The sequence below is a fragment of the Melozone crissalis genome, unplaced genomic scaffold (assembly GCF_028551555.1).
Source record: "Melozone crissalis strain CALT ecotype California unplaced genomic scaffold, PUWL_Pcris_2 ptg000209l_1, whole genome shotgun sequence".
Lineage (NCBI taxonomy): Eukaryota > Metazoa > Chordata > Aves > Passeriformes > Passerellidae > Melozone > Melozone crissalis.
In genome coordinates, this window is record NW_026535973.1 from 453950 (window position 1) to 742307 (window position 288358).

The window sequence follows — 288358 nt, forward strand, 5'->3', positions numbered from 1 at the left end:
CCAGTGGTCGGCCTCGAGTCTCCCCAGGCACCTTCTGCCAAAGGCTCCAGGACAAGCCATGGTTCCCACCTGCAGAGTAGAGCACATTCTTCACCTCTGGTCCAGTCCTGACTAGGCCAAGGGCTACTGCATGAGCAATCTCCTGCTTGATCTGTGCAAAGCCTTGTTGCTGCTCAGGGCCTCAGTGGAAAGTGTTCTTCTTACGGGTGACCAGGTAGAGAGGGCTCACAATCTGACTGTATTCGGGAATATGCATCCTCCAAAAACCTATGGCGCCTAGGAAAGCTTGTGTCTCCTTCTTATTGGTGGGTGGAGACATTGCTGTGATCTTGTTGATGACATCGGTGGGAATCTGATGCCGTCCATCTTGCCTCTTCACTCCCAGAACCTGGATCTCTTGAGCAGGTCCCTTGACTTTGCTCTTCTTGGTGGCGAAGCCAGCTTTTAGAAGAATCTGGATGATTTTCTCCCCTTTCTCGAACATCTCTGCTGCTGTCTTCCCCCACACAACGATGTCCTCAATATATTGCAGATGTTCTGGAGCCTCACCCTTTTCCAGTGCAGCCTGGATCAGTCCATGGCAGATGGTGGGGCTGTGCTTCCACCCCTGGGGCAGTCGGTTCCAGGTGTACTGCACGCCCCTCCAGATGAAAGCAAACTGAGGCCTGCATTCTGCTGCCAGAGGAATGGAGAAAAATGCATTGGCAATGTCTATAGTGGCGTACCACCTTGCTGCCTTGGACTCCAGCTCATACTGGAGTTCCAGCCTGTCTGGTACAGCAGCGCTCAGGGGTGGAGGTACTTCATTCAATGCACGATAGTCCACTCTCAATCCCCATTCTCCTTCAGATTTTCGCACAGGCCAGATGGGGCTGTTGAAGGGTGAGTGGGTCTTGCTGAGCACCCCTTGGCTCTCCAGCTCACGGATCATTTTGTGGATGGGGATCACAGCATCTCGATTCGTTCGGTACTGTCAGTGGTGCACTGTTGAGGTGGCAATTGGCACTCGTTGCTCTTCCACCTTCTGGGAGACCACTAGGAGACCTACTGCAGATGGGCTTTGTGACAGTCCAGGCAAGCTGCTCAACTGCTTGACACCCTCTGTCTCTACAGCAGCTTTTCCAAATGCCCATCTGAGTCCCTTTGGGTCTTTGAAATACCCACTTCGGAGGAAGTCTATGCCTAAAATGCATGGGGACTCTGGGCCAGTCACAATAGAGTGTTTCTTCCAGTCATTTCCAGTCAGGCTCACCTCAGCTTCCACCAAAGTAAAATCCTGGGATCCCCCTCTCACACCAGCAATAGAAACAGACTCTGTCCCCACATGTCTCGATGGGATTAATGTACATTGTGCAATAGTGTCAACCAAAGCTTTGTATACTTGCGGTTCAGATATGCCAGGCCAATGAATCCACACAGTCCAAAAAACACAGTTTTCCCCAGCCTCTACCTGGCTAGAGGCAGGGCCCATCTAAGCCTGGTTATCCTTCTTTCCCTGGGCATATGCCTTGGAGGGTCTTTCAAGGGGATCAAAAATATTGTCATTATCGTCATATGTGACAGTTCAGTTACTGGCCACTGGAGCTGCTTCCCTTTTGGAACTTCCTCGCTGAGTCTTCAGTTCACACACCCGTTGTGCCAGAGCAGTGGTAGGTTTTCTGTGCCATCTCCCCATGTGTTCTCCACAATCACGCAGGTAGAACCACAGCTCAGCTCGTGGGGTGTACCTTCTCTCGCCATCTGGAGATCATCTGCGTTGGGTACCAGAACCTCTGATCTGCACTGCCGAGATTTGGAGAAAGCCCTCTTTAATCTCCTCCCTCAGTTTCTTGTGACCCTCCTCCATCTTGTATTCTAATTTTTGCAGACGTGTTTCCACCGCTGCAATTCTGGCATGTGTTGGGCCATTCACAGTGTCTGCATACGCTCGGAGCTTCTTTGCCATATCCAGCACAGTCTCCTCACCATCATCCCGCTTCATTATTGCTAAAGCAGAAGCATATTCTCGTGGCCCAAGTTGTACAAGTTTTCTCCACATCACAGATGTGCATGGTAACAAGTCTGGATTTACAATGTTTCCATCATCTGAGAAGACAATCTCAGCCAGTGCCATTTCCCTCAAGTGTTGAATCCCTTGTTCTATGGTTTTCCACTGGGTTTGCTGCATATAGAGATCGTCTGCACACAGGTATCTTTGTGCTACACTTCTTAGGATCCGTTCCCAGAGGCTGTGAGGGTTAGCCCCGCTCATCATTCCTTGGTCAATGACAGGATCCTGTGACAGGGATCCCAAATGCCTGGCTTCAGTGCCATCCAGAATTGTAGCCTCGCCTGCAGCATCCCAGAGATGGACCAGCCAACTAATTATGGATTCACCAGGTCGTCGGGTGTAATCCTTCCTTAGGCCACGAAGGTCCTTCAGGGAATAAGACTCAATATTTGCATCTGATCTTGCACCTGCTGCTTTGACTCCTGATTTTATGTCAGGAGGCATCGAGGTTTCTTCTCCTGTATCACCATCATCATCATCATCCACTGGTCGATTAGTTTTTTCCATGCATTTTTTCCCACTTCTAGTACTGGTAGCAACAGCCATGGGTTTAGATGCTGGCTTAGGCTCACTATCTGGTTTGGCTGCTAGCTTCGAGCCTGGGCTGTTGACTACAGCTTGAGTGACTGGGATAGCTGATTTATCTCCCTGCCCCCTTGCCTCTGTCTGCTGCCCTACACTATCTAACAAAGTGTGATAAGCATAGGCCAGGGCCCAGCTTATTGCAGGTAGGCTTTTCTCCTTAGAATCGTCATGGCACTTCTCTTTTAGGTATTTCCCCACTTCTGCTGCTTTCTGAATTTGGTCCCGTGGAAAATCCCAGTCTACAGGATCAGAAAATTCCTAAGGGTTTGGCCTATATTTTCCCATTGTCCACACCACTCAGGATTTTTCACGCCTGCATCTGCTTCTGGGCCAGGGGTCTCACCAGCTCCTCTGGATATCTCAGCCCGCATTCTAGAGAAGCTGCAGACCATATAGAGGAAGCTTACCAGATTAAATACCAGAAAGATGGTCTCTTTAACATTCAGGGGAAACTGAACATTCTCAAAAAGTGACATAACCTATCCAAAGGAGAAGAAGAAAAGGGAAGGCTGGAAAGTCTCATTCTTGGCTCCTCCTCTAACAGACTGAGTGTAATTACTAATAAATTCCCAAAACCTACTACTGGAATTGGGATGCAGGGTAGGATGAAGAAACCATAAACCATACATATCGTAAACAGAGGCCAGTATCTTTGTAAATGCTTTATAAATCATTATCACCAAGGCCAGCACAACAGCTATTCCAATCCGTACCCCTCTACCGTAAAAATTACTCGTTAAGGACAATAATCCTAGTGACCAGAAAGGTATTGAAACCTCAAAAAGGTCTAGAGCCCAGAGCCATACAAAGGCTTTCACAACCACAGACATCAGGGGTCCAAGCAGCATGGCTACTAACTGCTTTAACAACAAGAAACACACACTTAATAGAGCTTTTTTCCAGCTTTTCCAGCCATGCATTGGGCGCCAATTCATGTATTTGTCCAGGTTTAGAGCAAATTTGGGGAAGAATCCCTCGAAGGAGCTCCGGTGGGAAAAGCAGATTCAATCGGCCCCTCCCCCCAACTGGTGCGGGAGGGAAAAATACCTCCTTGGAGAAAGGTGGAAAAAACCTGTTTATTAAACAATAAAACCAAAACAATATCAAACAATGAGACTCCTTGCCACTCTAAAAGAGATGACAAACTGAGAAAAGCCCATCCGCGGGTTGAAGCTCAGCTCACTCAGTCTCTGATCGGTCCCTCCGGTGCTGGAATTGTCACAGGCCAGGCCCGGCCTGGTGGGCCACAGGTGCAGCTGCCGGTGCTCTCCTGGGTGTTCAGTCCAGAGCAGTTTCAAGAGGTCCAAAGAAAAAGGAAAAAACACAGTCCAGGGAACTTCTCTGCCTCAGCTAGCTAACACTAACTAAAAAGCAAAAGAAGAGCTCTGTCCCGCTGTCTGTCTGTTCGCAGAAAACACAGTCCAGGAGCAGGAATGTGGAGGAGGAGTGCAGTGTCTGAAAACAAACTGCGCGCTTCTTCTCTCCCCCCCTTCACTCTCTGGAACACTCTTAAAGGTGCAAAACTTATTATTCGACATAAACAGAATGAGACGATTGGGGACAGAAGCATCAACCCAGGACACACGGCCACTCCCCCTGCAGGTTTAACTTAGGCCAGACTTCCATACAATAGTGAATCATTTTTATTTTGTCTAAGCCTTTTGTGGCCTCCTGAGTGTCCCATTGATCTAGCATCTGTCCCAGAGGACTATCAAGGGGAATATTCTTCTCTTTTTTCCTATCTTCCCTTCCAAATATTCTTTTACTCAAACACTTTCCCATACTGACTCTAATTTGGTTCTTAACTGAAATCTTAAGGTGCCCCTACCTGAACAAAAACTACAGACGGGCAAAACAACACTTAATATTCTTTTACTGATCAAGCAGTCATTCACTTTCACACTGGTCAGTATGAGGAATTTACTCACATACTCGGGAAAAAGAGGGGAACGTCACCCACACTCACGGGCTTCACCTTTCACTTCCCAGGGGTTAGGTCCCAACGGGGCTCCCTCTCGCCCCTCCCTTGTACCCTAAGGCTAGGTCTGGGGTTAGGTCCCAACGGGGCTCCCTCTGGCCCCTCCCTTGTACCCCTCCTAACCAGGAGGGGGGGTCCTACCCCTTTTGGAGGCGCCTCAACCACCGATTCCACTCACTTCCCCCCGTTCCTGGCTGGCCCCCTCTGGGGAGTCCAGAAACGCGGTACTTGGGGCCCTCACTGACGTCGGGGGTCCGAGCTGCCGGCCCCCGTCTCACTCACTCGCCACTCGCTTGCCTCCAACTCCCGCCACCGGTTCTTCCCAGGTCCCGGCGCTCCTCTGCGTTGCCAGTCCCAGGCTGTCTTCAGAGGTCCGGCGTAGCCAGCTGTTCCCTGGAGGCCCAATAGGGCGGGCGGCTGTCCTGTCCTCGGTCCTCTTCGGGTGTGGCTATCCCAGAGGAGTCCCCAAGCTGTGATAAATAGGGCCAGGAGAGCAGCTCCTTTAAAAAGGCCTTTATTAAAGACAGCTCTGGCTGGGGAACCCGAGGGGTCGCGCACACCACCACTGCTCCCACTGGACGACGCTGAGGAGGAGGAGGAGTACAGCTTTGTCTCTCGGCAGAGCTGGGGTTTCCGTCCTCACCAGAGTCCTTAGGAAGGCAAATATTGGCTCGCAGCCGAGGGGTATCTTCCAAGCTGGGTACTATCAAAATTATGGTGACAGGACAGAATCCGGCTCTGGCCAAGAGTGGGTGACTTAGTGTGGTTCTGATGGGCTAAAGTCAAAGTTTGTATGCTAGTTCGTTGTTTTGAGAGGGTTCATAGAGTTCCCACAGCCTCTCATTTGAATTCAGTCCGGGTGCAAGTCCTCCTGGGAGCAGGGGAGTAGGGGAAGTGGTTCCCGAGGGGAATGGATACAAATCCCGGGTGAGACGGAAAGGGGAACAAATACAGATTATGACAGGGAAAGATACAAATACAGGGTAAAATAGCAACATCGAACAGCAGCAATTAAAGGCAAGTCTTACAATACTAACATTCAAAGTTTAACTAACAAGGGGTACAAAAGACTAGCAAGGGGTACAAATACAGAGTACGACAAGGAGAGATACAAATACAGGGTAAAATAGTAACAGTTAGCAACGGCAACTGAAGGCAAGTCCCAGAACTCTAACCTTCAATGTTTAACAACAGACCAACACTTCAAATTAAGACCTTATCAACTTCATTAACATCAACTACCAATTACTACTCTGAAAAAGAGCTCTCATCCCCACGATTTCATTCCTCACAACTGCCACCTCCACTGCCCATGCGTATCCCTGAGCTGCCTTTATCTCTTTTTTGATCTTCCTCTGTCCCATCCCAACCCATTCCCGAGTTCTTTTAGAGACCCCAGGAGCAGCCCAGCACCCTCCAAGCCCCTCCTGAGTCCAACATGTCCTTTCCTCTGCCCCTGAGCCCCCTGGTCCTGGCCTCTAAACAACACAGACATTGACCCACCTCTGCAGGAGTAGTTGATGGCCCCTTCTTCTATTGCAATAAAGAGATGGAACTGACAGCCAGTGTCCAGGTGGCAGCAGCAGCAAAGCCCAGCCAGCAGCAGCACTGGCTGAGCTCCATGGCCAGGAGCAGCCGTGGATGCCCACGGTGTGGGCAGGCAGGAGCCAGGCAGGGGCTGCTGTGACCAGCGGCGGGGTCCCCAGGGCTGGGGGAGCCCCGGGGGCAGGCAGCAGCATGGGGCTCCTGAGAAAAAGCAACCCCATTTGCTTAGTTTTTCAGGTTTAGAAATTAGAAATTTGTAGAAATATTTCAAAATATTTTTTCTGTAGAGAGACATCCCCAAATATTCCTTCTCAATTCCTATAGTCGTTAAAGATTTTCTAAGTAGTTTTAGAATCCAGGAAAAGTGACCTCATTTTGTCTTCACTTTTCATCTTTAGAAACATTTAGAAATATCTTTTGTAGAGAGAAATCCCCAAATGTTTCGTTCCTGTTTCCACAACACATCTGTATTTTTGAAACTGGTTTTGAGTTCTGGAAAATATTTTCCCCTTATACAATAAAAAAAAAAATTGCACTTCAGTGGTAATCTTTATTCTAGGAAGAAGTAAGACCCCTGCAGCCAGCCAGCCTGCTGCAGAGGCTCTTTTCCTGCAGGAGCTTTGTACCTAGTCACAACCAACATACATAAAACCTTTTCCCAGATATTTCCTGGGATTTTTGACAAGCTAACGTCTTAGTCTTCTCAGACAAACTTTCAGCACAGTGGGCATCTCTTCAAGTTACCATCTTTGTTTGCTTCTGGTGGAACTCCCTCAGTTCTAGAGCAGGGCCTTCTCTCAGCTTCCTGCTGCCCCCGGGCTCTCCTCCCGGCCTGCTGGGCTTGGTTGGGTGGCACAGCCTGTGACATTGCTCCCACATGTGACTGAGGACACAGCTTAAGCAGAACCTATCCATCCTCTGCAAAAACATTTATCACTGAAAGACACCATTTATTGAAATAATTTGGGGAGAATCTTGGTCATGAAGCTTCTCCACCAAAGGTGGGCCTTTCCAGGTGATATCAGCACACCTTTCAGGGTGGGCAGGTGCCTTACTGCGCAGAGAACTGTCTCCCAATCCACTGGGCCTGAGGGGCATTTACTCTACCACAATGCCAAGGTTTCGGCTGCAGCAGGAGGAGGAGCTGTGCTGAGTGAGAAGCTGAATCAGAAGCTTCAGAGTGCTCAGAAAGTCCTCACAAATAGGTCCCTGTCCCTGGGGGTGTGGATCATTCCTCTTGGGTTCAGGTGCAAACAGGGCATTTTGAGTAACATTTGCAGGCGGTACTGGCTCCCTCAGGCCTTACACAGCCCACGGCAGCAAAGGAAGACTTGGAAAAAAACATTAATTCCATAAAAGTGGTGTTGGGAAAGCAGGAGATAGCAAAGCACTGCTGAAAGCACGCAGTGTATATGATATAAAATTACTGTTTATTGATACACTGCAACATATTGTTCTAATGGTGGGAGGGAAAAGAAATAATGATCAGTTATCTCATTAATAATGTTCATTTTCTCTTCCAGTATTGCCAGCGGGTTGAGTTAATTTTTAAGCATGACAGTTGGGCTTTAATATATCAGCTGTAGATTCCAGTCACAGAAGTCTAGTTTAATAATTGGGTTTCTTTCTCCCTCATTTTGACTAATACCATACTTATAGCAATTATTAAAATTCATCATAGCACAAAAATAAACCATTTGAAACCTCACCAAAAATGGCAGCACAACAGAGCTCTGCTTAGCATTTAGTGGAGAATTCAGAACAGTTTTTTGGAAAACAAGAACAGCTTCTCTGATAATTCAACAGCCATAATGTGAACGTGGACACAGTGAAAGCCAAGAGTGCTTCAGGTGAGCCAAGGCAGTGTTGAATAGGCTGCTGTCACTAAAAAAGCGCATTCAACCTTCACGGGAAATTCCCTCTGAAAATGCAAATTCATATGTGGTTCTTCAGCTATAGGTAGTTCAGCCAAGCCATGGCAGTTCACCAGCACTGGCAGAAAGTTGTTTCAACACTGCATCATCAAACTGTTCTGGAGACTTCACAGTCTGCCTTGGAATGGCTGTAGGTGCCAAGTGGACACAGCTTCTGCTGTGAGGAACTTAAAATCCTCCTTACTGCTCTTCCAGACTCTTTAAAGACAAGGTTTAACTTCCAGCATGAGCACAGCTCTGCAGAAGCTCATTGACCCCAAAACCTATAGGCATCAAGGCACCCAGCAGAAATCCTGCACATTCCCACCATGCCAGAGAGAAATGGGGCTTATTCAAGGACTGACAAATAGGCAAGACTTTGAGGGGTGAGAGTGGAATGAAAATAGAAAACTTGAGAAAAGCCTGGTGTTTATAGCTTTGGGAGAATGGGCAGCAGGACTGTAAGCTGCGTGCTCACCATCTCCTCCTCCAGGTGCACACAGGGATGGAGCAGCCCCAGTGAGGGGTTTCAGGCATTGAAACCACTGTAGACTTGGAATCAATTCACAAGTGAAAATAAAGACAGAAGAATCACAGAATCCCAGACTGGTTTGGGCTGGAGGGACCTCCAAGCCCGCCCAGTGCCACCCCTGCCATGGCAGGGACACCTCCCACTGTCCCAGGCTGCTCCAAGCCCCAGTGTCCAGCCTGGCCTTGGGCACTGCCAGGGATCCAGGGGCAGCCACAGCTGCTCTGGGCACCCTGTGCCAGGGCCTGCCCACCCTCACAGGCAGGAATTTCTTCTTAACATCCGACCAAGTAGCTGGTTACACAGACACCAGGAACTGTCTCACTCTGCAGCAGGCTGCAGCGAATGTCTGCTGAAATATGACGCACAGAATCCACCACAGGTTCCTCCTGCACGCATTGCCTGCACTCCTCTCAGGACACAGCTCTCAAAACCAGTCCCAGAGGGCTCCTGCTGCCCAGGAGGAGATGGGAAAGGGCTGTGCCCTGGCTACAACCTTGGCAAGAGCTCAGCAAGAGCCATCGGTGTCACCGCAGCCCGAGAGACAGAACAGGGAGAGAATTTCTATTTGCACTTTGAAGCTGAGAAGGGACCAGTTGGTGTCTGAACAGCATTCCTTCACACCTCCCCATATTATCTAAAAGTAGGAGACTTAGCAATTAAGCAACCCTCAGATAAATAATTGAGGAAAACTAAAGACTGGAAAGATACCAAAGGCTTCCCTCACAGGACTGCAGAGTGATGCACTGCTTTGGAACTGCAGATAAACCAAGCCCCAACCAACCTCATCCTCTGGCCACTATTAAAGAGCCAGGAGGAAAAGACTGGAAGCAAGAAGACACCAGCCTACTACAAGTTTTGCCCTGAAACTCCATTGACACAGGAGCCCCAGGCTTTCCTGCATGATGCTTCGTGACTCCACGATGCTGTTACAGCCACGCTCAGCTGCTGCACAGCCCATGCCTCGTTCACTTGAGCAGCCTGAGCCGGGGAACACCAGAGAGTATTATCAGAGCACAGGGAATGCTGCTCTAATTGTTGGTTTGCAAAGTTATGTGGATAAATGATCATCTGGGGAAAGAAACATGGTGTATGTATAGTTAATCTACTTAGAATTTGTTGTAAATTAATCATCTTGAATATTAAAACTATTCCCTATTCTCACATTAAAATAACTCCTCAGTATTTTCATCTGATCTTACCAGAAATGATGAAGCTGGACTTTGCTGTCCACCTCTCCCATTCTTACCTCTTGCACTGCCAGCAAAGTGCTAAATAGAGGAATTGCCAGCTCCCTGCAGCAGAGAGCTGATCTTCTGGGCCCTGTGACACACAGATGAGGGAGTCAAACCACAGATGCCTTTGGAGGCTAAAATCCTGTGTCTCTGTGGTGCTCACAGCAGCTGGTCCCAGGCAAGAGGTGAGCAGCTGCACAGGTGACCCGAGGGCTGTGGGGAGTTTGAAATCCCACATATTTTGTTCATGTGTCAAATCTGGGCTCTGTTTCTTGTGCTCACCCCATAAACTCCATAGGTGAACTCACTAAAAATGGCATCACAGAGGTCCCTGCAGATCAGCTAAGTGCAGATATCAGATCAAGGACTGGACTCATTTACCTTGGAGATCCTTTCCAGCTTTTGTGATGCCTGACTCTATAAACTGAAGCTGGTCTTTTGCTCATACTGCATTTTTGTCATAGCTTCTGAATCAATCCCTTCAGAACATCAGCTGAACAAGTATTGCTCTCCAGGCAGCTTCTCACACAGTAGAGGGATGGGCAATAGAAACCACACAATGTTTTTTACAAAGGTGTGTTTGTTCTTTCCTAGGACAATTTTGGAATCAAGTGCTGTAGCACAAACATGTTTTTCCAGGTTTACAAGAGCCTCTCACCTTTACTGGTTCTGCAAAGCAAATTGGGTGCTGAATACCACTCACACATGAATTGGTGGCCAATTGGCCAAAACTTCTCTTTCTTGTCTCCAGCCCAGCTTTAGCCATGACTCTGCACACTCAGAAATCACAGGGCAATGGAAGATTTGTCCTCTTAACAGCAGTAATGCAAGATGACTGCAGATGAAATTTTACATTCTAATTAATACTTGGTCCCCAGTGATGCTCATGAGTGTCCTGGCTGTTCAGAGGTGTCCCAGCTCCCTCAAACACAACTGCACCAGCCAGGACATCTCATTTCACGGCCCGTGGCAGCAGAAACGCACTGCTCTGAAAGGCTCTGAGGCCAGTGGGCCGCACTACAGAGCAGATAATCTCCAGCAGGGGTTGGAGGAAGAGTTCTGCTTTGAGCTCACCTGAAGATGATCAATAGCTGCACCCACCAAATTTGTTTTGTTGTTGCCCATCAGAACTAAGGAGAAGAATTTCTCAGGAGCTCCTGCCAACCATTGCCGTGAGCTATTTGAACTCATGTCCTTGTCTCTTTCCCAGGTCTGCTGTGTGAGGAGCCACCTCCACAGTGCTGTCAGACACCCTGGGGCCACCAGCCCCTCGCTGGAAGGGTTCCAGCCAGGTACTGTGAGCTCTGCATGTGCTGAGGATGTCACCTCCTGCACACACACCTCGTAAACGCCCTATAAACCCCCAGCACTGGAGTGGTGCGTGTGCATTACTATCAAGTTATGTCACTGCTTCCATAATAAAATTATTTCAGTGGGTTGTAAGTCAGCTCTAAAACTCTCTTTGGGCTAAAACTTGGCATGTGCACATATGCAAAGACACTCACACAGCCTGATTTCTGGGAAGGGGAGAGAAGTGCATTACTCCTGAATTCTGCACAGGGGCAGAGGGTATTCTCACGGGGAGAAGCTGCAGAGCACCCGCCAGGCCAGTGGGGGAAGGCAGAGACTGCTGGAAATGGGACGGCCACAAACCCACCCATCACTGCCATTCCAGCCTCCTTTCCATCCCCCAGCTCCGGGAAAGGGGGACGGCATCTTGTCTGCTCTTGGGGACGGTGAGCGGAGGGTTACATGTTTTCCCAGCTCTGTCTGAAACTCAGAGGGTACAGGGACACTTCAGAGTCCCCCTGCATAGGCTGCTTCAAAGGAGGAGTCCTTGGAAGCTCACCGGCACTAAACCCATCCTTTAAACAAGCTTTGCTTTGCAAGAGTTTGGATGCTCCTTGACTGTTACTGCAAACTGCAGAGGGAAAACATGTTTGCAGTGCCAGGACTGTCCTGGGATGTTGTGTTGTTTCTGTAGAAGTTGGACTTTTCTGTTCCCCCTACAATGTAATGGTTCTGCGCTGGTTATCTTCCCCTTCCCTTGTGCTGCCAGTTATCCCAACTCCTTCCCAGTTGCCTTGGAGACTAATGTATCCTTTCTCAAATCCCTCCCCAGTGCCCTGTCCATCACTCGGCGCTCACACCCTTCTCTCTAGAAACTTCCAGCGAGAGCGTTGAGTGATTGGTTCAGGGACCAGGGCCCCACCCTCAAGTTATCCCCATTGGGGTTCTCTAAAGTCAATCTTTTGTATTCCACTCCCATCTAAAACTCTATTCACCCTAGGGTCGACTCCTCCCCTGTCTCCCTCCCTCCTTAGAAGCTGTTGCAAGTATCTCCCCCCTTCCCTGTCCGGCTGTCGGTTCCCCTGGGACCCAGTGAGCCTGGATTCCCCACAGCTGGAGAGCGCTCTCTTCTTTCTGCTGGCTGCAGCCATAAGCCATGCCACGTCCCACCGCAAGGCGTGGCTGCTGTCACAGCACAGGGCGTTTGCCTTAGGCCCTGTCCCGAGCCACGGAGATCGGGACAGTGCTGCCCTGCTGCGAGCGGTGCTGGATAGCTGGCCGGGCCGTCCGGGAAGGACAATCCTTGCCCAGCTTGACCGCTTCACTGGGACATGGCTGCTGTTAAAGAGTGTAAATCCCACTGCTCACAGATGTCCCTCCTGCAGGGCCCTGCGAGCTTGGCACTATCACAGCAAGAAGAAATCTGCCCCTGGAAGCTGCATCCAACAGTGCCTGCACAGTTAGTGGGAAGAGGGGAGGGATTTTTAAGAAGCATAAAGAAAAGGGGAGCATAGAGAAAAAGGGAGCCTCCTGCTGTCTCTTGAAATCTCCCCCAGCCTGAACAAGCTCTCTTCGGGGCTAGAGACTCCCAGAAGCACAGTGGGGCAGTGCCTGCTGTAAACACAGCATCCTTGTGATGTCTGCAGCTGCAGGTGTTCATACACTTGACCTTTTGTGATAAACAGTAAGGATGTTTCCTTCATACTTACTTTGCAAATCTTCTAGGAAACACACCAAACTCCAAGCAGTCATTTGCTGTGATGTTTTTTCCCTGAATAACACAAAACTCTATCTTTATGTCAGTGTTCCTCTGGTTTGCTGGGTCAAAATCCACATCTGGCCTGAGGGAGATGAGTCATTTGCCCGGGTGCTTCCACTCCTGCTGCAGCCCTGAGATGGTCCACATATAGAAAGAAGAAATATAGGGAAAGAACTATAACAATGTATTATCATGTAATCAGGTGGTAAAAAAGGGGAGTGTAATTGAAAGTAAGGGTATTCTTCTTTAATTTGATGCAACTATATTTAGTGATATTAGTGGTTTGAGCATTGCTGTACATCCTCCTGTTATGTTTGCCCAATTATCCCATCATTAAAAAAAACCAAACAATATTAAAAGTAGTAACAATTTTGATTGAATAATTGAAATGAAAAATATAAAATTGGATACAATATAATTCGATTAAAATAAGGGATAATTTGGTTCCAATAATAGTGCATAAGCAAGAGATACCGCGGGGTACGGAGTGCAGGTTTCAATGACCCTTGCCACTTCATGTACAAGCTAGCCAAGTGAAAGTCACCCCTTATATGCCATGTGTCAATGCCATCTCCTCCTATATTCGGTTCGTCACTTTTCTGTCTCCGCCTTCATTACCACCCTTATCACGCTTGCGCCACCACTGGGTTTGGTGGTCGCACAACTCTTTGGAGGTCGTCACTGATGAAGGCCCTGTAGTCTTCTTTGTTGTCCTTTAATTCACCTTTGGGTTACACATGTGCACCAAGCCAGTACAATGTAAGCCAAGACTAACGTATCATTGCATCTGCATATCAAAGCAATAAGTCCCTTATAATTAGCATTTTCTGGGACCCAACCAGGTTCTTGGTCATTTTTAGCAACTGTATCTTCAGCTTCTTTCCTGTGGTCCTTGAGAACATCTGCTGGGAAAAGGGGGGGTGGAGCCCCTCCTTTCCCTCTCCTCTTTGGCATTACTATTTTTAACTTATTTTATTATTTCCAGATATTAGTTACTGTATCAATATTGATTACTGTTTCAATTTTTATCAGCAGAATCATACCTATTTACCACACTCCAAACTAGAAATTATCTGGTTCCACCATGTGGACTGAGGAGAATGTAACAGCTCCATCTTTTCAGAGACGAGGCAGCACTAGGACCACAGTGATTGTTTCAAACAGTAGACCTGAGCACACAGTTTGCTCCAGCTCGGAGCATGGGCTCATCCCAGCCTAAGAACTCCTGAAGGCTAAATTATTAGAAATAGCATTACCACAGGATCTATGATGGCTATCATGAGATAATCATCACACATCTGGATTTTTAAGACACAGAGCGTTGTCTGGTGCTTTCCAGTCCCTGGTGACGTGACCTAATAGCAACACGTCCCTGGGGCTGCGCTAGTGCAGCACTCTGTGCTGGGGGAAGGAGGCACTGCTGGGCTGGGAGAGCACACAATTGGCAGCCCGTGGCTGTGATTTACACAAAGCTGTTTGTGTCTTGTAAATAGATTTCTTTTCCTTCAGTGGTAGGGAGCCAGGAGATGCATTGGTCAGCAGCAGAACAGAGAACATCTTGGTGCAGAGCCAGGAGCAGGGGAAGGACAAGCCTTCCAGCACAGGGTACTCACATGGCTTTTGAAATGAAGGGCTGCAGCAAATGTGGAAGGGTAAATAAGGCCAGGAAATCTTTTGCTCTATGAATGAACTCCCTGCTATTTATGACGCAGAGTTTCCAGGGATGTTGCTTTGGAGCTGGGCTCCTGCTGGGCAAATGATTCTTCCCAAACTGAGGTGGGTGCCATGTTATCACTCCCTGGCTCTACCTGTCACTATCTGGCTGCTCCTCAAAGCTCTGGCTTCAGCCTAATCTTCTGCCTTCTGAGCAGCAAGATTTAAATGGTCCTTATCATTCAAATGACTTGACTTCAAATTGAAATGATTTGATTATTTTAACAACTGATTAAATCAGCTCCCTCTGATCTAATGGTGTTGGTGTCTGGGAACAGTGCAGCCAGGACTGAGATGCTCAGTACAGGCTGCAAAACCTGCTGGAAATGCAGGACAGTATTTAGGTTGTTTATGACACTCCTCTCCCATTTCCTCATGCTGTTCCTGCACCTGTAGTGGGTGGGCGAGGCTGTGCATGCCCTTTGAGCAGAGATGAACTTTTGGGGTCAGCTGCCTAATGGCCAGGAGGTGCCAAACTGTTTGGGTCACTGGTGTCCTCTGCCTGCCCTGCAATTCATAGCCACCATTTCTCTCACCTCTTATTTCTTCTCCCTGGTACCTCTGCCACTACTTCAGCTTCTCAAACCTTTTTTTCTGTTTCTCCTCCCCTCTGGAAGTTGCCAGATCTTCTCTTCTCTTCCCAAGGAAGTGATGTGGGCTCATTTTCTTTCTCCAGTCTTCACACCTGGTTTGTTCCTTCCATGTGCTGGAAGATGCATTGGCACATGGATATGGAGAAAACATCAGAGAGTGAACCAAGTCATGTACACCAAGAGAGATTAGATTATGTTATCACTGGGTTGTTTAGAATCATGGAATCAGAGAATCCTTAAAGTTGGGAAAGACCTTCACAATAATCAATTCCAACCATCAACCACACCATCACTAGGTTCACCACTAAACCACATCCCAAGTCCCGCATCAACATGTCTTCTGAGCTCTTCCAGGGATGGTGATTCTACCAGTGCCCTGGGCAACCTCTTCCAATGCTTTACAACCTTTTCCAAGAAGAAATGTTCCCTAATTTCCAATCTAAACCTCTCCTGGTGCAAGTTGAGGCCTTTTCCTCTTGTCCTGTCCCTGTTCCCATGGGAGCAGAGCCCCACCTGGCTCCACCCTCCTGTCAGGGACTTGTGGAGAGCCACGAGGCTCCCCCTGAGCCTCCTTTTCTCCAGGCTGAAACCTGGGGAAACTCCAACCCACAGTGTGAGTTGATTCAGAGGAACCAACAAATCTGTTTTAGGTACTGGTAAATGATGCTGGCTGTTCTTAGTAGTAAAAACCAGAAAAAAAACGAGATATGCCCAGGAGCTCAGTGTGGTGAGTTGTGCTAGGAAAGAGCCCACTCCAGACTCCAATGGCACAAGCATCAGCACCAGATTTTGCCTGGGATAACCTCTGTGAATTCCTCCCTCAACTTAGGCAGCTGAAATAATAACTGATCCACATGAACCAAATCTTCACAGTGGATACATTTCTTCCCTACTGTTTCCAAACAAAAATCAAATATAAACAGTGAGAAATTATTTTATCTCTACTAATGAGTGGCAGCATGAGAACTCAGCAATATGTTAAGAGAAAATCTCCCTGGTACACTGAATTACACTTTTCCTGGAGTGAAGCAAGAACCCCTGTGATTGAAAAACTCCCTTTCCAGACTCAGAGATTGTTTTTATAAAGAATTAAAAAAAAAGTATAGTGTTCCAAAACTCAGCCAGGAAAGCAGCGGTAATAATTCTTCCCTAATGCCTCTGAAATTAAGCTACACTTAGACTGATTTTTTTCAATTTGGAGTGTATGTATACACAATATTGCTAACATATCCCTGCAGTAGATGTGTGCAGTGTGTGCTGCACTGCCCAGCTGCTGGCTCTGTCACCCCAGAAACTGCTGCTCCATCCCCACGGGCTGCAGGCCCCCATGGCCAGGGCTGGGGCGTAGGGGCTGCTCCCCTGCACGGCCTCCCCTTCACATCCCTGCCAGAGCCATGGGCAGCTGCCTGTGGCCCCCGAGTGCACTCAGGAACTGACCACTGCTGCTGGAGGCCTTGGTGCTGAGCCCCTGAATCATGTCTCACTCGGACATGCTGACAAACAAAGGAGGAACAGGGCCTCAGTGGCCCGAAGAGCTGCCCACAGAACCAGCAGGACCTGGACGAGTGGGATTGCAGAAGTGGCGCGGGGAGAACATCCAGGCAGGCTGCCAGGGGCTGAGGCTGGGGCAATGGAAAATCTGCAGTGGGAAGGAAGCAACACAGTATCTGGTATTTTGAAACACAGCTAGAGTTTTCCTGTGCATTCTGACAATGAGTCACCAATGGTAGGCTGTGAAATTCCTAATACCTGTCTGGCCCTTGGGGCTGAGCTGTGGATGAAGCTGTGGGAGGAGACCTGGGAGAGATCCTAGAGTGAGCCAGGGTCCCCCATGTCAGAGCAGAACCCGGAACAGCGGGAAGGGATCCATGGCAGCCTCGCTGCCCCGCTGCTGCTTCCATCCTCTGCAGGGCTGTTTCCCAGCCTGGCCTGGCTGCAGCTTCTCCCCAGCCTCTGAAGGAAGGCGTTGGGTATCAGCTGCTGCGCAGCCCAAACTCACCAGGGATCCCCTGCATTTTCCCGGTCCCCAGTCACATCCTGAGATGTGGCTGCTTGGAGGAGGTAAAGCCATAGCCAGCCCCACAGGCCTGGAGGGATCAGGCTTTTACCGATCCTTATCCATGTTTTGGAGAAGTATTGCCTCCTGAAGAGGCCACCTCCGGGATATGCAATGATTCCATCTGATCCAGCTGTGCCTCTTCCTTTCTCAAGGGATGGACAGAGGGGCTCTATGGAAGGTGGCATTTCCTGCAGGAAGGGAGGCGATGCCAGGCACAGTCACAGGAGGTAATTGCTGTGCCTCTGGGCCTGAGCCCTGCTGAGGCTTGAACTGCCCTCTCTGCTGCTTGGCACTGCGGGCACAGCCCAGACTAGACGGGCACAGCCCAGAGGAATTGTCCCGAGCAGGCTCATGGCACTCGGGTACTGAGCTGTCCTGCTGGGCTCCCTCCCTGGGAGACACGTCCCGAAACCTGGGAGTGGCTGCACGGGGTGCCCATGGTGGGGAAAGGGCCGAGGGGGAGGGCAAGGCTCCAGTGTGTCCTGAGAGGGCCTGGCTATGTGCCCGTGGGCTGTGGGAGCTGTTCCATGGGCAGGTGGGCAAGCAGGAGGGAGGTACGGAGGTTGGGAGAGACAGCTGTGGCACTGCAGATTTCCCCAAGCATTTAGTGAGGGTTTCCTGCGTGGGAGGGAGAGAGCCCCAGGGCCCTGGGCTGCTCCAGCTGCCCCTCCAGGCATGTTGCACAGGACCTGCTGCCCCTCCAGGCATGTTGCACAGGACCTGCAAAGAGCGTGGAGAGTGACCAGGAGCCACAGGCTCCCACAGCCTTACCCCACCCCCTTGCAGTGTCCAATTCCCCAAGGCAGAAGGGGATCCCAGCACACCATGGCAATGGTTCTGTAGGATCTGTGCTCCCTTCTCGACTGGCACATGACTTGGATTACTTGGAAATGCTGGTGAATGGTGCTTTGAAGACCTTGCCAGATATTGGAGGCATGTTCTGAATGTACCTTTCCTGACAGAATAATCTGTGTCAGTGTGGCAATAGCTCACTCATGAGTCAGTTCCCTTAAGTTCCTCTGAAGGATGATCAGTTCTGGAAACCTTGCCCTGATCCCTTCTGGAGCCCTGAGGGATCCCACAGGATCGATGTCAGTGGGAAGAAGGGGCATTTAGCTGTCCATCCTCCTCCCATGTGCAATGCCACTGTGGCCTTCTGTGTGCTCTGTGCAGCCACAGAGAAGAGCAGAGAGGGAAGGGGCTGGGCCCAGGGCTGTGCCCCGGGGCTGAGCCTTTCTCAGCTCATTTGCTGCCCCCAGGGAGCCAGAGATGCTCCTGCTGCCTCTGCCAAGCCCTGGCCCTGCCTGGGGCTGGGTTTGGAGGTGCTGGCAGCTCCAGGGAGACCTTTCTGCCCCCAACTGCCCCACAAGGGGCTCCTTCAATCCCAGTGTGGGGCCACTGCAGGCACAAGGTCCCCCTGGCCCTGCTCCTGAGTGGAAGGCAGAGCCAAGGGAGTGCCTTGGAGGGCACCAATCACCCAGGTGCCCTCACTGCCACTCGGGCCTGAAGGAGAATCTTCAGCAGTGCCATTGGAGCTGTTCTGTCCTGCCTTTCTTTGCAGCTGAGCCTGTTGGCAAAGGTGATCTGGCTTCCCAGCCCACATTCAGGATTGAGCCTCTGGGAGATGGTGAGGGTAGGTCAAGGCCTTTCCCCTGGGAGAGCTGCCAGATCCGAGCCCAAAGCTCGGCCAGGGGGGCATTGCTGCAGGCGCCAGGACAGAGCCATGGCTGTATGTGCGCTCGCCCTGCACGATCCACTCACAACTTCTGCTCAGCACTGGCAGCTGTTTTGAGGAGGGTGGGCCCTAGCCCAGCTGAAAAAGACCAGTGATTTGTTGATTTTACCTGATTTTGCATAAGCATGACGTCCTGAAAATGCCATTAAAGAAATGGAGAATTTCTCCATCTGTTAAGGTGTACTTTTTGTTTCTCAAGTGATGAGCCAAAAGTCAGGACAGAAGGAGGTGTTTCCCCAACGAAGCAGAGGCCGATTGGCAGCCCCTGCTGCAGGAAGGAAGGCCAAGCCAAACACAGGCATGGGCACGGGCACAGGCTCAGAAGGTAATTGCTGTGCCAGGTTCAGCAGGGCTCAGCCCTTGGCAGGGCTGGGTGGCTGCAGCTCTTCCCCCAGGGCGTGCCCTTGCATGGCCCGGCAGCAGCCAAAGCTGGAGGCGCCTCTGGAGTCCTTGAGGCCTCTGGAGCTCGTTCACAGCCCCGGGGAAAGGGGACTCGTGCACCAACGTCCCTCCTGCTGCAGCTGCTCTGGAGCTGGCCCTGAGTGCCCAGAGGCCCAAGGCACAGGAGCAGCCCCGAGCGGGAGCCCTGCCGCGAGCCCAGGGCCAGAGCCAGCCTTGGCTCCCGACTGGGCAGGGGCTGCGCTGGGTCCTGACAGGGCCTGACTCTGTGCCCTGGGGCTGGGGGAGCTGTCACGGGGCAGGGAGGGCCAGGGCTGGCAGTGGCTGCTCAGGGATGGCTTTGGCCCGTGTCCCTCCAAGCAGCGACTGCCCAAGAAGCTGCGCTGCCCCCCGGGCTCTCCTCCCGGCCTGCTGGGGTTTGTTGAGTGGTACAGCCATTGCCAAGGGGCAGCAAGGTGCCTGCAGGCTCCAGCTCTGGGGGAAACGGAGAACGTCCTGCCCGCATCCACCGTGCTGCCAGCTCAGCAGTGCAGCACAGCACGGGCTGACCCTCCCCATTGCTCCCACAGGTGCAGCAGCTGGAACCACAGCACATGTCCCTGATTCCCAGAAGGGCCTTGGAAGGGGTTTCTGTCAGGGAACGGGCTTCTGGCTAGGGTTACTGGCAGGCCTGCTTGTCTTGGAGCTTATCTTCATCTTATGCTCTGTCCGAATTTGGACTTGCTGGAAGAGAAAAGGCTGAGTGTTTAGTTCACCTTTCCCTCAAACAGCTTCTTTTGAAAGTCTACTGTACATAGGAAACATTCCCAGTGAGGCTGCAGTGTAGATGTGGCCAGTCCATGATTGTCCAAAGAACTCTGCTGGGGGTTCTGCTGCTGCCCAGAGCTTTCATTGGCCTCCTAATTGCTGGACCTTGTCCTGGGGGGCCTGCTGGGGCTGCAGCCAGTGCTGGCCCCCACTGAGGCTGCCTGGCCAAGAGCAGCCCCAGGGGCACAGGGCAGAGGCAAAGCACGGTGGGGAGGAGAAAGAGCAGGGACAAGATTTCCCTTGAAAGGCAGAGGCGCTCTGGGGCCCGCTCCTGGCCAGGGAGCCTGGCCAGAGCCGTGCCCTGCGGGCCGGGGCCTTTAGGGGCAGCTGTGCAGCTGGGCCAAGCTGTGCCAGCAGCTCCAGCTGTGCTGGGGAGCCTTGCCAGCTCTGGGCCCTGCTGTGCAAGAGGCTCCCTTTGTGCCACTGGCAGCTGGGGCCTCAGCACCTCCTCTTTCCACAGTTCAACCTCTGGACAGGAGTTGTAAGATGGTGGCTGCACCTCACACCCAAAGAGCAAGAGCAGCCCATCCAGCAGTTAGAAGAGCCTGGGTAGCCCTGTCAAGAGTTCTGAGAAGAAGACTCCAGAACAGCCATCGACAAGGAAATCTCCTATTCTCCTGGAGATCCCACTGCCACCTCCTCGTCCCATGTATATCCCCAAGCTACTTCCATCTCTTTTTTGATCCTCCTCTGTCCCGTCCCGACTTCTTCTATAGACCCCAGGAGCAGCCCAGCACCCTCCAGCCCCTCCTGAGACCAACATGTCCCTTCCTGTGCCCCTGAACCCCCTGGTCCTGCCCTCTAAACAACACTGACGTTATCCCCGCTCTCTGCCAGTCTTGGTGATGGCCCTTTCTTTAGTTGCACTACAGGGAAGGTGCCGTCACCCCAGTGTCTGGGTGGCAGCAGCAGCAAAGCCCAGCGGGCAGCAGCACTGGCTGAGCTCCATGGCCAGGAGCAGCCGTGGATGCCCACGGTGTCAGCAGGCAGGAGCCAGGTAGGGGCTGCTGTGACCAGCGGCGGGGTCCCCAGGGCTGGGGGAGCCCAGGGGGCAGGCAGCAGCATGGGGCTCCTGAGAAAAAGCAACCCCAGTTGCTTTGTTTTTCAGTTTTAGAAATTAGAAATTTGTAGACATATTTCAAAACATTTTTTCTGTAGAGACACACCCCCAAATATATCTTCCCAATTACTATAGTGTTTAAAGATTTTTGTAAGTATTTTTAGAATCAAGAGAACAAGTGACCCCATTTTTTCATTCTTAAAAATATTTAGAAATATCTGTTGTAGGGAGCAATCGCCAAATTTTTCGTTCCTGTTTCCACGACACATCTCTATTTTTGAAACTAGTTTTAGTGTTCTGGAAAATATTTTCCCCTTTTACAATAAAAAATAAAATTACATTTCAGTGGTAATCTTTATTCTAGGAAGAAGTAAGACCCCTGCAGTCAGCCAGCCTGCTGCAGAGGCTCTTTTCCCGCAGGAGCTTTTTACCTAGTCACAACCAACATGCATAAAACCTTTTCCCTGATACTTAAGATTTTTGACAAGCTAATGTCTTAGTCGTCTCAGAATAACTATGAGCACAGTGGGCATCTCTTCAAGTTACCATCTTTGTTTGCTTCTGGTGGAACTCCCTCAGTTCTAGAGCAGGGCCTTCTCTCAGCTTCCTGCTGCACCCGGGCTCTCCTCCCAGCCTGCTGGGCTTTGTTGGGTGGCACAGCCTGTGCCAAAGGGCGCCAAGGTGCCTGCAGGCCCCAGCTCTGGGGGAAACGGAGAATGTCCTGCCCGCATCCACCGTGCTGCCAGCTCAGCAGTGCAGCACAGCACGGGCTGACCCTCCCCATTGCTCCCACAGGTGCAGCTGGAACCACAGCACATGTTCCTGATGCCCAGAAGTCCTTGGAAGGGGTTTCTGTCAGGAACCAGGCTGCTGGCTGGGGTTCCTGGCAGGCCTGCTTGTTTTGGAGCTTATCTTCATCTTATGCTCTATCCGAATTTGGACTTAAGAGAAGACAGTGAGTGTTTAGTTCACCTTTCCCTCAAACAGCTTCTTTTGAAAGTCTACTGTACATAGGAAACATTCCCAGTGAGGCTGCAGTGTAGGTGTGGCCAGTCCATGACGGTCCAAAGAACTCTGCTGAGGGTTCTGCTGCTGCCCAGAGCTTTCATTGGCCTCCTAATTGCTGGGCCTTGTCCTGGGGGGCCTGCTGGGGCTGCAGCCAGTGCTGGCTCCCACTGAGGCTGCCTGGCCAAGAGCAGCCCCAGGGGCACAGGGCAGAGGCAAAGCACGGTGGGGAGGATAAAGAACAGGGACGAGATTGCCCTTGAAAGGCAGGGGACAGGAGAATGTCGCTTATCGGAGGAAGCCCCAAAGAGCGGCTGGAAGGGGTGCCAGCTGATCAAGGACCCCCAAGGAGTGGAGGGAGGGTGTATAGGCTGATGGAGTGTCCCGAGGAGCGGTTGGGGAGCGTAGGGGTGTCCATTGGTGGGGAGGAGCAGCCGGAGCGCTTGCACGGTCCGGTGATGGGGAGGCCAGCGGGGCCTGTCAGAGTAGGCTCAGCCCGGCTGGTGGGTACGGCTAACGCCGCCCGCCCGCAGGACCATGGCGCAGTTCCTGTTCGAGGCGGACCTGCGCGGGCTGCTGAAGCTGGACACGCTGATCCCGAATGCGCCGCCTACGCGATGGCAGCGCAAGGCCAAGGAGAGTGGCCCCGGGCCCAGTCCCATCGGCGTGTCGCCCATGAAGCCGGCCAATTGCTTCCGCAGCTCCAGCAAGACGCCGTCCAAGACACCCGGTGAGCGCCGGCCCCCAGCGACAGAGGTTGAGTGCGGGAGCCTCGCCCAGGATGCTTGTCTGTAGCCATGGGGCTCTGGGCTCCCTGCCACGCTGCCCTACTGGCTGCTGCTCAGGCAGGAGGAGGTGGTCTGTGCTCCTGACAGCCACCCACCTCCTTGTCAGCATTAGGGGCAGAGCTCTTAGCACTGGGGCTGGCGAGCTGCTGTTTGCCCAGCTGAGCCTTGCTGGCACAGCTGTATGCTAGGACGAGTGTGGGCAGGACTGTTAGCTGACAGCTTTACATCTTGTGAGCGTTTTAGTATCTTCCCCTTATCTCTGGACTCTAGAATTGTTGCACTAGACCCAAGGAGTTGCACCACACTGTCCCTAACCAACTTGGTGGCAGGGAGGAAAATATAAGTTAGTTGTGACTGGGTGGCATGAGACCTCAGAGTCCTACTTGTCTGGTGGGTGTGATGTGGAGGAGTGTTGGGTTTGCTCCCATGAAAGCTCTAATACAGGCTGTTAAATAGCTGTAAGACAATATTTTCATATGTGAATGCAGGTAAATCTGGATCCAAAATTCAAAGCACCCCCACAAAGGCTGGGGGGGATCGCTACATTCCCAAACGCAGCACTATGCAGATGGAGATGGCAAATTTCCTCCTAACCAAAGAGAATGACCCTGATGAGGATTCCCCTACCAAGAAGGTGAGCATGTTGCTAAGTTACAATTACTTCACAACCGCTACTCCTTCCTGCCCCTTTACTCTATCAAGTGGGCACATGGGACTGACAAGTCCCAGCCATCACTACTTGCAGCTCTGGGCTTCAGGAGCCTAGGATGAGATTGAAGCTGTAGAGACTGCCATGCACTCTAAGCCTATGCTGCTTCTAGCAGCAAAATCTACCTTTGACTAATGAGGCTTTAAAATGTAGCAGGCAACAAAAACACAAAGCTGTGAGCCTATGCAAAGTGAAACTGCTGGTGGTAGCTATTCTAGGACAATGTCTCCACAGGGAACACTTCTGGAATGTTTTACACTGTGTTCTGAAATCTGTTTATGAAGCATTTGGTCGCTTTGTGGCTGTGGCTTTTCCCACTGGCAATGACACTGAGTTTGCCATTGTGTGAAAATGTGAGCAGGACGATGTATGTAAGTCTGAGGGAAAACTGCTTTGACCTGCCTCTGTGTGACTGACCCTTGCAGCACAGTCAAACATCTTCAGATTCTAAGAGAAGGGGACTTAGGTGTCTGTTTAAATTGCAGTGTGGGAATTGTTTTAAATGCATTGCACTGAGGGTGATTTGTCTCTGTAGGAGCAACAGAAAGCCTGAGCAGTGAATCTGAATGGTTTTGATGTAGAAGAGGCAAAGATCCTCCACCTCAGTGGAAAACCACAGAATGCTCCAGAAGGTATGATACAGAGTCGTGTGAGCTGAATCAGCAGGAGAGATCAGGTCAGGGGAACAGCAACACAGAGGCTCTGTGTGTGGTCACAGGAGAAATCAACTGGTTTCTGAGAGCTGTACAGGCTGGAGTCTCCTTTCTTACGGTTCCTGAGGTCGAGGGAGGGCATAACAGTTACAGTGAATTTATTTAGGAGAGTTGCTATGACTGCCAGTTGGTCACCTGTTACAGGGCTTGCAAGGGTCTTCAGGGTGGAGAGAGAAATGAGAATCTGACCTCATGTTCAGAAGGCTTGATTTATTATTTTATGATATATATTACATTATTACTATACTAAAAGAAATAGAAGGAAAGTTCTCAGAAGCTAGCTAAGCTAAGAATAGAAAAAGAATAAATAAACAAATTTCTGTGTCTCAACAGAGAGTGAGACCCAGCTCTGCTCTGAGTGGTCAGTAAATCCAAACATTCACCCAAGACCAATCACGCATCCACCTGCTGCATTCCACAGCAGCAGATAACCATTGTTTACATTTTGTTGCTGAGGCCACAGCTTCTCAGAAGGGAGAAAAATCCTAAAGAAAGGATTTTTATGAAAAGATGTCGGTGACAGTCACCTGTACTGCAGGTTCCAAGCCTTCATGAAGTCTGTAAGAGCATCAAAGTCTCTGCTGTGCATTTTCTAGCTTAAACTGCAACTAAATATAATGGGATTCAAAAACCCAAGTGTTTGTTAAATTTGTTTCCATGAATGAGCAAATTGTAGCTCACCCCTGTTCAGCAGTTCATTCTGCCAGTGATTTTTGTGCACGGCAGGCTTGTGAGTGTTTCTCTTAGGACTTTATTTTCACTCCAAGGGATTCCTAGTTGGGTGAGCAGCACTCAGCTGGGAGGAAACTAACTCAGGTTAACAAACCTGTTCCCCTGCACACAGGCTATCAGAATAACCTGAAAGTGCTCTACAGTCAGAAAATGGCACCTGGATCCAGCAGGAAGAAGAGCAGATATATTCCCTCAAAGCCAGACTGGGTCTTGGATGCACCAGAGATGTTCAATGACTACTGTAAGTAGGCTACAGGGTTGAGTGCTGGGCATCCAGAACATTCTGCATTGGATTGCTGTTCCTAGGACAGTGTGATTGGGCTGTCTGTATTATTTTGTGTACTCAGGCTAGCACAGACCACTTCTGGAGTGTCCCTGTGTGGCCTTACAGGGACAGTGGTCTAGGGCACTGTGTAGGTGCCTTGGAGCAGGGTACCTGGCCCCAGCAGCTGGGCATAGTGACACTCAGAAGGCTGCCCCTCACCTGTACGTGTGTGTGTGCACATGTGCACCCGCGCCTGCTGCATCAGCACGGGTAGAGGGCAGGGCTATCTAGCCAAGCATGGTGTGACCTGCACTGCTCTTTCAAATTGTAGATCTGAATCTCGTAGACTGGAGCTCCCAGAACTTCCTTGCAGTGGCTCTGGACAACACTGTTTATCTGTGGAATTACGGTACTAGGGAGATTATCCCCCTACTGCAGACGGATATCCTTACATTTCCTCTGTGTCATAGATTAAAGATGGAGACTACCTTGCTGTTGGCACAAGTAGTGCTGAGGTTCAGGTGAATGCAGGACTAAAACTAGAGGTGTTTTCTAGGGATTGACAGAACTGTGGGGCCTTGGCTGGCAGAGGAAGGATGCCATGCACCTGACTTGTCTTCCCTGGTGTGGGGTGGAACTGCCCAGTGTGCAAGGCAGGGTTTGGTCTGGGGGTTTTCTGATAAGTAGCGTAACCTTCTGTGCTATAGTCATGAGATACACATTTTCTCTGTTCCCTTACTGAGTAAGCTGAGAGAGCCTGTGCAGTGAGGTTCCTAGGGCATAGAAACAGGATTGGGTTTCTTCTGAAGAACTTTTTGCTTTGCCTCTCCAGCTATGGGACGTTGAGCAACAGAAATGTCTCCGAACCATGACCAGCCATTGTGGCCTTGTGAGAACCCTCAGCTGGAAAGCTGCATCCTCTCCAGGTAAAGCAGTGGGTCAAGGGCAGTTTCCAGTTGTTGCAAACTCCTATCCCTCAATCTACGTGTGGCATGGGTTAGGGATGGCAGAGAGAAGTTTGTCCTGGCTTGGGATTCTTATTTAGCCTTATCTGTTGGGGCTGTGAGGAGAAGGCCTCTTTCCTGTATTGCAATTTGTGCTGAAGTTGTAAAGAGCTTGTGTGGGTGTTTCACTCACACCAACAGACCTGTGTTGCTGGTAACACTGGTTGAAACCCAGTGGCAGGTATAGCAGTCTTGCAATAACAAAAATGGATTTGGGTGAAAATGTGCAGCCTGACCCTGCAAGCCTTCTCTTCTCTCTGCAGTGGTGCACAGACTGGGCACATCCATCACCACGATGTCCGAGTGGCTGAGCATCACGTGGCCACCCTTGCTGGCCACACACACGAGGTGTGTGGACTCAGATGGTCTCTGGATGGCCACTACCTGGCCAGTGGTGGCAGTGACAGTCTGGCGAACGTCTGGCCATGCACCCAAGGTGGGGGTGGAGACTTTGCTCCTGTACAGACCTTCACTCAGCACCAGGGTGCTGTCAAGGTGAGCACAGAGCTGCCACGGGCGGATATGTGTGTGCAAGGCAGGCATGCAGCACTGGCTGGGCGCAGGTTGCCTCTTGTATGTTTTAAAATGAACTCTCCTCGCTCAGGCCTGGCGTGGTGCCCATGCCAGATGAATGTTCTAGCCACTGGAGGTGGCACTAGAGACAGACATATCTGCATCTGGAACGTGTGTTCTGGCGCCTGCCTCAGTGCTGTTGATACCCGTTCCCAGGTGAGATATGAACATCAGCTTGGAGACAAACACCTTCTGGCAGCACACCTCCACAGAGCTGCTGGCTCCTCAGGCCCAAAGGCACAGGGAAGGAGGGGGACCATGCTCACCTCCGAGTGGTGAGCATCAGCGCAAGGACCCTGTATCACCTGTGTTACTGCCTCTTTGCAGGTCTCTTCTATCCTATGGTCAACAAACTACAAGGAGCTCATTTCAGCCTATGGCTTTGCGCAGAATGAGCTGATTATATGGAACTATCCAACAATGACCAAGGTTGCAGAGCTGCAAGGTAGGTGGACAGGGCCTGGGTGTGGGGGGGCTGTTAGAGGCTGAAGACAGCTGCACTCCTTGGTTGGAGCCTGCAGCATCACTGATACAGGACAGTATCCGGGGCCATGCTGCTAGGAGTAAAGCATGCCCACGGGGCTGTGGAAGAGATACCACTGATCCAAGTGTGTGCTTGGGGTCTGAAATCACGCTGCCACAGCCACTGGGGGGACAGCTATGCAAGCTGGCAGGGCTCATGGGAGCATACAGGAGTAAATGTGCATGTGCTGATCAGCTCAGCCTGGATTGCACATTCCTTCTCCTCCTCAGGTCATACTGATAGAATCCTGAACCTGACCATGAGTCCTGATGGTACAACAGTGGCCTCAGCAGCTGCTAATGAAACAGTGCAGGTCTGGAGCTGTTTTGAGATGGATCCCATAAAGAAGAAGGAGAAAAGAGAAGGCAAACAGTGCCAAAAGTGGGATTCTTCACCAGAGCATCCGCTGAGAGCACGGGATTGTTGTGGGGAGGGGGATATTTGGTTTTACACACTGTACAGTATTTTAAATGTCAATGAACTGCTTAACTTGACTTTTTCTTAATGGAGTCTTATGGAAGAAAAAGCCGTGGCTCCTAAACCCAAGTCCTCCCTGAGGCTGGGGATCTGGGCAAGGAGTGGAGACCTAGGTCTTAAGGGCCAGTTTAGAGGCCCCTGAGCTTAGCACAGCCTAGCAGAAGGATGCTGTGCAAGGGCTGTACTTCTGTTTCTGTCCCAGCTAAGACAGATATGTCACCTGCCCCATCTGGATGCTGACTACAAGCATAGCAGCTCCACCACAGGCTCAACTGAAAGCACAGCATGGCTATGGCCTCAGTTTGTGTTGTCCTGGCCTGTCTCACAAGCCCAGAGACACCTTACCATGGCTCTGCAGGCAGATCTCAGTTTGTCTTGTTAGCTACAGGCAGCCATCACTGCCTGCCTATGGTGCTGGAGTAGAATAGCTGTTGGAAAAAAAAGAAGGGAGAGAAATATAGAGCAACAGCTGTAATCACCCCAAAGGCTGGAAAGGGGCTGGCTCTGGCATGAAGCCTGATGCAAAACAAAAGGTTAGCTTACACTGCCACAGCCAGCCTGGATGTCATGCAAGAGCCACGCAAAGCACCACCAACCCTGTGCTCAGCCTTCAGTCACGTATTCTTCCAACAACTCTGATCTCCCTTCCCCTCCTGCTGACAGGAGGCCCTGGTGCCTCACTGAGGCTTCATGCAGGGGAGCCAGCACAAGGGCTCAGCTGACATTTATTGGGGCTTGACTCCCCTACACTTGGAAAAATGCCTTTTTTCCAGGCTGAACTGTGCTGGAGCAAGTTGCAGAAAATATATTTGAGCCCTTACCTGACCAACAACCAGCTCAGCCATGCTGCTTTGCACGGTGGAGCCGCAGTGTCTGAGGTTGTGGGGCTGCACCAGACCCATCAAGCCTGTCCTTCAGCTGCACCAGCATTGCCAGGGGCTGCTGGGGACACCGCACAGCTGATAAGCACCTTGGCTTGTACAAAGCAGCTCCACCAAGCCTGTGCCTCCCATCAGCCCTCAGTGATTAGCTGAGGGTGGATTATTAACTGTTTTCACCTTTCCCTCAGCACAGTGCCACACTGTGCCCAGCACCAGCTCTGCCTCCTGAGCCTTACAGCAGCTGGAACCTTCCAAGGTTCCAACTTGTGCTCTGCCAAGGCCAGTGAGTGTGTAACCACACCCACCACAGCACCCCCACACACACACATAAAGCTGATATGGGGGGCACAGTGTCGGAGGAAGGAGACCCAGACACCAGTTGGTTCATCCAAGTCCCATTTATTGATCGAATACGGCGGGTTAAATATAGTTCTTAATAAGCTTCATACATATTGCAAAAGTTGAGCTCAGGATTGGTTAGTTACATATCAGCAACTACACCTACTTCTACATTCTTGTGCTTATTCTTCTGTTACATTCTGCAGATATTCAGGACTAATCTCACCTCCCTTTCCTCATGTTGCAGCAAGGCCATCCGGCATTCTTGCCTGTCAGCAGTCACTGAATCAGAGACTGCTGACCTCCCTCTTTCAGCTTAACCAGTGGCATTATGTCAGTATGGCCTTTCTCAGCTAACCAACTCTTAATAAAATCCTCCACAGCACAGTCTCAAAAACAGCCACTGAGGCAGCACCTTCCCAGCAGTGCTGCTGGTGCATCCCCATTTGGCCACTTGGGAAAGATCAGGAGGTCCAAGGATGTGTCTCCCTCAGACACAAATCCTAGGGCCACAGCTGTCTCTAAAGGGGAAGCAGGCAGGAACCCAGATGCAAGGCTGGGCTCTTCCACAGAGCTGTGCTGTTGTTGTAGGAGCCCTGCCCCACACCCCTGCACTTGGTGCTGGGAGTTAGCACAGACTTGCTTTGTGGGGCCACAGCTGATTAGGCCTTCCCTGGTCCCTGACCTGGAAGGAAAGCTTTATATGCCAAAAAGTTCCTGTCATTTTTGCAGTCCCATGTAAGAGCAGCTCAGCTTTCTCACAGACTCTTTCTTTCTCCTTAGCACATGCCCCACACCCAGATGCTGTGCATTACATAGCCCTTAGAAGACCTCTGAGCATTACTAGAGAATAATGATACTGCAGGGTCTTTGACCCCATGCTGGTCTCTTACAGTCCTGGAGTGAGGAGGAGCAGAGGAAGGAAGTGGGCACTGATCCAGCAGGCCCAGTAAACACAGCCCTGTAAGGTGTGAATTCAGTTCACAGCATGACAGCATATTAATTACCAAGTACCATGGCCAGCCCATAGAAGAGCACAGCTAACAGTGTTATGAATCAGAAGCTTGACTAGGCCAATATTCAAGCAGCAATCAATTTATTATTTAATATGGCAAAGTATGAGCAATACAGCGCTGGGTACAGTGGGGGAAGTTTTCCCTCCAACTGCACACTGATAATTGAGGATTACAGGTATTTATAGGGGTACTCATCAGTTTTTTTCAGCAGTTTCTATTTTCAATCTTTTACTCATCAGCAATTTTTGTTCCAAATTATTACATCACAATTCTATACACTACTGTGATTTTAATTTCTCAGGATGTATCTCAAAGGAGTATCCCCAGATGGTGACGGTCCAGTTTCCAAAAGAAGAAAGATGAATCTCATCTGGTGGGGTCCAGCTCCCCAGATGTGTGTCCACCTTTTAATTGCAGAGAATCCAAATCTCATAACAGTGATGTCCAGCTTCCCTTTGGTCGAAACCATAAATCCTTGAGGTGATGTTCATCTTTTTTTCTCAAACTGTTTTTCTCTGCTTCAATAAGGTGTGAGATAGGCATATTTTCTTTATATATATTCCAAAGCTACAGTTTCAAGGATACAAGTAATATTCTAAAATTATACTTCAAAAGGTTATTATTGCAGAAGTCTTTATGGATTAAATGCAAGCAAAAAGCAACATCTATAACACTTTAATTCAAATGCTCCTAAATAAACTAGGATTAATTTGCAAACAAAAGATAGGTTCAAAAGTCTTTTTCCATGCTTTATTTTCCTCAGTTATTATTAGAATTCACAGCTCTCCCATTGTTGGGGTCCACACATTTTGCATTCACATATACACATATCGCCTGTTTGTGCCTGACACGAAACACAGCTTTGCATCTCACAGCCAAGAAAATGCACTCCTTGCTCTTCTGACACAGCTCTCTCTGTTCATGATGTGGGACAGCGAGTGCTGATGATGTGCAGGAGTTGATGCAAGGGACAGGGATGAGGATGCAGCAGGCACAGTGCCAAGCTGACAGAGGGATGATCTCTGGCAGTGGCACTGAAGGAGAAGAGTTTGCAGGCAGCACAGAAAATGGCTCTTTGTTTCACCTCTTCTTTCAGTGCTGCTAAGAATGTAGCCTGGAGCAAGCTGGGAACACCAGAGCCTGGAGCCCTTTCCAGGCAGGGCTGCATCAGACACAAACCAGCAGGGGACTGAGTGTTGGAAAAGAAATGAAATTTAGCAAAATGTGTAATTATAGTTTAGTTATGAGTTGTGTGTGAATTGGTTTGTTAAAAGCAGTTTTGCAGTTTTGCAGCTGTTGATAGTGTGTGTGTTTGGTTTGTGTGTAACTTAGCAGGTAGTCTTAGGAATTTAGTAAATAATTAAACTAGTGCAGGAGAGTAAGAATGCTAACCTGTCTGAAGGCAGCATACAATGCTCTTAGAATAAGATAAGCAGAAGATTTATGATCTTGCCTGTGAACTAAGGAATGTATCACAAGGGAACTGTTTCTTGGAGACTTTGTTGTGAATCGCATGTATAAGAGGGAAGCACCCATATGTGAAATCGGGGGCTTGGGTTTTTGGGACGTGAGTCCCTCAGCACCCCGGGCCCGTAATAAAGCACCCACAAAACTTATCCGAGTTTTGTGTCATTTATCACTCGGGCAACAGTTTTTCTGGCGACCGCGGCAGGACTCCAAAGGCAGCTGGGGCGGTTCCGCGTCCTGATCCACTCCAAGCCGGCACCAAGCACTTCTCGGGGAGACATCGGTCATGCCCGACCCCGCGCCTGTTGGACAACTGCCAGGGTAAGCCCGAAGGTGCTTTATATTGGAAAAAGGTGATAATTGGATTTGGATTTGGTGGTTGGTAAAAAGCCTAGGCTCCGGCCATAAGACGTCTAAGGACGCAGGACCGGAACTCGCCTCCTGTTTTTGTTTGGGAAGGACGGCGAGAAGGTATATTGGTTTAAGGTGTATTGGTTTACTGGAACTAAAGGTGGAATTAAAGGCTGTAATATGATGTCTTTTAAAACTTTTAAAACCTTAGTGCAAGCCAATGGTAAAATACCTGGAAATACGCCATTAGGTTGTATATTGAAACAGTGGAAAAGTGAGGGGTATTATCAAGAATTGGATAAAAGTAAAATGATAGATTGTTGTAATCATTGTTGGCCTGAATATGAGATTGGGCAAGCGGGATGGCTGGTGAATGGTACACTGGAATTGGAGATAATGGAATCTTTGATGCAATTTTTAAGGAGAAATGAGAAATGGGATGAAATACCATATTTGGATTTGTTTTTCGTTTTGTACCGGAAAGATGAATGGCAAAAGGAGTGTGGTATTTTGGTTTTAGAAGTGAATGATGAAAGGGAGTGTGTGGGATGTAAAGAAAGAAAGGAGCGTAATTTGTATCCTTCAGTTGAGGAAGATTTGTCTTACTGTATAGCACTTCCGAGGGCTCCGGTTGCTCCTAATGTGCCCCCTGCTCCCCCTGCGGATATAGCTATAAAAACAGGATCTAGTGAGAGTGATAGTGATGGTGGTGATGGTGAAAGGAATGAGAGTGTTAAAAGAACTCCATTAGCAGGGCGGACTCGCAAGGGGAGGAAGGGGCAGAAGGGGCCACAGTTAATTGCGCCGTTAAGGGAAGCTGTGGGACCACAGGGAGAAAGGATACTTATAAAGGTGCCTTTCTCCCCCGGGGATTTGGTAATATGGAAGCAATCAGCGGGGAGTTATCGGGAGGATCCTGAAAGGGTGGCAAGGGTGGTTAAAATGGTAATAAAGACTCAGAATCCGGACTGGAATGATTTACAGGTATTATTAGATACTATAATGGATTCCACAGAAAGGAAATGGTTATTAAAGCCACTAGAGAAAAGGCTCGTGAGGAGATATGGTTGAGACAACTAAATGAAACAGTTGATGAATTGGTACCTAGTGAGGAACCAAGGTGGGACCCAAATTCTACGGGGGGAATAAGGGCTGTAAAACGATATCAGGAATTGTTGGTGGAAGGAATTAGGACAGGAATACCTAAGACTATGAACTGGTCTAAGCTGTATTCGGTCAAGCAGGACAAGAATGAGTCACCGTCTGCCTTTTTAGAACGATTAAAAGACATGGCTCGGAAGTTTACTAATTTAGATGTAGAGGATCAATCAGGAAAACTTCAATTGGCATTGTTGTTTATGGGGCAATCACAAGAGGATATTAGGAAAAAGTTACAAAAGTTGGAAGGAGAGGACACTCGAAGTTTGGATAAAATGTTGGAGGTAGCGTGGAAGGTATACAACAACAGGGAAAAAGAAACTGCAAAAAGACAACAAGCTAGTATTCTGGCTGTAATGCAACAGACAGGGGTAGGAGGAAGACCCATTAGGGGTCGAGGTCGGGGAGGAGCTAATCACGGACAAAGGGGGCTGGCAAGAGGTCGGGGAGGATTTGGGTTTGCACCTAACACGGGGAGGTTGGATCCAAACCAGTGTGCGTTTTGCCGACAGTTAGGACACTGGAAAAATGAATGCCCGGTTAGAGGAGGTATGGGCATGGGAAACATAGGATTAAGGACAGGTCCAATGGGGAATGCTCCTGTGGGAGGATTCACGGGAGGACCAGCAGAAGTCGCTCAAGCACTAGTTTTGGGAAACTATCAGAATCAAAGCTGACTAGAAAAGGATCTTAGGGTAGTTTTAGAGATAGATGGAAAGGATCAAGAATTTATGGTAGACACTGGAGCAACCAATTCTGTACTTAATAGACGATTGGGACCTTTGAGTGACACAACAGTACAGGTGGTGGGGGCAACAGGGAAGCTAGAGGAACAACCATTTTTACAACCTTTAAATCTTAAGTTTGGGGGGAAGGAATTAGATCACCAATTCTTGTATATGCCAAACTGCCCCACACCCCTTCTTGGCAGAGACCTGTTGTCCCGACTTAGTGTGAAAATAATATTTGAAGGGGGAAGGGTGAAATTGGAAATACCTGAGGAACAAATAGCAGGCATTTTTGTGATCAAGGAAGTGGATGCCTCTCCTATTCCAGAAGAAATTGAGCAGGCTGTAGTACCCTGGGTATGGGAGTCAGGGGTTCCCGGAAAATCTAAAGCTGCACAGCCAGTAAAGGTGGAACTAAAGGAAGGGGCCCAACCGGTGAGGGTAAAGCAATACCCCTTGAAGCTTGAGGCAAGGAGGGGAGTAGCCCCATTAATTAAACAATTTTTGGCTCAAGGAATATTACAGGAATGTGAATCGGAGTATAATACTCCAATTTTTCCAGTAAAGAAACCTAATGGTAAGTACCGTTTGGTACAGGACTTAAGGGCTATTAATGAAATAGTGAAAGACATACATCCAGTTGTTGCTAATCCTTATACCTTGTTAACATCTGTATCGGAGGAGTTTAAATGGTTCTCAGTGATTGATCTTAAAGATGCCTTCTTCTGCATCCCACTGGCAGTAGAGAGTAGGAAATATTTTGCCTTCGAGTGGGAGAGTCCTGATTCTGGGAGAAAGAAGCAGCTTACATGGACCAGAATCCCACAAGGATTTAAATGGTCCCCCACTATTTTTGGAAATCAACTGGCCAAGGAGCTGGAGGAATGGAAGATAACCCAGGTAACAATATCCCCATCCTTGTATGTAGTCCTGCAGTACATGGACGACATCTTTCTGGCTACTAAGGAAAGGGAAATGTGTGTGGAATTAACAATTAAATTACTCAACATGCTGGGCCAAGCAGGGTATCGGGTTTCTAAGGAAAAAGCTCAACTGGTCAAAAGCGTTATTTATCTCGGTTGTGAGATCACACAAGGGCAGAGACGTTTGGGAGTAAACCGAATAGAGGCAATATGTGCTATTCCTTTGCCTCGTAACCATCAGGAATTGAGATCTTTTCTAGGAATGGTGGGATGGTGTCGACTGTGGATCATGAATTTCGGTCTCCTAGCCAAGCCACTGTATGAGGCCTTGAAGCAGCATCGGCTGGAGTGGACAACACAGCAAAAGAAGGCCTTCCAGGAATTGAAGCAGGCACTAAAGGAGGCCCCAGCCCTAGGACTCCCTGACCTGACCAAGGAATTCCAGTTGTACGTGAATGAGAGGCAAAACTGGCATTGGGGGTCCTCACCCAGAAGGTGGGATCCTGGAAGAGGCCAGTGGGATACTTCTCTAAACAACTGGATTCGGTAAGTTCCGGGTGGCCCTCGTGTTTACGAGCTGTGGCGGCAACAATAATTCTTATTCAAGAGGCCCGGAAATTGACTTTGGGGGCAAAAATGAAAGTGTTTGTTCCCCATATGGTCATGGCCATTTTGGAGCAAAAGGGGGGTCACTCGTTATCATCCAGTCGAATGTTGCAATACCAGGCTACCCTGAGAGAACAGGATGATATTGAAATAAAGACTACTAATCATGTTAATCCAGCAGAGTTTTTACGCAGTGACCAGGAGGCTGGGGGACTGGTGCATGATTGCGTAGAGGTAATTGAACAAGTATATGCCAGCACACCTGACTTAAAGGATGAACCATTGCAAGACCCTGAATGGGAACTATACACTGATGGATCCAGTTTTGTCGAGAATGGGACTCGCTATGCCGGGTATGCAGTGGTAACATTGGATCAGGTAATAGAGGCAAAGGCTTTGTTACCTGGAACTTCGGCCCAGAAGGCAGAGGTGATTGGACTCACCAGAGCCCTGTATTTGAGCAAGGACAAAAGGGTTAATATCTGGACAGATTCTAAATATGCCTTTGGTGTGGTTCATGTACATGGGGCGTTATGGAAGGAAAGGGGGCTATTGAATTCACAGGGAACCAACATCAAGCACCGGGAAGAAGTGCTACAGCTACTGGATGCAGTACATAGTCCCAAAGCAGTTGCAGTTATGCATGTTAGAGGACATCAGACTGCGGAAGGAGACGTTTACAGAGGAAACCGATTTGCTGATGTTACAGCACGGCAAGTGGCACGGGAAATATGGACTCAAATGGCACTGGTACCGGTAAGAACGAATCCGGCTACCCCTTACCTGAATCAGGAGCCCAAATATTCAATAGAAGATGGAAAACTAATAAACTTGCTAGGGGCACAGAGGAATCAACTTGGGTGGTATGTTACACCAATGGGACAAATAGTGGTACCTACTCGCATAATGAAATTTATTTTGCAATCAGAACATAACAAATGTCATTGGGGGGCAGAAGTATTGGTAAAATTTTTGAAGAATGAGATAATCTCTAATCAGATGTTAACAATGGCAAAAAGAGTTAATGCAATGTGCCCGGTATGTTTGAAAAATAATCCAGTAGTTAGGAGACAAATACAAATGGGAAAGCTGCAAGTCGGGCCACAACCGGGAGATTACTGGCAAGTTGATTTTTCCGAATTGCCTAGGGCACAGGGATACAGATACTTGTTAGTGTATGTATGTACGTTTTCAGGGTGGCCAGAAGCTTTTCCATGTAGAACTAATCAGGCTAAGGAGGTGGTAAAAACCTTGTTAAAAGAAATAATACCAAGATTTGGAGTACCTTTAGGATTGTCATCAGATAGGGGTCCGCATTTTATAGCCGGGGTAGTACAGGAATTAGCACGACTGTTAGATATAACATGGAATTTGCATACCCCCTGGAGACCTCAGTCTAGTGGGCAGGTGGAAAGGATGAATCAAACCCTGAAAGTACAAATTAAAAAGATTTGCCAGGAAGCTAAACTGCACTGGCCTCAAGCTTTGCCTTTGGCCCTACTCAGGATTCGAATTAAGCCAAGGGAAAAGGTAGGCGTAAGTCCATATGAGATACTATATGGCAAACCATATCATGCAACTGTATTAAAAGGGGAGGTACATGTGAGTGGGGACCAGGCAATTGCAGAGTATGTTATGTCACTTAATAAGATCTTGAATTCTTTAAGAAATACTTTACAGTGGAATAGACCGCTCACGCTGGAGAATTCTGTCCACGACATTCAGCCTGGGGACCAGGTGTACGTCAAGAAGTGGATCACGGATCCGCTACAGGAATCATGGAGTGGACCCCACCAGGTGATGATGACGACCTACACGGCGGTGAAGGTCCAGGGGATGGATGCTTGGATCCATTACACCAGGGTAAAGAAGGCACCGTTCCAATGGGAAACCCAGATAGTGTCTCCAACCCGGATGATCTTCCGCGCAAAGCCGCCTTCTTAATTATATTACTGCTAGTGATCATGAGACTATTACCCGTTCAAGGGTCTACTCTAGTACAGGTTGAAGAAACAAAGGTTACAGTCATGGAAGGGATGGATGTTCAATTAACTTGTGTTATATTTGACAGCCAGAGAGTTGAGGCCGGTGAAGTTATTGCAATATGGCAACGGGGGGCTGAAAGAAGCCGAGGCAAGATCGGAGTCGGCTGGGATCAGGATAAACAACAAGGAAACACGGTACTGAATCTTACTAAGGTAACCACAAACGATACGGGAGAATATACATGTTTGGTCAAGATACGGGATAGTTTTGATTACAAAAGAGTGAGTATGAGGGTTTTGCCATGGACAGGGGATCGTGCTGAAAACATAAAGGTTGATCCAGTATCAATGGCAGCGGACATGTGGGATGGGTCACCCCTTAGAATAAATTGTTCCTTCCTAGTAAGATCAAGATATCAAAGGAACCTATGGGTCAAAAGGTGGAGGCAAAATAGGGAACTGACCTGGGACAGAATAGAGGACAGGACCAGTTGGTGGGAGAAGGAAGGCAAAGGTTGTGGGTGGTTGAATGTCACTAATCGTAGAATAGGAAATGCATGGTGGAGGCATGACAGAATGATGTTATCCTTACAGAGACACGGTAGAAGGGGTAGACGGGAGGCTAATGATACAATAGAACGGAATACTGAGCAGGAAAACTTAGTGGTAGGATTAATTAGAGATTTTGGGATCATGCAGAACGTGACTAAAATAACAGCTTGCCTACCATTACCACAGGCTGCAGGTGAACCAATTCCCTGGGGAATAATACCGGTAACCAAAATGCCTGAAACATTTAAGAATGTTTCATGGTCCTGCCAGTCAGTTCCCAAACCAGTGGATGTATGGAGGGATTTGTGTATGACCATTCGGGCTATGACTAGAGAGGAATGTGAAAAGAAACCCAATCATTATGGTTGGATTCAAAATACCAGGAGGTGTTTAATTGCAACCCCAATAGATGAGCCATGCAATACAGTACGAATAAGAACGAAATCCCACCGAAATGAGATGAGTTGTCAGAATGTCACACAGAATTTTGACACCTGGAATAGTTGGAAGACATTATGGGGACCTAGTGTTTTGGAACACTATAGTTACCTTGGGGAAGTACAATGGTGCATCCAATGGTCAGGAGTAAAGAATCAGTCACATTATAGGGCCCTCATCACATCTACATCTTCCCGAGAGTTCAGACCGCAGAAAGAGGATTGGAATTGTACTGAGGTTTTTACATGTGATACACCGGAAGACCGAATTGGATTGGTACCGGTGAAAATGGCATTAAAGTGGGGATGTGAGTGTAGGGGATATGATCATACAGTTAGCAAAGAGTCCATGGAGGGACCTATAGATTGCAGATATACTACTGTGCATAGCCCTGGAAATCTAGTCTGGGTGTTGGGACATGGACAGTGGACCACACATTTACCTCTAGATGGATCAGTAACACAAATCACCCTAGGGGTTCCCACATTGTGTCCATACTGGAAACAGAATAGATTGATCCAAAGGAAACGACTCAGAAAGAGGGAAGAATCCCTAGAGGAGCAGTGGCATGAACCTGGCTCAGGAGTACACTTTGGATGGATATTAGAATCATTATTCCCTCCGGTAGCGACATATCGAAATAGGGAAATGCTCAACAACTTGTTAGGACAGACAGAAAGGTTGGCAGCAGCTACTAAGAAGGGATTTAAAGATCTAAACTTGCAATTGCAAGCTACATCAAGAATGACCCTACAAAATAGAATGGCATTGGATTTGCTACTGTTAAGAGAACATGGAGTTTGTGGTTACCTGAGTAGGAGAATAGATCATTGCTGTGTACACATTCCAAATGTTACACTTGAAGTTGAGAAAGATATTTCTCAACTGGCAGAAGTGGAAACAAAAACCAAAGAAATTGAAAAGGAAGCACAGCATAACTGGATAGGAGCAGTATTTGATTCTTTGGGGCTTTACCTGTCTGGCTGGATTACATCTGCTATACAGTATGCACTAATGTTTTTAGTATTTTTAGTGACTATATGGATTGTATATAGATGCCTCTTAGGAGTGATCGAAAAGGAAAAGAAGCGATCTCTCCGGTTGCTGAAGGCGATGACCCGCGGGCGGCAGAATGAAGAACACTCCCCACCTCGTTATGAAGATGTTACTGTCAATACTGTTGATTGAGCATCCTTGCAGTAGGACTGAAGGATGCTCAAAAGGGGGGAAATGTTGGAAAAGAAATGAAATTTAGCAAAATGTGTAATTATAGTTTAGTTATGAGTTGTGTGTGAATTGGTTTGTTAAAAGCAGTTTTGCAGTTTTGCAGCCGTTGATAGTGTGTGTGTTTGGTTTGTGTGTAACTTAGCAGGTAGTCTTAGGAATTTAGTAAATAATTAAACTAGTGCAGGAGAGTAAGAATGCTAACCTGTCTGAAGGCAGCATACAATGCTCTTAGAATAAGATAAGCAGAAGATTTATGATCTTGCCTGTGAACTAAGGAATGTATCACAAGGGAACTGTTTCTTGGAGACTTTGTTGTGAATCGCATGTATAAGAGGGAAGCACCCATATGTGAAATCGGGGGCTTGGGTTTTTGGGACGTGAGTCCCCCAGCACCCCGGGCCCGTAATAAAGCACCCACAAAACTTATCCGAGTTTTGTGTCATTTATCACTCGGGCAACATGAGGAGCCCCTGGGGTGGCAGTGAGCAACCTCGGCTCTGCTCACTGCTGCTGGCATTTTCTATTGAACCATCTCCAAGGACTTCTGTTGTGCTCTGTATTTCTAAGGGTTTTCCCCCTTGGTTTTTTTGTTGTCTCCTGCACCTTTTTTTCTCCAAATTTTCCTACCCTGTCAGCAGCAGCCCCTGTCCAGAACTGGCTCTAAAATATCAGCAAAGCAGCTAGGAACAACAATGGGTGGAATCCTGCGGCTCAGGAATTCGTATGTCAGAGCCCTGCCTGTGCCTCATGCTTTGTCAGGACCTCCTTCTCTGTGCAAAACAAGGGACTAGTGGAGTCTTTTTGCCAAAGAACTCCTGAGAAGCAAATGTTGTGCTAGGCTTCTCAGGAGTGTATCCGTTAAGTTCATTGCTGGCAAACAGAAAGTAAGGCCAGGGTAGCAGAGCAGCTGGGAGCTGGTCACTCCCTGCAAAAGGCTGGTGCAGGATGTGGGAACACCACGTTCCAGAAGGGGTGAGCAGGGTCAATGTGCTCAAGGTGCTGCCAATGAGGTTTGGGTTCACTTAGAGAGTAGTCAGAACTGGAGAGCACTGGAAGATCCAGCTGCAGTCCCCATCCATGTCGCTTTCAGTGATGGCTTTAGGGTATCTGCAGCCTGGATCTAGAGCACCCTGGGGGCTCCTGAGGCTGCCTTTGCACTCAGGGTGAGGATGCCCAGGAGCCCCTGAGGCCGGCAGTGGGCACCAGGGCTGGGGCTTGTGGCCTGGCAGGTGTGGCTCTGGGGGCTGTGACATGCCAGTCCATGGGTCACTGTCACTGCCCTCCGCAGCCCTGGCTTGCTCTGTGATGCTCCAGGGACAATGGCAAGAGTGGGGAACTGGCTAGGTTGGGGTTTTGCCTGAGCCAGAACCTCTAGGCCAAATGCCGAGCAGTAGAAACCCCTGGAGGACCGAGTGAAGAAAGCAAAGGAGGCTCTTCGGCGGTGTAAAGGCCAGCAATTTCATCAGGAGAAATAAGGGGAAGGTTCACAGCTGAGAATTCCCAATGGAACAGATGTTGCAAAAACCCCCACCATCCCTGTGCACGGGTTTTTAAAATCTTTCAAAACAGGGGGTGGACACCATATAGTAACCAATAAGTGACTCTTGGGGTGTGGTTTTGAGGGCTACAACAAATCAGAACAAGGGGAGGAGAGAGCGTTGGCATAGGGATTGGATCTAAGGGTGAGGGACAGGGAATTTTCTGGAACAAAGGGTAGGGTTTGGGCTGATGGATGGGGCAAAGGGGCCGAGTTGTCTTGACAGACAGGGAAAAATCTGGTGAGGAGGGAGGGGATTCCTCGAGGGACACTTGGGTAGGAGAGCATAACATAGGGGAGGAGCTAACTGTAATAACTCGGGGAGCACTTGAGCATACCACTATATAACAGAACATTTGACTCAATAAACTAACACAGTGCAACACAGAAATTCAGGCTTTCAGCAGCTGAGAGGTGGCACTGTTAGAACCCGCAGCAGCTGGTGAAAGCCGTCTCTGTCCTTCAGGTTCTTGCTATGTGGGAAGGTGCTGCGAGTTGTGGTGGCTGCACTCCCCCTTTGCTGGAGGATGATCTGTACCAGGGGAGAGCAGAAAGCTGCCATGGTGAGCAGAACATGCTCAGAGCATTACAGTTCCGAGAATGGCGTTGCACCTGAAGGGCAAACAGCTTGAAAGCATAGAATTCTGTGCAGAACTGTTGCACAGATTTTCTCTTCTAGAACATGCCCATTTTTGTATACTGTAGATGAATACTCTGGGTTTTATAGAATACATGGGGTTTTTTCTTAAGTTTTTTGGGAGAACTCTCAAGTTTATTTCTGTTTGTATTTTACATCCAGCATGCATACAGGTTTTTTTAATTATTATTATTTTTCTTCAGTAAATACTTAGGGAAAAATACCTAAGCATTTTTTAATCCTTTGGGATATTGTGATTAATATTCTTAGAAAGAAAACCTTGTTGAACAAGTGTGAAGACACAGAGAGAGGGAAAACAGTATAAAAGTCTTTTAGAACAGGGCATGTAATAGGGACTGCAGAACTGAGTAATTCCTCCAAGTGCAGAATTAGCAAGATATATCACCAAGAGTAAGTGCCAAGATACTTCCTTAAACCAAGGGAAATGTGACCTGCAGCCATACGAAGCACAGCCAAAGCAAATGAAAACCTTTGGAAAAGAGGGAATTTTGCCAGTGACATCAGTCTGTCTGGATAACTGAGGGATGCCCATCAATATTGCACTACATTCCTCAATATTTGAAATGTCTTTTCTCCCAATTTCTTCAAAATTAATAAGCTGCAGTTGTTTACCATTAACTTAAGCTCTTAGGGGAATTACCAAGCACCATGTATGTTTTTCTGTAGCTGAGCAGGACTTGAGTTTCCCAAATCTTCTACAAAGCAGAAGGGAATCACACAGTTACTTGTGCTAATGTTAATGAAGGATTTAATGAAAGCAGGTGAATGAGAGCATTGCATTGTAAAACTTCCACATGCAAGAAAACTGGAGTCCACTTAGAATAAAACATAGAAGGCTAGCATAACATCAGAACAGGATAAAATGAAATTGCTAGACAGGAACTGATGCGTCAGAAATTAGGTGTATCATTTCTGATACATCTGCATGCATTTGCAAGCTAAAACAGAAAAGGAAGGGCAGAGATAATAAGGAACGAAGATTTTAAAATTGCACTGTGCAGAAGAGACACACAAACCACCAGTGTGAACACAGCTGGGAGATTCAGCTTGGAGATGGATTAGAGTGGAATCCATTCACTGAAGGTCTCTGGTGCACATGAGTGCAAAGACTGAGGAAAAAAGGAGAAAAGTTTAATTTCTGAAAGCTATTTAGATTCCTGGAAGCATTGTCTAGAGATCTAAAAATCTAAAGCCTCAGAGAATCTGAACCTAAACCATCCCCAAATGGATTGATCAGGTATGATGTGCACATCTCTGCTGTTTTCAGAGTCAATGAAATTGACAATGAGTGTCTGGACATTAGAAATGCCCACCCAGATTTTATCTCCATTACTTTAAGAACACCTTAATAAGGCACTTCAGGAACTGAACACTGACATTCTCACCCTGCTCTATTTACTTTACATTTAAATACAGGCTGGTAGAAGGAGAAATCGGGCTTTAATTTCTCCCCAAATTACCTGTTGCACTTTCAGGTTAGGAGTAGATGTAAAATTCAGCTAATCACTCTCTCTATGCATGAATATTCCACTAGTGAACTGACATACAGAACATCCTTTTTCTCTTTTGTACCTTCCTAAATGGTGCCCAATGAACAGGACTCTTGCATAAATCTCACAGAAAATCACCAAAATTGCTGAAATTAACACTCAATTCCCTGATAAAAGCTTCTGAGAAAAGGCTTGAGAGAATCACTGAACAAACTGAAACTTGGAAGAGAAACACACATTTCAGCACTGATCAAGGGGAAAGAAAAAGAAATGCTGTAAAAATTCCAGGTGGAAGTTAAGGAGAAACACAGGAAGCACAGAAAGAACAAGGCCCTGTCAGATGACCTGTGCAAGGTAACTTTGTGCCCCAGCACTGTTAGAGGTCATTCCCTGTCATTGGTGCAAGCAACTGGAGACATAAATGCTGATTGATTTGGGGGCCACAGTCTTGATAAGTGCAGAGGTGGTTCAATAACCTGACATGAGGGAGTTCCCTCAGAGCAACTGGGATGCCAGAAAGAAGTGAACAGCTCACCACAGCCTGGCCCGCTCGGCTGCTTTTCCTTCTGACCCTCCTGGGGAGGCTCTGACATTTCCTCTTCCCTGATGGAAGCGCAGCCGCTGCCAAGGGAAACGTCCCCACACTCACTCAGTGTTCCCTTTGCTTGCCAGATGTCCCATCTGCTGTCCCTGCCCAGGAGAGCTGCTCTGCTCGGGAGGAGGAGCCCGAGCGAGAGCCTGGGAACATCGGCGGCTGCAATCCCTCCTGATCTAGCGCTGTTTATGGATGTGTAGTTAGATTCGGATAGTTACAAGTATAGGGATATTTACATACACGGGCTGATATTTGTATAGGGATAGTATGTGTGTATATTGTTATATTGATGCGTGTATATTCATCTGTTTACATACTTGTACAGCTCTGTAGCTGTGCATTTCTATTGCTGGGGTTGTATGGATTTTTTTATTGGTCCATTGATATTTGTGTATTTATAGACAGGTTTGTTATATTTGTATTATATTGTTGTGTTATATGTCATGAAATATGTAATGCATGTTTACATCTCTGTATTGTTATGCCTATATATGTATTTACTTCTATTTATTATGTATGGAGTTGTATAGTTCTAAAATTCTATTTATTTAGTTCTGGATCTGAGATTCTTTGGAAAGGGATATTGATGTTTCTGTATTTGTATATGGGCTGTATTGTTGTAGTAATATGTAATAAATTTAATTGTTAAACTTCAATTCAGTAACTTCAATATTTGTGTACAGTGAGTTGTTGCAGAGGGTTGCAATAAAGTAATTTTTTTTTCACTGAAGTTGATATTTGTATATATTTACATAGCACAATTATCAGAATAAATTAGATTTTAATTATAAATTGATATTTCTGTGTTTCTATATTGGTAACAAAGGTGTTGTAATTTATAATAAATTTCATTTTTAAACATAAGTTAATGTTTGTGTATTTGTACATTAGTAGTGCGGGTGTAACTATCTGCAATAAATGCAGTGTTTCAACTGCAGTAAGCGTAGATTTGTGCTACCCAAAGCCATGGGCAGATGTAAATGCTGAAGGATTTTGGCCATGCAAATCTCCGGCCATGCCCAGCACATGCCCCACCTGCACTCAGGCTGGGCAGGGGAAGCGCAGATTTGGGCTGGCAGCAGAGCCCCACGTTGGCTCAGAACTCGCTGCAGAGGCTGCTGAGAAAACTCCGGGGCTCCATGAGCACAGAATCCAAGCAGGAGCCACCCGGGGAGGACAAATCCCTCATCCCACAGGCAGCTCTTTAGGAAAGTGCTCCAAGTGTGCCCCTGAAGCTCATCCCGGAGACCAGAAGCCAGCAGGGATCCTGAGCCAGCTCTGCTGCCTTTGGCAGCACTTTGGCAAATGAGCTGCAGCAAGGGGGAGGCAGCAGCGACTGTGACTGCTGCAGGCCATGGACACAAGTGCTGAGATGCCCCAAAATCCAGAGGGAGGCTGGAGAGCCGGGAATCAACTTGGCATTTCAGTGCCAAGCTCTCACCGACACTGAAATGATGGAATCCCTTTGTGTGAAGTGACCTGGAAGAACTGACAGGGAGTTGCTGCTAGGATCAGCAGTAGCAGAAAGCAAAAATGTACAAACACTAGGAGATCATCTAATATCCCCCACAAGCAATGGCTTCAAAAATGATCTCATGTATATATTATATTATGTTATATTATATCATGTTATGTTATTATTATATTAATCAAAATATATAATATATAATATGCATGAAATTTAATGCACATGTATTTTTTGACAATTTTATTTTTTGATATATATTTTCATTTAAGATGTATATTTGAAATAGTCTTTCAGCTTGGGATAGTGAAGATTTACAACAGTGCAAAACCATCTGCCCACAGAGCAGTCAGCCCCCGGGTGTGTGCATGCACACCCACCCACTGTGCTTGCTCTTCTCAGCACCTCAGGGCTGCTGTTTGCACAGAATTGGGATGAATTTAACTCAACAGAGCCACGAGTGGGGTTTCCAGCTTGTCATGAACACTCATGTGGCAATGAACAACAGAGAGCTCTCAAATCCCATTATCACATGTCGCTTCATTCCTGCTGGGCACTGCAGAACTCTTAAAAGACACAGAAAAGGGGTGGAAAACATTGGCATCATGCTACTGCTGGTGTCCTCCTGGAGGAAAATCTGTTGGGTTTCTTAAGGTGGTAGCTTTCCAAAACCTAGGAATACTGCTCAGTAGTGGTAGCCCAATTCTGAATGGTTTTCTTGACTTGGCAAAGCTGGGGTGTTAACAATGGACTCTGTCCTTGGTCCAAATCACCTGCCCTCACCTGCAGACAAAAGCACCACCAGCAGCAGCAGCTACATCTGTCAGTTTTCTCAAAAAGCTGTGTTAAATTTGGGAGAGGAAAGGAAAACACGACAGACACTGTGGATTAATGACAAGACTCTGAGGAACAGTTCCAAAGCAAAGGGCAGCAGCTTCTCTCTGGGCCACTCCTTGTGCTCCAAGGCAGCCGGGCTGCCCTGGCTGCCCAGGACCCTGCGCCCCGCGGGCTCTGCAGAGCTGCACAGCGGGGAGGCAGCTTCGGGCACCTCAGCCCCTGGGCAGGAGGGGCTGCTTGCTCTGCAGGGCTGCCTGTGGGCAAAAGCAGGGTGCTGGCCTTCTGCTCCTGGCCCCAGCCTGGCCTTGCAGGGCTAATCCTGTTCCCTGTCTCAAATGTGCTAAAGACAGACTTGTTTGTTTGCAGCTCTGCACAGGTGTGATTTGCACCACAAAGTACTGAAGGACTAAGGCCTGAACAACAGACCCTGACTGAAGCCTCAACAACAGGACCTGAGCCAAAGCTGCCCTCTAGGTGACCTTTCCAACCCAATATTCTATGTATCTGCTCCTTAACCAAGTGTTATTATCAAAAGGATTGTTGCATCCATCCACTGGTGAAACACGTCTTCACCTTTCTGCATGAGGAAAATGGACAAGGCCACACCTGGCCTTGGTTCCTCCTTGAGCCCTGGCACGCCCTGGGGAGAAAACCAAGAGGAGAATGACACCAGCTGTGCCCCCAGCAGAAGCTCTGGCACATTGCTCACCCAGCACTGTCAGAGCCGGGCTACTCTCACAGCGCACTCGGGAGCCTCGTGGCTGCCAAAGGTGGAGGCACCGCAGGATTTCCCGGTTCCCGGCCGTGGCTCTGCAGGGCTGGGCTGGGACAGCTTCCCCCAGCTGATGTGCAGCTCTGGATGAAGGGGAAACCATTGGGCTATCTGGTGATGGATCTTCCTTAATCACCAGAGGCACCCTTTTGTAATAATGCTGAGGTGCATTGCTTAGCTTATCCTTTCCTGACTCTTTTTTGCATTTGTGCATTACAGTAAATTACACTGTTCCTTCAGCTGGTGTCTGTGTCTGCATCTCTGACCCTCTCCACCATCAAAACAAACACACAGCCCGTTTAGCATGTGTGGTGGTTTGACCAGGAAGAAGCGGGAATTCTGGGATGCTGTGGTCAAACCAATGGGTGCTCGGATTTTGATATTGGCACCTGATGTGGCCAGTGGGATCTGGACACACCTCCGAGAAAACACAGGGGTTAAAAGCAGAGCTTCGGCCCTGGGAGGCTCTCTTGGGACTTCGAGGGACGGAGGTCGGATCTCCCTTCCCCCGTCCAGCCGCTGCTGCTGGGCAGGGGAGGGGCAGCCATGTGGTACGCCTGGGCCTGGACAGAGATGGGGGGTGAGGAGGCCCTGGAGGATGGAAGGGTGGAGGAGCCCCAAGAGACATCGGGCAGCCATTCCCCCCCGGAGAGAGAGAGGGAGAGCTGGCGACGACGAATGTGATAGCAGCCGGCCCAGGAGGGGAAAAGGGGGGGAATGCAGCGAGGGAGGAGGTGCCCGGCCGGAGCAGCAGCAAGTGTGGGAGTGCCGGAGTTCTGGGACAGACAGAGACTGAAATTTTTAACCCTTTTCTTTCATGATTGGGGCCTTGCAAAAAAATACTGATCCTCCTCGGAGCTGAATAAGACGGGAGATAAGAGATGAGATGAGACAAGGATCTGGCCCGAAGGACATGGAGAAGGCTTGCTGAGTGGAGAGAGAGATGATTGGAGTGGCCTTTTGGCTGGACTCTTCTTGTGTAGCCATAGACTGAACCAGTTTTTATTCCTGTGGCACAGAGACTGCATTTAGGGGGAGGCAGTGCCTCAGAACCAGGAGGGTTCATTGTGGGGACCCCTCGGCCCCAGGGGGTTGGATAAAAATGGGGGGGACAGATGTCCCAAAGCAGAGACTGTGCCTTTTTGGAGTGAGACAAGCCATCCTTAAAAGACAACCCTAAAAGCAGCTCTGGTCCATGCACAGTGGTGAGAGCACTGGGCATGGAAGGAAGATGTCACAAATGGCAAAAGGACTTTCTGGGCAGTGCTGAGTGACATGGAAGCACACGAGGTTTCAGCGTGTTTCCAGGGGAAGCCTGTGGTGTAAGAAGGACTCCTCTCCTCTTCATGGACTGAAGTTTGAATATCCTAAAGGGTGGTGCCAGACTGGGCAGTTGGTGATTTGGGGGAATGTATCGGATTGGGAAATATTGGTGGTGGGGAGGAGGAAAGTGCTTTTTGTAAGGTTTTCAATTTTTTCCCTTATAGTTTTCTTCCTTCTTCTCTTGTAGTTTAGGTAATAAAGTTTTCTTTTTTTCTAAGCTGGAGCTTGCTTTGCTTATTCCTGGTCACATCTCACAGCAGACACCAGGGAGAGGGTATTCTCATGAGGGCACTGGCTCTGTGCCAGGCCCAAACCATGACACTAACCCAAAGGGAAGAGGGAGAGGACTCTTTGTCAGGAAGTGTAGTGACAGGACAAGGGGGAATGGGATCAAACTGCAAGAGGTGGAAGAGATTTGATGATGGGAAGAAGTTCTTTACTCACAGGGTGCTTGTCCCGGACACAGGGACCAGTGCAGAGAGGCTGTGGATGCCCCATCCCCAGGAACATCCAAGGCCAGGTTGGACAGGGGCCACAGCAACCTGGTGTGCTGGGAGGCTGCTCAGCTTGGAACCAGATGAGCTTTAGGGTCCCTTCCAAGCCAAACCATTCAAGGATTTGATCATTCTGCCATCCCCATCTCCCACTACGCAGTGGGCATGGAATTTCAGTGACATCATAGCTCCCAGAGGGTTCCAGGTGGAATGTCCAGGACCTGGAAACGAGCAGAGCAGACACTTCACTGGCTGCCAAGGGTCAATTGCCGCTCGCTGTGTGCTCTGCCCCTCACTGCTGAGGTGTTGCTGCTGACTGGGCTTTTCCTGCCGCCTACTCTGGAGTGCCAATCGCAGCAGGATGTGCACTGCTGTGCCAGTGGAGGTACAGTGCCATGCCAGGCAGGGGGCACCTGGCTTGGGCAGGCTGCAGCCATGTGGGAATGGATGGTATGGGACAGGAAGCCCAATGGGGGATTGTGCTGCCCCATGCAGAGTGCCAGAGACACCGTGGAGGAAATGGAAGTGGATATGGAGCTGGAGAGGGAGGAGATGATGGAGGTGGACGAGAAAGATCCTGTTGAGGACATGGAAGTAGAGGAGGGGGACAACATAGAAGAGATGGAGGTTGATGAGGAGGATGACATCGAGGTAATGGAAGTGGACGAGAAGGATGAGGAGGAGCCCATGGTCCTTGGATGAAGATGGAGCCCCACAGGTAAGACAGGCAGATGCTTCCCACGCCCTGCCCACACACACACTGGGTCCCCTGATGCCAGGCTGGGGCTGGGCTGGATGGCCCCGCTCAGGGACATGGTGCCTAAAGGGGGCCTGGATTGTGGTGGCAGAAGCACCAGTCCCGGCCTGCCCTGCGCTTGCCTGGGGCCACGCCAGCCCTGCCAGGCCCGGCCCAGCCCCTGGGGCCCAGCTCCCAGCCCTGCTGGGCCCAGTGCTGCCAGCTGAGTCCAGCTCTGCTGCTTCCTTTCTTCCAGGACTCATGCAGACGATGGCACAGTTGGGATGCCTTTGTGAATACATTTCAAAGTTTGGAAGTTGCTTGTAAATACGTTCAGTATATTAGAAGTTTTCTGTAAATACGTTTGAAGATTGTTAGTCCATCAGATCCCATGTAAATACGTTCTGTACATTGTTGTTGTTGTTGTTATAAGGATTGTTATAATGAAACTTGTTCTGTAAATCCGAGCTTTTGCCGATCTTCAGCAAATAAATACTGTTTCTTTTTAAAACATCTCTACTTTTTGCCATTCTTTTGGGCACAGGCAGCGTTTGCACACTTGTGGGTTCCTCTTCATCCGAGTTCGCAGGGCTGGAGGTCCCTGGGGGTGCTGGCACAGGCACCCTGGGGCTGGGGGTCCCTGTTCACAGGGGCTCCCACTGACACCACTCCTGCCACTGGGCACTGCTGCTCTTCCTGGCCTGGGGCACAGCGCTGTCCCCAAGAGCTCAGCTCTCACCAGCTCTCACACAGGGGGCTCTCACAGCACTGGCCCCTGCAGTCATTCCACCAAAGCAGGCAGCAAACCTTCAGCCACCCTTCCTGCTGCAGCCACAGGGACTCCTGGGCCCAGAGCCAGCAGCAGGCCACAGCCATGCAAAATCCACCTGCACACTCTCAAGGCCACCACAGACTTGGCAACTGGGGCACCTGCATCTGGGCTGCTGCAGGGGCTGATCTTTAAGCCTTGCAGCCTCCAAAGACCCTGGGCTCTGCTTCCCAGCCTGCTCTGCACTGCCCTGAGCCCGCCTTGCTCAAGAGACAAAAGCCAAGCCAGGGCATCCTCGCCATGCCCGCATTCCTGCTGCTGGCAGTGGTCACTGGCCCCTGGGCCCCACTCGGGTGACAGCTGCCGGGACAGGCCTCTGCTTTCAGCACAACTGAGCTCCTCACCCAGCAATGAAGTCTCAGGAAGTAGTAGTTTTGTGGAGGTCCAGGGGCCTACCACTGGAACCGCAGTACCTAAGGGCAAAGATAATGAATTAAAGTGAGACACTCCTCTAAATGCAATGATCTTGCCCAAAGGCTTTTGCAGGCCTTTGGGGATTCAACAGGGTTTCTTGGTATGATGAACTTTTTTTTTTCTTTATATGTACTCCCCCAAGTTGTTCTCACCTGTCTTTTCCCCTGTTGGTCCTGGGTTGCTGCATATAAGACCCTTTTATCCCCCATATAAACCCTGTGTTCCCAGCGCCATTTTGTCTCTGGCCCTGGACCCTCTTCAGCACAATCCACAGTGTTTGGAATTCCACACAAAGACCCCTCTCTTGCCTCGTTCATCAGCAGTTTAAGCGAGCCTGCTCCCAGCTCTGGCAGTGCAGGTGTCTCACAGAGGCTGGCTGTGGACATGCCGCAAAAAGTGCTGCCCAAACAGGGACCATCTTTGAAAATTCCTGAGAGCGACTCCAGTGATGATCCGGCTGTTCCACTGTCACTGGATAGAAAAACGCCTCGGGTCAGCCTCCGCCCTGGAGTGGGACCTGAGTTTTATCAGGGCTTGCTGAAGGCAGCGTTGGCACCCTCAAGGGGCAGGAGGGCCAGCTCAGCTGGTGAAGCCCATGGAACATTTTGAAACACCCGCATCCAGAGCGCCAGAGCAGTGAGTTGCGGGACAGTGCAGTGCAGGATCCTTGGGTGATATTTTAGTCCTGTGGGTGGGCGACCCTTTACATAAGGGGCAGCTATGGGTAACCAATTATCCAAAGCTGAGAGGGACATATATGTTCCAGTTAGGGAGGTTCTCCTTTCAGAGGGGAACACTTTTACTAAGGGAAGTTGGAAGCCTTTTGTTCATTGGCTCTTTAAGGAGTTCCCAGACATTTCTGTTGATTCAGTTCTTCATGGAGCATTTTGGGACTGAGTTAGGGGGAAGACTCTTTCTTTTGCAAACTCAGGGAGTGGTAAGAGTCACAAAATTTTACCCAATTTTTCACATGACTTATAGAGTTTTCTCAAGGGTTCAAAGTTCTAATATTCAACCCAGATTTTGTGCTCTGCCCCCAGCATTCCTGAACCCACTGATACCAAGATTAAGATGAGAGACAGAAACTGCTCTAAAGCACAGACGAGCCACCTGCTGTCTGCCATCTCCTCTCCTTCTCTACCCCCTGTCCAGGTCTGTACTGATCACACCGGCCTGGATTCTACCCTAACCCATTCTTCAGTACCTCTTCTCCCTGGATCCCCCTTCAGATAGCTCACAAAATGTCAAAATCCCTCCCACCCCCAGGGATGTCTCATTGGGTCATCCCCCGTGTGAAAAATGCATATATTTTATGATTGGCTTTTCAGAAATATTAAAATGAATATTATACGTGTTGTGTTAGAAAGCAATGCTGTATTAATTTTCTTAAGTACTGTGTTAAATATAGTTTTAGGTTATAAAAATTGTTAAAATAGAAACTATGCTATGTAAGATGCATTGTTTAAAAGAAAGGACTTGCAGCAAGATAGCAGCCACAGGACACCTAGATCTTTAAGAGAAAAAGAATTTATTGCCTTCTTATCAGAAGAAACTAACTTCTTCCAGCCTCAGAGGCACTATTAGGATTAGAGGGAAGAAGTTGACACTGACCAGACAGAATCCTGTGTTTGAATGGAATTTATGCATCATGTATGAAGTGCATTAATATGCAACAGGCTATTGTTTTTGAGGGTTAATGCTTTATTAACGGGTGTCCTTTTTTGGGCTCGTGATGCTCAGAAAAAGGTACCCAGACATCCGTAAGTCTTTGTTTTTATTGCCTCATATTGTCCTAATTCAATTTGTCCAAATCGTTATTACTCTAATTGTGTTACTATTTTTATAACCATTTTACTACTATTAAGCTTTTAAAATTGTAAAAACAAATGATTGGCATTTTTCACAGGGAAAAACACGTTCAGTCTCCTGTTAAAATGTACAAAGTTTAATAATGGATAATGGGAGACCAGGACCATGGAGCAAAGGTTATTACGGTCAGGTGCATCTTGGCACTCAGCCAGGAGCACCCTGTTACCTTTGGGGATCCCCCTGAAATACCTTTCCTTTACATCAGCCTGTTGCATATTCATAGAACCTCACGCATATCCATAAACTACTTTACATATTCCAGGAACAATTTTACATGGCCCCTCTTGGGTCTGCCTTTTCAGAGCATGTGTGTTTCTTGGCTGTGGTTTTGGCTCCTGCTCTTTATCACCGCCAGTTTTTGGGCCTTGGTCCACTCTGCCTTCAGACGGGGAGTGCTGATAGTTGGCAGATCTATACAGGTGTCCACATCCTGTGTGCATTGGATGTGATCCCATCCAAGCAGGCAGTTTAACACAAGCAGCTATTCCACTGAGCTTAATTAACAACAGAAATAAAAACTGTATCTTTACAACAAAGTTACTTTAACACCACGCATATAAAATCCATTTTAATATTTGCGAAAAGCCAATATTATAATATGTATCTATAACATTGCCCATATCTGTCCTTACCCTTTGGTTCCCCTGAGTGCAGCAAGGAGTGGGAACTGCCAGCACGGCACAGAGTTGCTGCCGTCTCTCCATCACCCCGTGTCCTTCTCCCGTAAGAACCTGAATGAGAGATGTGGGACTCCAGGCAGCTCTTCAAAATACAGTTTATTGTATCCAAGATGTTACAGCAGTCCAGGATCGTGGGTGGCAGTGCCTGTGCCTACAGCTGTCAGCTCCAGCTGCACACAAGCCTGGAGACCGTTTAGCTTTGGTTACAGTGCATTATAGACTCTTCTTTGCTGAGCATCTTCACACAGAAGAACCAATCTATACCTTTACTTTTACCTATAGCCTATCATAACTCCTGTAATTACCATATTGATGTTACTATTCTTCAATCACTAAAAGTTAGTATGTGTGTCTCCCTGCCTGTGCTGAGAAGCCCTGATTCCCTGGAGAGCACTGCTTTTGACCTTTGTCCATGGAGAAAGCTTCCAAGGCTTTGGGATGAACTGGAATCTACGAGTGTGTGAAATAGATAGTAGCGTAGTTTATCACAGGATGAAAAACTGAGAGCTTTGGGATTTTAGTATGAGGATGAACAGAAGACAGGATGGAGGATTTTGGGCATTGTCTCATCTCCTTGTCCTTCATCTACTCCATTTTCTCCTGTGTTGGGAGCACAGGGTGATTGGTTGGAAAGAGCGGCAATGCAGATGCTGAGTGGCAGACAAAGAATTAGTCACTGGCTGAAAGGTAGAAATAAAATGCATTCTAAGATTTAATTGGACAAAATCGTTTTAAAACACCTTGAACCTTGTGTCCTGTGACTTTTGGTGCCTTCTCTTTTTACGCTAAGTCTGGTGTGCAGCCAGCATGCTGAACTGTTGACGATAGAAAAATAAACAACAACCTAAAGACAAAAAAACCCAAAAGTCCCGTTCGTTTCTCAGTCCTGGCCCAAAACTTTTTAGGGGTGTCCCCATCAGGGGATCCTCGGGGGGGTTTCACACCTCCTTCCCTCCCCCCCTTCCTGCCCCACTGCTCAGCCCCCTCCAAGCCCTGCACCCGGGGCCCTCACGCGTCACAAAAGGACCCAAAATTATCCCAAATCCACCCAAAATTACCTCAGAGCCCATCCTGAGGAGCTCTGGGGGAATTTTAGGGGAGTTTTGAGGGAATCTGGGGAGATTTTGGCTGGGTTTGTGTGGGGGCCTGAACATATGTATGTATTGTTATGGAGAGAGTCCCTGTTAAGATCTATGTGTGGGTCCTAGTTACTCCAAATGAGCTACAGCTGCAAAGTCCTTAGTTGGGCAGCAGCTGTGGCTCCTGAGGGTAACTAGAATAAATAGGGGTGGGTCGAGAGCCCAGGAGGAGCCCCTGAGAAGACACACGAAGAACTGCACAGCAGAAAAGAGCAGCTTGGTGCAGTGTGTGGGACCTGAGAAATATGACTACAACAAGAATGCAACATCTGGTGACCCCGACGTGATGAAGAACTCGCAGCCAAACATCGAGAGAAGGTATGGAACCCCTTGGCATCATAGAAGATAGGACAGCTGAGAGCTGTGGCAGCCTGAGAGCTGGGACTTTGGAATATCAGCCTGAGAGCTGGGACTGTATGTATATTGTAATTGTATAATTGTTAAAAGAAAAGGGGGGAAATGTGGAGGCCTGAATATATGTATGTGTTAGAATAAGAAATGTGGAGGCTGTATGTATATTGTAATTGTGTAATTGGTAAAAGAAAAGGGGGGAAATGTGGGGGCCTGAACATATGTATGTATTGTTATGGAGAGAGTCCCTGTTAAGATCTATGTGTGGGTCCTAGTTACTCCAAATGAGCTACAGCTGCAAAGTCCTTAGTTGGGCAGCAGCTGTGGCTCCTGAGGGTAACTAGAATAAATAGGGGTGGGTCGAGAGCCCAGGAGGAGCCCCTGAGAAGACACACGAAGAACTGCACAGCAGAAAAGAGCAGCTTGGTGCAGTGTGTGGGACCTGAGAAATATGACTACAACAAGAATGCAACAGGTTTGCATCCTACGTCAAATTTGTTGTCCAGGAGGTACCAAAACCACCCCAAATCCACCCAGAATTGACCCAAAATTACTGGAAATTAACCCAAAATTACATCCAAATCTATCCTGAGGAGGTTTGGGGAAGACTTGTAGGGATTTTAGGGGAATTTTAAGGGGAATTTTGGGTGGGTTTGAATCCTATGCCCACTTCGGCATCCACAAGGTGCCAAAATCACCCAAAATTACCTGAAATTAACCCAAAAATTCATCCTGAGGGGGTTGGGGGGAGGTTTGGGGGCGGAGGAGTTGAGGAGATTTGGGGGTTTGGGGGGCAATTTTAGGGGTGTTTTTGGCAGTCATCATCATCCAAAACACAACACCCCATGCCAAAGCCAAGACCAAACCCTAAGGACTGTGCCCCTCGTGAAGGAGAGATCAAAGAACTGCACCCCTTCTGGGGAGGAGATCAAAAGCCAGAGGAGACTGAGCTATTAACTAAGCAAAAATGTATTCATTTCATCAAGTATCATCATTTCTGTTACTTTATCCTTTGTGATTAGGTCTGGAATGCTTTTCTAGTCCTTGTTAATTTAGCTGAATAATATTCATTTTGGTTTCGTAAACGATTAAGTTATATTCCTGATGTTATATATAAGGTCCCATATGTCTAATTTAATAAACCACAAACTTAAAATTTAGCAGCAGTTTTACTGAGATAAAATAATACAATCAAATAGAACCCAGTAGTTACAAAAAGAAATTTGGCAGTGGTTTGGATAAAGCATAAGCAAAACCGATCGATCGGGGTTTGGGGAGGGCTTCCCACCCTGCCTCACATGCAAAAGGCAAAAGAATCCAAACACAGCTTATATACTGTGTGCTAATACATATTCATCAATATTTTCCTGTAAATCTCCTCCTATTTCCAATTCCTGAAATCTACATCACCACACATACAGCACATGCTCCCGCTGTGGCTAAGGGGGCTTCTGGCTCTTTGGTGCTCTCCTTGGATGAAGGCTGACAGTCTTCCTCGCTGTCCTCTGAATAACTTGACAGGTTGTGCCTGTGCCCCAAGTCCTGTGTTATGTAAGTAAGCACTATGCTCCAATTAAGCCTCATTATTTTATAGATAAGAGCACTATTTTAGACTCCCTGTCTGGAATTGTCCCAGCGTTATTCATGTCACGGCCGATCCTGTCCTGGGAGTTGTCTTAACTTTGTCTTGATGCCAATTCTGACTTGGGAGGCTTCCTAAATTTTGTTCATCAAGGCCATTCCAATCTCCTGTATCCTGTTTCCCACAGGTATCATCTACAAAGAAACCCATTTTCTTCATAACATTAATCACATATACCTTTCCAATTATTTTCCAAAAATATTGAAATAATTACAATTTTGTTAGAACTAATCACATCCATCTATCACAGGAGGCCAAAAGCTTGGAAAAGGATGAAAGAAATTCTCCAATGATGACGATGACAAAAAAATCCCAATTTATTTTTGACAGCAAATGAACACCGGCCACCCTCCAGCCCTCTCAGCCTGGCAGGCCGAGCGGGGCTGTTCCCATGGCATGAGGTGGTGGCAGCCTGCGGAGAGAAACCAGAGAGCCACGGTCAGTCACAGCAGGCTCCTGTCCCCCTGTTCCACCATGGCTGTGCCCAGGCCAGGCTGCTGGCTGTGCTCAGAGCCCAAACCTCCCGAACCATTCTCTGTTTTTAGAGAAGGGCAGTGGGGCAGGCAACGTTCCACCTCCTCTGCTTAATCAGGGCACAGCAACCTCCTCAGCAGCTGCAGGAGCGGCATGCCCGTGTGCCCGCTGCTGCTTGCCCGGAGCCCTTCTGCCAGCCCAGCTGTGGAGCCGGGTGCCCACCTCTGGAGAGCTGCTGCCAGGAGAGGAGCCAATCATGCACCAGGTCCTCATCCTTCTGGAAGGGGCTGTCTCTGCAGACCCTGGCCCCTGGGGTAGCGCTGGCGCTGGACGCGCTCGCTGGATGCTGCAGGTGCTTCCCTGTCCGGTCCAGGCACCAGGTGTAATCCTCCTGGGGAAAACAAAGAACAATTGCATTAAAGTCAATTCAAAACAAGACCTGGAAACAAGAAAAAGCACAAAGCCTGTCACTGTTTCACGGGCCTGAGGAGTGTCTGACCACTCCATGGGAGAATTAAATCTGTCCACCTTTCCCACCCATAAAGGCACTCCCCACCTTTCCCACCCATAAAGGCACTCCTTCCTCAAGGGCCTGCAGAGCGGGCCAGCTGGGGCACTGCTTCGGAACTTGCCCCCTCTGCTGCCCCTATCCACATGGATGGATGCTTTTGTCAGGCTGGGTGCCCCCACCTCAGCCCGTGCCAGGCTGGCTGGCAGAAGCTGTCAGCAAGGCCAAGATCTGGCTTCCCTTCCACAACATCAGTCCCGTGTCCCGCCAAAAAGCAGCTCAGCGGCCAGCGGAACAATTAATATTCCCCAGTGCTGCCGAGTGGGGAACCTCCGGTGCATGGCCAGGCCGAGCCCTGCCGTGCCTGGGAGCACCAGCATCCCCCCGCCCCGGTGCCGGCTGGGGACTCATCTTGATTCCATCGGGGCGCAGAGCGTGTCCTCCAGGCAGGGGCCACAGCCAAAGACAATGGGCTCCAGGATGGTGTTCCCAGCTCCACGTCGTGCTCCAGAAGAACATGCCAGCTGTACCTCAGCTTGTGGGGACGTCACGATGCCATTGAGCTGCAGGGGGATGTTTCCCTTGTCCCAGTCTGTGGCACCTTCACCGCACTGCCACCACTTCTCCAATGGGATGGGCAGCATCGATCCGCTCCCTCCACAGCTCACGGGGACCAGCGGAAGCATCTCCTCGGCTGCGCTCTCTCCTCAGCGCTGTGGCCACAGGGAAATGCTCTGGGGTTTTCTTCCAGCGCCACAAGACGCGTGCCGCTGCTACATGCTGGCTCCTGGATCCTACTGTGCACAGGGATGAATCTCTGCTGTCTCCTGGGCCAGGCAGGGCTCCTGCAGCCAAGAATGCTCAAAAAGGTCCTCCAGTGATGGCCCGTCTGTGGGGTCCATGCATAAACACCACCTGATGAGGTGCTGGCACTCGGCGGAGAGAAACCAGAAACCGCCGCTCAGCAGGAAGGGGCTCCTGTGCATGCTCTCCCACATTCCACAATGCCCAGGCCACCAGGAGTGCTCAGAGCTACAGCCAAAAGCTTCCTATTGATCCTCTCTTGCAGAGGACACCAGCACAGAGGCACAGGTGCCACCTCCTCCAGCTGAGCCCAGGAGATCCACTCCTCACCAGCTGCAAGAGTAGGACGCTTATGCGCCAGCTGCCCCTCCCAATCCCGTTCTTCCCCTCATGCCTTGAAGGTGCATCCCCACCTTGAGACACCCGTGGCAGGAAGAAGAGCTGGTCCCGGACGATGTCCTCATTGGTGTGGAATGGAAGGTGCCTGCAGACCAGCTCATAGAGCAGGATGCCCAGGGACCAGATGGTGGCTGGCTGGCCATGGTAGCAGCCAAAGAGGATCCACTCTAGTGGGCTGTACTCTGATGTTCCTATGGGACATAGGCGCAGCTCATCAGGCCCATGCTAGCTACTCCCTCCCTCCCAGCCAGCTCCCGTTCCACAACAGCCAGCCCCTGCCCCGCCAAAAAGCAACTTGGCTACAGCTGGCTGAAGAAGGATTCCCCCTCCTTCCCTCCCTCCTTCCTTCCCTCCCTCTTCCCCCTCTGCCAGCCAAGGGGGGAACTTCGCTGCCCTGCTGGGCCCCCGGCTTTGGGCTCACCTGACATCTGGGTGTAGAACGTGTCCTGGAGGATCGTGCTGCAGCCAAAGTCGATAAGCTTCGCCTCACCTGTGGCCAGGTAGATGAGGACGTTCTCGGCCTTGATGTGGCGGTGCAGGACACCCCGGCTGCTGCTGCACCACACGGCCTCCAGCACCTGGCGGAGCAGCCCCTGCACCATGGCCTCCGTCAGGAACCGCCGCTCGTGCAGGAAGTACCAGAGGTGCTGACAGCGCTGCAGATGCTCCATGAGCAGCGCGAAGCTCTCGGGCACCTCGAACTAGTCCAGGAGCTGCATGACGCCGCGGAAGCCAGGCCGCGACACCTTCCACAGCAGCGCCGGCTCCAGGGGCACAAAGGCGCCCTTGCACTGCGGGGGGACCGCAATGCCGTCAGCGGGGCCGATGCTGCACCGCACCTCGGGCAGCCCCTGCCCGGCCCCGCCACGGCTCGCCATGGCCTGGCCCGGGGCGCTGCGCGGCCTCCACTCACTCCACGCTTGCGCTTGCTGCCCTTGCTGCCGCCCTGCCGGGCCTCGCCCGGCACGCCCCGCCGGCTCCTCCCGCTGGCCCCGCTCACTCACCAGCCGCGCCCACTCCGAGATGCGCTCCTGGGACACTCGCTTGATGGCCACCTGCGAGCCAAGGCAAGCGGCGGACTTAAGATCACACTTGGTTAAGAGCGTATAAGCCAGAGAACACGCAAAATAAAAAAAACTTTTTTCTTCTCGTACCCTGATCACATGTGTATTTCACGTCTGGCCTAATGGCGACAGTTGCCCCATCTCTGGGTCAAGAAACAAGTATTATCTGACAGGTAACTTGTCAACAAACTGAGAAAGAAATTAGTACCTGGGCATGCAGATTTCTGAAGGGAGGAAAGAAAAGTGTTGACAAGAATAAGCCTGAATTTTAAATGCCTGAAACACTCAAAAATGACATGTTTTGGGATATTGTACCAGATGTTACACAGAGTTCAAGCAAACCACAACTCATTAGTATCTGGACTTCATTGCCCACTATGCTTTGAAATGTTGCTTGAAGGCACTTTGTGTCAAAGATCCAGTTCCTGTAGGCCACTGTAGATGTAGATCAAAATCCTACCAAAAAATCCATGTCCAAACCAGCAAGAGTGAGACTTTTGTCCTTGGCAGTAGCTTCCAGGTGCTCCTGGAAATCCCCAGGCCTAGACACAAAGATGTGTATTCAACGGAGGGAGAGAAGCATCATGCTTAGCTCTAACTGTGACCTTTGCTAGCAGATCTTACTAGCAGGTAACAAATTCCATTTGTTCTGCTCTTAGCCAGAGCCAAGATGGGAATCACAGTTTAGATCACAGGAGAAGATCACAGGAGCCTCAGCTTTTCCAGAAGAGGAGAAATACAAAGGATAGTAAATTTGGGTTGGGTTTTCAGGGTGTTTTTACAAATCCATAGACAAGTGATGAAGCTTAAGAGATGACAGCAAAGGAAAATCAACAGATATGCTGAAAGCGAGTGAAGAGGAAGGAGACTTTAAATTCACTGAAAAGCTGCACAGAAAGCTTCTCTACTTTTTGCAGTTGCTTCAAATTTGAAATGACAAATTCTTGTAGCACTTCCAACTTCTTTTTATTAATTCTAGATTAAAGACAATCAAAACTGTGTACTCCTGCTTACAGTATGCAGTAAAGCACAGGAAGCCATTAGAGTAAGAAAAATTGTGTTTAGAAGGCTGAGGCAGCCTTAGGGGTAGGAGGAATGGGGAGGTGTGGAAATCAGGCCTGTGGGCACCATTCAAGGAGCATCCAGGCCCTGAGCAGTCCCTCACAGTGGGTATCCCAGCAGATGGAGTCCATATGGAGCCACAGCTGGGTGGGAAAAGTGCCGGGCTGGTGAGCCGTGGTTAGCAGGGGCTCCTGCATCAAATTGCTCCCTGATAGGTGTGGTATGCTGTGTGTGTGTGTGCCCAACAGCTGGCAACAGCAGGCTGGCCCAGATGTGGGAAAAGGCCAAGGAAGCAGCAGAGTGGGAATGGGGTTCTGAGGAGGCCCTGGTGGTTGCACACACCCGTGGGGGATGAGGCTGGCCCAGATGGGCCCTGGGACTCTGGGTTGAAAAGGGAGGAAAAGAGAATCAGGGAGGAAGGGCCAGAAGCCGCTATGACAATGCCATTCCATCCCATAGGTGACATAGTGAGAGGAGGGTGGGAACCAAATGGTGATTGCTGCTGATCACCCTGACATCTCCAAGACAAGAGGCCCAGCAAGGACTGCACATCTGCCTCCTAGTGTTGTCCTGAATGTGAGCTCATCTCCTGGCGTTCATTACCCGCAAGTCTCTCAGCTTCCCACGGGCATTCCACACTTCAGGCAAGCAAAGCTGCTTACCTCACTATGTTCTTTGGGCCTCTGAAAGGGACTGTCCCCTTAGCTACAGCCTGGCAAGGAAGGGAGTCTTACAACACTCTGGATATTTTAGACTTTTATTGGCACTCGGGCTGAAACAAAGTATCCCCTCGCCACTTCTCCATCTTCATCCTTCTGTCCTGCAGGTGGCCTGTTCAGGCTGACAGATTGGAGCACCTGCAGGCTCCAGTTGGGCTGCAGCCCAGCTTTTCCTCTCACAGCTTAATTCTTATTATGACAATTCTTTCGTTTCTACTTAAAAGATACCTCAGAGCTTCCCTAAATTAACAACACTCTACTCTAAGCTAAACAATCCTCTATTATCTAAGCTATCTATGTTCCAAATGTTGGGATTCGTAAAATTTGAGGGTTTTGAGAAAGTGGTAAAAAAGACAGGCCTCAGACAGCAGATTTGTGAACATTGCTAATACAGCAAAAAGTTTTCTAAGCAGTAGAGCAGACATGAGAAATAGAACAATAAGCCCCTGTGATTTACCCTTATAGGTTGCAACAAGTTTATTTAATGTATATCTTTAGAAGGTTAGTATGAATGAGCCTCTGTGCTTTGTCTCTCATAAACGAGCCGTTGTGTTAGAAAATAAGTCCTTATTTTGTTAACTACTGTTACGTGTGTTTCATATGATTGGATAGAATTATTGTCAATATGTTTTGCTCTATGTGTGATTGGCTGAAACTTAGGCTGAGAGGGCTTTATGCTACCCTGTAATGTGACGTTTCCTTGGCATTCCATTTGAATCAGCGAGCTGTAAACATATCCTGTCTCCATTGTCCTAACAATGTACTGAGACTGATGTTTGAAATAAACAGCTCATGACACTGATTCAGAGTGTCCCATTCCGTTTGTGGCTGTATATAGTGTGCCAACAGCACCATAGTCCTTAGAAGTTGATCCCTATATTTCCTAATTTTTTAAACATTCATCTTTTTGAGAAAGAAAAAACAACAGAGTTTTAAATGGAACCTAACACACCTAACCTAACCTAACCTAACCTAACTTAACCTAACCTAACCTAACACACACGTAATCTAACCTAACCTAACCTAACCTAACCTAAGACCTAAACTGAGCAAATATGAAAAATGTCACATTTCCTATCTAGGGCACAGCTCCTCTTAATACTTGGGGGATGGCTGAAGCTCTGCCTCAAGATGACACATCCCCTTTTCCCTCCTCTCAGCTGGCGGGGCATAAGGGTCTCCTCAGGTGCAGGTGTCTCCTCTCCAGTCTTCCTGCACTTGCTTGGCTGAAATGATCAGAGCAGCCAGGATGGAGGCAGGATGGCCTGAGGTCACAAAGGGATGCTGCCCAGAAGAAAAAGAACAAAGAAAGGAACTCTTACTTTCCAGGACCCATCCTCACGGGCTCAAGCAGGATTCCCTGGCTACCAGGAAGACACACCAAGAGCACCGAGGGCAGCATGTCCCCCTGCACCTTCCTGTCCTGGGAGCTGTCTGCGCCACGTGGCCCACACTCCTCCTCATCCCTTCATGCAGGTGTCCTCAGCTGATAGGGCTTTTTGCCCCTTTGCTTTTTCTTACCTGCAGGAGTTCCTGGGCAGAGCAGCGCCTGTCCTCGTCTGCCTGCAGGCAGCAGTGGAGGAAGTTGTGCAGGAGAGCCGAGTGGTGCCTGGGCTTCTGCAGTTTTGGGGGCCCATTCCTTTCTATCAGTTCAAAAACCTACAGCACAAAGATGCAAGAGGACACTGCACCTGCTCCTTTGCTAGCCACATCAGCTCTCTCCATGATAGTGGAGCTCTGGGAAAAGTTAAAGATAGAATCTAAAATGTTAGGCTTTGTGCTTTCCCAGATCAACTGCACCTGCGTAAGCAGTATGATAAAGTACATAATTGTTAGATGTGATGATTGTTTAGTAATTAAATATAATTACATTACTATATAACCAGGGGAAAAATAATGAGAAAATATGTTGGAAATTCAGAGAGGGGCTAAATTTATGTATACAATAGAACAATATAAGTTTAATAATTAACATGAAAGTTATATAAAGATAGAGTATAAAAACATGATCATTTTGGATGTATGGTTGGAATCAAATTTGGGTAATACCCTGATTCCCAGAGCTCTTGAATAAAAAGCACCACATATAATCCCTACGTGAGTATGTGTTTTTGAACACTAACATTTTGGCGACCCAGATGGAACCGTTGTGAGTGCTGCTGAGTGAGTTCGCGACTTGATCACGCTCCAGCCGGCACCGAGGGATTCTTGGGGAGCCCATTGGCCGCGACCGCTCCTGCGCTCACAACGTCCCCAGGAGAAAGGTAAGGTGCTTTTTTTACTTTGGTTTGGTTTTGGATGCCTGCCAAATAAGACACAGCAAAAGCTACGCTTGGTTGGGCTAAAGGAATTCCTGGTGGTACAAGCCTAGGCGCCGTTCCATAAGACAATCACAAAAGCATTGCGGGTTCAGCATTTGTGGTGTAATTGAAATGGAGAAATTTAAAGGGATTTTGGGCAGTAACACCCCTATCCCGCAAAATTCTCCTTTGGGGTGCTTATTAGCACATTGGAAACAGGGTAACTTTGGGGAAGAATTACGTAAAACTAAGTTGATTGATTACTGTAATTCATGGTGGCCAGAATATGCCTTGGAGAATGGCGAAAAATGGCTAAAATACGGTACTCTGCAATATAACACTATTTCGCGATTAATGTCGTTTTGTAAACAAGAAGGAAAATGGGATGAAGTCCCATATGTTGATCTGGTTTTCTATTTACAGGGAAAGCCAGAATGGCAGGATGAATGTGGATTATTAGTGGTTAAAACATCTGCAAAGTGTGGGGTTTGTGAGGAACGTTGTTTAGAACACTTGGCATTGAAAGAAAGCTTGAGTAGGGAAAATTATACAGATGTTGAATTACAAGTAGCTCCAATAGGAGCTAAGAAAGCTACAAGAGAACCTAACCCTATCCCACCTGTTTCACCTGTTTCACCTGTCCCTATCCCACTACCTGCTCCTCACCCACCTAGTCCTGAGCCCGTCTCGTCTAGTACACCTTTCCCTCTTTATCCTCCTCTCCCATCATCACCCGGTCCCTCTTCCTCGGAAGATGAGCAAAACCTAACTGTGATAGAAAGGAGAAAGAGGTATGCGAATGAAAAAGATAGCAATGGTAATGAATCAGTGACCCCAATTGCCCACAGAACCCGGAGTCGGTCAAAGCTCGCCCCAGTTGTGCATAGAAAAGGCATAAGCAAACAAAAACGGACTGTGATTGCCCCCTTACAACAAGGTGTCGGAATGGAAGGGCCAGTATTTGTAAAAGTTCCTTTTTCCGCTGCAGGCTTAGTTATTTGGAAACAGTCAGCCGGAACTTATAGAGAAAATCCTGATAAAATGGCACGCGTAGTAAAAATGGTTATGAAAACTCAAAATGCTGACTGGGATGACATACAAGTAATATTAGATACTCCGATGGATTCTACTGAAAAAGAAATGGTACTTAAGGCAGCCAAAGAGAGGGCAAGAGAAGATATTAGATATGGGCTAGTAACAGGGAATTTAGATGTGAATTTCCCAATTGAGTATCCAAATTGTGACCCTAATTTATTGTGCGATATGAGGAAATTATGTAAATATCAAGAGTGGATCCAAATAGGAGTTCAGAACGCTGTGCCCAAAACTATAAATTGGTCCAAACTATATGAGGTTCGACAGGAAAAGAAGGAATCTCCCACTGCGTTTTTGGAAAGGCTTAAGGAGGTAGCAAGGAAATATACAGACCTCCAAATGGATACAGAGCAAGCAAAGGTTCAGCTCACTCTCATATTCTTGGGCCAATCACAGGATGACATTCGTAGAAAATTGGAAAAATCAGAGGGGGAAGAATTAAGGAATTTGGATAAGTTACTTGAGGTTGCTTGGATGGCATATAGCAAACGGGGAAAAGAAGCTAGTAACAGACAGCAGCAGAATCTATTGGCAGTAATACAAGGAGAAGGTGACCCAAATTTCAGGGGATGTAACAGGAATATCCGCGGTAAGAGACCAGTCACACAAAGGTTAAGCCTGAATCAATGTGTGTATTGTAAGCAGGAGGGGCATTGGAAGTGAAATTGTCCAAGCTTGAATAACCAGTTTGACCAGGGCAATCAGTTCAAGCAGGGAAACGCTGCCAAAGCCATGGTGTTAGGAGAATATAACTAGCTGAACCTGTGGAACAGGTTCAAGAACTCACCACAAATATAGAATAGAATTTAATCCACCAATATTTCCAGTAAAGAAAACAAATATCTGAATATAGGTTAGCGCAGGATTTGAGAGCAATAAATAAAAAGGACATTTATCCAGTGGTAACAAATTCTCACAAATTGCTAACATCCGTAAAGGGGATTTATAAGTGGTTTACTGTAATTGATTTAAAAGATGCCTTTCTCTGCATACCCTTTGAGAAAGAAAGTAGGAAACTGTTTGTTTTTGAGTGGGAAAACCCAGGGAACAGAAGAAAGACCCAGCTCACCTGGACACGACAAGAACTCGCCGACCCTATTTGGAAACTAACTGGCAAAGGAACTGGAGATTTGGACCGAAAATGGGCTAGTACCAAGAGACCAATACTTATTGTTGCAGTATGTTGATGATATACTAATAGCTACAGAAGAAAAAGTAACCTGTATAAAGGTAACCATTGAGATTTAAATTTCACAAGGGCAACAAAAACTAGGTACTAACCATATCCAAGCTATTTGTGCTATTCCAGAGCCCCAGAATTTACATGAGCTGCGAGTCTTCCTCGGGATGGCAGGATGGTGTCGCTTGTGGATCATGGACTATGGACTGATTGCGAAACCCCTGTATGAAGCTCAGAAGATGCAGCCATTCACCTGGGGCAACCACAGAAAGAAGCCTTCCTAAAATTAAAGGAAGCACTGACAACTGCTCCAGCATTAGGGTTACCTGATCTGTCTAAAGATTTTCAGTTGTTTGTACATGAAAGGCTGCGCCTAGCACTGGGAGTCCTGACCCAACATCTGGGAAGCTGGAAAAGGCTGGTGGGCTACTTTTCCAAACAACTCGACAACATAAGTGCCGGGTGGCCCCCATGTCCGCCGGCAGTCGCAGCTACTGTGATCCTGATACAAGAAGCCAGGAAGCTTACTATGGGAAGGCACATAGATGTCTATGTACCACACATGGTAACCACTGTCTTAGAACAAAAGGGGGGCCATTGGCTATCTCCCAGCAGGATGATGAAATTCCATGTAGTCCTGACTGAGCAGGATGTCACATTAAAAACAACTAACCTTTTGAATCCAGCTTTGTTCCTAGGTACCACAACTGAACAAGGCCCATTAGAACACGACTGTGTAGAAGTAATAGAGTACACCCATTCAGCAAGAGAAGACCTGAAAGATGTCCCACTAGAGCAGCCTGAGTGGGAGCTGTTTACAGATGGGAGCAGCTTCGTGGAAAACGGAACCAGATACGCTGGATATGCAGTAACAACAGTCAATACAGCAGTGGAGGCAAAGGCATTACCACCAAATACATCTGCCGTGAAGGCAGAACTGGTTGCTTTAACCAGGGCACTAGAATTAAGTGAAGGGAAAAAGGTAAGTATGTGGACTGACTCAAAATATGCTTTTGGAGTGGTGCATGTACACGGAGCACTATGGAAAGAAGGAGGACTGTTATCTTCTCGGGGTATGCACATTAAACATCAGGATGCAGTCCTGCAATTGATAAAGGCAGTGCAAAAACCTGAACAAGTGGCAATCATACACTGCAAAGCACACCAATCAGGAAACTCCAAAATCTGTGAGGGAAATCGAAAGGCAGACTGGGCAGCCCGACAGGTTGCTCGAGAGGTACAAACAACAATGGCATTGATACCTTTGAAGCTTAATGTATCCCAATTCAATTTGCCTCCAAAACCAAAATATTCAGTAGAAGATGAGAGACTGGCACATTTGCTAAATGCACAAAAGAATTCACAGGGATGGTATGTGACTGCACAAGGACAAATAGTGGTACCCCCCTTGATAATGAGAGAAGTTCTATAAATTAAACATAATGAATGTCACTGGGGAGCAGAGGCATTGGTAAAATTGCTAAAGCAGAGTTTAATTTCAGTACGGATGTTAACAATGGCAAAATCAGTAATGACAAAATGTGATATCTGCTTGAAAAACAACCCAGTGGCCAGGCGACAAGCACAGCTAGGAAGAATTCGGGTAGGAATAGAGCCAGGAGACTATTGGCAGGTAGATTTTGTAGAACTACCAAGGACTCGAGGATACAAATACCTGTTAGTGGGGGTTGACACATTCTCTGGGTGGCCAGAAGCCCTTCCCTGTCGCACAAACCAAGCAAAGGAAACAGTTAAGTGGTTACTACAGGAGATTATTCCCAGATTCGGGGTACTCCTAGGGGTATAATCACATAGGGGACCCCATTTCATAGCTACAGTAGTAAGAGAGGTAAGTAGATTGCTAGGGATAAATTGGGACCGACACACACCATGGAGACCCCAGTCAAGTGGACAGGTAGAGAGGATGAATCAGACACTAAAAAGGCAAACCAGTAAAATATGCCAAGAAGCCAAATTGCAGTGGCCCCAGGCTTTGCCAATAGCACTGTTGAGGATTCGGATAAAGCCTAGGAGTGGGATGTCAGTCAGTCCTTATGAGATATTGTATGGGAAACCATATGAATCTCCTGAACCCTAATGTACACATCACAGGAAAGAAGGAAGTGTATAATTATGTTCTGTCTCTTGGGAAAACTTTAGCTCGGCTCTGGAGTATCCTCGTGTGGAATAGACCACTGACTCTCGAGAACCCAGTCCATAACATACATCCAGGAGACGAGGTGTACATCAAGAACTGGAACGAGGAACCGCTGAAAGAAAAGTGGAGTGGACTCCATCAGGTACTACTGACCACCTTTACAGCAGTCAAAGTAGCCGGTGTGGACCCCTGGATTCACTATACCTGAGTGAAGAAAGTCCATCCTGGATCACAGACTGTATAAACTCTGGAATGAACAAAGGCTGCAGATAAGATGTGTTTAATTGCTTTCAGAATGCTATCAGTAATTGTGCTAATGTTATGGTTATTAATATCTTTGGGATGTGGAGTGCAAAATGATCGACTAACCATTCTTCATTCTAGAATGAAGAGAGAGGTACAAACAGAAACACAGGTGATAAAGGTTTCTAATGCAGTTCGGGCTTAGAATGTAATGATTGGATTAGTCAAAGATTTTGCCAAAATGCAAAACACCAGTCGAATAACTGCCTGTCTGCCAATGCCAAAGACAGCAGGAGACCCAGTAAATTGGAGAATCATAACATCAAAACTACCTGAAATACAAAAGAACAAAACAATTACATGTAAACAGGTACCCGAATCGAGGCAAGTTACAGAAACCACTCTTGTATGGAAATGTGAGGCCAAGGATAGGAAAGATCAGATAGAACCTTGGGACAGTGTGTGGTGTGTGAGTATTCTTCAAAGATTCCAATATATGGCAAAAACCCCTTGGTGTATTAAGTGGGAAGGCCCTGAGAATGAAACAGATCCAGCAATAACGAACACTGACACTAGTAGCAGAACAAGGGCAGACAAAGTAATTGGTGGACATGTAATAAAACTTTAAACTGCACTTCAGATGATGTAGAGATAAAGCAGATGCCACCCCTGACAATAGCCCTACAAATTGGTTGTGCTTGCAGAGGGATCAAACATAAACAAGGCAGAGTGAATTATAGAGTAATTATAGGGTGTACCAGGGTTACAGTCTGAGGTCCAGGACAATTTGTATGGGCAGCAAGTGATGGTACCTGGACAACATATCTGCCTGTAGACGGGAAAGTAAAGGAGAATACTTTAGGCCTCCCAACCTTATGTCCAATTTGGAAAAAGTCCCCATTTAATGGAAAACATGAACTTCTGCAGATAAGAGCAAGACGAGAAGTTCTAGACGATGAAAATCCAGATGACATTTGGCAAGAACCCTCTAGTGGAGTGAAATTTGGATGGGCCCTAGAGTCATTGCTTGGTCCTATAGCAAACTATAAGAGCAGAGAGATGCTGTACAAACTTACAGGTCAGGTAGGTAGACTGGCAAGAGTCACCTGGGAAGGATTTAAAGAATTAAATATACAATTACAAGCCACCACAAAAATTACTTTACAAAATCGATTGGCCCTAGATATGTTACTCCTGAAAGAGCATGGAGTATGTGGATTCTTAAAGGGACAAGTTGATCATTGCTGCGTTCATATCCCAAATGTAACTGCAGATGTTGAATGTGACATCAATCAGTTGAAACAAATAGAGCATGAAGCACAAGAAGAGCAAAAGGATTTGGCTACAAGTTGGTTAGGAAAAATCTTTAATAGATTAGGGTGGAATGTGAGTTCATGGATTAAAATCTATCATTGAGAGCGTGATAATCTTACTAATTGTATTCTTAGCAATTTGGTTCGTTTACAGCATCTTAAAGGGAGAGATACAGAAGAAAACGTCCTGGAACCAGAGGATAATAAAGGCACTAACACGAGATCCACGCCCACCATCTTCTGGTTCTCCAGTTCGTAACAGCATCCACGACAATGTTTACATCAACCCTGGATTTGAAGAACCAAGTACGAACTGAGGAATAAAGGACTGTATCAAGTGAACATTTACACCTATAGTGAAGTGAAAGTGCTTTCAAAGGGGGGAGAATGATAGTGGAGCCCTGGAAAAAGTTAAAGATAGAATCTAAAATGTTAGGCTTTGTGCTTTCCCAGATCAACTGCACCTGCGTAAGCAGCATGATATATAATTGTTAGATGTGATGATTGTTTAGTAATTAAATGTAATTCTTATATAACCAAAAGAAGAATATTGAGAAACTATGCTGAAAATTCAGAGAGGGGCTAAATATATGTATACAATAGAACAATATAAGTTTAATAATTAACATGGATTTATATAAAGATAAAGTATAAAACATGATCCTTTCGGATGTATGGTCGGAATCAGATTTGGGTTGAATATACCCCGATTCCCAGAGCTCTTGAATAAAAAGCACCGCATATAATCCCTATGTGATTATGTGTTTTGAATGCTAACATTGCCAGCAGTTGCTCCAGGTGCTCCTGCCATCAGCCCCTGCAGGAAGGAGCACAGCCCCTAATGCATGTGGGCTTTGGCTCCCTGTGGCACAGAAGCCCCCGGGGGCACAGGTCTCTGGGGCAGCAGACGGGCACCAGCGCTGCCAGGGCTCGGGGGGTGGCAGCTCTGCTTGGCCAGGGACTCTGCTCCAACTGCTGATGGCAGCGCTGCCCGGGCCCCAGGGCTCAGAGCAGCATTGGTGCCCGGGCCTACACGTTCCTTGTGCGTGTCACACCTGTGGGTTTAGGATGGCCACGGGCCGGGACGTGTCCCAAGGAGGCCCTGCCAGCTTCCCTGGAAGGCCCTGTGCCCTTCCCAGCGTGGCTGCGTCGGCAGCCATGGGGGCTCCTTCTGCTGCCCTGATCCCGCAGAGCAGGGCAGTGTTCGCTGATGCTCTGAGCCCTTCCTAAAGATCCTGTCAGGCTGCCTTAGACACCTGGGGCCAGGCATTCCTTCCAGCCTGGGCCACTTTGGCTGGGCTGGGGGCAGCCCCAGGGCAGGCGGCAGTGTGTGCAAGGGCCCTTGGTGACACACTGCAGCACGGTCACTGTGACATGGAATGGAACCCGGTGTCCAAGGTCCCTTTGTGACACGTGAGAAATAGAAGCGTGCCCGGGTGCTGGGAGAACGCAATGGGACAGGACAGGACAGAGCGGTGCCGTGAGGAGCCCCCGCACAGCGCACTCGTTCGTCTCCCACCTGGAAGTTTTCTGAGGCGTTGTTCTTTTAGCTGAGCTCGAGGCCAGACCACAGGACTTGCTGACCCGTGGTCTCCCTGAGGCTTCTCTTTCGCAGCTGCCCTTGTGGCCAGCGTGTGGGACTTGGTGCCCTTGGAGCATTTCCAAGGTATCTCTTCTGCAAGAAGCTAGTGTCACTGACATGAAGCACAGAACCCCAGGAGTGCCCAATCTGGCCTGGGGGGAAGAGGAGGAAGAAGGCCCTGGAGCTGCTTCACCACTGGTGACTAAACAGTTGGAGCCATTCCAGCCACCACAGGAGGGTGAGTGGCAGAGCTAGGCCACAGGACTAGTGCCTGCAGCCAACCTGACCCCATGCCATGCCATGCCGTGCCATGCCATGCCATGCCATCCCCTGGGGACATGCCCAAGGACAGGACGGAAGAGGGGCCGGGCAGACACCCCGCAGTGGTCGTGCCCCATCCCCTGGGCCATCCCGGGGCTCTCCCTGCCTGGGGATCGCAGGGCTGGGCTGTGTTCTCCGACCTCTCCCGCAGCCCCTCATCTCTGGCTGCGCTTGCTCTTTGCCAGATGCAGCCCTGGAGTGCACACAGGAGCAGGAGTCCAGCCGTGGCCGCTTCCGCAGAACAGCGCAGGTACCTGCAGCCACCCCCACCTGGGCTGGGCCTGCTGTCCCTGCTCAGCCCAGCACCGTGTGTGCAGCACTCCATGCAACATCCCCGGCTTCTTGCCCTTCTCCTACAGTTCGTTTGCAACTTCCTCAAGAGAATTGAGGAGCAAGAGACCATCGCCACGGGCGTAGGCCTCAGACCGTACTCGCCCATCTTCCAAAGCAAGACCAGTGCTGCCTTGCTCTCTATGCTTGTAGAGGAACATTTATACACTCCAAAACAAGTAAGCAGCCTGTGGCCAGGCTTTGATCCTCCCAGCAATTGCTTGGCCTCCCCAGCCACGCGTGCTGGTTGCTGTGAGCCTTTCAGGCCACATGGCAGTGGGGTGGGAAGGGAAGCACTCCTCTGGGGAAGCTGGGAACATTGCTCCCTCTGGCAGCTTTCCAAGTCTCCCCGTGCCTTCTCCAGGTGCCTGCCATGGTGAGCTACATCCACCAGTGGCTCATGGCAAATGATTCTGCTGAGCACAGGCTGGACAAGACCCTGCTGCATCTCACCGAAGCACAGCCAAATGACGCGGTCATGACGCTCCTGCGTGTGGCCCCATCCTGTGACAGGTATGGGGCCCACCTGCCCACAGAGCTCAGGCCTCCCCAGCCCATCACCCTGTACAGCCTGCCCAGGTGTCTGAGCAACAGAGACTTCCAGGGCCCTCTGGCTGCTCCCTTTCCCAGCGCTGCTACGACAGCCCCTGAGCCTGCTGCCATGCTCCCTTGCCGCCTCTCAGGGCTCTGTCCCCACAGGCCTGGGCTGTCGGGCTGCTGCTGGCAGGGGGGCAGTGGGCCCAGGCAGAAATGGCAGCCAGCTCAGCTGCCCATGGTGCTGTGTCTGACACCCCCCTGAGACACAGCTCTAACCCTGCAGAGCTGCCATGGCCATGTGGAAGACCATCATGGGCTCAGCCAGGACTGTGGAGCTGGCACAGCTGATCCTCCTGGATGTGCTGGGCAGCTGGCCAGAGTACAGCACCTGCACCTCCGATGGGGACGAAATGGCTGTCTTTGCCCTGGCTGTGAGTTTCTGCAACTGGCCTTTGCTGGCCCCAAGGCTGCCTCTCCAGCAGCTCTCCATCCTCCTTCCCCCACTGCATCTCCCTGCCTCAGGCGCTGGCCTGAAACCTGGCCCAGGGGCAGCTTCAGGCCCACCAGGCCCCGTGGTCCCCCTGCCAAGGTCTCTCCGGGCCTCTCCCTGCTACGCTCGGGCCCTGCCACACGCACACCTCGGCACTGAGCGCTGTCTCGGTGGGCTTTGTCCTTTGCAGGCAACCGTGGTGACGTGGAAGATCCTCCAGGTGCCCTGTCTGCCACGGATATTGAAGGTGTATTTCCCCTGCCTATTGGCGCATCTGCTCTTCCAAGTGTTCTTCAGCACTCTGGATATGCCAGAGGCGGTGGACACCTTCTGGAAGGCATGCCAGGAAGAGCACGGCCTTGCCACCAGCCCCAACAGGTGCTCCATGCCACTCCTCCTGTCCCTGCCACGTGGCCTGCCAAGGAGCCAGTGCTGCCAGTGTGACCTGGGCTTTGCTCTGCACACAGGTTTGCAGTGCGCACCCTGAAGTCCCTGCTCTGCCTTCTCCGCTGCGAGGATGTGGTGGTGGCAATGGAGCGCAGGTGTGCCTGGGACACGCTGCTCTCTCTTGACACTCACCACTTTGCCATGGCTCTGCTTGCCAGGTGAGACCCCCTTCTCCCCACTGCCTCTGACATTGCTGCTCTGTGCCCAGATGGCCCACAAAGTGTTTGTGGTGGCCATGGGCCAGAGGGCCTTGTCACTAAAGGAACGGCCAAGCAGACTGGAAAAGGCTGGCAGAGGAGGGTGCCCATGAGCAACCAACTGCCAAATGGCCCACGCCCCTTTGCTGGAAGGGTGCTGGGGAAAGATGAGAACTGGATGAGTCACGCCTGGGAGAGGTTTGCCTCACTAGCTCAGGCTCTTGTTTCCTTTTTCCCCTCTTCAGAGAAATTTGCCGCTTAGCCATCCACTTTTGTTCCGCGGTTGCATTCTACCTGCTCGCCATGCTCAGAGAAGAGATGCCATACTGGGATTTCCCTGCCCTGGCATTCCTTGTGGAGGTGAGCCTCAAGGCCAGCGCTGCCTGGCTGAGCTGCCTCCCAGCCCTCTGCCCACTCACAGCCACAGCTGCCAGGACAGTGTAAGCCCGTGCCCTGTGCTGCTGCCTGGGCCCGGCCCTGTGCAGCTCCGGGCTCCTGCCGGCCGGCTCCCCTGTCACTGCCCTGTGCCTTTCAGGTCCTCGAGTGCCTGGACTTGAGCCAATGCAGTGACAGCGTTCTGGAGATCCTGGCACAGAACCTGCAGAGCGAGCACATGGCCAGGCGTTACTTAGCACTCTGAGGCCTCGTAGTGCTGGGCAAGAATCCCTTGATGGTGAGAAGGGGGCAGTGGCTGAAGCCGTGCAGGCAGCGGGGGGCTGGGCAACATTGTCGCTTGGCCTTGCATGGGCTTCGGCCGCTAGGTCAGCTGCTCCCAGCTCTCCTGCCTCCCGCTTCAGCTGCCCCAGTGCTTTGGGACAGGCCTGTGGCCTCTGGGCCCTGCGGCAGCAGGGCGGCCTTTCACAAAGTGGTGTTCCGCACAGGCCGAAAACTGCGGAGCCTGACTGGAAGTCTTGTGGAGCTCCTGGAGGAAAATGACAGTGACATCATCAGGATGAGCATTCTTTTACTGAGATATTTGCTCCTGGATAATGGTGGCCCCATAGCCACCCCCATCGCCCTGCAGCTGGTGGAGGCGCTCCTGCCACTCTTTGACAGCGTAAGGCTCTGTGCCCACAGCCACGGCCACTGGCTGCTGTCCGGACCCTTGGTGCCCTGTGCAGATGCAGGCCTGTGCCCTGGGGGGCCTGAAGCAGCTGATGCCTACGTCTTTTGCCCTTTCCTTTCATCCAGGATGATATCCAGCTGCAGCTGAGCTCCATGGCTGTCTTTCAAGAGATGCTGGACTTATTAACAGAAGAGGGAAGAAAGGCCCTCAAGTCTCACGTGCGCCAGAGCCTGCTCCCTCTCTACTTCCACTGCCATGATGAGAATCAGATTGTTGCTGAGGTGAGCACTTGTGGCCACCTGCTGTCCCCCTGGCAGGGGCTTGGGCTGCCTCCTGCCCTGGCACCTTGCGGGCTGCAGCCTCCTCCAGCCTGTGCCACTGGGATGCTCCTGTGCCCTGGACTGTGGGGCCATCTCTGCGTCTCTGCTGCTCTCCAGGCCTCCTGGGAAACGCTGCATTCCTCAGCCAGATTCCTGAAGAGGAGGGACATCGAACAAATGCTACACCTGGATCAGAGCTTTGGCGAGTGCCTGGTAAGAGCAGCCGAGAACCCCCAGCCTCAGCATGGCCAAGGTCCCTGGGGGCGGTGCTCAGTGTGCGGGGCTGGCAGCTGTGCCCGCTGCTGCAGCCCGAGGCCACGCGTGCTCTGCTCCAGGCTCCCGTGGGCCCGAGCCGCGTGGCCTTGGAGCCCCGGCCCGGCAGGGCTGCGGGCCGGCACCGCGGCTCCCCGGGCAGCAGCCGGCCCTCTGCCCCCTCCCCTCAGGAGCCCTTGGCCAGCGGCTGCTGGCCGCGCCTCAGGCCTGTGCGGGCAGGGGAGGCCGGCGCTGGGCGCAGGCAGCACCCAGCCCAGGAGCTGAGCCCACGCCAACCCTTCCCTCCTGCCGCTCTCTCCAGTTGGCAGAGGACAGGAGCCGAGCGGCCGAGCACCTGCGCCGGGCTCTGCGCTACCTGCAGAGCCCACAGGAGCCCCTGCGAGAGGCGGCCGTCAGGTTCCTGGGTGAGTCCCGAGCCCGGGCTCCTCCCCGGCCCGGCGCAGGTCGGCCCTGGCCCCGCCTGCTGCCCCCGCAGCGCCAGCCCGACTCGGCGCCGTGGAGCCCCGCCTGGCCTGGGCATTGCTGCTGCCGCCCTCTGGCAGCCGTGCCCTGGGGCGGCAGCGTGCGGCAAGGGCCCGGGCTGAGCCCTGCCCGGCCAGCAGCCCGTGTGGCCACAGTGCCGGCAGCGCCGCTGGCAGGGAGCTGTGCCGCTGGGACCGTGACAGGCTCTGTGTTCACAGGCATGGCCGGGCGGCACCTGAGGGGGCAGCAGCAAGAGCTCCAGCTGATCTGCACTGGTGAGTGAGTGAGGGCAGCGGGCTGACCGCTCCAGGGGGCTGGAGGGGGCAGCTGCAAGCCCTGCTCCGGCTGCGGAGGGATCTGCACCCGTGGGCAGAGCACACAGAGATTTCAGGGCCACGTGTGCCATTCATGTCCAGCACCTTCGGGCTGATCCCCTTGCTCCCTGCTCCCTCCTGGCCATGGCAAGAGCCGACCGGGATGGCCCTGGCAGGGGGATCTCCTCGGCTCCCTGCACATGCGGGATCTGACCTTGCCTCTGTTCCTCTCTCTTGCAGCCCTTGAAGAAATGGCCTATGACAGCAGTCCTGCAATCAGAGATGCTGCAGTTGAATCTTGTTTAGTTCTCCGGGCCGTACAGAGAGCTTCCTACTCCCCATGGCGTAAGCTGCGAGATCAATTCCGCAGTGCATGGAGGAAACGGCCTCGTCTGTGCGGCACTGCTTTGCTGTTCTGCTGGAGCTCCGCAGAGAGATGACCTGCAAGACTGTCTGCTGGAGCCATTTGAGCCAGCAGGGATTTTCTTTTTGTTCTTCGAGATTTTTCTGTTTGTATTTTCCTTTTTGTTGAGTATAGAATATCTTAGAATAGAATAGAATAGAATATCTTACAATACACAGAGTCCCAGCATCTTTCTTTTCCTGCACAGGGTCAGTAGGGCGTAGGAGAAGAGGGGGAAAAGGGTGCTTGTGCTCAGCCAGCTGCCCAGGTGTGCGGTGTTGCAGGGAAAATAGCCAGAAGCCCCTTGGCCTTTGGTGGTTCTGCTGAAGCCTTTGTGCCCGCCACAGAGCGACTGGGCAGGGGCCGGAGCTGCGGGGATCTCTGCCAGAGCGGTGCCTGGAGATGGCATCAAGCCCTGTGCCGGGCAGGAAGGGCCATCCGTGTCCTCCTGGCCGCGTGCTGCTGGCTGCATTGCTGAGGGCTCCCAGGCGCCTCTGGATGGGGCTGCTCCGGCGCTGCTGTGGGACTGCGGCGCTGCTGCCGGGAAGCTTGGCCAGGCTGGGGGAGACCCTGAGGGGCTGAGGCACTGCTAAGCCCTGAGCAATTGGCTGTCAGAGGCCATAAGCAGCCCCCTGGCAGCCGCCTTGATCCTGACAGCCGGCTGCTCTGGTGCTTCTAGGTCAGTGGCTAGTGGGAGGGACCCCCTGGAATCAGGCGTGGAACCCTGGTCCTGGCCTTTCAGGGCTGTGAGGCCAGCTGTTGTGGGGCTGGGCGTGTGCCCTCCCTGTGCTCCAGACTGGAGGCCCCTGCCCCTGAGCCTTAGGCATTGAGCTCCACTGCCTGATATCCAAGTCTTGTTCCTGTTGCTGTGGGGGAGGCCGAGCTCTGTGGCTTTAGGCCCCATTGAGCCAGAGAGCAGCAGCTTTGAGCCCAAAGGGGCCACAGAAAGGCCCTCTTGGACCACGGACATTCCTGTCCTTCCCAGGCCAGGGACACATGAGAGTGCAGCGGGCACCTTCAGGGTGCCATGCTGGCTTTGCACTGGGCCACCTCCCTGTGCTGCGCACGGCTGGCTCTTTGCTTTGCTGCTCTCGGCCTTGTGTTGTCGTACTCCTTTGGCTGCCTGCAGCCCTATCAGGAGGCTGAAAGGCCCCATCTCCAACATCTCAAGGGGGAAATGGAGCTCTCCCAGCCCTCAGCCCACGCTGTAAGCAGAGCAGAGCCTTTTCCCCAGCCCCGATGGCTTTCTGCCTGCTTCTGGCCCCTGGCCACCATGACCCTCTGCACTCGTTCTGAGTCACCTACAGCATGGCTGGTGCCTCTTGATTTGCTGACCCTGGCATGTGAGGCTCACTGAGGGAAAGGTGGCTGTCCCAATGCTGAGGGCACACGCGGCTCACTGAGCAGACTTGAGGCTTCCCCAGCAGCTTGCAGGTGCCTTAGGTGTCGTGTTACAGTGCTTGTGCTCCTGCCTCTTCCTGTCCCTCTTCTCACCCTCACCCAACCTGCACCCTCTGACCTACCTTCAAAAAACCCTGTTGCATCAGACACTGTGTCAAGAGCCCTCCTTCGGCTGCCGGTCGAGCGCACATTACAACCTCCGGGCCTGAGAGCAGGGTGGGCTGGGGGAGCTGGTCTCTCAGACCATGAGGGAACGGCTCTCGACAGCACCTGCCCATGGACCTTCCCCGCACCAAATAAAATCATCTCCAAGCTTAGCTAGTAAGCTAGTAAGGTATAAACCATTAATTGCCTGGAAATCTGGCACTAGTCTCTAAGTTCCATTAGGTTTCTTTATTGCTGATGTAGCAGTATTAAATTTTGGCTGCCATTCTTCCAATAGTCCTGATGTCAGGGATTTCATTGATTGTTGGCTCTATTCCTTTCCTAGCTTCTAATCTTCAAGGGTATTGCTTTCTGACTACTGCCTTAACTCTTGTCTGTAGCTCAATTTTCATAGGGTCTGCTCGTTTTGATTTTCCTGGGCTATCAGTATCCCATACTCTTGGGTATACCTGATTCAATACTTCCTCTAACTAGTTCTTCTTGTTTGTTGGTCTGGTGTCAGTTGTCAGTCCTACTGCTAAAACCACTCATTTGTGTTCAGGTACCTTCCATTGAAGTTTTCTTTTTCTAAACGGAACTGTTGCTTCCAAATTTTCAAGCAAATCCCTGCATAGGACAGACTTGGGTGAGTTTGGTAAATAAAGAAACTGATGTATTCCCATTTTCTACTTGATTTTACATTGAAGTGGTTTCAGGAAGAATGCATTTTCTGGCTGGCCAGTGGCTCCTAGTGCTTGAAGATAGTTTTCACTTTTGGGTATCAGTGCTTGATTCAAGAGTGAAAATGTGTCTCCACAATTAGTTAAAAATTCAACTTCTTTATTATTCGTTAGCTGTATTTAAACCGGTAACCTGCTAGGGTAAGAATTGCCAGTCTCGGTCATTTCTTATCATCTAGAGTGGCTGCAAGAGTTTTGTGTACTTTGTCTGCTAACTCTGGGCACTGGCCTTATTTCCAGTGTCCTGATTTCTTACAAGATGCACATTGATTTGGCCCCAGATTGGTCTGTGGCTGCTTTGAACCTCCTCTGCCTCTGCTCTTTTTGTCCCTGCCTCTGCTTCATCCACGCCCACGTCTGGCCTCTGCCTGGTGCCAATCCAGAGCTGCCACCATGGCTGCAGGGAGCTCTTTTTTATTTTCTCTCTCTTGATAAACACTCACTTTCTATGCTTTTCTCATTCATGCCTTTAAGTCTCTCTTGACAGGCTCTTTCAGCTTCTGAAATTTCTGCCTGACATCTGGACTAGATTGCCCTGACATCAGGGAAACCCACTGCTGCTTCTTTCCCATATCCGACCAGGGATGCAGGGCTGCGCATTTACATGCAGCTGCTAAGAGCCTGTCCACAAAGTCAGTGGGTGACTTGTGCTGTCTCTGTGTAACGTTATCTCTTACTGACCAAGTTATTGCTTTTGGAAGGGCATTTTTTAATTCCAATGTGACTACGTCCTGGTATCTAGTTAACATTGCACAGCTGCCTGCATTGTTCGCGTCCCACAAAGGGCTTGCAGTAGGACACAGCTGGTCCATTGTACCTTGCAAGGCTCCACTAGCAATTTGTCCCTGCACACGTGCTCTGGCCACCTTGATCACCAACTCTTTTGCTGGTTTTGTTATCTCTGTCAATATGAAATCACTATCACCTCAGTCTGGCTCTTGACTCTTGACTATGAACTCCAATCTTTTTGCTGCTTTGCTAGCGTTTTCTCTATCCTTTTCAACTTTTTGCCACCAACTCTTGAGGTCACTAGTAGAAAAGCAGATGTTCACCCACATGGCTTCTCCTGGGGGACTCAAGACTTGCCTTAAGGGGGTGACTAAAGGCCAAGCTTTCTTGGTTTTATTCCTTGTGTTGGTTGTCACTGGGGGTCCCTGAAATTGTCCCCTCACCTGGATTATTCATCTCATCCTCACGGCCATTTGGCTTTCATTCAGGTGCCGGAGTGGTTGCCTGAGGTGGAGTGTACCCGTGCTGGCCTGGGCTAACTCAGCTCTAAGTCTTGAACACCTAGAACACAATCTTCCTGGTGAATTTGAGCCCATTTCAAACATCTCTGCCTTATGCTGAGTGCTAAATGACATCTCTTTCTTTTCTGCCTCTTATCTGTTTCCAAAGTTAGGACTAAAGGTCTTGTGGGACCAAATCAAAGCCACATTCTTTCTGACACTTGGGTTTATTCTTCAGGGTAAAAACCATGTCTGCATATATCACTGGATCTCATTTTTCTCCTTGTCTTAAAAATAACATCAACTGTAACAATGGATCATAACGTTCCATTAGGGGGTCACTTTTCAGCACTTTCTAATTGATACTAAGCCTACCATTGGGTAAGAGTATTTCATCAGATTACCTTACATGAAAAATTACCCTCTGGGCCTCCTCCCAAATCTTTCTCATCTGCTAAATTACATTCTAGTGGACTCTTATTAATACCATCTTTACTTCTTGTGTTATTCATTCTTCATGCTAGCTAAATTTCCAAACTTAGCCGGATGTATTAGTACTTGTTGTTTCCTTCTCTTTATCCCCTGTAGACTACACTTAACATACACAGGCTGTCTCTGAGTCACCCAGCACGAATATTCTTTTTGATAGTCCTAACAAGCAGTGAAAACAAAAGGATTCCACATTCCACACAATCTACAAGGATTTGGGGTATGATCGGACACAAAACGAGTTTCTTAAAACACTGCCTAAAGTCATACTCAGGAGTATATACTCATGTAAACCTAGAGGTCACTACCCTTGACTTTGGATGTAGTGTCTAAAAGCTTGAGTGACTGCTCCAAGTTGTTCAAACACTTCTCAAACTCAGACGGGATTGATGCTGTGCCCATTTCCCTGGGGTGTTCCGGTTCGTGTTTATTTATCAGTTATGGTAGAATGGTTTCTTTTCATGTACCCCGTATTTTCCCCAAGTTGGTTTACCCCTAGGTTTTTCCCTCCCTCAAAGCTGTCCCTCATGCCATTCCCCGCTCTTTGTTCCAGCTCCTTCCCTGCCTCTCAAGATAATCCAGCTCTTTATTCTTCAACCTTCCCTGTCACTTTTGCCTTGGACCAATCCCTGACTGCACCACCCCTTTGGAATTCCCTATTGCTGGAAGCCCCTCTGGCCCATGTGACCTACCCTCTCCTCTCATCTGTCCTAATTACTGATGGAATTCCCTCGCTCCTCCCCTGCAGATTCCTTCTTGCTCAATCCTTTGTATCCGCCCCCCTGAGTTGTACCCCGATAAAATCTCATGCACAGAAGTGCTGGCGGCTCTATGCTGCTGAATCCTTCCCTTGGGATAAACCTTTGCCTGTGGAACCTCACCATGGAGGAGCCTCCTCCTTCTCTTTGGCTGCTCCGTGCTGCAGTTAGTAGATCCTGAACCACTGAGCAGTGGCTCAGCAGGTTCAGCCGCAGGCAGAACCCACGCCTTGGCCGTTGCCCACTCCTGGCGCAGCGCCGCAGTTTTCCCAAGAGCCAGCCCGGGCTCTGCTGGGCTGTGTCCATGGGGAACCCGTCCCAGTGCCTGACCGTGCTGCAGCGTGCCACCCAGGGCCCTTGCACACACTGCCTTCTGCCCTGGGGCCGCCCCCAGCCCAGCCAAAGTGGCTCAGGCTTGAAGGAATGCCTGGCCCCCCCAGGTGTCTAAGACAGCCTGCACAGGATCTTTGGGAAGGGCTCAGACCATCAGCAAACACTGCCCGGCTCTGCAGGCACAGTCCTATCCTCATATCTTTCCCTGAGAGCATTTGAATTTCTAAATGAGAATCATTTGAAGGGAGGAGATTTACATTTTCCATTTCAGAGAAGGCTTCTGCCTTCCTTAGCAGGCACCTCTCTCTTCAAACCAAGACAATTGTTTATCATTTTGCTGATGCGCAGTTGCTGGGGAGCCCTGTTTTACACCCGGGACCCGGAGAACCATTCCCAGCAACTGGGAAAATCCTAGGTGGTCCATCCACTCACAGATGAGGTCTCTAAATGTGCCCGAAATTGGGTCCAGCTCTTAGAGGCCTAAAAGAGCAAGTCCAAGTGACTTGATGATATTTTTAGCCCAGAAGGCCCTGCAGCTGATGGCACACTTCACAACCAGCAGGGGACACAGCTAGGCCAAAGCCCAGACCTCTGCTGGGAGCCTTTCTCCTCAAATACCCTTCAAACAAACCTCCATGCAAGTCACTTGGAAAGTTTCTTCAAATGATCCATTTCTGGCACATGACTACACAGGGTTAAGTGAAAGATTCTAAAGCAGCTGCTGTGGAGTCAAAGAGGCAGCACTAAGAGTCCTTGTCACCTCTTTGTAGCTAAATGCCACTTTGGCGGATTTGAGGGAGTTTGGAACGAGCTAGAGAGCAGAGCTCCGAGTTTTTTAGATGATGCCATTGCTTTTTCTTCACTTCTACACAGACAGGAAGGGTGAGGTTTGCTCACATCTCCACCACACGGCTCACAGGGCCGCAAGACTTGTAGTTACAAGAGCTTTGAAGGATTTCTTGGCCAAGAAGACACGGCCAACAAGGATATTTGTGTTTTGGACCCAATCTCCAGTATCTTGTCTTATGGACTCGTGCTCTCGGGGTCTCTAGCTGGTCAGAGTGACCCCAAGATAAGTTTGAAAGTCTCTTTTCCCAGCCCGGCAGTCAAAGAAGGAGTCAGAGCTCTTCATTTCCCGGTCCCCAGGTTGTTTATTGTATCTTATCTATAAAATTCTTTCTCCTCTCTTCCAAGGTCCGCTCAGCCAGACAGTCTAAGGCACTCTGCCTCCCGTGGAGCGGTGTTATCTTTTTATACTAAAAACAACTACATGTACAATATTTGCCATTACTTTCCCATACCTATCATCTACATTAGACAGTGAGCTTCTACTCTAAACCAGCCTAAAAGTGCCAACATCACAGCAGAAGATGGAGGCCAAGAAGAAGAAGGAGAAAGGCTCGACATGCCCAGATTCCTCATCTTCCCCCCTGAAGCCCCATTCTAAAACGCCCCAAAATCTATTTCTCCACTCTGTGATAAATTCACTGTCATTCTGCTTAAACCTTTGTGGCTTGTCATTCTTCCTACAAGGTTGGTAATTGTTTTTTCCAAGGGCTAAATCAAAGGCACAGGGGTCTTGGGCTCTGTTCCAAGGCCTCTGAGCCCTCTGACAGGGTCTCGAGTCCTGCAGGGCAGCCAGAGGAATTTCCTGGGTTCCCACATCCTGCTACAGTGTAAGCCTCCTTAGCCAATCATGCTATGACACACAAACCTACAGCACTGCATCCTAAACTTCTTGTTTACCACTGTAACTGATTTGATTTTTTCTAGATCTTGAACTCTAAAACTCTAAACTTTCCTCCACTTCAACTTTCCTCCCCATGTCTCTGCTATAAACAAGAAATCCGCATTCTCGCTTCTAGCACCTAAGTTTGGGAGCCCTTTCCAAGGTCTCCCATCAAATCCTGTGTTTAATTCTAAGCTTTGCTGCCAAGACCAAAGGTCTGAGATTTCCCTGCATTTGGATTTCCAACAGCACTGATGCTGTTAGTTCCAGAGTGCCCAGGGTCCCTCTTGCAAGTCAACTCTGGCAGGAACAAGGCGGCTGGCAGGGGGCTGCTTGTGGCCTCTGACAGCCCATTGCTCAGGGCTTGCCAGCGCCCCAGCCCCTCAGGGGCTGCCCCAGCCCGGCCAAGCTGCCCGGCAGCAGCGCCGCAGCCCCACAGCAGCTCCAGAGCAGCCCCATTCAGAGGCACCTGGGAGCCCTCAGCAAGGCAGCCAGCAGCATACGGGCAGGAGCACACGGATGCGCTTTCTGCCTGGCACAGGGCTTGTGGCCATCTCCAGGCACTGCTCTCACAGGGATCCCCGCAGCCCCGGCCCCTGCCCACCCGCTCTGTCACCAGCACAAAGGCTTCAGCAGAAGCACCAAAGGCCAAGGGGCTTCTGGCCATTTCCCCTTGCCCACTGCACGCCTGGGCAGCTGGCTGAGCGCAATCATCCTTTTTCCTTCTCCTCCCCTATGCCCTCCCTACCCCACCCTGCCCCACCCTGCTCACCCCTGCGCCATCCTGCCCCACCCTACTCTGCTCCACCCTACCACACCTTGCACCAGCCTACCACACCGTGCCCCTCCCCTCCCCACCCTGCTGCAGCCCGGCCCTACCTCACCATGCTCCACCCTATACTGCGCCATCCAACCCGGCCCCGCCCTGCCCCACCTTGCCCCACCCAACCCCGCCCTGCCCCACCCTGCCCCACCCTGCCACAGCTAGGTCCTATCATTTCCTGGGGGTCTTTGCACAAATCACCAGCGGGACGGGACTGCTGGGGAACGCGTCTTGAGCTGTTTATCTTCCAGCATCAGTCTCATTACATGGTTATGACAATGGGAAAATGCCAGCAGCTCACATCTGTCGCAGACATCTTTTGTGAAAAATCCTTTCTTAGGATTTTTCTCCTTTCTGAGAAGCTGCAGTTTCAGCAACAAGATGTAAACAATTATTGTCTGCTGATGTAGAATGCAACAGGTTCGCCTCTGATTAGCCCCTCTTAGATAATTATAATTAATGGCCAATCAAGATGGAGCTATCTCGGACAGAGTCTGAGAGAGCTGCCTGTGTTATCATTCTTTTCTATTCTATTCTTAGCTGAGCTAGCTTCTGAGGAAACCTTTTCCTTTCTTTTCTTTTAGTATAGGTTTAATGTAAAAAAAATATATATAATAAAATAAAAAATCAAGCCTTCTGAACATAAAGTCAATATTCTTGTCTCTCCTTTCACCTGAAAACCCCTGTGACCACAGTCACACACATCCCCAGAAGCAGACAAAGAACTTCATGTTAGAATTTACTTTAAAAGTTTTTGACCAATCACACAAAGCAGAAGCATATTGACAAGAGTTCTATCCAAGCGCTGTAAGCACATGTACCTTCAGTCAAACAATGCTTGCTTATTTTGAATATAATACCTGCTTGTAAGCATTAACATACAATCCACAGGGCTTCATTATTGAGCTTAAAACTTCCTAATATCTTGGTAGATAAACTTTTCTGTAGCTTAGGGAGGAATTCTAGCCAAGCATTAATACTCAGACAATTGTCCTATTTTTCCTTAGTTTTCTACTTCTTATAAAAACTTTCTGCTGACAAATCTTATAGCTACTGCCTAACTCTAATCGCACTTCTGCTGTCTCTGAGGCCTGCCTTTTGTAGCAATCCTAAAACGCTCTGATTTTCAGGATGCCCACAGGCCCCGGCCCTGCCTGCTGCCCCGGCAGCGCCAGCCAGGCCCGGCACCGAGGAGCCCTGCCTGGCCTCAGCATTGCTGCTGCCACCCTCTGGCAGCCGTGCCCTGGGGCGGCAGCGTGCGGCAAGGGCCCAGGCTGAGTCCTGCTGGGCCAGCAGCCCATGTGGCCACAGCGCCGGCAGCGCCGCTGGCAGGGAGCTGTGCCGCTGGGGCCAAGATGAACTCTTTGTTCTCAGAGATGGCTGGGTTTCCCATGATGAAGGAGCAGCAGGAAGAGCTCCAGGATCTCAGTCAGGGTGAGTGAGGGCAGTGGCCTGGCCAGGCGAGCTGCAATCCCTGTCCTAGGTACAGTGGGAAAAACTCCACTCCAGCGAAGGAGATGTCAGGCCTGATTCTGGGTTGGAGGGATGAAAAGGACAAAATGCCCATCCTTTTGATGCAGGGGATGCCCTGAATGTGGGAGGCCTGCCTGCCCTTTCCACTGGAGCACCATGCTGAGATACCCTGAGAGCAGCCCAGTGCTCCTTGCTCCTCTCTGCTGACCCGTGAGCGTTTCTCTGCTCTCGGGATGGCCCTGGCTGTGTCAGGGCTGCTCCGTGAACACGAGACAGCCGGTCCTGTCGCGCTGGGTCGCAGCAGTGCCTGGCAGCAGCCCTGCACCCACGCCAGGATGCTGGCCAAGAGAGGCCCTGGAAGCTGAGGCAGCTGATTTGAAGCTTTTGCAGATCCACACAGGGGATGGCCACACACAAGGGATGGCCAACAGCACTCCTGAAGGGTCTCCCTAATTCAAAGAAATCGACAGACAAATGCATTGTCCGCCAAAAGCCCTTTTATTGAGGTGGCAGGAGGGCAGGGGTCTGCACGCCGCTAAAATGCTTCTCTGCCACATGTACATTTCAGTGGGATGATGTCAGAAATGGATCTCCTAAATACCATCCATCTTGTCTCTGCTGAGGTGATTCAATAGGCAGGGTGTTAGAAATACATTCTGTCAGATTCCTGTACTTGAAGCTGATGTCCAGGCACTGGCCAGGAGCGGCCTCCATGCCCTAAAGCAGCACTTCTTCCTCATGGCTTCCCTGCACAGGGCTCATTTTACACTTGCCCTTAGTTCTTCTGGTAGAATGTGTCTAAAGCTTTTTGTCAAGTCCCTCTCCTGTCAAGTTAGGCCAGTCAGGTTTTTCTAATGCTAACTGGTGCTAAGTGCTTGTGTAGGTCTGTGCTAAGTACTTGTTTACTTATGTGAATTGCTTGTGCTTATGTCAAACAAAGGCCTTATTTCATTCAGCTGTTCTCTTTATCCTGATGCAAACTCTTTTGCAAGATCCTCTGGACAGTCCACAGTACATATGTACTGCTCTGCTGCTGTTTTAATTTTCTACCACATCCATAGGTTTATGATGGTTAAGAGGAGAGGGGTAATTTTTTAAAATTAGAACTGGTTGGTGAGGAAGCTAAAAATCTGAGGAGCTGTTGGTGGTTCCAGATTTGTCCATCACAAGAAGACATCTGACTCATGATGTTCTCTTTCTTTCTCTCTTTTGGTGATGATTTTGGTAACAACTTTGATACCGGATTTGAGTATCCATCAGGCTCTGTGAGATGCATTTTTGACTTCTGCCACTAGCCATTCTATATTAGGCTGGTACGGCATTTGCTTTAGAATGTTAGCGTCCTGTGCAGTTTGGAATTTGGGCACTTGGTGGTACCCATCATGTGCATTCTGCAGAATCTCAAGAGAAGTTCTAGTGTGGTGCAGCTGAAGTCGCATCCACTTTTGGTTGTTGTGAAATTACAAATAGAGAAGTTAGTAACATTAGTAGTTTCATTCAAAGACTCTATTGTAATAGTTGTGCAAGCAGATCTCACACAGGCACAGCCCCTGCCCACATAACACACCTGTGATTGTGCACGGGTAACTGGGCTCATTTCAAAAATACAAGTGCTGCCCTCAGCATGCAGACACCAATCATCTCTTTTGAGGATCCCTTTGGAATTCCTCTATTGCTGGAACCCCCACTGGCCCATGTGACCTACCCTCTCCTCTCATCTGTCCTAATTAGTGCCAAGCAACTGATGGAATCCCCTCGCTCCTCCCCTGCAGATTCCTTCTTGTTCAATCGTTTGTATCCACCCCCTGAGTTGTACCCCGATAAAATCCCGTGCACAGAAGTGCTGGCGGCTCTTTCGTGCTGAATCTTTCCCTTGGAATAAACCTTGGCCTTTGGAACCTCACAATCGAGGAGCCTCCTCCTTCTCTTTTGCCTGCTCCATGCCGCAGTTAGTAGATCCTGAACCACTGGGCAGTGGCTCACCAGGGTCAGCCGCAGGCAGGACCCACGCCTTGGCCGTTCCCCACTCCTGGCGCAGCGCCGCAGTTTTCCCAAGAGCCAGCCCGGGCTCCGTCAATGGGGAACCCGTCCCAGTGCCCGACCATGCTCTGGGTGAAAAACCTTTTCCTGCTATGGAAATGAAACTTGCCCTGTCCCAGCTCCCTGCCCTTTTCTCCAGTCCTGCCACTGGTCCCAACAGTGACGAGAGCTGCAGCAGCCCCTCTGATTCCCCATCAGGAGGACGTTGAAAACCACAATGACGCCCTTTACCCTCCTCCAGGCTGAACAAAGTGGCCTCAGCTGCATCTAGGCCTTCCCCTCCACACCACACTCCATCCTTGCAGTCCTCCTTTGCATTCTGGCTAATGGCTTCATAACTTTTTCTATTGTGCTGCCCAAAACTGCGCCCGTCTGCTTCCAGCGCTTCTCTTGGCTGCTGCTTCAGGGTGTGGGCACCATCATCAGAGACACAGAACAGCTTCTCCTCCCAGAGTTGTCCTTATCCTCCGCACTTCCACGTCTCTGCCTTGATGTTCACTGGGGAACTTGCCACTTTGTGGCCGCTCCTTGCTGTGCTCAGCAGGGACACAGTTTTGTTTGGACATGAGCTGCCAGAGCAAGACATGCAGCAACTGAAGCTGAGAGTAGCAGAGGCTGGGCAGAATGATGAAAGGATGTGGTGAGACACTGGCACATTGAGTGAGCTGCACTCCCATAATCTCTAGGCTAGCAGGTCCTGGTCTCACATTCTCCTCTTGGTTTATTTAAATGTTATTTATTTTTTTTTCATCATCAAAATAAAATATATAGAGTTAAAAATATGTCATCAAAACTTAAAGACAGAATCAAAAGACATTAATTCAAAACTACATCTAAAGATCAGAACATATGTACAGCTGTAACTATCGAGCTTAACACATCAATCCTGTTCTTCAAACACTCTTCATACAGGCAGCAGCTTCTTCCTGAGCTTGGAGGAAAGAGAGCTCTTCTGGATGGGAGGCGAGGACTTTGTGGGTGAGGGAACATTGGAAGAGTCTGGAGAAAACTTCTCAGTAAGACTGTAACCAGCCAGATCTGCAAAGTGGAGACACAAAGTTAAACAGAGGCCACAATGCAAACCTAAAGCATCTGAAGCTCCATATTTCCTGGGACAGATTTCCTGGAAATGTCTAAACAGCTGCACAGGGAAACATGCTCCTGCTGGCAGACACTTGAGGCAGGCCAGGTCAAAACCTTGAACCACTTGCCCAGAGCTGGCACAGGCACAGCCTGGCCCCTGGGCTGCCCTGGGACAGCAGGGAGCCCAGAGCCCTGTGCTCTCCAGGAATGGCTCAGCTGCACATGCACCCTCCTGCTCCTCTGCCTGCCCCACAGCTCAGCAGCCCTACAGCTCCAGGGGCACTGGCAGCAGCACAGCTCAGTGCAGGGACATGTGCAGGGCACAGCTGTTCCCTGGCAATGTGCGCAGCCTCTCTGGGCTGCCACAAGACCCTTCCTCCCAGCAGGGATTGGCCCAGCTCCCCCCTCACCTCTCTGTGAGGCTGAGCCATGATTGCCTTCACCTTGTCCTCAATCTGGAGCTGCTCCAGACCCCCATGCCATGACTAGGAATGGCAATGGAGAGAGCAGGGGCAGATGCACACCCTTCCTTAGGATTTTGTCATTTTTGGCACAGCTCAAAAGGCAAATCCAGAGGTGTTCAACTCAGCACTTCCTCAGCTTTCTGGAGAACATCTCACCTTCACCAGCCCAGCATTCTGGAGAGGTTTTCCCGCACATGTGGAGGCTTGCTGGCAGCACATTTCTTCAGCTGGGTGCCCATCACCTTGCAGAGGGCAGAGGCGAGCTTGGTGGCCACGGTGCGGACGTTGGCGCTCCGCACAGGCAGCGCCTTGTTCCCCAGGCAGGACCAGAGCACGGGCAGGGCGTCGCGCTGGACGACTTCAGGGCTCCTGGCATGAACCCCCTGCACAAGCACTGCCGGGACAGAGACACAGCTCCTTACCCACCAGCCTCACTGCAAACAAGGATCTGCCTCTGCTTCTGCTTCTTGCCAGCCTCTCTGGCCAAGAGCAGCAAAATAGCACCAGAGCCCCTTGATCCAGAAACGGGCAAAGCAGCTCAGCATCCTGGAAAGAGAACCAGCCACCCCTCAGCACTAATTGCTCCAACCAGAGCCTTGTCCCCGTGGCAGACTTCCTACCTTTACTAAATTATTTCACAATCTCTTTCTGCATGAACAATGAATGAAATGTCCAATTGCCTTTGATTTCCATTAACAAATTGTCTAAACCCACACTGAAGATTTGGAAATGCACCATAGAGAGGAAATTGAGAGATTTCTAATAAAAGGGATGTTTCCATTTTTGTAACTTTGATGTCAAGTGCCAAACGTCTATTCTGGCTCTTCCCTGTGCTCAGTGGCACACAGCAAAGGGCAGGGTTAGAACACACCTCAAAACTCCAGCCCACCAGAGATGGCTGCTGCCTGACAGTTGGATGAGAAACATCAGTGACCAGCTGGTGTCTTTGGCAGAATGCTTTTGGGGCTTCCAACAAAGAGCTGTTTCAAACCTTAGGTAATTACTCAGACCCCATTGCTGTGGCATTTGGGCATCTCCACATTTTAATGCCACTTCCCTTCCCAACGTTAATGGCATTTTTTCTTGTAATGTCCACTCAAATAGGGGCATAGAGAAAGAAAAAGGCTACACAGGGGACTGAAATGTAACCAAAACACCAGTGTTTTCTCATATTGTCTCTGAAACCTCTGCCCGTTTTCTGAACTGAACTATATCAAACACAGACAAAAAGTTACTACCAACAGGCTTCTTGCATGGCAGATTTGTCTGAGAGATCAAAACCTGAAATGCTCTGGAGACCATTCTTATTTTCTGATCAGACAAAATGTTATTTAGCAGCATTTAATATTCTGTGGCAGAAGAGACTACATTTTCTCTATGCTGTTAATCCACCAGCAGTCATCAGCATTGAAAGAGCTCCTGCAAGTACCCAAAACCAATTCTGCTAAGCAGGAAAGGGTTATGGTACCCATTTTAAAATGGGAATTCATTTGAGTTTAAATGCAATTAAAGACATCGGTGACTACTGAACGTAAGGAGCACCTGTCTGTTCCTACTGAATTGCAGAGCGAGCATCTGCTCTTTCTAAAGTAGTCCTAATTTATGGTTAAATCGTTTTTATGAAAAAGAGGTCAAAAGAACTGCTAAACTAAATGCCCTATTGCTGGATATATACTTTATTCAAATGCTCTTTAAAGGACCTTTGACATTCCCAATCACTGAACATGCCCTTTTGAGATTCCTAATGAAGACACAAAGTGTATTAAACCTTGCATTCAAAGATGTTGGCATAATTAGCAGTGGATTTAGCCCCAGTTAAAGCAAGGCTATCAATCATCTTCTCTGCTATATATTGAGATTATCCTTTTTCCATTCCTTGGCTATTGCTGACACAGCAAGCTCCTCTGAGGAATCAATTATCAGCTGCATTTGTAGCATTTTGGATAGCACTGACACAGGCAGACACTGTTTGCACACCCTGAAAGGCTCAGTCCAAGGCCACTGTGACAGCACAGGCAGGGAGCCTCAGCACTCTGCTTCTGTCCCTGTGCCCCAGAGGCTGCCTTGCACTAAACCTGTGCCTCTGATACCTCTGTTGAGTTCTGGCCTAAGCTGTGACCCCCAGGCTCTGCACGGTTCAGCCTCAAAACTTTCCAAGAGAAAAACAAGAATTCTGTGAGGACAAAACAAACTGATGCCCTGAAACAGCATTTGCCACCATTTCCCCTCAAAGATCACAGATGTCCCTGAGCTCCCCAGAGAGGAGCCAGCTGGGGCATTTTTAGCCCTCCCTTTGCTGGAGGTGGTTCTGAGATGCCCCAGTGAGAGCTCAGCCCCAGGCCGAGCGCTGCCCCCATCTCAGGTGTTGCCCAGCTCTGCAGCAGCCAGGGAAAACCTGCCAAACCCACCTGCCTTGGCTCTGGGGCAGCAGGGACACGCTCAGCACCGCCTGGTTTGGAGGAGCTGCTCTGCTGTCTGCTCACAGGCATTCCCTGTAAATGCTCCCTGGGAAGAGCTCTTGGCTCAGAAGGGGAGGCCATACCTGTGATACGCTCGGTGACATCCAGCAGGGCTTGGCCACTCAGGTGATTCCATTGGTAGCTGAGCTCTTTCAGCAGTGACACTTTATCTACAAGGGAAACACACGTTTCTGCTCACTTTTCTCAGGTCATAGGAGAAAGGGCAGGGCCAACCTCATTTTATAAAATAAAGTACATTTCTGCAGATGTATGAATCCTTTCCTTCTTTCCTTCCAGCCTACTTGGCAGGGTTTTAAATTCCAAAAGAAAAGCTCTGCCTTCACATTTGTAAATCCAAACTTGTCTGCTGTACCAGGAGCTGTGTTAAAACATTTCACACCAGGGACCTCAAGAGTTTAGTCACATGGAAGCAGTGAAAAGGTTTGGCAACCCAGAGCAAAAAGGAAGAGCCCCATACTTGGGTCACAAAAAGGCACTGAGTCAGGCAGTTCCTGAGCTCACAGAGCAGCTGGGGAGGAGAAAGGGGAAACTCCCCTTGAAAACCTGCCTCTTCAACACTCCTTTTTTCAGGCATATTCCCCCAGTACGGAATTTTCAGAGCTGACATAAATGTGTGTGGCAAAGGAATTTACAGCAGCCCTTGCCTATGTAGGTAATTGCTGTGGCCATCTTGCCCCATGCAAAACAACATGTGGAACAAGGCATCACTGACAGTTGGGTTTATACCTGTTTGTTCTAAACAAATGAACTTGGTGAATCATCAGTTCCCCTTTGAACAGAGAAGACAAAGAAGAAAAGTGGAAAATAGGCAGCTAATGCCTCTAATGTAGAGCCTCCCAGGTGGCTGCTCTGCAGAAGCTCTGATGGGTCAGTGTCCCTTCATGCCAACAGCAAAGCTGTTCATTTGGGAAGTCAGACAGGGCCCAAGCAAACTCCAAACTCCCTTTGCCTCTGAACTGTAGCAAAGCTGTAGCCCAGGACTTGCTCTTCAGACAAACAGCACAGAGCCAAGGGCTCCTGAGACTGTTGGGAAATGCTGATCCCATTCCAGCCTGTTGGGGATGGTGCATAAGGACTGCACCTGCACAGCCTCTGGTGGGGGTCAGCTGCAGTGTTCCACAGACAAGAGCAGCTGTCAAGGCACTCAGCGCTCTCTTGTGCAGGAGAGACAGAGACGAAGCTGAGGAGAGTCCCTGCCAGGGCTCAGCCTTACCCAAATGAGCAATGGATTCTTCCAGTGCTTTCACAGCTGCCCCACGAACCCTGGGATCCTTTGAGTTCAAGTTCTTTGTTATTCCTTCCACCAAACCAATGATCACCGGGTTCAAGGCATCTTTCAGGGCTCCTGTGATTTCAGCCAGCACATCCAGCGCCCTCTGCTTCACTTTCTTGTGGCTGTCAGATATTCTCAGGACAAAATAATCAAAAATCTGTGAAGAGAACAAGCCACATGAAAGCTGGATTCAAATGTCCTTGTTTGAAGAGTGGATGTAGCAGTCAGAAATGTCACAGATGAAAGTGATCCTTTCTGTCAGGTCAGCACTCGCTTGCACTATTTCACTGTTTTCCTGTAGGCCACTCACTGGAATGGTAGCACAGCCTCATGCTGGTTGAAAGCTTTTCTTCTGTTTTTAAGAGGTTTGGCTGGGGACAGAATAGTTCCTACGGTATTTCTCTCCATCTATAAATCATTAAATCAATTCCATTTATTAATGCTAAAGACTACCTTTGCTTTGAATGCAAGCAGATGTTTACAATGCCCAGCTTTCTATACAGTTGCCTCAAGTACTGAGGGCAATTATGATTTTGCCAAAACTATGGCTGGCGGAGATCTAAGTTTTCTTTTGTTTGTCTCAGAACCAGTGTCTGGAGAATTGCAGGGCTCTGATCAACTCTTCCAGGATCCAGACCATTTCTCTAAGTAACAGGCGGACTTCTGAAATGTAAGGTGCTGTACAGCTCTCATTAGAGCAGGTTCAGTCCCTTGACAGCCTCATTATCAGGCACCTTTTCCTGGAAAAGGGGAAAAAGCAGCTACTGGGAGGAGAAGGCAGAGATGAGTCCTTAGCTGTTTTCCTCCTTTTCCAAAGAGAAAAAAAGACCTCCAAGAAGGGTGAGCACTGTCTTTACCAAGAGGAAAAGGAACAAGGATGGAAATGAGTAGCCACAGCTGTGCCTGTGTAAGATAAGATGGAGTATATAGAAGTATTCTTTAAAAAAACATCTGGGTTTAAACCAACCCAGCCTGATACTTCTCTTCCCTATGCAAACCTATTTTTGGTCTAGAGAACAATTGCCATGCTTTCAGGGGCTGGATTCCCTTCACTTAACCCAACTGGAAGTAGGAGAGAGCAGCAGTTACACCAGCAGAAAATTCTGCCATCATCTGATGAACAGCATCAATAGGCACCTGCCAGACAAATACAGCTGGACTGAAATAACTTGTCCTGAAGCCTGGACCTGAATTACATTTGTCTGGGTAAGAGGGACCAGCGGGTCCCAAACGGACAGGATGGAGTGCCAAGACACACTGAATTAACTTTGCTGCTACAGGCTTAGGAAAGGAGCTAAAGGAAAGGAGCAGTGAAGATACCTTACATACTTGGGCAATGTTAGTGGAGATGAGCTGGGGGCTGGTTTTGCACAGGTCTCGGAGGAGTTCCACTCCTTCCATCCTTGTCTGAAACCCCTTGGCTTCCAGGAGATGGTAAAGCTTCTGGAGCAGCTCCGTTTCTTCCACAGCTGGAGGTGACGTGACCTGGGCTTTTGCACGGGGTAGGAGGTGTCCATCAGAGGGAGATTTCGCCCTGGAAAATAAAACCAAATGAGGACCTGGTGGTGATAATTATCGTAGCATGGCATCCCCATAGTGGAAATAATTAGCATTGACTCCATGATTCCAGAAGGCTGATCAATCACTTTACTATACTATACTATACTATACTATACCATACTATACTATACTATGCTATGCTATACTTAACTGTACTATACAGAAACTCATCGCCCTTACAGACACTCTGATACAGACAGACCAGATTGGCCAATTGAATCCAAAACACCATCACCAGTGGCCAATTAGGAAATCACCCTTTGGTAAACAAATCTCCAGAACACATTCCACGTGTTCACAACAACAGGTGCAGCAAGTGAAGATAAGAATTGTTTCTCATTCTTTTCTCTGATCTTCTCACAGCCTTCCCCAGGACAATGCCTGGCAAAGTTGTGCCTGCTGCTCTCTACGGAGAGAGCTGCAGCCACACACAATACCTTCAGTTAATTGTGAGCAAAACATCTTGAGCAGCTTTCCCAATTTTGTGATTTCAAGCTGGAAAATCATGAGGCTCTGAAGAACAATGTGGACCTCATGACAATCATTATGGGAGACAATCTGCCAGTGACATTCTCACCACTGCTCACTCAGGAAAACCAAGGTTGAGCTGCATCTGATCTATCTTCAGATGGCTGCCAGGGCACACAGGTCACATTACTTTGTGCAGAAAGAGAGACACTACTTCCAAGTTTAAATGCCTCCTCATAAGGGACGTGTGTGTCTTAGAATAAGGAAACTCATCACTCTGGAGAAGTGTCTCTACAACCAGGCATGACAATCTGGAAAAGTGGCTCAGATGCATCTGAACAGATGAACAGGGCCATATTTGAAGGATTCAGAAAATCAGTAAGGGAGATAAAAACAGAAGCCAGACATCCCAGAACTACACTTACCTTTCATTTGCTTCCCTAGAGACCAGATGCACAGCTTAACAACCCCACTGGGAACAATTCTCCTGGATCAACCTGTCTCTTCCATGAGCACAGGAAGATGCTAGCTGTGCTACTGAGGCATGTGGTCACTTTCCTGCCACTGCTGAGCAGGACAGAGCTAAATAAATCCCCTCTGCTATCAGAGGAGAACAGGTAAAAGCAGCTCTGCAACTGCCATGAAGAGACAGCAAGGAGCAAATTCCTGTCTTAAATGCTGATTGCAGAACAGGGGGAAATAAACCAAACATGCTGTCCATCAAGCAAATTACATGAAGGACAGGAATATCAAGACAAAAAGTCCACATTCAGACACCTGTTGACTGAAGTTTTTCAGGAATTGCCTTGCTCCTTACTACTCAAACTTGGTGCTGTTTGAAGATAAGAAAACCATGATTCAGCCAGGCCAAACCACATGGATGAGAACTGCATCTTTGTAGAATGGCATCTTGCTTCCAGACTGAGATTTCTCATGAAAACACCCATCTGAAAAAGACTCCACTCAGATGAAAAAAAATCCTGTTTGAATTTACTTGTCCCAAATCAGGCAGCAGAAACTTGGCCCTCTCCCAGCCTCCACAACACTGCCCTTGCCACTGCACTGGATCGTCTGAGCTGCAACCAATGGGTGTCTGTTTGTCTCTCCATTTTTGTGGAAATCCCTCCAGAGAAGTTGTGTTCAGCACAATGCACAAGTAGACATTTTTTATCCTAGAGCATTTGTAGGGAAAGGAAATAATCTGTGGCATTGGTCATCTCTGCCAGAAAGTTTTTCCTGAGGAAGAGGCATGTAAAGCTTGCCATGTGCTTTGTCACATCTGACAAAAGTGCTTAGTACCGTTTGCTAGCAGACAATGTGGCCTGGGGCTCTTCTGAGCCATCGTTCCTCTCCTTCACCGGCTCCTTGACAGATGGGCCTTCAGCCTTCTGGTTTTCCATCCCCTACAAAGACACAGAGAAACCCCATCAATCTTTGGAATATAAAACAGGAAATTCCCTGTTGAAAACACAAGTTAGAACCAAGATCACTGCTACCAAGGCTTAGGGAAACATTTCCTAACTTAGAGATGAAACAGACCAGAGATTCAGTGATGCCAACTCTTTGTTTTCAATAGCCCAATACAGGTTATGGGTGCTACCAGACTGACAGCAGTCTAAAATCCCAAATTCCCTAGTCTTGAGCAGAAATGGGAAAAATGCAAACTGGCAGGCAACGAGTGTTCGTGAAGGAAGCAGCAGAACAAACTGGACTCTTTGGAGGTTGGCCCAGTGTGTTGGAAGTTGATTTGGTTCAACACTCACTCTCCCTGTGCCTGCATAAAGGCAGGCTTCTGTGGAAAAATGGCTACATGACAGAGGTCACGTAGACATTCGCATGTTAGCCGATCAGGAGCTGGGAAAGTACCAAACACAGCTAGTTTGAGTTTTTGCACCTGCAAGATAGCGTGTCCTTGGGCCTAGCTGGGTATGATAACAAGTAGACAGAGAGACATGGGAAATAGGGAATGTAGGCCCAAACAAATGAGGAAGAGTTGATGGTATAGTTTAACCAATAGATTGCTTGGCTTACAGAATATTCATAAGCTTATTACTTGCTGTATAAGTGTCTGATGCTCTCTTCAATAAATGGAACTTGCTTATCACTCATATTGAGTGTCCGAGTCTCCCCTCACCAACAAATGGCTCATCCCCGACAAAGGCCTCATTCTGCAATAGGTAAGCAACAGAAAAAGTTAAGAGCATATAGGAGTGAGTGTAGTCACAAGGACCTGGAGAAGAAAGAGCCCCAAAAGGCCAGACATGATGTAATATCACCCATAATAAGGGTAAAATATATGTTGCTATTCATCATGTATCCAAAGAATTATGGAATGGTTTGGGTTGGAAGGGACCTTTAAAGGTCATCTGGAATGACAGAGTACTGACAGCAAGAGAAAAGTATCTTAAGTGCCAGGGAAAACTGTGTTGAAAGCAACCTAAGATTAGAGCCAAAACAGCAACACCTTATCTTTGAACTAAAGATTTGTCAATCACTAATGCTGTCTGCCACTAAACCAGGGGCACACTTAACCAGAATCCTCCACTCCAGCTTTGCCATGCTGTGCTATCAGAGCTCTCCATGCTCCCCAGCTCCTGCAGAAACTGGACTTTGTGATGTGACCCCAGCATGGCAGCAGCCCAGGTGAAGCATCACCACTCCTACAGAATAAAGCAGTTTTTACCTGACTATCAAGCAACATCAAACTTCTCTGGGAAGCACTGGGTGCAGGAAAATCAGGGACAGAAAAGGGATGTGCCTGTGGAGCAGAGGGCTGGTAAAAATTCTCATTAGGTTGTTAACAGCTGGTTTCATTAGTCTGCCTACAGACAATCATAATTACTTAGTGGCTACTGCAGGGTGAAAAGCCATTGCAGTTTATTAATGTTCTCAGAGCTGCAAACCTGGCAGTGAAATTATTTTTAAAGTGGCTTGTAAAGTTTGTCTCTTCTCAAAGAACGTGTCAGGCTGATAGACCAGGCTGTGAAATTTATGCCCCAATAAAAGAGAGTTTGAATGCAGTTTAATGGCACCTTGAAATGTTCTGCTCTGAGAAACTGTCCCCAAAGTCCAGGTGGACCTTTCTCCATTGGAACTCTTAGAAATTTGTAGAAGCTATAACTTAGGCATTAATTTTACAGGAGCATTTATAGCCCAAGGGTCAAGAGCAAAGCCATAAAATGCTGCTCAAGCCCTGAGCTTTCTCGAACCAGAGGTAAACTTGTATCCAAAGGTCTGTCTGTAGACCAGATTTGCTCTAGTAGAATTCTGTTATAGAGCTTAGCCTGCAACAAAGGTAGACTTTTATCTCAGCTTAGTTAAGCTGAGTTTAGCTTAGTTAAGCTTAGTTAAACCACCATAAATTATAATTTCCCCACTATAATACATGTTTTGTCCACTCCTAATTACTCTTTCTTCTTGCCCTAAGCACAATCCTTACTCATACAATACATTTTATGACTCTCATTAAATTTATTATTCTACAGACATATGTTAAAGTTTACCTGAATGAGAGCTTTATCCAGTTCCTGCCAGAGCTAATGGAGAAGATATTTCAGTTTATTCAAAGCAGCTGTTATCTCAAAAAGAGGATGATGCTTAAATTATAATAAAAGTTCTGCCAGAAACAGTATTCCTTTGTTTCCCCCAACCATTCACTAAAAGCCCTCAGTCACTTAGGAACTTTTTAAATAATTTCTAGTATTCACTACATGGCCAATTACTAAAGGAGCTCTGACCCTGCAGTGCAGTTAATGACCATCTCTGACATATTTCTTACATGTATTTTTTTTCCCAACATTTTCTTCAACAGCAGCTAACCAGGTACCTTGCCCTTTTTATCTCCTGTTTAATCCATTTACTCTCATCCTCCATGGCACAGCACACGATGTTTCCACAGAACCAGCCTGCACCAGACACTATTTCACAACTCACCCATAAAATCCCAATCTTTCACACTTCCACCTCTTCATCTTCCCATCCAGGGAGGGCAGTCAAGGTCAGCCAGATGCAAACGAGGTGTTTGAAACTGAGGTGTGATGAGGCACTGATTGCTTGATGAGCACAGGAGGAGGAAAGGTCTTGGCTGTGCCTTAGTTCTTAAATCATCCTCAGTTGTGCAGGAAAATTAAGGACAGAGCAGTGATGCTCCTCTGACCAGCTTCCCCTTGGCATTGTTCCTGTCACGAAGTCAAAGACAGGCAGGTCACACATATTCTCTTTCTCTGACTCCTGCTGGGATGACAACATTGAAAAATAAAAAAAAAATATAATGATCAGGGCTTTTCATAGTGTGAACTCAGGATTTCCCACACTCTTGCAAAGGGGGAATTTTCCTCAGGCAAAGGATATGAGAAGGAGCCTCAAATTGTCCAAAATCCCAGTAAAAATATTTTTTCCTATGGAAAGCTTCACCAAAGCTGGTCACACTTCAGGCCCTTTGTGCACCCATTTCCTGCTGTGCATCTCCCAGTGGGGTGTTCCCACTGCTCCAAGGACCCCACACAAACCTTACAGCCTCCCACAAACACACCCCCAGGAGCTGCACCCTTCCCTCCAAACCTGGGTACCTGCATCAGCCACCTCTGTGCTGAGCTGAGCCTGGTTCTCCCCAAAAAGAAGGTGCTCAGTTTATCCTTGAAAAGATTGACAACAGCATTCTTGTCTTCTTCAAAAGAGCCATTATTTCACAGCTGTAATCTCCACACTGAGACTTTATTCCCTTAAAGTGTCCAAGTACACAGGCAGCATCAAGGAAGGCACTGAAGTGAGTCAAGTTTAACCCCAAAGAGCTCTCAGCTCCCTGTGAAAGCTGAGAGAAGCAGTAGAGAAAGAATGAATGCTCCTGTAATGGCATCTAACAGCCACAGGGCAAGGGAGAAGTTGGGTTTAGAGAATGAAGAAAAAGCACTAAGTAATAAAAGGTGAGAAAAATCCATCACTCGAACAGGTAAATGAAGGTAAACCACTTGAAGAGACAGATTTAAGATGGAGAGAAAAAACCCACAATTAATAGTGTTCATGACACCCAGAGGCAAAACAAGCCCAGGGGATCAGGAAAGAGGTAAGCCTGTGCTCCGAGGAACAGCAGAAATTAAGTGAGAGCTCTGGAGGGACCAAAAGAAAGAGGCACTCTGAAGAAAGGAAAAAATGCCTCCATACAAGGTGCTTTGGTTTTTTTTAAATCAAGAGTCTCTTTTATGATTTTTTAGAAATACAGAAAAATAAAGGTCAGGAGAAGCATAGTTGATTGGGAACATTCCTGCATAGCAGACAAGATATATCCTTGTGCAAATTATTCCATGCAGCACTCACATATTTAATTACTTCTTTTCCTCTTCCTGGGGAAGCAGAGTTGCTTTATTGACTCCAAGCAATATTTTCTCCCTGCTCCCTGGCTAAGAACAAGCTCCCACCTTGGCAAGGGCTCACTGGTTTACTTAATGCTCATCACAGCCATGCTAAGGAGAGTGGAGCAGGTTAATTTATCACTTGTTACAATGATTAACTTGTCCAGCTGCCGGGTCCAAGAGCCCCAGAGTGCCTCAGGTTATACAGGGTCACAGAAGGAAAAGCTCCATTGCATTAAGCTGCTGCCACACTGGCCCTCTCTGCCTGTCAAATACACTCAGATACTCTTGCACTGCCCTCTGAAAATCCCCCATAAAATACAAGTGAAAATCCCTCATCACCTGTGAGAAAGCACAGCTGGGTTCTGCTCAGAGCATTTCAAACTATGGGGTATTTGTGAGCTCCCCTTGCAAGGGCAGCATCTCAGGAAAACCAAAAGTTTCTTTCCATGGACTCACCATACTCAGGACACTTCCCCTAGACCAGGTTGCTCCAAGCCCCATCCAACATGGCCTTGAACACTTCCAAGGGTGACACAACCACAGCTTCTCTGGAACCTGTTCTGCTCCACCCAGATCTAAAATCATACCAAATTTAGCAGCCTCAGACACAGATTTCTATTAAATATCTACATTTTTCTAGGAAAGAAATATGGCAAACCTTGTTTGCATCCAACTTTGCAAAATCAACACAAGCTCTTCAGAAAGGGCTGCCGCCCACTTTTCTTATTTTTCCCCATTTGGTGGAACATTTTCATTCTCCTGTTGTTTGGAGCAATATTTTAATATATCTGGCTGAGCTGCTTAAAATAGTACAGCAAGACACTTGTGTGAGGGGTGGAAAACTGAGCTCTTGCACATCTAGTGTCTCTGTTGTTGGAAGTCTTCAATCCCACTTCTCTGGTGGGATGAAATAGGTGCTACTAATCCAATTTCTAAAGTATCATGCATCAAGCTGACACTGTTTTAAGACTTTAAAAACCCCAGTCAATTTAAACAAACCTCTGCTCCTTTCCATTTTCTCTGTTCCACAGTTTATGACAGAAGACAGGAGAGAAAGATTGTTTTGGGAACAATGTTTTCAGCACTCTAAAAATAATATAAAAACTGCTCTGCCACACTCTCAGCTGTTACAGCCCCAAAAAGCACAGGCTGTCTTTGCTCACAGAGTCACAATTGTGGTGGGATTTCTACCACACCAGAGGACAATCAATTTTTTGTTTTCTCCTGGAAATAACTACAGCACTTCTGGGTAGCAAGGCAAACATGAGCCTCTTTCAATGGCCCTTGAAACTGGCCATGTGAAATGAGGGACACAAAGCCAAAGGCCAGCTGAACCTGTGATCTCTGAATGTCTTCACAATCTTCCCAGGAAGATGAATGGCAATCACTGTTCTGCCAGGGAAACTGCATCTGCTGGGAATGGGGTGTAGAAAATGTGCTTTCTGCTCCTCTCAGAGCCAAAATTCCTACACATTTCTTGTAAGTCCCTCTTAGAAAAGGACCATGTTCAGCTGAGTGACAGTGAAGCAGAATGGCAATCCAGGAATAAATGTTCCTGTGCACAACATCCTCCATTCACATGGATGCTTCCTCACTGGCACACAGGAACAAGGAAGGAACAAAAATGCATCACTGTACATAAAGTCAGATGTGTTGAGGGATGAACAGATCTCACAGGGATATGGAAACCTCCCCTGAAAACCCAGTCCAGGGAGAGCCTGAGCTGTTTTGTGGTTCTAGGCATGAAGATGCTCAGGATCTTCCACAGATGCTCAGGATTGTGCCTGGATCTTGCTCTGGAAATGCCAGTGGCTCAGCTGAGAGCTGTGGGGATGATTTACACTGCACTGAGAGGGGCCACAGTCCTGCAAGGGTCTTTTATCAGGAGCAAACAGCAGCCTGGAGGGTGGGGAATGCTGGGTCTGAACCACTGCTCATCCTTCACCTTAATGTGGAGCTGCCCCCAAAGTTGCCATGTATCACTTTTTATTTTTCTCCTGTTGGGTATATTTTGGAGCAGCTGTTTTATGTGGCTTTTTATGGTGATCCTGTGGGAAGCAGCCATTTGCCTGATGTGATATCCTCACAACTAACACTAACTCCTCATTCCCTTTGGTTTTATTTGGAGTTTTTTATTTGTTTGATTGGTTTGCATGGGTTTGTTTATTTGGGTTTTTGTCTGTTTTGGTTTGAGCTTTTTATTTGCTTTTTTATAAATGACTGGTTAAGTTGGCATAGCCAAACTCAAGAAAATGTAAACCAGGCTTGACTTTCCAGAAATTACTTTTGGCTGGGTTTAGCTGCATCCCTAGACTCAGGATCACCAGTATATTTGCAGGTTTTGCTCTGCATCATCAGCCTGCCCAGACTCTGCTTGGTGTTTCACAAATGGAGAAGACAGTGGACATTATGCCAAGCTTCCTTTCAAACAGAAAAACCATCAGCATGACAGAAAAGAAGAAAAAAATAAAATTCACCAGTTAGACCAAGTGTCCCACCATCTTTCCCTCCACTGTTATTAATTTTGTACATTTAGAGGCAAATCTGGGTCTAAAACTTCCATCTCTCAGTTCCTGATGCTATTTGCTACCCTTCAGCCTTGACGTCCCCTGATCTGACTGACTCCTGTCCAAGTGGGACTGGGGATGCTCAGCCTGAAAAGAGGAGACATTGGGAGGCCCCACTGTGGCTGTGCAGGACTGGGAGGGTCCCACAGGAAAGAAGGGGACAGAGAGTTCAACAGGGCCTGTGGTGATGGGACAAGGGGGATGGCTTTCAACTGCCGATTGATTGAAGCTGGATCTAAGGAAGCTGCTGTTTTACACTGAGCACAGTGAGACACTGGCCCAGGCTGGGCACAGAGGCTGTGCATGCCCCATCCTTGGGAACAGGGCTCCCCCAAGGTCTGGGAGGAGATTGCTCAGCTTGGAACAAGATGATCTTCAGGGTCCGTTTCAAGCCCAACCATTCAGGGATCCCCAGTGACCACTTCTGTTGACCCTGGAATCTTGGGATCTGTGTGATGTCACATCCCATGTTCCAACTGGAAGTGCCACCACCCAGCACAGAGAACAACTCAACCACTGGCCCTTGTGTCAGCCCACCGTTCAGTCCGCTCCTGCTCACCCTCGTCACCGTTCTTGCCGCCCTTCTTGTCACCTGCCCGCTGCTACTCCCATCAGTGCTGAGAGCTCCCTAGTGCCTGGATTTTGTCATCCATCACTTCAGGATGCTCACGTTTATCCTTTGTCTCATTTGTCAACTGAGGGAGGTACGGTGCCATTCCATGGAGGTGGACACCTCCAGCTGCCCGAGCGGGCTGCAGCTCTGTGGGAATGGTGTGGGACAGGGACCCCACTCTGAGGTTTTGCCACCTCTGCAGGCTGTCATGGACAGAGAGGAAGAGATGGAGGTGGACATCCAGACTCCTACAGTGGAGGACGTGGAAATGGAGGAAGAAGAGACTGAAGAGGAAGAGATGGAGGCGGATATGGATATGGAAGAAGAGATGGAGGTGGATGTGGAAGAGGAAATGGAAGTGGATGTTTATGAGGAAGAGGAGGAGATGGAAGTGGAAATGGAAGAATACATTGAGGACATGGACATTGATATAAAAGATGAGGAAGAGGATATGATTTTGGGATGAAGACCAATGCCAGCAGCAGGACAGGCACGTGATCCCCACAGGCAGAGTGGGTCCCCTGCTGCCAGACTGGAGCTAGGCTGGTCCCTGTGCAGAGACATGGCACCTCGCGAACTGGAGTCTGGTGGCCACACACTGCCTGTCCTGTGCTCACTTTGGGCCACTCAAGCTCCATCCCACAGCCAGCCAGGCTCAGCTCTGGTAGCAGAGTCCTGCTTTGCCCACATGTGCCTACCTGGGGACACATGGAAGAGCCCTCTGTGCCTGACTGCAGTGACCACGGCACCTGCTTTTCTTCCAGCACTGATGAACATTCCGGACAGAGATGCCACCCTTTTGTACATATGTTCTACAGTTTTTTGTCTTTAGGCATAGGATTTAGGACTTAAGACTTTTAGAATTTTTTTATCTTCTACAAATGAATTTCATATATTTTAGCTAGATAGGTTCTTATGTATATACGTTCTACGGATTGTTGTTGTTACAAGTGTTCTTACATTGTTCAAGTGTTCTGTATTGTTGTTGATGTTCTTCTGTAATAAACAATTTTTTTTTCACACCCCGTTCTCTTACCATTTGCATTGGGCACAGGCAGCATTTGCAAAGTTGTGGTTTCCACTTGCTCCAGGTTCTCAGGGCTGGAGGTCCCTGGGGGAGCTGGCACAGCCACCCCAGGAGTGGGGGCACCTGTGCACAGAGGGGTCCCACTGACAGAGGTCACCCCCTCCCTGCAGTTTCTCTGGACACACCTGGTAGCTGCAGGGGCAAATCCCAGCGTGCCCTGTCCCATGGGATCCCATGCTGGAGCAGGGCTGAGCCTGCCTGCTCCTGCAGAGCCTCAGCCATGGCTCTGCCCTTGGGAGCCCCAGGGCTAAGGAGGATGCGCTGGGCTGTGGGAACCCCTGTTCCTGAGCACCCTGAGGGGCTGGACCAGCCTGGAGGGAGCCCCAGCCCTACATGGACCAAGATTTCCCTTGGAAACCCCGTCTGTGCCCAGACTCTGGTACAAGCACAACAGGAATTGATCCTCCTAGTTAAAGGTGTTAATTGGCACAAATTTATCCCTTGGACTTTCTAGTACAGTAAATGTCAGCACTTGTAATCCCTGTTCTGCACTCCCTGGTCAGGCACCAAAACATCTGAACCTGACAGAACATCTTTAATTAGCACCAACCTGCAGAGAGCTATGGGGGAGAACCTACCCCCAACAGCCAGAGAAACATTTGACATTGATAGTCTGGGGCAGAGCTGAAACTAAAGCATTTTAATGCCAAGACAGAGGATTTTTTTATTGAACAATAATGAAAGCTTTTGGTCTCCTCACCTGCCACAGATGTGTATTGCTTCTGGGTTATGACTGATTTTTATTAATCTGTTCAGAACTCTGCTGCTGTTCCTGGCTAAGGTGCAGAGATGATATTTCAGAGCCAGATAAGCTCAGCACAGCTTGTGCAACACACAATTTCCACACCAGACATTCACACCATGCAAACTGATACTTTTTCATCTCTGTGCAAAGATGAGTGTTAGGACATCACTGACGTACCACACACTTCTCAGAGCTGTCCCTTTCATCCAGCTCTCCCCAGTCACTTCACAGACTTCGCTCCAAGCAGTTTATCTCTGATAGAGTTCAGTGGCACATGGGATTTAATCCTGGTTTTTCTTCATCTTCTCCTGAGCTGTCTCCAGACACAGTGTGTGGGCACTGTCTGACAGCAGCAGCATTAACGTGTCACCTCCCTGACACTGAGGTTCATGTCACAACCTTTCACCAAAAACAGCAAATAAATGATTCCCACTGTGTCCCACACAGCTCCATGGGGAGTTTGTGTGGCTGCAGTTCCAGCACCAGCCCTCGTGCACAGGAATTTCAGGAGGAGATACAGAAGGAATCAGCCATTCACAGAGAAAAACATCACTTTGCATGGCCCAGATCCCCACAGCACTGCAGACTCTGGTGACCCAGACTCTGCATTTACACTTTGGCCTCTGTGCCTTCCTTTTCTTCTCACTAAACTCCTCCCAGTTTCCCTCATGCTCAGGTTCCCAAGATAATTAAAAGCAGCATTAGGAGCAGAGATAGATGACAGGAACTGTCCCAAGGCTTGATAAAATTTATCTTTTCAGAGAATTCCAGCCAAGGAGAGAGGAAAAGCCTGCATGAAAGAGGTGTGAAATCAAAGCAGTAATCAAATTTAGGTACAATGAGAGAAGCTGAAGAGGTTTTCAATGTTCAGAACAAGATTAGCAGCTCCAGGCACAGGAGGGATGGGACAATTTCCCTGTTGTAACAACTCTGTGATGCAAATTGCATCTCAAACCATTCTCTCCAACTCTGGGACCTCTTCAGCCACAAACGTGGTGCTGAATTTTTTAAAGCAAAGTGGAAGCTGGTCAGGGAGGTGGTCTGCAAATAAATAAAAACCACAGAGGACAGCTGGGAAGCACCACCTGGAGCAGAGAGAAGCAGAGCCTGGCCCTGAGGTGCAGCACAGCCTGAAACTCTAACAAATTAAACAACTTACCACTTGGGTTTTTTTCCCCCAGGAGCTACAGAAGCTGCTTTATGGAATCCCTGCCTCCTTCACATCGCATCAGCCTGCAGGAGAGCCCAAGGATGAAGATTACAGCCCCTTCAGCTGCTGCTTCCATCTCCTGACTCAAATCTCACCAAAATCTGTCACCACTGGGCCTTCCCAAAGCCTCAGATTCACTCGGTCTGTGCAGGATTTCAGTTCTGAGGAGCACGAAGGGAGATAAAGGCACTTGCAGACACCAGAGAAGCAATTGCTGCCTCAGGTGCATTTCACTGCCCAGGTTAGTGCCTCTAAAACCATCAAAATCAGCCCCTTTGACAGCACCAAGCCAACAGCAGGACATCAGGGCCTGCACATGGTTGGAAATGCCCTTTTTTAATATTCCTCTCTCTGTCTCTCATTTCATGGTGCCACTGCAGGAGTTAATCCCATCATTAAGCAGCAAGTCTTGGCAATCAGCTTCAGATGGATTTTTAGTGCTGAGCAAATAAGAGGCAATTTTACTTTGTCTCCAATGAATGAAATTTCACCTAAATCAGATAAACTCTGTGTTCTGAGGCTGGCCAGGCACTAACCACTGCTAGGTCCCCAACCTGGATGTCAAACTGCTCTAATATTGAAAAGTTAAATTTATTTGGCTTTGTGTACAAGATTATTCTCTCTCAAAAGAATTGGAATCCATGTAATTGCATTTCCAAGCACTAAACTCAGACCAGCCACAAAGAGCACAAGAGACAAGAAAAGAAATAGAGATTTCTAAGGAGATGGAAATTGAATGCTGAGTTTTTTCCCATTATAGAAAGTTTCATAAATTATCACCTGCCAGCTCCTTGCCTTTACTTGTGTGGCCACCACTGAATACATTCACAGATAATGTGAAAATGTTTGTCCCACTGAAAAGTGGGACTAGAAGTAGAAAAAGGCTCAGATATCTGAATTAAGACAACATAATGAAAGAGCTGCCTTATAAAAGCAAAATATGACGGACAGCAGGAATGGCTGAAGCCAGCAGAGATAAGTCCATGAACTATTCATGCTACAAAGATTTCTGACAAAACCCCCAATAACCCAAATACAACGTTTTGTCTGGCAGAGCTGATAGGAAATCTGTGCATTTAATTCAGTCATTGGCAGCAAATAAAGATCAGCTTGAAGCTCCTTTGGTCTACTACTACTTTTTTTTTTGCACCCAAAAAAATGTAATTACATCTACTCTTTGGGAAGAAATTACTGCTTTGAGTGGTTCAATGCAACGAGATTCTTCCCATACCCACTCATAATCAGTCACCAAGAGAAATATTTTCTAAAAAGATCTCTTCAAAATTTTGGAGTGACTTTCAACATAAATAACTGGGTTATTTTGCTCAAAATGATAAGGGAATTGAATTGGGCTCCCTCATCTTAAAAAGAAGTGTTTCTTCCTGGTTCTTCACAAAGAGGAACAAAACACTGTTGCAGCAGACTGAAGGGAGGAAGAGGTTTCTTTCCCCCTGGGCTGCACAATAGGAGACAATTTTTTTGCCAAGAGGCAACAAAACCCAGCCGATTTCCAGTTCTTTTAGTGTAAGGGAAAAGCTCGGAGGATCTCAGCTGTGGGAGACACAGAGTGGCAGGAGCAGGGGATCTGCTGGGGGGTTTTGGGGTGGGGGTCAGATTAAAGAAATACTCAAGCGAAACCTGTGAGAGGTCAAGACTCCATCTCTCAGAGGAGAAACTCGATTTGACCCAAATGCCATTCAAATCCAACCAACACTGAGGCATTTCCCCAAGCTCTGCTGAGCCATCAGGTACAACCCAAATCACTCTGTGGGACCAGGGCAGCAGATCCCAGGCATGGGACAGGGATGCTCCCCTGGGAAGTCACCTCCATTGCCCATGGGACTCACAAAATCTGCTTCTAAAGACCCCAACATCCAAAAAACTCCACATTAAAAGCCTTTAATTTGGGGTTTCACTTCTCCACCTGTCTGCTGTCACTAGGCAGCTGCTCCACTTCAACACCCTTCTGATGAGTATACATTTTCTCCTGATTCCCAGCCTAAAGAGGAAGTTATTTCCATTTATTCTTCTGCAAGTACTGGGAGCTTGTACCTGCTTTGCTCTTTCTCTCCTGGTGTGCACATAAAATGCCAAAGCCAAGAGCATTTCCTTGTTTAAATCATGTCATTTGTCCTTATTATTTCTTTCCCATAAAATTGCATGGATTTGGTGCTGGCTCAACACTCAGAATATTGACAGCACAAAGTCCAGTTCTTACAATGACCTCTCCAAGTTTTGGACCAAGCCTGCAAAGAAGGAAATACAGCAAAGAAATTCCAAACAGGGCCCCTAATAAAGGTAATAAAATGCCACCTGTGTTTGCTGTGGGGAAGAATAGTGCTGCTTATTAAATCATTAAAAACAATTAAAGCAGCAGAGGGGAGGAAGACAGCGCTATCGTTTCCAGCTCCCCAGCCCTCTGCCACTGGCAGGAATTTCATAAAGCACAAATCTCCCAGCACAAATCCCTCAGCAATTGATTTGCTGCTCGTGGAACACAGCAGGCACACACCCTGGTTTTCCTGACCAGAAAAGGAGAATTTGCCTCGATGTTTTTCCCTTGATGCTTTGTGATGTCAAATCCCCCTCCCTGCCCTGAAGTGACATGTTTCTGTAGGGTGACAGCCCTCTGGAGAGGCACAGAGAGCTTTGTGTCAGTGTAAGGGATCCCCACAAGGGCAGATCCCTAATTCAGGCTCCATCCCTGCTTACATGCAGTTCCTAGCAGAAAATTCATTGCATTTCCCCAGAACAGGTAATTTCAAGCACAGAACTGTTCTGCCTTCCACAAAAGCAGCGTTCCAGGGATTGCTTTGGAGACCAGCATCAGGAAACACAGCAACACCTAACAGCCAGGACCATCCAAACCCACTTATCAGCTCACCCCCACATCTCCTGGACTCACTTGAATGCCCAGGAGAGTCTGAAGAGCCAACTGTTTTCTAAGAAATAGTTGTACAATCAAAAGGTAAATGACAGGGACAACCAACCCCACACAGGTGCCCCAGGCAGGAGAAAGAGCAGGAGGGATCCACCCCTTACTGACAGAGGGCTCAAGTGATGCTCTCTCACTGTTTGGGTTGTTTTTGTTGCTTTTACATTAAAAACACATCCTCTCAGGAGACAGTCTCATTTAAATCTTCTACCTCTTTCGCTTTGTACACTCAGCCCATTACATTGAAAGATTTTACCTTAATTTCTTCTCCAGGAAAGAAGTAATTGATCTTTTATTTGTGGCACTTTAAATTGGCATGTTGACGACAAAAATCCACTGCTCATCACATCACAAGTTGATCCAATAGTGCCAATTACTCCAGTAATGGAGATCTTTAGAGGGATGGGTGGAAAGGAGCAGGATCAAAATGGATGGGTCTTCTCAGAGGAAGAAGCAGCATCTGGGAAGACAGCACAGCTTTAAATTAGGATATCTGCTGTGCATGGCAAGACAAAACACAGCCCATTCCTCATCCTGGCTCTGGATGTGGTTCAACCCACTCGTCCCCAGCTCTGGAGGTGTGGTGGAGTCTGATCCTCACTCCCCTGGCAAATGACAGAGCTGAGCTGATCTCAGCCTGGAATCCCTGAGGGTTGACAGCAAGGACTCCTACCAGATGTAACTTGTGTTTGCAACAAGCACAGCATCCACTGGCAGGGAATGATTTGCTCTTCATCCTTCCCACTCTCCAGGTATTTCTCTAGGAAAATCCACTCTCTAATGGGGACAAAGCAGTAGATATGGAAGGCTCTGTGTGCCCCAAAAAGCCACCAGCCTGTTCACCCCACAGCTCTGCCACTCACAGCCACCAGCTCTACACAGAGCAGGCAGCAAACTGGTCACTACTGGCACTGCCTGTGGTCTGAACTGGGAACTGTGGATCACCATCAAGCTGCAAGTGTTTTCTAGTGGGAAGTATTTTACCCAGTTCCATACAGATTCTGGTTCTGGGTCAGCCCCACAGCAGCTTTGGGGAGTGTTTAGGTCAACAGGATCTCCCCAGGCTGCAGCTGGAGGTTGGGGCCTCCTTCCAAACTACAGCACAGTAAAAAAGATATACGAAGGTCACAATGAAAAATCCTCTGCTTAGCCTCCTTTAGTGTCTCTCAACTCCTAATTCTGATTGTAAAATGCTATTTAGGAAGATCAGACTGATCAAAATCAGGACACCTTTGTGGATTTTTGTAAAAATGTGTTTTGAAGCTTTAAGATGACGGATTTTCACTGAAGTCGTTATTCCTCTTACAAGTTTTTCAGCATCCTGTTGTTTTGACTTTCCACTCTTATCTCCTGCCAACTTTTACCTGCCCAGAGCCAATTGTTTTGCTGACAGCTGCCATGCCCATGTGCCATTTTCTGAGCATCACCTGCATGAAGCCTCAGGGACTCACTAAGGAAAACTCACTCCTTCATATTCTTTGCAGAACCAGGGAAGATCTTGCTTGGAAGATCTCTTGCCCAATAGAAAAAAGAGTTTTTTATTCAAACCTACTCTATGTGCCATCACTGATGTATTTTTGACTCAAAGAAATCTGTTTATTTTCTGTTCTTAAATCGGGAGTGAGCAGCTCCATGAGCAGCACCACAGTAGAGGAAACACAAAGAGGCTGTTACTCAAACGCCATCTCTGAAGAGGTTGTGCTCTGCTTTTCAGATGAGATTAAGAGCTCAATTACAGTAGAGAAAACGGCTTTCATTAAATCACACATAGAACATAATAAGGACAAATTACAAAGCTCTTCAGAAGCAAATCTGTGTCAGACTGCTGGGTAAGGAGGCCCTTTAGAGGAGGCCTTCAGAGGTTTCTCCTGCCCTTCTGAAGAAATGAGTCCTGCACACCTCATCTCACCATGTTTTGGAGGAAAGCTCACAACCAGATTCCTATGGGGCATCAAGTGTGCAAATCCCATGGACAGAAATATCCACTGGCCTCTGGATTTGCAGATGTGAACCTGGAGGTGAGGGACTGGATGCTTTTCCCTCCCCAGAAACCCAAGGCACTGCATGGCAGAGCTCAAAGTGGCCAGCAAAGGGTTACCCAGAATCCTGCACCTGAGAAAGGGGAAGCCCAGGTTCAGTCACAGAGTCGTCACCACTTGATTTTGTTCCCTTGTTATTTTGCTCTCCTGGAATGTATTATGGTTAATTAAAGGCAATTAGCTAATTGGATGGTAAGCAGGTGCTGGTTAAAAAAAACCAAACCACTGTTCCCCTTTGAAATGTCAGATAGGAGATTAATTGAAATTCCCTTTGAAAAGATATCCCCAAACCTCCTAATCTGTTGATGAAAACAGTCAAGGAAAAGTCAAGGAGAAAAGAAAGAACAATGTTTTTCAGGAGGTTTCACCACTGAGGCAACTGCAACCCCCATCAAGCATTAGGATTGAGGATTATCATTGCCACACCAGGAAACCTTTCAAAGTCTCAAAATCTTCCACTGAACAACAGTGCCAGAATGCCCCAAAGCTGAATAACAATCCCATGAAGGCATAATATTTCCACCAAGACCAGGATGAGATGAGTAGGAGAGGATGACTGGGGCTCTTCAAAAGCCAGACCTCAGAGCTGAGACAGGATTTAATCCTGATATCCCTCTGGTTATCCAGAAAAGGATCAAGACATGTGAGGGAGCTCAGAAAGCCAGAGTGCTCAAAAAAGCAGCATGTACACAGAAGGAAGAAGAGAAATGATACAGCTGGATGCTTCCTAATGCTCTTCTTTGGACCGACCTGGTGCAGTGAGTCACAGAAAACTTGCTCTAAACATGAGTGACAGAACTGAAAATGCTCACTGGTAAGTGTGGAGAAATGGCTACATGACAGAGGTCACGTAGACATTCGCTTGTTAGCCGACCAGGGGCTGGGAAAGTACCAAACACAGCTAGTTTGAGTTTTTGCACCTGCAAGATAGCGTGTCCTTGGGCCTAGCTGGGTATGATAACAAGTAGACAGAGAGACGTGGGAAATAGGGAATATAGGCCCAAACGAATGAGGAAGAGTTGATGGTATAGTTTAACCAATAGATTGCTTGGCTTACAGAATATTCATAAGCTTATTACTTGCTGTATAAGTGTCTGATGCTCTCTTCAATAAACGGAACTTGCTTATCACTCATATTGAGTGTCCGAGTCTCCCCTCACCAACAAATGGTCCATCCCTGACAAAGGCCTCATTCTGCAACAAATGGCTGCCCGAACAGCGACCCTATGGACCCTACAGACTCTACAGACCCTACAGACCCTACGGACTTTACAGAAGATTTGGGCCTGTGAGCTACGATTGGTACAGTATTTGGGTGTCCGTCCCGACGCAGCCCGGGAGGCACAAAAAGCGGGCCCTGCCTTAGGCGACCATACAGAGGAGTCTTGGAAAAAGGCGAAAGGGTGGGCTTCAGTGCCCTGGCAACCTCACAGGAGAGTTCAGCTGACTGAATGCCTGGTGACCTTACAGGAAAGTCCAGCTGATTGAATGCCGTCAACGTTTTGCAAAGGGTTGCAGCAGCGCTGACTATCAGGTTAGAAGGTAATGGAAAGGCAAGAGGCTAATCACCTTTTTAGATGCTTTTTAGAGAAACGAGGATTACAGAGTATAGATTTCCTTTTTAGAAAAGCGGGGACTATAGACTGTTGACTTGGGAAGAGAATTCCAAAGATTGCTGCATATACACTTGCAAAAACGTGCGTTATGGTGCTGGCACTGCAAGTATATGCACAGTGGGTCAGCGACCCTGCTGTGATGGCGGCAGCAGCCACGGCTCGGGGCACCTGCGGGGCTGTGCCACTCCGAACTCAGCATGGGCGCTGTGCCGTGGGGAGCAGCCACGGCGGGCGGCTCGCCTGAGATGCTGCGCTGCAGCGGCGGTAGCGGCGGCAGCCGCAGGGGGAGCGGAGCCGCCACTGGGGGAGCGACCCGCGCCGCCATGGGTGCAGTGCTGGGTGCGGCGCGCGCAGTGAGTCAGCCTGCCGGCGAGTCTCGCGAAACAAGGAGCCCAGCGCGGGGGGTTCACCCGCTCCGACACAAGCGGCGCAAGACCAGAGCGCTTTTCCAGTGCGAGCGCTTCTCCCTCCGCCCCGCAGCCAGCAGGGGCCTTAGTTTCGACTTGGCAACCTAAACAAACTGTACCTTAACAGACTCCAAGTATAGCTGCGCAGCTCAGCCGGCGCCGCCATGGACAGTGTCTCCGGGGTGCAAAACTTGGTGCGGCCAGCTGGAGCTCAGCGAGCAGCAATACGAACAGCCACAGAGCCCGAGCGAGGCGGGTGGTGCCGTGCCCGCGGTGCGGTGCGGTACGCACCGGCAAGGCTGGGTGTGCGGAACTCAGCGGCAGGCGGGCAGCCCGTGGTGGGGGCCTCCGTGCCCTGCTGGCAGCCTGAAGCGACGGCAGCGACGGCGCAAAGAGGGCGCAGCGCGGTGGGGGGGGCCCACTGCCGTGGGGCTGCGACTCGCGCCGCCGAAATGCTGCGCTGCGTCCAGCAGCAACTCCGTTAACCCACTGCACCACAGTGACACGAGCAGCAGCGGCCCAATCCCAGGGCCTTCCAAGCGTGACTACTTTCCCACCTCCGCCCCGCGGCCGGCAAAAGCTTCAGTTTTAGACCTAACAGCCGTAATAAATGTGACTCTTGTCAAAAAAAGAAAAGATCCCTACTGCAATTAAGAAACCAGTGATAATAAATAAGCGACACCAAGGAGCATTACTATCAAGACGTTCCTCACCTAAGTTTTGTTCTTCCTGTCAGAGACTGTGAAATAGAATGAGTAGTGAATGCGTGGGCCAAATTTCGGCCGATTTGGCTTAGCATCCATTATTGCTGCCTTAAAATCACCTGTATTAACATAGACTTTAACATCAGAAGCCCAGATAACTCAGTCGGTGGAATATCAAACTCTGAAATTGTATTTTGAAAAATTTAAAAATGTTAAAGACATGTTAAAGCGATTGTATAAGCAAGATGTAATAAGTGTACTTTTTGTATTCTTTGAGCTTTGCTTGGATGTAGTAGATGTAAAAGCAAGCACTGAATTCAAAAGAATTTTTCCACAGCTACACCTTGGACAAACTCCTTATGTTTAGGTGCATTCAAGTGTAAAAATGCTGTAGCAAACACATGAAAGAAGTTGTTTTAGCTTAGTATTTTAGAGTCAGACCTGTAAGTAAGTTATAGTAAATTCTACATTCTATTCTATTTCTATAGTAGGTTCTATCTGTTGCTAATAGTTTAAGTTAAATTATCTATTTAGTGCCAATAAATGTTAAATACTGTTAAGGTTGTTTTGTTAAGTTTCTGTCCTGTTAGGTTTAAGTGCTGTTCAGTTTAGTTTCTGTTAAATTTAGGTGTTATTAGGTTTAAGTGAAGTTAGATTCTGTTACATTTAAATTATATTAAGTTTAAGTTATGTAGAATTTAAAGTCAGTTGATTTCTGTTAAAATTAAGTTCTGTTAAATTTAAGTGATTTTACATGTAAGTTCTGTTGATTTGAAAATCTGTTAAGTTTAAGTTCTGTTAAGGCTAAGTTTTGTTAAGGTTAAGGTCTGTTAAACTTAAGTCATGGTAAGTTAAAGTTCGTTGAGATTAATTTCTGTTAAGTTTAAGTAAAGATAAGTTTAAGTGATGTTAAGTTCTGTGAAGTTTAAATATTTTAAGTATTTTAAGTCTAAGTGCTATTAAGTCTAAGTGATGTTATACAGATTTATGCTTTTATGCTAGGCATTTATTTTATGACTTTTGTGCAAGGTGTTGTCGTGAACATCAGAGAAACTCTAGTTAGAAGAGACAATCAGAAGCATTTGTGAGTAGAGCCACTCCTGTTTGAAGTATATCTGCTGTTTGAGAATGGAAAGCAAACTTACCAGACAATCGACGCAGATGAAACCTGCGCACATGTTGCTCCTGTAGCTTATTTTTGTAGGTTGTATTGGCACACCTGAGTTTTGTTTGAGCCTTGTAGCAGCATAGAATCCTTTTTGTATCTGTCTTATGGCATATCCTATAAATAGTGATAGCCTTTTCGGTTTGTCTCCCTGGCTTAGATCCCTTGTAAGAGAGAAACCTTGCTAGTGGAGAACACTGCTTGTAATGTAATAGTTGTTAGAATTGCCTATTCTTGTATTGCAAAGAGTATGACGCAGTTAACCCATCAAACCTTGCCTGTGCAACAAGAAAACAGGGGAATTTTGGAGAAATGGCTACATGACCGAGGTCACGTAGACATTTGCTTGTTAGCCAACCAGGAGCTGAGAAAGTACCGAACACAGCTAGTTTGAGTTTTGCACCTGCAAGATAGCGTGTCCTTGGGCCTAGCTGGGTATGATAACAAGTAGACAGAGAGACGTGGGAAATAGGGAATGTAGGCCCAAACGAATGAGGAAGAGTTGATGGTATAGTTTAACCAATAGTTTGCTTGGCTTACAGAATATTCATAAGCTTATTACTTGCTGTATAAGTGTCTGATGCTCTCTTCAATAAACGGAACTTGCTTATCACTCATATTGAGTGTCCGAGTTTTCCCTTACCAACAAATGCCTCATCCCCGACAGAGGCCTCATTCTGCTACAGAGACCTATTCTACAAAGTTCCCTTAGCCAAGGTGCAAAGCTCTGTCCTTGGAACAAATCATCTAACCATGACCCACCATCTTCCTTAATTGGAGCTGTCAAATCTTTCATCTTTTGTATGCTTTTGTGGATGGATTCAGATTGATCAGAAAGGTTCATGCAACACAATCCTTCAAATTCCTCACAACCATGTCCATGTGCCTGTAAAAGAAAATCAATTGCTGCTCTGTTCTGTAAAGTTGCATGTCTGACAGCACTAACATCAGTCATCATGTCACTAATTGCAATGGAAGTAGCACTGTCTTCTTTCTTCAGACAACACCCCAATCGGTATAGTGGTTTCATGCCTCGCCCGAGGCAAGTTGACGGAGAAATCAAGTTGATGTACCTCATTTTGCAGGGCCCTAGGGTCTGAAATTGCTATTACACTTTTCTTTTTAATGATGGGCACATCTTTTTTCTCTGTGTTTTCTCTTGATGGCTTACTTAACACTAGGTGCTATCACAGTGAGTTGTCTGAGGCTACATGGGCCACATTTAATTTCTGAGGGAATGTCCTGCCAGGCTCAATCTCCACAAATGAGCCAATATTCTGTTGCTTATTGTCATGGGGACTCATCTAGGTCATCTACTCGTCAGCAGTTTCACCCTTATGGGGCACTGGGGTAGTACAATTGCATGACAAACTTGAGTATCTGTCCTCAGGATGATGGGGAGTAACATTTAACTGTGGATCTCCCTGGTACTGAAACTCAGCACAAAATTCCATCACCAATGAACCAGGAATTCCAATTCTTGAGGTTCAGAAGGTGCTTTAAGAGGATCAGGGGCTCAGTGATGCCATCTGGTTATGGGATTGGTCTTGTTGGCAGCCTCACACCAATATTTGTCACCATTGGGTATTGGCTACTCCTTGGCTGGCACAGGCACACCGACCAAACAGGTTGCAAAGGGTTTGTCTGGGCTCAAATTGGTCAAACACATGGTGTCTGAGCCTGCTGACTTGGCTAAAGCAAGGCAAACATTCATTTTTGGTTGATCTACAGGCATGTATGCACAGCAAAAGCAAGCAAGCAAAACCAACAAGCACCAGTATATCATTTGATCAAACTCGGTGTTCCTGTTCAGCTGTTTTTTGGCAAAAGCTTCCCCATCTATTTCAGTTCTCAAGCAAATCTTTTAGCACTTGTTCAGGGACTGGCCAACTATAGGGCACTAACCTTCAATTTTTACAAATTTGGATATCTTAGAATTCTTCGGAACACAATGGACACCACGCTTTTGCTGAAAGAGCTCTATGATACAAACCATTTCCACAGTCCAAAAATCAACATCAAACTCAAGATTTGTAGCTTTCACAGGTTGAACAGGGAACGTCTGGCATGAACCGTAGCTTCTCCGTGCAGCTCACGTCTGCGTGCTCATTTCCCTGCTGGTGGAATTGTCGCTGTGCTCTTTCACATCCTTTGTGGGGACCCACTTAGGTCCAGCACCTGTGCAAATACAAGCATACCCTTTGCCCCAAGCGATTAGTGCAAATGGTCCTTCAATTTGTCCTAACTGAAGGTTTCTGATCAAAACTGAAGGATTTTCTTTCAATTTTGCCTGTGTGCTGTTTGAAAAGTGCCTAAAAATTGGAGGATTAGGTCCTGCAAATGAGCTATTCGAAACATAAAGACGTCTAAACCTTTGCTCAACCTCATCTGGGGTATTGCTTCGGCCATTCCCCCTTTTGTTGATCTAGAATGGGTTTTAGAGTGTGGTGCGTCCTTTCAACAATTTCCTGACCTGTATGGGAATAGGGAATTCCAAAAGTGTGGCGAACACCCCAGTCCATCAAAAATGTGGCCAATTTTTGAGCTGTGTATGTGGGACCATTTGTCAGTTTTCATCTCGTGGGGGATCAGTTTGGCGAGCTCTGGGCCCAGTGACACTGACAAGGACAAAAGCAAAAGACGAGAGACGCTCTCTCTTCCCAGGACCAAAATCCCACAGCTTTAATGGAGAACAGCTCCAGGAGAGAAAAGGAGTGTCCAAGGGAGGAAAGAGGATGTCCAGGGGAGGAAAGAGAGCGTCCATCTCGTGGCAGAAGACTTTAAACCCTTGGGGAAGGGGGTGGTAGAAAGGAACTGCCATAGTTCAACATGATAAATCACCACACTGTAGTTTTCTGCATAAATTGCTGCACTTGTTGCAAACAAAATCCTAAAATCTCCCCAAACACAACCGTGCAGTCCCAAATGACCACAGTGTGGGAGAAAAACCACTCAACCCCCCTGTATACCCAAGCACCAGGTGTCACAGGGAACACCAACCCCTGCAATTACAAAGTCCACACACACAGGCTCACGGGAAAAGGAGTATCTCTTTATGAGGGGACAGAGTGCTCACTTTTCTCAACACAACACACACCATAAATCACAACAGATCCATCCACATCATCTTCCTCAAACATTCACACACTGAAAACACAACCACAATTACAACACACAGGAAAAATTGCAGCAATAAAACAGGATTTGCTCAATTCACCCCCAGAATTGCTAGCAGGTCCTTATTGACACAGCAAATGCTTTCTGCCAGCAGCCAGACCCAAACCCAAACGGTACAGGTGTACGTTGTGCACAGGACATCTCTGTGTGACTTGTGAACAGTCCTTCCCCTGTGTATGCCTTACAGGTTACTTTATACAGAGTTAAACGTTCCCTTTCTCCTCAGTCCCAGCAGTCTTGTCTGTCCCCCATGAGGAACAGCCGAGAGCGGAGGTGCCTCCAGGAAAGGAATGTCCTGGCAGCACCCAGAGACATCCAGAGCCCGGTTGTTCTCGCTGGAGCAGAGAAGCGTTCCTGCTGCGGTCACCAAATGAGGTGTGGAATAGAACTCGCCACAGTTAAAGGTAGAAGGTGGTATGTTTATTACAGCGCCAGGCACACAAGGAGTTGTCTCCTAAAGACATGTGTGAAGAATCACTGCCTCTCTACTATCTAAAAAAGTCTTACATATTAATGTAATTCCCAAAATTATTGATACATATTCATTAGGTAACCCCACCTGCTCCCTTTGTATTCAAATGTATTATAACTGAGTCCAAAGTTCCTTCACATTTGCGGATTCTTTCACTTCAAATGGGTTGGTGGCTTTTAAAGTGGCAAATGGTCTCCTTCTGATGAAGGCCAAGATGTCTTCCTCAATTTGACCTCTTTCCTTATGACCTGTTTGCAGGCTTTCGAACCCCTTGGCTATAGCTGAAGTTTCGGGGCCCAGGTGCAGGCTACGGTCCTCTTCTTTGTCACAAAGAAATCCGCATCCCATCCTGCTTCTTTAAACATAGTAAAGACAGGCAAGTGATATATTACCCTAGCCTTAACTACCTTATCTGCTAAAAATTAACCATCCCTTATTATGTCTACTCTTCTTGCTATACTCTTTCCCCCAAACTAAATCTTACTAAAATGCTAACTCTTCCAGTTCTTTTAAATCCTGGATTCATTGGCCTCATCTCACATGTCAGCCATGTGTGAGCCGATGCCATAACTGGGAAATTCCACTCTTGAGCAGGAGATGTAAGGCCTGGTTCTGAGCTGGAAGGGTGAGAAGGATGAGATGCACAGCGTTTTGATCCAGGGGATGTCCTGAATGTGCACTGCTTACCTGCCCCTGCTGCTGAGCACCACGCTCCATCTCCTTCTCCTGCTCAGCAAATTTTTAGGAATCCAGGGCTTGGTATGTATTATTTGCTACTGCAACAAATAGAATGAATTTGCTTTGCAATCCCAGTTTTGTCCTGGGTTATTTTGTGCATGGGTCTCCTCCTGAACCCGTGTCAAAGACCGGCAGGGACCTACAGGACGCTCCTATTTTCATGAGAGTAAATTCGGAGAAGTGATTTAAGTATCAATAAGTCAATAAGTATCAATGAGTAAATCAAATAATTTGGGGGAATATTTAGCCTGTGAGTTTCAGCAAAGTATTGAATATGTCTTAGATCCATGGATACAAAGCAGTAAGTGAGATTGCTGGGGGTGCATGTGTTAGGGAAGTGATTCCCCACACACCCAGTGCTGGGATCAAGGATTGCCTCTCTTCTAACCCTGAGCTGACAGCAGGGATCGGGCCCTGCTTGGTAACATTCATTTTGAAGACCTATGTTGAGCAGGTAAGAATGATCAAAATGAAATCTTTTCCAGCTGTTTCCCTTTGATTTACCTGTTTGAGGGTTAAAATTCTGTGCTGCAGGTGTCCTGGGTGTGTGCAGAGCAGTGCAGCCCCAGAAACTCCTTGGCTTGCCCACAAGTTGTCATGCCTTGTTGCCAGGTGTGCCCAGCTGTGGCAGGAGAAGGAGCCCGCAGCGCAGTGGGCACCATGCCCTGCCCAGCCGGGGCTCTCTGGCACAGAGCAGCAGCAGCGCCAGCGCCGTTCAGCCTGCTCCTGCCTTGGCTTCCCCTGGCACACAGAAGCCTCTGGAAATCAGCACCGCCAGTGGCGTTCCCAGCTTGGAGCAGCTGCTGCTGGTGGGCAGATGCTGCCAGTTCGACTGCTGCCAAAGGGGAAGAAAGGCAGAGATGTACCCGCACCGGAGCCCTGGCCATGTCCAATAAAGGTGCAAATATGTGGGGAGATTTGTTAGGAAGCATTTCAGCTGTGATGCCAACAGTGGCTTCTCTCCTGGTTCTGTGTGTTCTAGACAAGTAATGCAATGGTTGGTTCTGACAATTAAAGAAGCAGATGTTATGTGGATGTTCAAATGTGTAGTGATGGTATTGTAATATATCCTCACATAGTCCTCTTTCCCGTCCCCCTTGTAACAGCCTTGGTAGTCAGGGCATTTGGGGAGGGCTGGCTTGTGACCAGCAGGCAGGGTGTAACAACACCTGACCTCCAGTCAGGATGCAAGAAAGTACTCTCCACCAATGGACAGCAGAGAAAGAGTTGATTGACAAAACTTTTGGAGGGGCTAAGGGTATAAAAGGCAGAGCGTCCTTTTTGTAGATGAGCACATGGCTGCTAGTCACAGAGACTCCCAATGCTGCAATTTTTCCTTAGTCAGTCCTTTGTTGAGGTTTACTAAATCTTTAAAATTTTAAAAGTGAGAGTCATTTCTCACATGTGCGGTACAGTGGGCCATTGTCTTGGTCTGGTTTCCTTTGCTTGTGTCCCATCTGAGTGCTCAGCTGGGGTACAGGCTGTAGGTGCTTGGGGCACTCTTGGAGTTCCTCTTGGATCCCCTGAACAACAGGGTTTGGCCCATGAGGGGAATTTTTGCTGCTTTGTGACAGAGAAGAATTTCCCAGGCTCTTTTGTGTTTGCTGTAGGAAATGTTGGTTATTGCTTTGCATAAACTCACAGACCAACAGAGAGCTGTCCCTTTGTGATGTCAGGGCACGGTTGCCACCTTGTCGTAGTGACATCAGAAGGTTGCCTTGGTGCACAGAAGGCCTGAGTGTCAGAGCAGCCCTAGTGCATGCTCACATCAGGAGAACTTTCCTGGTTGGCGCCTTTGTAAATGGGTAGCTGCCCACTGACAGGAGTCTTGTGTTTTCCTTTGTTGTGGCGAACTCCCACAACACTGCTACCATGTTTCACCATCTGGCCACGGCAGCTTTTGCTGCTTATGGTGTTTGTTTTTCCACTTATTATGTGACACACTTCTTTCATAAGTACAGGTTTCAATTCTACTTAGGCTAGGGTGTATCCTAACCTGACTTTTGTATGTCTTCCTGCTCTTTCTTGATGGCTGAGTTTCTGATTTTGAAAGAGAAAGAGCATTAGGATGCCAGTGGTTTGGTAAAGCTCCTGTCAAGAGGTTCAGCTAAAAAGGGGGTGTCTGTAGCCACAGGGGCAGCATTTGCAGGGGAACCTGCAGGGCTCCGTTCCCTCCATGGGAGAGTCTGTGGCAGCAGAGTCTGTCATTTCCTCAGGTTGCTGGGTCAAGCAGGACACCTTTGAAAATGTAGACTGGCAGAGCTTCTTGGAAGGCCTTCTAAAAACTCTGCAGTTGTTCCCAGAATTCAGAGAAAGCTTATTTCTTTTTAAATTTTGTCATGAAAGAATTTGACTGTCTAAGTTAATAACCTTTTACTGAGTGCTAAAATAGTTATTCCCTTTGAAAGGAAGTGCAAACTCTAAAGCAGTGAGTGTCTGCTCCTGAACCCTAGAGGTGCTGCTGTGCTCTTCCAAAATCGAACTGCCGCTGCTCAGGGGAATTTTGGGAAGCTTTTCTGGGCAACTGTTTCCTGCAAGTTAATGAGAATTAGTGCATGTAACTGAAAAAAACAAAAAAGGACCTGAAGGAGAGGATTTCAGAAGCTGTTTTATGTCTTTGGTAGAACAGGAGCATTGAGTGTTAAAGAAGAATTTGCATTTTCTTGGTCATATTTGTATTCATTTACTGGCAAAACAGGCCAAAGTGTAGGCACAAGCAAGAAGATTGTCCTGATCCCTTGCTGGCTGTGTGAATGAAATGTGTCTCCTGGAGGCATGTTGTGAAACGGGAAATCATCCCTGTTTGGGATGACTTGTTCTGTGGGATTCAGCAGCCCAGGCAATTTTCTGACAGCATCTGGTTCATTTTCCCTTCCCACTACAGGACACCTGAAGTGTGCATTCAGCAGTGCTGAAGAACCGTGAGGTGAGTGAGAAAGGGACATTTCATGTTCCTGGTGCTTAAGAATTGTAGAGGAAGATGTGAGCTTGGCCACTAGCAGCAGACTGTAGAGGGCCAGCTAGGAAGGTCAAAAGAAAATCCATTTTCATGCCTGCAAGAAAAATAACAAAGGCAGAAATGGATATTTTTTGATTTCTATATCAGAGCTTTGAAGAACTACAAACCTAATTTTGCAGAGAGAACCTTGCTTGCTGATGGCAGATAGGGTGGAATATATACATAGGAGGGACTTCCTGTACAGTTGAATTAGGCCATTTTAATTTAAACAGAGTCCCTTAGAATTCTGTTCCTATCAAACTTTATGATGTCTACTTAGAAGATGTGATTATAGAACAGGAAGGCCATCTTGCCATGGTGCCTGCAGTATCTGAAGGGAAATGGGCACCTTTGTGGCTGGGGAGCTGCGTGGGCCAAAAGGACGCAGGGCTGGCGGCCGTGAGCAGCTGAAGATGAGGCAGCGTGGGGCCAGGGGGCCAAGAAGGCCAAGGGCACGGTGGCTGTGCCAGCAGCAGTGGGGCAGCAGGAGCAGGGCAGTGAGCGTGGCCCTGTGCTGGGCAGCGCTGCGGCCACAGCTGGAGTGCTGTGTGCAGCTGTGGGCCCTGGGAAGCAGAAAGTCATGGAGGGGCTGCAGCGTGTGCACAGAAGGACAGGGGAGCTGGGCAAGGGGGTGCAGCACAAGGCCAGGGAGGAGGTGCTGAGGGAGCTTTAGCCTGGACAATGGGAGTCTCCTGAGAATCTCCTCAGTGCATTCAAATATTTAGCCACTTTTGGACTTGACTTTCCCTCTCCTTTTTTTATTGTTATTTTTGCTTTACTTGGAGGAGGAAGCTTATTCATTTTCTTTTTCTCCCAGCTAAGGTTCTTTTCGCAATTATTTCCTGCCCTTATACAGCACTGGGACTGGTTCTGCTCCAATTTTCTATTCCAAGGTGTCACTTCTGGGGAATGCAGTATTTTTGCATGAGAACTCATCATTTGGTGCAGGGACATTGATGCGGAAGGAACTTTTGTGGTTCTAGGCCAGCCCCTATGGTCTTACAGATCACCTAGAGCTTAACAATGCCAGTGAGTTTCTGCAGCCCAGGCAATCAGTGTGTGTTGTGTTTGGGAATTGAGCAGGAAATCAATGCCCCTGCATTCCAGCTGGTGCTCAGAGATCACAGGAGCTGGGAGGGGCTGGGCTGAATTTCTGATTCCAGCCACTTCAGCACCATCAGTGTGGTCGAGTCCAAGAGAAGAACTTTCCCGACCACAGATGCACAAAGAGTGCAGTTCCCAGCAATGCTCTGGGTCTGGTTGCATTCCATAAGGACCTACATGCTCCAGATTCCCCAACAGTGTGCTTTTTTGAAGCAACAGGAGAGCAATCTCAGGATTGGAGTTGAGTGGGGCACTGGCTACCAAGTTCTGATGTGTGTAGCAACAGAGAGGACAGTAAAGAGAGATTTCAGTAATGAGATCTATCTATCTATCTATCTATCTATCTATCTATCTATCTACGTAACATTTACATAATTGAATCTTCCTGGCTCTGGTCCAAGGCAGTTGGAGGTGCAAAGCTCACCTAAAGCATCCCTTTCAGGAGAGGATTAGAGACATGCTCCCTCGACCAATTCTGAGCAGGCGGAGATGTTTTCCCCTCCAGATCTGGTGGGTTTTTTTCCCCTCAGAGTTGTTTTCCTCCTCCGGCCTCTTCTGCCCTCAAGTCCCCAGTTAATTCTTTCAATTTCTGCCTGTCCTAGAGAGGTGCAAATATTCCATGTTTAGGTGGTGTTTGGTGACTCTGGTCACACATGCATTATGTGACACATGGTTTCCTTCACTGGCATTCCCAGGGCTGTGTAAGTGCATTTGTTCATGGGGCCTTAGGAGAGTCTCTTTCCCTCAAGAGCAGCAGCAGCAGCAGCAGCAGCAGCAGCAGCAGCAGCAGCAGCAGCAGCAGGGAGCGGTGGCAGGGTCAGGACGAGGAGGAGGTGGCTGCCCTGGCCCTTTGCTCCTGGGCCCCAGGCCAGGAGGGCTCTGGCTGCAGCAGGGCGCTCTTCGGGCAGCCCCTGGCAGCCTCTGCAGGGAGCACGGCACGGAGCTGCCCCGTCCTGCTGGTGCCACTTTTCTTCAGCAATACCCTAGCTCCTCCTCACAAGGAAAAAACTCCAGCAATCTAAAAAGAGATCATTCAAGTACAGTTCTACCTGCCTTTGCATTGTAGTTCAGGGGATGTATTTTTTGGTCTATAATTTCATGATTTTTATGAAAACATGCATTCATATCTTCACATTTTTGTGGTTTTAATTATTCATATACCTAAACACTGCATTTTAAACTCTTGATTTATTGCAGTTGGTAATTTTCAGGTAGTATATTTTAAAATGTCACAAAACAACACCTTTTGGGTAGTTTTTCTCACTCTTAAAAAAAAAACCCATAAGCCATTTTAGTCTCTGTCTCTCCAAATTGGTTCATATCGGCCTATTTTAAATCAGGGCTACAATACTTTTATAGGATTGAGAGAGCTCCATGAAATGCACACCGGTGATTCCTCTCGTGGAATATCATGGCCCCACCGTAAAGCCTCTATTTACTTTTTTTTTCTCTCATTAGCTCAACTGCAAACACGTTTAGTTGCAAACTTACACAAGATGAGCAAAATCAAAATGATGTGATGGGCCTTTGGGATCTCCTTGCTGATCCTTCTGCTTCTTCAGCTGAGCAAGGCTCTGATGCAGGCAAAGAGATTGCACTTAGTGCTACACAACCATTTGGCTGGAACTCTGCTGATTTCTAGGAAAAGCTGGAGGCCTCTATCTCCCCAGGATGTTTTGGCTGAGCCAAGCTTTGCTGGGTTTTGGCTGCAAATACCATTGCCCTTGCTTTTCTATATCCACAAGTACCATGGCTGGGCAAAAACTGCCACGTGGGCCATCTTCCAAAGGCACTTTGGTCTGGAGTTTGTGAATGAACGAGAGCCTCATCCACTTCCAAACCACATGAAAAAAATCATGAAAGAAAACTTCCCATCCTTAACAAACAACTGACAATTCACAAGTGGATCTAGAGCTTCTTTACGCAGTGAAAAGGAAGGCAATCTTCCAATGGAGTTGTGCTTTCGGGAGTTTTTCTTCTGACTCGCACTCACAGCTGGCACTGGAAAAGCCACATCTCTGCAAGTGTCAGTGTCTTCTGTCTGCCTTGAGTTTTTTTGCTGCAACAATCAGAACAGGCATCAGGCTGGAGAGAGGCTCAGCTGATGCTAGCAACAGGAGCTGCCCCAAGGAGAAAAAAGACATGAACTTTTACCTCCCAAACCCATCTCCCCAGAGGCTCAAGCAGGATTCCTCTGGTTCCCAGAAATACAAAGAAATAGGGCTGAGAAGACCCTTTGCAGCTATGTGCTCATGCCCAAGACTTTGCTGATGGCATTTGAGTTTTGCCTTTTTTCTTTTCTGTCTTTTCTGTATTCCTTGCCCATCAATTTAGAGCTCTGTAGGCTACTCGATTAGTGACTACTTTTCCCAGTCCTTTTCCATGGCCTTTGCCTAAGCAGAAAGACAAACTTCCAGAGCTCCAAGGGCCAGGGGGTAGAAGGCCCCAGTGTTATCTTGGTTCTTCCTGGGACAGACCCCTGCAGGGAGCTGGTGGACTCACCATCCCTGCAAGCCTTTGAAAGAAGACTGGAAGTGGCACTCGGTGCCGTGCTTTAGTTGAGGTATTACGCCACAGATTGGACTGGATCATCTTGAAAGTGTCTGTCTTCCAAGCCAGTGATTCTGTGAGTCTGTGACTGAGGCAGCTTTTCCTGCAGCCCTGGAAAGGGCTGCTAGGGCCCTTGGCCAAGGACGGGGATCAGGGCTCATGGAAAAGAAGCAAAGGGCTCAAGGCAAAGGCTGACAGGGCAGAGCTGCCCCAGCGCGGCGCAGAGCGAGCCTCATGTCCTCCTCCTCAACCTGCGCCCTCTGCGCTGCCCTTTGCGGCGCCGGCAGCTCCTCTGGCTGCGGGGCTCCAGGGCGTGCTGGGGGCTGGGCCCCTCGTCTTCGGGAAGCGCCGGAGCCTTGGAGGTGAGCGGCCGCTGCTGTGGCCGGCAGGGGAGAGCTGCGGCTGCGGCCCCGGGCACGGCGAGCTGCTGCGATGGCCGGCTCCTGCCGCGGCTCCTGCCTCTGCTGCGGGCTCTGCTCCTGCCCTGTGCGCACAGACACGGCCGAGGGCGGCCCGGCAGCTCCATCCCGCTCCGCAGCGGGCCCGGCCGGGCTGCTGCTCTCTGCGGCCTCTGTCCGTCGCTGCCGGCCCCGCCGCGCTCCCGCCTGCCTCTGCTGCAGCCGGGCTCACACGGGAGGCGGCACATTACGGCTGGCTCGGAAAAGCCCTGCCCGCAAACCGCCCGCCATGGCCTCGGCCTCAGGGCACAGGCTGCCGGCGTCCTCGCAGCTGCAAGCCGGCCCGGGCCGCCTGCCGGCCTCGGCCACAGCTCCCGCCTGTGTCTCCATGGCCGTGGCTGCTCGGCACAGCGGGCCGAGCACAGCCAGCGCCAGCAGCAGCTCCTCACAGGCCCAGGCCCTGGGCGCTCCGAGCCCACCTAACCCCGAATTCCAGCCCTGAGGGGCTTTGCGTCCCAATGCATCCCCTGGGGACAGCAGAGTCGGCCACTGAGCTCAACCCATGGTGACACCACCAAGTGACCAATGGAAAATTCACCAAATCCTCATCAGAGACAAGACCAAACTCCCATGGTGCCTGACAGCCTGAGGCAACTGCCAATTCCAGATCATTCCATCCATGTAGGAAAAGAGGCTTTTGCATTAAAGCAGAAAAGAGTTATCGAAAAGGAGGGCAGGAACAAACAACAAAGTTATTTGGACTCATGCTTCTTGTGTCTGTTAGAAAGGCCAAGAAAATGCACTCCTTGCTCTTCTGACACAGCTCTCTCTGTTCATGATGTGGGACAGCGAGTGCTGATGATGTGCAGGAGCTGATGCAAGGGACAGGGACGAGGATGCAGCAGGCACAGTGCCAAGCTGACAGAGGGATGATCTCTGGCAGTGGAACTGAAGGAGAAGAGTTTGCAGGCAGGACAGAAAATGCCTCTTTGTTTCACCTCTTCTTTCAGTGCTGCCAAGAATGTAGCCTGGAGCAAGCTGGGAACACCAGAGCCTGGAGCCCTTTCCAGGCAGGGCTGCATCAGACACAAACCAGCAGGGGACTGAGGAGCCCCTGGGGTAGCAGTGAGCAACCTCGGGCTCTGCTCACTGCTGCTGGCATTTTCTATTGAACCATCTCCAAGGACTTCTGTTGTGCTCTGTATTTCTAAGGGTTTTCCCCCTTGGTTTTTTTTTGTTGTCTCCTGCACCTTTTTTTCTCCACGTTTTCCTATCCTGTCAGCAGCAGCCCTTGTCCAGAACTGGCTCTAAAATATCAGCAAAGTAGCTAGGAACAACAATGGGTGGAATCCTGCGGCTCAGGAATTCGTATGCCAGAGCCCTGCCTCTGCCTCATGCTTTGTCAGGACCTCCTTCTCTGTGCAAAAACTAAGGATTAGTGGAGTTTTTTTGCCAAAGAGCTCCTGAGAAGCAAATGTTGTGCTAGGTTTCTCAGGAGTGTATCTGTTAAGTTCATTGCCGGCAAACAGAAAGTAAGGCCAAAGTAGCAGAGTAGCTGGGAGCTGGTCACTCCATGCAAAGGGCTGGTGTAGGATGTGGGAACACCAGGTTCCAGGATGGGCGAGCAGGGTCAATGTGCTCAAGGTGCTGCCAGTGAGGTTTGGGTTCACTTAGAGAGTAGTCAGGAGCAGTGAGCACTGGAAGATCCAGCTGCAGTCCCCATCCATGTCCCTTTCAGTGCTGGCTTTAGGGTGTCTGCAGCCTGGATCCAGAGCGCCCTGGGGGCTCCTGAGGCTGCCTTTGCACTCAGGGTGAGGATGCCCAGGAGCCCCTGAGGCTGGCAGTGGGCACCAGGGCTGGGCTGGGGCTTGTGGCCTGGCAGGTGTGGCTCTGGGGGCTGTGACATGCCAGGGCATGGGTCACTATCACTGCCCTCCGCAGCCCTGGCTAGCTCTGTGATGCTCCAGAGACAATGGCAAGAGGGGGGAATTGGCTAGGATAGGGTTTTGCCTGAGCCAGAACCTCTAGGCCAAATGCCCAGCAGTAGAGACCCTGGAGGACCGAGTGAAGGAAGCAGAGGAGGCTCTTCTGCGGCATAAAGTGCAGCAAATTCATCAGGAGAGGCGGGGGGAAGGTCGTGCAGGCAAGAATTCCCAAAGGGAACAGATGTTTAAAAAACCCCCAACATCCCTGTGACCGGATTTTTAAAATCTTTCAAAACAGGGAGTGGACACCATACAGTAACCAATAAGTGACTCTTGGGGTGTGGTTTTGACGGCTACAACAAATCAGAACAAGGGGAGGAGAGAGCGTTGGCATAGGGATTGGATCTTAGGGTGAGGGACAGGGAACTTTCTGGAACAAAGTGTAGGGTTTGGGCTGATGGATGGGGCAAAGGGGCCGGGTTGTCTTGACAGACAGGGAAAAATCTGGTGAGGAGGGAGGGGATTCCTCGAGGGACACTTGGGTAGGAGGGCATAAGATAGGGGAGAAGCTAACTGTAATAACTCGGGGAGCACTTGAGCATACCACTATATAACAGAACATTTGACTCAATAAACTAACTCACTGCAACACAGAAATTCAGGCTTTCGGCAGCTAAGAGATGGCACTGTTAGAACCCGCAGCAGCTGGTGAAAGCCATCTCTGTCCTTCAGGTTCTTGCTGTGTGGGAAGGTGCTGCGAGTAGTGGTGGCTGCACTCCCCCTTTGCTGGGAGGATGATCTGTACCAGGGCAGAGCAGAAAGCTGCCATGGTGAGCAGAACATGCTCAAAGCATTACAGTTCAGAGAATGGCACTGCCCCTGAAGGGCAAAAAGCTTGAAAGCATAGAATTCTGTGCGGAACCATTGCACAAATTTTCTCTTGTAGAACATGCCCATTTTTGTATGCTGTAGATGAATACTCTGGGTTTTATAGAGTACATGGGGTTTTTTTCTTAAGGTTTTTGGGAGAACTCTCAAGTTTATTTCTGTGTGTATTTTATATCTAGCATGTATACAGTTTTTTTATTATTAGTTTTCTTTAGTAAATACTTAGGGAAAAATACCTAAGCATTTTTTAATCCTTTGGGATATTGTGATTAATATTCTTAGAAAGAAAACCTTGTTGAACAAGCGTGAAAACACAGAGAGAGGGAAAATAGCATAAAAGTCTTTTAGAACAGGGTGTGTAATAAAGACTGCACACCTTAGTGATTCCTCCAAGTGCAGAATTAGCAAGATATATTACTGTGATAAATAGGTATGATTTGTGCTGATAAAGATTGAAACAGTAATCAATAATGATACAGTAATTAATATTTGAAAATAATAAAATAGTTAAAAGTTGTGATGCCAAGGAGGAGAGGGAGAGGAGGGGTTCCACCCCCCCCAAAATGAGCCTTGCTTGGTCTTATCCTAGGCAAGCTATTACAGCTCCAGAGCTCAGTCTCCAAGGGGACTGGGTGCCAGAAGCCAGCTCGCTCTCAGACCAAGGCCGCAGGACAGCCCTAGCAAGCAGGGAATATTCAGCTCTTAGTGATTAGGCAGATCTTGTGATTTCAGCATTGCTTGCTAGGTAGCTTTTCCCTTGGCCTAAGGCTCCAGCAGACAGTAGAGAGAGAAGAAGACGCCGGCTGTTCCACAAGTATGGCTTTAATGGAGGGGTTCGTGAAGGGTCTCAGCTCTTCTTCTTCCGAGTTAGTAGGGGTACAGTATGCTACTTTTATACCCTTGGCCCGATCCAATCCTGACCAATGGCAAAGGTGTTAGAGTTACCATAAGTGACCAATAGTACGGTTAACAACATATTGCCTTACATGGCTATAGGGATAAGGTACAAGGCGGATGTCCCTGGAGACAGGAAACTTCTTTGCCGCTGTGTCAGCATTCTATTCTCCAAGGGGCCTTGGCTAAAGCTGAGGGGTTTACTACACCCCCCCTTCCCAGCAGATGTTCTCAAGGACCACAGGAAAGAAGCTGAAGATACAGTTGCTAAAAATTACCAAGAACCTGGTTGGGTACCAGAAAATGCTAATTATAAGGGATTTATTGCCTTGATATGTAGATGCAGTGATACGTTAGTCTTGGCTTACATTGTACTGGCTTGATGCGCATGTGTAACCCAAAGGTGATTTAAAAGACAAAGAGGAAGAGGAGAGGTCTTCATCCAAAACGACCCCCAAAGACTTGTGTGAACACCAAATCGAGTGGTGGCGCATGCGTGATAAGGGTGGTAATGAGGGCGGAAATAGAGATATGATGAACCGAAAATGAGAAGAGATGGTATTGACACATGACATATAAGGGGTGATTTTCATTTGGCAAGCTTGTACGTGAGGTGGCAAGAGTCCCAGAACTCTGCCCTCCGTACCCCGCGGTTATCGTTTGCTTATGCGCTATTATTGGAACCAAATTATCTCTTATTTTTATCAAATTCTATTGTATCAAATTTTAATTTTTTTTATTTTAGCTATTCAATCAAAATTGTTACTACTTTTAATACTGTTTGGCTTTTTTATGATGAGATAATTGAGCAAACGTAACAATTTTGGTGCCGATACCCGGGACTCTTTTAAATCCAGGGAGGTGGATAGCTTCTGGGAAGGAGCTCCCCACCAGACTTTTAAGTGGTCCCAAGGCTAGACCACTCTCCCTTGGGAAAAGAGAGTCTTTTTTACAATAATGCATAAGCAAATTAGTTCTTCAGAGCGCGCAAGAAAGGCTCCCATCAGAGTGCCGGCTTGTAGGAGAGAGAGTACCCATAGAAAACTGCTTTGTGCACGAAGACCCTTGTGAGAAAAGGAGGCTGTGAGTATCAGGAGGTTTTGGGTCGGGGGGCGGCTGTATGCATGTGTGAGTGTGTGTGGAGTGTCTGAGATGGGGGCTGGGCAGTCCCGGACCCCTGAAGTGAGTGGGACCTCCCAGTACTGCGTTTTCGCGCTGTCTGAGAGGAGGCCGGCTGGAAAAGGAGGGAAATGAAAGAAAAGTGAATGAGTGGGGACCCCGGGAGGGTTTGACCCAGGGGGAAGGAGGGGATCCCTGGTCCAGGCACCTGTGGGAAGGTCCTTGGGCAGGAGGGATTGACTCAGTGGGGAGACTGAGAGAGTGAATGAAGAGGTTCAATTTCTTTGGATGGGTTGGTAGCAGGCAATTTAGTATGTGATTAGATGGTGAGAGAACGGGGCTAATAGATTGAGAAAGAGGAAGAGATAGGAGTGGAACAAGTAGATTGCAGAGGGAGAGATAGGAGTGGAACAGGTAGATTAAAAAGTCAGTGTGGCAGAGTAGTACGTGAGGAAGTTGAGTCATGAGGTGAGTGTGGGAAACTAAGACTCTCCTGGTACCGGGAATTTCTTAGTTTGTTGCTGCCAGAAATGGGTCAGGGAAAAAGTTCCTTGACCCAGGGGCTGCGAATTGTAGGAAAAATTCGCAGTGGTTTGAGGTATCTGGGAACTGTGAGGGGGGTTCTCAGGGGGGCAGCATTCCTCAGGACAGCCCACTGGGGATGATGATACGGTTTTGGGATGAATGAGAATCCCAAAGAAGAAAAAGTAAACAGAAAATAGTCAAGTATTACATGTTTAAATGGACAAAAGAAATGATCTGGAAAGATAATTTATATTGGCCCAAGTTCAGATCATTTGAGGATTGGATTTGCCAGGCTCTAAATATGTATGTGAGTTGAAAAGACCTTGTTAATCAGGAAGAGAGTAAGTATGCTGCCTTTTGGAGTCCTGAGGGGTGGCATCAGGAAGAAGCTGGAAAAATTAGAAGACTGGCAGGACAGGGGACTTCAGGAGTTACTGAGAGAAGCACAAAGGGTGTGTGTGAACAGAGATGAGGAAAAGCAGAAAGCAGATGACAGAATTTTGGTGGTGGCAGTTAGAGAAATGCAGGCAGCTTTGAATACAGAAAAAAAGAAAAAAAAGAAAAAAATCTGCAGGGAAAAACAAACTGCAGATGTCAGGATCTATTTTTAAGAACACAGGACCTGTGTGTTTTTTCCCGCCACAAGAAAGGGCAATTACGAAATTCTTGCCCTGCCTTGAGGGGTGCAGGACCCACCTGTTTTTACTATTATAAAAAGGAGCACCTACAAAAAAAGTTGCGGGAAGAAACAGCATGATGAGGAAACTTTTCCGGGAGGTCAGGGGCTCTGTTTAATGAAGGGGACAGAAACGCCACCAGAAGAGCCCTTGATAAGTTATATTTTCAGTAAATATAGGAGTTTCTCAGTCGACAGTGACAAAATTACCCCAGGGATGTGAGATAAGTCGTGAGCGAGTTTCAGTAATCGGAATTACGAGAGAAGCTTTCCCTGTTCCTGTAATAAAAGGAGTGCAAATTAAAACAGATGATAAATTTGGAGTAAATGATTTATTGTTGATATCAGAGGCCGAGAATAATTTGTTAGGCAGAGATCTAATAATAGCCTTAAATTTACAGATAAAACCCTGTGAAGGAAAACTTAAAATTTATTCTTTAACTGAAGAAGATAATCTAGAAATTAATGACACGGGTTGGCATTCAGGTGAAGTGGGAAAAAGTTGAGGGTAAAGGAGTCTGGTCCCCTTAGTCCCTCCTGGTCAGCACAAGCCTGTGAATTGTATGCATTACTCTGGGCATTATTAATACTAAAAGGGCAAGAAGAGACTATTTATACAGACTCCAAATATGCTTTTAGCGTAGTACATACTTTTAGAAAAATTTGGAAAGAAAGGGGACTTATAAACACTCAAGGGAAAGGGTTAGTACACGGGGAATTGATAATTCAGATACTTGAAGCTTTAAAAGGCTCAAAGAAAATAGCAGTAGTTCATGTAAAGGAACACCAGAGAGGGAGGGATATTAGGGTCAGAGAAATAATTTGGCTGATGAAGAAGCAAAAAGAGTGACCTTAAGAAAAAGAGATACTGAAATAATGATCTTACAAAAAATAGAAATTCAGCAGGAGACACTTTCCCTTCCACTAGCAGAACTGGCAACTATAAAGAAATTAGGAGCAACATTTAAGGAGGGAAAGTGAGTTTTTCCTGATGGCAGGATTATGATGCCAAAACCAGTGGCACATTAGATCTTAGATAACTTGCATAGATGGATACACTGGGGAACAAGAGCCTTTTGTGATCACTTTTTAAAATTTTATGGGTGTATAAGGATATTTGAAATTGGAAAGCAAATTACCCAGGGGTGTCTCACCTGTCAAAAAGTAAAAAAGAAAGTGTTAAAAACCCCTCCCTCTGGAGGATGCAAAAGAGCCTACAAGCTATTTGAAAAGATCTAGGTTGATTTTATAGAATTGCCTAAAGTGGGTCGGTGGAAATATTTGTTAGTTATAATAGATGAATTAACTCAGTGGGTTAAAGCATTTCCAGCAGCTCGGGCTACAGTTCAAACTGTAGCTAAAATATTGTTGGAACATGAAATTCCAAGAATGTGATAATATGGTGGAATTTAAGTTGATTTATATTAACCCTGATTTATTAAGAATGAACTAGGCATCCTGGATGGCTGCTAACCGCAATTCCCTTGAGCTCAGAGGCAGAAGAACGCCGGTGGAAAAAGAATAAAAGACTTTCTGAATCAGTGGGAACGGCCTAAAAAGATTGAAGATCTCCTTCAGGGTCATGCACCAGCAACATTATTAGAATTGATTACAGAACTGCAATTCCAGAAACTGCGATTGATAACAGCTGTTGTTGAAAGAGAGCAGAGACAAGTAAAACATTGGGAATGCAGTAAACATGGTTTAAAGTGTCATCCCTGAATATGTATTGTTTGCACACTTTGCTTTAACTCATGGTGGAAAGTAAGAGAGAAGAAAAGAAGAGACAATTTATTTGCTTGCTTTGCTATGGTTATGTATTTAGCCCGCTAACTATAGAACGTATTGTTAATAATTTTTTTTGAGATACCTTTGAGACTGGGAGATGAGACCCTTCCAGCAGCAATTAGATTAATAGAAAACTTAGATCAATTGGTTCTTGCTATATTTGCTATAGCACAAAAAAGAGAACGAGCAACTCATAATATTATAGACCAGTGTCTCAAAATTGATAGTTGTGGTGGAGAAGAAGTCTATACACCACATCATAGGCGCATTCCAGGGGCACATTGGCGCCACAAGTGTGCCTATTGGAGATGGTGACTTAATGCATTCCCCGCCCCTGAAGCACAAAATAATTAGAAAAATCTTCTTGTAGTTGGCACATCCCTGAAATTTTGGAAAATACAGGTTTATGGTATTCCGGCCTAATCTTTTCCCTGTTCTTTTTGTTTTAATTATTGCTTCTTAACCAGCTAGAACTGGGAAACGGCATTTAAAAAGAGACAAGCAAACTCTGTGGGGCTATGGGTACCAAAAATACTAAAAGCACCGGTGACTAGATGCCAGGATATTACCTTTGCTACCGAGAAGACTGGCATCTCGGCCCTTGGCTGCAACCCAAGGGGCCTTGAGAAAGGTAAAATGGTAGATTTCCTGAGGATTATTTTCACTGTGATCATTCTGGTACCCTGGGCAGTTGGCCAAAGCCAGAAAGCCACACTGGACAGAGTTTCAGCAATGAAAAAGCAAACAAGGCAAAAACCAAGTCCCAGCAATTTCAACATTTGTGACTATTGTAATCAACCTGTGTGGATTAAGGACAAGGTGGAATCTGTGTTTGTAACACACCCGTATGCTAGTTCTGCCTGCTACAATCGCAGCAGTGTTATAGATGTTTGTATTAAGGAAGGAAAGATGTATTGGGTAGAAAAAAAATTGGGATATAATGGACGAGCTCCTTATCCCCCTAGTAATCAGATTGGCCCTCAATATGAAAGGTTTTTTTGTCTTGAAAGAAATCATAATAAAGATGATCCAAGTATAAGAATAGGAGGCCGGGCACTAAAAGAAAAATTGAAAAAGAAAATAAAAGAAAAAAAAAGAAACAAAGGGGAATAGAAGAAAGAACAAGAGAAAAGAGTCAACAGAATTAGCTGAATTGTATGAACAGCTAAAACAGTACTTCAAAGATTGGAATTTGCCAGCCTTGAATAAGAATCGGTTTGTAGGATTGATGCAAAGGATTGCTACAGAATTGGAATTATCCAAATGTGAGATTTGTAGAGGTCTAAAAAATGGCTAAAAGATGGCCGTAGAAAAGTGAGAGCTTAGTTCCAGAGCAATTTTGAAAGTAGAACCACACCCAAATTTCTGGAACATTGAAGAGACCTGAAGGATGGATTTTAAGCCATCAAGTAATTGGAACCATTTGTATAACTTGAGAAGGAAGGAAATTTAATAAAATAGTAGGGCATACTCCTTGTCAATCCACGTTGGTGGTTAATATGGATAATCATTCAAAAATTTGGCGACCTGAAAACCCCATCGGATATTGGGGACCAATAAAAGAAATAAATTGTGAATAAGATGAACAGATTAATGTATGCTGGTACAGAAGTCCTGGAGCTAACCCCTACCAGTCCATCAACGGCCTGAGGTCTTATTGGGAACAACCGGAGAAAACTGATAAGAAATGGAAAGCCCCAGATGGGATATATTAAATTTGTGGGCAACGGGCATACAGTGAGTTATCTCAAAAATGGGGAGGAACTTGTACTTTGGGAGTAATACAACCCTCCTTCTTTGTTTTACTGAGGTCTAGGAGCAATGTGCTAGGAACTCCACTGTATGAAACCCTGCAGTGGAATAAAGGAGATTTGAATTTAAATTTTCCAACAGCAGGAGGGAATCAAAACTGGGGGGAGGACAAATAGCCTGCAGAACGAATTATAGCATATTATGACCCAGCAACATGAGCTCAGGATGGGTCATGGAGATATAGGACCCCAGTTTATCTGTTGAATCGATTAATAAGGCTCCAAGCAGTAGTAGAGGTGGTGTCAAATCGCACCTCTGATGCTTTAAAAATGTTGGCCAGGCAATATACATGAATGTGGGTGTTTGTGTACCAAAACAGGATCACCCCAGACTATCTGTTAGCAAAAGAAGGAGGAGTTTGTAGGAGATTTAATGAATCTGAGTGCTATGTAGAAATTAATAATTATGGAGAAGCTATCACAGAACTTGCAAAAAAGATTAAAAGAGTAGCTCATGTGCCGGTACAAAAGTGGAATTCAATCTTGAAAACAGATTGGTGGGGTAACCTCTTTAGAAGTGTTTGGAGGAAAATGTTAGAATTCATGTTGTTATGCTCAATTCTAGGACTTATGTTTCTGCCTTGTATGATTTTGTATTTTATTAGGCTAATTCACTCAGTGATTCAAAAGATGCAAATTTCAACAATGTCTCTAGATTCAGAATCAGCAGAAAAAGTAAAACCAAGATCTATAATGGTATTAAAAGCTAAATCGACCCCTGTTAAAGACAAAAAGGACTTAAAAAGATTGAAATAGACCAGGACATGCTAACTAAACTTGAAAGGGTGAAAGACTAGAAGCAGTAATAGAAATGCTAGAAAAGTTTGAAGCTGAAAAGAGACAACAAGAAAACCAAAATTCTGAAAAATATAAAAGACATCAGGGCACAGCTTTTTAAATGCAGCACGAATCATAATGATCAAAAAGAGAAATGAGAGATTTGTGATAAATAGGTATGATTCGTGCTGATAAAGATTGAAACAGTAATCAATAATGATACAGTAATTATTATTTGAGAATAATAAAATAGTTAAATGCCAAAGAAGAGAGGGAGAGGAGGGGCTCCATTCCCCCCCCCCCCAGCAGATGTTCTCAAGGACCACAGGAAATGAGCTGAAGATATAGTTGCTAAAAATTACCAAGAACCTGGTTGGGTACCAGAAAATGCTAATTATAAGGGATTTATTGCCTTGATATGTAGATGCAGTGATACGTTAGTCTTGGCTTACATTGTACTGGCTTGATGCGCATGTGTAACCCAAAGGTGAATTAAAAGACAAAGAGGAAGAGGAGAGGTCTTCATCCAAAACGACCCCCAAAGACTTGTGTGAACACCAAACCGAGTGGTGGCGCATGCGTGATAAGGGTGGTAATGAGGGCGGAGATAGAGATATGATGAACCGAAAATGACAAGAGATGGTATTGACACATGACATATAAGGGGTGATTTTCACTTGGCAAGCTTGTACGTGAGGTAGCAAGAGTCCCAGAACTCTGCCCTCCGTACCCCGTGGTTATCGTTTGCTTATGCGCTATTATTGGAACCAAATTATCTCTTTTTTTTATCAAATTATATTGTATCAAATTTTAATTTTTTTTTATTTTAACTATTCAATTAAAATTGCTATTACTTTTAATATTATTGGGTTTTTTTATGATGAGATAATTGGACAAACATAACACTTTCCATTTTCATTTCACCTGTGGAAAGCTGTTTCACTTCCCCAGGAATCTTCTCCACACTCCTGTCTGCCCTTTTCAAGAACCTTTCCTGGAGAACAAGCTGCAGCTTCTGTCACAAGATGTGCCCCCAACTGCAGCTTCTCTTGGCTTTCCACACCGTGAGCAGCACAACTTCTGCAGCAAAGCAAGACAAATGTTTGGATTCCTTGACAACTTGTCCTTTCTTTTCCTTATGGGCTGGACAGTTGTGCCATTGCTGAGTTTTTCATTGTGCCTGTTCTAACCCAAGAAAACAGGAGGTTTTGTTGGGGACTTGCTGGGGAATGCAAGCCTGATCGAATGCAGAAAGAATCTCCAGGACACTCTGGGAGCTCCCTGGGCTGGGCTCAGGTTCCCGCTGGGACTCTGCAGAGGGCAGGGCTCCAACTGGGATCAGCAGCAGTGCAAAATACCTCTGGGCATCTCCATTTTCTGCTGCTACGAGGAAGCAATGAAGCCAGCCAACTTCAGTATTTTCGTTCTCCTGGTGGATTTTTTCATTTGATTGGCCACTCCAGAGGCAATTTCTGTGATGGTCTCTGTAGGTTGATTCTATTTCAACAGCACCAGCAGCAGGGCTGTGTTTGAGTGCTGCAAAAGTGGTCTGTGATGCTTTCATTCCCCTCGACTTGGTGCTCAAGGACTTGTGAGCATTTCAGTCTCTGCTAATCATGATGCCTGTGACAAAAACCCTGAGTTCACCATCACAAAAGCACAGTGGGCAGCAGTGATTGAAAGAGGCAAGTGCAGTTGTACTGATAAAATTCAGGTGGCAAGCAGAAGAGGGCCAAGAGCAACCGTGATCTCCAATTGCCAAGGCAAAGGCACCAGCAGCCTCCTGCTGTCAGCTCAGGGTGAGTAAAAGAGCCTTGAAAACAGCGCTGGAGCCCGATCCTTTCTTCCTCTGAGGGCTGGCTCAGGGCAGCACAGGTGGGCCCTGAGCAGTCAGGGCTGTGTGTGGGTGCTGGCTGCTGTGCTCCAGAATTGAGCTGTTAAAAGCCCTTGGGAGCCGAGGCAGGAGCAGGCGGGAAGGGGCCGGCGCTGCTGCTGCTCCTGGCCGGGAGCCCCGGCTGGGCCGGGCCGGCGCCCCCTGCGCTGCGGCTGCTGCTGCTGCCAGAGCCGGGCGGGACTCGGGGACAGGGAACGGACACGGGGGGACAGCAAAGGCCTGGCGGCTGCAGGGATGGTGGCGCTGGGACCAGCACAGAGCTTCAGCCCGCAGTTAACCCCGAGGGAAATGCTGGGGAAACGCTCCATTTCAGCTTTCTTTTCTTGTTGCTGTAATGAAGGGACTGAAATGAAAGGGGAACAAGCAGGGCCCGACCCCTCCTCTGGGAGGAGCCCCAGGACTGGGCCTGTAAGGGGCCGTGAGGGGCTGTGAGGGGCCGTGAGGGTGTTATGAATCAGAAGCTTGACTAGTCCAATATTCAAGCAGCAATCAATTTATTATTTAATATGGTAAAGTATGAGCAATACAGTGCCAGGTACAGTGGGGGAAGTTTTCCCTCCAACTGCACACCGATAATTGATGGTTACAGGTATTTACAGGGGTACCCATCAGTTTTTTTCAGCAGTTTCTATTTCCAATCTTTTACTCATCAGCAATTTTTATTCCAAATTATCACATCACAATTCTATAAACTATTGTGATTTTAATTTCTCAGGATGTATCTCAAAGGAGAATTCCCAGATGGTGACGGTCCAGTTTCCAAAAGAAGAAAGACTAATTCCATCTGGTGGAGTCCAGCTCCCCAGATGTGTGTCCACCTTTTAATTGCAGAGACTCTAAATCTCATAACAGTGATGTCCAGCGTCCCTTTGGTCGAAACCATAAACCCTTGAGGTGATGTTCATCTTCCTTTTTCAAGCTGTTTTTCTCTGCTTCAATAAGGCGTGAGATAAGCATATTTCCTTTATATATATTCCAAAGCTACAGTTTCAATAATACAAGTAATATTCTAAAATTATACTTCAAAAGGTTATTATTGCAGAACTCTTTATGGATTAAATGCAAGCAAAAAGCAACATCTATAACACTTTAATTCAAATGCTCCTAAATCAACTAGGGTTAATTTGCAAACAAAAGATAGGTTCAAAAGTCTTTTTCCATGCTTTATTTTCCTCAGTTATTACTAGAATTCACAACTATCCCATTGTCGGTATCCACACATTTCTCATTCACAAGTACACACATCGCCTGTTTGTACCTGACACGAAACACAGCTTTGCATCTCACAAGGGGTTGTGAGGGGCCGTGAGGGGCTGTGAGGGGCCATGTGGGGCTGTGAGGGACCATGAGCAGCTGTGAGGGGCCCTTGCCCCTCTATGGAGAACTGTCATTCCTGTCCAGGAACCCATGGCTGAAATGGAATTCCACCCCAAAACTCCCCATATATCCAAGGGTTGATTTCAGACAAAAGCTGCAAGGACAGACAGGTCTGGCTTGCCTTGGCCTCTGGTGACTGCTTCTCATGTGCCTTCAAAACCCTGGAGTTCTGTGATTTCCTTCCTATAGGAAAGAACTGTTCCCATTGTCCAGGTGCTCCTGGCCTCAAGCACTTGACCACTATACAGGGATGCAGTTTGACAAGAAAGTCTCACAGATATGTATGCTTGGCTGAAAGATTTTTGAATGTAATGTCTGAAGACGAATATAAATGAAAGCAAGTTTTGATATAAAAGAAAAGAATTGATGAGCCAGTCTTTTGCGATAGCTAAGAAGGCAAAGTGTATGTTAGTTAGAAGGGGTTTTTATGACTTAGAGCAAAGGATAAGCCCACCTCAAACAAGAAGATTTTACCAAGCAGAAAGATAGCACAGGCAAACAAGTCAGCAAATTTTGCAAGTAGAAAAAAGGTCTCAGAATTTTCCACTGCAAGAAAACTGGAAAACAACTTTTAGCTTAAACTTTAATGTACTAACTTTTAGTGATTGGAGAATAGTAACATGAATATGGTAATGATAGTAGTTATGATTGGCTATAGGTAAAAATTAATGTATAGATTGGTTCTATTGTGTGAAGATGCTCAGCAAAGAAAAGTATATAATGCATTTGTAACCTAAACTAAGGGTCTCCAGGCCTGCAGCTGGAGCTGACAGCTGTAGGCACAGGCTCTGTCACCCATGACTCTGGACTGCTGTATCACCTTGGATACAATAAACTGCATTTTGAAGAGCCGCCTGGAGTCCCACATCCCTCATTTCAGCTCTCACAAACTGGTGTTGCCCGGAACTGCCATTGCCCAGATGCAGAAATTTCCCAGTGCTGGCAAAGCCCAAGTGCAGCAATTTGCTGGCACAGAAATCCAAAACCTGGCAAATACCTGGGGCCAGCACCACCCAGATCTGGTGTTTTCCAGCACTGCTAGTGTCCAAACATGGCAATTTCCTGGTGCTGGCACAGCCCAATTCCAGCAATTTGCTGGCAAAGAAAGCCTAAATCAAGCAAATACCTGGATTTAAAAGGTATTTAAAGCAACCCAATCTCATGTTTGCTGACACCGCCAGTGCCCAGATCCGGAATTTTTCAGATGCCTGCACAGCATAATTCCAGCAATTTGCTGGCAGAGAAGGTTCGCGTTTGGCAATTTCCCGCTGCCAGCACATTCCCCACCCAGATCTGGTGTGCACTGGCACTGCCAGTGCCCACATCTGGCAATTTCCCGATGCCAGCAAAACCCAAAGGCAGCAATTTTCTGGCAAAGAAAGCCCAAACTTGGCAGCACCCAGATCTGCTGTGTTTGGGTTGGTTTAAAAGAAGGAGACCTCGGCTTAAGGCTTTGGGAAAACCCTCTTTAGGGTGAGCAGGAGCTCCCGCCCATAATCCTCTTGTTCAGTTATGCAGATTGTTACTAGAAAGTTCTGAGTTCTCTTTGCTACCATTGGTTACTTTTTGCCGCAAAATTGTAATATTCTTAATCATTCCTTCCTCTTGGATCCTTCCCTCAGATCCCACCTTAACCCCTCCCCATAAATAAATGTATAAATATCCCTGCTAGATCCTGGACCCAGGCTTTTTTCTGCTTCTCTCTCTGTACTGTGCACGCCATCCTGTTTGTTGTGTTTGCCTTCAGTAAAGTTCTGTTTCCACACAACCAGATGAAAGCAGTCTCTGTCTGTAAAGTGGCCAGAGCTGGTTCTCAGGGAAACCACTGGTCAACGGTCCGGACGAGGACCAGAAGGTTTCACTGGTGTTTGCTGGCACTGCCAGTGCCCCGATCTGGAAATTTCCCTGTTCCAGCACCACCCATGTCCAGCAATTTGCTGGCACAGAAAGCTAAAACCTGTGGCAGCTTCCTGCTACTGGGTCTGGCACCACCCACATCTTGCGTTTGCTGCACCAGTGCCCAGATTTGGAAATTTCCCGGTGCCAGCAGAGCCCAAATCTGGCAGATTTCTGTCACTGGCAATGACACCACCCAGATCTGGTGTTTGCTGGCAGCGCCAGCACCCAGATCTGAAAACTTCCCGGTGCTGGCACAGTCCAAGTCCAGTGATTTGCTGGCACAGAAAGCCAAACTTTGGATATTTCCAGGTTCTGGCACCAGCATCATCCAGATCTGGTGTTTGCTGGGACCGCCAGTGCCCAGACTTGGAAATTTCCTGATGCCTTCACAGCCCAGGTCTAGCAATTTGGTTTTAGCTAGCTGGGGCAGAGAAGTTCCTCGGAGTGTGACTTTCCTTTTTCTTGGAATTGTTTAAACCCGCTCTGGAGGGAAGTCTTTTCCTCAGCTAGTAGGGGGAGGGGCCGCTGGAACTTGCTTTCTAGACTGACCCCTTTTGGAGGTTTCCTTCCAAAATTTGCCTGAAACCAGCACAAACAGTCACAATGAAAACTTCACCAGTGGCACAACTCCCCAGCCCAGCAGGAAAAGAACGGACATGTAAAGTTCTCCTAACATTTGTCCTGCTTTGCTGCAAAAGTCCTGCTGCACACACTGTGCACTGTGGAAAGCTAAGAGAAGCTGCAGCTGGTGGCAAATCTTGTGACAAAGGCTCAACCTTGTTCTCCATGAGAGATTCTAGAGAAGAGCAGACAGCAGATGATTCCTGGAAAACTGAAACAGCTTTCCAGAAGGGAAATGAAAATGAAAGAAACAATCCAAGATGTTTTCCTCTATTTATTCTATGCTCCTCTTTTCCATGTTGCACTGCTTCTCCATCCCATTCATTCCAAATGCACCTCACCTCTAAAATCTGTGACTTGGCAAGTTTTAGACACTCTAAAATACCATGAGCTACACACAGTTTTCCTTTCCACACAGGAAAGCAACACTGGAGGTGTAAGTGCAGTGTTTGGGTCAGGTAGGAATCCTACCCCAAGGGAAGGTGGCCCGGCAGTGTCTGACCCTCAGCAAGGACAATGCACAGCAGCGAGGAAGGGGATCGCTGTGCCAGTGTGCAGGAGTCAGGGCTCTGCATCTGGGCTCAAGGCTGCAAAGTTCCAGTGTTTGGACAGACGGAGGGGCTGTCCCCGGGGCGCGCGGGGCTCGAACGTGGGGCTCGTGGGGCGAGCGGGGAACGGACACGGGGACGAACGGCCCCGGTGCTTCAGTTGCAGCAGCGGCAGCGGCGGCGGCAGCAGCAGCGGCGGCAGCAGTAGCGGCAGCAGCAGCAAAACAGATAATTTTGAATAGTCTTTCTCTCTCTCTCTCTTTCTCTTTCTCTCCCTTTTCCGCTGTCGGGCACCCTTCTCTCGGGGTCCCTTGCCCGGCGTCCCTCTTCTCTCCCCGCCTCCCTCTCCCCTGCCGGGCTCGGCCATGCCCCCGGCCCGCCCCCGGCCCCGGGCGGGGCTGCCCCGTGCCCGGCCCCGGCCTTCCCGCCGCGGTCTCGCCTCCGCCCGGCTCTGGCCGTACTGGCGGTGGCGCTGCCGGGCGGGCATCAGTGCCTGGGGCCGGGGCGGCATCGCCGCCCTTTGCCTCCGCCTGGCCCGAGCCCGGCCCCGGACCCGACGCAGGGTCCAGTCCCGAGCCCGGCCCCGGCCCCAGCCCCGACCCCGGCCCCAGCCCCGGCCCCAGCCCCGGCCCCGGCCCCCGCTCCTCCCGCGGCCCGCGGAGGACACAGGCGGCGCGGCCGCTCCCGCCGCCTCCGCTGCGGCTTCCCCGGCCCGAGCTCCGCCGCTCGGCAGCGCGGCCGCCAGCCCCGAGCCTCCCGTGCCGCGTTCCGAAGATGGAACGCCTGGGCATGGCCGGCCCGGGGCTGGTGAGGAGCGCTCGGGGGCCGTTGCTGGCCCCGGGCCGAGCGCTGACAGCCGCGTCCCGCCCGCAGGGACGGCGCAGGAGGCCCTGCAGGAGCGGTACAGGCTGGGATCGCTGCTGGGGCGCGGCGGCTTCGGCAGAGTCTTCGCGGCCACGAGGCTCTCGGACGGCGCCCCGGTGAGCGGCGGGGCCGGCGGCGGGCGCAGGAGGAGGGGATGGAGGAGGAGGAGGGCGGAGGGCGGAGGATGGGGCTCGCAGTGCGGGCGGCGAGCTCACCCCGCTGCTGCCCTTGGCTTGCAGGTGGCCATCAAAAGGGTGCCACGGAACCGCGTCCGGCACTGGGGCGAGCTGGTGAGTGAGCGGGGCCAGCAGCCGGGGCTGCCGGCCGGGGATGAGCCGGCGCCCGGCACGGTGGGAGCCACCAGGACGCCCCGAGAGAGAGCGGGCGTGGGGCCAGCGCAGGGCGCAGAGCATCCCGGGCTGGCTGAGGGCTTCCCCAGGCCTGGCACGGCATCGGCCCCACTGACGGCATCGTGCTCCTCCCGCAGCCCGACGGCACCAGCGCACCCCTGGAGATCGTGCTGCTGGCCAGGGTGTCCACTGGCTTCCCCGGTGTGGTCCAGCTGCTGGAGTGGCTCGAGCTCCCCAACTGCATCGTGATGGTGCTGGAGCGGCCAGAGCAGTGTCAGGACCTGCATCATTTCATTCGGGCACGGCGGTTCCTGCCTGAGGAGGAGGCACGGGAGCTGTTCCGCCAGGTGCTGGAGGCCGTGCGGCACTGCACCAGCTGCGGGGTCCTGCACCGCGACATCAAACCAGAGAACATCCTGGTTGACCTGGACACCGGGCAGGCCAAACTCATTGACTTTGGCTGTGGCACCTACCTGCAGGACACAGTCTACACTCACTTTGCAGGTGAGCCTGCAGAGGGCTGTGCTCCCGCTGCTGACATCTCATGGCCCAACATCTCCCAGCCCAAGCTGGCTGTGGCAGCAGGGATTCTCCCTTTTGCTGCCAGTCAGGGCACTGAATCTTCAGCTGAGTTGCTTTAGAGCAACTCAGGTTGGGTGGGCAGCCATCTTCCAGCCCTGCTGGCAGCCTTTGCCAGCCACTCTGCCCAGGACTAGGGCTGGGCTGAGGCAGCCAACCCAACCAAAAGCCCCGTGAGTTGGGGTAGCAGAGAGGGAGGGCGGAACCTTTGCCCCAGCCACTTTTGTATGCAGATGACAGGAAGGGCTTGGGCTGCTTCACTCGCCCTGTTTCCCTTGGCTTCATATTATTTTTGGGGAAATGCAGGCAGGGAGGATAAGGGCATGTTTTTTCCCCAGCATGGAGTGGGTTTTTCCTTTGCATGTCATGGTCGGGCCTAGCCAGGGCTGCCCTCTTCCAACACCAGAGGCTTCTTTTCCAACCCTAACTTTGTGCACAAGTCCCAGATGCTGGCGAGAGGGCAGTGGTCACGCTGTGTGCCCCTGATGCAGCCCCCGCACACCCAGGGATGCTGGGGCCAGGCTCTGGGAGCAGCAGCATCCCCCTGATGAACTCCATCTGTATTCCATAGGAACACTGTCCTACAGCCCCCCGGAATGGAACGACTTTGGCTGGTACCATGGCGAGGCAGCAACAGTCTGGTCCCTGGGCATCCTGCTGCACCAGATGGTCTGCGGGGAGCACCCTTTCAGAAGGGGCCAGAACCTCAGCTGGGGCCAGCTCCCGCTGCCACAAGGGCTCTCTCAAGGTGGATCCTCTTCTCTGGGCATGGGGGGAATCCCAGTGCTGGGAGCCAGCAGCGGGCTAGTGGGCATCCCGCTCTGGCAGCTGCTGAGGAGGTGGCACATGTCCTGCTCTCCTCCAAAACAGGGAATTGATGGGAAAGTTTAGGCCCAGCTCTGAGCACATCCAGCATGGCCTGGGCGTGGGAATAGTGGGGCAAAGCAGACAGGAGCCTTCTCTGGCTGACCGGCAGTTTCTGCTTTCTCTTCCCAGAGTGCAAAGACCTGATCAGGTGGTGTTTATCCGTGAACTCCTTGGACAGACCCACACTGGAAGACCTGTTCTGTGATCCTTGGATGTGGGATATTCCTCTGCCATAAAAGAAGGGAGAGAGCCACAGGCACACTTTGATCCAGGGCCCTGGTAAGTTCCTGCTCCACATATGCCTTGGCAATGAGAAGCAAAGGAACCCAGAGCTTTTTGTGCTGCCTGTGTCACTGCACCGGGGTCATGGGATGGGAACACGCAGCCCTTGTGCTGGAGCTGAGCTGCTCTGCCCAGCACTGGTGGCCGCCATCCCAGCTGGTTTTGCTTGTCCTGGTTCCCTGACAGCTGGGGCCCTGGGCAGAGCCCTGAGAGGCTGGTCTTCCCCCAGGGAAGGAGAAGGAGCCCCTGGAGAAGCTGTACCGGGTGGGGATGCTGCTGCTGCTGCTGCTGCTGCTGCTGCTGCTGCTGCTGCTGCTGCTGGAGACAGCGAGGGTGACATCAAGGATGACAAGCTCTTCCTCAGCCTGGCCACTGGAGGCTGAAGGTGGTGCACTTTAATTCTGGCACCTTCTTCAAAGCCAAACTCCACAGGGAATTTGCAGATGAGTCCCACCTGGGAAATTCTGCCAGATCTGGGCATAACCCAGCGTGGCGGGGAACCAAAGGCTCCCCCTTTTCTGGGGCAGATGCAACTCATTCTTCAGTGGCTGCCCAGCTGCTTTTGGCAGGGTGGGGCATGGGCTGGGGTGGGTACGAAATGGGATTGGGCTCCTGGCCCTGCCAACAGCCCCCAGCACCCACCGTGCCCCGGGCTGGGGCTGGGGCTGGGGCTGGGGCAGCCAGCCCGACACAAACAAAGCCCCATGGTGGGAGCAGAGGTGGGACTCCAGAACCTGTGCAGAGCTGCTTTGCTGTGCAGGCAAGGAAGGGCTTGGGCTGCTCCACTGCCCTTGTTTGCTTTGGGGTCACCGTGATTTTGGGGGGCAGTGCAGAGGGGAGGAGAGAAAGTGTGGGTTTCCCACAGCCATGGCTGGGTTTTTCCCTGGCATGCAGGGGTTGGGCCTTCCTCAAGACCCTGACAGAGATAAGACTTTTTACCAATTTTCTTGTTTTCCCATTTTGTCTCTAAACTCTTTTCAATAATGTGTTGTTTGTTATTCCAGAGGAAGCGTTCCAGGTGGTCCAGTGTGGATGGGGAAGTGCTTGGGAGCAGCTGTGGTGTGGATGGGCCGTGCCCCTGGAGAAGGCTGAGGCCATGGTTTGGGAGCAGCTTTTCTTCCAGCCATGGGTGGTGTGAGGTGGGTTCCCTGTGTGCTTGGCAGGGTGGTATCAGAGCTTTTCGGAGATGGCAGCAAGCACAGGAGCATCCTGCTCCGGGCAGCTGCTGAGAGCTGGATGTGCCGTGGCTGGCTGCAGGCTGGGCACATGTGCTGCCCTCCTGCTCTGTGCCTTTGGCAGCAGGGATGGGCAGCTCTGGGCACAGCTCTGGGTGCAGCCAGCATGGCCTGGGCACCGCAGGCCTTGGCACAAGGGCACAGGAGCCCTCAGCTGATGGGCACTTTCTGCTTTCTCTCTTTGCAGCCGGGCTCTGCGGGTGCTGAGGCTGCTCTGGGCTCTGCCAGGGCTCTGCTGGGCTCAGCCCTGGGCCCAGCTGGGCTGGCTCTGCCCTCACATTGCTCCGACAGCTTTGCATCAGACCAGCCCGTTGCGAGCACAGCGCCTGAGCTTTCTGCTTTGGCAGGTGAGTGAGACTCTGCTGCAGGCCCAGAGATTGCAGCTGGGGACACACATCCAATTGGCAAGGACCCAAACTCTCCACAGTCCCAGCTGAACGCCTGGATCTATACAGGGTGTTTTGTGTGTCCCATTCTTCCTTCTTGATTGGCTGGAATTGTGCAATTGCACTTTCTTCCTCCTCTAGAAGTGCCACGAGTGGGCCAAAGCTGGCGAGTGGGCCGTGTTCCTGAGGTACTGCAGTCTGGAGCTGGTGGATGGAGAATTGCCCTTCTGCACTGCCAAACCAGAGCAAAAAGCTGTCAGTGGGAGTTCGTGTCTCTAAGAAACTCCTGGCAGTTACAACAGGAATGTGCAGCTCATTTGCAGGGTGAGAAGGAGGGTGATCTTCTAAATGATTTGGGGTTTGACAGAGTTTCCATTCCCAGTCCTGCTTGGAGCTGGAAGGGCACAAAGCAATTTCCTCTTGCTTCAACCACAATTTCAAATACCAGTGTTGGGAACAAAGCCCAAAATCTTTTAAGAGGCTGCTGAGGTCAGTAAGATGGATCCATGCCATCAGCACATTTACAATGTAAAGAACTGAGTTCTCTTTTGAAAAAGATCATTTACCTCTTAATGCAAAGAATGTGTCTTTGCCTTTATGTTTTGTTTTTTTCACTAACATTGTGTTATGTTTTTTTCACTAACACTTGGATTTTATTCTTATCTTTTACAATTTACCTAGTTTTTTCCTTTTTCCTTTTTTTCCTTCTAAATAGAAAACATGTCCTACAGAAGAAATGTCCTTTGCTCCTGGTTCCTGTGTGGAGCAGCTCCCTTTCTGCTGGCTGAGCTGCTCAGGCAGAGCCCGGCAGCTCCTGGCCCTGCAGGGCTGAGGCTTTTCCCTGTTGCTGGGCACAGACGGATGGAGCAGCACTGCTGAACACGGGCACACAGAGGGACCAGCAGCAGCTGCCTTTGGCCACCTGAGGCTCCAAGGCCCGAACTCTGAGCAGCCAGGGCTGGAAGAGACTGGCAGGATCTAATCCCTGACTCTGGGCCAGGGCTGCACAAATGACCCCACAGCAGCAGCAGCAGCAGCAGCAGCAGCAGCAGCAGCAGCAGCAGCAGCAGCAGCAGATGGAGCTGACTTTGAGCACAGCCCCTGCCCCTCTTCCCTCCCGTGTGCAGCGGTGTCACAGCAGCCTGAGGCACCTGGGAGCCCCCAGTGCCAGCAGGGACTGGAGATGGCAGCCCTGGGCTCCTGGAGGCTGTGCAAGGAACGGAGCTGGGCACTCCCTGTCCATGGGGAGCTTCCAGATGGAAAAGGCTGCTGTGCCCAGGCAGCTCCAAGGGCACAGAAAGGAGGCTCTGGAGCACTGGATCTGTGCCAGTGCCACAGTCCTGGGCAGCAGCCAGCGAGCCCTGGGGAAACAGAGGGCACAGCAAGAGGGACAGAACCAGGCAAGGGCAGAGACTGGAGAGAGCCAGGCCTGGGAGCAGGAACAGCTGCTCCATTGCACTCTTGGAGAAAGCTCTTGGCTGGTTCAAAGCGCTGAAAGACGTGAAGGGCAGAGAGGAGGCCACAGCAAACAATGCTCCTGTTTGCACAGCCTCCCCTCTCCGTGTCCCAGAAGGAATTGCATGGACTGTGCTCTTCTCTCCGATTCGTCTCATTCAGCATGAGCACCTCAGCACCAGGAGCTGAAGGAGCTGAAGCCTCAGGCCACAAGAGCTGGGCAAGAGGAGACTTTCTGAGCAAAGTAATGCTGCTAAAATAGCCCCAGCTGAATGCAGTGGATATTAGCATGGAGCCACAGAATCCTTTCTGTTGGAAAAGCCCTCTGAGCTCACCCAGTGCAGCCACTCAGCCAGCAGTGCCAAGCCCAGCACTAAACCACGTCCCTGAAGTGCCAAGGTCTGGACACCAGCCCTGAGTGCGGCCTGAACAGCAGGCCCTGAGCCAAAGATGGCCCCTGGATGAACCTTCCAAGCAAAGGTTATCTTTGTATCTGCTCCCTGATGAAATATGCATGGTCATTAGCACTGAGATAGATGTAGCCACTCATTAGGGAAACACGGATTGACCTTTGTGTATTTAGAAGCCAGACAAGGCCATGAAATCTGACATCTGGCCTTGTTTGGGTCTGTATGGTCAAAGTCAGCTCCCTTGGTTCCTCCTTGAGCCCTGGCCAGGCTTTGGGAGGAACCCAAGAGGAGGATGAAAGCAGATGTTGCCACACTAGCAGTGCTGTCAGTTTGTTCATTCAGCACTGTCAGAGCTGGGCCCTCTCCCAGCGGGGTTGGAGCCTCACCTGGGGCTGGAGGCACCTGCAGGAATGCCCAGTGCCCAGGAGTGGCTCTGCAGCCGTTGGCTGTGACAGCTTCCCCAGCTGCTGTGTGGGTCTGGGGGATGGTAAAGGTTGAGGGTAAATGCTGCTGGATCTTTCCTAATCACTGCTGCAATCTTTGGTGAGGATGGTTGGGTGCATTGCTGAGCTGCTCCTGTTGCGATTCTTTGCTGCTCTGAACTGCAGGAAATGACACTGATTCCTTCAGCTGGAGTCTGTGGCTTTGGTGCTGACCCTGCCCACTGGCAAAACAAAACTGGCACAGTCTGGCCAGATGCCAACAAAATGTCATTGTTCAGGGTAAATGTGAGGAATCAGTCCCATCAGAAATTCCCAGCTGGGAAGCCCTTCCCTGGAGTTCCCTGGCTCTGGAGTGGGCTGAGGTTGGAGCCCCGTGGGTGCAGTGGGGCAGTCAGGTAAAAGAAGCTGCACCCCTGGATGTCTTCAAATGCATCCAAAAATTGCACATGGAAAAGGAAAAGACCTTGTGGGTTTGGGCAGACAAAGATGAATTTGTTGAGAGTACATAGGAAACAGCACCTTCAGAAGGAACAATGATTGTTGGAATGCTCCCACATGGAGCAAGAGAAGAAGGTTTTAATCTTGAACTGATATGCATTTGTGCAAGTGAAATATCTATGTACATAATAATTATATATGTATTTATAGTATAATAAGACCTCAATATATCTATTTAGATAAATTTATTTATGTCTGTATCTATCTATATTTCTATATCACTATCCATCTATGAAATTATATAATAACGTGAAATAGTGCTGACAATACTAATTTGGTAACTTTGGCTGCTCAGGGATGTAACACTAAATACCCTACAGAACAGGACTGGCCAGGACCCTCATGTCAGTGGTCAACTTTTTGAGATTGTATACAATGAAAAAGGGAGAAAGGGAGAAAATTGGCTATTTTTGCAGGGGTTGCTGATACTGTGGTGCAGGGTGCTTTGTCTGTTCCTGTGAAAAATACAGTGATTTTGCCTGCAGGGTTTTTCATGTACCAGATTATGCACAAGCTGCAGGATTGGGTGCACGGGTGAAGGGGTTGTTAAAAGAGCAGTTGGAAAAATAAGGAGATGGGAACCTTTGTCCATGGAGAACCCATCTCCCAGATGTGCTCCATGCCCTTAACAATGGCCCACTGGGGAAATGGAAACCCCCTGGCTGTGCACGGCTGCCCCCAATTTGCAAATCCAACCATGGGCAGTGAGACTTGGGCTGCCTGGGAAATTGTTCTGGCTGTGATGGCCCCTGGCAGGGCCAGCCCAGAGGCTGCAGGGCTGGCCCTTCATGCACTGGAATTAATTAGGAGAAATTCAAAGCCAATGACAGCTATCAATTCTGAAACAGGAATTCAGATTCCTCCAGGACACTTTGCTTTGGTAACTGCTCCCTTGGAGCTTGGCCTTGCAAAGTGTTCCTGTCACGGCAGGAGGAAATGATGCAGAATATCAAGGAGAAATTACAGTAATTCTGTAAACAATAGTGACCAGGATTGGATTAGTCAACCCTGTGACAGGGTAGTACAATTATTGAGACTGCATTTTTAGGAATGATTGTGAAAAAAGGAGATCCACCTCCAATCACCACTGTTTGTGCAAATAAAGGGTTTGGGTGCAGCAGTCCTAATAATGGAGCCAGAGTGTGGGTCCCAAGGCCAAAAGGCCCTCCCAAGGCAGCTGAAGGAGCAACTCCTGGGAAAGACAACTCTGAGTCCTGAAACCTGGGCAGGAACAATGGGAATGTGTCCCTGCATCCAAGGATTCTGTGTGAGAACAAGGAGATCTGACAGGATATGGTTTTACACATCCTGCCAGACCAGATCTCCCTGTTTGCCCCAAGGGCCCCTTTGGGAAATGCTCTGATCCACGGGGCTCCATGTGAAGGCTGCTGTGACGCTGAGGGACTTGCACAGCAATTCCATCCAGGAACCTGGGTGCCCCTCAGGGACTGGGACCCGGCCCCTTCCAGCCAGAGGGGAAAGGGCCCCCCAAGCCTTGTTAGCCACAGACAGCATGGTAAAGCTGAACAGCAAAGGGCCTCGGGGCATTATTCTGGAATTAAAAAGGTGCCAGCTCCATGCACAACAGAATTCTTGTTCCTAATTGGAATGAGATTGAGAAAAAAGAATGAAGAACGGTGTCACTAAAGTACTACTGATGTCTGTAAGGTGTACCTTGATAGTCAGCCAGAATCTTTGTCTGCCACAAACACCTCTGGTGTTTCACCAAGGGATTGGTCATCAAAATGTAATGATGGGTTATGATGGTTTGCTGAGCTTCTTTTGTAATTCATTGCTAATGATGATGTGCTTTGCTGAGCTTATCCTTTTGTAAATCTTTGCAGCTGTGCATGATATAAATGACACAATTCCTTCAGTTGGTGTCTGTGTCTTTGGTAGTGACCCTGCCCACTGGTGAAACAGGGCCCCCTCTTGCCTAAGTGTTCCCTGGGAAGGCAAAAGCCCTCCCTCCAAAATTCCCCCCTTCCTCCCTGTTCCTCCCTTTCTCCCCTGAGCATGATGTGCTCTGGTCTGGGGTATGCCCGGGGTCAGTTGGAGTCCCCTGTCCTGGCTGTGTCCCCTGCCCAGCTCCCCCACAGCCCCAGCCCCTCCCCAGCGTGGCTGGACGAGGGGCAGGACAGGCCTTGGCTGTTCTGCAGCTCAGCAAGAACAAAACCATCTCTGCGTGCTCAGCCCTGTGCTCAGCACCCGGCCCAGCAGTGTCTCAGTGCCAGGGGCTGTGCCCTCAGTGCCTGCCAGGGGTTTCCATGGCAACTGCCAGGCCAGGTGACCCAGGTGTCCCTGCAGTGCCGGTTGCCATGGAAACAGTGCCCAGCCCTGCCCCTTTCTGTCTGGCTGACCTGGCCTTTGGCCCTGGCAGTGCCATTGGCTGCTGGTTCCTGGTGCCTGAGCGGCCAGCGCGGCACAGGGCAGGTGGCCATGGCACAGCCCCCAGCAAGGGATCCCCTCTGGCTCTGGGCACTGACACCAGCCCTGAGCAAGGGGCCAGGGCAGCTTTCCATGGCCACCAACCATCACAAGGGCTGCGGGCATTGGCTGCCATGACACCAAACCAAGGAATGGGTCCCAGTGGCCATTGCCATGGCACCTGGTGGCACCAACGAGTGTCACTGCAATTGTACCTGGAACAGCCCTGGCACTGCTTTGTCCCAGGGTTGCCATGGCTGGTGAGGACAGCAACAGCTCTGCAGGCAAGTGGCCATGGAACCTGGCTGCAGAAATGGCTCCTTGGGCTGGTTTCCAAGGAAACCTGAACTGATGGAGGTTGCCATGGCACCGAAACCCAGCAGTGGGGTCATTGCAGTGTCCATGGCAACAGTCCCTTGCAATGGCACCACTGCATGTTGGGATGGTGATCCACCCTCACAGCTGGCCCAGGGCAGGTCTGGAGTGCTCCTGGTGGCAGCTTGGGCTTGGCACACACTTGAGGAGGATGTCTGTTTGCAATGGGGAAACTCAGGAGTTTTAGATTGCTTCAAAAATCAAAGAAGGAAAATCCCTCTTTGGCTGTGTGCAGCCAGTTCTTCAAGCAAAGCAGGTTCCAGGTGAGTGAGGAGAGACACAATGGGCTTGGGGAATGTGGAGCAAGGTTGTCTACACTGGCTCAGAGCTCAAGGCACAGCTTCTCTGAGCAGGCCAGGGCTCCTTAGGAGAGTCCCTGGATCAATATCAGTCACTGAATGCTGCAATCACCTCTTGTGTAATAGGAACAGCAATAAAAGACACCCTTTAAAATAGGACTACATATTTCCTGGAAGCTCTTTGAACTATTTCTCCATAACTGTCAAAGGAAACCGTCCTAATGAACTGCACTGGAGCAGAGGGAAATCAAGGCAGAGCCAGGGTTTGTCAGGACTTGCTTGATCCTCATGAGCCTCACTGTGCATTTGGAGCTGAGCCCTTGAACATCAGGGCCTGGGAGGAGATTGCACAAACCTTGCCAGGAGTCAAAGGCAGAGGAAACACCCCAAGTTTCTCCAGGCATTCATGGCTCCCGCTGAGGTCCCTCTCCAACACAGGCTCCTCATGCACTCCTTGCAGGAGAGAATTGGTGGCCAGGATGGCACAAAAACCTCTCAGACACTCAGTGTGGAAAGGAAAATCCAAAGCACCTTCAGCACCTTGAGTGTCTCAAAGCATTAATGAGCCCCACTGAGTGTCAGTACAAAGCTCTCCAGGGACTAATTAACTCAGATAATTGGGGCCATGATTGGACAAATATCTCCCAGAGTCTATCCCAAGGGAAACACCAAGTACCTTAAAAGAACTGAAGTACCTTGAAGCATTAATGAGCCCCACTGAGTGGTGTTACTGACAAAGCCTCTCTAAGAACTAACTACAACACATAATTGGAGGCCATGACTGCACAAAGCTCTCAGAGACTCCAAAGCAAAAGCAAAACTCCAAGTCCTTTGAAAAACCTGAAGTCCCTGCAGGGAGCATTCAGGAGCCCCCAGGGCCATTGCTGAGCAAGGCTCCCCAGGGACTCCTTCCAGCAGATCCTTCAGGCCACTGGGATGTGGGCTAGGGGGAGATGCTGAGGACAGGACAAGGGGGTGACAGTGCCCAGCCTGGCTGGGGCTGTGCCAGGAGGCCCCAGTGCCTCAGGACAAGGTGTCTCCTCCCAGCCCTTGGTGACACAGACCCTGCTGCTGTGCCCCAGGGCACCAAGACTTGGCTTCTCTTTGTCCACAGCTGCCATCAGTGCCTGCAGTTCTCTGCTCTGCCTGGGGCCTGGGAACACTTTCCCTGTCGTGTCCCTTACAGGGATCTCTTCAAAGTACAAGAAACTTCATTGTTTCAATAGAACTGAGTTCTTGAGGGTTCTTGAAGGTTCTGTGACATCCCAGAGCTGGCTGTGACATCACAGAGTAGGGTCTGAGGCCATAGAACACAGTCTGCCATCATAGAGGGTGGCTCTGTGGCATCAGAGAGTTGGTTGTGACATCACCTGGTGGCTGTGGAACATCATAGAGCAGGCTGTGACATCACAGAACAGATTGTGACATCAGAGGGTGACTTTGTGACATCAGTCTTCTGTGGCATCACAGCACTGCTGTATGACATCACAAGGTGACATCGAGTTGGCTCTGTGACATCAAAGGGGCAGTGTCACATCACAGAGAAGGCTGTGTGACATAACAGGGGCTCTGTGACATCACAGGGGCAGTGTGACATCACGGGGGCTTTGTGACATCACAGGGGCTGTGTGAGGTCACTGGGAAGGTCACTCTGCCCCGGCTCCCCTCACAGCTCCCCCCAGAGCAGTCCAACCCTGCTCGTGCACAGCGGGGTCCCCTGTCCTCCCGGGTCCCCCCACCCCTGGACCCGCAGCCTCCCCCAGAGGATGTTCCACGAGATCGACCCCAGAGCCTGACACGGGGATGGGGGTCGGAGCCCTGGGGGTGGCACAGGGGGACAGGGACCTCCCGGCAGGGTCCCTGTGTCCCCCAGAGCCAGAGCCTGGGCCAGAGCTCCTTCACCCTGTTACGAATGAGGGCTTGAGAGCGCTGAAAAAATCCCCAGCAAGGGAGCAGCAAAAACCAGATTTAATATTAACCAACAGCAGCACAAAGTTCCTTGGCAAGAGTCGCTCTGCTCCTGACTGGACTCTTCAGGCACACCAGGGAAACAAAGCAACAACAAAACCAAACAGAACCCAGGCAATCAAATCAGAAATTAACTGAGAACTGTCCCTCTGTGTGTGTGTGTGACACAAGGACAGCAAGGGCAAGGATAAAAGGAACACGGCCTGAAAGCTTAACAGAGCTCAAACTTAACCGGACATTACTTATACATTAACCTTAACTGATACTTTCAACTTCACAATTTAGCAAAAGAGCAGAGCGTAACAGCATGTAACCTAACTTAAACCTATGACTTCGCAATTTAACAGAGGTATAACATTTAACAATATTGAACTTAACATAAAATTTATATTAAAGGTAACCACTTAGCAAAAGAAAAACTCTCAGCAGCATTTAATTTAACTTAGGCCTCGTGATTTAACCTTCCCTACAGGCCTGACTGACTCAGCTATCCAAGGCACAACAACCCCTCAGACAGCAGCATTTCTGCCACATTTCCCCAGCACAGGCACTCGTGTGTGCACACAGACACCAAGAGTCAGTGCAAGGCACCTGTGAGCAATTCCCCTGAGGGCAGGAAATGCTCACTGTGGATCCTTTGGCATCTCCCCAGTGGGCAAAGGGTTGAGCCTGGAGGAGTTGGGGGAACAGCCCAGGCTCTGTCGTTGTTCAGGATCCCCGAGTGCAGCAAACGGGAGAGTTCCCGGCTGGGAAAGGCCCCACCCAGAGGGAGTCGCTGGCCCAGGAGAGCTCCAAGGGCTCCTTTTGGAGTGCTGTGTGCAGGGCCCCAAGAGAGAGGCTTCAGTCCCAGCAATGGTTCATCCTGGCCGCACTTGGCATCAACAGCTTTCTTTGGCAGTGTGAGAACAGGGATGTTTTGCCACGGAGGGAACAAAAACAGTTCCCAGGGCTGCTCCTACAGAAACCAGGAGCTGGTTGGGCAGCAGCAGTGGCTGGAGCAGTGTTTGTGATGAGCTGCAGAGGAGCTGAGCCCAGGGGCTGTTGGCCAAGGCGGAGGCCCAAGGAGCATTTCTCAGCTGGCAGGGCGGCCTGAGAAGGGGAGGGGGGAATGCAGCAGCACAGGGCCATGGAACCAAGGGACCATTGTGACACTGTGGAGCCTTGTGACACCAAGGGACCATTGTGACACTGTGGGGCCCTGTGAGACCAAGGGACCATTTTGGCAATGTGAGGCCTCATGGTGTCATGGAGACCACTTTGACATTGCTGGGCCTCATGGAACCAAGGGGACTGTACTGACGCTGTGTGACTCCATGGAATGTAGGGATCATCATGACATTGAGAGGCCGCATCGGGCCAAGGGTCCATTGTGACACCACCGGGCCTCATGGAACCATGGAGACCATTATGACACTTTGTGGTGTCATGGAACCAGGCAGCCATTGTGACACTGTGGGACTCCATGGAACCAAAGGTTCACTGTGACATTGCAAGGCCTCGTGGAACCATGAAAAGACAATTAAGACACTTTACAGCCTCATGGAACCAAAGGGCTATTGTGACACTGAGGGGCCCATGGAATCACAGAGACCATTGTGACACTCAGGGGACTCATGGAGACCATTGTGACACTATGAGGCCCCATGGAATAAGCAAAGCATTGTGAGACTGTGAAGCCTCATGGAACCAGTGAGACCATTGTGACCCTGGGAGGAGCATTGTGATATTGTGGGGCCGTGTGAAACCAAGACGCCTTTGTGACACTGCAGGGCTGCATGGAACCAAAGGTCCATTGTGACACTGCATGGTCTCATGTCATCAGTGGTCCATTGTGACACTGGGCAACCAAAGGAGACCATTGTGACACTGCAGGGCTGCATGGAACCAAAGCTCTAGGGTGACACAGAGTGGCCTCCTGTCATCAGTGGTCCATAGTGACACTGTGGAGCCAAAGGAGACCATTGTGACACAGCAAAACCCCAGGGTCCAAAGGTCCATGGTGACATTCCGGACCTCATGGAACAGAGGAGTCCTGTGACATTGTGGGGCCTGGGGAGCCACAGAGACCATTGTGACACTGCAAGGGCTCATGGAATCCTTGGGACCATTGTGACACTGCAGGATCTTATGACACCTAGGGGCCACTGTGACATTGTGGGACCCAATGGAACCTAGGGGCCAGTGTGACACTGCTGGAATCCATGGAATCAAGTCACCATTATGACACTGCGGGGCCCCATGGATCCAAGGAACCATTGTGACAATATGGAGCCCCACAAAACCAAGGGAAAACAGAACAAGTCTGGCTGCTTTGGCCTCCCATAGACTGCCTGACTGGTCCAACTGACCTTTGCATGTTGAGTGTCACTTCTCATCTGCTGCTGAAACACTGAGGCTCTGTGCTTTCCTTCCCAATGGAAAAGAACTGTCCTTCTGCTCCAGGCGCCCATGGCCAGAATTGGGATTTCACCTCCAAAGGTCCTTATATCCAGGGATTCTTCCAATAGGAATATTGCCAGGACAAGTCTGGCAGGCAGTGGTTTCACAAGGGTCACCTCTCATCTGTCCCCAAAACATTGGGAAAGGCTCCATGCTCTCCTTCCTAAGGAAAGAACTGTCCTGCTTCTCCAGGTGCCCATGGCTGAGATTGGGTTTCCACCTCCAAAATTCCCTAAATCCAAACTCTGCAATTACTGACAAGTCTAGCTGGCCTTGGCCTGCTGAGGCTCTCACTTGCCTTCCAAACCTTGAGGCTCTGTGCTTTCCTTCCCATGGAAAAGAACTGTCCTTCTCAGCCAGGTGCCCATGGCCACAATTGGGATTTCACCTCCAACACTGCCTGTTGTGACAGACTGGAGGAGATCGTCTGCTCTAAACATTTTGAGTGTGGGGGGGAGGAAGGGGCAGGTCCAGCCTTGCCCTGCCCTGTAAGCACAGCCCTTCCCTGCCCTGTGACCCCAAGGGGCCTCCAGTGGGTTTATGGTTTCTACCTGAACCGTGGCACACTGAACCCCCAGCACCGCCGTTCCACCCTGGGCACTGGGGCCCTCTTGGCTCTACTCAGTGCTGCTGCTGTACTCGGGGCACCCCAAACCCTGGTAGGGACCCGTGTCCCCGCACTCCAGGGATTGTGTGCGACTCACACTGCCCCGATCCTCCACGCACCCGGAGCTCCGTTCGGGGTTTGCGTGCCAATTCACCAATTCATCTGCCACCTTTACTCGAGTTTGGTGCACAGGAAAAACACCAAGCAGATATTCGTAAGAGGTCAAAATGACACAAAATTCTACTGGCAAAGTGCAAAAAATCAAGAACTTTGGAAGAGGATTTAACGCAACATCAAATTACACATAAAACACTTATCATAGCAGTAACTTCATTAACTTAGCCCATTTATCCTGGAAACATTAAAACACGCAAGCTTTTAGGGTATCCAAAAATGTTCCATATAAAGAGCATTAGAAGGAGAAGAAAGAGAGAGAGACCGAAAGACAGAAGCTCTTTAGAAAGACACACATATGACTAACAGCTCCTAGGGTTCCAGTGTGGGTGCGACACAAACTCCAGGAGAAGGCAGAGTCCATACCAGGGGCTCACCTTGTGCTCTGTTTTTAAGCCCCCGGGCCTTTGTGAGCCTCCCCCAGGTGGGATTTCTGATCACACAGGCAATCAGGGCTGGGTTAGCACTGTACCCACTGTGTGACTGATTGACAGCTCATCCCAGGGTGTCTCAGGACATTGATCTCATCCAGCCTCTTACAGTGACCATGGTGACACCGGAGAACCTCATGGAACGTGGGTCAGTTGTGACAATGTGGGTCCAAGGACACCACGGGAGATGTCATAGACAGGTAGAATAATGATAAAAGAAAAGCCTTTTGAAATGAAGCCTTGTTCAGCCATATCAATAGCTGGCCTATCATCTCTTCTGTGTGCAACTAAGCAATTACAAGTTCCCATGTGAAGCTATTTTGAGCATGAGACTTTGTGACCATTCTATTCTGAGGGTGAAAAACAAATGCACCTGCAATAACAAGTAATTTGTCCCATGAGAATCAGTGAAGAGGTAAACAATACAATAGAGAGATTTGATGCACAAGTAAAATCTATTTTATTAACCAATAATCAACTAACTGATAAGAAATCTTTGAACGAACTAAAGGTGCACACAAGGTCTGTTAAACTGTGTAAAATGAGTTGTATGAATAAAGAATAAAGAGTTCTTCTCCATCTTAGCTTAGTCCTTTGGGATTTCAGTTCCCCCCTTCTTGACAGCTTTGGGTTCTCCCTTCTTTGGAGCTTTGGGTTCCGCCTTCTTTGGGTCTTTGTCTTCCTTCTTCTCTGAGATTTTGGTTTCCTTCCTCTCTGATGCTTTGGTGTTCTTCTTCTCTGATGCTTTGATTTTCTTCCCTTCTGATGCTTTGCTTTCCTTCTTCTCTGGGATTTTGATTTCCTTCCTCTCTGGGATTTTGGTTTCCTTTTTTGGGATTTTGGTTTCCTTATTCTCTCGGGTCTTGGTTTTCCCCTTTGCTGGTATTGGAGCTTGCTTGCCAACAGAGACACTCTTCTTTCCCTTCTTCTGCCTCTCTTCCTCCTTCCTCCTCTCTTCCTCCTCTAAGGCTTTTGCCTCCTCCTGCTCAAGCTTTTGAGCTGGCTCCTTCAGCTCCCTTCTGCAGACAAAACAGAAAACATGGTTGAGAGTCCCACCAGAACCTTGGGCTCCCTAGTCCTGACTGGCCCTGCACTTCATTCCTTGACCCTGAGGCCATTTCCGTGAATTCTCCTCAACCCACATAGGTTGGGAACATCCCAAGTGAAGGCATGGGTGGAAGGGGACCTCCAGGACCAGCCAAACCTGAGCTTTGCCATCATAAGGTGTTGACTGTGCCAGCTCCCTCTGAAGGCACAGCCAGACCCCTCCAGCCCCTGCCAAAGGCTGATCCAGCAGCTCTCTGCACTGATGCCTGGAAACGCCCTTTGTCTCTTGGCTTCCCAGTTTAAAGCAGAGCACAGATTGCTGACATCTGCTTAGCTCTCCTACAGTTCTTACTCAGCTCATTCAGCCCCCTTCTCCCTGGGCATAGCTGAAGCATGATTTTAAAGAGTTCAGATTTCAGCTGAGGGTTAGAAGCAATTCCCATTGATCAGGATGTAGGTTAGATAGGCAGACCATAGGTTAATGATTATGAGATGCTTAAGCTGGAGCTGATTGTTCTATTGTTTACCATTAGGAGCTTCTTTCTAGAGGGAAGTGGAGGAAGTGAACTGTATAAGAACATCTTGAAACCAGCAGAACAATGGTTAGCACCTGGGCTTGATGTCAATCAATCACTAAGCTGGGGACCTTGGATGGTGCCAGAGGGTCACAGAGATCTGATGAAGACATTCCTGACTTCATCCCTTAAGACCACTGACCCAATTCGAGACCACCAACCCAATTCAAGGGAAGAATTGCACAGGAGTGAAGGACCAATGACCTCATTTGAATACAGAGCAGGGATGGGAGGTGCTGGGGTTGTGCAGATGTATTGTATGTAAGATCTTGGGAAATAAAGAGAGGGCAAAGAACCTTGGACAACGCGGGCACGCCTTTTAGGGACGGCTCTGGTGCCGCCTGCTGGTGTTAATAAACATCCCACTGTCTAACTTTAATTAGTTAGAGAGTCTCTGTCCGTGATCTTCGGTTTTAACAACTCCTAGCCTGCTCCTTCATGAGAACAATCCTATCAGTCAGAAAGCAAAGGCTGCAGGAACTCCTCTCCTGCAAGACAGGCTCATGTCAGGCAGATTTCCTGCTGGAACCAGGCTGGGACCAAGCAAACCAGTGCTGGCTGCCATGGAAACCATTGGAAGCAGCCTCGTCCGTCTCCTCCCCATGAAACCAACTTCAGCCTGGCCTGAAGAAGTCCTGATGCACAGGCTTGCTTTAAGCACCTCCACTCCCAGCTCCACACTTGGCCTGTGTGTCCTGAGCTGGGCTGCCTTGCTGGAGCTGAGCTTCTCCTGTGCTTGCCTACGGCTGCAGCTGTAGGGGAGCCTAAAGGACAGGAGCTTTTCTGACTGCTCTGCCACCATAAGGAGAACCCTGGCAGATCAGCAGTGCAAGGACTTCATCTGTGGCAGGAGCAGAACCCAAAGCAAGGTTTGCTCTGTGCCCCACGCCTGCCCATACCACAATCCCACTGTTCTGGTGAAGAAGGCAGATGATGAAGAAGATGCCACTCAACACCATGGACTTCAAGACACCTCTAGATGCGGTGCCAAGGCAAGCCCAGAGCCCAGCTCCCCGCAGACAGCAGCTAAGCCAGGAGGGCTCGGCACTCAAATAGAGAAGAAGATGTTCTGTCTCAACAGAAGAAGGTCCTTCCTCTCTTGGCAGCCAGGGAGCTCAGAGTGGCCATCCCTGTGTTGCTGCTGGCCTTTGCTCTGCAGCTCCTCTGAGCTCAGAGGCCTTGGAGCAGGGAAGCCCTGCAGGGACAAGAACCCATGGCAGAGCAGGAACCCATGGAAGGCTGACTCACCTGTCCCTGAGAGGGGCCTGAGGCCACAGCTGATCTCCTGGGGGCTCAGGGAGGAGCTGACACGTGAGGCCTCCCTGGGCACCAGCACCTCGGAGGTGGAGCCTGCCTCCATGTGGCACAGCTCCGGGACATTGCAGGTGGTGTTGAGGTGGCCAGAGAAGGTGGAGGAGACCTGCTGGCTCTCTCCTGGCTGCAGCACACCTGCCAGTGGCAGGATATTGAAAGCCTGGATGGAAGACAGGAGAGATTGAGGTGTTGAGCATGGAAATGGATCCAATGGAGCATCTTGGAGCAAAGTGCAGCTGTAGCCAGAGGGGCCTATTCCCCAAACACTGCCAGAATCACCCTCACCTCATCCTGCATCCATGCCATTGACCAGTGCAGGGACCATGGGGAAAATCTTCTCCCATACTCACAGCTCAATGCATTAATTAGTACATTACATGAAAGTGAACTAGGATGTCTCCTGGCAGTAGAAATTCTCTCTGATGCACAACTTGCCTTTAAAGAGTTTTAAAACTACCTGCTTTTAGAAAAGGAGGAGACTCAGAGTGAGAGCTCTTGGAGCTGAGGGAAGGAGTCCAGCCCAGCTCATCTGACTCCTGAGGCTCTTCCCCTCTCTCTCTGATTTAAATGCTTCTTTCTCAAGGTGCTACAGCAAAAGCTCCTGCAAAAATTTCCTATGGAGCACCTGAGGAGTTCCAGGGGGAGCAGTGCCCTCCACAGGTGCTGCACAGTGTCCTTGGGCAGCCCTGCAACGTGTCCTGCACGGCCTCTCCAACAAGCAGCTGCTCCAGCAGCACTTTGTGATGGGCCTGCAGGGATGGGAGGCCCCTCTGTGGCCAATGCTGAGGGCCCCCAGTGGCACTGGCAGCTCCAGCCCTGCTTGCCACACTGACAATGGGCAAGGGAGACAGATTCCCTCTTGCCTTCTCTGCTCCCAGGGCAGTGTGCGCCACGTCCAGGGAGCACCTGAATCCCTCCAAGCCTCGAGGCAGGTGAGGGTGCTCAGGAGTTGGTGCTGGCACCCAAAAAACAAGCCATTTTTTATGCTGGGAAGAAGAGACAGCCCCTCTGCAAAGTCTCCCTTTGTCAGACAGCTCCAGGGCCAGCAGTGCAATAGCAGCTCTGGGTGAAAGCAGAGCCCTGCAAACAGGGAGTCTGGCTGCTTTGGGAAGAGACTCCATGGAGATCAGGATCATCCCAGCTTGCTCTGGGAGGGAAGCTGGAGGTGTTACCATGATGATGCAGAGAAAAGCCTCATCTTACATTGGGAAGGAAACAAGGCAAAAAATCCCACACTCAGCACAGGCCTGTAGGATCTGAGCCAGCTTCTCCAAGGAAAACTCTCCTATTTCTCCCTCCCCCTCAGCCCATGTCCAGCCACTGGCCCTGCTGCCCAGCCCACTGTCAGGCACAGCACAGCAGGGCAGCAAAAAGGGAGCTCAGCATGAGCAGGACTTGGTGCTGGCAGGCTGGGGAGGCAAAGCAAGCAGTAGGTGTACAAGAAAATCTACCTCTGCTCCTGAAGAGTGGGTAAAATCCTGCACTTCTTTCAGGGCTCTGGCTGCCTCCTCCTTTCCAGTCCTGAAGTGCCTCCATCGAGTTGCTGCACAATCCAGACTGGTTCTCCTCTCCTTCGGTGGCTGGGGTTTGAATTTAGGTGGGTGGAGCTCATCTCTGGAAAACAAATAACTATGACCAGGGACCTGCAGTGGGAGGGAGAGAGGGACACCTGCACGAGCTCCTGGCCAGGATGCAGCCCCTGGGTGGGTGCTGGCACGTTGAACTGAGAAATGGTTTGATCCAGCCCTTCCCAATCCAGGCTGGGGCAGGTCTGTTCTAAAGGCAGCCCAGGGATGACACTGAGGTGCGGCAGCAGCTGTACCTGCTTGCATTGAGCAACTACAGAGGACAGGCATTAACACCTGGTGGGGATGCAAAAAGCACAGTGGGAGAGGAAAAGACAGAGAAGGCAGCAAAAAGGTGAGATTTGAGACACCGAGGGACAGACCCAGCCAGTGCCCAGCCAGCACAGCCCCCCCAGTGCCCAAGGCCAGAAACTCGGCAGCTCCACCAGGGATTTATCAGGAATGTTCCCCTGAAACCGCTGGGGGGTTGGTTGACATTTTACAACACTTCCAGGCGACTCAGGTCACATTCCCCATCCATCCATCCATCCATCCATCCATCCATCCATCCATCCATCCTTCCATACATACACAGGCTGTGGTGCTGGGATCCTGCCAAGCTCTGCCAGCCTTGGGCTTGGGGAGATTTCTGCCAGCCGTCCTGAGCTCCGTAATTGTGCTCTCTGTTCCAGGAAGCAAGCAAGAAAGATTTTAAAAAACCCAAAACAAACCACAACAGACAAACCTAAAAAAGCTTCAACAGCTCAACCCTGCTCAAGTTTTTTCTTTAGGGACAGCTACCACTCTCCAGCTGAAATGCTGGGCTTTTGGCGAAAAAGAAAATTACATGTTCACCTCCAAATTGAAAAGGATTAAGGTAAGAGAACCTTTCAAACTAAAAATTATTGGCCCAAAGCTTTTATCTTTGCAAGAAATCTCTAGGTAAGACCAGCCTGACAGTTAAACAACTGATTCTTCTGGTGGGGAGAAACCCTCCTCTTTAAGGGAAGCAGCCTGATAGTTGAAAGCAACTGTTTGGTCAGACTTCAGGCTCCCTGGCACAGCCTGCATTGCCTTTCCTTCCTGTTCACTGATTTACAGGCAGTGCCACGATGGCCCAGGTTCAGATGTTTGGTGCCATCCAGGGAATTTGGCATTGCCATTTCCATATGTTTTAATCGAAGTTTCAGTCCCTGCAAACACTCTTCAAATGCCAGCTTTCCTTTCTTTTACAGAAAGCTCAAGGTTCCCACAAGTCTTCTGACATCCTCTTTTGCACTCAGAGAGATGACATTTTCAAACAGATGTTTCTAAAGTTAACAGCATTTGAAAGAACAATGAACTCAAATGCCCCTGGATTCCAGCTTCGCCCAACTCCATTCTGTGTCAGACACTGAGATTCCCACCTCTAAGGCAGGAGCTGTTTGTGCCCCCATCCCTCCTGTCCTTCTCCCCAGCAGCCTGTGCCTGTTTTCCCCGGCACAATCCCTGTCCCTGTGCACCCTGCCAGGAGCAGCTGCACACAGGCTCACATCTCCCCTTGCCCTCACCAGGGGGTTTCTCTCATCCCCGAACACGCCGATGAGAACGTTGGTGCGATGAGTGCCCAGGGCCTGCACTGCCACCACAACTGGGATCTCTGCTGTGCTCTGGGGCTGCACAATCCCACAGGGCTTGGGGCTGGAGTAGAGCACAGCAGAGTCCTCCTTGCGTTTCTGGAAGGGACACAATGAAACGCAGATTCAGAGGGACCTCTCAAGAAACTTCAGGCTCCTTAACATCCACCACAACAGCAACTTACACACACCTTTAAAACTCCCCAGGACAAAGGTCAAAGGCACAAACAAGATGCAAGGATTGTAGGTTTAGCACTCCCAGGGCATCCTCCAAGGAGGCTGCCAGCACAGGCACTGGTGTCTGTGGGTGCAGCAGCTTTTCACAACCCTCTAAGATCTCCCACAGGAAAACACCCTGAGGACTAGAACATCAACTGTTTTTTCAGGAGCTTAAACTGCCTCCTCAAGTTTACACTTGGGTAGGATCCTGTTCTCAGCAGATCTTTAAGACTGAATTAGCAGCAAGGTCTTATCCAAACCCTTTGTTCCCCTAATAATCTCCTCAGGAATATTTGACAGGAGGAGGTGGATGTGATGCCAAACCTGGGGAATAAGCCCGTAGCAGCCAGGAAGGTGGCTGGGATTCCTAATGAGGATCTTCCTCTCATAGGGCACCTTCAGGTGGCACTCATCACACAGCAGCACTGGGGAGGACACTTGGAGCTCAGGAACGAGACATCTGGGCAAAGAGATGACCCCAGGACAATCAGAGATACTGAGAGAATGGAGAATGCCTACCCCCAAAGATTGTGAAATGGAGCAGAACACATTGGTCACTGTCAAATGCACATTGAAGAGCCCTACAGGGATAAATTGCCTTCTACCTCTTCCCACTCCAACATGTCTTGTCAAGGAGGGGCAAACCCTGAGAGGCAGCACCCAGAGGCTGCCAAGTGCCCCAGGCAGAGCACTTTGCCCCACAGCTGCCTCAGCCCCTGCTTTACCCAAGAAGGCTTGCAAGGACTCCTGGAACAGTGAAAGTGACCCACGAGCTCTGGGGGAGCCTTGCCAACAAGGATCAGTGCTCCCTAAGGCTGAAGGAACACACAACTCCAGGGTCTCCGTAAAAATGACTCCCTTCTCTGCCATGGTGCTGTTGCCCTGCCTGAGAACTCAGCTCTTTGCCCCAGCCCTGGAGGGCACGAGACAGCAGCTGCCCCACAGAGGGGCTGATCAGCCCCTGCCAGGCCCTGCAGCTCCCTGGCTCCTTCACTGCACAGCTCCAGGCACTGCCTGGCCCCAGCTCCACCTGCTGTACACAATGGCAGCCCAGGCACTGCCTGGATGGCTCTGCCTGGCACAGGGAACAGCACCAGGGAGCTGCATCCCTCTGGGCATCACACTGACACCCACAGCAGCACAGCAGCATGGAATTCTGCTGCAGCAACAACGACTTTTGCTCTCAACTCTGACGACATTAAAGCTCAAAACGGGAAGCAGAGGGAAGGACAAAAACTGGAGCTGACCTGCCACATCAAGGGCTGCTTTCCCCTTGTCAGACCTTGCCCTCCCCACTCTTGCTGGGAGCCACTTCCCCCCTGCCATGTGCCCCCACGGACAGAGCCAGAGCCTGACTCTCAGCAGCTGCTTGCTGTGGCCCAAACCAGTGCACCGTGCTCACAACCAGCACAACTCCACCTCTTGCAGCCAGGAGGAGAGGAGGCCCTCAGGAAATTTGTTCCACCTCAAGCACCAAAAACAAGGCCAATCAATGATATCATTCCTGGTGCCTTTAGAAGAGGGCCAGGACCGTGCTGGGCTGTGAGCAAACGTGCTTTTCACCACGGGCTGCTGCCCAAGCACTGCTGTTCTCGTGTCCAGCTGGCACAACATGAGGGCATTCAGCAGCACTTCTCCTTGGCAGCTGCAGCCAGCACAGCCTGGGCAAGGCAGTGCCTGCGGGAGGCCAGGCAAGGGCTGGTACCTGGCTGTGATGATCAGGGCTGCCACTCCCTTGCCAATACCCTCCAGGTCCACCAGCAACCTCCGGTAGAACTCCATCACCGTGTTGGAGCACAGGGTCACCTGGTGGAAGAGAAGAACAGTCAATGCTTCCTTACAAAAGCTCATTACCCACGGGTGATAACCTCCAGTTCCTGAGGGAGGATTTGGCCTTCATTCTTCTGCTGCTCCATGTGTAGAGCACAGTCTCAGAGTAACAAAAGCCTTCTGGCAATACCAGATTTGTTAAACACACCTTGCTATCAGGGCACAGGTCAGCTACATTAAAACATTAGACTACAGCTCCATGCACCACTGCATTCAAATGAAGGGGCCAATTTCTCATCTGACTACAAAGACATCCATGCAGAGGAAATCTGACTCAACCACAATGAGTTCAGCTTTACAGCATGAGGCTGAGGGCAAAGTGTGGCCCAGCAGGTGCTGGGCAGTTCATGGCTGCCCTGGGAGCCCGGGCCCGGGCTGGCTCTGAGAACTGCGGCCCCACGCCAGGAGTGGGGAACTGCCCCAGGGTGGGCATTGACCGGAGGCAGAACCCTCAGAACTGCCCCAGAGTGGGCATTGACCAAAGGCAGAACCCTCAGAACTGCCCCAGGGTGGGCACTGACCACAGGCAGAACCCTCAGAACTGCCCCAGGGTGGGCATTGACCACAGGCAGAACCCTCAGAACTGCCCCAGGGTGGGCACTGACCACAGGCAGAACCCTCAGAGCCTCTTGCTCTATGCCACAAGAGACAAGCCACCAACAGGACCAGGCAGAGGAGAAAGGAGGAGGATCTCTGCCTTGAAGTTCCACAAGGAAGGGTTTATTCCAAGCAAAAGGATCAAAGCCAAAAGAGCCCTGGACACTCCTGTGCAAGGGCTTTTGTACAGACAAAAATCAGGGGGTGAATACAAACAGCAAGCCAAAAGGGAATCCTCAGGGGAGCACTGAGGGGATTACATCAAGTGTCTGGGGTCACCTTGGGTAGGAGGGTGGGGAGGATGGCTCACATGGGCCAATGGGGCCTCCAGGAATAGGGGAATTCCAAAGGGGCATTGCAGACAGGGATTGGCTCCAGGTTAAATTGGCAAAGAAGGTTGGGGAAAAATAGGGGCTGGGTTTGACAGGCAGGGAAAGAGCTGGAACAAGGGGCAGGGAATGGCATGAGGGACAGCTTTGAGGGAGGGTAAAACCCAGGGGTAAACCCACTCGGGGAGAACACGGGGTACCACAGAACAAACCACTTAACAAGGAATCAAAACAATAAATTTGAACCGCTACACATGGCTGCAGATTTTTTTGTCTCCACTGGAGCTTCCTGCAGTGAACACAAATCTTTCTGCTCCCCAGGAGGGAGGAAATGACACCACGAAGAAAAGCTCACTGCTTGATGCAATGACATCTCTCTAACAGCCACCTTCTGCCCTCATCCTTGCTCTGCCTCGTTGCAATCAAATCAATTGCTCTCAAAAACACAAGAATGGCTTCAGGCCTTGGCCATAAGGTCTGTGAACTCAGGCATATGATTTTGGAAAGTAAACAGTGCTCTTTGAGGAACATCCTGAGTAAGCCAGCTAGCAGAGGCCCCCAGCAGTGCAGATCTCTCAGTGCCAGGATGCTCCAAGCTGGCACCAGAGCTAAAGCCCTCCCACCCTGCAGTGCAGCTCCAGCCCTGGTGCTGCAGCAGCTGTGGCTGGGCTCTTGCCGTACCTCGATGTCCTGGTGTCCCTGGGGGAGGATGGTGCCTTGGCTGGGATTCAGGGTGAACTCCCTGGGCTCCACATGGAAATGGATTCCCTTGCTCCAGGCCGGGTCGGTGTCCCTGCGGATCTGATCCACGCTGTCCACAGCCGGCTGCGTGCCATCGTCCGACATGCGGAGCTGGAACGCCAGGGGCACCGCGGAGCTGTTGGTGAGGCGGCAGCGCTGCGTGTAGGGAAAGCCTGGGCAAGGACACAAATATCCATTCAGGCACCCAGCAGGGCATGATCCTGGGGGCAAGATCCTGGCAGGATCAAAGTGGGATTGGAGTTGAGCTCTTTATGGTCTGAACTACAGCTCACCCAGAAGCTGCGTGAGGAATTAATCGTCACTTAGTTCCCTTTGACACAGATTCCAGACTGCAGCCTTGAAAATGCCCACTCCTAGCCCTGCTGAACACTGCAAGCTTCTCTCTTTGGGATGGGGACGAGCTCCCTCACCTGCCCCAAACCAGCACCAGGTTTCTCCCAGTGATGAGTGCACACCCAGACCTAGGATTTACTCTGAGAATTCAAGCTGTCCAATTCCCTGCTCAGCCTGCCAACACTGCCACCTTTTTCAAGACATATAAAGAGTGAGTTGTCAGTGAGAAGAAGCTACAGCAAAAGAAAGTGAGGATGGAATCAGGAACTAGAACGTGAGGCAAAGAACCCTAATGCAGCTTCTCTCTGCAGGATCCTTAAGGCATCTCTTGCTTTGGGCCAAACAGACTGAGCACGTGACAGCTCAGAGCCCACTCAACTGGGGGCACAGCCAAGCCTTGCTTTGAGATTAGCAATTAGGAACCAGGTCCCACCTCACCCAACAGACGGGGACATCGCAGCCATGCTGCTCACTGAGAGTGCTGCCTGCAAGGGTTTACCCCATCTTGGCTCTGAGATTTGCTTTCCATCCTGCAAAGCCAGAGATACAGCCACTCATGGTGGGGATGTCCTGCAGAGCGCGCAGAGCAGCCACAGCCTGCTGTGCACTGCACATCTGGCTGGGCACGCCAGCTCTGTGGGGAGGAGACTTCTCCCCAGGCCTGCTCACCAAGAGCATCTGGGACACAGATGGGGAGAAAAAACAACTGCAGCTGCAGCCCAGAGCTTCTCTGTGCCCATCCAAGTGACCACTGCCAGCTCCAGCAGGGACTCCAGCAGGGAGGCAAGAGAGGCACAAAAAGGACAAACCCAGATGTCAAAACCTCCAAGGAGACTGAGGCCAGCACATGCAGACAACAGTCAACAGTTACAAAGAAGCAAAGATACAACAGCTGCCTTCAGCCGAAGAGCCCTTAGGAATGAAATTGGATTCAGCAGGATCAATCTCCTGCTTCAGAACCATATTTCCATCTCTTGCCTTTCGTGTTTCATTCCTTCCAAAGGCAACTTGACAAGCGCCTCCGTGGTGATGCAGGCTGGGGAAGAAGCAGCTCAAAAAAGGCAATGAGTTTCCTTCAGAAGTTCATGAACTTCATTGTTCTGGGTTTAGGCTTGGCAGTGAATGTTGCCCTTGGTCTGGGAAGGGGGATAGGGGTTCTGGGGGGTTTTGGGGGGTTTCGGCCCTGGGCTGGGCTTTTCCCTTGGGGGATTTGGGAGTTGTGGCGTGATGCCGTGGGCGGCTGTGCAGTGGGAGCTGAGGCTGGGCAGGGAGCGGAGCTTCCCTTCCTCCCGCTCGGGGATCACAGCTCGGCCGCTGCTGCTGCGGGAGGTTTGTGCTTGGCCCGGGGCTGCCCTGGCTGCAGCTCAGCGCTGGCACCGACCCTGCCTGCCTGTCCCGCTGCTGCTGCTGCTGCTGGGCACTGCCCACATCCCCCTGCCCTCTGGGGCTTTGCAAAAGGAGCATTTCCTCCTTCCCTTCCCTTTCCGCACCGGCTGGGGGGGATCCCTGCCCTGCCAGAGCCCACAGCTCCTCCTGCTGTGACCAGAACTCCACCAAAAGAGGAAAAACAGGACTTGGCATCTAGGAAATGTCTGTTCTTGCCTTCTTGTCTGTGCTCTCCTGAGATAGTCTAGCAAAGAACTGTTATTCCTTTTCCCACAGTTTTGCCTAGGAGCCCTGTCATTTCAAAGGGATAATCATTTGGAGGGAGGGGCTCAACTTTCCATTGCAGCAAGATTCCCACCTTCCTTGGCAGACATCTGTCCTTTAAAGCACCACAGAGACACCAGAAAATACTGCCTTCCTATTCCTTGCTTCCATGGGATCTCACAATGGCAAAATGCCCCCTGAGGCAGCAGCAGCAGCAGCCCTGCAGTTCACAGCCTGAAGAGGCTGCTGGGGCAGGGCAGGAGTGAGGGATGCTTTTCTGTTGGAAGGCACACATCCCTGAGGCTGTGTCCCAGCCCAGGGAACACTCACCAAAGGAGATGTCCCCGAAGTCGAGCTCAGCGAGGTCGAAGTGTAAACTCGGTGCAGTGACGCTGCCCCTGCAGGCCGAGGACAGAGCAGGCAATGGCTCGGTTAAAGGCATTGCAAAGGTGCGGCTGTCGTGGCTCGGGGGCACAAAACCCGGGCTCAGAGCACCCTGGGTTTCCAACCAACACAGCCCCGTGTGGTCAGCACAGGGCCCTGGGCACAGGAGGCAGCTCAAGCCAAGGGGCAGCAGCCAACAGCCCCTGATGGGCTCTGGGCACAGGGCAGGCAGGAGAAGCCCCCGGGTTGCTGGGGGTCCCATGAAGGACCCTGAACACACACCCAGACATGGCTCCGTGCCTCAGTTTCCCCATCTGCAATGGCATGGACATCAAGGTGTCCCCACAAACTTCTGTAAGCAGCCCTTCCAGCCACAGCTTCCCTGCTTTGCTCCTTCTGAGCTGCAACTGCTTTTCCCATGGAGGAGCTTTCTCAAGAGAGTTTGACCCACACAATCATTACAGACATTGTTCTGAGACACGAATCCAGGGCATTCCCAAACATCCTCTGAAAAGAGCAGCAACAGTTCTACCCAGGGCACAGATGAATCCTAGAGGAAAGGACCAGCTTGTCAGCAGTGCACCAGCTGGCACAGCCAAGAGCAAGAGCTTCAACAACCAAACTTGGCTGTCCTGAATCTAGCACAGCACCTCACCTGTCCTTGAACTCAGCAGACACACTCCAAAAGCCACCAACATCCACTGAAATCAGCACTTGAAGCTGCACAACATTCACCAGTTGATTTAATGGTTGATCCAATCAGTGCCCACTCTGCCTTTTGGTTCAAAATCAAGAACCAGTGAACTGTGTTCTCTATTGTATTCACAGGACTGCCCCTGGCTCTGCTCTGCACATCTCAACAAGAGACACCTGCCCTTGCTCAAGGAGCAAGCTGCTTATGCAGAAACACCCCATGGCCACTTTGGGGGAGGGACAGAGGAGAATCAATTATTTGATGGTGAAAGGTTCACTCTTGATTTCCAAATGAAAAAGCAGCACTTTTCCTCCAAAAACGAAGGCAGCGTCATTGTTTCTCCACTATGGGCACACCTGCTCACCACATTTGTCTTTCGAAGGAAAACCTTCCTTGTTCTTCTTTACCCATCTCCCTGATCTCATTGGTATCATCCAGTGCAGATTGCTTTCATTTCTTCACTGCCTGGAGCCAGTGCCGCCCAAGAGCAGCAGCCCAGCTCCAAAGCTGCAGAGCAGCCAGCATCAGCTCTCCTGCTTCCACTCCATTATCCTGCAGCACATGGCTCAGGCTGGCAGGGAAAGGCCTCACGCTGCTGTGGTGCTGAGCACTGAGCTCTGCCTCCCCTATGATCCGCCCTTCTCCCTTTGGCTGGGCCAGGATTGTCTCTTGCCCACGGGATGGTGCCCCAGTCCTTGGCACAGTTCCTGCTGCACAGTTCCTGACTCCCACATCAGCCCTTTGCTGGGTGTGCAAAGGAGGCACCAGAGCCCTCTGGGCACAGGAGCTGGGAGCACAGCTTGTGCCCCACAGCATGGCCATGAGAGGTGAGCTGAGGCTGCTGCTGCCCATCTGGCATGGATTATTCACACAAGGTTTTACAAACCCTGCTGCTGCTGCAGAATCAGCCAGGCTGGCCCATCTGCAAAGCCCTGGGGGCCTTGCTGGGGGTTCAGGTGGGACATCCCAGAGCAGCTGCTGCCCAAAGCTGATCCATCCCACTGCCTGCCATGGCCCAAGGCACAGGGAGATCCCTGCAGGGAGGAGTCATTCCAGCTCCCAGCTACCACACAGGGCAGCAGGCAGCCTCACACTAAAGCAATGCCAGCAGCAGAGCAGAGATTCACACCTCAGGAAACACCTTTTTCCTCTGCTCCACCCCAAAAGGAGGTAGGTGAGGGATATCCCCGAGACAGCTACAGATGTGCCCACCCAGCTCCCAGGGTCCTTACTTGATGGTCAGCATGGCAGGCACAGGAGATCCAGCCACACTGAACTGGAACTCCTCCTCAAAGCTCCCCAGCACGGTGGCACTGAAGGAGATCTGCACACTCTGGCTCCCACCTGCTGCAATGATGCCCTCCTCGGGGGCAAACTTGAAACACAAACCCAGGTTGGTGGCTGAAGGGAGACAGGTGAAGGGAGCATCAATAGCTCCTTGGTTCATCAGTTTCACCTGCAGCAGCAAGAAAGCAAAATGGAAATACGTGTGGAATCTTCCCTTCTTGTGAGTAATTGTCTAATGATGCAATGAACACCCAGAAAAGGCAGAAGATGCTTTGTGCTGCTGAATGGCAGAAGTCCAAAGATTCAACAGGACAAGTTCTGCCTTTGGGTTTTCACGCAGAGCAGTGGCAACTCCACAGAACTGCAGTCACCCTGGGCTTATCCCATGGACACAGAGCAGTGCCCCTCTGCTCAGCAGCACCAAGCGCATTGAGAGCTGGCCCTGAGAGCAACGTGGGCTGATTGCAGCTGCGTAGGGAATCACCCCAGAGCTGCTGCTGCCCCAGTGAGCACAGCTCCAACAGCACCATCTGCTCATTCACCTTTTCCAGACCATGAAAACAATACATTGTGAATGAGGCATCAGCATCAAAACGTACAGACAGCACCATCTTTTGGTGAGAAAACTCAGCGTGTCTTTCCCATCCACAGCCAAGATTTTGAAAGTGTCTGCCATGATGCAGTGCCTCATGAAGTTTTTGCAAGCTTGACTCTAGTGGGGGGGAGGCAAATAGGTAGAAAACCCCTTTGCTTTATTCCCAGGAACACTTTTCTCTTTCTAGAGCCAGAGATGCACCGAGGCTGAAGTGTGGTGAGGGACTGGTCAGCAAGGGAGAGAACTCCCAAGGATTTCCTGTGATTGCAGCAATAAGCAGAAGACACTTGGCTGGGAGCTGTTGGCAGTGGGCTGAAGCTCAAAGGCAGCCAGTTTGCTGCAGCTGCTTCTGCAGAGCCCAGTGCAAAGGTGCCTTGTGTCTGCACTGCCACAAAAGCCTCTGAACATGCAGCTTTTGGAGCCAGCGATGGTTTCATGTGCCAAGGGGTTGTTTTGCAGGAAGCCTCCCAGCTGATCCCTAAGGAAGGCTGCCCAAAAGCAGGGACTGGGGCTTCAGGAACAACTGACACACCTTTGTGACCCCCCAGATTTCAGCAGTCCATCAAATATTCCCTGCTCACAGCTGCCCAGGTTGGCAGCAATTCCACAGCTGCACCAGGCTTGCTGCTGCCTCAGGAGCCATCAGCATCCATCCCAAGCCCTGCTGCTCACCTCATAGACATGGGGGGTGTTGACGAAAACGTTCCCAAGGTTCAGAGTAGGAGAGCTGAGTTCAACCAAGGGTCCTTGGCCTTCCCCTCTGAGCTGCAGGGGCAGCCTGCTCTCACAGCCTGGGGAGAGATGTCCATTGCAGTACAATCATTCCCTCTGCTCCACTGCATTTTCCAGGCTGCCTCAGTGCTAGTCCCCGACTCTGAGCTGGATGCAACCAGCTCCTGATGCTGCAGGAGAAGATATGCACCCTTCTCTTCCCTCAGGACATATCCCCTGAGGCTGACTTGCAATTTCTAACCCATTTCCTGGGCTGCTTTCCAATTTGAGCCACCAGTTTGCTGAGTTTAAAACATCTCTGGTGCCTGTAGTGACACGCCATGGAGTTATGGGTAGACATGGAGAGAAAGGAGATTTAGGTGAGATAGTAGGGAAGAAATTTTCCCTGTGAGGGTGGTGAGGCACTGGAGCAGGTTCCCCAGGGATGTTGTGGAGGTTCCAGCCCTGAAAGTGTTCCAAGCCAGGCTGGATGGGGCTTGGAGCGCCCTGCTCTAGGGGGAGGTGTCCCTGCCCATGGCAGGGGCCTTGGGACTAGATGATCTCTAAGGTCCATTCCATCCTTACCATACTGTGATTCTGTGGTTTCCTTCCCATGCACCTAGAGGAGCTTTGAAATCCATTCAGTGCAGGCACAAAGCTCCTATGGAGTTTGGCAATTCCCAAACTCCCTGGCCCAGGAGCACAGGCCTTTGTTGCCCAAGTGCTCCCCTTGTGACACTCAGCACTGTGTTCTATTGCCACAGACTGAGAGCTGCAAGGTGACAACTGCCACACAGGGAGAGAAGCAGCTGCTGGCCAAGGCTGCTCCCTCTACCAACAGCCCGGGCTCAGGGGGGCTCAGCCCCCTCTGCTCTGCTGCTGTCTGGGCACTGGGAGGTGATCCAGGCTCAGGGAGCCCATTTCTAACTCAGCTCCTACCACCTGATGATGGATCCATGGCAAATGGAGCCATCCTGGAGGCCAGGGGCCTGCACGGGCTGAGTGCTTGTTCACTAAAGCTGTTCTGCTCTGGAGCTCTCTGGCCTTTGAGGGAATGCTGGCAAAGCCATGGCATGAAAACCTCTCCCTGCACTGCCTGGGCTGTTCTGGGATCACTCAGGCACACACAGCATTCTGAGCCCTGGCCTGGCACGGGAGACTCCCTGGGAGCTGCAGGGCCAGGGGGGATGTGCCAGCACTGCCCTGCTGACCAGGGACTCTTCCCAGCACTTCCATGGGAGCCCAGCGGGCTCAGGCTGGCACCATGGCTTCACTGAGCGGGAGAGAGGCAGGGCAAAGGAGCTGCACCTGAGATGCTGCAGTAAGCCACACTTCCATACTCCAGTGCTTCCAGGGGTTTGAAGGTCACCTTGATTTCAGCTGAACAATTCGGCCCGATTTCTCCCTCCTACAGCAGAAAGAGACAGCAAAACCTTGCTTTGCAAACTTCACATTGCTTGTTTTCACCACCCTCCTGTAAGCCTTTGTTTAGAGCATCAGTGATGAGTGAACAACACAAGGAGCCAAGGAAACACTCCAAACCCAGCCCAACACAGCTCTCAATGCTCAGCTGATCAGCTCCCACTCTCCACAATATTCCTGCTGCTCTGACACAAGCTCTTGGGCACATCATGCTGCTGTCAGCTACAGTGGGATGCAACTGCCACTGTGCCCTGCTGGCTCTTGGCCTTAGATGGGCCATAGCTGTAACCAAGAAGAGAACATGATCCCCTTCCTTGCAAATAAAAATATTAGTTTAACCTGTATTGAAAGAAAGCAGAGGCTGGCATTATTCTAGGGTTTACTCCAACATGAGAAGGGATGTTGCACTGTTCACACACCAGGCATTCATCATCTCTCACAATGCCAGTACTCAGAATCAAGGCTCTGGTTGATGGGAGCATGCGGCAGTTTGCTTGCATCACCAGAAAAGGACAAGGTTTTCTGTCCCTGTGTGCAGGACAACTCCAAAGGCCCATTTCAACCTTCCACCCTTGTGTCCAGGCTCACAGATGATGCTGGAAGGGACACTCAGAAATAGTGCAAGGCATGGTTACAGGAGGGGATTGGCATTTCTGTCATTAACCTTGGGCTGAATTTGGCCTCCTTTTGCCAGGGAACAATTGCAAGCTTCAGGTCAGTGTGTGAGCTGGCAGTGCTCCAACAGCCTCTGCTGAGCCCCACGTGTGGGGGGAGCCCCTGTCTACAAGAACTGCTCCCTGGGACACTGACAGGACATGCAGGCAGTGCCTTGAGCTCGAGCCTGGCAGCAGAGCTGGGCTTTGTCAGGCTCCCAGCCCTGCCTGGAGCCTGCAGCGCACAAATGCTTTCAGCAGCGAGCCCTGCAGCCTCACCAGAAACTCCATGTCCTCCCTGCCAGCACATGGGGCCAGCTGAGGATCTGCCCATTGACCACAGCCAGGGAAGGGATGGGGGTAGGGAGTAGGGTGGGTGGGAGGACGGGGGGGGAAGGAGGAAGAGAATGTTCTCAGCTATCACTTACCATTGGCTCAATGAAAAAAATGTCATCAGAGAACAGGATGGGGTCTTCTTGCACCTTTGCCATCTTCTCCTGGACCATGCTGCTCAGGAGGGCACTGTGATCTCCACAAGAGCCCTTCACCTTCTCTGTTTCTTTCTCCTCTGGGAAGTTTTCCTGGGACACCTCTTTCGGCAGCCACAGCAAACACTGCCTGCAGCCCCAGGGAGAGACAAGGCCAGCAGATGGTTTCATGAGCCACAGATTTGCAGAGAGAAGTGTGAGCGCAGGAGAGCAAAGCACTTGAGGAGGAGCAGCAGCAGCTCCCCAGCAAAGGCTGAGCCCAAGCCACGAGGGTCCCACAGGGATCAGAGGACAACTTGCTGTTCCCTGGCCCAGCAGGGAGTTTCACTCCACACTTGCAAGCTCAGCAGAGGTTTCCAAAGCCAGCATCCCTCCAGAGAACCTCCTGCCTCAAAGCCTCTGCCACAGCTGAGGGAAAATCTACCAGCCATTTCAAGTGGCTTTTCCTCCCACTCAGCTGCTTGGGAGGGCACAGAAAGATCACAGAGCACCCATTGCAGCATTTCCCTTCCAAGGGGAGACAAAGCTGGCTTGCAGCTACGTGTTACCAGCATCACTCTCTGTTTCTTCCATTTTGGACCTACCCGGTTCCCTACTCTGCCTTTCACAGGAGCATCCCAGAGCACTTCCACAGGAAATTGATGAATTCAGGCACCGAATCCCTTCAGGGACATTCAAGTTTTTATATGCAATATGCATGAAAACAGAGCCTCTGAGAGGGGAAGGAACTTTGTTGTGCAGGAGGGAGACAGCAAACTCCTGGAGAGACCTTTTCATGAGCCAGAGCTTTTTGGATCCCATCCCAGTGCATGGCACTAGAATGTCCTGAGAGGGAAAGGACCCTGCACTATCTTCTCTCACAAAAAATCCTCTCTGCTCTGAGAGCTCAAAACCTCTCTGACAGCAGCACAGGGACACACAACCAGCCTGCATGGGCAAGGAGCTTTTGAAGGAACTAAGGGGAAAAAAGAGGGTGTATCACCTTTGGAAAGAGGGACTGGCAACTCAGGAAACGTTTAAGGATGTTGCCAGGTCATGTAGAAAGAAGAGAAGAGAGACAAGAGCCCAATTAGGACCTGAGGAAATCCAGTCATCACAATCAACCTTTCCTTCCCAAAATGCCATCCCTGGTTGGAGTATAAATGACCTGGAATGCTGAGTGCTGAGCTCCTGAAGCCCAGGGACACACACCCCAGTGCCAGACATGGTTTACTTGGCCTAAACCATTCAAAAGCACCAACATCCCCTGAGGCCATGTTAGCTCAGTCTTGGGCCTGTATCTCACTGAAATGCATCTTTCAAACCAACCTCCTCTTCTCTTCATTCTCTTCTTCCTCAGCAGCAAAAGCCTTCCACTGGAAGTGGGCTGTGATGTTACTCCTGTTTTCAATGAACAGGGTTCTGTGGCTTGACATGGTGGTGAAAGTCTTGTCAAGCTCCACGGAATTTGTGCTCAGCCCAACGTTGACATCTACAGCTTCTCCCTGGAGCTTTGTGTGGATTCTTTCTTCACCTGGAACAAAGCAAAGGGGAGTCTTTGCTCAGCTCACTGGCTGATGGAAGCACAAGGAACAGAGCAAGGCACAGGGCACAGAAGAAAGTGTCCCAGTTTTGCGCTGAAGGAGCAGTTCTGTGGACCACTCCATTGATCACATCCTTCAGCTCTGTGTGTACAGCGTGAGGATGTCCTGGGCACCTCCTCAAACACCTTATTTCTGAGGGTGTTTGTAGAGATTTGGCCCCAAGGTGACAGGATGGACAGGGAGATTGGTCCATGTGCTCCAGTGACCCACTCAGATCACCAGGATTTCTGCATCCAAGTCCTTCAGGTGACAGGGCTGAGGAGCCCTGCTCAGTCCTGCCTTGCCCAGGCTCTCCCTGGGCATCCCAGGAGACTCCTGTCTCTCCTGATCCCTTGGATCCCTTCTTGATGACCAGCAAATATGCCTGGGGGCAGGTGGGCAGCAAAAGGAGGCCCAGAGGAACAAGTGAAGTGACAGCCCACAGCAGGAGGGGACACAGGTGAGGAAACACAACCAGCCTGGCTCTGCAATGTGACAAACCACTACAGAATGAGCACCGTGAAAATCATCTCCCTGTCCAAACCCACAGCCACATCAGTCTTTAAATATTTTATACTGTTCTGATCTGAAAAACCAAGCTGGAGCATTGCAAATCAAATAAGAAAGGGACAAAAGAAAGACTAGTGAGTACCGAGCAGTTTCTACATTAAGACTGAATGGGATCCCTCAGTCTAGAAATCAAATGGGAGATAGATGTGAGAGGTTTGTAACAGCTTGGACAGCCTGGGAAATGGGGACAGGGAAAAATTTGTTTTGATTCGACACAAAAAAGGAACTTGAGGGCCTGAAAATGTTATTAGGCAGAAACTACATCTATGTGTAAGGGCCACATAGAGAAAGGGTCCTTGGCAAGCCAGTGGAGAAGCAGCATATGGGACAGAGGTGTGCAAGAAACGCATTGCGTTGGAGAGAGTCTGATGGAGACCTCACCTACAGAACTGCCCAGGAATCAAATAAAACTTCACCCAGGCATAGCCACATGGTAGTGGCTCCTCCTTCCTCCACTCAGCAAGTCCCAGCAAAACAGCAGTCAAAAATCTTTGCCTTTCTCAAGCCCCTAAACACCAAGGAGTTCTCAGTTTGCTTTGGGGTAAAGGTGAACAGGGCAGGCACCTCTGGAGGGAATGGACAGCAGGCAGCCATGTGCAGAACTGTCCTGTGCCCTGCAGGGCCCAGCACTCACCTGAGCTGCAGCACACGGCCAGGGAGCCGCAATGGGCACCGCTGGCCAGCGGGTGAAATGCCACTGTCACCTGCACGGTGTCACCAGCGCCCAGAGCTCCTGTGACCGGCACCACGGAGAAAGGACTGCAACACAGAGAGAGGGGTCAGGCCTGGGGACACCTGGCCATGAGATTCCTGCTGCACTGCAGCTCCCTGCAGCGCCCTTGGCCAAGCAGGGAGCAAACCAAGCACAGGCAGCACAAGAGACAGAACAGACCGGATCACAAACAGCCACCGAGCCACTGCTGACAAGATCCAGCCCTCACAAGATCCTGGGGGTAAAATGACCTCAGCTCCCCATACTCTGCATCCAGCTCTCTGCAATGAGCCTCAAGGCTCCCACTGCCAGCAATCCCATCAGAGAATGGTTTGTGAAAAGCACAGAGAGGGTTCAGAGCTATTTGCATGCACAACTTGACACTGACTGCCTCAGGAATTTCTCTTTTCCTGCTGCCTATAAAACTCATCTCAAGAGATGAAAATGTTAGGGCACTCCCTGTCCTGGGAGATTACACCCTAGGAATCAGACAAGGAGAAGGAACTTTTCCCTGAAGACCAAGGAATAGTTCCTGTTGCATTTGCAGTGTGCTTCTTTGGTTTATTTTACCTTGAAATCATCATGATTTAGCCTAAAAGGGGCAATTTTCTAAGCATTTCAATGAAAGCTGCTCTAAGAAAAGGAGCAATCAAAACTCTGAAAGAGTGCAAATGCAGATTAGAGCAATACAGTGACATGGAAACCCAAAAGGATGATGCCATTTACAGTCTGAAGGGTCCAATCCCAGCTAAATGAAGCACCATGAGCAGGAGCACATCAAGGAAGCAGAACAGGAGGTTTCTGTGTGTTTACCAGCAATGCAGTCTGGGACTCTGGGCTGTCATGCAGGCTGGTAACTGTTTGCTTGGCCCAGCAGAGAAACTCTGTGCAATGTGTTGGAAATAATGATGCAGATGTGTTGGTGCACTTTGGATTTAACAGGAGCAATCAGGATTTAGTCACCAGGTAAACAGCTCTTGCCTGACAAACACAAGACTCTGTGCTTTGATGCTCGGGGACAGCTCAGGGGAAATGTGCTTCTGCCCAGCAGCTGCTGGGCTTTGTGCCCTTCTACAGCCCCAGTGAGGAAACAAAAGTTCCTGGCCTTGGTGCTTTGTTGCTGGTCAATCTGTCACTTCAGATGTGTTCTGGGGACTTTGCTGATGAATGCATCACACACAAAAACAAAGAGAACATCCGCCAAGCTGAACTTTGTTCATGTCAGTAGTAACAGCTGATGAACTCGCTTCAGGTTCTGCTCATTAAGGACCTCTTGCTGTAATTATGGGCTGACCTGTTCCCATTGCCACTGGTGAGAACATCACTGCTGGCTGATGGAGAAGCCTTGGGCCAGCAATGTTCATGTGCTGGACGTGAGACTTTGGAGGGAGGGGAGGAAAGACAAGGCCCCAGCAGCCCCAGAGCCAGATCAGTGCTCGTGCTCCTGCATCTGCCCCGGGGCTGATGCCAGCACGGCTGCAGCTCTGCTGGGGCTGGGGGGATCAGGGCCTGCTGGGGGCAAGGCACAGCATTCTGTTCTTAGTCTTTGGCCAGAAATTTCACTGCAATAGAGAAGCTGCCAGTTAGGGGAATCCCTGGCCACGCTTCAGCACTACCTTCCATTCCATTCCCTTCCCACTCCTGCCCCATGTTACATGCTCCTGCCTTCAGGTGGCAGGATGGGAATAACATTCCAGGGATGACTTCAGAGCTTGCCTGAGAAAGAAGGTGTATTCTTCTTTTCAAATTATCAGAAGAGAATCCAGCCAAGTTCAGGACTCAGCTGTCAGGTCTGGAAAACTGAGTGCAAATCAGCCCCCGCATCTCCTCCATCCCTGGGCTGTACCCACCAGACTCCTCTGTTCCTGCTGTAGCAGTCATCTCTAGCACACACCTGGCTCCCCAAGACCCAAAGACACAAGCTCCACAGCTAAACTTAACTCCTCTGAATTTCAGCCAACACCCTAAACTGTTCCCTGAGCCCACAGCTAGAAGAGCTGTCAAGGAGACATCCCTGACACTGTAAGAACCAAAGGAAAATCACTGCCAAGAGATAGGCCTGGAAAGCTAAATTTTGGGCTTTTCTCTGTTAATTGTGAGCTGCTCCTTAAGACACTTCTTATCCTGTTAGATCCATCCTCTCAATGAATCACTACTGCACCTGACAGGCAGTAAAGATAAGGTATGGAGGGGGTTTTAAAGGGTTGTTTTCTTCTGCTTTTATAACTAGGTCCATTGACATGTTTGTTTCCTTGTATGGCATCTAAAGACAGGTCCATGTCTCCCAATGGCACCTTGCAACCCCCAGACACTGCTCTTGCTTTGAGCAGTGTGTTTGCTCAGATGATTTCCAGAGGTCCCCTCCAGGACCACTGCAAAGCCACGTGCCTGTGGCCTCCCAGAGAATGGCTCTGTTTGGCTGACAGTGCTGAGGAAGCATTTCAGAAGCTGCTTGTACTCAGCAGGGTGCAAGCCAGCTCCCAACATGTTCCAGCAGCCTCCAGGAAATCTGGGACGCAGAAAGCTCCAAGGCCACTGAAAGCAAGAGCAGATGCCTTCCATCCTGCTCACTTCCAGCCAGGCTGCAGGGCAGCAGATCCGATGCTTGGTTCCTTCTGTAGCTCTTTCCTAACTCCGCTCTCACCCAAAGCTGTTTGCGCAGGGACAGATGAGCTGCCTCACCTCTGGGTGCTCAGCTGGTACCGAGCTGCCCGGGCACCGACATTGCGCACCAGCAGAGTCTGCTGGGTGCTGACCTTGACCTGACACTTGGAGAAGTCCAGCTGGGCAGGGAAGTCCAGCACAGCTCGGGCACCAATGGCCCGAATTGGCACAACGATCCTTTCCCTTGCAGTGAGGCACACCAGCTCGTGGCAATAATCCTGCAGGAAAAGAGACTGGCTCAGCACAGGACATTTAGTGCCATCCCCATGGCAGAAGAAAAACCATTTCCTATACCCCTTCAAGGCCATCAATTTACCTATTGCACCCTCAAATGAACACGAAGTTCTACTACTATGTCACATTTTAAAGGCACCAGTGCACTTTGCAAAATCTGTCTCAGTGGCATTCAGCTCTTGTGTCACTTGGGTCATACAGATAACAGCCCTAGGCCACCATCATTTTTACTCTAAACTTTAATGATGTTAAAGAATTCCTAAGCCCCTTCTAAGCAACATGGAGCTGGGGAACACAGGACATTGCTCTTTAGGCTTCTGTATTCCCACTTTCTGAGAATAGGACAAAGTGTTCAACTGACTCTAAGCAGCAAAAGGAAGAGGAGAAAACAGCTGCACCCAAAGACATCCTGCACCTCTGCCTTGGTGCAGAAACATCGGTTGGCTCACAACTCCCCTCTAACTCTGCCTGTCCAACCAAGTCAGGAGAAGAACAGTGCTAAGAGGTAGCAGGATGCTGTTGGAAAGGGCCTCTCTTTGTTTCCCTGCCAGGCTTCCTCCCTTCCATGCCATGCCCTCAACCCTTCTGTATGAACAAGCCTCCAGATCAGAACATGAACCCTCCAGATCCCAGCACTGAGATCAGACTTGCCAGGGCCTCAGCACTGCTGTTCAAACCTCCCCACAAAAGCAGCTTTGGCACAGAATGGGTGCCAGCTGACAGAGCAAGCACAGCGACAGGCATGAAGACAGAGCCCCAGCAGTGTCACTGCCACGGGCTCTGGGCTCACAGCTCTGCCTGCAGCTTGTACCTGCCCTACACCAGCTCCTTCAGGCAGGTGTTCAAGTCCCCTGCAGCTCAGCAACCTCCTGCTGACCAAGGGCACCCAGAGCCCAGTGTGCCTGTGCCAGGCCGGGCTCACGGGCACAGCACATCCTCTGCCCTGGCCCTGCAGCTGTGCCATGCTCACTTGTGCTCTGGGACAGCACAGCTGTGAGGCTGCACAACAGAGGGAGTGAAAAAGCACCGGCTTTGCTCCAGCCCAGGGGCACGCAGGGAAGCTGTTGGCAGTCCAGGAAGGAGGAAAGCTCTCTAACCTCTTTGTTCCTCTGGTGTTTTCCATCAGAATGATACCCCTTCCACTGGACCTAGAGATGGCCCAACATCTATCAACAGCCCTCTGTCATTTTCATCCTGTTTCCTGTGCATCTTCCCTTGGCAATGCTCAGGAATGTGCAGGGAGGGGAAGCAGAGCCTGTCAGGCCTGGCTGCAGTGCCTGCCAGCAGTGCCAAGGTGTGACTGGCTGCAGGCTGCCTGCCCACGCCTGGAGCCCAGCTCACAGCATGCAATGGGCTGGAGCCAGAGTGCAGGGAAAACAATGGCTGTGGAGATCATTGTGTGCTTTGGCTCCTCCAGCCTCACCTGGTTCTTGCTGGGGGTGAAGCGGATGCGCACAGGGGCAGAGGCGCCCGGCGGCACGGCACGGTACGCATCGCTGGAGCTCACCAGCTGGAAGTAAGGTGAGCTCTCCATGGAGACCTTCACCACGTGAAGAAACTGCAGCAAAGACATGAAATTATCATTTTGCCACTTGTGGAAACAGGACGAGAGGAGACCTGTCCATGCCCTGCTAACATCCCTCCCTTGACCCTTTTCCAAAGCACTTTCAGCTGAGCAGGAACAGGCACATCATTCACAAGGCTGAACTTGAATCCCTTCTCTCTGGCTCCAGCATTTGGCCAGGGGCAGTAGGGCAGTGCCTGCTGGGAAGGAAGGGCCGAGCAGGTCAGCACCAGCAGGATGGAGACACAGCACCTGAACCAAGTCACCTGCATATTCAACAAGGCCAAAAACCTGCTGGCTTCTGCCTGCACACAGGCATCAAGTTGTCATGTTCCAGAGGGGGAATGTGCTACCTAAAAGCAAACCAGCACATTACTGTGGGGCAAGGAAGAAATTCCCTTCTGGCAGAGCAGGTTTGGGTAGGGACTTTCTGGGGGATACAGTCAGGCAGGCAGAGCAGCAAGACAGGAGACCAAACACTGTGGTCTTACTGGGAATAAAAGCAAACCTGAAAAGCAAAAGAAGGAATGAACACAGCAAGACAATCCCTAAAACAAGGAGATGGCAAAGAGAATTTAAATGGGCAGTAAAGCAGCAAGGAAGAATCATAAAACCATGAGAGCAACCAGCTTGCCAAAAGTGACAGAAACACAGACAGGCGGTGTCTATTGACCATGGGGCTTCAGAGGCATTTTCTGCCTGGAGAAACAGGACCAGCACTGACTGACAGTGTGGTTCCAGTATGCAAAGCCAATCTTGGCTCTCCAGGGCTTCCTGCTGCCTGTGCAGGCAAGCTGGGCTGCTGGGCATTCCTGCCTGCAGCCAGCAGGCCAGGTTCTGCCCTCTGGGGCTCACAGACAGAGCACACATGCATTTTCTAGCACACTGATATCATCAACCCCTGAGCACCAAAATGCTCTCCAAAAGTCTAAACCAGATGATTTGGACTCCCTCCTGTCTCCTCCCACCAGCCCACTCTTGGCACTAGCCTCACTTGAGAAAATGTTTCCCTGACTGAAATTCAAATGGTCTCAAGTTTTCCTCTTTACAGTGGAACACAACTGACATTTTTCAACTGTTTCCCTCTCAGCTCTCTTGGGAAACTGCAAAACAATCCCAATTTCTTCAGGTGAAGGTGGAAACCTCCAGGAGCACATGGCTGTGGATGTGCTGTGCTTCTGCAAAGGGAAAGCAGCGCACCGTGTTGCTTTTGGAAAAGCTGAGCAGAACTGGATGAAGCTGAGCAGGAGCCTCAAGTGGCACCTAAAGGCCTCTCACTGCTTCTGCTCCATCACTCTGATTGGAGGGCTCTTGCAGAACACGGTTCCTGCAGGGCCAATGCCATTAATGAGAAGTGATTCCAGCATAAAGTGCAGAAGGCTCAGCCCCTGAGCTTTGCCTGTGAGCTGCACAAAGGGAGCAAACTGGCTGACAGAGGCAGAGATTCCTACCAGGAGCCAAGATTAACCAAGGACACACAGGGTGTGCTATAGACCCAAGGCAAACCATGACAGCAGGTAAGAACTGTACAGCCCTCAACATTCCTGTCAATCCAGAGCTTTCAAGAGAAGGAAACTCCTTTGGGATAGACACCATCAACGCCTGGCCAAAATCTGAGGACAGTTCCCAGCAGGAAGATTTCCACCATCTTGCAGAAGAAGGTGCTGAGACATTTTCTTCTGCATGTGCTGCAGCACATAACTTGCTTTGCTCTACACTGAGGGAATGACAGCACTCTCCTCTTCCAGCACAGTGTTAAAGCTTCGCGTGCCAGCACTTACCTTGTCCTTATTCATGAGAGACAGCACCATTTCAGAGACCTCCCGAGCGACGAAGTTCTGAAATACCAGCTCTGGTGGGGAAACCCCAAACCAGCTCTGTTTCGGGGCAGCTGACGGCAGCTGGAGAGGAGAGAGAGCAGGGAGAGCTTCAGCTGCTGGGAGGAAGGTTCATGCAGGAGAATCTTCCACTGATCCCCAGTGAAGTACAGACTCTGGGGGAGCACGTCTGCCCAGCCCACACTGGGCAAACAGCGGCTCACCCACCTCTGCTCTGAGCTGATCCACAGCTGCTGGGCCACACAGAGCAGGCTCAAGCCAAGCTGCTCTTCTGGCATGGATTTCTCCAGGTTTCTTACTCCAGAATGCCAGGCAGCACTTTCCTAAAACACAGCCCTGTGCCCATGTGGTCACAGAGCTCTGGGGCAATGACTGAGCACTCATGGAGTAAGTAAAACCCATGAATTTACAGGAGACTCCATGGGAAAGGATTTGGGATGTCTTTTACTCTGAGACAGGGAAACCGAGGCCCACACAACTGCAAATATCTTTTTTGCTCTACAACTTAGACATCTGTAAGAAGAGCACAGGACCAGAGGAGGTGTGAGAGATGAGGTGACACTTGGCTGAAGCCAAAAGGCTGTGTGTTATTTGTGGTTTGCATTTGTTCAGGTTGGTTTGTTGAGTGTCACAGTGAGAGGGACAGGGTTGAAGACCTGACCAAAAGGAAGGAGGACGAGAAGGGAGGGGACAGAAAAGTTGGTGCTCAGTAGAGAATGGAAGCTCCTGAGTAGCCATCCAAGGGCAAAGGGCATAGGGACCGCCCCAGCCGGGTACAAAGGGGATACAAAGATTGCCATTTTCTCAGAGGGTGTGTGTGTGCGCTTGGCTCTCAGGGAGGGAGACATCCCCAGCTCAGCTGAATCCTTACTAAGAAACACTTTTCTTTTGCTTTGATGATTTTGTTCCTTTTCATTGTATTTAAAAGTTAGTGTGTTCCAAAGAGAGGAAAAGGCAAAAATAAAAAGACAAATGAGCTGAAAATAAAAAGACAAGTGAGGTGAATGCTGAATGAGGATAAGGTTCAGTTATTTTCTCAGCAACCTGGGTAAAAGTAGAGTTGGTATCTCCTTTTTCAATGGCCTTTAAATGGGTGCTTTCTTGTCATTACTGCGATCTTATTTCATGCCATTCTAGAGGCACGTCTGGAATGACACAACAACAGCAAATGCTTCTGGAGCAGAGACATTGCTTGGAGAAAACTCTGCCCTGCTTTCTCTGCCTTCTCCAGCCACACTGCTGTCACTGCAGAGACACAAGCAGCTCTCCTCTGTGACTTCACAGCAGACACATTCTGCTGAAGGGAGTGGCTGCAGCACACTGTCCCTTAGCTGTGCCCTTCCCTGAGGTGTTCCCAAGGCTCCCCTCCAGGACAATCCTTTACCTGGATTGTGTTCTGTGTCTCTTGCTGCCAATTTCCTGCTCAACAGCCCACCTCAGTCACCTACCCGTTTTGGACTGTGCTTTATACCAAACTAGTCCTGCCAGAAAAGCAGCTTTAAACACACCTCTGAGTAGGCACTGATCCAGATAAAGCACATCCATTCCCCTCTGCCCAGGGCCAGTCCCCTGGACATCTGGCAGCCTGCAAAATCTAACACCCCATCAGGGTCCAACACATTGTTCCAGCCCAAAGCAGTAATGCAATTTGTTGTGTTCAATCTGAAGTAATTCCTGCACATCCTTGGCCTTCAAAGGCCAACGCTGCCACTCTGCAGGGAATCCTGTGACCCCGAGCATTTGATGGTGACCACACCAAAGCAAGAGGTGGCTCCTTCAGCAGGAGAATGGCAAAGGGCAATTTTGTGCCTTTGTGTCCCCAGCCCTCCTCCCATTGTTTTAGCAATGGCAGCTGCACTCCAGCACACCCCAGCAGCTTCAGCAGAGGGTATTTGTGTTGCCTTAGTGCAGATCAGGACTCCCAGTCCACCACTCCCAGCACCTTGCAATGACAGCAGGACCTGGACCCTGAGGTATTTTGCTGGAGGGCAAGCCTGTCACAAACATACACCCTCTTCAAACTTCATGTGAAACAGAAAGGAAAAGAGCAGGAAAAGGTTACCTTTGGGCAAGTCTCACTCCTGTCTAGAAATGGGCCAATTCTGGGCAGGATACCTTCCCCAGTGCTGGCCTCCTTCTTCCTGCTGAGAAACTTCTCCCTCTGGAACTTAGAGGGAAGCAGCTGAAAGGCAAAAGTAAACCAGCTAGAGCCTCAGAGTTGTGCTTGTTCAGAAAGGCTTTTCGTGAACAAGTGGCACTGCTGAATAACTTGTGATCATAGCCACTAGGACAGCCCTGGAAGCCCTGGGAGTTTCCTGCTGAAATACTTAGCATCAGTGAATTAATAATACAGAGTGGAACACACATACTCCAGCCATATGGCTCTGTCCCATTGGCTTCTCCATGATTGCATGGGACATGGTTGGGGATTTCTGCTCTTTGGGCATTTGTTTCCTCTTACGTTTCATTGGATTGAGGCAGTGACCTTTCCAGAGAATGGGGAGGAGCTCTCAGAACTGCCTGAACTCCATCCCTGCACAACGCTCAGAACTCACAGCAAGGAGAGATCGCTGCTGGATGAGTCCAAGAGATGCAAGAAAGGAACACTGTACCAAGAGTGAGGTGCACAGGAATGTGTCCAGATTTTAGTTCTCCCTGTTAATTGTTTTCTCTGTTTGGGCTGACAGAGCCCTCCACAGAAGAAAACAGAGGCATCTCCTTGACAGAGCCTCAGCAGTGGGGCATCTTCAGCCAAGTGAGCTGCAGACAGCAAGGGACCTTTGTGGCCCTGGCTCCAGCACTGCCTGCAGGGTGCATCTGTGCCCACACAGGAGCTGGGAGAGAACAGCTGCTTTGGAAGCTCTTCCAGCTGGGACCAGCCGTGGCTCTCAAGGCTTTGGGCAGAGTTTGAGCTTCCCCCCCCCACATGCCCAGGTGCCCAAGGGCAGGATGGTCAGAGCAGCACAGGTGAGTGCCCAGCCTGACAGAAGGAATTCCTGTGGCAAAGGGAAAGGGACAGAACACATGCTCAGGCCTTCAGCTGTACATTGGTTTCACTCGGCTCTGCTGGCACAGACAGGCAAGACACAGCTGAAGCATCCCACAGTGTTCCCTATTGCACCAGGACAGCCCCAGCAACAGCAGCACAGCACAAAGGGCTGGGCAGGGGCTCTGCAGCGTCACAGCACTGCTGGACAACAGGGGCAGGGAGAGCAGGGACACCAGGGCAGTGCCAGCCTTAACACAGCCCCAGTGGGTACTCACAGTATTAGGCTTCAGCCCTTCCCTGGACAAAAGACAAGGTGTTGGTGTCTTCTTTGGCAATCCAGACGCCATTTCCAAGGGACGATGTCGCAGGTCAGCGACAATGCCTCAACAAAACTGGAAGGAGCAACAATGGAACTCTGAAAATCCACAACCCAATTCATGGCAGATTCAAGGCATATTCTGCTGCTAAAAATGTTACATTACTTGAAAGTAGCTAAGTGCTTGTTTGGCGCAAGTAGCTATAGGCCTCTAGTTGGACTGTATTTGAACTATATGGCTACCTTGTGCAATTCAAAGTTAGATCATACTGAAACCTGGAGTTAAAAATCTGAACATTAATAACAGTTCGAACAGACAAAGCTGTAGCTTAAATATTACTCAAAAATAGCTAGAGTGGGCCTCCTCTTCTTTAGGCTAAAGCACCCTTGCTCTATCAGCTGCTCCTCACAGCTGAGACACTAATGAGAGACTGGAATGTTATGGCTAATGGCTTAAATATCATTATAAACGACTTTCTGCCCATTGTGACAAAACTGTATAAAGAAGCTGCGACCACCTAAGCCCACCCTTCCCTGAAAATGCCTCCTGACTGGAACTAGGCACTGTGAGTTAAGCTGCCTAAGAGAACTTGAGACAAGATCAAGGGGACACTATTGTCCCATTACCTCAGGTCTGGGGAGAAGTAAACAAGGCTGAGGAGAAAAACCTATCCACAACAAAGCCAAACCCAGCAGCTGTCGTGAAAATCACCTCTTTCTGGGTTCAGGCTGGGGAAGTCATAGCCACAGACTCTTCTGCTGAGGCCAGGTTTGCACACAAACCTCCCAGCTAAGACCTCCACAGTGCCTCCAGACCCATTCCTGAGGCCTTGCACCTGACCACTGCAGGGCATGCAAAGCAACAGAACAAATCTGAAAATCCAGAACCCAACTCATGGCAGACTCGAAGGACATATGGGTGCTAAAGATTTTGTATTTTCTGAACGTAGCAAGAGACAGAGTCCAACTTGCCCCACTCCTGGGAGGTACCTGGGCAAGGTATCATCTTGCCCAAATCTCCATTAATCCATTGGAGTCTTACATTTTGCCAGACCTCACCACAGAGAAGACCACAAGAGGATTTAATGGTAGGCCAATGGGATCCATGGAATGGTGATATTTTCTACTAAATCTCTCTCTGTCACTCTCTTTCTCCTCCCCCCCTTCCCAAACTCCATCCCCCTCCCACTTTTTCTTTTCTTTCTCTCTCTTTCTCCCTCACATTTACTGTTCCATAAAATCCAGACCATTGACTTTGGCATATGGTCTCATTTGCACCTCAATACAGAGGCATCTCCCTAAAACTTTTAAAACCCAGATGATAAAAACCCACTGAAACTTGAATAGAACTCATTCACCTTTAAGCAGTTTAAGCAGTTACTATAGGACAAAAATGTATAGACTACTATCTTTAGAAAATGTTGCATTTCTTCAGTAAAAAAAGCACTATCAGTAGACCATTTATTGGTCATCCTCTCAGGTGTACATGTCACTGAACTACTGCGCCAGAAGACTGACATGATCACATCCTCTATTTCCCTTTGGCATTCTCTTTCAGAGCTGCCTGTGTGCTGCAGGCCTGTGGCCCCAGGAGCTCAGCTGGCCTTCTTCCCTCACCCTCCATAGGCAGCTGCCAGTCCCTTTCACGTGTCTGTCCTGTGACCGCATGCTCAGCGTGCAGGTTCCTGGCCAGTGAGTAGCACCAGTGCATCGGGGGCAGCAGGGCTGGCTTGGGAGGAGATGGGTGCCAGCAGTGACCCGCTGTGCTGGGCACAGGGGTGACAGTGTCTGCTTGGGAGGGGCTGATGTGGGGAGCCCCTGTGCAGCCCTGCCCATCAGCAGGGCCTATGGGGGCTCATCCCAAGGGCTACAGGCAGCGAGATGCCATGGGCTACAATCCCATGGCTTTGGGGGTGCTGCCTCCAACAGGAACAGGTTCATAGTCCCCTGCCACACACCTGTGACTCCTGCCCTCCCCAGGCACCCCGAAAAACTCCCGTATTTGCAGCTGATGCCCCCTAGCAAGGAGCCACCGCCCAGCCAAAGGTAAGGGCTCTGAGGACACGTTCCCCGCGCCTGGGGTGCAGGGTAGCCCTGACACAGCAAGGAGGGCTCTGCACCTGGGCTGGGGCAGAGGAGCCTGGGGGGACGGGGCAGGGTAGGGGAGCAGAAGGCAGCTGTGGAGGGCCAGTGCTTGCCCCAGGGCTGGGGGCTTTTGCATTCCTTGCCTTGCAGTGCTCTGTCTGGCCCACTTCTCTGTCCCAAGGTTGCTGAAAGCACATCTGATGAGCTGTGTCTGTTTTCAGTCTGAGCTCAGGCTTGGTGGGGAGTTGTGTGCCTCCTGTGAAAGGAGTTCCCAAAACCAATCCCTGCAGCTGGGACAGCGCAGCTCCTGCCAGCTGGTGTCCTGTGCACAGGGACCTGCCATGGCCATGGCCAGCACACCTTGCTGTGGGGACAGAGCCAGCAGATCAAGCCTGGTGGGATGGGCTCGGGGCTCCTGCAGCAGGTGGACAGGAGCTGGCAGGGACATGCCCCTGCAAGCAGCACTGCTGGTGCCCTCCCTGGCACAGCAGGGTGATGCCCTGCATGCCACAGGGCTGGGCACTGAGCCTCCTCTGTCCCATCCCACAGGAGGCCGCTGGTCTGTGCCAGTGTCCCCCGTATGCCTCAGATCTCTGGGGACCATCAAAGCAGCAGTTTCACGATGCAGAACATCAAGGCTTCCCCACATACAAGTGCACAGCTGCAGCGTCTCCTGGTACACCACAACAAGGTAGGTGTGATGAAGGTAGAGACACAGAATGGTGACTGAGGCTTTAAGCATTGCTGACTATCCAGGAGGAATCTGTGCCTTCAGTCCCCAGGGAGACCTGGGTTGGGAGGATTATTGGGGGGTGCTGGATTGGGCCCTGCATTGCAGCCAGCTGCCCTCTCCTCGTCAGCCTAGTGTGACCCTGCTGCACGGTGATGGACACATCTCGAGGGGCCATAATGACTAGCATCGCACGGCGACCAGGACACAGGATGTGTCAGATATGGCCCTGTCAGGGCAAGGGGGTCAGTGACGACAGGGGGCTGATTATCTGCAGGGTGCTAGCTGGGGGATGAGTAGGGCTCTGTGTACAGAGCTGGGTAATGTGGCATGGGTATTTTGTGTCTGGGGTAAGAAGGAAGGGGCAGAATGGAGCAGGAGGACTGGCACATGGGGCAACTGAGCTTGGAGCTGGAGTAACGTGGGAGAATGGCCATGCTCAGTGTGGGACAAGACCTTGAGTCCTGGTGCGCTGGGGCCAGCACCTGTGGCGGCTCACCCTTGTCCTTCACCGCCCAGGCCCTGCCGCCTCAGGACAGCACCGGCCAGGCACAGCTCCTCGACAGGTCTCATGGGCCCCAGGGCTCGAGCAGCCTCTCCAGCCCTGCCAGACATCAACAGCCCCCAGCCAGCTGGAAAGGACTCAGCGCCCAATGCTCGACCTGGGACATCTTGTCTGAAGCGAGAAACACCTGTGACAACTGTCATAAGGAACTTGACTTTTTACTTGTATATAATAACTAAGTTAGTTGTATATCGTTATTAGGTTAATAAAAACTGTTACAATTACGGGCAGAGCCTTGTCTCACAGCCTGCCTCTCCCCAGGCTCCCTGGTGCTCCTTCAGCTCCTTCCCCCCTGCTGTGGTTCTGCCCCCGGGCTGAGCTGGTCGAGCCCCGGGCCAGGCCCTGAGGCCGCTGCTGCTCCCGCGGCGCCTGCGGGGCAGCCCTGAGGCTCCGGGCCGGCTGTGGGAGCAGGAGCCGCGCTGCAGAGCCCGCGGCCCTCACGGGCTGCGAAGGCACGGGCAGATGGCCATGGGGCCCGGCTGCAATGCTGGCGATGCTGCTCTCAGCTGCTGCCTGCAATCCTTACAGGCAGCCCTCATGCCGGCTCAGGAGCCGCTCGGAGCCGTGCCCGAGGGCTGGCCCCGACCCGCAGCCCCCAAGGGCACTTGTCCCTTCATCTCCGCACTGCCACGTTCCGAGCTCCCTCCTCCCCTTCCTTTCTGCGGGGCAGCGTTAGGGGCCGGCCCAGCAGCTTTCCTCCCGCACAGCCGGCAGCCCCTTGCCCACAGCTCCCTGGCGGGAGCCAGAGCTGCTTTCCAGCCGGGCAGCCCCGCCGTGTCCCGCGGCCCGGGCCGGCTCCTGCCCGCTGCCATTGTTCTTGCTGTTCTTTGCTTCAGACCCATCCCCCAGAATGTGCTCAAAGAACTTCTCAGGGACTCAAAAAGGGGGAAACACTGAAGTTTTTCATACTTTAAATAGATCCTTCTGAGGGACAGGACCGAGAAAATGTACCCAGGTTCCAGGTAGAGCAGAACACAGGTGACAGTGATGACATGTGGGAACAAGCGAGGGAAAGGTGTCTCTGGTGCCGAGCAAGGCTGTGCCTCTCTCCCTGCAGGCTGTCGGCATCCCCTGCTGCCACACCTGTCTGGGCCCTTCCTTTGCTGGCAGCTCTGCCTCCTGCCTGCCTCTGCCTGCACGTGCTGCACCACAGCCCTGCCCTGGCAGGGAAATTCCTTTCTCCTGGTGCCAGTCTGGGCCTCCCCAGCTGCCCTTGATGCTATTATGTCTTCTTCAGGCCCATTCCCACTATGAAGAAAAAGCTCCAGACTCTCTGAAACCACCCTTCCATCCCTCCCAGGCTATTCCCATTTAGTCCTCAGTCTCTACCCCACTGACCCCAGAGCTATCAGCCTCTCCCTGGTGCTTATCTGATGAGGCCTCCAAACCCCATCTTGGGAGATTTTTGGGTCCTCTCCAAGACCTGTGAAAATGGAAAAATAGTGATTAAAGGATTTTTCTCCTAAATCTTGCAGTGACAGAACAAGGGTCAATACCTTTAAAACGAATGAGGGTGGATTTACATTTGGTAGAAGGAGGAAATCTTTTATAGTTATGAGAAAGGCACAAAGCTGCAAGTGTATTTCCAGAGAAGGGGATGTCCCATCACAGGAACTGTCTAAGATCAGGATGTTTGTGCAGCCTGACCCAGTGAAACCCTCTCATCCTCAGGGACAGAATTCCTGTAGTGTGGGTTCTCTGATGTGCTGGGTGCCCTCACAACGCTTCTGGCCAGAATGTCTGCTGAGGGCAGCCAGGCTGCTGCAGGGGCAGTGACCTCACAGCCATCACCATGGCAGCCCTGTCCCCTGGGCCTGGCTCTGCCCTTTCCTCTGCCCCTGCCTTGTCTCTGCTGGCATGAAGAGTTTTGTCATTAATATCTTGTCCCCAAGGTGCTGGGGCCAATGGCTTCCCAGTCAGGCTCCTGGAGCAGAAGTGGCTTTTCAGAGCCCAGCCAGGAATGAGCCCTGAGGCAGCAGCTCTGCAGTGGTGGCCACCAGGCCAGGCTGCCAAGGGAGGCTTCTGGCCGTGGCCTGCAAGCAGCTGCTGCTGCCAGGGTGCCTTTGGTGCCTCAGGCTCTCCCTGGCACAGCTCCCAGCACGGCACTCTGCCCTTGTGCCCAAGGCCTTCCCTGTGCTGGGGCTGGCCTGGGGCTTTTCCTGCAGCGGGACCTGCCCTGCTCATGGCACAGGAAAGGCAGCTCCTGCTGGAGCAGGAGGCTCTGCCTGCAATGGGCTCCAACAACTCCAGCAAGGCCCTGTTGACTTCAAAACTGCTGCCTAGAGCACTATATTCTAATAATGGTATAGCTCCTGAACTGTGGAGTAAATAACTATGCTAGTGATCTTTCCATCTGATCATGATCAGAATAAGCCAGAGACATATTTATATAAATGTATCTGGTATTCTGTCATTAATCCTGCGGGACAAAATGTGTTGAAGTTGAATTCCACCTGTTCAATCTTTTACACCTTTGACAAAGTCTGGAGCTGGGATTGGATCCAGCCACTCCCAGTCTCCTCTCTTAGAAGGAATGTTAGAAGTCTAGGGGCCCTGCAGGGGTTTGAGGAACCATGGTGGCTACTGGGTGTCATTTCTTCACCTCATGACTCATCAGAAGTTTCTTCAATAAAGAAATAAAGCTTTTGCCTGAAGCTCCCACTGTGCCCATGACAGGAACACCTGTGAGTGTCTGGGACATCCCAGCCCTTTGGCATCCTGGGGACTCCTGGGATGTCACTGTGGAGCCCCTGTGAGTGCCTGTGACAGATCGGCGCCTTTGCAGCCCAAGGTGCCCTGGGATGTCACCATGGAATGGCTGTGACTGGCTCTGACCACAGGGCTCTTTACCCTCCCAGAAAGCCCTGGGAGGTCTCCATGGAGCCCCTGTCTGTACCTGTGACATTCCAGCTCTGGAGCAGCCTGGAGACTCCTGGTAAGTTCCCATGGAACCCCTCTGAGGGCCTGTGACAAATCTGATCCTTAGCAGGCAACCATCACCAACCCCCTGTTGCTATGGTCAGTATCCATGGCAACCATTACCAGCCCCCTGTTGCTATGGTCAGTTTCCATGGCAACCAACACCAGACATCTGTTGCTATGGTCAGTTTCCATGGCAACCATCACCAACCCCCTGTTCCTATGCCCAGTCTCTTGGCAGCTCCATGGAGACCCCCTGCCGGGGTGGTTGCCATGGACACCAGCTCAGGCCTTAAGCCAGAGCCCGTTGCCATGGCAACCATTGGCAGCCCCATCCCCAGGCTCATGGGATCCCAGAACCACAGAATTGGCTGAGCTGCGAGGGACCCATCAGGATCCTCCAGTCCAACTGCTGGCCCTGCACAGGACACCCCAACAATGCCAGCCTGGCCCTGGCAGCACTGTCCAAACGCTGCAGCAGCTCAGAGAGCCCTGGAGCTGGGACCCTTCCCTGGGGAGCCTGGGCAGGGCCCCAGCAGCCTCTGGGCAAAAACCTTCTCCTGACATCCAACCTGAGCCTGCCCCGACTCAGCTGCAGCCGTTCCCTCCGCTCCTGTCCCTGGGCACCAGAGGGAAGAGGTTCCCACAGCCCCAGCCAGGGACCCGCTCCCAAGGCTGTTGCCATGGCCACCAGGGCTGGGACCAGCTGGGATGCTCGGTTCCATGTGCCAGGGTTCAGGAATGGGATTCACCAATTTCCTGATTGTGCTAAAACCGCGCTGCTCTCTCTGCCCTCCCACCCCCAATGGAAAGCACAAAAGGCAAAGATCCCGGGCTGGGATAAGAACAATTTATTGGGAACAGCAATGAGATAAGGAACAAACGGAACAGAAACAATATTGATAACAGAAGGGATAAGAAAAACTGTTTACAGGGAAAACTAATACATCAACAACAGGCTCTTCCTGGCCATGCATTTCCCCTGTCGTGAAAGGACACCCTTCTCCTCAGGGAGAAAGAGAGAGTCCCTTTCCTGCCCCTGGAAATGACCTGAGGTGGGAGTAAATGTAATGACACGGCCATGGCCAGACCCTCATGTTCTTCCATCCCACATCATGTCTTTGGCAAGGGCAGGAAAAAGGACAGGTGTCTTCCCAGATGGATCATAGGGAAAATGGATCACCAGGGCTCTTCCCAATGTGGGCCCTCCAATGGGGGTTGAAGCTGGAGTGGTGCATGAAGCTGTTCCTGCGCTTGTGGCATTTGCAGGGCTTCCCTTACCGGTGCCTCCGTTGGTGTCTGGTCAAGGCAGAGCTCTGGGTGAAGCTCTTCCCACACTGGGGACACTCGAAGGGCCTCTCCCCAGTGTGGATGCGCCGGTGGGTGATGAGGGTGGACTTTTGCTTGAAGCCCTTCCCACAGTCAGGGCAGCGGAAGGGCCTCTCCTCTGTGTGAATCCGCTCATGCAGACGGAGATTTGAGCTGGTCTGAAACCTCTTCCCACAGGTTGGGCACTCGTAGGGCCTCTCCCCAGTGTGGATACTCTGGTGGATAATGAGGTCGGAGTTGCGCTTGAAGCCCTTCCCACAGTCAGGGCAGCAGAAAGGCCTCTCCCCAGTGTGAATGAGCTGGTGCCTGAGGAGATCGGAGCTTGTCCAAAAGCTCTTCTGACAGTGTGGACACTCGTGTGGACAATCCCCCTTTTCTCTTTCTTTCCATCTCTCTCTCTACCTCACATTTACTGTTCAATAAAATCCATTTTGGATTTGGTCTCATTAGCACCTTAATTGGGGCAGAGGAATCTCTGTAACTATTTTTTTAACCTTCAAACCAGAACAAAAGACAATGTGCGCACCCTTTGTTTTCTTCCCAGAACAGGATTTCCCATTCCCAAATCTTGATTGGATGGAGGAGGAGGCTGTGAGGAAGAGGAAGGAGCCCTGGGATACCCAGGCAGGTGAGGAGGAAATCAGTGCCCCTTTCCCCCTCTCTCCTGCTCCATCTCCCAGCCCAGCACAGCCCCCGGCTGCAGGACAACCTTGGTGCCAGGACCGTCCTGCTGGGGATGCACTGGGGGAATCTCCTTCCCCTTCCTTCTGGAATGGAGGCAAATCCCATCTTCTCCTTGCCCTTCCTTCCCCAGACAAAAAGCTGATGATGGAGACCATGGAGGAAGAATCTCCTTGGCAGAACCTCATGGAAGAGGCTGTTTTGATTGAGTCCACAGTGCAGAATTCTAATGGGGAGGAAAATCCCCAGAGATCCTGCAGGAAGAGGGGCTCCAAACCCAGCCCAGGGTGCTCTGAGGAGGAAAGACCCTCCCTGATCCAGGACGGTGGAAAGAGTTTCAGCCAGATCTCGGAACTGGTGGCCCATGAGCAGCTTCATGATGGGGAGAAGCGCCACAAGTGCTTGGAGTGTGGGAAGAGTTTCAGGCAGAGCAGCACCCTGCTCTGCCACCAGATGATCCACACTGGGGAATGGCCCTACGAGTGTGGAGAATGTGGGAAGGGCTTCAGCTGCAGCTCCGCCCTCGTCACCCACCAACGCATCCACACTGGGGAGAGGCCCCACGAGTGTCCCCACTGTCAGAAGAGCTTTTGGACAAGCTCCGATCTCCTCAGGCACCAAGGCACCAGCTCATTCACACTGGGGACAGGCCTTTCTGCTGCCCTGACTGTGGGAAGGGCTTCAAGCGCAACTCCGACCTCATTATCCACCAGAGTATCCACACTGGGGAGAGGCCCTACGAGTGCCCAACCTGTGGGAAGAGGTTTCAGACCAGCTCAAATCTCCGTCTGCATGAGCGGATTCACACAGAGGAGAGGCCCTTCCGCTGCCCTGACTGCGGGAAGGGCTTCAAGCAAAAGTCCACCCTCATCACCCACCGGCGCATCCACACTGGGGAGAGGCCCTTCGAGTGTCCCCAGTGTGGGAAGAGCTTCACCCAGAGCTCTGCCTTGACCAGACACCAACGGAGGCACCGGTAAGGGAAGCCCTGCAAATGCCACAAGCGCAGGAACAGCTTCATGCACCACTCCAGCTTCAACCCCCATTGGAGGGCCCACATTGGGAAGAGCCCTGGTGATCCATTTTCCCTGTGATCCATCTGGGAAGACACCTGTCCCTTTTCCTGCCCTTGCCAAAGACATGATGTGGGATGGAAGAACATGAGGGTCTGGCCATGGCCGTGTCATTACATTTACTCCCACCTCAGGTCATTTCCAGGGGCAGGAAAGGGACTCTCTCTTTCTCCCTGAGGAGAAGGGTGTCCTTTCACGACAGGGGAAATGCATGGCCAGGAAGAGCCTGTTGTTGATGTATTAGTTTTCCCTGTAAACAGTTTTTCTTATCCCTTCTGTTATCAATATTGTTTCTGTTCCGTTTGTTCCTTATCTCATTGCTGTTCCCAATAAATTGTTCTTATCCCAGCCCGGGATCTTTGCCTTTTGTGCTTTCCATTGGGGGTGGGAGGGCAGAGAGAGCAGCGCGGTTTTAGCACAATCAGGAAATTGGTGAATCCCATTCCTGAACCCTGGCACATGGAACCGAGCATCCCAGCTGGTCCCAGCCCTGGTGGCCATGGCAACAGCCTTGGGAGCGGGTCCCTGGCTGGGGCTGTGGGAACCTCTTCCCTCTGGTGCCCAGGGACAGGAGCGGAGGGAACGGCTGCAGCTGAGTCGGGGCAGGCTCAGGTTGGATGTCAGGAAAAGGTTTTTGCCCAGAGGCTGCTGGGGCCCTGCCCAGGCTCCCCAGGGAAGGGTCCCGGCTCCAGGGCTCTCTGAACTCCAGCACATTTGGACAGCGCTGCCAGGGCCAGGCTGGCATTGTTGAGGTGTCCTGTGCAGGGCCAGCAGTTGGGCTGGAGGATCCTGATGGGTCCCTCGCAGCTCAGCCAATTCTGTGGTTCTGGGATCCCATGAGCCTGGGGATGGGGCTGCCAATGGTTGCCATGGCAACGGGCTCTGGCTTAAGGCCTGAGCTGGTGTCCATGGCAACCACCCCGGCAGGGGGTCTCCATGGAGCTTCCAAGGGTCTGGGCATAGGAACAGGGGGTTGGTGATGGTTGCCATGGAAACTGACCGTAGCAACAGGTTCCCGGTGATGGTTGCTATGGAAACTGCCCATAGCAACAGATGTCTGGTGTTGGTTGCCATGGAAACTGACCATAGCAACAGGGGGTGTGTGATGGTTGCCATGGAAACTGACCATAGCAACAGGGGGCTGGTAATGGTTGCCATGGATACTGACCATAGCAACAGGGGGTTGGTGATGGTTGCCTGCTAAGGATCAGATTTGTCACAGGCCCTCAGAGGGGTTCCATGGGAACTTACCAGGAGTCTCCAGGCTGCTCCAGAGCTGGAATGTCACAGGCACAGACAGGGGCTCCATGCAGACCTTACAGGGGTTTCTGGAGATGGTAAAGAGCCCTGTGGTCAGAGCCAGTCACAGCCATTCCATGGTGACATCCCAGGGCACCTTGGGCTGCAAAGGCGCCAATCTGTCACAGGCACTCACGGGGGCTCCACAGTGACATCCCAGGAGTCCCCAGGATGCCAAAGAGTCGGGATGTCCCAGACACTCACAGGTGTTCCTGTCATGGGCACAGTGGGAGCTTCAGGCAAAAGATTTATTTCTTTATTGGAGAAACTTCTGATGAGTCATGAGGTGAAGAAATGACACCCAGTAGCCACCATGGTTCCTCAAACCCCTGCAGGGCCCCTAGACTTCTAACATTCCTTCTAAGAGAGGAGACTGGGAGTGGCTGGATCCAATCCCAGCTCCAGACTTTGTCAAAGGTGTAAAAGATTGAACAGGTGGAATTCAACTTCAACACATTTTGTCCCGCAGGATTAATGACAGAATACCAGATACATTTATATAAATATGTCTCTGGCTTATTCTGATCATGATCAGATGGAAAGATCACTAGCACAGTTATTTACTCCACAGTTCAGGAGCTATACCATTATTAGAATATAGTGCTCTAGGCAGCAGTTTTGAAGTCAACAGGGCCTTGCTGGAGTTGTTGGAGCCCATTGCAGGCAGAGCCTCCTGCTCCAGCAGGAGCTGCCTTTCCTGTGCCATGAGCAGGGCAGGTCCCGCTGCAGGAAAAGCCCCAGGCCAGCCCCAGCACAGGGAAGGCCTTGGGCAAAAGGGCAGAGTGCCGTGCTGGGAGCTGTGCCAGGGAGAGCCTGAGGCACCAAAGGCACCCTGGCAGCAGCAGCTGCTTGCAGACCATGGCCAGAAGCCTCCCTTGGCAGCCTGGCCTGGTGACCACCACTGCAGAGCTGCTGCCTCAGGGCTCATTCCTGGCTGGGCTCTGAAAAGCCACTTCTGCTCCAGGAGCCTGACTGGGAAGCCATTGGCCCCAGCACCTTGGGGACAAGATATTAATGACAAAACTCTTCATGCCAGCAGAGACAAGGCAGGGGCAGAGGAAAGGGCAGAGCCAGGCCCAGGGGACAGGGCTGCCATGGTGATGGCTGTGAGGTCACTGCCCCTGCAGCAGCCTGGCTGCCCTCAGCAGACATTCTGGCCAGAAGCGTTGTGAGGGCACCCAGCACATCAGAGAACCCACACTACAGGAATTCTGTCCCTGAGGATGAGAGGGTTTCACTGGGTCAGGCTGCACAAACATCCTGATCTTAGACAGTTCCTGTGATGGGGCATCCCTTTCTCTGGAAACACACTTGCAGCTTTGTGCCTTTCTCATAACTATAAAAGATTTCCTCCTTCTACCAAATGTAAATCCACCCTCATTCGTTTTAAAGGTATTGACCCTTGTTCTGTCACTGCAAGACTTAGGAGAAAAATCCTTTAATCACTATTTTTCCGTTTTCACAAGTCTTGGAGAGGACCCAAAAATCTCCCAAGATGGGGTTTGGAGGCCTCATCAGATAAGCACCAGGGAGAGGCTGATAGCTCTGGGGTCAGTGGGGTAGAGACTGAGGACTAAATGGGAATAGCCTGGGAGGGATGGAAGGGTGGTTTCAGAGAGTCTGGAGCTTTTTCTTCATAGTGGGAATGGGCCTGAAGAAGACATAATAGCATCAAGGGCAGCTGGGGAGGCCCAGACTGGCACCAGGAGAAAGGAATTTCCCTGCCAGGGCAGGGCTGTGGTGCAGCACGTGCAGGCAGAGGCAGGCAGGAGGCAGAGCTGCCAGCAAAGGAAGGGCCCAGACAGGTGTGGCAGCAAGGGATGCCGACAGCCTGCAGGGAGAGAGGCACAGCCTTGCTCGGCACCAGAGACACCTTTCCCTCGCTTGTTCCCACATGTCATCACTGCCACCTGTGTTCTGCTCTACCTGGAACCTGGGTACATTTTCTCGGTCCTGTCCCTCAGAAGGATCTATTTAAAGTATGAAAAACTTCAGTGTTTCCCCCTTTTTGAGTCCCTGAGAAGTTCTTTGAGCACATTCTGGGGGATGGGTCTGAAGCAAAGAACAGCAAAGCCCCAGGGGGTCATTAAAGTCCCTGTGCTGTGTCTGTGCTGCTGAGCTGGGCCGGGCTCCTGGCCCAGAGGCAGCTCCTGGCAAGGGCAGCGCTGCAGAGAGACAGCTCTGGCCAGGAGCAGCTCCTGTGCACAGCCCAGCAGGGCTGGGGCACTGCCAGGGCCCCTCAGGGACACCAGCAGGGCACAGACAGAGCTCACAGGGGCTCAGCACTGGCAGGGGCTGTGGGATGGCCCCGAGGGGGCTCTTTCACAGCAGCACCTCTGTGGCTGTGTCACAGAGGCACAGAGCAGCTGTGATGGCAGCAAGGGGCTGTGTGACAGCACAGAGTGGACTGTGTGAGGTCACAGATTGGGCTATGACATCACAGAGTTTGTTGTGTGAGGTCACTGAGCAGCTACAGCATCATAGAGGGGACTGTGTGACATCACAGAGCAGTCTGTGACATCAGGGCATGGCTGTATGACATCATAGAGCTGGCTGTGAGGTCAGAGTGTGTGCTGTGACATTACAGAGTGGCAGTATGACATTGCAGAGAGGGTTTTGTGACATCCCTGAGACTGTTGTGACATCACACAGCTGCCTGTGACGATAAAGAGTAGTTGTGAGGCCATAGAGCAGATCCTGCCATCATAGAGGGCATCTCTGTGACATCAGAGAGTGGGTTGTGGCAGCACTGGGTGGCTGTGTAACATCACACAGCAGGCTGTGACAACACAGAAAAGACAGTGACATCACAGGGTGCCTTTTTGACATCACTGTGTTTTCTGTGACATCACAGTGCAGCTGCATGACATTCCAGGGTGACATCTCAGATTTGGTTCTGTGGCATCACAAGCGTGATGTGTGACATCCCAGAGTGGGCTGTGATATCATTGGTGTCTATGTGACATTGCAAAAGAGGTGTGTGGCATCATAAGGGGCAGTGTGACATCACAGGGGCTGTGTGACATCACAGGATGCTGTGTGACATCACAGAGGCTGTGTGATATCACAGGAGCTGTGTGACATCACGAGGGCTGTGTGAGGTCACGGGGGAGGTCACTCTGCCCCGGCTCCCCTCACAGCTCCCCCCAGAGCAGTCCAACCCTGCTCGTGCACAGCAGGGTCCCCTGTCCCCCCGGGTCCCCCTGCCCCCGGCCCCGCAGCCTCCCCCAGAGGATGTTCCACGAGATCGACCCCAGACCCTGACACAGGGATGGGGGTCCGGGGCCCTGGGGGTGGCACAGGGGGACAGGGACCCCCCCGCAGCATCCCTGTGTCCTCCAGGGCCAGAGCCTGGGCCAGGGGTCCTTCACCCTGCTACCAACAAGGGGCTGAGACTGCTGAAAAAATCTCCAGCAAGGGAGCAGCAGAAACCAGATTTAATATTAAGGGACAGCAGCACAAAGTTCCTTGGCAAGAGTCACTCTGCTCCTGACTGGACACTTCAGGCACAGAAAGGAAACAAAGTAACAACAAAACCAATGTAAATCTAGGCAATCAAACCAGAAATGAACAGAGAACTGTCCCTGTGAGTGTGTATGACACAAGGGCAGCGAGGGCAAGGATAAAAGGAATACAGCCTAAAAGCTTAATAGAGCTCAAACCTAACAGAATTTAACTTACACCTTAACCTTAAGTGATACCTTCAACTTCACAATTTGGCAGAAGAACACTACTTAACAGTATCTAACCTAACTTATAACTTACGACTTAATTTAAAACAGGAATACCACTTAAAAAATTAGGTAATAACTTAAAATAAACTTTATATCTTTGCAAAAGAACAGCTTTCAGCAGCATTTAACTTAGCTTAGAGCTTGTGACAAAACCTTACTTACTGATATCTGGATATCTGACTGACTCAGCTATCCAAAGCACTTAAACCCCTCAGAGAGCAGCATTTCTGCCACATTTCCCCAGCACAGGCGCTCCTGTGTGCACACAGACACCAAGAGTCAGTGCAAGGCACCCGTGAGCAATTCCCCTGAGGGCAGGAAATGCTCACTGCTAATGCTTTGGCATCTCCCCAGTGGGCGAAGGGTTGAGCCTGGATGAGTGGGGGGATCAACCCAGGCTCCGTCGTTGTTCAGGATCCCTGAGTGCAGCAAACGGGAGAGTTCCCGGCTGGGAGAGGCCCCACTCAGAGGGAGTCGTGGCCCAGGAGAGCTCCAAGGGCTCCTTTTGGAGCGCTGTTTGCAGGGCCCCAAGAAAGAGGCTTCAGTCCCAGCAATGGTTCATCCTGGCCACACTTGGCACCAACAGCTTTCTTTGGATCCCTGTGATAACAGGGATCTTGTGCCACGGAGGGAACAACAACAGTTCCCAGGGCTGCTCCTACAGAAACCAGGAGCTGGTTGGGCAGCAGCAGTGCCTGGAGCAGACAGTGTTTGTGATGAGCTGCAGAGGAGCAGAGCCCAGGGGCTGTTGGCCAAGGCCGAGGCCCAAGGAGCATTTCTCAGCTGGCAGGGTGGCCTGAGAAGGGGAGGGGGGAATGCAGCAGCACAGGGCCATGGAACCAAGGGACCATTGTGACACTGTGGGGTCCTGTGAGACATAAGGACCATTGTGACACTGTGGGCCCCTTTGAGACCAAGGGAACATTGTGACACTGTGGGGCCCTGTCAGACCAAAGAGCCAGTGTGACACTGTGGGGCCCTGTGACATCAAGGGACCATTTTGACACTGTGGGGCACCATGGAATCATGGAGAGCACTGTGACATTGCTGGGCCTCATGGAAACATGGAGACCATTGTGACACTATGAGGCCCCGTGGAATAAGCAAACCATTGGGACACTGTGAGGCCTCATGGAACCAGTGAGACCATGAGGAAGTCTATTGTGATACTATGGACCTCCTCATGGTGGCCCTGGGAGGACCATTGTGATACTGTGGGGCCTCATGAAATCAAGAGGCCTTTCTGACACTGCAGGGCGGCATGGAACCAAAGCTCCAGGGCAACACAGAGTGGCCTCCTGTCATCAGTGGTCCATTGTGACACTGTGAAGCCAGAGGAGACCATTGTGACACAGCAAAGCCCCAGGGTCCAAAGGTCCATTGTGATATTGCAGACCTCATGGAACAGAGGAGTCCCATGACATTGTGGGGCCTGGGGAACCATGGAGACCATTGTGACACTGCAAGGGCTCATGGAATCCTTAGGACCATTGTGACACTGTGGGGCCTTATGGAACCTAGGGGCCACTGTGACATTGTGGGACCCCGTGGAACCTAGGGGCCATTGTGGCACTGCAGGTCTTCTTGTAATCAAGGGGCCATTGTGACACTGCTGGAACCCATGGAATCAAGTCACCATGATGACACTGCGGGGCTCCATGGATCCAAGGCACCATTGTGACACTATGGAGCCCCACAAAACCAAGAGAATACAGAACAGCTCTGGCTGGTTTGGCCTCCCATGGACTGCCTGACTGGTACAGCTGACCTGTGCATGTTGAGGGTCACTTCTCACCTGCTGCTGAAACACTGGGGCTCTGTGCTTTCCTTCCCAATGGAAAAGAACTGTCCTTCTGCTCCAGGCACCCATGGCCAGAATTGGGATTTCACCTCCAAATTTCCTTATACCCTGATATTGTTCCCATAGGAATATTGCCAGGACAAGTCTGGCTGGCAGTGGTTTCACAGTAGTCACTTCTCATCGGTCCCCAAAACACTGAGGGAGGGTCCATGCTCTCCTTCCCATGGGAAAGAACTGTCTTGCCTCTCCAGGTGCCCATGGCCGAGATTGGTTTTCCACCTCCAAAATTCCCTAAATTCAAAGACTGCTTCCAAAAAAAATCTGCCATTCCTGACAAGTCTTGCTGGCCTTGGCCTACTGAGGCTCTCACCTGCCTTCCAAACCTTGGAGCTGTGTGCTTTCCTTCCTATGGAAAAGAACTGTCCTTCTTAACCAGGTGCCCATGGCCACAAATGGGATTTCACTTCCAGCATTCCCTGTAGTGACACACTTGAGGAGATTGTTGGCTCGAAACATTTTGAATGTGGAGGAGGAAGGGGCAGGTTCAGCCTTGCCCTGCCCTGGAACCCCAGCCCTGCCCTGCCCTGTGACCCCAGTACCCCCAGAGCCTCTATCCCAGCCCAGCAGTGTCTGCCAGTCCCTGGCACAGCACAGGCAATGCTCCACAGCCACCTCTGCAGCCCCCAGCCCAGCTCCTGACGGACCAAATGCCCAAGTCCCACCTGGGGGAAGGGCCCAGGATGACCAAGGGGTATTTGAGGCTGACCACATGGCAAGCACACATCTTGACCCTACCTCCTCTTGGAATTTCCATCTGAAACGTTCTGGAATCCAGGAGTTGGTAGCTGTTTGTGTGCTCCCCTGTATTTTGTTTTATTTCTTTCTCTCTTTCTTTTTCTTTTCCTTCTTCTAATTCCCTCTTCTTGCCAATTTTGAGTAACTTAAAATTGAACAGGCTTAGAGTTTGTAAAGGTGAAGGGGCCAAGTTAATGCTTTGAGAATTGTGTTGTGTTGATTGAATGTCATATTAAACCTTTTGCCAAAGTTTCTCTGATTTTCTAAAGTTACCAGTAAAAGCTGTTTTGTTGCTTTGAGCTCCTGAGAATCTTTTGTTGGTATTGCTCCAGTGAGTTCAACTCAGAGTATGGAAAGAATTGTAATTCCTTTTAAATATCTCTTTTAGAGAGTTGTTTAGGGGATGGGAGTCAGGGCTTGTCTGTCCTGCTTGGCACAGCCCAGGCAGGGCTTTCCCAGCCACATTCCACACTCCATTTCCCAGCTGGAGCCCCTGGTGCCTCTGAGTTGGGCTGCCCCAGCCCCAGGGACGCTCTCCTTGTCTGCCCATTCCCCCACGGTCTCTGGGCAGGGATGGCCTCAGTGGGGGCTGCTGACATCCTCTGCACCTTGGAGGCTGCTGCTGAATTGTCCTGCTCCAGAGGCTTGTTCAGCCTTCAGCTCTTCAGTGCAGGAATTCACTGTCTCAGGGCTCATTAACATTGAGAACACCTTAAAAAGCCAAGCCTCTGAGAACAATTTAATTTTAATTTTTAAATATTTTGCGGTTAATTAGACAAATTCCAGTAGTGTATTCAAGTTGAATAGATTCTATTTAAAAAGACAGTGAGAAAAGATTTCTTAGGTCAAATTGAGGGTTTTTTTCCCCTGTCCATTTACATATACATGCAATCTCCAGCTGACACTGAATCCAAGTACCTCCTTATGCAGTTGGAATAGATATGAAAATCAAGACCCTTCATGGCTGACAATCAATTAGACTCTGTCTCTACCCCCACCCCACCATTTCCCCCATCCAAGCCCTGGCACTCAGAGCAGCCTTGTGCAAATCTGAGCTCCCTCCAGGCCAGGCTGCACCTGCAGCTTTCAGCTCCTTGGCTCCAACTTCCACCTGCTTTCCTTGGAGAAGGAGCTGCCCGAGAAACAGAGGGATGTTCATTTCTTTTCAGCCAAGAAACCCCTGGGAACTAAGGTGTGTGCTGGAATTCAATGCACTCCCCATCCCACAGCAGCCCTGCATTTCCCTCCTGCAGCCTTGGTCTCCAGCACAGCCATGGAGGCTCTTTGGGCTCTGGAGTGTTGCTGCAGCCCCCAAGGGCAGCTGAGCTCTGCCTTTGGCACAGTCAGGCCTGGCCAGCGCAGGCCATGCTCAGCAATTGCTTGTGTGTGCCTGGCCTTGCTGTCAGCCCCGGCAGCGGCTGTGTGGCCCCTTTGTGGCCCTTTGCTTGCCCAGCCATGGTGGCCCAGCCCCTGTGCAGGCCCAGCCCAGGCCAGGAGCATTGCAGCTGGGAACGGCCCCTGTGCCGTGGTGCCCACGGCAGCCTTGGGGCTCTGTGCCCCATGGCCTCCCTGCTGGGCAGTCTCTGCCAGCTCCTGCAGAGCCCATGGCACCTGTGGGGATGCACAGACAGCCCTGCCCCGGGCTCTGCCAGCCTCTGGGCCAGCAGAGAGGCAGCCAGGGCTGGCCATGGCTGGGAATAGGCCCTGAGCCCTGCAGGAGGATGGAGCTGGGCCACAGCCAAACTCAGCCCAGGACAAAGCTGGGCTCAGCAGTCAGGGCTGCCTAGGCAAGGGCACAGAGGCTGGTTGACAAATGTCCTGGGCCCCCTCTCCCTGCTCTGTCCATGCCACCAAGGGCACAGAGCAGCCTCCTCTCTGGGCCACTTGCCTGTTTTCAATGCCTTGCACAGGCGCTGGCCCTGCCCCACAAGGCCTGGCCTGAGTCCTGCCCCTGCACGCTCAGCCAGGCTGAGATGGACACTGATGGTTTCTGGGCCAGGCTCTCTGAGCCCAGCCCAGCTCCCTGCAAGCTCTGCCAGCTGCCCTGAGCTCTGGGCAGCACCAAGGGCCTCTCCCCAGCCCAGCCCAGCCGGCTCTGGCCCCACAGCTCTGCTCAGGCCAGGCTGCTCTGGGCACTGGCCCACGGCCTCAGCCCCTGGCAAGGGCACAGCAGCAGCTGCAGTTGCCACAGGACTCAGCCCCAGCCATGGGGGAAGGTGCTTGACCAAGGCCAAAGGAGGCTCCCTGGCTGCCCTGCTCCCCTCGGGCTGAGGTGCTGAGAGCTCTGCAGCCCCTGCTGCCATCCCATCTGCCCAGGGCAGCACAAGAGCCCCGGCCTTGGGGCCCTCAAGAGCTGCTCCTGCTCCAGGCCCAGGGCAGGGCCCATCCCAGAGCTGGGGCAGCCACAAAGTTGTGCCCATTTCTGTTCATTGCTGCTCTGATGGGGATGGATCCTTAGCCACTTGGAGGTTGCGGGAGAACTTTGTTTCTCCAGAGGCCTCTTCTTTCCTGACCACTTCAGTTCAGGAATTCAGTGTAAAAGGCTCATAAATATTTGTTCCAAAACACCTGAACAAGAAGAACCCCAGGGACTTATATAAATATTCAATTTGACCGTGGTAATTATACACATTTTAGAAGTATATTCAAAGTGAATATACTATATTGAGAACAATGCAGTGAGAACTGTTTTGTCCTCTTTTCTTTTCCTATTTATAGATTGATATCAGCAATGTCCAATTGATATTGACTCCCAGACCCTCCTAATGCAGTCTGAATACACATGAAAATCAAGACCCTTCATGGCTGCCAATCAATAACACTTTGTCCCTACCCCCTCCCTACCATTTCCCTCAGGAATGATGTGTCCAGCAGGAGCAGGGCAGTGATTCTTCCCCTGTGCTCAGCACTTGTTGGGAAGCACCTCAAGTTCTGTGTGCAGTTCTGGGCCCCTCAGTTTAGGAAGGACATGGAGGGGCTGGAGCGTGTCCAGAGAAGGGCAACAAGGCTGCTGAGGGGTCTGGAAAAGAAGTCCTGTGAGGAGTGGCTGAGCGAGCTGGGGCTGTTTATCCTGGAGAAGAGGAGGCTCAGGGGAGACCAGGCAGTGTCAGGGCACAGATTGGACTTGATTATCTCCAAGGTCTTTTCCAACCCTGCTGATTCTGGAATTCTCTCAAACCCTTGGAGCAGTCACAGGATGAGCCCTGGGCCTCCTCTTCAGAAGCTGCAGCAGCCCAGGTCCCTCAGCTTCTCCTGCCAGCCCCAAAGCCCATCCTGTCAGTCCTGCAGAGTCTCTGCAGCTCCTCCTCACTGCCCAGAACAGGCAGCCCCAGAGCCAGACACAGCAGCCCAGATGTGCCCCGCTGGCCTGGGGTGCCTCTGGCAAGGGAGCAGCACCAGGCACTGCAGGAGCCTGAAGACAATTCCTGCAGCAGCTGTAGGATGATCCTGCTCCCCAAGGGACATTCCCATGGCGCCAAGTCAGGAACTGCAATGGGGAGTGGGGCCAGACAGGAAAGGGCAAACAAGGATGGGTTGTTTGCAGGGGAGGGAACAGGGATGGGCAAGAGCAAGAAATTTATACCGGGGAAAGAGTAAAGAAAGCAAAGGTGAAGCAAAGGAAATCCTCAGGACAGTTTGGGGGTGGCTGCCACGCAACCCTGGCTCTGCGCAACATTGTCTGCAGTGGGACAGGAAACTCCCAGCTGATGGGAACAAACTTTCTGGCTGACTGCAGAGGCCAGGACAAAGCTGAGTGGTTTCCCTGGTGTCCCCCAGCCCTTGCTGGCCCCAGGGGCTGATGGCATTTGTGCTCCCTCAGGTTCATGTCCCCACACCAACAGCATGGGGGTGCTCCTGCCTGCTGTGTGCAATGCAAACAGGGGCTGCTGAGCCAGTGCTGCCGTGTCTGTGCCTGCAAGGATGGGGCACCTGTGTGAGCTGGGGGAGAGGCCAGGGCTGCAGAGGGGGGATGTTGTTGGCAGCTCCATGAGGACGCTCTGGGATGCTGCCCTGGGCTGTGCAGCGCACTGGGGATGGATCAGCCCCTGCTCTGCTGCTCCTTTCTGTCTCCCCCAGGGCCCTTGCAGAGCCCCAGCAATGCTGTTTGTGCCAAGCCTGCCCACGGCCAGCCTGGGGCTGCTCACGGGGGTTTTCTGTGCTGAGCATTGGCCTGGGCGTGTTCTTGAGATAGCCTGGGCAAGGAGCCTGGAGCCCCCAGGGCCTGGCCTGAGGCGTCAGCGCTGCCCCAGCAGTGCACATGGCCTGTCCCTGCTGCAGCCCCAGCACTGCCACCCCCAGGACTGTTCCCGGCCCCGAGAGCACTCAGGCCCTACAGCAACACCAGGGCCACCAGGGCAGCGGGGCAGGGCCACGGCAGCAGCACTGGCAACACCAAGTGCTGCTGCTGCTGGGCACAGCTGCTGGGCCAGCCCTGATCTGCCCCCAGCTCTGCACACCGACATTGCTGCTGCAGCTCCAGAGAAGGCAACAAAAGGGCATCTCTGTAGAAAACTTTGCTGCAAGATCCTTTAGTTCCTTCACATACACCAAGAGTGCAGCCCCTCGTTGACACAGTCTGTGGTCACAGGGAAGGTGGAGAGAAAGAAAATGAGAAATGACACAAACAATGGATTTTCATTGTGCAAATATTATTAAATTAAAACAAAAAAAGAAAGATAAACCACAACCAAACAAACAAGAAGTATCAAAGATGACTTTTATTACAAGTGATTTGCAGAAATTGGCCAGCAGTTTAATGTGGAGAGCCTGGTTCAAGCATGGCTTAAAGAAAGAGGCCATGAAGGTATACAGCTGATGGAAAAGTAAAAGATAGCTGTAAAGCAGCATTTCCCAGGCTTGATTCTGTAAATAATTAGATTTTCAAGCACATTTTTATAAACAATAAGATTCTCAGACAGTCTTCTCATAACAGGCAAACATTCTGTCCTTGGCTGCTCTGGGAACAGATATGAAGGTTTTGAGAACTTTTCATATCACGGTGAGAACACTGATCCTGGTTTCAATAAACAAACCACAGGTATTGTAAACAAAAGGAGGGTTGGAGTTTTTTCTGTAGCCTATCGTGAGCTTGAATTTTGCAATATGCATGAAGTCAATTAACATTGTTATAAAAGGTGGCTGATTTGATCAATAAATCGGAGTCGATGCTCATCAATCGGATGGTCATCTCCCTTCACTTCAATAGTTTAATGTTCCTGAAACCATCCTGTCATCAGTCTCCACACTGCAGCCTTGAGCTGCTGGTTCCTCAGGCTGTAGATGAGGGGGTTCAGGACTGGAGGCACCACTGAGTACAGAACAGATAGTGCCAGATCCAGGGATGGGGAGGACACGGAACGGGGCTTCAGGTAGTAAAATACAGCAGTGCTGATGAACAGAGAGACGACTCCCAGGTGAGGGAGGCAGGTGGAAAAGGCTTTGTGCCATCCCTGCTCAGAGGGGATCCTCAGCACAGCCCTGAAGATCTGCACATAGGAGAAAACAATGAAGACAAAACAACCAAGTGCTAAAGAGATGGAAAATACAATAACCCTAAGTTCCCTGAGGTAGGAATTAAAGCAGGAGAGCTTGAGGATCTGGGGGATTTCACAGAAAAACTGGCACAGGGTATTGCCATGGCACAGGGGCAGGGAAAATGTATTGGCTGTGTGCACCAGTGAATAAAGAAAAGCACTGGCCCAGGCAGCTGCTGCCATGTGGGCACAAGCTCTGCTGCCCAGGAGGGTCCCGTAGTGCCGGGGTTTGCAGATGGACACATAGCGGTCGTGTCACATGATAGTCAGAAGGGAAAATTCTGCTGAAATGAAGAACAGAAAGAAAAAGAGCTGTGCAGCACATCCTTTGTAGGAGATGTCCCTGGTGTCCCAGAGGGAATTGTGCATGGCTTTGGGGACAGTGGTGCAGATGGAGCCCAGGTCGCTGAGGGCCAGGTTGAGCAGGAAGAAGAACATGGGCTTGTGCAGGTAGTGGCCGCAGGCTACGGCGCTGATGATGAGGCCGTTGCCCAGGAGGGCAGCCAGGGAGATGCCCAGCAAGAGGCAGAAGTGCAGGAGCTGCAGCTGCCGCGTGTCTGCCAATGCCAGCAGGAGGAAGTGCCTGATGGAGCTGCTGTTGGACATATGCTGTGTCTTGGCATGAGGATCTGTAGAAAAAGTAATCATGGAATAGCTGGGTTTGGAAAGGACTTTAAATATCCCAGCACAGCTTGGGGGCACTTTACTTTCCCCCCTCTGCCTGCCCAGGGCTCTGCTGCCTGGAGCTGTCCCTGCCAGCAGCTGCTTCCCTGTGCCCAGGGCTGGGGCCTGCAAGTGCTGCCAGAGCCCAGCCCAGCCCTGGGGGCTCAGCTCTGCCCTGCAGACCCCTCCCAGCTCTGACACTGCCCAAGGGAGCTCTGGATCTGCAGGGTCTGATGGCAACATCAGAGCAACCCTGAGGAGGCTGCAAAAGGGACACTGATGCTGACTGTGATGGGCCCTGTGCTGATTTATGTCACTCCCTGGTTTATCCAGATCTTAGATAACACTGTTTTTTTGTCCACCTGAACTGAGAAATGAAAATATATCTCCAGTTTCCCATCCTGGCAACCCAGAGCAATAGATTATTAAAGCAGGATTTTCCCTTTTATGCCACCCCTGCCTTCCTGCGCTCCATGTATAATCTACGTAGAAATGTTCTGCAGTCAAATGCCATGCTGAGAGCAGTCCTGAACAATGCAGCGTCCTCCCCTCACAAGGAGAACACTTCCAAGCCTTACCAGCTGTCTCCTCCCACCCAGATCTTGTTCCCCAGTGCTGGCTGCAGCTGCCAGGGCTGGCTGAGAGCTGTCCCTGGCAGGCAGCAGAGTCCCTGCCCCAGCACAGCACCCTGGACTGCAGGACCCTGCTCTGCACGACAGCCCTGGGCACCCCGGCTGCTCTGCAGAAGAGACAATCAGAGAATGTACTCACAGAGTCTGTAGGCATTGGGATGTTCCAGCTTCAGGAGATCACTCCAGGAGATGCAGCTGCATTGTCCTGCAGCCAGAGGTTCCTGTGCCAAGGGCGGGCAGTGATTCTGCCCCAGGCACTTCTCAGCACCTTCCCAGCCCTGACTGATTGAAGCTCTTTGCGCCTCTGTGCTGTGCCTGGGGTGGCTGCAGACAGTGCCCCAGCCCTGCTGGGCTGGCAGAAGAGCTGCTCATCAAGAGAAATGTGCTTTTGAAGCTCTTCTTGGTTACCAGGAGCTACCTCTGTGCCAGGAGCCCAGCCCAGCTCAGCAGCACAGACACAGCACAGGGACTTCAATGAGCCTCTGGGGCTTTGTGCTCAGGCCCTGAACATCAGTCCCTGAGAGAGAGCAGAAGAAACCTCTCCAGAACTCCAAGTCAGAATCCAACTCCAAAGTTTCTTGGACTTTTAATGGGTCCCACCGAGGTTCATGACTGAGAAAGTGTCCCCAGGCCCCAGGCAGAGCAGAGAACTGGAGGCAGTGATGACAGGTGAGGACAAAGAGAAGCCAAGTCTTGGTGCCTTGAGGCACATCAGCAGGGTCTGTGCCACCCAGGGCTGGGAGGAGACACCTTGTCCTGAGGCCGTCGGGCCTCCTGGCACAGCCCCAGCCAGGCTGGGCACTGTCACCCCCTTGTTCTGCCTTCAGCATCCCCCCCTAGCCCACATCCCAGTGGCCTCAAGGATCTGCTGGAAGGAGTCCCTGGGGAGCCTTGCTCAGAAATGGCCCTGGGGGCTCCTGAATGCTCCCTGCAGGGACTGCAGGTTTTTCAAAGGACTTTGGGTTTGGCTTTTGCCTTGGAGTCTCTGAGAGGTTTGTGAAATCATAGCCTCCAATTATCTGCTGTAATGAGTCTCTGGAGAGGCTTTGTCAGTAACACTCAGTGGGGCTCATTAATGCTTCAAGTTACTTCAGTTATTTTACGGTACTTGGTGTTTCCCTTTTGATACAGACTCTGTGAGAAGTTTGTGCAATCATGGCCCCAATTATCTGCTTTAACGAGTCCCTGGAGAGGTTTGTACTGACACTCAGTGGTGCCTATTAATACTTTGAAGTACTCAAGGTTTTTAAAGTACTTTGGATTTTCCTTTCCACACTGAATCTCTTAGAAGTTTTTGTGCCATCCTGGCCTCCAGTTCTGTCCTCCAAGGAGTCCATGAGGAACCTGTGTAGGGGATGGACCTCAGTGGGACCCATCCATGCTTTGAGACACTTTGGGGTTTTCTTCTAACTTTGACTCCTTGAAAGGTTTGTGTAATCTCCTCTCAGGCCCTGAGATTCCAGGGCTCAGCTCCAAATGCACTGTGTGGCTCATTAGGATCAAACAAGTCCTGACAAACCATGGTTCTGCCTTGATTTCCCTCTGCTCTAGTGCAGTTCATCAGAAATATTTCTGTAGTGGTTTTCATTCACCAATTTGAGATTTCTTGGAGAATGCAGCAATTATTGTAGTGGGTTCAGTATTGGGTAATTACCAGTGCACTCAGTAGAATACACTTACTCATTTCCTCTTGTGTGATAAGGTTAGGAGAACAGCAAAGCAGGCTCAAAACTTTAAGAGGGCATGAGGAAAAGTTCATCAATAGCAACTAAAAGAAAGAGTAAGAAGAACAAAACTTTCAGAACACTTCTCCTCTCCCTGCAACCTTTTCTTTCTTACTGACAATATAGAGAGACAAACCTAGAATTTTCAGTCAGTTTACCCCGAACTGGAATAGTCTTTCTTGAGCTCACTTAGGGAGAGAAGTCTCTCTTTCATGCTATGGAGACTTCTCCAGAAGAAACACTTCTCTTGTGGCTCTCAATTTCCATGAATAGCAACTGCCCAGAAAAATCTGCAATTGTGACATCCCTCCCAGTTTTTCAAAGCTCTTTTACAGATGTGTTTATGGGCCATGTCAACCTATGGGGCATTAGTTTAAAGATGAGCTGTTTAAGAGCAAAGGTTTTCCTCATCTATTTCTGAAATCATCTTCATCTCTGAGAACAGAGATCTTTTTCTTCTCCCTGTGAAGGCACAGGATCTCATCACTCTTCCCTTTTTCAATGTTCTAACTTCTCATGGGATCACAGCTACTTCAACATTTGCTTACTTTAGCATGGAGGCCTTTGCTGAACAAGTCAAGTCTCCATAATTTTCAATGCGATACAGGGAAAAACAGAGTCTGGTGTATCAGTTACATCCTTCTCCATAGCTTTACAAGAGGATTTCAGCCCCAAGATCAGGACATCTCCTCATCCCTCCCATCTGGGACTCGACTTCCTCTTCATGACCTTGGTGTCTTCCTGTTGCTCCTGTATGTGCTTGCACTTTGTTCTTTTCTCTCACTCGAGGGAGGATGGAAGCACTGAAAGAGGTAATATCTCACCCGGGGCCTGCAGATGGTTCCGTGACCCCGGCCGGGCTCGGTGCTTGCAGCCAGACCTGCTCCCTGTTCCCTTGGTTCCATAGGGCCCCATAGTGTCCCAATGGTCCCTTGCTTCCATGAGGACCTGAGGTGTCATAATGCCCCTTTGGTGACACAAGGCCCTGAAGGGTCACAATGGTCTTCATGGTTCCATCAGGCCCCACAGAGTCATAATGGTCTCTGTGCTCCATGCTGCTGTGTCACCATGGCCCCTTGGTTCCATGGGCTCCAGTGGTGCCACAATGATCCCCTTGGTTCCATGAGGTTCCCACAGTGTCCCAGGGATCTTAATGGGAAGGAAAGAACCCAGCCCCGGTGTTGCAGGGGCAGTCACCAGAGGCCAAGGCCAGCCAGATTTGATGGTACTGACAGATTTTACCTGGGAGCCACCCTTGGATATACATAATTTTTTAGGTGGAATCCCAATTTCAGACATGGACACCTGGAGGAGAAGGACAGTTCTTTTACATAGGAAGGAAAGCACGGAATACCGGTATTTGAGGGGCAGACGAAAGCTGGTCATCAGAGGCCTAAGTCAGCCAGACCTCTCTGTTCTAGTTGCTTTTGTATGAAAGTAACCCTTGGATATAGGGAATTTGGGAGGTGGAATCCCAATTTTGACCATTTCTTTGTAGATAAGAACGACAGTTCTTTTTCATAGGAAGGAAAGCACAGAGCCCAAGTGTTTCAAAGGCAGATGAGGAGACAGGTGGCTCCTGTCCTGGCTCCCAAGCCAGCCAGACCTGATTGTCATGGCAGCTTTTGTCATGGAGGAGTCCTTGGATATATGAAATTTCAGAAGAGAAATCTCAATTTTGACCTTGGACTCCTTGACAAGAAGGATAGTTCTTTTCCATAGGAAGGAAAGCATCAAGCCACAGTGTTTCGAGGCAGGTGAGGGACAGCTCCCTAGCGGCAAGGGCAGCTAGACCTCCCTGGCTTTCATTTGGGAGCAATCCTTGGATGTACGGAGTTTTGGAGGTAGAATTCCAGGTTTGGCTATGGGCACCGGGTCAGGATGGATGGTTTTTACCAGTAGGAAAGAAAAATGCCAAGTCTAATTGTTTTGGAAGAAGATGAGAGGTGGCCACCCTTAGGCCAACACAGTCAGACCTCTCTGTCCTGCCACCTTTCATCTAGGGACTCTCCTTGGACATAGGGCATTTTGAAGGTGGAATCTCATATTTGGCTATGGGTACCTGGACAGGAAGACAAGTCCTTTCCATTAGGAAGGAAATCACAGAGCCCCAGTGTTTCAGAGGCAGATGAGTGCCAGCCCTCAGGAAGCCAAGGTCAGCCACACTTGTCAGTCCTGGCAGCTTTGTCTGGGAGCTATCCTTGGATATAGGGAATTCTGGAGGCAGATGCCAAATTTTGGCCATAAGCGACTGGTCAAGATGGATGTTTTTTCCCATAAGAAAGAAAAGCACATGGTCCCAGTGTTTCAAAGGCAGATGAGAGGTGGCCCTGGATGGCCAAGGCAGCCAGATCTGTCTGTCCTGGCAGATTTCATCTGAGAACAATCTGTGCATATAAGGAAAATTGGAGAAGGAATCCCAGTTTTGGCCATGGGCCCCTGGAGGAAAAGGACAGTTCTCTCCCATAAGATCGAAAGCCCAGAGCCCCAGTGCTTCAGGGGCAGATGAGAAGCAGCCCTCAACATGCCAAGGTGAGCTGGACCTGTCAGGTGGTCCCCAGGAGGCCCAGCTACCCAGACCTGTTCCATGTTCCCTTGGTTTAATGGGACCCCACAGTGTCAAAATGGTCTCCTTGGGTCCATGAGGCCCCGGAGTGTCACAGTGTTCCCCTTGCTTCTGCAGTGCCACAATGGCCCCGTGCTTCCATGAGGCCTTGCAATGTCACAATGGCTTCGTGGTTCCACAAAGCCCTGATGTGTCACAATGGCCCGTAGGCTCCATGCGCCCTCGCTGTGTCACAGTGGCTCCTCTGTGACAGTCCCGGCTGCACAAGGTCACCATGGACCCTTGGTTCCTTGGGACCCCCGAGTTTCACAATGGTTTCCTTGATTCCATGAGGCAGCACAGTGTCACAATGGCCCCTTGGTTCCAGTGGGTCCCAAAGTGTCATAATGGTCTCCATGGTTCCATGAGGCCCCATAATGTCACAATGGACTTTTGGTTCCATGAGCTTTCCTACTGCCAACAACAGTCTCCTTGGTTCCACAGTGTCACAATGGACCTTTGGTTCCATGAGGCTCAGTAGCGTAACATGGATGCCTTGATTCCATAAGGTTGTGCAGTGTCACAGTGATCTCCTTGATTCTGCAGTCCTGCTGTGGCTGCTGTGTAACAATGGACCTGTGGTACCATGAGGGTCCATAGTGTCAACATGGTCCCTTTGGTTCCACAAGGCCTTGCTGTGCCACAATGGACCCTAGGTTCCCCGCAGCGTCTGGGCAGCCACAGACCCTCACAGACCCTTATGTCTCCTAAGCGTCCCTCACAGCCCCTCATGGCCCCCATGGCCCCTCACAGCCTCAGGCCTGGGGCTCCTCCCAAAGGAGAAGGGGGCGGGCCCTGCTTGTTCTCCTTTTATTTCTGTCCCTTCCCAGCCATGAGTAAAGATGGCCTGAAATGGAGCCTTTCCCCAGCGTTTCCCTCGGGTTAACTGCGGGCTGAAGCTCTGTGCTGGCGCTGGCCCCAGCGCCACCATCCCTGTAGCCGCCAGGCCTTTGCTGTCCCCCCGTGTCCGTTCCCTGTCCCCGAGTCCCGCCCGGCTCTGGCAGCAGCAGCAGCCGCAGCGCAGGGGGCGCCGGCCCGGCCCAGCCGGGGCTCCCGGCCAGGAGCAGTAGCAGCGCTGGCCCCTTCCCGCCTGCTCCTGCCTCGGCTCCCAAGGGCTTTTAACAGCTCAATTCTGGAGCACAGCAACTAGCACCCACACACAGCCCTGACTGCTCAGGGCCCGCCTGTGCTTCCCCGAGCCAGCCCTCAGAGGAAGAAAGGATCGGCCTCCAGCGCTGTTTACAGCACTGTTTTACTCACCCTGAGCTGACAGTAGGAGGCTGCTGGTGCCTTTGCCTTGGGAATTGCAGATTATGGCAGCTCTTGGCCCTCTTCTGCTTGCCACCTGAATTTTATCTATAAAAATACAAGTGCTTCTTTCAGTTGGTTATACCCACGGTGCTTTCATGACAGTGAAGTCAGTATTTTTGTCTCGGACATAAAGATCAGCAGATACTGGAATGCCCTCCAGCCTCTGAGCACTAAGGCGAGGGGAATTAAAGCCACACAGACCACGTTTGCAGTGCTCAAACACAGCCCTGTTGCTGAAGCTCTTGAAATAGAATATACTGACAGAGGCCACCACAGAAATTGCCTCCATAGTGGGGAATTAAATTAAAAAATCCACCAGGAGAAGCAGAAACCAGAACTTCTCAACTCGCTTCATTGCCCCTTCCCAGCAGCAGGAAACGCAGATGCCCAGAGGTGTTTTGCACTGCTGCTGCCCCCAGTTTGAGCCCAGGTTCTGCCCAGTCCCAGCGGGAACCTGAGCCCAGCCCAGGGAGCTCAGCACACGCGGGGCCAGGCCCAGAGCCCGGGCACGGCCGCCCATTGCGGGGCAGCGGCGCAGACGGAATGTCCTGCGGCCCAAACCTCCTGCTCCTGCCACACAGCGCCAGCGCTCTCCCCCTCCTCCTCCTCTCCCAGCACGGCACAAATTCCAGCTCGGAGGAGGCTTCCCCAGAGAGGGCTCCATCTCCTGTTCCAGCCTGAGTGTCCCTGCAGAGGAACAGGGCGTCTTTCAGGCACTTTCACAAGCTCAGGCTTCTCCCTTCATGGCAAATCTGGGACGCAAATGGCCTTGCTAAGAAAGACAAAACCCAAAATGGATTAGTAGTTATTAGAAAAAAATCACCCCTCTTCCAGGCAAGGTTCACCAAGTCATTCTCTGCATTTCTCCTTTTCAGATTCTTTTAGTCAGTTACTCTGGGAGGTCCAGCTTGTTCTGGTGCTTCTCATGAACTGATTTTGCTCTTGATTTATGCACCAAGGCACCAGATGTGGAATCGTCCCCACTGAACTCAGAAACAAGCTCCCTCTGTCAGACCATTTTCACATTCCAGATCATTATCAAGGTGTCCACTGACAGGTTGGAATGATTATCACACAACTCTCCACTTGTGGCTGCAGGTTCTGGAAATTCTTTCTCTGCATTCAGCCAGGCTTGTATTACCTAACAATTCCTGGTACCATCTCCTGTTTCCTTAGCCTGGAACAGTAACAATATAAAACCTTACCCACGGCACAACTGCCCGATCTACCAGGAAAAGAAAGGACAAGTTTTCAAGTCCTCAAAACCTTTGTCCTGCTTTGCTGCAAGAGTCCTGCTGCATGCACAGTGTGGAAAGCCAAGAGAAGCTGCAGGTGGTGGCACATCTTGTGACAGGAGTTCGACCTCATTCTCCAGGAAAGGTTTTTGAAAAGAGCAGACAGGATTACAGAGAAGATTCCTGGAAAACTGAAACAGCTTTCCAGAACTGAAATGAAAATGGTAAGGAATCATCTGAAATATTTTCCTCAATTTATTTCTATGCTCCCCTTTTCCATCTTACACTATTTCTCCATGCCATTAATTCAAAATGCATCCCACCTCTAAGATCGATGACTTGGCAAGTTTTAGGCACTCTAAAATACCATGAGCTGCACACAGTTTGCCTTCCCCTGTTTTTGCTGGAAAGCAGCAGTGGAGCCATCAGTGCAGTGCTTGGGTCAGGCATGACTCCTGCAGGCAGGGAATGTGCCCCGGCAGTGTGTGACCCTCAGCAGGGACAATGCTCAGCAATCCTGCAGGCAGGGAATGTGCCCCGGCAGCGTGTGACCCTCAGCAGGGACAATGCTCAGCAATCCTGCAGGCAGGGAATGTGCCCCGGCAGTGTGTGACCCTCAGCAGGGACAATGCTCAGCAATGCTACAGGCAGGGAATGTGCCCCAGCAGTGTGTGACCCTCAGCAGGGACAATGCTCAGCAGCGTTGCTGTGCTCGGTCTCCATGGAACCATGCCAGGAGCAGCTGCTGAGCTCAGAAGTCATCGCAGCCCCCACCCTGCTCCAGAGCCCCTTGGCAGGGTGGGCTCCTGCCCTGGCTCTGTGTGCCAGGAGCCAGCAGCACTGGGTGCAGGGAGCCCAGGGAGGGCACAGAAACGCTGGGTGAGAAATGCTGGGGCACAGCAAGATGGGCGAGTGCAGCTGGCCAGGGCAGAGGAGCAGCACGCACAGGGGGCACAGGCTGCAGGACAGATGGCCAAGGGGAGAAAACAACAAACTTCTCAGGAGGGTGGAGAACAAATGTTTAGTTGCAAACTTCAGACAATGAGGTATTTGGGAAATCTGAAAAAGCATTGAATTACAGTAAAGCACTTGACAAAGCACTGACTGAGCAAACTCTAACCTGTCCAACTTCAAGTTATGCAGATTTTGAGAAGATGAAGTCAGGAGAAGAGAGAGAGGGAGAGAGATATCCACAGTCAGTCTTGGATCTCAGCTGCTGCGAGCTCCGGGGCCATGGGATGTGTCAGTGTCACACCCGTGTCACAGCCAGACCTGCTCTGGTCCCTCTCCCAGGTGGGGTTTTCGGGGTGCCAGGGGCTTGGCAGCCACTTTGGGGCTGCACCAGAGGCTGCAGTGGCTGGGGTGGGCCAGTGACCACCCCACCTATGCACAACTCTCCCTGCCCCCAAACACACACACACTGGAGATGTCTGGGGCTGTTCATCATTTCTCTGCTCTCCAGCACCGAGGCAACGGACTCTGGCTACAGCTCTGAGCTCGTGCCCAAGGCAACCACCCCTGGCAATGGGGCTCCATGGAGCTGCTCTCAGGAAAACCCCCGAAAGCTGGGGAGTGCCCCAAAACTGCCTCAGAAACATGAGAGACCTCAAAATGTTTTCAGGAATGTGGATTATTCAAAAACTCAGTAATGGGCTCTCCCTCCCTTCATCATCCCCAAACTCTGGCTGTCTGATTCCAGACCCCAGCCCACCTCCCCAGTCCCAACCTCAACCCATCCCACCCCTCCTGGACATCAACGCCCCCTTCCCAAGCCATACTTCCACCATTTCCCACCTCTCAAACCCCATCCAACCCATCCTGCCCCACCCAACGCCCATCTTACCCCTCCTGATTTGAAGCCCACTTCACCCAATCCTTTTCCAACCCTTTTCTACTCTGAGGGACTCAGTAACTGAGTAATTTTGGGGTGGGATTGCGGAGGTTTCTGTGGCATTGAGCGGTTTTGAGCTGACAAATATATCCCTCTCATCTTTTGCCAAGAAATAAAGACAATCAAACCAAATACCCCCCAACCCCTCCCCATATCCTCCCAGATATCTCCTGCAATCCAAGATTCCCCCAAAACACAAGTAAAATGTGAGGCTTTAGATGCCACTGATGAATTTGTTGATTTTTAGCCCAATTTTCTCTGTTTTAAAGGGAGAGAGGTAAATCAAAAGATAAAGAGAGGCAAAATAAAAGGAACACCAGCCATTTCCCACTGTGTATCAAAGGAAATGTGAGTCACCAGGGCTCTGACCAATGTGACCCCATGTGGGTTCTCTGATGGGGATGAAGCTGGAGCAGTGCATGAAGCTCCTCCTGCAGTTGGGGCACTCACAGGGCTGCCCTTACCGGTGCGTCCCTTGGTGTTGGGTAAAGAACGAGCGGTCTGAGAAACTCTTCCCACACTGGGGACACTCGTAGGGCCTCTCTCCAGTGTCGATGCGCCGGTGGGTGACGAGGGTGGAGTTGTGCCTGAAGCCCATCCCGCAGTCAGGGCAGCAGAAGGGCCTCTCCTCGGTGTGAATTCGTTTAGTTACAAGGAGATGGGAGCTGGTCTGAAACCTCTTCTGACACTGGGGACACTCGTAGGGCCTCTCCCCGGTGTGGAACCTCTGGTGGACAACCAGGTCAGACATGTGGCTGAAGCTCATCCCACATTCCAAGCACTCGAAGGGCCGTTCCCCAGTGTGGTCCTCTGGTGGCAGATCAGGTTGAATCTCTTCCTGAAGCTCTTCCCACACTCCAAGCACTCATAGGGCCTCTCACTGTCATGAAGCTGCTCATGGACCACCAGCTCTAAGCTCTGGCTGGATCTCCAGCTGCCTTCCTGTCTCGGGGTGGGTTTTTCCTCCTCAGATCACCCCGGGCTTGATTTGGAGCCCCTACTCCTGAGGGATCTCCTGGGCTTTTCCTCCCTGTTGGATTCCTGCACCGTGAAGCTGCGCAAGATGGCATCTTCCACCATGTTCTGCTGTGGGGATTTGTCTTCCATGGTCTCCATCCTCAGCTCCTTCTCTGGGGGAGGAAGGACAAGGAGAGGATGGGATTTGCCTCTGTGCCAGAGCGAAGGGGAAGGAGATCCCCCCAGTGCATCCCCGGCAGGACAGCGTTGGCACCAGGGTTGTCCTGCAGCCGGGGGCCGTGCTGGGCAGGGAGATGGAGCTGGAGAGAGGGGGAAAGGGGCACTGACTTCCTCCTCACCTGCCAGGGTATCCCAGGGCTCCTTCCTCTTCCTCGCAGCCTTCTCCTCCTCCATCTGGCCAAGGTTTGGGAATGGGAAATCCTGGTTAGGGGGAAAAACAAGGTGTGAAGGCCTTGGGTTGGGGATTCCTCCTGCCCAAGTCCATCTCCAGAAGTCACCTGATGTCCATAAAAACCTCCAAAAATCAAGAGTGAATAAAAAAAAGCCACCAGGAGTTTCCCATTTCCAGTCTCATCCCTTTGGGGTTCTGGTGGTCCCCCATCTCAGGGCTGCTGGGGATCCCATGGGTCCTGGGGATCCCCCCTCTCCAGGGTCCTGCTTAGGGATGCTGGGGGCATTTCGGGTCCCCCTCTCCAGCCTCCCCGCAATCCAGCCACTTGGGGCTCCCCCCTCTCCCCACCGCCCCGTCCTGGTTTAGGGCAAATCTGGGAGAAAATCTCCAAAAGATTTTCCTCTAGAAAGCAGATTCAAACGGCCCCTCCTCCAACTGGATCGAGAAAAGATTTCCATGGAGAATAGGGGAAAAACCTGTTTATTTTACAGGCAAAGCATTCACCAGCACAAAAAAATGAGCAATATTAAACAATAAAACCTCTTGCTGCTGCAAAAGGGATGACAAACTCAGAAAGTCCCTCCGTGGGCTGCAGCTCAGCTCACTCCATCTCTTATCAGTCCCTCCACTGCTGGAAATGCCACAGCCCAGGCTTGGCCAGATGGGCCACAGGTGGGGCTGCCGGTGCTCTCTGGGTGTTCAGTCCAGAGCAGGTTTAAACAGCTCTAAAGAAAAAGAAAAACCACAGTCCAGGGAACTTCTCTGCCTCAGAGACCTAAAAACTAACTAAAAGCAAAGGAGAGCTCTGTCCTGCTGTCTGTCCATCCAGGAGCCGGAATGTGAAGGAATGAGAGCAGTTTCTGAAAACAAACTGCTGCTTCTTCCTCCTCCCCTTCACTCTCAGAACCAGCCTTAAAGGCACAGAACTCATTTCTGGGCTAAACAGACCGAGGAGGGTACGAGCATCATGAAGCCACCCCAGGACACGCCCCTGTCACGGCCAGGAGGTCCCGTCCCCGCCTCATGTCCGGGCTGCCGGGGGTCCCTCAGCTCCGGTATCGCCCCTTCCCCTCTCCCCGCCCCGGGGGTCCCCCGTTCCACAGCCCCGGCTCTCACGGGGATCCCCAAAGCCAATGTCCCGCCCTGTCGGTACCGGGCCATCCCCACGTGGACCCCCCGGGACCCTCCCGAGGGGCGATCGCGGCTCCTCTCCCCCCGAAAAAGCTCCTCTTAGGGAGCCCGGAGATATCCGGGGCTCGACTCCGGGATCTGCCGGCTCCGAACACTCTCCAAAAAAATCCTCCCGGAGACCCCTGGCTGGAGCCGGGGCGAGCTCGGCCTCCGCCCTCACCTGCGGCTCGGGGCTGGGGGCGATGCTCCCGGGGCAGGGGGTGCTGCAGGCTCAGCGTGCGGGCGCTGCGAGCGCCGGGATTCTCCCGCTCCCGCTCCTGCTCCTCCTCTCCCTCCTCTTCCTCCCGCATTTCCTCCGCTCCCAGCCCGGACACCCCTTTCCCACCGCTCTGCCCCGCGGCCCCGCAGCACCGGCTGCTGGGTGGGGGAGCCCCCGATCGGCCCCAGGGCTGGGCAGGGGGCTCGGGGACCCCCCCGCGGCGGATCCGTCCCCCCGGCCCGAGCCCCAAATTCCGCTCCGGGGCCGCTGGGCTCTGCGGATCCGCCTGGCAACCGGGAGTCATTGGCGAAAAAAGCTGTGATTGGCTGGAATTGTTGAGCGCGTCCTCTGATTGGCTGGAATTGTGAAAGGCGCTGCGCCCTCCGGGTGTCCCCGGGAGCTGCGCAGTCCGGGCCGGAGCCTTTTATATTTCTTTCTGTTTCTGAGACCATTTTCCTACTTCTATCTCCCCCTCTGAGACTCTTTCCTATTTCTTTCTCTCTCTGAGATCATTTTCCTATTTCTTTCACTCCCTCTCTCCTCCCCATTTCTTCAATCCACAGGTTGTGCTCCCACGCTCTCATTCGCACTTTCACTGGGGCAGAGACATCTCTCCCTCGCAAAATCGTAACCCATGGGCAGGGTCCCTTCCCACCCCAATCGTTCAGGATTCTGTCAGTGACTCGCTTCCATTTCCTCCCTCCGTCTGGTTCCAGACAGAAATGTGCTGGAAAATGTCCAGCAAAGCCACCTTTGTTGTGTGCTCTGGAGCCCACAGGGCTGCTGGACCTTGTCCCCTGGCCCTGCACAGCTCCTTGGGAGGCACGGCAGAAGCAGCACCCTGGGAGTCTCGGGAATGCCCCTCTGGCATCCATGGCACACACTCCCAGGGGCTGGAATTCCAGTTCCCAGCCAGGAAAAGATGTTTCTGCCCTGAAAGGAAAAGCTTTTAAGAAGGTGCCAAAAGCCAAGTGGAGCAAGATCTTAGAGTGACATTTCACTGCCCACTTGAATAACTTCACCCATGGTTGTTGTAGCTCCAGGATGGGGAATTAAATCAGGGCAGGGTCTTTGGTGGGAGCTCCCCTGGGTCAAGGGAGACACTGAGAGAGAAGCAGAGCAGGCAGAGAAAGGCCGGAGAGAAAGGAGGACACAAACACAATCAGCTGAGAAGGCGGCATTCTAAAAACAGAACTGCAACTGACTGAAAATGAATGGGACAGAAATCAATAATTCTGAAAGTTTTATTTAATATCAAAATACATCCCACACACCCAGCCCCACACAATCCTGATCCCACACCCTCAAATTTGGATCCCACTTCTCCCCATCTCCTTCCAATCCCATCTCATTGTCGAGGCTGTGGAACTGAGTAATTTTGGCACGGGACTGAGTTTTTCTGAGATGCGAACAAGGCAATTTGAGGTTGGGTTGAGCCTTTTGGGGTAAGATTGTGGTGTTTTTGGTGGGACTGAGTAATTTTGAGGTGTCAGATCAATCTGTCTTTACTTTCAGAGTGCAAAGATATGGAGAACACTTCCTGAAATCCTCCAAGAACCCATAAATCTTTGAGAATATGTCCCAAAACCATGAAGTCCTGGTCAAGTACCTGTTAATTGATGAAACTTTAGACATCTTTTACCAATTTCTTACCTTTTAGTTCTATTTCAGGTGTTTTTAAGTGATAATGACAAATCAAGAGGAAATTGGGACAAAACTAAAAGGATAGCCAGCCAGGTGTCCTCCCAATGCAGATCACTGGGAATGTGGGTCACCAGGGCTCTGACCAACGTGGATCCTCCCATTGGGATGAAGCTAGGGCAGTGCATGAAGCTCTTCCTGCAATAGGGGCATTTGCAGGGCTTCGCTTACCAGTGCCTCCATTGGTGTCTGGTCAAGTGAGAGCTCTGAGTGAAGCTCTTCCCACACTGGGGACACTTGTAGGGCCTATCCTCAATGTGAATGCCTGAGGGTGGGTGATGAGAGTGGAGTTGTGTTTGAAGCCCTTCCCACAGTCAGGGCAGCAGAAGGGCCTCTCATTTGAGTGAATCTGCTACTGCAGGAGGAGAGTGGAGCTAGTCTGAAACCTCTTCTGACACTGGGGACACTTGTAGGGCCTTTCCCGAGTGTGGATGCGTTGGTGGGTCACAAGGGTGGAGCTGCAGCTGAAGCCCTTCCCACACTCCCCACACTCATAGGCCCATTCCCCGGTGTGGATCATCTGGTGGCTGATCAGGGTGCTGCTCTGCCTGAAGCTCTTCCAACACTCCAAGCACTTGTGGGGCTTCTCCCCATTGTGAAGCTGCTCATGCACCACCAGTTCTGAGCTCTGGCTGAAGCTCTGTTCACCTTCCTGGCCCAGGGTGGGTCTTTCCTCCTCAGAGCATCCTGGGCTGGGTTTGCAGCCCCTCCTCCTGTGGGACATCCAGGGCTTTTCTTCCCCATTGCCATGGAGCCACTCAAAACAGCCTCTTCCACGAGGTTCTGCCCTGGGAATTTGTCCTCTCTGGTCTCCATCCTCAGCTCCTTCCCTGGGGGAGGAAGGACAAGGAGAGGATGGGATTTGCCTCCTTGCCAGAAGGAAGGGAAAGGAGATCCTCCCAGTGCATCCCCAGCAGGATGGAGATGGCAGAGGGGTTGTCCTGCAGCTGGGGGCCATGCTGGGCTGGGAGCAGGAGGGCGGGGGAAAGGAGCACTGACTTCCTCCTCACCTGCCTGGGTGTCCCTGGGCATCTTCCACTTCCTCAAAACCTCCCTCTCCTCCATGCGGCCAAGACTTGGGAATGGGAAGTCCTGGTTAGGGGGAAAACAAGGAATTAGCACATTGAGTTTGAAGGCCCCTTTGTGCAAGTCCATCTCTAGAAATCAGCAGCCACCTGGTGACCATAAAAACCTCCCAAACACCAAGATTCAGCCCTGAAAATGCCTCCCAGGAGTTCCCTGTCTCTGGTCTCTCCTGTTTGGGGATTCCCCCCTGTCCCAGCTGCTGGGGGTCACGCTTGTATTGGGGTTCCTCTGTTTACCCGGTCCCCGCCCTCCCCAGCTGCTGGGAGTCCCAGCAATCAAAAAAGATTCCCCCTTTTCCATCTCCCCACTTAGGGATGCTGGGGATTTTGGGCTCCCAGGCTCCCTTCTCCCCTCATTCTCTTCTCTGGGCTGCAGCAGCTCCAAGGAGTCCCCCCTGCCCCTCTCCAGGCTCTTGAGGCTCCCGCCAATGGCAGCACCCCCCCCTCTCTGGGCTCCCCCCTTTGGGCTCCTGGGGGACACAGGGCTCTGCTCCTCCAGGCTGCCTCTGCCGGCAGCCGCCACCGCCATCCCCGATGTCCCCCCAAGGGGCCTTTTCCACTCAGCCTTGGATTTCTTCATTCTCCAAACGTCCCCCCAAAAAAACCTAATTGGGGGACCTTCCAGGATATCTGGGCTGAGCTCTCCTGTCCAGGGCACCCGTGGGATGGGGGGTGATGATCCAATGGGAGGGGGCTGTGAATTCAGGGAGTGCTCCACCTCATGGTTCCTTCTCCTTTCCCTGATCCTCCTTTGTCTCTCCTCTTCCTCCCACTCCTCCTCTTCCATCCCTCCTCCTCCTCCCCCAGCAGCAGCCACACCCTCGGTGCCCCGTTCCTGCAGCCCTCGCAGCCGGCGGCAGGAGCGGGGATGGAGCCAGGACAGGTCGGGATGGGCAGCGCGGGGCTCTCGGCTGCTCCCAGCTGCTGCGGGCGGAGGGAACCCGGCCCAGGCCAAAGGAGAGGCAAAGTGGGCAAACTGGGGGCTGCACATCCAAACTGGGCCTTGCTGGGGACCCGGCCTGGCCACTGCCAGCCCTTGGGGCTCCTCTCAGCACATCCGCCATGGGGGAACGCACACAGGGCTGGGGGATCCCAGCAGTGGCAGCACTGGGAGGGGCTGGTTTGTACTGGGATCATACTGGGATCATTCTGGGATGGAGTAGGGGCCTGCAGGGGCAATTGAGACCATGTTGAGGGCAAATGGGATATACTGGAAGCCACTGGGATCATTCTGAGGGTGACCAGGAGCAGCTGGAAGCAACTGGAATCATGCTGGGAGCAACTGGGATGAACTGGGAGTCACTGGGTGCATTCTGGGGGTGATTGGAAGCAACTGGGCTTGTACTGGGATGAACTGTGATCATGCTGGAAGTGACTGGGATTATAGTGGCAGTGAGTGTGGCTACACTGAGGTTGACTGGGGGTGGTTGTGAGCAAATGGGATCAAGAGGGAAGAACCTGGGAGTGACTGGCAGCTGAGCCCATGCTGGAGTCTGTTCCAGATTGCAAGGCAGGATGTATTCTTACCATCTGTATGGCAGTTGTCTTTTGCCAATGGGCAGTTTTCCTTATCTCTCTCTGAGTGTTCACAATCACTCCTCGCTCAGGAAGGGACATCTGCTGATAACAGGCTATTGAATGTCACTGCATGACTGATAAGAACTACAGCATCCCATTGTGAGATGCTCTGCCCTGAGGGGCCAAGCATTGCTACCCAGATATAATCTGGAGATTCTGGAAAACCAGAACAGCTTTCTCCATGGGATTCCCCAGAGGAACAGCAGCTGTCTCTTCTTCCACTGAATCTTCAGAGGAAGATTACATCCTTTTCTACAGGACCTCCTGCTCCAACAGAACCACACCTGCCACTCCTGGAGGACTGCAGCCACATTTCCAATTCGACTGCTACCAACACCCTGACCCACAGGGTGTCAGGTTGAGTTGTGACTCTGTCAATGTTGTTCTAGTGTACTGCATTGTTTATTCATTTAATTTTCTTCCCTAATAAAGAACTGTTATTTCCTGCTCCCATATCTGTGCCTGAGAGCCCCCTTAATTTCAAAATTATAACAATTTGGAGGGAGGGGGTTTACATTTTCCATTTCAGGGGTAGCTCCTGCCTTGATTAGCTGACACCTGTCTTTTCAAACATTAAGAAGGGGAAAGTTTCAAAGCCTCAGTTATAAAGCAAACAAAGTTTGGAGGAAAAAAGAAATAGGAATTGGGGATGTTCTATTAGTTCCAGAAGTGGGGTGAAATTTATTAGGACAGGATTTACAGGTGCATTTTGACATTCTCTTGAGTGCTCCCAGAGAAAGGGAAAATGGTAGTTAGGCTTCTCCAATTAAGGGAAAAAAATGAGGAGAAAATTCAAGAGATGGTTTGGGCAAAACCAAAAAACTGAGGTAAATTGAACATGAAAGCTATAGTAATAAAAAAAGTTAATGAAAACCATCCAGTTTGGGTACGATACATCCACTCTCCCTGGAGGGGAGATGAGGACTAAGGCCACTGATCAAGGACTTACTTGAGGACAGGACCTTAGAACCATTAATGTCCCCCCATAATGCACCCATATTACCAGTAAAGAAGTCAGATGGGATTACAGGCATGTCCAAGATTTGAGAGAAGTGAACAAAAGAGCTGTGATTTAGTACCCAGTAGTGCCTAATCCCTAAACACCACTAAGTAACATCCCAGTGGTTTAGCGTGATAGACCTAAAAGATGCTTTTTGGGCATACCCACTGGCAGAGGGAAGTGGGATATATTTGCTTTTGAATGGGAGGACCCCGATTCTGGGAGGAAGCAACAGCTTCGCTGGACTAGGTTACCCCAAGAGTTTTCTGAATCCCCAAACCTCTTTGGTCAAGCGCCAGGAGAAGTAGTACAACTTTTCTCCATCAAACCTGAGATTAACCTCGTCCGATATGTAAATTATTTGCTTTTCTCAGGACAGGAAGAAAAAGAAGTTTGAGAATCCACCATAGTGTTGTTAAATTTTCTGGGGGACCAAGGACTTTGGGTATCAAAAGGGAAACTCCAATTTGTACAGCGGGAAGTAAAATTCCTAGGACATGTGACAAGGGAGCTGGCAGCTGAACCCTGAAAGAATTACAGGGATAGTCTCACTCCCACGGCCAAAAACTAAGAGGGAAGTCAGAAGGTTTTTAGGCCTGTTGGGATATTGTAGGCTGTGGATTGAAGGATACACACAGGCCATCAAGTTTTTGTATGAAAAGTTAGTTGAAGAAGAGATTAGGTGGGGAAGAGACAACGAACAAAAGTTTGAAGCTTTTAAAGCAATAGTTAGTCAGTGCACCAGCACTGAGTCTTCCTGCCTTAGACAAACCCTTCTATCTGTAGATATAGAAAAAGGAGTACCACATGGAGTATTAGCCCAGGACTGGGGAGGATCCAGGAAACCAGTGGCCTATTTAGCAAAACTGCTAGACCGTGTCAGCTGGGGGTGGCCAACCTGCATTCAGGCTGTGGCAGTGACTGCCCTACTCATTGCATAAAGCAAAACATTACCCATTGGGAAAAAACTCAAAGTATACACCTCTCACTCAGTTAGAACTATCCTAAGCCAAAAGGCTGAGAAATTACTCATTGATTCCTAAGTGCTAAATGACGAAGCTATCTTAATAAATAGTCATTTAGAACTGATCGTGAGTAACCAACTCAACCCTGCCCAGTTTTTGTATGGAGAACCAAGTGACAAACTAATGCATAATTGCCTAGAGGTTATAAACTATCAAACTAAAGCAAGAGAGGACCTAAAAGATCAACCATTCCAAGGAGGGAGATGATTGTACATTGATGGATCTGCATGGGTAATAAAGGGGCACAGGGTATCAGGGTATGCTATAGTACATGAAGGGTTGATAGCCATAGAAAAGAGAAAGTTGCCTTCCAACTGGTCAGCCCAAGCGTGGGAGCTGTATGTCCTAAAACGAGCTCTGGAAATATTAGCACAGAAAAGGGGAACAATAGATACAGACTGAAAATACACTTTTGGCATAGTGCATATCTTTGGAAAATTTTGGGAAGAGAGGGGGCTGTTCAATTCAAAGGGAAAGGGACTGATTAAAGTGTTAGAAACCTTAAAATTACCAGAGGAAGTCGCAGTGGTAAATGTTAAAGGACATAAAAAGGGGCTGACTCAGGAGGCATGAGGGAACAATTTAGCTGATTTAGAAGCTTAAAATGCAACTGAATCAGAGACAGAAAAGCTAATAATAGTATTGGCACCCATGAGAGAAATGCAAAAAATCCCTGTATTCAGTGGGACAGAAGAGGAAGAACTCCTTAAAATAGGAGCCAAGAAAGATAACAAAGGGAAGTGGAGATGAGCAGATGGGAGGCAAATATTGAATAAGCCCCTTGCCAAGAAAATACTAGAAGGCATACATGGAACAACACATTGGGGTACACAAGTGCTAAGTGATCAATTTCTAAGGGATTGGGGCTGCATAGGAATTTTCAGAATAGCTAAGCAAGTAATTGAACAGTGTATGATATGTCAACAAGTGAATAAGAAAATCATGAGGACAACACCCAGAGGAGGGCGAGAACTAGCCTTAAGGCCCTTTCAAAACATCTAAGTAGACTTTACTGAGCTTCCCCAGGTACAACGGTGGAAGTGTTTGCCAGTGATAGTAGATTATGTGACTCATTGGGTGGTACCCAGTGTGAAAGCCAGTGCCAATGCTGTGAGTGAAACATTTCTGGAATCAATTATTCCCCAATATGGGATGGTAAATAGGAATGATTCAGACCGGGGAACTCATTTCACATCAAAGAAACGAAAATCAAGACCCTTCAGTTGTATTTTGATAAGGTCTTAATAAACCATTTAAATTTTTGAAAGCGAAAATGATTTCTCACATGGGGTTAGGGAATGTGAGGAAAGGTTGTCCACACTGGGTCAGCTGAAAGGTACAACTTGTCTGACCTGGCCAGACCTCCTTAGGAGTAGCCCTACATCAATATCAAGCACAGAATGCTGCAATCACCTCTTCTCAAAAGAGAAGAGTAATAAAATACAGTCTTTAAAAAAGGATTACATATTTCTTAGACAAGTACAACTTGTCTGACCTGGCCAGACCTCCTTAGGAGTGGCCCTACATCAATATCAAGCACAGAATGCTGCAATCACCACTTCTCAAAAGAGAAGAGTAATAAAATACAGTCTTTAAAAAAGGATTACATATTTCTTAGAAGCTCATTGAAATATTTCTCCATAACTGTAAAAGGAAAACTTCCTGATGAATAGGACAAGACCAGAGGTAAATCAAGGCAGAGCCATGGTTTGTCAGTACTTGCTTGATCCTAATGAGCCCTGTGGTGCATTTGGAGCTGAACCCTTGAACCGCAGGGCCTGAGAAGAGATTGCACAAACCATTCCAGGAGTCAAAGTCAGAAGAAAACCCCAAAGTGTCTCAAAGCATGAATGGGTCCCACCGAGGTCGATCCCAGCACAGGCTCCTCGTGGACTCCTGAAAGAGAGAATCGAAGGCCAGGATTGCAGAAAAAAAACTTCTCAGAGATTCAATGTAGAAAGGAAAATCCAAAGTACCTTAAAATCCTTGAGAACTTCAAAGCATTAATAAGCCCCACTGAGTGTCAGTACAAAGCTCTCAAGGGATTCGTTAAAGCAGATAATTGGGGCCATGAATGCACAAACCTCTCACAGAGTCTGTATCAAAAGGGAAACACCAAGTACCGTAAAATAACTGAAGTAACTTGAAGCATTAATGAGTCCCACTGAATGTTGCTAGTGACAAAGAATCTCAAGGGACTAAGTACAGCAGATAATTGGAGGCCATGACTGCACAAACCTCTCAGACACTCCAAGGCAAAAGCCAAACCTAAAGTCTTTTGAAAAACCTGCAGTCCCTGCAGGGAGCATTCAGGAGCCCCCAGGGCCATTGCTGAGCAAGGCTCCCCAGGGACTCCTTCCAGCAGATCCTTGAGGCCACTGGGATGTGGGCTAGGGGGAGATGCTGAGGACAGGACAAGGGGCTGACAGTGCCCAGCCTGGCTGGGGCTGTGCCAGGAGGCCCCAGGGCCTCAGGACAAGGTGTCTTCTCCCAGGCCTTGGTGGCACAGACCCTGCTGTGGCCCAGGGCCCCAAGACTTGGCTTCTCTTTGTCCGCAGCTGCATCAGTGCCTGCAGTTCTCTGCTCTGCCTGGGGCCTGGGGACACTTTCTGAATTGTGTCCCTCAGTGAGACCCATTAAAAGTTACAGAAATTTTGGACTTGGAATCTGATTTTGAGCTCTTGAGAAGTTCTTTGAGCACACTCTGAGGCACTGATGAGTGTGACGCAAAGAGCACCAAAGCCCCAGAGGCAGCTCCTGGCAAGGGCAGCGCTGCAGAGAGACAGCTCTGGCCAGGAGCAGCTCCTGTGCACAGCCCAGCAGAGCTGGGGCACTGCCAGGGCCCCTCAGGGACACCAGCAGGGCACAGACAGAGCTCACAGGGGCTCAGCACTGGCAGGAGCTGTGGCATGTCCCCGAGGGGGCTCTGTCACAGCAGCTCCTCTGTGGCTGTGTCTTAGAAGCACAGAGCAGCTGTGATGTCAGCAAGGGGCTGTGTGACAGCACAGAGTGGGCTGTGTGAGGTCACAGATTGGGCTGTGACATCACAGAGTTTGTTGTGTGAGGTCACTGAGCAGCTACAGCATCATCGAAGGGGATTCTGTGACATCACAGAGCAGGCTGTGACATCATGGCATGGCTGTATGACAGCATAGAGCAGGGTGTGATGTGAAAGTGTGCGCTGTGACATTACAGAGTGGAAGTATGACATCACAGAGAGGGTTTTGTGTCATCACTGAAGGGATTGTTACATCACAGAGCTGACTGTGGTGTCATAGAGTAGGGTGTGACACCATAGAGCAAACATTGCCATCAGAAAGAGGGGCTCTGTGACATCAGAGCATGGGTTGTGACATCACTCGGTGACTGAGCAACATCACAGAGCAGGCTGTGATGTCACAGAACAGACTGTGATGTCACAGTGTGACTTTGTCACATTACAAAATCTTCTGCAACATGACACAGCAGCTGCATGACATCACAGGATGACACCTCAGAGTAGGCTCTGTGACATCACAGGAGGCAGTGTGACATCACAGGGGCTGTGTGACATCACGGGGGCTGTGTGAGGTCATGGGGGAGGTCACTCTGCCCCGGCCCCCCTCACAGCTCCCCCCAGAGCAGTCCAACCCTGCTCATGCACAGCAGGGTCCCCTGTCCCCCTGGGTCCCCCTGCCCCCGGCCCTGCAGCCTCCCCCAGAGGATGTTCCACGAGATCGACCCCAGAGCCTGACACGGGGACGGGGGGCGGGGCCCTGGGGGTGGCACAGGGGGACAGGGACCTCCCGGCAGCATCCCCGTGTCCCCCAGGGCCAGAGCCTGGGCCAGGGCTCCTTCACCCTGTTACGAACGAGGGCTTGAGAGCGCTGAAAAAATCCCCAGCAAGGGAGCAGCAAAAACCAGATTTAATATTAACCAACAGCAGCACAAAGTTCCTTGGCAAGAGTCACTCTGCTCCTGACTGGACACTTCAGACACTCCAAGGAAACAAAGCAACAACAAAACCAAAGAAAATCTAGGCAATCAAACCAGAAATGGGTTGAGAACTGTCCCCGTGTTTCTGTGTGATATACAAGCACAGTGAAGGCAAGGATAAAAGGAATATGGCCCAAAAGCTTAGCAGAGCTCAAACTTAACAGAACTTAACTTATACCTTAACCCTAACTGATACCTTCAACTTCACAATTTAGCAAAAGAACACCACTTAACAGTATTTAACCTCACTTAAAACCTATGACTTAGCAATTTAACAGAGTAACGCTTAACAATATTTTACTTAGCTAATAAGTCATATTTAACTTAAAAATTTAGAAAAAGAACAATTCTTAGCAGCATTTAACTTCGTTTAGACCTCATGATTTAAATTACTTACTGATATCTGGATATCTGACTGACTCAGCTATCCAAGGCAATCAAGCCCCTCACCTGGCACAGGTGATGCCAGCAGGGGGCTATTTACAGATCACAAACGGAACGAGGCTGCTGTGGAACACGCCTCGAGCTGTTTTATTTTTTCAGCAACAGTGTCATTACATGCTTATGACAATGGGAAGATGCCACCAGCTCACATCCCAGGCAGCAGACAAAGAACTTGATGTTACAACTTACTTTATAAATTTCTTGACCAATCACACAAAGCAAAAGCACATTGACAGTAGTTCTATCATATCACAATAAGTACACGTACTTTGGGTTAAAACAATGCTTGCCTATTTCAAATACAATGCCTACTTGGAAGCCTTAAAACACAATGCACAGAGCTCCATTATTAAGCTTCAACCTTCCTAATATCTTGCTAGATAAACCTTTCTTTAGCTTAGAGAGTTATTTAGACAAGCGTTAATACACAGACCATTGTTCTATTTGTCCTTGCTTTGCTACAGTTTAAATAATTTTTCTGCTGACCTATCTCATGGCTGCTGCTTACCTCTAACCACAGTTCTGCTGTCTCAATGGCCTGCCTTTTGCAGCTTTCCCAGAAACCTCTGATTTTGTGGATTCCCACACACAGGTACTCCTGTGTGCACACAGACACCAAGAGTCAGTGCAAGGCACCTGTGGGAAATTCCCCTGAGGGCAGGAAATGCTCACTGTGGATCCTTTGGCATCTCCCCAGTGGGCGAAGGGCTGAGCCTGAGGAGTGGGGGGATCGGCCCAGGCTCCATCGTTGTTGCGGATCCCCGAGTGCAGCAAACGGGAGAGTTTCCGGCTGGGAGAGGCCCCACTCAGAGGGAGTCGCTGGCCCAGGAGGGCTCCAAGGGCTCCTTTTGGAGCGCTGTTTGCAGGGCCCCAAGAGAGGGGCTTCAGTCCCAGCAATGGTTCATCCTGGCCACACTTGGCATCAAATAGCTTTCTTTGGCAATGTGAGAACAGATATACTGTGCCACTGAGGGAACAAAAACAGCTCCCAGGGCTGCTCCTAAAGGAACCAGGAGCTGGTTGGGCAGCAGCAGTGCCTGGAGCAAACAGTGTTTGTGATGAGCTGCAGAGGAGCTGAGCCCAGGGGCTGTTGGCCAAGGCCGAGGCCCAAGGAGCATTTCTCAGCTGGCAGGGCGGCCTGAGAAGGGGAGGGGGGAATGCAGAAGCACAGGGCCCATGGAACCAAGGGACCATTGTGACACTGTGGGGTCCTGTGAGACCAAGGGACCATTGTGAAACTGTGGGGCCCTGTGAGACCAAGGGGCCATGGTGGCACTGTGGGGCCTCATGGAATCATGGAGAGCACTGTGACATTGCTGGGCCTCATGGAACCAAGGGGACCGTACTGATGCTGTGTGGCTCCATGGAATGTAGGGATCATTGTGACACTGAGAGGGTGTAGATGCATCTGTGGGAGTGTCTGTAGGACTGATGGGGGTCACGCACGGTCGGGACGGACAGAGACGAGAGATCTCTGCAGCCAAGTCGTGAAACTATCGGTTTATTACAAAGGGCGTGGGTGCATGGCCCTGTTGCGAGCTGCCAGCCGCAGCTTGTAGCAGGGCCGAGAGAAGAGAGGCTTAATGTGTAAGGGAGTTAAAAGACAAAGGTTTAAGAGTGGAGAGCATGTAGAAAGGAGAGGGTGAAGAAGTGCAGAGGTGAGCACGAAAAAAAAAGAGAAGAGGAAGAGGAAGAGCGAGGAAAAAGAGAAGTGGAAGAGAGAGGAAAGAGGGAGGAAAGAGAAGTGGAAGAAAGCGAAGTTCCTGTTACAATACAATAAATCATCTTCAGTGTTGAATATTCAGATTCTCATTAACCAATCTACTACAGCATGCATATCCTATAACATTTCCATACAACCTATAAGAATCACTACATTACCATACTGTTTTACATTTTAAACCCTAAATCTTACTCTTTGGGCCCTATCTGCCAAGCTGCAGGGTCTGCTCTGACCCTTGGACCTGCCTGCTTGCAGAGGGTATTGTTTCATCAAGAGGGGATTACCTTCAGCTGGCCACACCATTGTTTTCCAGTTGTTCAGTAACTAAGGGATCTCAAAACTTGCTTTCATTTCAATCTCGCTTATAGTTTCTATATTCTCAAAATCTTTTGCCAGGCAATCATATTTATAAGGCTTTCCTGTTCCATCCTCCCCATCAAGAGGCCTTATGGAATTGTGGAGACCATTGTGACACTTTGGGGTGTCATGGAACCAAGGGGCCATTTTGACACTGCAAGACCCCATGGAGCCAAAGGTCCCTTGTGACATTGCGAGGTCTCATGAAGTTGTGGAGACACCATTAAGAGACTTCAAAGTCTCATGGAACCAAGGGGCCATTGTGACACTGAGGGGCACCATTGAATCATGGAGACTGTTGTGATACTATGAGGCCCCATGGAATAAGGAAAGCATTGTGACGCTGTGAGGCCTCATGGAACCAGTGAGACCATTGTGACCCTGGGGGTCCCTACAGAACCAAGAAGACCATTGTGATACTGTGGGGCCTCGTGAAACCAAGTGGCCTTTGTGACACTGCTGGGCTGCATGGAACCAAAGTTTCAGGGTGACATATAGGGGTCTCCTGTCATGAATGGTCCATTGTGACACTGTGGAGCCAGAGGAGACCATTGTGACACAGCAAACCCCCAGGGTCCAAAGATCCATTGTGACATTGCAGGGCTTATGGAAGAGGGCGTCATGTGACATTACGGGGCCTGGGGAACCACGGAGACCATTGTGACACTGTAAGGCCTCATGGAATCATTTGGACCATTGTGACACTGCAGAGCCTTCAAGAACCTAGGGATCATTGTGACACTGTGAGACCGCGTTGAACCAAGGGTCCGTTGTGACACTACAGGACTTATTGTAATCAAGGGACCATTGTGACACTGTGGGACCCTATGAAAACAAGTCATCATTTTGGCACTGTGGGGCCTCATGAATCCAAGGTACTATTGTGGCTCTATGGGGCCCCACAATACCAAGGGAACACAGAGCAGGTCTGGCTGGTTTGGCCTCCCAGGGGCCACCTGACTGGCCCAGCTGACCTTGGCATATTGAGGGTCTCTTTTCATCTGCTGCTGAAACACTGGAATTACATGCTTTTCTTGCCATGGAAGAGAACTCTCCTCCTCCAGGCATCCATGGCCAGAATTAGGATTTCACCTCCAAATTTCCTTATATCCAGAGATTGTTCCCATAGGAATATGGCCAGGACAAGTCTGGCTGGCAATGGTTTCACAAGGTTCACCTCTCATCAGTCCTCGAAACACTGGGGAAGTCTGCAAGTTTTCCTTCCTATGGGAAAGAACGGTCCTGCTTCTCCAGGCACTCATGGGCAAGGTTGGGCTTCCACCTCCAAAATTCCGTCCAAAGAATGCTTCCAGACAAAATCTGCCATTACTGACACCTCTGGCTGTCTTAGGCCTAGTGAGGCTCTCACCTGCCTTCTAAACACTGGGACTCTGTAATATGGAATAGAACTGCCCTTCTCATCCACGTGCCCATGGCCAGAATTGGGATTTCGACCTCCAACATTGTCTGTTGTGAAAGACTGGAGGAGATTGTTGGCTGAAAACATTTCGTGTGAGGGGGAGGAAGGGGCAGGTCCAGCCCTGCCCTGTCCTGGTACACCAATCCCCCCAGAACTTTTATCCCAGCCCAGCAGTGTCTGCCAGTCCCTGGCACAGCACAGGCAATGCTCCACAGCCACCTCTGCAGCCCCCAGCCCAGCTCCTGAGGGACCAAATGACCCCAAGTCCCACCTGAGGGAAGGGCCCAGGGAGACCGAGGGGTATTTAAGGCTGATCACATGGCAAGCACACATCTTGACCCTACCTCCTCTTGGAATTTCCATCTGAACAGTGCTGGAATCCAGGAATTGGTAGCTGTGTTTGGGCCTCTCAGTATCTTTTTTGCCTTTCTTTCTTTCTGTGTCTTCTTCTAATTTCCTTCTCTTGAACATTTTAATTAACTTAAAATAGAACAGGCTTACAATTTGAGGAATTGAATGGGCCAAGGTAATGCTTTGAGAAGTGTTTTCTGATGATAGTATGTCATATTAAACCTTTTGCAAAAATTTCCTTGATTTTCCAGTTTGCCAGTAAAGGCTGTTTTATTGTTTTGAGCTCCTAAGAATCTCTTGTACTGGTATTTCTCCAGAGAGTCCAACTCAGGGTACAAAAACAAATGTAATTCATTTTAAAAATCTCCTTGAGAGAGTTGTTTGGGGGATGGGAGTCAGGGCTTGTCTGTCCTGCTTGGCACAGCCCAGGCAGGGCTTTCCCAGCCACATTCCACACTCCATTTCCCAGCTGGAGCCGCTGCTGCCTCTGAGTTGTGCTGCCCCAGCCCCAGGGACGCTCTCCTTGTCTGCCCATTCCCCCACGGTCTCTGGGAAGGGATGGCCTCAGTGGGGGCTGCTGACATCCTCTGCACCTTGGAGGCTGCTGCTGAATTGTCCTGCTCCAGAGGCTTGTTCAGCCTTCAGCTCTTCAGTGCAGGAATTCAGTGTCCCAGGGCTCATTAACATTGAGAACACCTGAACAAGCCAAGCCTCTGGGAATAATTTGATTTCATTTCCAAATCTTTTGTGGTTAAGTAGATCTCAGTAGTATATTCAAAGTGAATACATGATATTTATAAAGACAGCAAGAAGAGATTTTTTAGGTCTTTCTTAGTTTTGTTTCCCTGTTAATAAATTGATATGTGCAATCTTCAATTGACACTGAATCCCAGTACCTCCTCATGCAGTTTGAACAGGTATGAAAATCAAGACCCTTTATATCAGACCATCAATCAGACTCTGTCCCTACCCCCACCCCACCATTTCCCCCATCCAAGGCCTGGCACTCACAGCAGCCTTGTGCAAATCTGAGCGCCCTCCAGCCCAGGCTGCACCTGCAGCTTTCAGCTCCTTGGCTCCAACACCCACCTGCTTTCCTTGGAGAAGGAGCTACCTAAGACACAGAGGGATGTTCATTTATTGCCAGCCAGCAAAGCCAAGGGAAGGCACAGCTCTATCAAATGCAAAAGTCATTCTACTCCCTGGCTCTGCCCTGCCTCTGATCCCCACAGCCTGTCCTGTTTCCTTCATCCCTCCAGTGCCAGGGACTTTCTGGGACAAGGGAGCTCTGCTCTGGCTATGGAGGTAGGTCCAAGTGCAGCCCTGGAGTGGGAACCACAACTCATCAGGTTTGTGTCCTTTGTTGGGCAGGAACTGGTGAGACTCAGAGGCACACAAATTTTCTCTTCATGGCCAACAGACCATAGTGGAACAAGACACAATTTAATAACAATCACGCTGTTCTCTGAGACATGTGCAACATCCAAGCAGGATCTCATGAGTCCACCAACCATAAGTGATTTCCATACTAAAATTAATTTCAGACAAATGTGGTTCTGTGATAGATATAAATACAATTAAGTTCTTGTATCAGGATGTTCATCCTGGAGTGGGGGCAAAACAGCTCAAACAATTCCTGTTTTTCGGAGCTGTCAGTGGTGAATGGAGAAGGGAGGTCAGGCTGCTTTTGGTGTTGAGGAAATGCTGAAAGCAGCCTGACTCATTTAATCTCCTCCTGTCCTGGCTGATCTCTCCTCTTTCCCCTTCCATCCATTGGCTTTTGTCTCCCACCAGCCCCCCCAGTGAAGAGCCTGGCTCTGTGTTCTCCATCCCCTCCTGGCTGGCACTGCCAGGCTGGCATGAGGAGCCCCTCAGCCTTCCCTGCTCCAGGCTGGACCAGCCCAGCTCCCTCCGTCTCTGCTCACAGCCCAGGGGCTCCAGCCCCACCTTGGAGGCCCTTCCCAGACCCTGCTCTGTCGGATTTTGGGGCTGTTTAGATGGTCTGGAAAAAGCCCAAAGATGGCCTTGGGCCGCCCGGGTTCGAAAGGACGAGAGGAAACTTCAGATCTGTTCTCGGTCTCGGTGTTTATTAATTGCTTATCTAAAAGATTTTCTCTTGGCCTGACAGAGTTCTGCTCAGCAGTCAGCCATGGGCACACACTGAGAGCCCCTGGGGCGGTCACCTATCTTTATACTTGGAGTTACGTATACAATATTTATCATTTTTCTCCAATACCCTCTACCCTTATTAACCAGTGTTCCCCTAGTAAGGTCCAATCCCGGAGTGCCAACATCACCACAGAAGATGGAGGCCTAGAGGAAGAAGAAGAAGGAGAAGGGCACGCCCCAATTCCTCCATCTTACTTCTCTAGACCCCCCTGTACAGAAATCTTAAACCCTGTATCTCACACTCCAATTAACTTATCCCTTCACCATTCACCCCGGTGAAATCCTCCTATCCTCATACTGATGTCATCTCTCGTGTGGGATCAAAGTCCAGCCACCAGACATTTCTGGCAACATTCCAGGACTCCCGAGCCCCCCAGGGGTGGTCTTGGTCACCCTGCACCCCAATTCTGAGAGGCTGAGATCCCACACTGCTCCAGCTGCCAGACATCTTTCCTGCCCTGGGGACCCCAACCCAGGCCTCAGTGACCTGGATAATCCACGTGCTTGATGTCCTGGTCATACAGCCCTGGCCCCTTCTCCCCATGTCAGGCTCTGGGATGGATCCTGTGGAACATCCTTTGGTGGAGGCTGTGGCTCCAGGTGGGCCGGGGGATCCCGGGGGACAGGGACCCTGCTGGGCATGAATAGCATTGGACTTGTTGGGAGAAACTGTGAGAGGGAGCTGGGGCAGAGTGACCAACCCAGTGACCTGACAGAGCCCTGCTGGGATGTCACACAGCCCCTCTGGGATGTCACAGCCTGCTCTGTGATGTTACAGAGACAGTCTATCATGTCATAGCTTCTCCATGACTTTACATCCCCCACTCTGTGATGTCTTAGCCCACTCTCAGACCTCATGTTACCAGATGATCAATTGTCTCCCCCAGGTGAGCTCACACCTGGAGCTTGTTCTCCACAACCCCAGGCCTGTGGAAACCACACAATGCCCATTGTGTGAGAAGGGGAACTGGAAGCTCACCAGCCTCAGTGTCCTGCCAGCTCAGCCAGGCCCACGGGAACATTGGGGTCCACGACCACCAGGGACCACCAGAGAGACCCCCAGGACAGAAGAACACATGGGAAAAGGGGAGCGTAAACATGTTAATGATTTTGGGAAATGATTATCATATGTGTGTTTAGTCAGGGAAAATAAATGCATATGTATGCAAAATACAGAAAATAAACAGAACTTTCCTGTACTCAGAATGCACAGCTTTGGGAGGAGCTATAGCCCGTGCATCCAGCTGAATAAAGAATAATGCTTCTTCATGCTACATTGGGTTTAAGGAATTTTCTGTTTTACCAAATTTCTGGTAACACTCCCACTGCCAAGGAAAGCTCTGTCTGCTGCTGTTCACAAACAGAGAAGGGCTGGTGGCAGATGTGGGGCTCAGAGGCTGCCTGGGGAACAGTGACCATGAAATAATCAAGTTTTCCATGTTCTGTGAGAGAAGGAGGGGCAGCAACAAAATTTCTACACTTTAATTAGGAAGGGCAGACTTTGGCCTATTTAGTATGCAGATTTGGGGACTACCAAATCAGGTCCTGATTTTTTGAAGGGAAACAGCCCTTAAAAACAAAGAGGTCCAAGAAGGATGGACACATTTCAAGAAAGTAATCTTAAGTGGGAAAGAGCAGCCTGTTCCAGTGTGGCAAAAGATGAGCTGGTGAGGAAAATTACTGGCCATGTGGGAATCCTTAAAACACAGGGTTTTTGGAAAGCTGCAAAAGGCATGCCACTGAGAAAGCGGAATTGTGATTTGAGCTAAGCAGTAGCCATGAGATAGGTCAGCAGGAAAATTATGTAAAAAGTAGAAAACTAAGGACAAATAGAACAATGGTCTCTGTATTAACGCTTGTCTAGAATAACTCCCTAAGCTACAGAGAAGTTTATCTAGCAAGATATTAGGAAGTTTGAAGATTAATAATGGAGCTCTATGCATTGTGTTTTAAGCCTTACATGCAGGTATTGTATTCGAAATAAGCAAGCATTGTTTTAACCAAAGGTACGTGTGCCTAAAGTGATTGGATAGAACTACTGTCAATATACTTTTACTTTGTGTGATTTGTCAAAAAGCTTTTAAAAAAAGTTGTAACATTAAGTTCTCTGTCTACTGCCTGGGCTGTGAACTGATGGCATCTTCCCATTGCCATAACCATGTAATGAGATTGATGCTTGCAGTATCGGTGGTCTCTGGGCTTATATGAGTCCAAACCCGGCTCACCCAGTACCCAAGCCCACACAGAACCACATGAATGAGATAAAAGACGAAAAGCGCTCCCTGTCACGTGGGTCAAAGTGTCCAGTTTATTCGTGTGGGACAAATCACCTGTGGAGTAGGCGACCACCCAAGCAGCAAAGAGGGCATGCCTCACCTGCGGTGAGGTTTTATGCCCCAGGTGGTGGGGGTGGGGAAAGAGGACCACAGTCAATGGGATAACACTGGGGAGGGGCGAAGGGAGGGACCACCCGTGGGGCAGACCATCAGGCATACAGAGACCAGGGGTGTGAGGGAGGAACCATGTGAGGGGGAATATACCATCCACGTGACCCAATAACATTTTTTCCCAACACTCGGTGCAACCAACTAAATATCTAGTGCAATACAACAGATGCTGAAAAATAAAACAGCTCAAGGAAAGTTCCTAGCTGTCCCATCCTATTTGTGAAATGTAAACAGCCCCTGGCCAGCGATATGGCCTGGCTGCCCATGGAACTTTTTTGGGAATTCAGGGCAAAAAGGACCAGCAACTCAGGAAGTCTTTAAGAATATCGTTACATTATGCAGAAAGAAAAGTTGAGAGGTGAAAGCTCAATTAGAGCTTAACCTGGCCAGCGCTGTAAAAAAAAAGAATATTAAATTGTTTTTATTAAAAAAAATTATAGCAAAAGTAGGGAGAAGGAGAACCTCTACTCTTTTTTGGATGCAGTGGAGAATATAGTAACCAAAGATAACAAAATGGCTAAGATACTTAACACAGTATCTGTCTCAATTTTCAATATTAAGACAGGCTGCCCTCAGGACAAGAGTTCTCCTGAGCTGGCAGATGGGCACAGGGAGCAGAACAGCCCCCTGTAATCCAAGAGGAAGCAGCTGGGGACCTGCTGAGCCACTCAGGTGCTCACAGATGTATGGGATCAGATGGGATCCAACCCAGGGGGATGAGGGAGCTGGGGGATAAGCTTCCCAAGCTGCTCTCCATCATTTCCCATCAGTCCTGGCTCACCAGGGAGGTCCCAGAGGACTGGAGGTGCCAGTGTGAGCCCATTCCCAAGAAGGGCTGGAAGGGGAAATCCAAGCCTGTCAGTCTGACCTGGGTGCCCAGCAAGGTTATGGAACAGATCACCTTGAGTGCCATCACAGGGCACCCACAGGATGGCCGAGGGGTCAGAGCCAGCCAGCGTGGATTTCAATATCTGCAATGATGATCTGCATGAGAGGATTGAGTCCAGCATCAGCAAATTTGCAGATGACACCAAGCTGGGTGTGAGTGTTGATCTGCTGGAGGGCAGGAGGGCTCTGCACAGGGCCCTGGACAGGCTGGATCCAGGGCCCAAATCCAACAAGATGAGGTTTAAGAAGACCAAGTGCTGACTCCTGCACTTTTGCCACAACAACCCCTGCAGCACTACAGACTGGGGACAGAGTGGCTGGAAAGCAGCCAGGCAGAAAGGGACCTGCAGGGACTGATGGACAGCAGACTGGACAGGAGCCAGCAGCATGCCCAGGAGGCCAAGAATTGCAATGGCTCCTGCCCTGAAACAGGTATGATGTGGCCAGCAGGAGCAGGGTAGGGATTGTTCCCCTGTGCTGGGTACTGGTTGGGCCGCACCTCAAGGGCTGTGTCCAGATCTGGGCCCACTGGAGTGGGCAATAGGAAGAAATTTGTAGCAGGAAGAATAAAGAAAATAAAGGTGAAGCCAAGGAAATGCTCAGGACAGTTTGGGGGTGGCTGCCAGGCAGCCCTGGCTCTGAGCAACAGCGTCTGCAGTGGCACAGGAAACTCCCAGCTGATGGGAACAAACTTGCTGGCTGACTGCAAAGGCCAGGACAAAGCTGAGTGGTTTCCCTTGTGTCCCCCAGCCCTTGCTGGCCCCAGGGCTGATGGCATTTGTGCTCCCTCAGGTTCATGTCCCCACACCAACAGCATGGGGGTGCTCCCCCTGCTGTGTGCAATGCAAACAGGGGCTGCTGAGCCAGTGCTGCCGTGTCTGTGCCTGCAAGGATGGGGCACCTGTGTGAGCTGGGGGAGAGGCCAGGGCTGCAGAGGGGGGATGTTGTTGGCAGCTCCATCAGGGCACTCTGGGTCGCTGCCCTGGGCTGTACAGCGCACTGGGGATGGATCAGCCCCTGCTCTGCTGCTCCTTCCCGTCTGCCCCAGGGCCCTTGCAGAGCCCCAGCTGTGCTGTTTGCCCCCAGCCTGCCCACGGCCAGCCTGGGGCTGCTCACAGGGCTTTTCTGTGCTGAGCATTGGCCTGGGCGTGTTCTTGAGAGAGCCTGGGCAAGGAGCCAGGAGCCCCCAGGTGTCGGATTTTGGTGCTGTCTAGATGGTCTGGGAAAAGCCCAAAGATGGCCTTGGGTCGCCCGCGTTCCAAAGGACGAGAAGAAACTTCAGATTTGTTCTCGGTCTCGGTGTTTATTAATTGCTTATCTAAAAGATTTTCTCTTGGCCTGACAGAGTTCTGCTCAGCAGTCAGCCATGGGCACACACTAAGAGCCCCTGGGGCGGCCACCTATCTTTATACCCGGAGTTACGTATACAATATTTATCATTTTTCTCCAATACCCTCTACCCTTATTAACCAGTGCACTTTTAGTAAAGACCAATCCCAAAGTGCCAACATCACCACAGAAAATGGAGGCCTAGAGGAAGAAGAAGGAGGAGAAGGGCACGCCCCAATTCCTCCATCTTACCTCTCTAGACCCCCCTTTACAGAAATTTTAAACCCTGTATCTCACACTCCAATTAACTTATCCCTTCACCATTCACCCCGGTGAAATCCTCCTGTCCTCATACTGATGTCATCTCCCATGTGGGATCAAAGTCCAGCCACCAGACATTTCTGGCAACATTCCAGGACTCCCGAGCCCCCCAGGGGTAGTCTGGTTCACCCTGCGCCCCAGTTCTGAGAGACTGAGATCCCACATCTCCCCCTTCTGTTTGCACCAAAAAGATCTTTTTCGCCATCCGATTCATTGCATGTTTTAAACATGCAAATATGCATGGGACAACAAGTATGAGGACTAGGAGAACTATTAAAACATAAAACCCTATCTTTAAGATTCCTCTCCAAATGGGAGAGATGTCAAAGAATTCTGCCAGTTGATCGATCCATGATCCTGTGATCTCGCCAAGCTTATTTATGCTGTCCTTTATATTTTTGATATTTTCATGAATTGACTTTGAATGATCTGAGAGATTCATGCAGCACATCCCTTCGAACTCTTCACACCCATGTCCATGAGCGAGCAATAGATAATCGATTGCCGCTCTGTTTTGAAGAGTCGCCTGTCTCACACTACTGACGTCTTTTAACATGTCATCCAATGTGACAGACACAGACCGCGCATGTTTGCTCAACCAACAACCCATGCGGTCGATCTGAGTCAAGGCCACCCCCGATGCTGTCTGAGGTGAGAAGATTGCTGTAGCAATACTCGTTTTCTTGTCCCAAGAAAACATTTCATCATTGCAATCTGCCGCATATTGCTGTATTGATCTTTTTTCTCTGTGCCTTCCCTCTCTTAACATGTTCAAATCAGGCGATAGCATTGAAATTTCCCCAATGCTGCATGGACCTCCCGTGGCATTAGCAGGAATGCCGTGCCAAATTCTGTCCCCGCAAATTAAGAACAGACCCCGCGGCAATTGCACCGGAACTTGGATCGATCCTTTGGTAGTTCTCTTTGTATATTTACACCAAGCTGAGGCATTCTTATAAAATTCATGAGTGGGAGTCAAATCAATAGTTTTCACCTTTGTGACTTTCGGAGCTTCAAACTGCATGCAGAGTCTCATTGTCATGGACCCAAAAATCTCCAATTCCTGAGGTTCTGTAGAAGCCACAGGAAGCAGGTGTGTCCAAGCACACCACTCTTTTATAGGATTTTTAATGACCTGCGAAATGTTAATTGCAGGGTGCCCTGGAACTGGCAATTCGTCCACTGGCAATCCAACCATGCATGCTGAAAACGGTTTACCTGGTCTTGAATGTATCAGGCAGATACTATCTAAATTCGCTGCCCGAGCTAAAGCCTCCCATACATTTTGCCTTGGTTGACTAACAGGTAAATCTCCCCCACTGCTTACTGCAATGAATGAAAGAACGATGCACATAAGCATCGTGAAACCCATTGCTTCGCTTTTGTGTGAAAACCCCCCAAGGTCCTTAGTTTCTTTTTTATTTCTCTTCTGGGTCGTTTTTCGCAGCCCGAGTCTCGACTTCTGTCTGAGTACTCGTCTCTTTGCTTCTTGGATCAGCGTTCTCGTGTTCTCGTGTTCGGAATGGCTTCACATGCCGTGCCGACACCCACTTCAGACCTCGATCTGTGGAGATACAAACGAAACCCTTTCCCCAAGTGATTAGTTTGAAAGGACCCTCTATTTGTCCGGTCTCTGGGTTTCTGATCAAAACTAAAGGATTCTCCCTTAGCTTTGCCTGTGTGTTGTTTAGAAAATGTCTCACGATCGGTGGATCAGGTTCCGAGGATGGATAATCCCTTTGTTGTGTTAACATTGTCTTCTTCGAGGTGCTTTTCTCTTTATATATTGTTGGAAAAAATTGCTGCATTGTTGCAGTCTCGCCACAAGATGGCGCTGTGGCTCCGCCGAGCCGACCCGGCATGTCGTGCACTTCCGCCCTCCTGCCACTAGGTGGCGCTGTCACCGGCCTCCCTGGCTCGGATGACGGAGCAAGCTCGACTGCCCCACTTCCTCTTCCGGCTCGGCGGCTCCCGTGAAGGGAAGGGACTGGGACTCCGAGGGTCTGAATCAAAGGCACCAGGTCTGGAGATGGTGTGGAGCCCCGGGACGTAGAATCCCTAACACGGCCCCTCCTCACCCGCGATGTCACAGGGGACCGGGCTCGGGTTCGCCCGCGTCCTACTTTCTGCGCATGCGTACTCTCCGAGCTGCTCCCTGTGTCCCCCAAGCTGACGTCATCGTCTCCCCCCTGTACCACCTCCGAGGTCCCCGCCCCTCGGTCTGTCCCTGAGTCCAACCCCTCCTCCTCTGACGTTGTGTTCACTTCTCCCGCCGGCACTCCGGCTCTCCCCGCGATTCAAGCTGACCTTCGCACCGGGTCTGACGTCACAACCGCACGCCTCCTGCGTCTCACCGCGGCGGCCCTCTGGGCCTGCACATTTTCCCTCAGCCCGCCTTCCGCGTTCTCCGCCCCTGCGCTGGTATGTGGGTCTGTCCCCCGGTTTTTGCGAACTTCGCCCTCCGCGCGCGTCTCCTCATCTTCACCCGCGCTGCCCGCGTTTGCCGCCGCCGCCGCGTCGCTGCTTTCACCGCGAACAGGCCCCCCCCCCGATCCCTTATCTTCCTGCTCCCCCCCTTCTGCTCCTGACTCCTCCACACTCTCTGGAGTTTCAGGACGCCCTTGGGGTTTGTTGCATTTTTTGATCGGGGGTTTTAATATTTTTTCCTGCTCTCTTTTTTCGAGAGCCCTTTCCCCCTGGCTTTTTAAAGCCAGAGCAATTTTTTTCCCGGAGCTTTGCCGCTCCGCCCCCTCCTCTGAGGGTACCGCAGCTTCTCGCTGCTTTTCCAGTCTTTTAGACTGCACTGAGATACCTTGTAACATGATTCTTGCCGGCGAGAGTAGCTTTAACGCTGTCTCATCTTTTTTTGTTGCTAAAATATATAAATGCCTATTAATTTCTTGCCAAAACCCCACTTCGAACAACAGAGATGTCTCTGCAAGTAGATAATTAAGCCTTGCCCATAATAACAGCTGTTTTAATTCTTTCTTTGGGATCCCTTCTGTATATAATTCTGCTACACTTTGTAAGGTGGATAAGATTTCCCGTTGTTCTTGGGAGAGTGTGGCCCCCATAGTATTATTTTGGCCTTCTTACCGAATCTGTCGTCAGAGTGGTCTGAAAGCCCTCAGTCTCCGTCCAGCGGGTCACGAGGGATGGATCCAGAGGCGCCTTTCTGGTCCCAGTCCAGGCCGCTCTGCTACGAACTGTCTTCAGCAGAAGCTGAGAGATGGGATTCTCAGTGACTGCTGATTTTTGCAGGTCCTCCTGGCAGGTTTTTTCTTTTTCTTCTTTCTTTCTTCAGGCTTCCCTCCTCAGGAGTTGTCAGTGCTGTCCTCTTGGCTCTTCAGCTCTTCAGGGCTTTCCCCCCCCCCGAAAGGTTTGGTGGGAGATAGCCCGCACAGCGGACGCCAGTTGTCGGATTTTGGTGCTGTCTAGATGGTCTGGGAAAAGCCCAAAGATGGCCTTGGGTCCCCGGGGTTCGAAAGGACGAGAGGAAGCTTCAGATTTGTTCTTGGTCTCGGTGTTTATTAATTGCTTATCTAAAAGATTTTCTCTTGGCCTGACAGAGTTCTGCTCAGCAGTCAGCCATGGGCACACACTAAGAGCCCCTGGGGCGGCCACCTATCTTTATACCCGGAGTTACGTATACAATATTTATCATTTTTCTCCAATACCCTCTACCCTTATTAACCAGTGCACTTTTAGTAAAGACCAATCCCAAAGTGCCAACATCACCACAGAAAATGGAGGCCTAGAGGAAGAAGAAGGAGGAGAAGGGCACGCCCCAATTCCTCCATCTTACCTCTCTAGACCCCCCTTTACAGAAATTTTAAACCCTGTATCTCACACTCCAATTAACTTATCCCTTCACCATTCACCCCGGTGAAATCCTCCTGTCCTCATACTGATGTCATCTCCCATGTGGGATCAAAGTCCAGCCACCAGACATTTCTGGCAACATTCCAGGACTCCCGAGCCCCCCAGGGGTAGTCTGGTTCACCCTGCGCCCCAGTTCTGAGAGACTGAGATCCCACACCCAGGCCCTGGCCTGAGGCGTCAGCGCTGCCCCAGCAGTGCCCATGGCCTGTCCCCGCTGCAGCCCTGGCACTGCCACCCCCAGGGCTGTGCCCGGCCCCGAGAGCACTCAGGCCCTGCAGCAACACCAGGGCCACCAGGGCAGCGGGGCAGGGCCATGGCAGCAGCACTGGCAACACCAAGTGCTGCTGCTGCTGGGCACAGCTGCTGGGTCAGCCCTGATCTGCCCCCAGCTCTGCACACCGACATCGCTGCTGCAGCTCCAGAGAAGGCAACAAAAGGGCATCTCTGTAGAAAATTCTGCTGGGAGATCCTTTATTGTGGGATCTCAGCACAGCAGTCCTGATGTGCAGAGTCACCAAGATAACCCTTGGGGGGCTCGGAGGTCCTGGAATGTTGCCAGAAGTGTCTGGTGGCTGGACTTTGATCCTGCACGGGAGACGACACCTGTATGAGGATGGGAGGATCACACGGGGATAAATGGTGAAGGGATAGGTTAATTATAGTGTGAAACACAGGTTTTAGAATTTCGGTACAGGGGGGTTCTAGAGAAACAAGATGGAGGAATTAGGGCGTGTCCTGTCCTTCTTCTTCTTCTTCTTGGCCTCCATCTTCTGTGGTGGTGGTGGCACTTTGGGATTGGTTCTTACTAAAAGTGCACTTGTCAATAAGGGTGAAAGGTATTGGGGAAAATAGGTAAATATCTTATACGTAGTTTTGGGTATAAAGATAAGTGACCACCCCGAGGGCTCTCAGTGTGCTCATGGCCGACGTGCTGTGCGGACCTCTGTCGGGCCGAGAGAAAATATTGTAGATAAAAACTAATAAACACTGAAGACCGAGAAAAAACCTGAAGACTCTTTTCGTCCTTTAGAGCGTGGGCTGTCCCAAGGCCATCCCGAGCCTTTCCAGGCCATCAAAACCAGCCGAAAACGGGACACTTTATTATCTTTAAAGTCACCCAGAGCGCAGCCCATCATTGACACAGTCTGGGGCTACAGGGAATTTGGAGAGAAACACAATGAGAAATAATACAAGGAATGACATTTCTTTGTGGACAATATGAAAAAAGTGAAACAAAGAAACACATTGTCCAAAATTAAACAAACAAGTAGTATGAAAGATTACTTTTATTGCAAATGATTGACAGGAATTTTACAGCCGTTTATTGTGTCTGGAACCATCCAGTCATCAGTCTCCACACTGCAGCCTTGAGCTGCTGGTTCCTCAGGCTGTAGATGAGTGGGTTCAGGGCTGGAGGCACCACCGAGTACAAAACTGACAGGGCCAGATCCAGGGATGGGGAGGACATGGAGGGGGGCTTCAGGTGAGCAAACACAGAAGTGCTGAGGAACAGAGAAACGACAGCCAGGTGAGGGAGGCAGGTGGAAAAGGCTTTGTGCTGTCCCTGCTCAGAGGGGATCCTCAGCACAGCCCTGAAAATCTGCACATAGGAGAAAACAATGAACACAAAACAGCAAAGTGCTAAACAGGAACTAACTGCAATGTGCACAAGTTCCTTGTAGTTTGAGTGTGAGCAGGAGAGCTTGAGGATCTGTGGGATTTCACAAAAGAGCTGGCCCAGGGCATTGCCGTGGCACAGGGGCAGGGAAAATGTATTTGTCATGTGCATGAGAGCAGTGAGAAAGGCACTGGCCCAGGCAGCTGCTGCCAGTGGGCACAAGCTCTGCTGCCCAGGAGGGTCCCGTAGTGCAGGGGTTTGCAGATGGACACATAATGGTCATAGCACATGATGGTCAGGAGGTAAAAATCTGCTGAAATGAAAAACAAAAAGAAAAACACCTGTGCAGCACATCCTGCATAGGAGATGTCCCTGGTGTCCCAGAGGGAATTGTGCATGGCTTTGGGGACAGTGGTGCAGATGGAGCCCAGGTCGGTGAGGGCCAGGTTGAGCAGGAAGAAGAACATGGGCGTGTGCAGGTGGTGGCCACAGGCTATGGCGCTGATGATGAGGCCGTTGTCCAGGAGGGCAGCCAGGGAGATGCCCAGCAAGAGGCAGAAGTGCAGGAGCTGCAGTTGCCACGTGTCTACCAATGCCAGCAGGAGGAAGTGCCTGATGGAGCTGCTGTTGGACATTTGCTGTGGCTGCACATAGGGACCTGTTCATGGAGAAAGGACAGTGACAAGTCAGGAGAGGCTGCCTGGAGCCAAACCTGGGCCATTCCCTGCAGACTGTCGCACTGGGACTCACCCACCCTTGTTCCTGCTCTGGGAAAACCTTCACCCAGGTCCCTGCCTGAGCTCCAGTTGTGCTGGCTGAGTGTGCCAGAAGCAGCCAGGCCTGCACAAGGGGCCTTTCAAGGAGCCATCCCTGTCCCTCTGCCCTGGGTTTGTGGCCATGTGGCAGAGGCGCAAGGCTGGATATTCAGGATTTGTCCGGGAAATCACTCCTAATGCTGAGAGGCTTGGTAGCATCTGCACTCGCAGTTCTAACGGAAATAGATGGCAGGAGTTGGTTTTAGGAATTATTTTCCTATCTACACATCATTCCTGGCTCTCTGAGGTCAGATATCCCCAGCAGTTCTGCTGCACTTAGAGTTTGCCACTGACAGATTGGAAAGGCAAAGGATTCCCTGTGGCTGAGGGAAGGTGAGGGGCTGGATGGGCTTGTTCCCAGCTGCCCTGGCTTTGCCCCTTTGGCTGCAATCAGAGCACAATCACACTCCCGGGTCACCCTGGGATAAACAAGTCCCTGCCCAGAGCAGAGGGATCCCTGAATGTCTCACTCTCTCTAAACGTCTCTGAGCAAGCTCTCAGCACTCCCATGTGCCAAGGACACTCACAGCTCCATTGGAAACCCAGCAGCATTTCCTCAGCTTTTGCAGCTCTGCCTTTCCCTTTGGGACATTCAGGGAACTCCCAGAGGCTCTGGCACAGATTTCCACCCAGGAGGGCTGCTCAGAGCCTGGAAGGGCACAGCAAGGAGATCCCTGGCTGTCCCCTTGATGGGATCTCAGGGAGGGGGCCCAGCTCATTCCCCTTTCCCATGGACTGCTTTGCCCACAGCCCCACAGGTGCCAGGGAAGCTTGGACACCCCATTCCCATGGACAGCCCTGCCTGGCAGGAATGCCAAGGGCAGTGCCTGACTTAGCTGCTGCAAATGCCAGAGCCTCCCTGAGAGCAGCAGATAACAGTGACAATATCAGGGCAGGGTAGAACCAAGAGAAGATGTTGTGGTGCTGTGCCTGAGAGGGCAGGGCAGAAACATCCGGGCATTCAGGACAGTGTTCCCGTGCCCAGCTGTGCCCGGCACCTCCCACACACCAACAGTGCCCTCATCCTGCCCCCAGCACTGCTCTCTTCAGCCCCCTCTCCTTCCCTGAGCATCTCCCTGGGCCTGGACATTCCCTCCTGAGAGGAGCCTTGTCCCTGCCAGTGCTCACAGAGCCCATCCCAGCCTGTGTGCCCTGTCCGGGGCCCTACAGAAACCTGCCTGTGTGCAGGGCCCTGGCTGGGGCAGGCTCTGTGTGCAGCTGGGCAAGGGCAGCTCAGGAGAGCCCTGCTGGGCCCTGCTGAGGTGATGCTGCTGCTGTCCAGGACTGAGGAGTGGCTGAGGGCCCTTTAGGAGGCTCCCAGCAGAGAGACTGACCAGCTTAATTTACAGTTCTGCAGTCCCTGTAAATGTTCAAACATTAGTTGTATGATCCTGTGTGTCCCTTTCAACTCAGAATGTTCTGTGATTCTGGGATTACAATTCCTGTTCTTCTTCTCTCATCCCCTTGTTTTTTATAATCAAAAGAGAAAAAAAACCAAAACCTTGCAGCAGTGTTAGAACAGTAAAGTAAAAACCAGACATTTATTGGAAGATTTCAGGTGTCCCAGTGGGTATGGGGCACACCTGGGGCCTGATTTACACAATTTATTGAGGTTGATTAATAAAGAAAATTTAACAGGAACATCCAATAGGAGATTCACTTACCCCAGTTACACACCCCTGGCTCAATCCATTGGAGTAGGTCCAAGGGCTTCTTTGCCTTCAATTTTTGTTATGACTGCTCACATTCTGGTTCAAAAACAAAATGTTCTTGTAGGTTCTCTTCCTGATAATAAGACTATACAGGATACTATATGTATTGTATACTATATGTATTTCAGGAATGCATTTAGACAATCAGCTTATTTTTCTAAAATCAAAGAAAAAGCTTAGGGAAAATATTATAATGAATACAGGATTTTAGTTATAGAAGTATATAATAGTAATAGAGTTCATTAAAAGTTTAATAGTCCTAAAAAAGGATTATAGATTTATAATTATGCAATAGTAATTTACAGAGCTACAAATATATGAAAGATGTATAAAATGAAATAGCTTTTTGTCATCACCCCAACTTTCCCATCCCTCTCCAAGCAGGAAATTGAAATCACTCTCAGGAAAGCTCCTGATCTTTCCAGCAATCCCAGGCTTACCTTCTTTGGCAAGTGTCCTCTGGAGCTGTGCCCAGGCTGGTCTGGAGCTGGGAGCAGCCCTGCCGCACCCAGCTCCTCTCAGCAGCAGCCCCTGCCCTGCTCAGGATGGCTCCTTCCCCCCAGAGCTTCTCCCCAGCGCTGGGAGCAGCTGCCAGGGCTGGCTGAGAGCTGTCCCTGGCAGGCAGCAGAGTCCCTGCCCCAGCACATCGCCCTGGGCTGCAGGACCCTGCTCTGCACGACAGCCCTGGACACCCCTGGCTGCAGCCCCGGCTGCTCAGCCCTGCAGCAGAGCCTGGCAACAGAAGCTGCCTTGGGCTGTGCCTGGGCTGGGGCAGCAGGGAAAGCCAGCCCTGCCCTAGGGCCACAGCCCTGCCCTGGAGTAGCTCTGAGAGTCCTCCTGAAAGGTGCTAAAAGCTGTAGGATGTGCCAGCTCCAGGAGATCCCTGCAGGAACTGCAATTTCTCTTCCCACAGCCGGGGAATGACTGCTTCAAACCTGCGATGATTTCTGCTCTAGTAAGCCCTGAGTGAGCTCTGCTCTGTGCTCCCAGCCCAGGCTGAGTTTAACCCCTCTGTGCCTCTGTGTTGTGCCCGGGGTGGCTGCAGGCAGTGCCCCAGCCCTGTTGGGCTGTGCACAGGAGCTGCTTCTGGGCAGAGCTGTCTCTCTGCAGCGCTGCCCTTGCCAGGAGCTGCTTCTGGGTCAGGAGCCTCTGCAGGTTTTTCAAAGGACTTTGGGTTTTGCTTTTGCCTTGGAGTCTCTGAGAGGTTTCTGCAATCATGGCCTCCAATTATCTGCTGTAATTAGTCCCTGGAGAGGCTTTGTCAGTAACAACATTCAGTGGGGCTCTTTTATGCTTCAGGATACTTCAGTTATTTTAAGGTACTTGGTGTTTCCCTTTTGATACAGACTCTGTGAGAGGTTTATGCAATCATGGCCCCAATTATCTGCTTTAACGAGTGCCTTGAGAGCTTTGTACTGACAGTAGTGCTCATTAATACTTTGAGATACTCAAGGTTTTTAAAGTACTTTCAATTTTCCTTTCTACACTGAGTCTCTGAGAGGATTTCATGCCATCCTCACCTCCAATTCTCTCCTCCAAGGAGTCCATGAGGAGCCTGTGTTGGGGATACATCTCAGTGGGACCCATTCATGCTTTGAGACACTTTGGGGTTTTCGTCCATCTTTGACTCCTGGAAAGATTTGTGCAATCTCCTGTCAGACCCTGAGATTCCAGGGCTCAGCTCCAAATGCACCATGGGGCTCATTATGACCAAGCACATCCTGGCAAACCATGGTTTTGCTTTGATTTCCCTCAACTGTAGTGCAGTTCACTAGGAAGTTGTTTTTCTATTGTTACAGAGAAATATTTCAAATAGCTTCTAATAAATTCACATTCCTATTTAAAGGGTGTATGGTTCTCTTTAGAGAAGAAATGATAGCAGCATTCTGTGACTGATAGACCCAGGGGCTTTCCTAAGCAGGTCTGGCCTGCTCTGAGAAGCTGTGCCTTGAGTTCTGACTCAGCGTGGAGAGCCTTGCTCCACATTTCCAAACCCCATCCTGTCTCTCTTCACTCACCTGGCGTCAGCTTAGCTTGGAGAACTGGCTGCACTCAGGCAAAGAGGGGGTTTTCTTCTTTTATTTTAGTTATCTGAAACTCCTAAGCTCCCTGTTGAAAACAGACACCCTCCTCAAGTGTTTGCCAAGCCCAAGCTGCCACCAAGACCACTCCAGACCTGCCCTGGGTCAGCTGTGAGGATGTGTGGAGGCCCAGAGGCCTACCATCAGAGTCTCAATCCTCTAAACATGGAGGACTGGTTCCAGATAAGAGGAATAGGCTTTCAGGTTAGGGTAAGACACTTTCTTCTCCCATTGATCTTTGCAGGCACATGATTTATGTCACTTTATGTTACCCCATTGGCCCATTGGCCTAATTACCCTAGTTCAACTCCTATTTCCCACGTTTGTTTAGCCCTAGAATGTTCTCTTATCTCTCTGTCCCTCCATTGGCCCTAGTTTGCTGTATTCCTCCACCCTTGTTTCCCTATTGTTGACCTGACCTTTGACCCCTCCTCTGCACCATTTTCCCCCCTATCCATTGGACTCTGACCCTCAGCTCCACCCTCACTACCCCATATAAGACCCTGTTCCCTCAGCCTACACCCTGTCTTCATCCCTGGACCCTGTTCGGGTGTGTACCCTGTTCCTGTACCAATAAACCCAGTTTGCTGAAGATCATACAAAGACCCATCCTGCCTATTCTGTCAGCTTTCTAAGGTAGCAGCGAGCTTTGGACTCATGAGTGCTGGATGCTTCAAGGGCCTCAGTAGAGTCATGATGCTACACATGGCGCCCAAACAGGGACCAGATTCATTGAGGTCCCTGTGAGCGTCTCCAGCGGTGATCCTGCCAGCCAGATGTCACTGGAAGCTGTACGCCTTTGGGTCAGCCACAACACTGAAGTGAGACTCGAGTTCTACTGAATCTCACTGACATGGAAGTCGACAATCCTTTCAACATCCATGGGACCAACTTTAGTGAGAGCCCCACAAGCCCCACTTTGGCTGAAGATTGTGCCTGTGAGACTGAGAGTGAGTGACTGAGGGGCAGAGAGTTGCCAGGGGTTCAGGCTTTTGATTTTCTGTTCCTGTGGGTGGGAATTTCCTCTTCTACTGGGGGCAACTCTGGGAAATACTCAGTCCCAAGCTGAAAATTATGTTTTTGTTGTTAAGTTTTGGGGAGTTTTAAATTTAGAGGGAAGTTCATTTTCTGAGGGGAGTTTGAAAGGTATTGTTCACTGGTAGCTTACAGAGTTTCCTGATATCTCTGTTGATTCTATCAGTCATCATTTTGGGATGCTCTTGGGGAAAAGCTTTATATTTTACAAACACAAATGGTTTCAATAGTTGGGAAGTTTTATCTGTTGTTTCATTCCATTTATGGGATCATTTCACAAGTTTATGGTTCCAATCCTTTGTCCTGGTTTATTCAATCCGCCTCCCACATTCCCAAACCCACATTCCCTCAGGACAGGACGGGAGATGGAGCCCACCCTTTGGCACAGACAAGCCATCTGCTACCTGTCATCTCTCCTCCTTTTCTGTCCTCTCCTCAGGGTGGTAGTTGCCATGCTGTCCTGAGATATTCCCTCACCCACATTCCTTCATCCCCTCATCCTAATCCCCCTTCCTATAAACCACAAGATGGCAATACTCCTGTGAGAGAGACCGCCATTTTAGATTCCCTCCTGTCTTCATCCCTATTTCCCACCTTTGCTCCAGGTACCTCCCCTGTGATGGGTCCCATCTTGACGTTGAGTTCCACCCCTGGAACTGGACATGGGGCCAACCAGAAGGAAGCCATTTTGGCTACCATAGGCCTTCAACACCGGGTGTTGCCAGTTGGCCGAAAGCCCTGCACCCCTCCCAGCAGACCTGCTTCCTCTACAGAGGAAGACAGCGATAGCTTCTCGAAGAGTGAGGATGAGTCCAGGGATTCTTGGCAAAGGATGCGGAGAAAAGCCACAAAGGAGGGGGACTGGGAGGTGGTATCCAAGATTCAGATGGCACCTGTGCAGTATAAACAGGGGCCAAAACCCTTAATGGGAATCTATTCCCCACAGGGAAATGAAGGATTTAGTAAAGGAAGCAAAGGATTATGGTGGGGGTTCACCCTGCTTTAACCATTTGCTGTACACGACATTTACTGCCCACATGATGGTACCATACAATTTAAAACAGTGTATGAAAATTATATTGTCACCTGCTGAGTTTATTTTGTGGAAAGGACTTTGGATAAATAAACTTAATGAGTTACCAAAAAGTTATGTTGAGGAAGAAGAGTGACAACATCTCAGAATGAGCTGCATTACCGGGGAAGGAGACTATACTGGACTGCAACATCAGGCTGAAGTCTTCCCCTGGTCAATACTGGAAGATCTCAAAGGTGCTGCATGGTCCACCCTCCTCCAAACACCTGATGCTTCTACATCCCACACTGACTTCACTGACATTTGCCAGGGCCTGGATGAGAGCTGTGTCAAGTTTGTCGATCACCTTATGAAAGTGGTGGGAAACCAGGTAGACGATCAAAAGGTCTGGGATTAATTTATTAGCAAATTAGCTTTCTGTAATGCCAGTATTGACTGCAGAAAGGTTCTGCACATCCTCCCCCTTGACCCTGAGTTGACCATCGCTCAGATGGTAGACGCTTGCATTTGCCAAGCGGTGTCAGATTGTGACTCCAGCCTAGCCAAGGCTGCAGGCCAGGTCACAATAGAAGCACTGATTGCAGCAAATGTGCTTCCCCACAAAACAGAATGTAATAAAGGCAGTGGAAACTGTTACAACTGCAGGAAATCTGGACATGTAGCAAAAGACTGTAAATAAAAGAATAACACCCGTTCTCATTTTCCACCAAGCCCTCAGTCCCACAGGCATTGCCCAAACTGTTCCTGAAGCCAACAGCACTACCAGCCCTTGGGAAACTCTGAGCAGAGCAGAAAATGACACCGAAGATGAAGTTATTCCGTCCCACCCTTCCATCGGTGATAGATGTCCTAGGTTAAAATATAAAGATGTATTCTATTTCCATTCTCAAGAGCTGTTGAAACCAGGAGGGGCATTGTTTTATTCCTTATCTCCTGTTAATGGGCCCATCAATGCCTTGCCACATGACACAGAGATAACTCCCTCCAGGAGCCATTTCTGTTTAATGGACCCATCTCATGACTGATAGAATATCAGTCCAGTGTGAGATGCTCTGCCCAGGGGGGAGGAGCTAAGCATCCCGACCTGGATATTATCTGGGGCTTCGGAGAGAACAAGCTGCCTTTCCACTGGATTTCCCAGAGGAACAGCTGCCTTTACCACTGGATCTTCAAAGGAAGGCTACACCCTGCTATACGATCACTATTCCAACATACCCACATCTGCCACTCCAGGAGGACTGCAGCCACCACCAACTGGACTGCTACCAATACAATGCCCAACAGGGTGTCAAGTTGTATTCTGACTTTGTCAGAAGTTTCTCTTTTGTCTTATTGCATGCATTTTGTTTTTTTATTTTTTTCTTTTCCTAATAAATTGTATTTCTGACTTGGAGTCTCTCACTGGTTTTGCTTTCAAAACAGAAAAAATGGAAAAGCCTGAATGGGTTTCCTGAACAACAAACCCCACTCAGGAACCACCTGATCCGTCCAGGCTGCCTTGAATGGTGTCATCTTTCTACAAGAGACAGGGTGAGCAGAAATGGCCTCTGGAAGCAGAATTCTCTGAGTCTTGCAGCTGAATTCTCTGTCCCTGTCCTTTCCCTGGATCTCAGCTGCAGATGGAAGCTGCTGGTGCCATGCTCACCATTAACATCTCTCTTGAATGCAAACAGATATTCCCATCTGTGTTAAGCAGGATTTTTCCATGTTTCTACAAAACTTTTGTGTTCCCCATGGAACAAAAGGGCCATTTTGACACTGAGGGTGTGACATGGAAGCAAGGAGTCAATTGTGACACTCAAATGCCATGGACCCAAGAGGCCATGGTGAAACAGCAGGGCCACATGGATCCAGTGGTCCATTGTGACACCTTGGATCCAAGGAGACCATGGAGACACCCCCAGAACCTCATGGAACCAAGGAGTCCATGGTCACCCAGTGGGGTTGCATGAAGCCAATGGTCCATGGTGACACTGCCCTTCCAAGGAGTCCATTTTGACATTGTGGAAGCTCATGGAGTGAGAGAGGCCATTGTGACACTGAAGAAGTTCATGACACCAAATATCCATGGTGACACAGGAGGGCATCATGGGAACCAAGGAACCGCTGCTGGCTGTAGGGAAACTCATGGAACCAGGGGCCCTTGTGGCACTGCAGAAGCAACAGAACTGGTGGACCTTGTCCCCTGGCCCTGCACAGCCCATTGGGAGGCATGGCAGGAGCAGCACCCTGGGAGCCTCAGGAATGCCCCTCTGGGATCCATTGCACCCACTCCCAGGGACTGGAATTCCAGTTCCCTGCCAGGAAAAGATGTTCCTGTTCTTGAAGGCAAAGCTCTCAAGAAGGAGACAAAAGCCAAGTGGAGCAAGATCCTACAGTGACATTTCAATGCCAGCCTTCATAACTTCATCCATGGTGGTTGTAGCTCGTGGATTGGGAATGAAATCAGGGCAAGGTCTTTGGTGGGAGCTGCCCTGGGTCAAGGGAGACTCAGAGAGAAACAGAACGGGCAGAGAAAGGCAGGAGAGAAAGGAGGACACAAACACAATCAGCTGAGAAGGTGACACTCTGAAAAACAAAACGGAACTGAAGGAAAGTGAATGGGACAGAAATCAATAATTATGAAAATTTAATTTACTATCAAAATAGATCACACAAACTCAGACCTACACAATCCTAATCCCAGACCGTCAAATTTGGATCCCACTTCTCCCAATCTCCTTTCAATCCCATCTCACCCTGGAGGCTGTGGAACTGAGTAATTTTGGCACGGGACTGGGTTTGTTTGAGGTGGGAACAAGGCAATTTGATGTGGGATTGAGCCCCGTGAGGGTAAGATTGACTTGTTTTCAGTGGGGCTGAGTCATTTTGAGATGACAGATCAATCCATCTTTACTTGAGAAGTGCAAAGATATGGAGAATATTTTCTGAAATCTCCCAAGAACCCATAAATCTTCCAGAATATGTCCCAAAACCATAAATTCCTGCTCAAGTAACTGCTAACTGGTGGAACTCTACACATCTTTGATAAATTTCTTTATTTTTAGTCCTATTTCAGGTATTTTTAAGTGATAAAGAAATATCAAGAGGAAACTTGAGCCAAAGCAAAAGGATAACCAGCCAGGTGTCCTCCCAGCACAGATCACTGGGAATGTGGGTCACCCCGGCTCTGCTCGAAGTGGGTCCTCCCATGGGGTATGAAGCTGGAGTGGTGCACAAAGCTCTTCCTGCAGTTGGTGCATTTGCAAGGCTTTCCTTACTGGTGACTCCGTTGGTGTCTGGTCAAGTGAGAGCTGCTGGTGAACATCTTCCCACACTGGGGACATTCGTAGGGCCTCTCCCCAGTGTGGATGCGCCGGTGGGTGATGAGGTGGGAGTTGTGCTTGAAGCCCTTCCCGCAGTCAGGGCAGCAGAAAGGCCTCTGCTCTGTGTGATTCTGCTGGTGGCGGAGCAGATGGGACCTGGTCTGAAACCTCTTCTGACACTGGGGACACTTGTGGGGCCTCTCCCCAGTGTGAATCATTTGGTGGATGACAAGTTGGGACCTCTGACTGAAGCCCTTCCCACATTCCCCACACTTGTATGGCCTTTCCCCAGTGTGGATCACCTGGTGGTGGATGAAGTGGGACTTCTGCTTTAAGCTCTTCCCAAATTCCCCACACTCATAGGGCTGTTCCATGGTGTGGGTCCTCTGGTGGGACATCAGGTTGGAGCTCTGGTGAAAGCTCATCCCACATTCCCCACACTGGTGGGGCTTCTCCCTGGAATGGATGCGCCAGTGGATGATGAGGTGGGATTTCTGCTTGAAGCCCATCCCACAGTCAGGGCAGCGAAAGGGCTTCTCCTCTCAGTGAATCTGCTGGTGGTGCAGGAGGAGATTGGAGCTGGTCTGAAACCTCTTCTGACTCTTGGGACATTCATAGGGCCTCTCCCCAGTGTGGATGCGTTGGTGGGTGACCAGGGCAGAGCTGCAGCTGAAGCCTTTCCCACATTCCCCACACTCGTAGGGCCATTCCCCTGTGTGGATCATCTGGTTGCAGATCAGGTGTGAGTTCTTCCTGAAGCTCTTCCCACACTCCAAGCACTTGTAGGGCTTCTCTTCCACGAGGTTCTGCCACGGGGATTTGTCCTCCCTGGTTTCCATCCTCAACTCTTCCTCTGGGGGAGGAAGAACAAGGAGAGGATGGGATTTGTCTCCATGCAACAGGGAAGGGGAAGGAGATCCCCCCAGTGCATCCCTGGAAGGATGGCGATGGCAGAGGGGTTGTCCTGCAGCCGGGGGCCATGCTGGGCTGGGAGATGGAGCAGGAGAGAGGGGGAAAGGGGCACTGACTTTCTCCTCACCTGCCTGGGTGTCGCGGGGCATTGTGTCAGTTTGAAAAGACAGGTGTCTGCCAAGGAAGGCAGGAGACTCCCTTGAAATGGAAAATGTTGATCCCTTCCCTTGGAATTATAATTTTCAAAATATGGGGCTGTCAAGCAAAATTTATGGGAATAGGTATAACAGTTCTTCAGTAGGAAAATAGAAAATACAAATGCAATAGTACTAAAAAACTACTTACAGAGTCAGAATACAACCTGACACCCTGTGGGTCAGAGTGTTGGTAGCACTCCCGTTAAATGGTGGCTGCAGTGCTCCTGCAGTGACAGGTGTGGCTCTGTTGGAGCAGTGATCCTGTAGAAGGGTGGAGTTTTCCTCTGAAGGTCCAGTAGTGGTTTCGATGGGCCTGGTCTTCCTCTGGGATCCAGTGGAGCTGAAAGCTGCTCTTCTGGGAATCCTGTGGGAGAAGGCTAACTCTGTTGTTCACATTCTCAGATTATATCCCAGTAGAAATGCTTGGCTCCTCCCTCTGGGTGGAGCTTCCCACAATGGGGTGATGTAATTTTTATCAGTGACACTCAATGGCCCATTAACAGATGATATCTCCCTGGAGGGAGGATTCCTTGTGGAAGAGATAAAGTAAACTGCTAAATTAACAGATGATAACTGCCCCACCTTTAACAGATGGTAATTGAACACACATCCAGCTAAACCTGAGAAGCTGTTCCAGCCTTGAAAAGCAGGATTTGGTACCAGGATTTGATAGGGAATGCAACCCTGACTGAAGGCAGAGGTAGAATCTCCAGAGCCTGCAGCGAGAAATGCAAAGCTATGTGATAATCATTTCAACATCTTCTCTTTTGCAATTATCTACTAATGATTATTTGCCTTGCCTATCTAATATTTTTGAAAATTTTGGCAAATTTGCATTATCTAAATTACCCTGTTCCTTAAGTTAAGTTGGTATCTGTGTCTTTGGTGCTGGCCATGTCCAACGGTTAAACAGGGCCCCATCCTGCCTAAGTGTTACCTGGGAGACAAAAGTGCTCACTTCAAATGTCCCTCTTTCCTCTTTGTTCCTCCTTTGGTCAAGGGTATCCCTGGGGTCAGTTGGGATCACCTGTCCTGGCTCTGTCCCCTCCCAAACTCCTCCACACCCTCAGCCCCTCCCCAGCGTGGCCGAACAAGGGGCAGGACAGGCGTTGGCTCAGTGCGAGCTCAGCAAGAACACAATCATCTCTGTGTGCTCAGCCCTGTGCTCAGCACCCGGCCCCGGCATTTCCTCTGCTCCCACCCCGGACCCCCCTTTCCCACCCCTCTGCTCCACGGCCGCCGCAGTACCAGCTGACAATAGAAGCAATTCTGTGGCAATCCCAAGTTTCACTGGTTCCTGCACAGCTCCAGCTCAGCTGCTGGCAGGTTCCAATAAAAGTGCAAATTTGGCCCAATACAGATATTATTAAAAGAAAGGGGAAGCTCTTAGTAGCTGTCACAAAGGTGACAGGGATGAAGAGAATAATGATTCTCACATTTGGCAAGGAACCCAAGCCTGGGAATTCAGTAGTTATTGGGAATTTACCTACTTGACCTGGGCTTCTTGTAGGACTTTCAGCAGCCTTGTGTTCCTCACCTTGGGGTGAATGAACCTTGTCAGTCTCACTGGTATCATTTGCTCCCTTTCCTCCAGTGATTTTAACAAACTTTTCAAGGAAAGACAACAAAATATTTTCTTTAAAATCCGGAATCACAATGGCCATTTTTCTCATCAGTTCTCCCATAGGTCTCTCAGAGGAAGCTGTGTCAAAGTTTCCAAGAGTTCCTCCAGAGAGAATTACAACCTCCTCAGAGGAAGGAACCATGCTGTTGTCAAAGGCACCTGGGGTCAAAGAACACTGCCCTGAACTCACTATGCCAAAATAATGTCACAATCTGGTTAAGAAAATTGTTAGAGAGATTGCCTCTGCCCCAATTAGGCGATAACGATACCAAATCCAAGGTGGATTTTATTAACAGCAAATGTGAGGTAGAGAGAGAGATGGAAAGAAAGAGAAAAGGGGGGAGAGCAAGGGAGTGACAGGGACAGAGACCTCCCCTGGAGCAGGGCAAGTGTGACATTGTCCCCTGTGTGTGTGGCCTTCCCAGGGTGGGGGTTTTACACCTGAGCCAGTTTGGGTAAGGGGGGTGGTGTTCACCCCCCTGAGCAGGGATTACCCCACTGTTTCAGGTTGCAATGCAAGATATAACCAAATGCCTGTTTCCAATCCCCATCTTCATCAACTGCTATTAAAAGGCAGGGCAGTATTCTTTATCTCTTCCATGACTCACCCCTGATAACGCCCTCCAGGGGAGATATCTTCTGCTAATGGGCCATTGAGTGTCATTGCAGGACTGATAAAATTCCATCATCCCATTGTGGGATGCTCCGCCCATGGGGAAGATCCAAGGATTCCTACCTGGATATGGACTGAGGCTTTCAACACCAGGAGCAGCTTGCCTACTGGATTCCCAGAGGACAAGAGCTCCATAACCACCACTGGACCTTCAGAGGAAGACCAGACCCTTCTAAAGGATCACTGCTTCGACATAATCATCTTCATCACTCCAACAGGACTGCAGCCACCATTTAATGGGACTGTTGCCACTACCCTGACCAGAAGGGTGTCAGGTTATATCCCGACTCTGTCAGTTTAAGGCAGTGTTTCTGTATAATTGCCTTGATCTTCATTTTCTTATTAAATTGTAATTCTGACTTAGACACTCCCCCAGGTTTGACTTTAATCCAGTACAAAAGACAATGTACTCACTGCTTGTCTTTTTGCCAAACCAGGATTTCCTATTCCCAAAATTTAATTGGATGGAGGAAGAGGCTGCGAGGAACAGCAAAGAACCCTGGGATACCCAGGCAGGTAAGGAGGAAGTCAGTGTCCCTTTCCCTCTCTCTCCTGCTCCATCTCCCAGCCCAACATGGCCCCTGGCTGCGGGACAACCCTGCTGCCAATGCCGTCCTGTCAGGGAAGCACTGGGGGGATCTCCTTCCCATTCCCTCTGGCATGGAGGCAAATCCCATCCCCTCCTTGTCTTTCCTCCCCCAGACAAGGAGCTGAGGATGGAGACCATTGAGGAAAAATCTCCATGGCAGAACCTCATGGAAAAGGCCATTTTGAGTGACTCCACAGTGCAGAATTCCAATGGGGAGGAAAATCCCCAGAGATTGTACATGAGGATGGGCTCCAAAGCCAGCCCAGGGTGCTCTGAGGAGGAAAGACCCACTCTGTGCCAGGAAGGTGGACAGAGCTTCAGCCAGAGCTCAGAGCTGGTGATCCACGGGCAGCTTCATGATGGGGAGAAGCCCTACAAGTGCTTGGAGTGTGGGAAAAGCTTCAGGCAGAGCAGCCCCCGTATGCAGCACCAGATGATCCACACAAAGGAATGGCCCTATGAGTGTGGGGAATGTGTGAAGGGCTTCAGCTACAGATCCACCCTCATCAGGCACCAACGCATCCACACTGGGGAGAGGCCCTACCAGCGTCCCCAATGTCAGAAGAGGTTTCAGAGAAGCTCCAATCTCCTCCAGCACCAGCGGATGCACACCAAGGAGACGCCCTTCCACTGCCCTGAGTGTGGGAAGGGCTTCAAGTGCAAGTCCAACCTCATCACCCATCAGGGCATCCACACTGGGGAGAGGCCCTACGAGTGTCCCCAGTGTGGGAAGAGCTTCACCCAGAGCTCTGCCTTGACCAGTGACCAACGGAGGCACCGGTAGAGGTAAGGCCTGCCAGTGCCCCAAGGGCAGGAGGATTTTTGTTCACTGCCACAACTTCATCCATCATTGGAGGATCCATGTTGGGAAGAGTCCTGGTGATCCATGTTCCCTGTGATCTATGTGGGGAAGACACCAGTCTTTTGTCCTGCCCCTCCAAGTGACATGATGTACATTGAAAAATATGAGGGTCTGGCCATGGCCCTGTCATTACATTCACTCCCACCTCACGTCATTGCCAGGGGCAGGAAAGGGATTCTCACTCCCTAAGGAGAAGGGTGTCCTTTCCAGGAAGGGAAAATTGCGGCCAGACAAACCCAGTGAGTTGTGTTTTAGTTTTCCCTGTAAACAATTTTGTTTATCCCTTCTGTTGTCAGTGTTGTTTCTGTTCCATTTGTTCCTTATCTCGTTGCTGTTCCCAATAAATTGTTCTTATCCCAGCCCACGATCTTTGCCTTTTATGCTTTCCATGGGAGGCGGGAGGGCAGCGAGGGCAGCACGGTTTTAGCGGGAGCAGGAAATTGGGGATTGCCATTTCTAGACTCTGGCCCGTGGAAACCAAGCATCCCAGCTGGTCCCAGCCCTGGTGGCCATGGCAACAGCCTTGGGAGCGGGTCCCTGGCTGGGGCTGTGGGAACCTCTTCCCTTTGGTGCCCAGGGACAGGAGTGGAGGGAACGGCTGCAGCTGAGTCGGGCCAGGCTCAGATTGGATGTCAGGAAAAGGTTTTTGCCCAGAGGCTGCTGGGGCCCTGCCCAGGCTCCCCAGGGAAGGGTCCCAGCTCCAGGGCTCTCTGAGCTCCAGCAGTGTTTGGACGGCACTGCCAGGCCCAGGCTGGCATTGTTGGGGTGTCCTGTGCAGGGCCATCATTTGGACTGGAGGATCCTGATGGGTCCCTCCCAGCTCAGCCAATTCTATGGTTCTGGGATCCCATGAGCCTGGGGATGGGATTGCCAATGGTTGCCATGGCAATGGGCTCTGGCTGGAGGCCTGAGCTGGTGTCCATGGCAACCATGCCTGGCATGGAGTCTCCATGGAGCTGCCAAGGGACTGACCATTGCAACAGGGGGCTGGTGATGGTTGCCATGGAAACTGACCATACCAACAGAGGGCTGGGGATGGTTGCCATGGAAACTGCCTATAGCAACAGGCAGCTAGTGATGGTTGCCTGCTAAGGATCAGATTTGTCGCAGGCCCTCATAGGGGTTCCATGTGGACTTTCCAAGAGTCTCCAGGCTGTTCCAGAGCAGAAATGTCATACGCAGAGGCAGGAGCTCCATGGAGACCTCCCATGGCTTTCTGGGGATGGTAAAGAGCCTTGTGGTCAGAGGCAGTCACAGCCATTCCATGGTGACATCCCAGGGCACCTTGGGCTGCAAAGGCACCGATCTGTCACAGGCACTCACGGGGGCTCCACGGTGACATCCCAGGAGTCCCCAGGCTGCCAAAGAGCCAGGATGTCCCAGACACTCAAAGGGGTTCCTGTCATGGGCACAGAGGGAGCTTCAGGCAAAGTTTATTAGAGGAGCTCCTGTTGGGTCACATGGTGCAGAAAGGAGCCCCAATAGCCCCCATAGATCCCCAATGTCACTGTTTAATCAGAGATGACACAGACTCAGATCAGAAGGCTAAGGGCTAAAAGCCACCCATTTATTCAATGCTGTTGTTTTTTATCTTGGTTTGCTACAGGTGGACCTCATTGGTCATTTAATCAACACATTTCACATGATTGCCTAATTAAGACAACACCCTTCAGTAAACAATATCATGGAAAAGAGCCAACCTATAAAAAACATTGTCAAGGCACCATTTACTGATGTTTGTTTTACATTGGGCCTTTCTGGGGGCTCCCTGGATGGGGGAAACCTCCTGTAACAGATCTGTGTGAGGTCAAAGGAGATGGACAGGACTTTTCCAGTCTTTAACTTCTTGTTTATTGTTAGATTATCTAAAGTTTTGCATTGCAGTCTACACCAGGTTCAGCACATTGGAAAAGCATTGCAAAATGGCCCCAAAATTTATGGTTTTAAGGTCTTGTAAAGTTATCTCATCCAATCAACTCTTAAAAAGATAGGTTATTTCTACTTATCTACCACTAGGTCATCCCTTAACTGTCCACATAACCTCTGCACTGTGCTTTCCTTGACCAATTACCCTGTGCTACCACCACAGCAGAAAATGGAGTAGATGAAGAAGAAGACAGGGACTACACCCAAATTCCACATGTTGCTTCCTATCTACACCACACTAAAAATCCCAAAACCTAAATTTCTCACCCAATGACATACTATACTATTCACTATTATCTTTTTCCTACTTGGGTAAATTCTAATCTATCTCAAGGTCCTGTAAGTCCTCTCCATGAGCAAAGGTTAAAGGCAGGGTTTCTCTGGGGGTCAGGACCCCTCAGAGCAGACAGAGAAATATTCCCTGTGCCCTGGATTCCCACACATTTAACCTAAAATCCTTTAACCCTTAACATGTGATGTTACCCAAAAATGTTCCAAGTAAGCAGGATTAGAAGGAGAAGAAATAGAGAACCACAGAAAGACAGAAGATCCATAGAAAGAGACGCACATAGGTAGCAACTGAAGGGGTCCCAGCATCACCAACAGAGGAACCCCAAGGGAAGGCAGGACCCAGACCATGGGCTGGCCTTGTGCTCTGGCTTTTAAGCCCCTGGGCCTTCATGGGCCCGCCCCTGGGGTGGGACTGCCAGTTGTTTGCCCAATCAGAGTCAGGGTAGCACCAGCTGCTAGTGTGTGATTGATTGAAAGCTCAGCCAATCAGAGCTGGGTTAGCACAGCCCTGCTGTGTGATTGACAGCTCTGCCAGGCCAGGGCTGGGGGCGCGGCTCTGTCCAACCACAAACCAAGGCCTGACCCGGCCCTGGCCCCACACGGGCATTCTGAGCATCCCAAGGTGTCTCAGGACAGTGATCTCATCCAGCCTCTGACAGTGACCACGGTGACACTACGGATCCTCATGGAAACATGGGTCAGTTGTGACAATGGAGATCCAAGGAAACTATGGTGAGACTGTGGAATCCAGGAATCATGGAATCAAGGAGACCATTGTCCAGATCATGAGCCCTATGGGAGCAAGGATCAATGATCAAACTGTGGTTTGATTGTGATTGATTTCAAATAGAAACAAGGAGCCATTGTTTTACAGTAGGGCTGCATGGGGCCAATGGACCCTTGTGACTCTGTTTGGGCTCCTGAAACCAAGAAGCCATTGTGACATTGCCAGACCTCATGGAATCAAGGAGACCATTGTGACAGTATTGGGACCCATGAAGTCAATGGAACATGGAAGAGGTCTGCCTGGTTTGACCTCCTGGGGGCTGTCTGACAGGTCTCCCTGAATTTGACATGTCAAGGGCCACTTCCCATCTGACCATGAAGCACTGGAGCTCCGTGCTTTTATTCCTATGGGAAAGAACTGTCTCTCTTGTCTAGGGACCCATGGCCAAAATTGAGATTCCACCTCTAAAATTCCCTATATCCAAGGGTTTCTCCCAAACAAAATCTGCCAATACAGTCAAGTCTGGCTAGCCTCCGCCTCTGGTGACTGCCTCTCATCTGCCTTAGGCTCACTTGTTTCCTGCCTATGGAGGCCACTTTGACACTGCGGGGCATTGTGGAGCCAAAGGGCATTGTTACACTGTAGAAACCTGTAGAACCAAGGGGATCATTGTGATACTGTGAGTACCATGGATCCAAGGGGCCATTGTGACATTGTGGGGCCTTGAGGAACCATTGAGACCACTGTGACACTTTGGGGTCTTTTGAAATGCAGAGGACATTGTGACGCGGCAGAGTACCACAGATCCAAGGGACCTGTTACACTGTGGAGCCTCATGGAACCAAGGACATCACTGTGGCTCTGTTGGGCCGCATGGCCCCAAGGGGCCAGTGTGAAGCACCAGGGCTTTGTGGAGCCAAGAGACCATTTCTGCATTTGAGGGCCTCACGGAGCCAAAGGGCCGCTGTGATCCTGCGAGGCACCATGAATCCATGTAAACCATTGCGACATTGCAAGGCCCCATGGAGTCATGGAGACCATTGTGACCCTGCAGGCCCTCATGGAGGGAAGGGGCCATTGTGACACTATGGAAACTTGTGGAAACAAGGAAATCATTGTTGCACTACTGGGCCCCAATGGAACCAAGGGGCCATTGGACACAGAGAGGCTTCGTGGAACCAATAGACCATTGTGACACTGTGGGACCTTGGGGAACCATGGAGATCATTAGGATCCTTAAGGACTTGTGTAATCAAAGGGCCATTATGACACCTGAGGGCACCATGGAAGCAAGGAGCCATTGTGACACTGCAGGGCCCCGTGGAACCAAGGGAACATGAAATAGATTTGGTTGCCTTGGCCTCCCAGGGGTCATCTGACAGGTCTGACTGACCTTGGAATGTGGAAGGCCACTCCCATCTGCCCCTGAAACACTGAGGCTCTGGGCTCTTCTTTTTATGGAAAAGAACTGTCCATTTTTTCCAGGCAGCCATGGCCAAAATTTGGATTCCACCTCCAAATTTCTGTGTATCCAAGAATTGCTGCCAGATAAAGACTGCCAGGAGAGACAGATCTGGCTGGTCTTTGATTTCTGAGTGTGAGAACTCACCTGTTTTCCAAACACTGGAAAGGGCTCTTTTCTTTTCTTTGTATGGAAAAAATCATCCTTCTCAGGCACAAAAAATTCTGAAATTAGGATTCCACATTAATAATTTTGAATATCCAAGGGTTACTCCAAGCAAACCTGCCAGAACAGACACATCAGGCTTGCCTTGGCCTCTGGTGGTTGCTGTTCATCAGCTCCTGAAACATGGGGCTTCTGTGGCTTCCTTCCTATGGAGACCAACGTGACATTTGGGAGCCTTGGGAAATGAAGGCGCCACTGTGGCACTGCAGAGCCCCATGGATCCAAGGGACCATTGTGACACTGTAGAGCCTCATGGAACCAAGGACATCATTGTGGCTCTGTTGGGCTGCATGGTCCCAAGGGGCCAGTGCAAAGCAGCGGTGTGGTGGTTAGCCCAGCTGTAACTCAGAGTCAGCCAGATCTTACCCCAAAAGAATTTGGCAGTAGTTTCAAGCCCCAGGAATCATTTGTTTAACTTAAGGTGAGTTTGAGATTTCCCCCATAAGCCTTTAGCGTTGCTGTGCTAACTTGTCCAAGTGTCTACTCCCCTGTTGGTTACTTGTTTCCCCTACATGGTTATTGTTCTAATTTGCTAGCCCCAAGTGTACATGTTGTTGCTTCCCCTTTGACTCAGGTCTTTGGATCCTGCCCCTCATACTGTTCTCAACTTCTCCATGTTTTTAGTTTTTCACCCCATTATTAAAGTTCCTTTTTAACAACTCTGTTGATCCTGCTCCTTTTCATTTTTGGCACCCTCACCCTGAAGTCAGGGAACCAGAGAGGTTTGTCACAGCCACCTTCATTGTGACATTTGGTGCCCAAACAGGGACCATGACATTCAGGGCTCCCTGTGTTAGTCACGTCAGCTGGGGTTAACTGATGGATAGGCAAGCACTCCCTGGGATTTTGGATTGCGCTGAGCCCAATGGATTCATTGTTGCTTCGAGGGACCTTTCCCAGGATATGCAGGGACAACAATGATTTCACCTGCATAGGATTGCAGGTGGGTTTAGGGAAATGCCAGACATTTATTGCTGATTTTGCCATTGTGTCTTTAAAATATGCACCCACGTCCCATAATTGATTTGGGGTGTTTCCGTGGCTCTTCCCCATAAGGCAGAGAAAGAGAAGAATCAGCAGCCAGATGTCCAAAGTAGAAAGGAGCATATATGGATGCTTCAAGTTAATTCTCACTGATCATGACAAAGTATTTTCAAAGAACGAATCAAAATCAATCATGAGGTGGATCATTAAAAATTTTCCAGATGCTTCTGCTAATGAAATCCATACCACTGAATTTTGGGAGTCCGTGGGACTTAAAATGTACAACTTTCAATAAAATGGGACCCCATTGCACCCCAAATGCTCCCCATCTTCCACACCACCCTCACCAGCAAGCCATGTGTTGAAAACTCAATCCGTTGGTCACTCCTAACTCAGGACCTCCCCTCAAACTTTCCCTCCTCAGACCTTCCACGATGGTCCAAGACGGCAATGGCCACGCTGACTTGGAGCATCATGCCCTGGAGACTCAAGATGGAAGGAGCCTGAATGTGGCTCGGGAGCCCAACCATCCTCCCTCCATCTTGGCTCCTCCATTTCCTGCTACCACAACCTTCTCTTCCTCCCTGAAGGAACCTCCAGACTCCACCCCCACAACTGTGGGTCATGCCCCACTGTCAATCAGTCCACCTTCACCCTGGGCCATGCCTCCAGAACTCCACCCTGGAAGTCCGCCATCCTAAATCAAGGCCCTTCCTCCCCAACACCTGACAAAATGGCAGCGCCCTTTGCCTCACCCTGTGGCAACAATATAACCCCATGATCGAAGATGCTAAGCCCAACTGTCTCACTGTTTCTAATCCAAATGTTTCAGCTCCAAGTTATTCTTCCTCCCCAGAAGACAGTTTGGACTCCTCAGAGCCACCTCACCCCTCAACCCCAGAAGGTCCCTAGGAAAGGAAGGAGATTGGCAAATAGTTTTGAAATTCCTCATTGCCCCAGTATGTTATGAAAGAAGGGGGCAGAATCCCAGGTATCAGCCACTGGTTCATGGGGAAATCAAGGATCTATGTAGGGCAGCTAAAAACCATAGGAGGGACTTACCTTGTTTTATTGGCCTAATGAGGGCCATCTGTACAGCATGTCTTAACTCCCTATGATTTAAAATGTATTATGACCATGTTGTTGTCACCTACAGAATACACCCTGTGGGAAGGGGGATGGAAGTGTTTACTAAATCAATTAATAGCAGACTATGCCAATAATGAGGCAAGGGCATAATTGACAATCATCCATCTAGCTGGAGAAGGACAATACAGCCCACCAGATGACTGAGCAGCAGGTATCCCCAGAGAAGTATTGGATAATATCAAAGAGATGGCTTTGAAAGCTTTACTCCAGGTATCGGATGGTAGCACCCCCAGTTTGGACTACCTTAGGTGGCTGCAGCTAAAGCTTTAGGACAATTAGACCATCTTGGGTGCCTGTTAAGTAAGCAAACCAATGCTACCTCCCTCACATTGAGTGGCCTGGCCTGCTCTCAGACATAGAGACCATCAGACATGCCACCTTGCAGAACACCGATAGAGTTTTTACTCTGGGCACATGGGCATGGTTGGTTAGACTCTGAGGGCATGTGTTGCATGAACCTCTCCAGCCACAGCAAGTCAATCCACAAGAGCATTCAGGTACTGAAGGAAGTGTTCAAGAAGCTTCAAGTCAAAAACAAAGACTGGTTCAATAAACTCTTCCAATGAAAAGGACTAAAGGGTTGGATGATGTCTAGCTAAAACAGGACATTTAACTCTCTTAGTTGTTGTTGTTGTAATGTTAATTTTCCCATGTTTGTCTGGATGCTTTTTGAAAGACTTAAAAAATTCTTTCAGTTCCATCTTTGCTGTAAAACCGAAAGGGGGAAGATATCCAACACAGGCTCCTCATGGACTCCTTGGAGGAGAGAATTGGAGGCCAGGATGGCACAAAACCCTCTCAGAGACTCAGTGTGGGAAGGAAAATCCTTAAAAGTACCTAAAAGTATCCTTTAATCCATATAGTACCTTAAAAACCTTGAATATCTAAAAGTACTAATGAGCCGCACTGAGTGTCAGTAGAAAGCTCTCAACGGACTCATTAAAGCAGATAATTGGGGCCATGATTGCATAAACCTCTCACAGAGTCTGTGTCAAAAGGGAAACACCAAGTACCTTAAAATAACTAAAGTACCCTGAAGTTTTAATGAGCCCCACTGAGTGTTGTTACTGACAAAGCCGCTCCAGGGACTAATGACAGCAGATAGTTGGAGGCCATGATTGCACAAAGCTCTCAGAGACTCCAAGGCAAAAGCCAAACCCAAAGCCCTTTGAAAAACCTGCAGTCCCTGCAGAGATCATGAAGTAGCCCCCAGGGCCATTCCTGACCAAGGCTCCCCAGGAACTCCTTCCAGCAGATCCTTGAGGCCACTGGGATGTGGGCTAGGGAGGGATGGTGAGGGCAGGACAAGGGGGCTGACAGTGCCCAGCCTGGCTGGGGCTGTGCCAGGAGGCCCCAGTGCCTCAGGACAAGGTGTCTCCTCCGAGCCCTTGGTGGCACAGACCCTGCTGTGTCTCAGGGCACCAAGACTTGGCTTCTCTTTGTCCCCACCTGTCATCACTGCCTCCAGTTCTCTGCTCTGCCTGGGGCCTCGGGACACTTTCTCAGTTGCGCCCTTCACTGGGACCCATTAACAGTCGCAGAAACTTTGAAGTTGGATTCTGACTTGGAGTTCTGCAGAGGTTTCTTCAGCTCCCTCTCAGGGACTGATGTTCAGGGCCTGAGCACAAAGCCTCAGAGGCTCATTAAAGTCCTGGTGCTCTGTCTGTGCTGATGAGCTGGATGGGCTCCTGGCACAGAGGCAGCTCCTGGTAAGCAAGAAGAGCTTCAAAAGCACATTTCTCTTGAATTGCAGCTCTTCTGCCAGCCCAGAAGGGCTGGGGCACTGTCTGCAGCCACCCCAGGCACAGCACAGAGGCGCAGAGATCTTCAATCAGTCAGGGCTGGGAAGGTGCTGAGAAGTGCCTGGGGCAGAATCACTGCCAGCCCTTGGCACAGGAACCTCTGTCTGCAGGATAATGCAGCTGCAGCTCCTGGAGTGATCTCCTAAAGCTGGAACATCCCAATGCCTACAGACCCTGTGAGTACAACTCTGAGTATTTCTGGTGTAGGGGAGGTGAAATTCTTATGAAGTTCTGACATGCTGAGGCATTCTGATCAGTCATAGAATATTACCAAGACAATGATTTTGATAAAAATGAGGAAATGTACAAAGACTAGGTGTTCAGTTTGCAACTATGGAGCATGGCAGGGAGGGAGGGATAAATATTAGTGGTTGATTATTAATTATGAATTTTCCCAAGGTCCTGAGAGATCTAAACTGCTACTTTTAGTGATCAATAGTTTCACAGGAGATCCCTAGTGTGCTTGCAGCCACTCTGCCCATGGACAGCACCAGCATCACCTTTGGTGGACCCATCAGGCTCAGTCTGAGCTGTCCTTTCTCCAAGCTGCAAACAGAACCTGCCCCCAGCCAGTGTCCTGCAAACAGACAGGGTTCTCTCAGGCCTAGGAGAGTGCACAGAGATTTGGGGTCTGTGAGTGCTGGCAAGGAGAGATCAGGCACAGGGAAACAACTGCAGGAGGAAAATCTCCAGGAATCAGAGAGAAGATCAGGGCAGGAGAGAAAACAAAACCCAGCAATGCTGTGGCAGGGAGAGTTTAGAGATGCCCATAGGATTCCCTCCAGTGCAGCCACTCCCTCTGAACATGCCCCCTCCCTTTTGTCCCCCCAGCCAAGCCTCTGCCCTCAGGGCCGGGGCTCCAAGGCGTGCAGCCCCTCCTGTGCAGGCAGAGCTGCAGCAGAGCTGTGGGGCAGCTCTGCAGCCCCAGGCCCAGTTCCCTCTGCAGAGCACAGGGCTGGGAGCAGCTGCCCGGCACTGGGGGCTCTGGCAGGGGGCACAGCTGGCTCAGGGTGATGCTGTCCCCATTGCCTGGCTCTGTGCAATGCTGTTAGTGCAGCCAGGGAAGGAGCTGCATCTCCCTCAATCCAATGCCATCATAAGGACACTTGGAAGTCTCTCTGAGATTTCAGTCCAAGCTGGGAGCTTCAATCCAGGATAGAAACCTGTCCTAGAACATCTCTGTGTTATCTGAAAGCCCCAGGGTGAGGCACAGAAGTTGTATGATGAGAAAATGCTATTGGGTTGGTGAAATGAGCCCAGTGTGTCCCTGGGTACAAATGTGTGGCTGAGATCTTGAGAAGGGAATGGACATTTGGTGAAGTGTGGGGGATCCATCTGCTCTCAGCAGTGTCGGGATGGTTTTTAAAGGACACATGGGAGGGTGATTATCCTATGTCTGAGAATGGAGAAAGTCCAGAGAATCCTGGACTGGGAGGCAGACGTCCTCCCCTCGCTCTCCATTCCCCACCTTGCTTTAGAGAAATCACTCTGTTCTCCTGGAGGGCAGGAGAAATTATGAGAGTTTCTGCCATCCAAAAATACTCAGAAGGAGACGGGGAAGAGGAGCTGTAAAAACTCTAAAATATTTAAACAGACTTTGCCATTCCTGCTCTCTGTCAGTAGGGGTGCAGATGCTGACAGGGCCTTCTGTGTTAACAGGGTTTCCAAGTGGAACAAGAGGACAGGTCCCTGTCCCTGCCCATGTCTGCACAGCAAGGATGAATAAAAATAACCTGCATGTAGCTGCTGTGCACGTGAAGCCCCACTTGGCCAGAACCAAACAGGGCTCCCCACTTAAAGATGATAGAAAATCAAAAGGTTGTCAGAGTGTTAGAGGAGAAAGGTCTGTGGGAAAAGGCTTTGATTTTGCTGGAAGAAGTTTCTCCTAACCTGTCACTGACTTTTCTCAATGTAAAGCTCCCCAAGGCCTGAGACAGCAAATGTCCAACAGCAGCTCCATCAGGCACTTCCTCCTGCTGGCATTGGCAGACATGCGGCAGCTGCAGCTCCTGCATTTCTGCCTATTGCTGGGCATCTCCCTGGCTGCCCTCCTGGGCAACGGCCTCATCATCAGCGCCGTAGCCTGTGGCCACCACCTGCACACGCCCATGTTCTTCTTCCTGCTCAACCTGGCCCTCACCGACCTGGGCTCCATCTGCACCACTGTCCCCAAAGCCATGCACAATTCCCTCTGGGACACCAGGGACATCTCCTACAATGGATGTGCTGCCCAGGTGTTTTTCTTTCTCTTCTTCATCTCAGCAGAGCATTTCCTCCTGACCGTCATGAGCTAAGACCACTACGTGTCCATCTGCAAACCCCTGCACTACGGGACCCTCCTGGGCAGCAGAGCTTGTGCCCACATGGCAGCAGCTGCCTGGGCCAGTGCCTTTCTCACTGCTCTCATGTACACAGTCAATACATTTTCCCTCCCCCTGTGCCACGGCAATGCCCTGGGCCAGCTCTTTTGTGAAATCCCACAGATCCTAAAGCTCTTCTGCTCCAAATCCTACCTCATGGAACAGGGCCTTCTCGCTGTTAGTGTCTGTTTAGGACTCGGATGTTTTGTGTTCATTGTTTTCTCCTACATGCAGATCTTGAGGACCATGCTGAGGATCCCCTCTGAGCAGGGACGGCACAAAGCCTTTTCCACCTGCCTCCCTCACCTGGCCGTGCTCTCCCTGTTCCTTAGCACTGTCGTGTTTGTCCACCTGAAGCCTCCCTCCATCTCCTCCCCATCCCTGGATCTGGCTCTGTCAGTTCTGTACTCGGTGGTGCCTCCAGCCGTGAACCCCCTCATCTACAGCCTGAGGAACCAGGAGCTCAAGGCTGCAGTGTGGAGACTGATGACTGGATGGTTTCACAAGTATTAAACTGCCGGCCATTTTCTAAAAATCACTTGTAATAAAAGTAATGTTTGATACTTCTTGTCACTTTGGTTGTGGATTTTTTTCATATTGGCCACAAAGAAATGTCTTTATTTGTGCCATTGCCCATTTTGTTTCTCTCCACCTTCCCTGTGCCCAGAGAGTGTGTCAATGATGGGCTGCGCTCTTGGTGGCTTTAAAAGAACTAAATGATCTCCCAGCAGAGTTTTCTACAGAGATGCCCTTTTGTTGCCTTCTCTGGAGCTGCAGCAGCAATGTCTGTGTGCAGAGCTGGGGGCAGATCAGTGCTGGCACAGCAGCTGTGCCCACAGCAGCAGCAGCACTTGGTGTTGTCAGTGCTGCTGCCATGGCCCTGCCCCGCTGCCCTGGTGGCCCTGGTTTTGCTGCAGGGCCTGAGTGCTCCCAGGGCCGGGCACAGCCCTGGGGGCGGCAGTGCCGGGGCTGCAGCAGGGACAGGCCATGGGCACTGCTGGGGCAGCGCTGATGCCTCAGGCCAGGGCCTGGGGGCTCCAGGCTCCTTGCCCAGGCTCTCCCAAGAACACACCCAGGCCAATGCTCAGCACAGAAAAGCCCTGTGAGCAGCCCCAGGCTGGCCGTGGGCAGGCTGGGGGCAAACAGCATGGCTGGGGCTCTGCAAGGGCCCTGGGGCAGACGGGAAGGAGCAGCAGAGCAGGGGCTGATCCATCCCCAGTGTGCTGCACAGCCCAGGACAGTGCCCCAGAGTGCCCTGATGGAGCTGCCAACAACATCCCCCCTCTGCAGCCCTGGCCTCTCCCCCAGCTCACACAGGTGCCCCATCCTTGCAGGCACAGACACAGCAGCACTGGCTCAGCAGCCCCTGTTTGCATTGCACACAGCAGGGGTAGCACCCCCATGCTGTTGGTGTGGGGACATGAACCTGAGGGAGCACAAATGCCAGGGGCCAGCAAGGGCTGGGGGACACCAGGGAAACCACTCAGCTTTGTCCTGGCCTCTGCAGTCAGCCAGCAAGTTTGTTCCCATCAGCTGGGAGTTTCCTGTCCCCCTGCAGAGGCTGTTGCTCAGAGCCAGGGCTGCCTGGCAGCCACCCCCAAACTGCCCTGAGCATTTCCTTGGCATCACTTTTGCTTTCTTTACTCTGTCCCCGGTATAACCGGTATAAATTTCTTGCTCTTGCCCATCCCTGTTCCCTGCCCTGCAAACAGCCCATCCCTGTTTGCCCTTTCAACTCTGGCCCCATTCCCAATTGCAGTTCCTGACTTGGCCCCATGGGAACGTCCCTTGGGCAGCAGGATCATCCTACAAGTGCTGCAGGAATTGTCTGCAGGCTCCTGCAGTGCCTCGTGCCACTCCCTTGCCAGAGGCATCCCAGACCAGGGGGGCACATCTGGGCTGCTGTGTCTTGCTCTGGGGCTCCCTGTTCTGGGCAGTGAGGAGGAGCTGCATAGGCTCTGCAGGACTGACAGGATGGGCTTTGGGGCTGGCAGGAGAAGCTGAGGGACCTGGGCTGCTGCAGCTTCTGAAGAGGAGGCCCAGGGCTCACCCTGCAATTGCTCCAAGGGTTTTTCCAGAGAATCACAGAATCAGCAAAGTTGGAAAAGACCTTGGAGATATCAAGTCCGACCTGTGCCCTGACACTGTCTTGTCTCCCCTGAGCCTTCTCCAGGATAAACAACTCTAGCTCCCTCAGCCACTCCTCAAAGGACTTGTGTTCCAGACCACTCCTCAGCCTTGTTGCCCTTCTCTGGACACCCTCCAGCCCGTACATGTCCATCCTATATTGGGGGTCTGAGAACTGGACACAGCACTCGAGGTGCTGCCCAAGTAGTGTCCAGCACAGGGGAAGAATCACTGCCCTGCTCCTGCTGGCCACACCATTGCTGATCCAGGCCAGGAGCCATTGGCCTTCTTGGCCACCTGGGCACACTGCTGCCTCATGTCCAGCCTGCTGTCCATCAGTCCCTGCAGGTCCCTTTCTGCCTGGCTGCTCCCCAGCAACTCTGTCCTCAGCCTGTACTGCTGCAGGGGTTGTTGAGGGCAAAGTGCAGGACCCAGCACTTGGAATTGTTAAACTTGACCTTGTTGGAGTTGGGCCCTGGATCCAGCCTTTTCCATGAGGCCCCAGAGCGTCCCAATGGTTTCCATGATTCTATGAGTCCACCCAGTGTCACAGTGTCCCTTTGGTTCCATGGGGCCCCTTGGTGTCACTAAGACCCTTGGATCCCTTGGGCCCCATAGTGTCACAATGGATCCTTGGTTCCTTGATGTGGAGAGTTTTGTTAACAGTTGGTTAGCTGAGAAAGGCCATGTTGACATAATGCTGCTGGTTAAGCTTGAAAGGGAAGTCAGCAGTCAGTGACCAATGACAGGCAAGGACATGATGCCCTTGCTGCAACATGAGGATAGGGAAGAGCGATTCCTGCTGAAAATATGCAGAAAGTATCAAAAGAATAACCACAAAAATGCAGAAGTAGGCGTAGTTGCTGATATGTAACTAACCAATCCTGAGCTCAGCTTTTGCAATATGTATGAAGCTTATTATGAACTGTATTTAACCCGCTGTATCGATCAATAAATCGGACCTGCGATGAACCAATTGGTGTCTGGGTCTCCTTCCATCAACAAATGGTGACCCCGAACATTTGCCCTCTTGTCTCAGATTAAAAGAAAAAGGGGGGAACGCGCCACGGTCGAGGAAGTTGAGTTTAGGTCCTTGCAGCCGGGACGGTGCCGGAATTTGAAGCACCCTCGAGGTTCACAACAGTGACTCGAGCCAATACGTGCTGCCGAAGTCTGGAGACCTGCAACAGCGCATGCTGACGAATAGGTATGGATAGGCAGGCAGCATATGATCTTTTCGCCGCGTATTTAGAACGGCGAGGAGGAAAGGGGATAGATTTAAAAAAGGAATTACCAGGGTTATTGGCTTACGGCCATGCTAAAGGGATTTTCGCTAACCCACATACAGTTCATGAGCTAGCAGATGGAAGAAGTTTGGGGATATCCTGTGGGATACAGTGTTAGACTATGATAAGTCAGCAAAGAAATTAGGCAAGCTATGGCGGGTGGTGTATAACACGTTGCTTCAGCATGTCTCTGAGAGAAAGGCAGCAGAAAGGGCGACAGAAGCTCATAAGAGGAATATAGGGTATGGTCGTGAGGATGATCCCCTGGCACCTTCTGTAACTAAGATACTTATGCCTAAGAGTCCCCAGCAGAGTGGTGTGGAGGATTTTCCTATAGACACAGTGGAACCATCTGCACCCTTCCTGTTGGGGGGGAGGGCGAGTTGGATGGTGGAGGTAAGAGCAAGCCAGCTTTGCCTCCGCCGCCAGCTTTGCCTCCGCCGCTTTCCCTGAGCGAGCCAGCTCCGGCGGGGGGGCCACTTCCCCCACGCGAGCCATCTCTGGTTCCACCGCCCCCCCCGCCGGAAAGCTCGGTCTCTGTACCGAAGTGCCAGCAGCATAGCACCCTTAAAGAGTCAGACCCTATCCCAGGGGCACACAGTGACCTATGGGGGGACATGGCTAAACAGAGGAGGGAAGCTTGGGCTGCTTTGGCAAAAGAAGTAATGCAAATGGGGGATGGCGAGACGGTGGAAGTAGCTTCTAGTCTTGCATGTCCGGTCACATACACACCACAGTATGATGCACAGGGGAACCTTACGCATAATATAGCGGAATATACTCCCTTAGATTGGAAGTTGTTAGCTCAGTTACGTTCTACGGTTAGTCAGTTTGGAGTAAAAAGTGAACCTGTTAGGCAAATGCTAGATTATCTTTTTAATACTCAGGTTTTATGCCCAAATGATTTAAGAGGAATAGTGTGTTTAATATTCACTCAGCACCAGCAGTTATTGTTTAATGCACATTGGCAAGCTATGGTTAATGAGTCGGTTGCTGTACAATGAGCTCAGGGAGATCCATTACATGGAGTAACAGTAGAGGAGCTTATGGGCTTAGGGGCATATTTGCGTACAGAGGCACAGATGATATCAGGAGCAGATAAGCTTAGAGAGTCTATGCGATTAGTGCGTGCTGCAATAGACATGGTTAAAGAGCCAGGAGGGTTACCGGCTTATATGGGTATTAAACAGGGTAGAGAAGAATCATTTGAAAGTTTTATCGATAGGGCAGCTGCTGCCATAGATCGGGCTGGTGTTGCGGACTATATGAAAGGGGCACTATTAAAGCAGAGTGTATTACAAAATAGCAATCCAGCAACACAAAGAGTGTTAGCTCCTTTAGGGGCAAATTGGACCATTGAGGAGGCATTAGAGCGAATGGCATTAATGCCAACAGCTTCACAGGCATTTATAGCAGAAGCTTTAAAGGAATTAGGATTAGGGTTGTAAAAGCAAGCAGAGTCTACTCAGAATCAGGTGTTAGCTGCTCTTGCTCCTCTCCGAAGCGGCTCACTGGCAGTCACGCAAGGAGGCTCGAGACCGTTCATCAAGTGTTACCAATGCGGCAATGAGGGACATACGCGTCGAGGATGTCGAGCAACTGGTATATGGTGTCAAAGCTGCCGATCTAGCTCCCACAATTCTACGGCTTGTAAGCGCCGGTCGGGAAACGATCAGAGGAGCGTGAATGGGGGCAGCGCCCAGACACAAGTTGCCGCTGTGACATCAGAGACACCAGCTGCCGCCGTAACATCACTGCCACCTCCTGTCTGCAACCAGCAACAGCAGGGAGCCTCGGTTTGGACTTATCAGCAGCAGTAGACGTCACGCTAATGATGAACCGGCCTGAGAGGATACCAACTGGAGTAAAGGGTCCTCTTATATTAAATGGACAAAGATGTGAAGCATTGTTACTAGGACGTTCCTCAACAACCATGCTGGGATCATTTGTATTGACTGGTGTTATTGATGCAGACTATACAGGGGAAATACAAATCATGGTTTACACCCTTTATCCCCCTATTAAAATAACAAAAGGACAACGCATGGCACAATTGGTACCGCTATCACAAATGACATTGGGTATACCATCATTTACTGGGCAAACACGGAATGAGAAGGGTTTTGGCTCTACTGGTGTTACACTTTTGACTGTGGATTCACAAAATAGACCAAAACAAAAAGTTGAGATTACCCATGGACATCAAAGCATAACCCTTTATGGATTATTGGATACAGGAGCAGATACCAGCATCATTTCTCCAGAAGAGTGGCCACAACATTGGCCCCTATTCCCATCATCAAACATGCTCACAGGAGTAGGAGGATTTACATTAGCAAGCAGATCGCCGCCTTTGTCGGTGTGCATTGATAATCAACAAGTATCTGCTGTGTTTTCAGTTGTTCAATTGCCTCCTACAGTTTCTTGCTTAATTGGAAGGGACATTTTAACACAATTGGGAGTGGTGTTAACTAACCATCACCCTTTGGGATAATTGCCATTGCTTGGACTTTCCCCATTCCACTCACCTGGAAAACGGATACACCGGTGATGGTTAAGCAATGGCCATTAAAAGGGGAGAGTCTTATGCACGCCCATGAATTGGTAAAGGAACAATACACACAGGGACACCTACGACTCTCCACGAGCCCTTGGAATACACCTATTTTTGTAATCAAGAAGAAATCAGGGAAATACCATTTGTTACATGATTTATGAGCTGCAAATGACCAGATGGAACCAATGGGTGCCTTACAGCCTGGTCTTCCAAATCCAGCTATGATCCCAGAACACTGGCCACTTTTAATTATTGACCTAAAGGATTGTTTTTTCACTATTGGGTTGCATCCTGATGACATGAAGAGATTTGCTTTTACTTTACCGGCAGTAAATCGTAAGGAACCAGACAAAAGATTTGAATGGACTGTGTTACCACAGGGCATGCGCAGTTCTCCCACGTTGTGTCAGCTTTATGTTGATGCTGCATTACAGCCACTACGTCGCAAGTGGCCAGCAACTATAATATCTCATTACATGGACGATATTTTGTTTGCACAGCAACAACCATTTTCCTCTTTGCAGATTGACAGCATTAGAGATACTCTTGCAGCATATTCGCTTGTTATTGCTACAGAGAAAATTCAGACCACAAAGCCATGGAAATATTTGGGATGGACTTTAATGGATCAAATAGTAATACCTCAAAAATTGGAATTACAATTAGACATTAAGACTCTGCATGATGCACAGAAGTTGCTGGGAGACTTACAGTGGTTAAAGCCCATTGTGGGAATACCAAATCACTTGTTAGAAATCCTACGGCCTTTGTTAAAGGGCGTTGACCCCACTACTCCTGTATACCTGACAAAGGAGCACCATCTTGCCTTGCAGCAAATTAGTAACTGTGTACAACAAGGGTATGTGTCTCGTCGACAACTCGACTACCCCATTGACCTTACCATCTGGAATAGCCCTTGCCACTTGCTTGGTGCTCTCTCTCAACAACAAAAGAAAATGGGGGAGATACGGGTTTTGGAATGGTTGCCACCACCACTACAACATAAGAAAACAATATTTTCAAAAATCGAACAATTGGCTGTGTTAATCAAAAGGGGCATCTCAGAATTACTGAAGTGGATGGTCGAGAACCCGCTACCATTAGATTGCCTATGGAAAAAGAAACCTTAGACTGGTACTTGATTAATTCAAAGGATTTACAGGAAGCATTATTGACATCGTCTGCTAAAGTAGAGACCAGCAAATTAGTGCCCAGAGTTTTGCAATGGATGACAGAATGGAGCTGGATCACCCAACCGTTGAGAGAAGAGAGTGCCCCATAGAAGGAGCTATTACAGCTTTTACAGATGCAGGAAAGAAATCAAGGCGTGCTGCTGTCATCTGGCAAGAAAAAGGACAATGGAAGCATCAACTCCTCACAGCAGACCCTGCAGATAGCTTACAAACCCTGGAATTGTTAGCAGTAGTATGGGCAGTGTCCAACTTACAGGAGCCTTTAAATGTGGTCACAGACTCTATGTATGTCGCAGGAGTAGTCAGACGAATAGAGGAAGCAGCAATTAAGGAAGTGAATAATAAAGGATTGTATGAGTTACTGGTACAATTAAGGAAAGCTTTACGGGAGAGAAATGCAGCGTATTCTGTGATTCATATTAGGAGCCATAAATGGTCTGAAGGTTTAGGAGAAGGGAATGAACGTGCAGACAAATTGGTTACCTTACCCATTGATAACTCTTGTCCTGTTGATAAGCATACATTGGCCAGAGAAGCACATAGTAGATATCATCAAAATGCAAAAGGACTAGCAAGGAACTTTGAGCTGAGTTTGTCAGAAGCGAAGGCCATTGTTAGAGCATGTCCAACATGTAGTTATCATAATGGGGGAATAGGTTTAGGCGTCGGAGTTAATCCTCGAGGTTTAGAAATAAATGAGAAATGGCAAATGGATGTTACACATGTAGCTAGATTTGGTAGAGTCAAGTATGTGCATGTTACTATAGATACATATAGTCATTACATATGGGCTACGGCTCAGGCAGGAGAAAAAGCTATACATGTTATCAGGCACTGTTAAGTTGCTTCGCTGTCATGGGAGTCCCAAAGAGTATCAAAACGGATAATGGTCCAGCTTATGTAAGTGCTAGGGTCCAGAAATTTTTGAATCAGTGGTCCGTTAAGCATGTGAAAGGGATTCCATACTCCCCTACTGGACAGGCAATAGTGGAAAGAGCAAACGGCACCCTTAAGCAGTACATTGAAAAGCATCAAGATTTAAGAGACCCACAAGCATGTTTGGCTAAGGTTCTGTATGTGATCAACCATTTATGTATTTTTGGGGAAGACGATACCCCCCCTGCAATTAAACATCACCCGAGGTCAGGTCAGGAAACTACTAAGGAAACGGAGGTCTGGGTTAAGTATAAGAACCCGAGTACAGGATTATGGGAAAAGCCTGCAAAAGTGTTATACTGGAGTCGGGGGTATCTTTGTGTTTCCTCACCTACAGGGCCTTTGTGGGTGCCTGCTAAGTGGACTAAACCTATTTTTGATGCAGCATCTGGTGAACAACCTCACGGAGGAGGACAAGGAGCGACTGGGGAAGAAACTGCCTCTAGTCCTACGACTACTACTGCTACAGCTGAAGGGATACTTGAAAGCGGTGGACAGAGCACTGACGCATCACTACCGGACAGCCCAGGAGCTGATTGGTTTTATTGACTCATTATCAACCTTTTGCTTAACAGGTCCAGCAAACGAAAATTGCCTTGACTGTCACAATCCACATTGTGCTGCTTGGATAGCCCTACATTGTGGGGGTTGTGGTAGAACTTTTTGGATAGAACAATCATTATTATTGGGTTTGTGGTGCAATACTTGACAGCACGAGTACATGTGGAGTGAAAACTGGCAGGATGAATTAAGGAGACAAACGGGGCAAAATGCATATGCAGCTTTAAATCTTTATGAGTCTCCTGAACAGAAAATTCTTGCTTATTACCAATGGGACGTACAATGTATTGTGAATAGACTCAAGGTTCAAAGTAAATCACGCTTAGCCTCTGCAAGGTGTAGAAAATTAGTGCCCCTAATGCAGCGTTCAATTGTAGGACCCATCAGGGGGGATCCCGAAAGAGCATTAGACTGCTGCATTGAAAAGTTGCAAAAATTGAGTTTGCAAGTGACAGGACCAGTGAAATTAGGAGCAGCAAAACTGAAGACAGATAAGAAAAAGAAGGCAAGAAAGGGAACAACCCCATCTGAGTAAGGCTATCAGTGATTGCTAATTAGTTTTCTATGATTACGGCAATTTCACATATATGGGACCCTGCCTGGTGGGAGGGTGTAGTTGTTGAAGAAGACAACGAACGGCGATTGCGCTAAAGAAAGAGCTTGAACTGTTAGCCTCATATAGTAAGAAAAGTGAAGAGGCTTTGCAATCACCACCATTGAAGTGCTTGGATTGGGTTATAGAGACGAAATTTAATACTGATCCTTTCTTATGTTCACTTCCTTGCTATGTTTGTAAAAAGGATAATGATAGGTGCTATGCATGGGTAGCTTTGCATTGTGCAGATTGCAATAAGGTTTATTGGTACTCACAAAGGGCAATAGGACATTTATGGTGTAGACCTTGCTTTGGGAAGTGGATTCGAGATTCTTCCTGGTATAG

General features: G+C 50.1%; 3 pseudogenes; 2 read left to right on the forward strand and 1 right to left on the reverse strand.

The window, feature by feature from the left end:
- The first annotated feature begins 22792 nt into the window (after positions 1-22792).
- LOC128949269 (cell division cycle protein 20 homolog) lies at positions 22793-27972 on the forward strand (annotated as a pseudogene).
- Positions 27973-57284: 29312 nt separating this feature from the next.
- LOC128949271 (olfactory receptor 14C36-like) lies at positions 57285-213467 on the reverse strand (annotated as a pseudogene).
- Positions 213468-278338: 64871 nt separating this feature from the next.
- LOC128949272 (olfactory receptor 14I1-like) lies at positions 278339-279271 on the forward strand (annotated as a pseudogene).
- Positions 279272-288358: the final 9087 nt, after the last annotated feature.